General features: G+C 39.7%; 2 protein-coding genes and 1 long non-coding RNA gene across 4 annotated transcripts; 2 read left to right on the top strand and 1 right to left on the bottom strand.

Moving 5' to 3' along the window:
- Positions 1–74021: 74021 nt before the first annotated feature.
- Positions 74022–225659, top strand: LOC106926673 (uncharacterized). The gene is made up of 3 exons (XR_015765055.1): positions 74022–74510; positions 223218–223310; positions 225433–225659. It is a non-coding gene; the product is annotated as an uncharacterized LOC106926673 (long non-coding RNA).
- pxylp1 (2-phosphoxylose phosphatase 1) lies at positions 210962–229485 on the bottom strand. Of its 2 annotated transcripts, XM_015001745.2 has the most exons (7): positions 229160–229485; positions 228074–228182; positions 227254–227388; positions 222221–222409; positions 218279–218405; positions 213379–213518; positions 210962–212739 (listed from the first exon to the last, which is right to left on the bottom strand). In XM_015001745.2, the coding sequence occupies exons 3-7, from the start codon at positions 227333–227335 to the stop codon at positions 211706–211708; spliced, it is 1572 nt and encodes a 523-aa protein (XP_014857231.1). In that variant the 5' UTR covers positions 227336–227388; positions 228074–228182; positions 229160–229485; the 3' UTR covers positions 210962–211705. The 2 variants fall into 2 exon arrangements, with proteins under 2 accessions (XP_014857231.1, XP_014857230.1); XM_015001744.2 differs by lacking the exon at positions 228074–228182.
- Positions 229486–238146: 8661 nt separating this feature from the next.
- On the top strand, positions 238147–251528 carry LOC106926669 (solute carrier family 25 member 36-A-like). Its single transcript, XM_015001743.2, has 7 exons — positions 238147–238578; positions 240473–240637; positions 242274–242351; positions 243938–244038; positions 245831–245897; positions 246642–246931; positions 247020–251528. The coding sequence occupies exons 1-7, from the start codon at positions 238538–238540 to the stop codon at positions 247211–247213; spliced, it is 936 nt and encodes a 311-aa protein (XP_014857229.1). The 5' UTR covers positions 238147–238537; the 3' UTR covers positions 247214–251528.
- Positions 251529–257681: the final 6153 nt, after the last annotated feature.

Below are 257681 nucleotides of genomic sequence, written 5' to 3'. Positions count from 1 at the left end.
GCTTTGCCCTGTGACAACACAAACAACATTAAGTAACTTAGTGGGGTCAGGCATGGGTGTAAGAAGATGGATGGGTTTTGAGGTATTATCTCTAATCGTTTCATAGACGGGTGTATCTGGAATTTACACATTGCAATACCAACTATTCAAAGTACTTTAGAGCTACTTTTCCCAGTGAACGTGGTATAAAATACACCTTTCATACTCATACATACACCAGCACATATATGTTGGTTGGCAGCCGGGGATTACAATAAGTCAAGTTTGAATTGTAGTTTGCTAAAAAGCAAGTCAGATGTATGCGATCGATATTCACATCAGTAGGACAATACGCTTTCTTAGTTTATTAACGGTCTACAAGTTTTGTCTTAAACGTAATGACGTTGTTACGCTTCCAGCCATACGACATCTGGAAATGTTTTAATTTTTGGGACTCTGGCATTAGGTTGGCTGATCATTTGTTTAGATCAGGTGGGACTCACCAGACGACCCGAATGTGAGTCGTCTTTTCTCTGTAAAATTGTCCACATTGAAGACTGTCCAAATGATCAGTTCTGCTCAAGTAGGCTAAACATTCTGCCAGTCATCAGTCTGTCCCCATTTTCCACTGGATCACATTGATCCATTTAGTAAGAGGGAAAAGGGTTAAAATAGCATATCAAGCAATCTACTTTGTTGTATACTTCTCCCACTTACCTGACTTAACTGAAAGGAGAAACGCAGATTCTCAGAATGATAGAAATGGCCGCTCTTTTGGTAAGTTGAGGCTCCGTTCAGCACATGCTCAGCAGATAACATAACTCTGGAAGTCTCAAAGATTGGCCCTCGACTCCTGTCAGGCCTTTAGCCTGTTGCTTGTGCCATTTTCCGCTTGACAAAGAACTTGTGCGTTTGTGTGTAATCAGGACAGCATCTTCTTGCTCTCACTTCCAGCAGCGATAAAACTCTCATCGATTGACTCTTTGATTAAGTTTGGAGGAACGATAGTTTGAGGTGAGAAGGAAAGGACGGTTTTAGAAACAGAGCTCATGTAAACCTTGAGCCAAATTGTTTTTTTTTTTCACCTTCTACAACATCAACAGTGAAAATGCTTTAACAAGCATTAAACCCTTGAAGGTTGCAGAGGAAGACGGCTGCTATCTGCCTCAGAGGAAAAGTATGCCTCCGCTGCAGACTGCTGGCAAGCTTATCGTGGAAGTAAAACAGAAGATTGGCCAGGCTGAGATTGATTAATTTCCTCTGTCTGAGAACACCCTTTTTGTTATTTTGATAAATTGCGAATTATTAAATTTATAGCTGAAACGTTACTTAATGTTATTCTAAAGAGTGCTCCATGTGTCCATATCAAGTTTCCCCACAATTACAAAAACCTTTCTTTTTTATTCAAAAGTATGTATGTATAATATTTTCACATAGAATGACAGAAATAATGGGGGGTTTTTTTATTCAAAATGTTGCAAATTGTGATTTATTTCTCTTAATTTTCCACAGAAATTGAATGTTCCACACAGGAAAATGCATTAAATCTAAAAAATAAAATAAAATAGCTCACTGCTATTTAAAAGACTTAAAATATTTCTTATAGTGTGCATTACAGCTATAAATTATTTTGTTTTAAAGACTCAGGTTGGTTTTGTGGCTGCAGGCAGATTTTTATCTGAACCAAATGTTAAAATGACTCCAAGGATTGTAAAGGTTTCTGTGTTAGACCAACACAAAATGTACACAACTCTTAAGTGGAAGGGAAATGTCAGATGGTTGTCAAAGGTGACTTAAAATGAAAATCTGGAAAAGGCTTTCAGCCCCCTCTACTCTAAAAACCCCAAAGAAAATCCCAGATTGTCCAATTGCCTTCTGAAGAAACTGATTCTATGTGTAATTTAATCACTGTATGAATCCAGCCTCTGAGGTTTGTTGGAAAGCATTAGTGAACTAACATCATCATGAAATCTTAATAATACTACGTAGGTCAGGAGGAAAGAGAGCGTTTATCCGAGAAGCAACCAAGGTATCCATGGTAATGATGGGGGAGTTGCAGTGAGCCACAGCTCAGGTGGGATTATCTGGTAACAGAACCAGCATCACACACTCCACTCCACACATCTGGATGCAGTGGAAGAGAAAAAAGACGAGAATTGTTGTTAAAACAGAGCCTTAAGAAGTCTTTTTAAGAAGCAAAGTTTCCCACAGGTCGTGAATGGGACACATCAACCGTATGGTAGAATGTGTTCCTGTCAGCTGAAAACAAAACTGTAGGGAATGTCAAACCAAGACTCCACAAGGCCCTGAACGCAACATCCCAGAAGTGCAACATGTTGATGGCAGCTATGGGGAGGCTTTTCTTCAGCAGGGATGTGTAATCTGTGATATTATGGAAATATGCATGGAGCTAAATGAGGATAATCCTGGAAGAAAACCCATTAGAGACTTAAAAAAAAGACTTATGACTGAGATAGGGTTTTGCCTTCCAACAGGACAACAACCCAAATAATACAGCCAAAGTGGCAAAAAAATGGTTTAAATCCAATCATCTTCATATTTTGGAATAGCCCAAAGTCCAGACCTGATGAGATTTACACAATTTCTAATTGAGCTACTTTGAAAAGAAGAATGTCTTTAAAAGAAAAATCAGTCTCTGAATGAAAAGCCTATAGAAACATACATTGAAAGACCTATATGTATAAAGCTAAAGGGATAAACAAACACAGTTCAGAACTAGAAAATGTGCTAAATGTGCTAAGAGAACCAAATAAGGACACAAAAACAATTGATAAGACCACTTTTAAATCCCAGAACAGAGAGAGCAAGATAAAACAATCCAGACACCACAATTTTAGACTTACTTTACTAGAACGTAAAGTAAGTCAAAGAAAAGTTCAGGTGGCTGAGAGTCAGCTGGCATGTTGCTCTTTTCCTCACACAAACAGTTTCATCCAAAACCTCATTCAGACAATGTGGCTTGGTTAAGAATAAAACACAGATGGTGAGGAAAACAAACCCACCGTTGTGTTTTACAGGAGACTTATTTAAGACGCTTTGAATTTATGATAAAAACTCTGACATACCATCTCATTTTTAACTAGATCTCTCTTTTTGTTAGGTTTGTTTGTCACTACTAAAACTCTCCCAAACACAGCGAGGCTCTGAATGAAATTCTGACTGATTAGAAATGCAGTCCAGAGGCAAGCAGGACAAGAAGTTTTTTGCCAGCAGTTCCACTGATTACAGCATCCGATCATCTTAAACCCAGAGCGTCTGTCATTTCTAAGCCTTGCCAGAATTCTGTTACAAATTCTGTTCGAAGGAGGCCTGCAGGCTGAGGCTACATTTTCATTTCCTCATCCTCATAAGGACACTCCAGAGACATAATTCACTGACCGGTGTCTTACCTTTACACTTACGTTGAACCACAATTTAATTTTTTTGCCTTAACTCTGAGGATAGTTGTTACATGTTACATGTTTTATCATTTATGCAGCTTTCTTGGTCAATCTAGTTCTTCAAATTCTTATTTTTCTGAATAATTGTGGTAAATAATAAAGCAACTATAGAAAATAACTCACAAAGGACTTTGCAATTGTAATTTACGCCTACCTGTAGCCATCCACTGTGGATCACCAGGACTCTCACAGTGTGCCCCTGTGCAGCCCAGAGCTCATTGTCCACACTAATGCTGATAATAACACTCTCATTCACTGAGGTGCTGCAGAACACACAGCAGGTTATGAAAATTGCAGACCAGATCATGAGCAGTAGTAGAAAACAACAAGACCTGATCTAAGAAAACCAGTATTAATAAATTATGTTTTCTCCATTTGATAATGTTTCTCAAGGAAGCATAATAATGCAAATCTGAACTTTATTCTTTCTTTCTTTCCTATCTCCTCAGTATATAGTGCACATAACTACATCAAAATGTTGTAGTTTGGGTGTACACACCTCTGTAAAGTAAAATTTGTTACGTATAAGAAAAGAAAATAAGATTTTTTTCTAAACTTTTCGATTTGCAATGCAGCCCGCAAGCTGTAAAGCCTTACTGGGAACAATACTGACATATTTTTGGAGCAAAAATAAAAACTAAAACTAAAATACTGTGGCTGCATAGGTGTGAAATCTGGCTACATACCTGTGTTTACTACCAGGCAGTACACACCTTTCATCACTCCAAGTACCTCTGAATAGTTAGGGAAAGTTTTGCTTCACCGTTTGCTTTTCCTCACATTCTCTTACTTGTATCTCAAATTACCGACCACAGAGTTTCCAAATCGTCAGAGAGCTCTCACTGTTAAAAGGTTAGTGGAAGGGAACAAAAAAATATCAGTGACTCCCCATGACATTATCAAGAACTTAACCTACCTCCAAAATTGAGGAAAAGGCAAAATAAAACTCATTTGAGAGACTTCCAAAAATCTGCACGCTCTGATTAAACCAAAGTGAAACCTTTTAGCTAGTACTCTTAAAAATGTGCTTAGCATAAAAAATGACACTTCAGTTCATAGAATGACCACACCACACTGAGGTGGAAGGAACTATAAAATCATGTTTAGCCCTAAAGACACCTTTGTCTTGAGTACAAATGCAAAGACTTATGGCAGGTCCCCCGAAATTAGTTTCTTTTTAGGGGTCGGACTCCAACGTCAAGTGAAAGCAAACAGTCAAACCCGATTACGCCCACACAGCTCAGAAGCTCAATGGTTTTGTCAGACAATTTAATTAAGAAACCGTAAGGTGAAGTGCTTGCCCTGAAAACAGGCTTAACTCCTGCCGCTCAGCACTGTCACTTCAATCTTTTTGACTAGGTCACTTTGTTTCGTAATTAAATTTCCTGATTTCAGATAAAACCCTCTCTGTTGGACCTCTGAGCCACTCACAATGGGGCGCAACCCTTCACACTTATTTTGTCTTTTGTGTTGTCATTATTGAGTGCATCCTTAAATCCATCCAATATTAAAATCTTTAATCCAGCCCACCAGTGTTAGTCACAAAAAGTGTCTTTTCTTAAAGAAAGAGATAATATGGGTGGGTTTGAGGAGGAAAAAAAATGTTGATGTTGGGATGCTCATTTGAAAAATAAAAGGGTGGAAGAAAATTGCAAACAACCAGAAAAAACCTGACTTGTAAAATGCCTCAGAATATTGATTTGGGGGCTTCCATTAGAGCTGGTCCAGCATGTGACCTCAGAGGACCTTTGATTGACAAGGTGGAGCACCTGAGAGGATAGGCCCAAAGCAAAGTAAAAGGGAAGTGAAGCATGCTTGAAGTAAAAAAAAACAAGAGTAAAAACCTGACAGGACAACAGCAGGTCTAACTTGAAACCTCTCACCATGTCCCCACCAAACACTCTAACATATATTTAAAATTAAATTAATGGAAAGTAAGCAAAGTGAAATAGAGAACTAAGAGAAAGAGGTAAACAAATAGTATTGGTTAAGTGAATACAAATTCAGAACATTGTGTTTGGATCTCCACATATGTTATCCACTGTAAAGTATCTTTGTCTTAATGGTTGCTTGTTTAGCTCTATTACTACCTGAACAGCCTGGATTCAGCGTATATCAGATTTGATTTCTTGAACTACTGTACAGTAAAAACGTCACATAAGAGTGATGCAAAGGTGGTTAAATTTAGCAATTTAGCATTTAATGGAACGGTTAAATCTATTTAGTCTGCTGGGACAAATGATTTAAGTACTTATTCCAATTTCTGAAATCTCATTCACATAAACACATTGTTTTGCGTCATCTCGTAAGCTGGATGTAATGATCCATATCTTTAAATGTTTTGATTATTTTTTCTGATTAAAAAAATATGTAAACAAAAAAAAGTTCATTTTCAGTTTTTTATGTAAATACTTGAAATTTGCATGCAAGGTTTTCATAGAATGATAATCTCATACCCACCAGCACATAAATCACAGTAAAAACAGTGAAGCTAAACCATTTTTAGATTGATAATATGCATCAGTGTCATCAGTGTTTACAGAAAATATTTTATTATTTTCAAATTAACAGCTGCAGCAAACCTGGACAACCAAAGAGTTAGAGTTGATTTAAGTCCACAGACACCAGATCAACAGTAAGAAGAGCCTTGGGGTGAAGCAGATTTCTTAACTTTCACCACTTGCTTTGTGCAGGAGACCTTCTGTCTCTCCAGAAGCAGGACCCCGTCTGATTGTGGGTCTCCTGGGAGAACGTGGAGCTTTATCAACCTAACCACACTAATCTCTCCTCTAGGCCAACGGGAGTCACTGGGTGGTCTGTTCCCAAATGAACCCAACCGAAGGACGCCTACTTGACCACTCGATCTTCTTATCCTGAACAACTGGCCACACTGCTGGCCCCACCTGATAGACTAACCTTTAACTTTTCTCAAAGTGCGTACGCACGCTGAACAGAACCAAATCAGCACAAGCAAACATGCTAATCTCAAAGGCAAAACACGTTTTCCTTCCACCAAATCTCAGAGTGCTAGGGGTTACGAGGATTTTTGCCTCTATTCTTGCAAGAAAGGAGAAGGTTAATCAAGCCAGCCCTTACTCCCCTCTTTCTCCTGACCCCCCCACAGGGCCTGGATGGGAGCCTGATGAAGGTTCAGCAGGCTATCAGCTCCAGCAGAAACCTTGTTATCACAGCGAGAACTATCTGAAAGACTGAAATGGACAGACAGCTATGTATATATAGAAAGACAAAGGCAGAAAATTGAAAAATAGAAGTTGAAAAAAAAAAACTATTGGAGAACTTTTGAGATATTCAGGTTATTCAGTTCAAATCTTTTGCCTCCAAAGACGTTTTTTTTTTCTTTATTTAATTTAGAAAGTTGACACTGAAAAGTAATATGAGAAAATGATTGGGTGAACGACACTGAGGGTGGGGGGAAAAAAAAGACACATTGTGACATAACAGCTATCCATCTTCTACTGGTTTGATCTCTGGTGAGAAAAAGGAGTGTAAATAAAAGGAGACAAAAAGCTGGGTAATACCATCGAGAGTCAGGCTCAGGGACTTTCTCTGTCCGCCACGGCTTTGGCCTTTGGACTGATGACAGCAGTCAGATTTGCATCAGAGCTCACAGGTGTGAGACATATGCACAAACATATGTCTCTCTATCTTCACAAGGACTTCCATTAATTTTTGCCTAATCCATACGCAGCACGTCTTCTTATAGGGTCCGGGGTTTGGCCCTACAAGATGCAGCGGGTCCTCATAATGTAGTATTTGTTAGGAAAATGGTCCTTACAGTGTATCAAATACATGGCCACACACACACACACGCACACACACACACACACGCATTCACTGCTAAGGGCTCATTCCTTACAGTTTTAATCCCCATTTTTCAGCAGGTTGGAGAAAGGAATTAAAATAGCGGCCATACGGGGAGGGATTGTAGTACAACATTGTGAGATAAGATCAAAACTGTAAAAGTGCAGTATGTCAAAGCTTAGCGCCTTTCAACAAAAGTATTCCTCCATGTCTCAGAGTTGTTTGCTAAAATGAGATATGAGGGTTTATAAAGAAAGATAATGTGGTTTTACATTTCACATTGCGAATGGATTACAACTTCAACTCATTGGCCAAAACAAATACCATCCAGACTCAAGATTTGCTTTGGTTTTATTGGGTCATAAAACACTGAACATATTACAGACTTTTTATGGCCACAGTATATTGCAGGATCACAGCGATTCCACGAAGCGATCCAAAAGCATAGTGCAAAATTCTTCCGTTAAAACTTGCAAGTCATAACAATTTGACGGACTAAAGAAATATTGTCTGAGTACAGGTCATTTTGGACCTTCAACAAATGTAGCTTAAATTGTTTTATGAGGTTCTTGAGTAGGAAATGGAAACGGTTACACGGAAAGATTTTAATCACATACTAATCTTGGGGAATTTCATACCTGCTCTGGTAACTAACAACTTAAAGTCATTTCTTTATAATCTACTTCAAGTAAACTGTTACAGTAAATATGTGCCAGCAGCAAGTTGCTTAGACTTATTTTGTTTTGATTAGTGGTCATATTTGAGGTAATGTCAGTTATATTTCTCAAGAGTTGGCTGAGAAATATAGGATCAGAATCAAAATAATGGAATATGGTTTAATAAATCAATTGTAATACAAATCCTCAAAATGCCATAAAATTTGAATTATTCATAAGTAGTTAAGAACATTGGTTCTGGATGGTTTGTTTACAGGAGGGATGAACAAAATGCCAATGCTTTGATACAAAATAGGGGTACAAATTATAGCAGAGGTAAACAGCTACGCAAAAGTTTGGGAGACTGGAATACTGGTGTTCAAGCTACGACATAAAAGATTGAGCCGTTTAAGATACAAAATTAAACAAAGCAAATTAACAAAGACCAGTGAAAATGATAAAAGGTTTCCAGGTCAATTTGCCCGTTCCACGTTGCATATTTCCATTTTCTACCTACCCATTACTTAAACCATTGAATATCAGTTGACCTTTCTTTATAATAAATAAATCAAAAGTACCTAACTTTCACAGAATCGTTTCTGAAAACTTTGTATGACACCTTTGCTGTTACAAAAATATGACCAAATATGATCAAACCAAAAGAACTTTAACCATCCCACAGCTGGTAGACATTATTCTATAGAGTCATATAACCACAGGTTCTTATGTCATTTTTTTAGTTCATGCATACATCAAGGTTTTAGCCAGAAAAAAAAAGAAAACACTTTGGGAATTATCTTCCTAAAGAAAAAGTGGCATAATGGCCTCTTTAAAGCAGAGAGAAATAAAAGGTGATTCAGTATTTTTATACAGTTTGGGGTTCTCAACACTCAAACTGCTTTCCGAGCCCAGAACAAGTTGTAATGCATTAATTCCCATATCGCCTGCAAGTACAGTATGGAGCGCAAAGAGTTACTTGCAGGCTGGGAACAGCTGAAGTCCCTCAGTGATCCCAAAAAAGGTCAAAAGCAGGTAGAACATTAAAGCCTTGCTAAATTAAGACGGATCAGCCGAACCAGAGATCGCATATGGGGATGTGAGGAAGACGTATGCTTTTCAGACACGATAAATAAGAGCTTGTGTTCTTCACACAGTTAAAATGAGTTGTGAATAATGAGTATGCAGTGAGAACTTCGAGTAAGCGAGGCTGTCATTTGCTTGCATATTTCTGAAACATTTTCTCTCCTCTGGTCTCAGTGAACTAGCGTCATATTTAAGACATCATCCGCTCTCTGAACTCGGGGGCCCCTGCAGTCCTGGCTCCCGAAGCCCCCCTTGGTGTGAGGAATGGTGGAGCTGGGCTGAGTTCCTCACCCACAGACGACCCCATCGACTGAGCAGCTCTCCACCAGCTAAATGATTGATGCTAGCTTTAGCTAACTAGACTCCTGAGTCCTAAAACAACTACGGCTGGCTGGCCAGTGGGCTGCAGCCCGTCTGTGTTGGTATGCGTGCGTGTGTTTGGGTGTGTGTGTTATCAGCCCAGGAGACTTCGTACAAATAAATGTGCTGGAAAAGACGCGCAGTGTTTGTGTACGTTTGTGAGAAAATGTGCTTGTGGCTATAAAAGTTTAAAATAGCAAGACCTTTTAAGTAGTTTGGAAAATCGTCTAGAGAAGGTGAGAGCCGTTGCATTTCTGTGAGCGCAGCGAAAATCAGAAGTTTGCATACACTTTTTTTTATTGATTTAGGTGTTATTGTTGCTGGGTGGAATGTTGATACAGGAAATGTATTCGGTGAGTCTTAAAAACAATTACAACATTGCAGTTCGTATTGTGGGCTTTCTATAAACCCCACAGGATAAAAATAATATGTACATACAGGCAGAAATACAGATGCACACAAACTATTATTTGGTTAATTGGACCTTAGTGTTCCAAGTTAATTATTACCCTGCTTTATGCTTTCCTACTTCTGGAAAGCATAAAGCAGGGTAATAATTAGCTATTTAAATTAACATCACAAGCTTTGTCAGAAAGAGTTGACAAAAACCCAGCAAGAGTCTGAAAACCGATGAAGAGTTTGGTTGAGCTTCAATCAAAATCAGTTCTAGGGCCTTGTTTACGTTTTATGTCTGGATTAATTAAAACCTCTTGTATCAAATAAAAAAATTATTGAAATTATTTGTTGTACAGTCCACCTTGGAATTTGCTTTAATTAATAAAGCCCAAAATCAAAATGAGATTCATGCTCATGTCCAGTGATTGTAAACGTCTGGCCTGCAATATATAAGCTCAGTTTTTTTGAGATTCTTCTTCAGTTAAGAATAATCTCATATCCCATATACCCTGCAGTATGGAGATTGTACTTTCAGTCTCCATACTGCAAGTATGGAGACTACATGTACGGTACATGTTGGAGAAATTGTTACATTTAGGACTTTTTTATTTCAATGTAAGACAACCGAGCAGGTCCTGATGGAGACAGGCTTGTATCATAATAAGATTACAGGAAGGCTAACTGGATGAAGCAGATCATGCTTTGGTTCACCGGTTAGACTGCTAGCTCTTTTTGAACCCCTGACTCTAATCGAACTGTCCATTTAGTAGCTATAAAAGCCAAAATGTAAACAAGGATTAGCTAAGACAAGAAGAGTCAAAAGGAAACAAGCTTTAATGTACCTGCACATTTAAAGTCACTTATCATTCCAAGTGACAGTAATGCAGCATGAAATCCACTGAAATGCACCATTCTCCAGAGATTTAAATTTTGGATCAGGTCGCTAACCTTTATTTTCCACTCAGCTCTGTACCCTGTACCCATTTATAACTATAATTGGTATATTTTTACTATCATTAGTGCAGGTCAATGGATCCATCTAGGGAACTTAAGGTTAGACATTCGCCATGGAAACCAGTCTTTCCTCTCATTAAACGGCAATTAAATTGGGTCAAGAAACCTTTCCTAACAAACCACATAGGTCCACTAACTTAAATTTCCTTGTCGTCCAACAGCCACGCTCTGTCTCGTGAGGATTTGTGATATTACCATAATGAAGGAAGCAGCTCAGCAGTGAAATATGAAGGCTGAGTTTGCTCTTAAAGCCCTTGCAGAAACTAGATATTGGGTTAAAGAAGTGTGTACTGTGTGCAGGAGAGACAAAGCGATGGAAAAACCTAATGTCCTCAGACTTGAAAACAATGTCTCACTTGCTGTTTTACTTCTGCCAGATGTGGACAAAGACCTGTCCAAACCCAACTGGATAAAGACTCTTAGTCAACTTTTCGTTCCTTGCACAGTGTCTTCCTGCAGCACACGTCAGTGACAACACAAAGACAAGACACGCTTAGAAAGAATGGAGCCTCTCAGTATTGTGAAATATTTTTAATTTTCCCACTCTGCTCAGTTTGAAGTCAGGACTCCCGAGGAGCTGAGAGACAGATCCAACCCGGCGACAGATGTTCTGTTGGTTTTCAGGTTTGCACTTCATTCGAAAGATGACGTGCTTCTTCACAAAGCGCTTTGACTTTCCAGCCTCAAAGATTTGTTTGAAAACGTTTGACTGGAATTAAGCAAGAATTTTCTCAAGGAAGATACATGCTGTAAACCCATACGGACGTGAGAGATCGGATGTCTTTTTTTTTTTTTTAAACAGCATCAGTTTTTCTCACAGACATCCCTGGATTCTCTCACCGCCGCCCCTGCTTCTCCTTACTCTATCTCTAGCCTAAATGAAGTGTCTGCGGGGGTAGTTTGAGAGGAGATTAACGTATCCACGGGGGAAAAAGAGAGACTAAGGGGAGGAAGACTGAAGGAAACTTGAAGAATCCAGTTCATTTTAAAATAGACGTATTACTTTTTTTTCCAGGTCTTGCTGAGGGGCACAAAAGCCTTTTGGTTCAACAGACAATATGAGATGTTACCCCTGAAAAAGGCCTGTGTGGATTTGAAAATAGTACTGATTGATAATCATAGGTTATCAAACTGTTAAAATGAAACTAATTATGACAAACTTATACACAATTAGCTTGTGCATTTTGTGTGTTTCAGTGTATGTTATTTGCATTTACATGACAGATCAGTAGTGCTTCATTGTAACGTGTCAGGAAAACGATACACACCAAATTTGGTGTAAATAAAATGTGTAGTCAACTCTCTTTACTCTGGTACCCTTAAAGAAAAAAACTGCTTTAATGATTATCTTAAAAAAATCATAGTAAGTAAATAAAATCACAATAAAAAATACATTACACCTCTGTTTAATTCGATCTAAGTATAAAAAAACTTTTTGTAAAAAAATAGAAAAGAGAAAATCCTGGATAGGTCCAACACTAAGGTAGATGGAGAGCAGAGCAAGCCTAAAAGAAAAACCTTGTTGTAGAAGCTTTCAGACACACAACCAGAGCTACAATGAAACATAAAAAATAACGTGGACAGCTGAAGAATAGGTTTAAAACAGTGCATAGTTTTTAGAGATATACTCCAAAATCCTTATAAGTGCAACAGAAGCAGTGGACCTACGAGGTATCGACTCAAAATGAATGAATTTAAACTTACAGTAACTTTTATCCCACTCCACAATTAAAACTTTGTGTTGGTGTCTTTCATAACATTACAGTGAAATAGGTTGAAGTTTTGTTTTTTTTATGTAATGTGACAAAAGAGGTACTAAAACTTTTGCAAAGGACTGAGTACAGTCAGTGCAGAACTTACAAAGTTGAGAAGAAAAAAAACATTTCAAGTAAAAGTAGGAGTTCCTTCAGCATGCACACTTACTGAAGCCATCAGAGTAAATCAAGCAGGAGGTGTGACAGACAATCCTTCAATTCACTCAGGTCGCAGTGTGCTACCAGCACCGGGCAAAGCTAAAATGGAAAGTCAGCAACTGACCTTTAATGTGATACGGCACCAGCAACTCACCAAAGAAAGGTTGGAGAAGAACGGCCGCTGTGTGACTACGTGTGTGTGTGTGTGGGGGGGTGTGGGTGTGTGTGTGTGTGTGTGTGTGTGTGTGTGTGTGTGTGTGTGTGTGTGTGCGTGTGTGTGTGTGTGATGAATTATGGCCAGCTCTTGTGGCGACATTTGGGAAGTTGAGAGGCAAGGCCTGGTGGATTAAAGCAACTTGCCTCTGTGAGCACTCTCGAGGAAGGCTTTAAAAAGTTTCAATGTCTGCAAAAGAGCAAAAAATACCCGACAGCTTTAAAAGCAACGATGTTAAAATCATCCACGGAAAGACAAATAAAGAACACGAACCACAAGAACAATAAAATGTGGAAAATAAAACATGACTTTGGAAGTCTAACCCTGAGAAAGCAAACTGTGGCTTTGTGGGCTGACGGCTGGTTTGAAGCTCTGAACCTTCAGATACACTCTTCCTCTGGCGTTTTCCAGCAGGTCGCGACCTCTCTGACCTCTAACCAAGGTGCCTGCTACATTTGAATACCTGCATCTGACAACCAGGGAAACTGGCCCAGTCATGGTGAATGGAGAGGAAGTTTCTATTTGCCTAGGTGGTACGAAAAGAAATCTGACGGCATTCCAGCTGGGAGTCGAGAAATCCCAGGGATGACTTCCAGAGTAAAAACACATTTGTGTTTGTTTAAATGTACTTTATGAAGCCCATACAACTTAAATGAAGTCAAATGAAGATACGGTGGAAGAAAGTGTGAAGTACGAACATTTATACGTTTATGATAAACTTGTGTTACTATGAGGAACAAAACTTGAGTAATATTCTTGAAATCTACGTCCTAAAGCAAGTGGTTCTCAAGGCCTAATATAATTATGCCCAACCAAACTCCAGCAAGAAAATAATGAAGAATCCTGTATTCGTCTAACAGTACAGATTTACAGTCTGCTCAGATAATACAGACCTAACAAGCAAAATAAATCGAGTTTTTCTACATACACATGACCAAACTTATTGTTTGAGTCAATTCTTACACAGACATCCAGTATTTTCAAACGGCATGGGGAAGCGAAACTTGATGTTTTCAACTTTACAAAAAAAAAAAACAAAGCATCTCGGTATGGCTTGAAATGTACACAATACACTACACCACTGCACTGCAAAATCTTAGAAATTTACACAAAAAAACAACCTTTTTTGGTAACATTTTATTATTAAAAGGATGTAGCAGATAAAAGGACAAGATTTACATTTTTCCCTTTTCACAGTTTCAACAAGAAAACATTGTCTTGTTAATGCTTGGTTCTCTCTTTTTATGTCGGGTAATGCGAATATTGACTTTTTTCATTTGTTTATCCCTTTCATGAACAGATTAATCAAAACTAACCAAATCCCCTGTTTTGCTTATGCATTTTTCCGAGTGCGAGAAAAGTTGTGTGAGTAAACAGGATCATTGTGGGTCTAGGCGTAAAACACAGAGCTGCGTTCGGAGACAGTGAGTGGAGGAGCTGCTTATCGGAGATATCATTTGTGTCGGTTGAAGTGAACGTCCATCGATTTACATCCAGCACCGTTGTGGGCCGCAGTGAGACCTCATGCATAATTCATAAAGAACCTCTGAAAGAGCCATAAATACAGTCGCTGGGCTCGTCAGCAGAGCACAATCTCAGCACTTCTGGTTGCTCAGCGCCGCTAGTTAGCCGAGGAAGTGCTTAGGCGAAGGGATGAGGAAAAAGAGGAGATGGAATTAAGATGATAAAACGGTGTTCTCATTTTTCCACTGACTGGTAATTTATTTTTTCCCCCCGCATTTAATTTGGATTTGTAAGCTGCCTTTGAGGAGTAATGCTCCTGTGGGCCTCCTTGATAACTTTTTCAAGAGGGCTGAAATCTAATCTTATTTGAAGTTGGACGAAATAGTTGTTGAGGCCATCGGTTCAGCCAGTGCTGCTTTGATGACCTGGTGGATTTACGCGAGCCGTAAAGCGGCCACTCGCCTTTTATTCTTTTCACCTCGCCTTTACGATGTTGACGGGCTCAAGAGACTGAGTTATGGGCTTTGTTTGGGACATAAGGAAAATAAAAACGCAATACACCTGAACAGTTTCAGAGTCGTCGAGACGGATTGTATGCTTTCCATGTCTTGTGAATTTATGGGGGGGGGCCCGGTGACGAACAGAGGCGGCCCAGGGTTGTATGAGGCCTTAAGCAGAATTTGATTGGAAGCCCCATTTCTAGTTAGACTCATCACCCTCCAGCTGCAGCAGCAGCAATAATTACATCTCTGGAGATGCGCTGATCAGAATTCTGTGGAGGATTTCCATTTCTGGGCAAAGCGTGGGCCTGCTTCTCGTTTCTCTTTAAGGCTTTACCAGACAAAGGTAACGGTAGTTAAAAAGTTTTCCATAGCCTTCCAGCTTTGAACAAAAAAGTGAAACATGTCACAGAATTTAGCTTCCTCTTTTAACAATTAGAATGGGAAGCGTCACTAAAACAGAAGTTTTAAGGTGAATTCTCAGGGAGAATGTTGATCTTTATTTTAACTCTGCATTCAAAATGATAAATAGATGAGAAATTTCAGTGTGAAACCAGCTGATTATGAGTTACTCCCAATCAAGATGAAAATCGGTGAATTCTGGTCATTAACAACATTTGAAGTGTGAGTTTTCTGCGTGAAAATAGGTAAAATAGGTAAAAAATAATGTACACTATTTCTTTCCTATGCATTACTTCCATTCTAAGAAATAAGCCATGTTATGCTTATGTATGTTATGTGCATCAGTTGTAGTAATGTATTTTCCAGCATTCTGTTGATAATTGGTCAAAAAATGCTCAATTCTCACACATAATTGGATATTATTACCTGAATTATTTTGCACATAATTCTGTTTGGTTGTTATTCACATTTGGAACAGCTTGCTCATGAAATATAACTTAACGTAAGCCAAGATCAATCTTCTGATGATAGACATTTATGAGACTCAAAAACCAACATTTCTTTGCAGAAGACTGCACAGCTTAGAGACAGTTACTCTAAATTATCAGTCATATGAAATATCACCCTGCAACAATTATGTTCCTGGACAAATTTGTGTTTCTGTGTATTAAAACTTTGTACAGTAGTGAATAAAATAGCTCTCCCATAACACAGAAAAAAATTACAATTGCATTTTATATATTCCATGTGTATTGCACATGGCCCTCATCAAGAAAGTGATGCATTTATCAGAGTTATCACGCGGCTGTAAAACCGGTCTGAATCTGTCCATAGTGTGACCTCTGCTTTCTGTGTCTGTGACCCAAAGGTAGCACCTTAAAACAGCCGCTGTCCTGGGGGAAATCTTCATGCCTTCGTAGAACAGAAAGTTCTGCAGAGGAAAGGGGGAAATCAGGTTTCTTCTGACTGCAAGCAATATTAACTGTTTGAAATGACCCAGCCAAAGTCCCAAATTGAATTTGATGGAGAAACAGCTGAGGGAACTGAAGACGGACCTCATTACTATAGATATAGACTAAAAGCACAAGTGGAACCATGCAAAAAGCTGGTCAGCAGTTTTAAGAAAAGGTTTGTTTGTTTTTTTTGTCTGGAATGGAATACAGATTAAATCCATCACACTGAAGAAATTCTTGGATGTTTGGTGGCTGGATGGATGATGGCTACATGACTGATTCTGAGAAACTGGAAAAGTCCAACAAGCCTCAGACAGTAGAATGGAATGAGCTCATGGCAGAGTATGCTTCGTTTGAACCACTGCTAAGATAAACAACATCTAGGTTAAAAAATAAATCAAATATGATGGACATTTTTTTCCATCACAAGACAGAGAGCTCACCATACATCTGTATGTTTAGGATCTGCTTTTGTGTGTCTGATATGATAAAAAAATAAAATAAAATTCAATAACATTTCAAACGAATCCCCCAAAGCAATAGAATTCACTCTCAATATGTAGAAGGCCCCTTATAATTACTTATTAGCTGACTAATTGATGATTAAACAGTGCTGTGTAATCTCAAGGCCCTCTCATTCGCTCCATTTCTCTGCGCGCCTCATAAACATCCTGCTGCTGTATAATGATTATTATATATAAAAGTCTTCTAACAGCTTTCTCTGTGTTTATTTGCGAACAGCAGAATTTGTGAGATCTGGATCCATGTTTCCACTCAGGATACTCGAAATCCAAACACTCAATACTGGTGTTAACGCCAGGGCTGAACAGAACCGCAGTAGAACCGGACCTTGTTGTATTTAATTTTTTTGTGTTGTATTGGTGGCTCGTCATTGTTTTGGATTAAATCAGTAAAACCCTTCTGAAGGCCCAGGTACCAAACGCTTGACCCACCACTGGTATTCTGTGTGAGAAATCAAACTCTCATGAAACTTAAATCGAAGTGAGGAAAAAGGTTTAGGCTGAAGCATTTATTACTTTACCTGTTTTAGGTCTAGTTATCTTTTTAAACAGAACATTTTGACAGAAAAACAGTTAACAATACTTTTGTAGGTTTAATTTCCACATCCTCAATGACATATTTGTTTTTTTTAACAAATTACCTTTATAAAGCAAAATGAATCAAGTGAAATGCTTCTGAACATTACAAGGCAGAAACAGAGGAATGAATTTGCTGGTTGCCGAGAAAGATTTGTCAAACTAGAACAGGTATGGACAGAGGACTCTCCTCTTCTGCACAATACACACTCTGTTTGCCTCTGTAGTGGAACAAGCGCTGCCTAATCACCTGAAATACACACCGCTCCATTTCTCCAAGCAGCGTGTTTCCTTTAGACACTAAATCTCTCCACCACTCAGGTTATCACCTCACAATGACTCCTTCTCATCATCTTTCTCTGCAAGCTCACCGCCCCACCTCCACAGCCCAAGAGCGCATATATTCCTGCACACACACAAAAAAGAAAGAACAAACCTTCATTTCAGCCCCACTCCTCTCCACCATTAAGCAGTAAACGGCTGTTCTGTCCTTGAACATGAAAGTATGAGCGAACCGGAGAGGTGGAGGAGGAGAGAGACAGCCGGAGAAGGAAAGCAAGGTATAAGAAGGAGCTTTTTCATAATGACAGTCAGCTTAATGAAAAAGCAGTTTGGGCTCGTATATCTGCCGTTCCCCGAGGTGCAGCCTCCCTATTGTCTCCGAGCCAAGGAGAGTCCGTGCCTGGTCAGGCCACACCGAGGAACGTCAGGTTAGGATGGGAAAGGCCAAAGCAGGTTGGGGGAGAGGTGGGAGGAAAAGTAGGGGAAAGGTGGGGGGGCACAGTTTGAGCTATAGCGAGGGAGGGTCAGGAAAGGATTGGCCTTGAGTGCGGTACACTCTGGGATATCAATCCTCCAAGGCGGCGCAGGAAGGACATCAGTCAGTGGAGCTGCAAACCGCAGAATGCAACGCATCGAATGCACAGTTACACACAAACTGGGCTCCGTGCGCCAACACAAATCTTCCGTTTTCTTTTTTTTTTTCCTCTTTCCCCGTAGCGGCGTCAGATCCCTGCCCAACTCTCGGCTTTTTCCATCAAGAACAAACACATAATGCCTAATTAACGGCAAACAAATACATCAAAGACGTCGGTACCAGCAGAGCGCGTGCACAAGTCCTAAGCTTATTTCCTTCGACATCACCGCAGTGTGACTGCATGACTCCGATGCACGAGGCTTTTTGTCCTGCTGCAGAGTGAATGATGCGGTCAATAAAGTTCAACAGCTTGTGAAACAGCCTGCGTGCCTGCCACTCTGACGTGCTCATGTGATGAGCTGCTCGGATGAACTGGGCCAAGGGTATCTGCTTCAGTCGCATTTACACAAGGGAGCCTCTATCCACAGTAGAGCAAAAGTAGTTCTAGGCCAAGAAAGTTGGCTGTGTGCGCAAGAAACAAGAGACAAAGAAAGTATTAGTGCACGCAGATGAAATCTGGGAAGTTGCAGAAGCATTTCCATCAATAAAATGTGCATTTGTGAGAGAGTGGGAATGTCAATGTGGGGATGTCTCACATTTCGTGTAAATAAAGCAGAAAACAATGACGAACATGAGGTGGTGGAATCAGAGCCGTAACCAGGAATCCAGTGGCCGTGTTTAAACCATCTTGGGGACCAGCATCTCCAGTGCGTGTTTTTCCTCTTATTAGTGGGAGTTAATAAGTCATGTTCACCTGTATATTGAGAAAATGGGCAGACTTCTTTGAACTTCATTTCTGATTGTGGAAGAACATCATTAGCTATTGTTGGAAATAGGTTACAGCAGGAAAACTCTGTTTTTGTCTTCATTGTTTATGGCCTTCCTTCACTTTCATATTCAATATTTAATATGTAATATTGAATCAATGGTGGATCACTTGCTTTTTACGTGACTGTTTTTGAGGTCTGTTTTCCAAACAGTACGACGATTCACAGGCCGGAGATTATATGGAACCGATTGATACTAAATGATGGTCAGTGGAAAAGTTGGAAAAGTGTTCAGAGATCAACTCTAAATCAAAATGTTTTCTCCTCCTGGTTTGGGATATGTTGTAATCGAATGAATGGCAGTAAAAATGTTGAAGCCGATGAGTGTACTGCTTAATTATTCAGAAGAAAGTTCTAATATTCTGAGACAACAGTTCCTATTATTAGCTGAAACTGTGTGTGTTGGTTCAGTTCTCAGCTCTGGGAAAAGGTTCCTCACCTTCTTTTATTTCCTTGTTTATCTTCCTGATGTCCCTTTTTTGTAGAAAAGGTGTTACTTTCTCCTGCCCACTGGCCCTTTGGTTGCTGGATCACTCTGTATGTAACTTAGTCAAACTGAACTGTAATTGCGTACCCTTCATCTTCCAAGGTGTGATGCCACAGGACAGTACACTTCCCTTCAACTTTCAAGCTCCAAGGACTTTCATCGAGTCATTCCAGGGCAAAAAATACAGTTGTGCTAAAGCAAGATTTCAGGCAGTTCGACCATTTAATTATTTAACGTTAACGTCTAAACAAGGAGAAGAGGATTGATTGTTTATCTGCTACTGCATAGCCTTGAATATGTTATCTGCAGCACAGTGTTTGTGGGCCAGCAGTGCAGAGAGGTAAAGTGAGACGCAGCAGACAGGTACGTCTGGAATGCTGGAATGGAAATCGAATCTGCCCTCCTTTGTTCTCAATATCTCACTCCTCCACGCTTTTTTGCTTCTCAAAAGTGTGATTGTGCACGAATTACCAAACCACCTTACACCCACTTAAAAGGCAATCCACTCATGAATACATTTTGATGGATATTTTATTTTTTTGTCGTTTTATGTTTTTTGCCCATCACTGAAAAGGCTGCTTGTCATGTAAAGAGGCGTGCTGAGTAAACAATTATCAAATCGTCTAATACCTTCTTGTATAAATCTTATTTGGTTCTTATCATTTTAAAGCAGTGGAGAAACCAAAACATGATAGGGCATAAGTACGAAGTAAAAAGATGCATTTATCTTCAAACTCAAGGGTGTGACATGCATTATTATACTATGACAAACAACACAAAAGATTCATAAATTAGAATTTGTAAAACATTGCAACACAAAGCAAAAGTAAAAGAAGTTTGATTTGCTCTGCTTTTCCCCTTTTATCCTGTGTACAATCTGCCGCTGACACCGCAAGGAAACCAGACCCACTGTTGCCGATGTCCTAAGCTGCCAGAGCAGGACACACACAAATATAATCCCGCCTTCCTACTCTGAGGTCCAAAGTATTTTTGCATGATTTGGAGTGGAAGTTAGATGAATAGATATTGGCTGCCTGGAAAATTGGACTCCAACTCAGGAGTTTTGAGCTGTATGACATAAATCTAGATCTAGGCGCTCCAAAAAGGTGCTTTTTAAAACATTTTTCACAAAAGCAGTGATTTTACAAAGTCAATATGCTCTAAGGCACAGAGGAGTTTTTTTTTTTTTTTTTTTTTTGACGTAATATTTCCGCTTTAGTGTGGAACTGAAAAAAAGTTCCACTGCTCTGCACGTAATGTAGAGCAGGTGTAGTCTACTTCTTTTAACCATAACAATAATTTTTCCATAGTAAAAAGAAAGCCGCTATTGTAACCTTAAACCCCAGCAGGTTATGGAGACCTGCTTAGTTTGAATTCAGGTGCAGAATTCCAAATCCCTGTTCCACCTCAGAGAATTCCCTGTAAACACAGGTGGAATGGAACGGGAACAGACCTCTCGGAAACATCTGACGTGAATGTGGCCAAACTGTGGCCCCTACTGAAACACGTTTGTCAATGCTGTATCAATATTCAATAATTAATATGACCTACAGCTTAATTCTGAGTTCTAATATTTACTTTACGCTGAAAACGTTGACGATACAATTCAGAACCAGCCTTGTCCTATCAGATTCCAGCAGTAGAACCACGATAGAATCAAAGAAGGCTCAGACGGTTTCCCATTTCCATCTCTCTCAGCTGGAAGAGAAGCTGGTTTCTGCTCTAGCAGCCATTAAGCCTGCCAAAAATTGCAATAATAAGCTGAAAGATTTGGTAAAGGTTTTGGATGTTTCTAATTTCTCTACTTTGGATTATTTAAGGAACTGGGTTAGACACAAAGTGAGATTTATGGAAAATCTCAAAAAAAGGTTGATCAGTCCTCTCTGACTTACAAAACCTGCTTGATTGATCCAAAGCTTCTTTTTGTTTCTCCACCACTGGCTGCTCATATTTTATGATTTTCTCACTGAGATAAAGCTCCTTTTCCAACTTTGCTCTAACTACATTTAAACATGCTAGACAGACATATTTTAAAAACCATTCTAAAACTGGGTGAGGAGTGAGGAGTCATCATAAGGGTCTGGTCAGCCAATGAGAAGTGGACTTGGAGTAATGTAAGAGTTACGCAATCGGGATATTTTCTTTAAACATCAAACAGACTTTTTAGTTTCATAAAGGTCAACAATCTTTCACTGCTACGAAAAGATGAACTCACTGGTTCTACGGTGATTTTTAGTCAAAGTTTCAAACATGTAATTACTTTATTGAACAAAACAGAGTCCCATTTATAAACGAGCAAGGCAACATTTTTAATGAGAGAAGGACTTCCAGCCACCTGTGAGAATAAGCAGCTGGTTGTTTTAACCAAACCTCTGGATCCGTGAGGACGCTTTGAACAAACTTGAAGGATCGCTGCTCTTGAAGGTTCCCATCTGAAGAAGGGAGGCCTCGCAACACAAGATTCTCCTTTCATTTCACCTCTCTCTCGCTCTCTTTTATCTCTTCCTGAATGTCAGCAGTAACTTTTTCATGCACTTAGGATCCCATTTAATAATAGCACTGAATTTCTGCCTGGGCCTTTGCCCCTGAAGTGAGTTCTGAAAACGTAGGAGTGCAGTAATATGCAAGTGCGCAATAAGAAACAGGGAATGTGTCTGCGGGTTGACGTGGCACTGCTGACCCCGAAACCTAAATGTGTGATAAGATGTAATGAATTTCTGTGGCCTGACATAAAACATACAACATTGACTTAGTGTTTACACTGCAGTGGAATGCCAGATACCCGGAGCCACACCCCTTCCACCAGCCGCACATCCACCCCCGTCCGCCTGCATTTCATGTGGGATGACCGCCGTCTCACACTGACACCCTCGCCCCGATAGAAGTTTTAAATTCACCGCATTTTATTTAGAATTTTTACAGGGCTGTTAAACCGAGGGCAAGGTGTCTGGGTTTGCGCGTGCATATTGGAGACTGCTTTGTGCTGCACATACAGCAAATAGCTGTGATTCTTTCCGTCCTTTCATCTGGTCGTTATCTTTATTGTCTCTGAATTTATTCATTTGCGAGTCGACCTTCAGGACTAACTTTATGTAATTGTTCCCTTGTGCCAGGATTGATAACTGGATTATGGGCTCAGCGCTGAGTACACAAAGGCTTCTTTGATAAACGCAACACAGACAGAAAAAAGGAGGCCCGGACTGGAAACTGGGCCTGGCTGAAACCGCTGTGGATTACTAAATAAAAGAGCTATAAAACTCAGCCCTTTGGCTCTCACAGGGGAAAGCTTACACTAACACACAGCGGTAATGATTTTAATACCTATGTTCAGAGCAAAGGACCACACGCTGTAAATTACCAACCCTCCTCATGCTGAGATACTCCCCCAACTAGCATTTTGTCAATTTTTCTACTCTCTCAAGAAAAATATCCACAATTATCTCCTCTTTTTATGAAAAATAAAAAAACAACAATCCCTTTTGCATTTTTCTTTCTTTCAAATTGTTGGAACGGCATAAGAATTCCTTACTTTAACCATCTAACATCTTCAATGGAGTCATCTGTGGAATGAGCTACACTTGGACTTTGTTTTACTTGCTGAATTATTGTCGACAGAAATCCTTTTGTCTCTGCTGATCAGTCGCAGGCCTGCGAAAATTAAATGTCCGAGCAACGCTGGCATGCAGCGAGTCACGTCAAGCACATTTCAGACGCATCCAAGTTGCGTTCTGCTGGTTGGCAATTTAGATAAAATATGATAAGAAACAAAAAGCATAAGACCAGAAAGTATGTCTCGGCATCTGTTCACTGTTAGCAGGAGAATAACATCAGGTCCCTTCCTCTGCGTTGGACATGATTTCTGAGACAGGTTTGCTCCATTGGAAATGTTAAGGAGGGATTTTTCAGTGTTTTCATTGGCTAACTTTCCTAAGAGCCTTGCAGTGCCTGCCACGTTTCCTGGCACCACTGGTAAAGAAGTGTTAAAAGCCTTAAAATAAGTTCAAATCAATTGCTAATTTACAAAAATCTAATTTTTTTTTTGGTACGTCTGCTACCAACTCCTTGACCAACCTCATTTTCTTGACATGAGAGCAAAATTTCTCAAGGCTGAAGACTACAGAGGGATCTTTGACGGATGCCACCAGATCCTCCTGTCTCTCTAATGAACTCTTCTCCTCAGGATTCCAGTCTTGGAATGAAATGCAGGCAGAGAAAGTTTGGCTCCATGTTTGGTGAACTATTTCTTGTTTGACTTAATGTCAAGTTAGGAATCATTACCCTATCTTCGGTTTAACATATTTAATGAAGAGTTTTCATTACAAATATACAAACATATCAAAATTACCAAAGAGAAAAAAAATAAAACAAAACAGTATATATTGCCATACCGGCTGTAACGGTATGGTGCTGTGGAATCTAAATGAAACTTTGGGAAATCCCTTCACTGGATCTGACAACAAGTCAAACCGGATATTCTAAAGCAGGAAGAAAATAAGGACAAATAGACATTAACAGACACAAACCAGATGGTTTCTGCATTTCCAATTTTTCTGCTGTGGATTGTGGGTGCCATATGTGTCTGTTGTGTGCGAAGCAGACTCTGCTTTTATTGGAGGACATTGTAATCTTTCCTACATCTGTCAGGGTTCTTTGCTGCAGATATGAAGTGCTGACAGCCTCAGTTATTTTTTAACGCTCTCTAACTTGTGACTCTAAGACTGAGAAAACCAAAAATGAACAGAAATCAAAAATGGCAACTGCTTAAAGATTCAACTGTGAAGAAACAGCTGTGGATCACTTTGATGAAAGATAATGGTAAAAAAACCTCCAAAACTAACATGAAGCACTTCTTGTCATTCAGCCTCAAAACACAAGGTGGAAAGAAACCCGTCTGTTGTTTAGATCAGTTAATAAACATTTTACTATTGAAGAGTTCAGGATATTTTTTAAAACACATTGTTCATACACATTTTATTTTCTGTGTACAGTTTTGAGGACAAAGTTTTTACCACGTTGGTTCATTTAATTGAGGTTTGCAGAGATCCATTCAGCATAGCATCACATTTTGATCTGTTGTAGATCTCCTGTTATGCTTGAATCTAAACCCATCTGCCTTCTACAATATGTTCTGAAATGCTTTGTTTTAGAGAAGTTCATATTCAATTCATTGACTAAAAAGGGACCTGAGGAATCCACTACTCCCCCCATCTCCATGCTTTAGAGAAGAAATGATGTGTTTGTGAAGTTGGTGAGCTTAGTTTTCAACAGTTTGCATTATTACTCTCATCTGCCCATTAGTCTTTATGCAGAGATAGATCCAACTTTGTAAACCTAGACTTTGCTGCCATTTTCCTTTAATAGGAAAGATGCTGTCTCTTGGTAATTGCGCCAAGCAAGCCGTCTTTTAATTGTATTCAAAGGTGAAACAAGTCCAGTCAGAATTATTCTCCAGCTCATTCTGAAGGGTACCAAAGTGTGATTATACTTAAGGACTATATTATACTACCCACTGAATTCTGGGTTTGCCCCAGGATCACCTCGCAATAACTCTTAGACACATTCCTATGTGTTCCAGACAAGTTGCTAATAATTACTGATAAATTAATTATGACCCTGCTGGCTACTCTCTTACTTTAGGTCCTGTGGAAGGAGAAAGTGTAGTCTTAAATTTCCCCATGGCTATTAATAGGAGCATAATCAAAAAAGGAAAAATAAACCTTTTGCAAACGTGAAAATGATGTAAAGGTTCTTAAAATCATTTTAAGATGCCATGGATTCTTTGGGTTTGGTTTCTGTTCTCATCTGCAGTTAAGATACCAACTGTTCATCTCCATCAGGCCTTACTTTCACAAATTCCAGTTATCCCTTTAACAATGCACAACTTAGCCGTTGCCCTTAATGGAGAGCCTGATTTGTCTAACACACAAATTCACCCAGCAACTCATGCAATCCAACAACGCTCACTGTGCAGCTGTCCTCTGGCTATATCTGTCCACAGTGGTTTATAGCAGGAGCATGCCACCTCATTAGTGGACAGCGGTTGCTGCACCTCCTTCCATACTTCACATCCTCCATCGCTCCCCACTTTGCCTTGCCCTCACCCTGAACCTGTCCTGAGGGGGGAGATTGGGGGGGGGGGATGAGCGAGGAGGAGGAAAATGGTCAGATAATATTTTCTGCCTCAAAAAATGAGCAATGTGTAGCTTTTCAGTCTGGGTGGGTGATGTTCTTTTGGGGTGAGATGATGAAGTGTTTGCTGAGAGCGCCTCGCAGCAGAAGATCCCACAGTGAGTCCTGTCAGAAACTTGTTAATCCCCTGTGATGGTCGCTGTGACGGCTGCGTTTGTGCTGGTCTCGGTCGGGGGTTTGCTTTAGACATGCACAAGTATGCACGTCTCTGAAATGATTCACAGGCTGCTGAAGAATATATATGTCCCACAGAGAACGGAGAGGAAAAAATGGTGAACTCTAGGCCGTGAAATACTAGATCAGCCGAGTTTTCTGTTTTCAGCCACATCCATCTGATAAAACACTTATCTGTCCCAACTCGCGTACCTTTTTTTGCCAGCGGAATGAATCCGAGCTGTTCTGCTCGGGAAGCCGTTCTACAGAAATCCTCCCCTGAAGGGATCAGCTTCTTTTAATGTCTGATGTCCTTTAACACGGTCGGCTCTAATAGGCTGGATTCTCCAAGCGTCAATTTCTGATAGGCTGGAGGGCAGAGTATGTGCAAGTGGCACAGGTGCAAAACATTACTCCTCCTAATCAGAGTCAATTAGAAACAGGTGTGAGCACAGTCCAAGCAGCAAAGGTGACTTTTGGGACAGGAGATGAGCAGATCCTGAGGTCTGGGACCCGGTTAATGCACGAGAGACTAGGTGCTTTTATGTAGGGAAGCAGCACATTTTAATAAGAGGTGGAGCCGACTTCAGGTACAAACTGTAGGTCTTTAGTCTGCATTCAGTCAAGGACAGATTTCTGGCTGCTGAGGTTTGTTGCTCTGCCTTATATATGAGCAGCTAGAGGCTAGTAATTATGGCGATTAGCTGCTAAATCATAAAAAGAAATTATATGTCTTTTTCATCATCTATCTTCTCACCTTTTTACTCTAGGGTACTGTATGCTTTCTTTTTCTCTTGTGGCTTTCTTAGCTTCTACTTGTGTTTTGTGGTTGGAGCATTTTAGATTTTGTTTCAGCTGCCGAAACGTCAGAACTCAGGCTGCCTTCCGGAGAGCCCGCTCTGCAGCTGCTGGCCTTCATATTAAATTATTTCAAACAACAACAACAAAAATATATATGTTTTTGCTATTATGCTAGCTGCACTAATCCAGCATATTTCTCTTCCATGTGTAAAACAATCTACATCTTCCTCATGTGTAGGATTTGGTTATAAGTAAGACTCTTACAGCTCATCACTTCTGAAAACCCTAATGTAAGACATTAAAGTATCTCTATAAAGTGCTTGAAGAAATGATTACAAAAGACTGAACAAGGCTGACAGGCATTGTTTATGCACAGTGGCGTTTACCAATGTAATAGCGCAGCTAAAAATAGGGGTTTTCTTCATTTGTATACATATAAACCCACACTTTTATATGTGAATTATGTTTTGAGCTGTTTCGACAGATTTTGTGCACTTCACCTAATTTTTAATCGCTTTCAAATTGATGTACTATGAAGTGACACAGAAGCCAATTGCTTTTAGCCACTTGCCAGTCTGGATAATGACCATTATTTATCTGGCCACCTTGGCAAGCAAACTTATCATTTGCTAAAGTTTGCTAAACTGTTCTGGAACTTTAACTGGATTCATGTGCTTTGGTCAGATTTGACAAAGATTTATCCTTTTTTCCTGTAAACCGGATGACTAGCTATATAAAAGGAAGCTCAGGACACTGGATACAAAATCAGGTCTCTTCTTTGACAATATGGAAACATCTCCATAAGGGAGGATATAAAAACAACTTGGATGTTATAGTTTCAACCAATGAACATTTGTGGCAAATCACAAACTTTTTTTTACGGAGGTCAGATTAGAACTATGTTGAAAGGCTCTCATAAAAAAAATATGACCCTTCACAGTGATATAAAGCTGCAATAACTGAATCTGGAGCTGGAATAACATCACAGCATTTATTTTCGCAACTAAATAAGCTTTGAAGACTGCGTCCTGCTCGATTCTTACTCTGGCTGCATGCGATTCGGATTTGTGCCAAACTTAGAAGGAAGTCAGGCTAACACCGTGACTTCATGTCCCGGATGAGATTACTTCAACCAGCCTTTGTCACTGCAGATATTTTGACTGGTTACAGCGGAAAGAATCAGGTTGAACTAATGACGTTAACAATGGCTCCGGTAAAGCAGCGAATGTACGGCAACTGCAGGAGGTAATGCTGTTAGTTCCGCCTGTGTTTGACATATCAGGACGACCGCAGAACCAAATTCTGCCTCTGTTATGATTTTTTATGTTGAAGATGTAGATAAACTGCAGTATGTTTCCTCTTAGCAGTGACAGAGTAAAAGCACTGAGGACTCATGTTCAGAGAACACACATGATAACTGAGTTATGATGCACAGGAATGTGTTACTGTGTTTATATGGGTTGGGGGTCGGGTCATTTATAGACGATGTTTTACATTCTGTCATGAAAGCTCCATTAACCTGAATATTCATTCAGTTCTTTGTGCGTGTTTAACTTGTAGGTGGTCTCCTAATGTTGGGGAAGACTTAGGAAGTACAATTTAGGCCAAAGAGTTGACATGGACTGTTAAAAACGGGCCTACAGTCGAAAGATTTTATGCTACTCGCTCGTAATAGATATATTGTCATGGTTGTGCTTAGCTGAGTGCATTTGTGTGATCGTTACACTTAGGCAATATTTATACCCTAATCAGTCCTGTGCCAGAATGTCCATTTGCCTTGCTGCTGAGTTACAGCATGGCTAATGGTTTTCCTCAATTAAAAAATATATTAAAAAAAAAACTTAAATACGTATCTTTGCACCAGAAAAAAAAAATCAGATTATAGATAAAGCCAATTGTTGGGCCTCATGCTTCCTTCTCACAATCTGCTGTTAGAACCCTGGTACAACCTTCACTAATCCTTTCCTTACATTATTGCATATCTGCAATACATCACAGTGGTGTACAAAGACAGATAGCTTAACAGAAACTATGTTTCAGATAGTTTGATGTCCAGGTAAGCCTGGATGTTTTGGAAATGTAACATAAGTTAGTATAAATCAGACTTTGCTCAGTCTCATGCTAGGCTATTCAGATACTAAGTCTGCAGTGATGAAGATTCACTCACCTCTGCATGCTGAGTGCTTGGAGCAGAAGCAGGACAGCATTCTGACCCACTTTATTATTAACTCAGCTAACATTTTTCCAACCTATTGGAGGCTCTCACATGCTGTGTGTTGAGAACTGAACTTACATCCTGAGATAGTCACCCAGTCATTAAGGATGACAAAAAAACCACAGTGATGGAAAACAAATCAACATACGTTCCAGCACAAGACTTTGACTTCTTAGTTCTTTTTCAGGCACAGTTCTGGCCTGTTTATCTCCAAGAGTGCCCTTGAAAATATGAGGCCTATTGAGCCATAACCCTTCAACATCTTCTTGCACCATAAAAACCACTGAAATCCCCTTCAGTGAAAATCCATCTGAAACCGCTGGTTTTATAGAGTCCATATATTCCCGCTTAGTTTTGTAATTCAAATAAATGTGAGGCTCTACTGATGGCAATGCATAGCTCTTCTTGCGATTTGTCCTGGAATATATTTGTGAGGCTGTATTTTCATTTTATTTGTTTTGTATTTATTCGAGCTTGGCAGATTGTCCTATATGAAATGTCTGCTCCTGTTGGTTCACAGAACCTGTGGAGGCTCATTATTCATAATCCATTTTTCTGTAGACGTCATGGTGGATCACAAATATATTGTTTTTGTGTTTTGGATAAATTAATCATTGGCTGCAGAAACAGTTCGACCAGTTTACCTAAAATGCCCTGAATAGATGAGATGGAGATTTTTTTTTTCTATAACCAGTAAAAGGAGTAAAAGTTTGTCCATTTCTCTTCCGTGTACATGATTCTTGCATTTGTTTTTCAATATCTGCAAACAATAAACGCTACTTCCTTCACTGTAACCTTGGTAATTATGTCTTACTCTTTACATCAAGTCTAATATAAACTGAAGCTATATGCGTCAACCATTTAAACTGAAGATAGTCAAAGTTGGTACTGATGAAGCAGGGGGTCAAGTGCAGCAGAGACACAAAGAGGTATGAAGTTGCAGCTTAATGTGTTCTGTCACATCTAACTTTGCTTGCTGAGTGATGTAGAGTTATGTTTAGCCCCAAAACACAACACAGAGGTAATTAATAAATTATTTGAGTAAAATTTGTATCAGCTGATAGGGTTAAGCATATAAATGAGTTTTGTATGAATCAGGTTCCAAACTAGGACCTCATTGCTGCAAAGCAACAGTGCTATCAGCTGTTACCACCGTGCAGACCCGGTTCCTCTTTAAATCTTAGAAAACTTAACTTCCGTTTTAGTACCCTCTTACATTTATTCCCCAAGACTTTATTTCTAATCATCTCACAGTAAAATTTGACTTGTCATCACTCATCCACGGTATCCTGTCCAAAGAGTTAGCTTCTGAAACCTAGCAGGGTAGATATGGTGCGATCAGGCGTGAACGTTGGCCACCTCCAGTCACCGCCTCATTTCTTGGTGTATATTTGAAAGAAAACAAAAGTGTGACTCTGTGCAAAGCATGCACAGTAGTTGTGTGCATGCTTTGCACAACGACTGAATCAGAGGCTTGAATAAACAGAGCAGCTGCCACAACTACTCCCACTGCCAAACACTGGGTTTCACATCAGCCTCAGTCCACCACATGTAAGCATCGGTGGGCAAACGTATAAACAAGGACAGGGAGTCAAAGAGAGAGAAAAATGCAGGAACATAAATGTATGAAACATAGGTTTGAAATCTTTAAGAAAAAATCCAGAGCCAGAAATGTGCTGGATGGGAAGAGGGCAGAGCACAGACAGAGTGGGTAACAACGTGACCTTGTGGCTCACATCTCATTTTATTACAGCAATGTGAGATATAGCAGAAGCTGAACAAATCACTGTCAGACTAGATCCAAACTAAACATGAAACCACATATCCGTCTGACCTTCTGGTGGAACCACTGGAGGAAAACACACACGCACACACACAAATATGTTCTGATCCAAAAGTGAAATGATGTAGCACCAATTTAAAACACTCTGATTTGCTTCACAGAAACAGCACATCGAACTGGAGACAAATACAGATGAGCTTGGAGTGAAAGATGGAGGGTTTTCCCACATTAGAAAAGAAACATGCAGATGGGAGATAACGGGAGGGTAAGGAGGCAGGAGTTGCCTTTGTGATGACATCCGTTTAGACAGATCCTGAGAAAGCAGTGAGGAACAGGGACTTGGCCTGGCTCCACCTCTGTCTAGCTGCATTCTGGTACAAAGATCAGACAGAAAAGTAACGCTGAAGGCCCAAAAGCAAGGACACTCTCCCAGTTTCCTGAGGGAGTTTGGTCTGCTGTGGACAGCTATGATCAGTGGGAGTGAGGTGACGATAGTTTATGGATGGTTAATGTCCCGTCTTGTCAGCTTTCTGCTACACTGGAGAGGGAGTAGTGGTGCATGCTGACAGGTTCTAATGGGGGCTAAAACTACCCAGTTTAGACCATAATTCTTCTGTTGTAATAACATTATTACTAGCAAAAGAAACAGCTGTCATGACTATTCTGGGGAACGAGCTCAAACATCTGAGTTTAAAACCATTCTCCCAAAGCTGGCTTTCTTTTCCCTTTTTTAATATGACATAATTAAACAAGAATGATAATTATGAATGGAGCCTGTTCAGTCTCCAGTCTCTTTCTTGCAATCCAGCAAATGATGCATGCATATCCTGAACAGAAACTTTGCTCTGCAGAAGACTATGCAGGATGTGCAAGGCAGGAGTACAGGCTTTTTACAGCAATTTTTATTCCTTTTCCAGGAGGTTCAACACTTCAATACAATATAAATATAGTACATTTAACTTCAGGCCCACAGACGGTGGCATATGTGCTGCCAGTGATTCTAAAGACAGCGACATGAAGGGCACCGGTGGTGCTGAAACTTAATGGCGATGTTTTGGGTACTTAATCCCAAAGACCCCAAGAATTGTTAGCATCCTGTCCTGACTTCTCCAAAGTCATCATGGAAGGTTTTTCCTTTTAAAAAATAACCTTCTAAACTTCCTCCACCTCTCAGTCATGTCCACAGTGTAAGCCAAAGCTCATCAAACAGGTGTCACACAGTTTTGCTGTGGGGCAGCAGTGGCTCAGGTCAGGCAGGGGGTCCGTCCTGTAACTTGGTTGCCGGCTGCCCGCTCCGTCTGTCTCAGTCAATTTGTCGTTGTGTCCTTGGGTAAGATGCTTTTTCTGCCGGCTGGCGGTCAGACGCCCTGCATACTGAATGGCAGCTTTATTTATGTCAGTCTGTCAGCAGTGGCAACAATGTCACTGACCACCATGAACGTATGAATGGATGAAGGATTGTAATGCCATCCTATGCTAGATTCAAATCTCACTTCAGAGCACAGTCTGGACTTTCTCCCATTTACTTGGTAGAAATTCTACCAGTTTAATGAGCAAACAGGAGGAAAAGTTGTGAGCAATGACGTTGTTTTTCTGCATTGTAGCAGTGACAATGGGGGAAGTGAACAAAGCCATTCGTTCCTCATTGGTCACTCTTCCAAATATTGAATTAATATTAACAGCATTCTTGTTTGACTAAGCATTGAACTGGCACATTACATGCATCACGGGCAAACATTAGCATCTGGGCAAAGTTGCAAACTTGAGCAGGGTCCACGCCTCCAGGAAGCAATCGTTTCCCAAAAACTAAGAGTCCAGAACCGTTCTATGAAGCAAACTGGTTTTTACCATTTTATTCTATCATTAATGTTCCACCATAAATTGTTTATAATCATAACGCATCTATGATACTTAAAGCATCTGTGAATTTAAGTTTGTGCACATTTCAGAGGGTGTAGTTCCTCTGTTTTTATGGGGAATCAATTTCCCCATCCAACCGTGTTTAGAGCTGATGAAATATTCTCTTTTTTTCTTGTACATTTCTACCTGTTAGGATGATTACTTTAGCACAAGCAATGGAACCAATCCCCTTTGGTGGCCATTGTCAACCCAGATTATTTGCTTCAGCTGATTTATTGGAAAAGTGGTGAATTTGCATTTAGTTTATTCCATCGTAAAGAAACTGAGATATGCTGTAATAAACGTAGACATTAATGTTTCTAACATAGCAGGACTTGAGGCATGTGAGTTTGAGCAAAGGCTACATAGCTAAGTATAGCTACAGTACAATACCATTCAAAAAGTCATTTGAATCTTTTCTTGGAACCCTCTGACCAAAAATTAGCATGTCTGCTTGGCTAACAAGTTTGCATTCCTGCCAAATGGAGTTGGAGCTGAGAAAACCCCCAGACGACAGACTTTAAATGCTTACAGAATTAATGCTCCATTTTTCACTGCAGACAAAAACCAGGCGTTACAAGGTGTCAGAGTTTTTATGTGAGGTTTTTTTTTTGTTTTGTCTTGTTTATTTTTAGTAGGAAAAGAGGCTCCAGTGAATAATTACTCTGTGGCGTTAAAGGACAGCGCTCTTCATACATTGCTGTGTGTTTTTTTGTTTTTTTATTACTTTGTTGTCTCACACACTTAAAGGCTTTAAATGATCACATCTTTGATAATCACATGTGATTTTTTTTTTACAGATGTGTTTCGCTTTCCACACTAAGACCACCAGATGAGACAATTGCTTTAATATAACCTCTCTACCAACATAAAGTCAACGACGAGTTGTCAAAAGCGACGCATCACCTAAAGAAATTCAAGAACATAGGAAGAACAAAGTCACTGACATCTGTCCATCTGGAAATGGTTGCAAACCATCCCCAAGGCTTTGAGACTCCAGCAAACCACAACGAGAGCCACTGTGCTCAGAGAAAAGACGAAACAGGTTCAAGAGATAATCAAACAAAACTCCAGGAACGCATCAAGGTCTCCTAAAAAAACAAAACAAAAAAAAACTCAGAGCAACATTTAAAGTACTGCAGGTCTTATTTTACTTAATTTATGTCAGCTGTCATGATTTAAGGATAAGAATATGATTGTGGAAACCTGGCATCCATAGACGTTACAAGGCCAAAACCATTGCTGACCAACAGCTACCCAAACAGCATCTCCGATTTGATTAAAAAAGAAATGTACACCACATTTTAAAAAAAAACATCTCCCCAACAGTCAAACACGTTGGTAGCAGTGTAATGGTCTGGCCTAGACACTTCAGGACCTGGATGGTTTTTGTAATAATGGAGCCATGTTTTCTGCTCTCCACCAGAAAATCTTGAAGGAGAATGTTCAATTTTGAAGCAGTCTGGGATTATGCAGAAGCACCGTGATCGATCACACCTGCCTGCCCAACTCTGATTGTTTAAATAGACTTTGTAGACTTTGGAGGAGCCTAGTTAAGGGCTGAACTTAAATTCAACTGAGAAGCTGTGGCTTAACTTCAAACTGTTTCATTTTTAAAAACCTTCCAGCTTGACTGTATTAAAACAAAGAAGACTGGGCCAAAATTTCTCCATAACGATGCAAAAGACTCAGTGCCAGTCATCATAAATGCTTGCTGGCATTTGTTGTCATTAAGAGTTGCACAACCAGTAAATTTGGATTCCATGTTAATTTAGACAATGTTTTCTCATTAGTGACTGAAATTGTCATTTGAAAGATAATAAAATGGATTTGATGATCTCTTGGTGCGATGTGTCCCATTATAAAGAGACCAGAATTTAGCTAAGCTGCAAACCAGTCACAATGAAAACACGGCTCACCACGTAAGATTACTTAACAAAGCATTTCACTGCAAGTTTGGTTTTCTTAGCGCAAGTTGCAAACAGCGCCAGAAAAAACAAGCTGATAGCAGCTGGTTAACAAGTGGAGGTTTCTGAACGGACGGCTGGCCTGCAGCGTCGGTCATAAGCACGCCGAATTTCTTATCTTAATAAAAGTGTCAAGAAGTGTTTCTGGCAGTTTTTTTTTTTTTGATATTCAGGGACTTTCAGTGTTGTGAGTAAATGTTTTATTTCTGTTGAGGGAAACCAGGGTAGCCAAACAAAGACCTACACAGACTCCATGGGGATGCATAAACCCCCATATTGTCTGCTATCGGTTCCGATCCGTTTCCATTGGTGACTGTTGTGTTTGGCAGCCATGTGTGAATATCAGTGTAATTCGGTGGAAATGCTCTTTTGCGTGAGGCCACCTCCTGCATGTCAATGTGCATCAAAACCCTTCTGAGTTCTGTTGCAAAACGGCAGCCATTACGTGACCGAGCCTTCATCATTTGTCTCCCTTCTATTGCGAGACACTCCCCCTCCTCTTTTTGTCTGTCTTCTGTCCGTCTCCCCGTCTCTCTGTCTTGGTGTGAGCATTCACAGGCAGCTCTCAGAGGAAGTGATGCGGTCCATCTGGGGTGGTCGTTAGCATGCTCAGTGGAGAGGAAGCATTTGGCAGGGGACACGTGAAAACATCAAACATACTGAGTCAACGGCACAACCCAGGGGTGCATTATAACTTAGGTGGGGTGGGGGGGAACCATTTTGGGGGGGGTAAATGTCTGGAAAGACAACAAAGCAGTGGCAACTGTTACCGAGACAACCACGAGACGGCTTTATTTTTTTTGGTTAGTTTTAGCAGTTGTCTTAGAGGGAAAATCAAATCATTCATGAAGTTGAATTTCTCAAATATCTTCTCATTGTCTGTGAAAATCAGGGGCTGAGATGCCGACGTGTCTCTTTCTGTCCGTCACTCCCTTTGATCAACTCCGAGACAGATGCACTCAGCACGGCTCTTTGGCACCAGGCCACAATAAAATGCCCCACAAACTTTTAACACCGTACCACTGGAGTGTGGAAGATCAGATGGCATACCATAGCGAACTTTTCTAGACTGACATTATAGAAGCACACATAATGGTGTTCATCTGCTTTTCCATTCTTGGAAAAGTGATCTACGCTGAGGTCAAACGGGTTTAAACTATCTTTGATTCACATGTACGTTTATCCATATCAGACAGCAGAGCATCTCCGCAGTGAGCTCCACACTGGTGAGGCTGTCTTTAATCGCAAATCTAGAATAGATCGAGAATAGATTAGAGGTTTCAGAGGTAATCTAATGGAAATGGTGCAGCTTTTTAGGTCACCTTTTGGAGGATTGTAGACCTACTCATGTCTGAACAGTAAAAGAGCATTTCAGTCTGGAGGTCATTTTGCCAAAAACAATCACTAAGTTGTCGTATTAAGGCTCTGCTTCGTAATCGACAGAGCAGTAATTTTAATGACAAATCAGTCAGAATGTCGATGGGCTCTGCAGAGATTAGTCTTTGAGGAACTTGTAGGAAGGTTGGTTATTTCGATGATATGCCAGAACTTGAACCAAAGCTCCTTAACGCCTTTGCTACTGCAGCTGTGTTATGTGTTGTATCTGATCTCTACTCTGGCTTCAATTACAAGGGTCATGCTGTGCTGCTTAAAAGGAACAATCCACGATTTCTGTAAGTCTGAACCCAGCCTTTTATATATATATATATATATATATATATATATATATATATATATATATATATATATATATATATATATATATATATATATATATATATATATAGAACCCTTTTATCTTGCATCCTGGTGGAATAGGACTTTAAGCTGGCGAGGACCGCGCTGACATCTCCAAACTGAGCATACACTAGTTGACCAAAGGAAATTTAAAGGCAAAATGTACATCTCTTGCTGTCAAAGAAAAATCCAGGAATGGCATTTAACTACGGGAAAAGAGGAAGAGAGAGGAAAAAAGAGACTGAGCAGTAGTTAAAAGCCTCATAATGCAGTTATACAGCTTAACCCTTTAGAGTCACTGTGTAATCAGCTCCCAATGATCAGTGAAAAACAGGTTTTATATACCGTGTGCAATAAGTACACTTGCCAGTTTAAATTAATAAGCTGTTGTCCCACTACAAGTCAGTAAAGCTGGAACTGGCAGGAAAGAAAAAAACTAATCATGGTCGGCTTTCTTTTTCTGCACAACTGGGAAAGCTAACATGCAACGCGTCTCTAGGGTTACTTAATATCACAATGTTGAGATTATGGATTTATTTTTGCTCATTCCCATGGTCCCAATTTGGATTATTTCATGATAGTGAGCTGCAAATGCAAATAACAAAGTAGCATTTGCAGTTAACTGGTAACCCTGGAGAGGCGAAAACAAACAGGGCAAATGAATGAGAAGGTGAGGAGGACAAATGAGGTAAGGATGAAGGAGGAAGGGATGAGTGATAAGGATGAAGAGATGAACGGCTTAGGGTGAGAGAGGATGGGATTGAAAGAATGTGATGAAGAGTTATGAACAGATCAGTAATTAGAGGTAAGGTCAGGTAAGACAGCACATTAACTCCTTTCTAAATGTCTCCCAACGTAGAAGAAGAAAAATATTCTAAAAGAACATGAGGGGATTCGGACACAGCCCCTGTAAAAACCAGGACGTCTTACCTTCACAAGAAAAGGTTCTAAATATAACCCTGGTCAAGCTGGATCATTGATTTAAATTTAAATACTGCAGAGAAATGAAGGTCCTTATTTCCCTTCTCATCAGAGCTAGATTAAAACGGTAAATGACATCAATCCAGGGGTAAAGCAGACCAAAGGAGCAGCTAATAAGGTACCAAACAGCTCTGAAAATTATGTGACTCATTAATAGATTTGTACTGGGAAAACTTTTCCGGGAAAACAGAAGCAACTGTGTGCTTATGGAAACATACACACTGGAGACACATTTGGAGGTGTGTAAAATTAACCTCAAACTGTCATTAATCACAAACAGCGCATTAGTATGGACCTACAGAGAGCACTCGCTGATTAATTAGGTCCTTCTGCACAGTAAAATATACAGGTAAACACTAAAGAGCGAGGCTGTGGGCGTCAAGCTGGTGGAATAAGAAGAATTATCCTACACACACTGTTCTCCCCAAGGAACCTGGTCAAGGCTAATGTTAATGGGACAAATTATCAGCGTCTACTCAAGGCAAACTGCGGCAAAGCCGAGGCTGTTAAGACCTGCACAATATAAATAACTGCATAAATCGATATTTAGTTTGCAGATACCAAACCCTGGCAAGACAAAGTGGGAGGTTAGCTGCATGTTTCGTGAGCATGCTGAAAAAGCACGGCTGCTTGGAATCCCTGGATCAGGTGCAGCCATCAAGAGAGGCCTAAGGGCAAGAATGAGGAATGGGCTACTTTGGTATTCACTTGCTAACCTCTTTGCCCCTCACTGACCCCAATAAAGCTCAAAGAATACTTTTGATTGTAGTGATTAAGCTGTACTGAAAGGAGAGGAATTTACTCATCCTTTTCATATTGTTTGCTGGGAAAGCTAAGATAAGATGTGAGACAACAAAACCAGGAACAAGTCTGCACCCGGGACATTTGGAGTTATTTACAGATTCCAAGAGATTGTGGATTCTAAGCTTGTTAATAACATCATGCACATACATAAAAAACGAAGAAGATGTGATCGTTTGAATGTTGACACTTTGTAAACAAGATGAGGGAGAAAACAGAGTTTCAAAAGCATTGTCGTCAAAGCTGACCAGTTTTCTGCAGGAGTCAACAAAGGCGGTTCATTTACCTTATTTTGCAATAACCCCAAACGCAGCACTGACTGTCAACAGGTATGACTGAGAAAATGTGCAGACAACAGGGAGATTTTGTCTGGCTTATCAAGATTTCGGCTTTTGTTCCATTTTTCCAGTACGGTTGGGAGCTTCTGTCTTGTGAGCCTTTGCCATGGAATCGTCTGTAAACCCTGAACTTAAGTGGAATTAAACCAGCCTATATACACAATGGAGGGACTACGTTTCTAGGGTGACCTGAGAACGCCTTGAGATTCCCCACGAGGAGTGGTCCAAGTGTCTGGGGAGAGGGACGTCTGAGTCTCTCTGCTTAGGCTGCTGCCCCACAATCTTCCCCCGGATAAGTGGAAGATAATAACAAATACAACATGTTCGACAACATTTCCTTTAAACCCAAAGAAAGCCTGCAGCTGTGCAGCGCCGGGCCGAGCTAGCTCAGATCTGCTATAATAGCGTTCCAAAAACAATAGTTCTGAAGCTAAGAAACCGATAAATATTCCTGGAGACATGAATGACTCCACGTAGTTCTGGCGTTGTTTTATTTTCAGTGGCATCTTTCTGCTGGATGTTGTCATCTCCAGAGTAAGGATGTACTTGGCTTCCAGATGTATTCCAATGTCCTGCTCCTTTCTTTCTGTCTTTCTGTACGTTGTACTTTGGAGAAAGTCTGTGGCTGTGCGACGGTGTGGAAAATTCTCTTTTCTTCTCTTGTAGCATTAATCCTTACATCACAAGTTATCTGCATGGGTTAGGGCAGTGGAAAAATGGCAAAGGTGTGATATGGCAAACAGGTGACATGACCAGCAGCCTTTCTGGATAGCATACTCAGGAAAAAGAAACCATGATGGAGACTAATAAGGATTTATTTGCGAGAAATACTGCAACTGGCTTACAATTAGCCTTTAACTGATTCCGACTTAAAAGGGTTCTGCTAAAACACTGCGTGAGATTTATGAAGTATTCTACTTTTCATTTTCAATGTTTTTTGGTCTTACAACATGACAAACCTGTCAAACCTAAACAAAGTTACTCTACAATCCTTACAGATTCTTTGTGAAACTTTTATTCGATGTACAAAAGAGAGAATTCTTAATTAGTTTTCCTCAAAATATTGCAAACATTTTGTCTCGTTCTCATGAACCCAATACTGGCTATTGTTGATTCTCTTGAGATACACTCTCATTAAAGTCATTGTCAAATTTTCTTGTCCACACTTTTTTTATGATGCTTTTTAACTGCTGATACAAAAAAAACATCAAACAAAAAGTTTTGTAGAGCACTTTTAATACCCATGGATGAACAAACTGAAGGAGAAAATTTCCCTTCGCCCTCGTTCTTTGGTCTGTCCTGTCCAGTTTTCTTTCTTATTTTTCTTCATCAGCATCAGGCTCGGCATTTCTGTGCTGCACCGGATTTAAAGGTAGAAACTGAGACGAAAAAACTTCAACCTTAATTTTCCACTTAGCCCATGTCACAACATATCCTCGGCCAAATCCTTGAGCCTCAACTCTTTCCTCCCTCCCCCGCCAGCATCCACTTCCTCCGTCCTCCCAAAATGGCTGGTATCATTTCATAAATCCACACTGAAGCTAGAATTAGCTGGTCTCAGTTTCAAGCAGGGACATGACAATTTCAATTAAATCAATGCTACACCTCCTCCCCTTCTCTCAGTCTCTTCCAAGTTCCTGTGAGGCTTTCTTTTCCTCTCTGTGCTTATGAGTTTCTGTGCACGCACCCCCAGCCCCCACCAGCTTTTCTGCGAGTTCCATAATCTGCTTAAAAACCTCTGGGCTGTGCCGTCTATGGGGTGCGACCAGGCATGGCCAAATGCACCGAGACAAGGGAGAAGAGGGCGAGGAGAGCCTGACGGGGTTGTCTGAAATGAATCTGGATTTGTGCAGAAGTGGTGGTTGTGGGGCGGGAGGGGGTTAGATAGATTTCCATTTAAATACGTCTCACTCTCTGGATTTGGCAGGTTGTTCCCATGGCAACAGCGGCCCATCTTCACATTGTGAATGTCTTATTCCATGCGGGTGAGAGTCGCGACCTCTTAGCTTGACAACTTTAGCCAGTTAGTTTCGCTGCAGAGGCCGGGGCCAAGCCAGTCACTCGCAATTCAGGGGAGATTTTGCTGTTGCCGTCTTCTTCCACATCAAACGCTGCTTTCATTCTGCTGAGCTGTGAGGTTCACACTGCAATACTTTGCAGTCATAGCAAGCACTTATTGCTGCCATGACTGCGCTGCTCCGGTTTCTGTTTAGGCCAAACCAGTAACATATCACTACAATTGTTTTTTGATAGTTTTCAGGCATGAACAATGTAGGAAGCACCAGTTATAATAGGCTGTAATAAACTTGTTTGTCTAATTAGAACCCTGGTAAAATTGTCTCTATTTATTATACCTTTTGCTTTACACTTAGACGTTTTTCAGGCTATCATAAGGTTGTCTGTTTATTTTCTAACCTAAATGAACTTTAAAACAAAGACAGTTCTTTATGCTTAAAATGCTAAGATGCATAAAAATGTCTTAAGTTTCAACTAATTTTTTGAAAATACTTGTTTAACTCATTTCATTAAATTCCAGCCATTTTTAAGGTCATTCTTCTTATGTTATAGAAAAGCAGCAATAAAAATTGGCTTTCTTAAACAGTTGCTATTCTTTCTTCTATTGTTTTTTCTTAACCTTTTTCCTGGCAACCACAGCTGAATTCATCAAAAGTGACCGAGTCTGTGTTGTGACTTTTTTACACTTATGTTGTTCAGTATATTTGCATGATAAGTGACTGATTACAATTATATGTTAAGCATAATTTACATGATGATTATTATTATTATATTGAATATGATTGTATACAATTACAAAGGCGAAGTGAAATATATTTCAGTGTAAGACATGATTTATTTGAATAGAGGAAGTCTTTTATTTTGAAGAATGCTTAAGGATCTGTTACTGTTTAGTCACTATCTTGCTTTGTTGATTTTTGCTTGGTTACGAGCAGTTGTTGTTGCTGTTGTTCTGTTTTTATCGGCTGAAGCCCTTTTTTTTCTCTTCAATAAATACTGAACAAAAGGGTTCAGTAAAGGAAATACGAGCCTCCGTCTTGTTTGAGAAGAAGCTTTACTCCGCTACAGTCTGATCCAAAAAGTTCAGCCTCTCTCAATATTAACTTTAGCATTAGCATTAGCATTAGTTTTAGATCAACTGTGCATAGTATTCATATGGCATGGTTCTGTTTTTATTTACATATTCATTTTCTTCTTAATAGATTTTTTTTTGTTTAGGACTGCATGCCCTGAAATGTAGGAAGAAATCGTGATTACTTCCACAGCCCTACAGCTTCTCCCTTATGTTCTTTGACAACACAATTTTCTTTGGTAAATTTAAATTAAGTTGGACCTACATGTATCCCCAACCGCAGCTTCGGGTTTAATGTTTAAGTCATGTGCCTTTTGTCTGTAAAGTTCTGTTTAAATGAGGGGGAAAGGCGCATATTGGCTCAACAATAACAGGTCCTCAGGACAGAGAGCCTGGGACAACAATGAGTCATGCAGATCAGAACAAAACAGAAGGAATCAGATCCTCCACTACACTCTTCTACAATAAGTTTTTTTGAAATGCACTCCTCTGTGCAGGAGTTAAATTCTGTAACTTTTATAGAAACACATACCCTAAACACATTAGGGTCCCTAAGTCTTAATCAGTTCAGAAAAAAACTGGATGCATTCAACCATAAATTTGAACATTTTCAAAAAGTTCATTTATTTCAGAGACTCAATTTACTAAGCTAAACACATTATAAAGATTAATGACAAAATATTGACATGTTCAACACTTTATTTCTTTTAATTGGACTACTTTCAGCTTACAGCGAATGAAAACATAACATTTATGATTGCAATATTACATTAGTCTAATAAAAAAAATCTGACTTTACACAGAAATGTGGGAATTTTTGAGTAGAAGTTTTTTTTTTCTTTTGTTTTTTATTTACTGCTTTGGAGAAGTGAAAATAGTGCAAACTATTCATAGTTTATGATGCTACTGGGAGAAAGATTATTTACAAGTGGAAAACACTAGAGGCTTGCTAATCTTTCCAGGAGTGGACCTCCCACTAAGTTCCCTCCAAGACTCAGTGTGCACAGAGAAACAAAAAATAATCACTAAACATCGGAACTCCTTTTCACAACAAGCCCAAGTTACAGGTTTAATGTAAATCTGACCAAACTAGAAAAATCCTGGAACACTTACCGTTCACGTAGATTACCAAAGTTAAGACCGTAATGCGCCACAGAATCGCTACTGACACCAAGTCCGTCATTTGGGTTTGTTTTACAGGCGGAGAACCAAACGTAAACCCGTCTGTCAGAAAACGGTCTGAGGAGAGCAGGCACTCCAAGCACAGCAAGAGGTTGCGTTTTCCCAGTCTAGTCAAGATTTTAAATTAAGCTAGCTAAAAAAAAAAATCCTGCAAACATCATTGAATCGAGGCAATGTTGTGAAGAGAGAATTTTCTAAAATTACTCCTGAACAATGTGAGTGACTTATAACCTCACTTTGGGAGTTTGTGAAGGGATAGTGCAAAGAAAGTGTGCTTTAATTTGATCACTCCTGTCAATCATCTTTGTGATTGTCGTCAGTCAAACATAACAGCAGATTCTTAGGAAGCAATCCAACATGACCTGAATTGTTTGAAATATTCAGTCTTTTCTTTTCTGTGACGATGCTACAACTCTTTCTGGATAACAAAAATCAGGGAGGAACACGCCTAGAAGCAGATGGTGTAGTAGGTGACAAAAACTAACCAGCTGCATTCTGGAGTCGGACAAAAAAAAAAAAAAAAAAAACAGCAAACTAGTTGCACACCAATCATTTCAGCCCCAACAGCTTTTAAACCCTCAGCTGCAACATCATGAGCGGGGGGCTGGGCAGGTGAGGCGGTTTGGGGTGATAAAGGCATCAAGACTGGATGCCTTGTGCATACGCTAACTGGATTACTTCCAGTTAGATTGAGAGATCATTGCGTGTCAGGAAACTGAGACCCCCCGCTGGTTTTTCTTACCAGGGGGTGCATTGCGGAGTGGAGGTGTCAGTGAGTGGTTCGATTCAGTCATTTGCAGACAGAGCAGTTAGACAGTCTGAGCCTGATCTGACAGGCTGCAGGAAGGTAGAGCTGGGAGCGAGCTCTGAAAAAAGTGTCATACAGAGGAGGCGGAGGATGGCGCTGATTGAAAAATTCACAACCTACGCCACCCCTCTCCCCCACACCCTCCTGCTGCGAGGGTGCAGCTGTGTCTGTGAATGCTAAAGGCCTGCCGATGAATTGGGGTGAGTTTAGGTGGCACAGGGAATGTGAGACGAAAGCGAGTCTAAATGAATATGTTTCTGCCTGCCTGAGCTCAAAGCTCCAAATCTGGATGGTATTTCTCTCCGCAGTATCATCACCAGGCAAGAGACACAATGTTTGCATTTATTTCAGCATTTGGTTTAATTTAGATCTAAGGAATGAGTTTGCACTTGTGAAAACTACTTTATTCCTTCACCAACTGCAGTGCCATTCCCAGTGCCTTGCAAACATATTAATAGCATAGGCTTTTCCCCATTTTGTCAAGTCCAAACCTGAAATGTTTATGTATTTCTTTAAGATTTTCTGGGATTAACTAACGCAAAATACAGCTCGATTGTGAAATAGCTGTTTTAATTTATATAGGATAGCCCTACCTTCAGCACCGTCCATCAACCCAGCATCCCTGCTCCACCTGAAGAAAAGTATCCCCAAAGCATGATGATGCCACCACCACGTCCCAAAGTGGGGAAGACATCAAGGTTATTGGAGTGGCAGCATCATGCTAGGGGAAACTTATATATGACTGAGGTCAAAGGTTGTAGCATCCAAATCTATAGCTATCAAAGGGTTTAATACCCATGCAAAGCACTGGGAACGGCGCAACCTTCACTTGCTACTTACACAATCTTCCTTTTCTGCAGAAACTTGAAATATTGGAATCTGAATCTTTGGTTTCCATTTAGCACTTTAGTAAGTTATTGTTTCAGTGGTTACTCTAAGTTTACAATTAGACTCCATGAAAATCTTAAGAAATATTGGGGGGAAAAAAAGAAGAAAAAACTCTGAAAACAATTTAAAAGTAAATGAATTGATTACTCTATGTGCAAAGAGAGAGAGTGAAAAGAGACTCTCTATTAAGACACATTTAAGATTAAGCTTTCATAAATGGTTTTGTATGTACAGAGTGAAAAACATGCAAGATGAAAAGCACATTTTCGACCACTTCCTTAATCCCTATCTAACAAATCCTGACCTGACAGCAGATCTCTGTTCCTCAACCCACTTCTTCTCCTCCTCCTCTCCTCCTCTCTTCCTCATGTGATTACCTGGGGGCGGGTTCGCTGGGACACAATGATGGCCCAGATAAACTGTGCGTGTCCTCGGAGGTCTCGGGGTCACACAGAGAGCCACCTGTGCAGTCCTGTTAAGGCTTAGCACCGACACACCAACGCACACGCTGCGGTGCTGAAATGACATGGTTCTCTTCCTCCCTGGAATGGCAGCAGACAGCGGTAAATTAAAAAGCTCTTTTCCTAATAATTAGCCTCTCGGCGGAGGCAACCTTTGTGCCTCCCACAGCAGGAGCAGCACACAGGTAATTAATGCCCCACAGCCGCACCCTCTCCTCTTTATCACGACAAGCAGACTCAAACACACACATATCCTGCCTAGTGGGCTGACACGGGCCAGTGGGCCACCTCTGAAAATGATACCTTGTCTTCGGTGCCCCTTAAGGGCATCCTGCCTGGGCATCCATGGGCAGTGGCAAGGAAACACGCTCTGTGTCTGTGCTGCCTTTTAAATACAAAAATCACTTGCATGAGGGGGTTACAGAGTGAATGAGTGTGGTTTTGAATAGAAAACAGTGTGTCTGCTGTTATGTTGTGTGTCTGCCTCAGACTGCATGTGCACCTCCTTTCAACCTTTTCTCATTTTGTCAGAATCAGAATTTTCTTATTGTCATTTTACAATAAGAAGCACAATGAAATGAAACATAAAAATCGCATTGGGATTTTGTCGTATATAGACCAGCACAAAGTAGCACATTGATATGAAGTGGAAGGAAAACAACACATGGTCTTATAGTTTTTACTTGTACAAATCTGAAAAGTGTGGTTTGATGCAAGCAAATGTATGCCAACCTTAGGCTAAGCTACAAAGCTCACTTTTATGTCAGATTTATGAGGTGCATGACCAATGGGTTTCCTCCACCCAGATTTCCTTACTTGAGCCACAGCTCTGTAATCTGGGGGTGCAACTTTTTCAGTGTAAAACCTTATGCGCGGCAGAAAACTAACACCCACACTGCACCATCTTGATGGTGAAACATGGCAGAGGCAGCATCATTCTATGGGGATGCTTTTCTTCACATGGGACAGGAATACTGGTCAGAGTTAGAGGCTCCATAGGACTCAAAATTGGGGCAGGACAGACAAAGCGACTGTGGAATGTTTTAGATGAAATCCTATTCCTGTATTAGAGTGGTCCAGTCAAAGTCCAGATTCCAAATGAAACATGGAAACTGATGTTTGAATACACTCTCCAGCCAATTTTGGAAAGAAAAACGGCCAAAAGAGTCAGTCTCTGGATGTGTCAAACTGATAGAGTTGTAACCTAAAAGTTGCTCCACAAAGTACACCGACTCAGAAAGATACTTGTAAGAAATTTAAAATCTGTGTGCTATTTCTTTTCTCGTGCGTGAATTACTTTGTGTTCATCTTTTACATAAAAAAAAAAAAAACTATAAAATATATTGTGAAGCCTGTGGTTACTACATTGTCCTTTATTTGCTAAATTGCATGCGGATACGTTGGTCTGCTATGGATTATGTATGAGCATAAATTTTGAGAGTTTTTACAGTAAAAGAAATCCTTTGAAGTATCTGTCCATATGGTTTTTAAGTGAGTCTGCATGTCTTTGTGTGTGTGATGGCTGGTGTGGGGGCCGGTCAGAATAGCTGTGTAATGGTGCGTGGTCCCTTTTGATAAGTCTTACAGTTGAGACCTCGGCCCCCGTCCTCTTATCTACAGAGGACAATGTTGCACTCAGAGCAGCTGCCGCCACAAGCACAACACACACCAGTTTGCACGCTCCTGCAGCTCCACGGCTTCCCATCCATCTCCACACGCTCAACTTCACACACACATATACACAAACCGATGCAGATTCCTAAAGCAAAGGCCACTGAGAGCGTATTCAACACAGGAAATTGCTCTGCACATGTGCCCTGCTCCACACTCCATCGTCAACAGTCTAAACAACTTACTGCTTATCGCTAAAACTCTTTCTGACTTCAAATTACGGCGTCATTATCCGCCACTCACCTCCTCAAAATGTAATAATTGATAAAATGAGATTGATTAAGCATGTTATTAGTGAGGGATAATTGGCTTGATAATGAGCAGATTGCCTGCTAATTGCTGAACAGATAAAGCTCACGTTTGCCTCAGGCAAGAGCAGAGCAAGGCTCCAGCAGTTCTGCTGGCTGCAAAATGTCACGCTGCAGAGACAACATGATCATGTATTTAATACAGATCTCCCTTATGTCTGCTGATCACCAAATGCAGCATGGCTGCTGGTTTGACTCCTATTAAACCTTGACCAGAGTTATAATTTCGTAAACCCAAGCTCTTCTTTGATATAGTTATGAGGAGGGTGCCCAACAACACAAATCTTTATGTCAGAACAACCGAGTAAGAGAACACGTCCTTTTGGTTCCCTGATCTCAGCAGCATTCTCTGAAATCACCACCCCTCGATTTTTTATTATTATTATTATTTTGAAGAAAAAGTGGAGTTCATAGTGAAACTGTGATCTGAAGTCACCATTTGTCACAAGTGGAAGGCAGATCACATCTTTGATCCTTTTGGTTTGTCCTTTGTTGAATAGCTGAAGGAAGGACTGGCTAAAGACAGAGATTTTATTCCACTGGTAAACACAAACACTTCCTGTTGTCCAGCAGAAAGCCTACTGCTTACATTCCTGATTGTAAGCAGTAACTCGGTACCTTTATTTGTACTACCTTCCGATTGACTTTACCAAAGGTAAGATGATTTACCAAAGGAGAGTACTATTCACTAACCAACAATACCATCATTTATTAGATTATCCCTGAAAACTTTTCACATGAAATGTTCACAATGGAACCTAAATATTTCAGTCTCTTGAAGGAGTAACCTTTCAGCGTGTCCACCTTCAAAGAACTCACCCAGACTTTCCTGGTAGTTTAATTTTATGGGGCAGAAGTGACTCCTTAGTCAGTGCTGCAGCATCTCCTCAGACTGGTACATAGATCAATCCACACCCACCCAGCAAGTTAGTCCTCTGAGTTTTTAGTTTACACGTACACTCTTTAATTTACAGCAGCAGTTATTCCCAAGAATGGTGCATCTAAAGATGTGGGAAGTCATTAGTTCATCCAGTCTACCAGCAATCCTTAGCAGATTGGTTTGGTACCATTTGCTGTTCTCAGTCTTTTTCTCTTGAATGACGCACTAATATCTTTAGGAAGATGACGACTTTGGAGGTTTAGTCTGGCTTTGCGAGGCTAAATTTAACCCTAAAGTTCCTTCTAAACTGATTATTTCTTTGCTCCCAGAAACTTAATCTCTATGTAAATATGTTGGGAGGTTTTGGTGGGATGGAATTAATCACTGAAGCCCCTTTGCCTCAATTTGGGGTTTAGTGGTTTAGCACCTTTGCATCTCATCTTCTTCCCCACCATTTTCCTTTTTGCTCCATTCTTTTTTCATTTCCGTCCATTGGAGGTGTCTTTCAGCATCCCCGTCAATACGATGGCCATCAATGGCCCTCTGTCCTCCTGCCTGGGCCCCTGTTTGGCTTAGGGCTTCCCTCTTGCTCCGGCCAGCCACCCTTTGTGTGGGAGAATCACAGGAAAGAAAAGCAAAGATGATGGAAAGGAGAGAACAGAGGGAGAGCTTTAGTAAACAGTAGCCTGTCACAGCTCAGCGGGAGGTGTTACAGCCACTGCCTCCACCATCACCGCTGGGGAGATTTTTTTTTTTTTTTTAATCACAGAGGCATTTAAAAGAGCCATTTGACAAAGGAGGGTTTGTGTTCTCCCAGAGAGTGAGCCTGGACATTGACAAACAACTTTGGAAGAACTAAGACATGTTTGTGGTGATGTTATGGTCTTGTTATGGTCAGGAGCTGGCTGATTCATTTCTTTATGCATACAGTGCTGATAAAAGGCGAGATTGGTTTTGATATCATGCAGAAATCTGGATAGAAGTCACTTTTAGAAAATGCATTGTTGTATACTTGGGAGTCTAACAATTTCTGTTTTCACGTTTTCATACTCTAACAAACATGAAAAATTTAGCAAGGAATGTTATTCATCCCTTTATTCCTGTGTATCTCAGTTCGGATCCCCGGGGATCATTGTCCTGCGTATTTTCTAAGTGTCTTAGTTGCAGACCACGAGTCAAACGATTGCATGACCTCCACAGCATGCCACCAAGTGCTGCAAAGGCAATGTGTGGTAGAAATGTTAGCACTTCACATCACCTTGAAGTGATGTGAAAATGATCTGGTGGAAACACCATCAGGCTGTAGGAGGCGCTGTTCTTCAGGAGGATCAGGAAAGCTGGTGAAGGTTGATGGGAAGATAGACTGGCCTTCCTGTGCAACTCTGCTAGAAAAGAGTCTCGCTTTACAGCACAGTCTGAGCTTTCTGCCATTGACCTAAATTTCTCCAGTAGATTTTCTACCAGGCTGATGACGTTAATTTTCTGCACCGTTTTAGAATCATAATCTATCTGTAGTTTAACAATGGCAGCACAGGAAGTGAACAAAGCTATTTGGTCCATGTTGGTCAAGCTTCCAAATATTTAATGAACATTAACAGCCGCATCGCTTGGGTCGGTATTTCTCTCTTCGCAGTGGAAGAAGTTTATTTGCAGCGCAAGCAATTTTTGGTAAGCTGCATTGCACCATATCGGCGCATTACATATGTCACGGGCCACACAAAACAATTGTTTCTCAATTAACCAATTAGCATACAGCTATAAATGCATCTAAATAAGGTTAAAAACTCACTATATATAATTTTGGAAAAAAAACAATAACATTATGGTTGAAAATGTGTAAGAGATGTGAATAACTTTCTAAAGGCACTGCACATCCAGTTTAAATCCAGATTATACAGGCCATTTGAAGCTCATCTGAAGATAGCACGGGAGAAATAGGATGTCAGATGTCCCAGTCTGGTATGTTCTTAGCCACCGAGCAACAGCGGCTCGTACAAGTCTCTGCTGTCATTAACCTACATCACTCTAAATTACCTCCTATTCCCAGTGAGGGGAGCTGGAGAAATCTGCGGTGAAAAAAAAAGAAGGAAAAGGAAGACGAAAGCTGAGGACAAAGAAAGAGAAAAAGTAGTAGAAATTGTAACGCTGGTGAGAAAATTCAGGAGGTGTAGGCAGGAGAATAGAACAGATGAGGACAGTGATAGGAGCTGACAAGAAAGAAAAAACTAGAATAAATGGGAGAAGCAAGGCCTGAACCATTAGGAAATGAAAAGCAAGCATAAAACTTTGTCATATTTTGTCGCCAGACCCCGCATAAGATGCGAAAAGTATGATTTATTGGTGGTAGGGTCTCAGCCTGAAAACATAATTCAGAGGCCTATAAATGTTAGCGCTGCCCGCATGTGTCCGTCTAACAACGTTTCAGGAGCTCCGGCTCTTAATTAAAATGCTACAACCAGAGACAGACTGCATCCCGGTGTGTTTCACCCCACCGTGTCTGCATGTGTATCCATTTATTAGTGCGGGGACTCTTGTGGATTTTAGCTTTTTAAGTGTAAATAATGTGGTACCCTATTGGCTCCCAGTGCTCAAGCTGTGCGCAGTTTCACCACCACGGCCACACAATGCCCTTACAAATTTGAACAATGCAAAAGACCAGCGAAAGACTGCGTGATAGAGCTGACCAGACTGAAAAGAAACACACATTCACACACTCCATTGCCTCAATTACCAAGCAGAAAGGAACAAAAATGATTATTGAATTCTACAATGATTTCAGCTCAGGCTGTAATAAGTAATGGGCATGTTGTGCGAATTGATTATGGGGGAGAACTGGCCATGAAATTGAAAAACAACAGTAATCATGTAACGGAAAGCTAAAACAAAAGGGAGGCTTGTTTAAAAGTGAAGAAAAGAGAAGAAGTGCAGGCAGCTGAGATGGAGCAGAGTGACTGACAGCTGTAGGCAGGTTGCAGTGATAGGCAGGTGATGAATGGCTCCATACACCTGATGCCTCGGGGGCGAGGAGGCCCGGCAGGAAAATCTCAAATGACGCCACGAAGTGGTGGAGGATTCCAACCATGACGCAGGTCGCTCAGATTCTGACCACACATGACGGGTCACAACTGCTCTCTGTTTTCTCATGCATGCAACCTTACCAACCAGCTCACCCCCTCCAACCCCAACCCCCAGCTCCAATATACAATCTGCACACAGTTTTCAGATTGCCGCAATTAAGCCTTTTACAGACTGAATTTAGCATTTAATTACATCTGTTTTGACTCGGAGCTCTAGCTTTTCATTTAGTCCCAAACAATATTGGCAATCCCTTAAAGGGGCAGTTTGGGATTTTTCCAGTCAGGTTCTGGTTAAAGGTTATAAGCACTTAATATCTTAACCCTCTTGACGTTTAGTGTAAATCCAGATTAGTTGGTCCCACAGGCTGAAGCTAAAGGTTAGTGGAAGATGGGCCAAAACCAAAGTAGACTTTTACCATCGTTAAAAACCTCCTAAGTGGAAAAAACCCCACAGTGCAGCGGTTCATGCAAATTCTTTTCTAACATGTTGTCACTCTGTATTGGGAAGTTATATCAAGAGAAGCTGATCCCCCCCCCCTCCCCACACACACACCAATAATCTTCCTGTGTAAAACATGTGCTGAAAATGGAACATGTAAAGCACTTCCAGTCAGAGTTGCTATCAATTTGAGAAGTAAAGGACTTTAAAGAGCAATAAAATATTATTTACTGGTGTGATATTTTTCCTTTTCACACAGTTGAATTTTATATTCAACTGTTACTGTGATAAAAAAAAAAAACATGCTCCGCTCTCAGTATGTGCTTTCTATTTAAATAATACATATGCACATAATCTTTAGCTTGTCTCACATAGTATTTTTATAAACTGTGAGCATTAGATCTATTTTAAGGTGGTAGAAGGCTACTTTGGTCTTCACACTCCTCTGACTAGATATTGCGAAAATGCCAAGAGATATAAACTTCAAAAATTCTGAACCATCTCTTCAGTTACCATGGTGACGTTATACTGTTTGATTCTGGTCCAGCTTATCTGTTATTGAAGGTGTAAATACTACTGTAAAGTACAGGATGTAACTTCACTTCAGGTCCTGATTGAGGAATTGGTGCAGTATTTGCTACCGAAAGTAAATAGAATATCTCAATGCAGCGCTGGCTCAAGGCATAAAACCACACTAAGCTGCCTCTTAGGATCTCCAAACCAGAACGGTGTAAACATTTTTTAAAACATTTTATACTACTTTAGATTGTTCAAACCGGTAAATTTCAAAACAGAGGAAGCATTTATTGTGGCATAATGCTTTTAGACATACAAGTAGTCCACTTTTGGAACCTGATATTTACAAAAAAAAATTCAGCAATCTATAAATGCTCATTTCAGTACAGACACTGCTAAATGTACTATAAAGGAATAAATCATGTGCCAGTAGGCAATTCAAGAGCCAACAATGCTCTAAAGCAAGAGAACATTCTCTGGAGAATATTCTCGCATCCCTTTCACTCCATACAACATTTCTCCAAACAGCTCTTTATCGTCGGCGTTTCCATCCTTCCTCTTCCGCCTCTTCTCTCACCTCGGACTTCAATCAAGGATGCAAATGAAATCCAGTCCCAACATCAGCGCTGAGTGGTTCTAACGTTACACTCAGGTCCTTTCAAGCCCCGCTGGTGGCGCCTCCTTCCAAGCAAGCGAGAAAAACTCAGCAGGAAAACTTTTCTCAGTAGTGCTCAGTAGTTAGCTCATGCTGGGAGGTTTAAGTAAATGCTGTTTGGCTTTCGCTTCAAGTTGAGCACAAAATAAACAAACCTGCATAGTTCAAGTAGACAAATAAGTTCAGCAAGACTAAACGCAGTACCATGCAAACGCATTCACACACTTCAACTCTTTTTTGGAGGGGATTTTGAAGTCATTGAAGTTTGCAATTGAAAACTTCAATGTATTTTTGGGGGGGGGGTTATGTGACAGACCAACGAATAGTAGTGTGTATTTATGAGGTGGAAGAAAAAGAAAAGAAAAATACTTCTCAACATGTTTTACATAATACATAAAACTAATATTTTTCTCATAATCAACTGTTGAAATCTATTTTTAAGTCTTGCTACAAGTCCCATCTGCTTTAGGGTCTGGAGTTTTACTGGGTTTTTATAACAAATTATATCCTTAGATCTAAAACACTGAAGCTAATGTTTTGGTATTTCAGGGCCATTTCCCTGCTGGAAGGAGAAGCTCTTCCCTCAGTCGACAGTAGATGATGGAGTTTGTTTGCTAATATTCTTTACCAATCCTATGAAATGTTCACAAACTGTCAATGTGCAATCCATCGCAGTGGATTTAAGGCTGTCAGAGTAATAATAATAACTCATTATAAGTTTTCAGACTTTTTTTATTTTAAAGGGCTCAATTGATCATTTCTGTTCACTTTGCAGTCATGGACTTCTTTATGTTGATTGAATTCCATTTAAATGCATTGTAGTTTGTATGACATGAAAATGTGTTGATGCTTTGGCAGGGGAATGTTATTCTAACACACGAGACGCGCAAAGCATCAAAGTGTCCCGATTCAGTCGTGTGATAATCTACAAGACTTTGGTGGCACACATGTGAATCTTCATCTGTACACGCCTTACGACTTAAAAGCAGGTCATTGGATGTGACAGATGGGGTCTGTAAAAAGCCCATAAGGAAATGATGAATTTAGAAGAGGGATTTCTGCTTGATAGGTTAATGCTAGGCAAACAGACCTGCTGTAAAAGTGCTCATAAATCATTGCAGTTTGTCAGATAATGTACGGCGTGTGCAGACACGGGGACTCTGGTGCTTAACAGGACGATGAGCACAAGTGTCATGAAAGAGAAAAGCAGGGAAATTTGCTAGGAAAAGTTTAGATCTAAAGATAGAAGGGATCTGAAAACATGCAGGAGCGTGATGAGACACCGGTGTTAAAGGGCAAAGTAGAAGTGGTTAGAGTACGAAGAAAATAAACGAGACAAAAGACAGCAAAAAGAAGAAAGGAGAAAGATTTATTGATCTAAACCGTCAGCTGAAGGCCATTTGAGGAGGGCAGACATCTCACTTCATCACAGCCATAAATGTGCCCGCTTGTCCTTGTCAAAGCCAAACTTCTGAAAGCTTCCTTGGGACTGATAGACCCCACACAAAAAAACCCCACAAAAACAACACACTGGATGGCCAGGTACATTGATATATGAACAACGCTGTTCACTGACTGACCTGGGAAAGTTGTCTGTCTTCTCCATTTGCTGCTCCTTTTCTCTGGCTATTCCATTATTTTCTGTTTTATTTACTTAAGTTTACTTAATAAAGGACAGAAATAAAACAATGCTGCATGTTAAAAAAATGCAACTGTTGTTTTTCATAGGGTTTTCTAGGTAAAGATTAATTTGTAAATCTAGTCCTGGGTTGGATTTTAAAAAATAAAACAGAAAAGGAGCTAAACAATTCACACACACAGATACACAAAGTTCATTGAATTTAACCATCAAAATACATGGTTAAAATAGTGTATTGTGAATGTAGACTGGCTTTTATCAGTGTTCGTAAACTAGTTTTTGTTTCAGTCATAGCCTTTTTAGAGCTAAAATCTCTAAAATTCATTGATGTTTTTATTGCTGATGCTAAGCAGCTGTTCCAAATCTGAGAAACTCCACTTCTATATTTTACAGTGGTGTCACTGCATTGGTTTTTGCTCTAAAACTTCCAATTACTGGAACTGAAATAACTAATATAATGACACAGCAATATAGGCGAGGTGCTAGTATTGAAAATAAACCTTACAATAGTGACCTGTGTACTGGTTACCCTGCTAGACATGGACATTGCCATTGCGTATAGATCCGCGACCACATCGGATCCACATCAAACGCCATCCACAGACACGTAATGCGTGTGCCCTAAAAAGGAGAGAGTGAGCTTGTAGGAGAGAAACGTAAGCACTGTGCTTTGATGTCGTTTGATGTCAGATGCATATTGGTCCATTCTCTTTATTAGAGAAGAGCCAGATGAAGGCAGCGAGATGAAGCGGCAGGCGACATGAAAGCATCATTAGTGAACAGTGGATTTAACCTCTCACAAAAGGCATCCCCACAAAACACAAATCCATGGCGGCACATGTGAATGATATGCGTTGTTATACATTTGGATACCGCCTCTGTGTGCTCAGGCTGTCTCTGCATGTCACCCTGAAACATGGCGGTCAGTGAAGTTTTTCTGCTTTTGAAGCACAGTCACATTCTGTGCTTAAAAAATATGCCCCATAACAAACAAATGAAAACTGTCTGGAGCAACTAAACAATCCCTCTGAGTGTAAAGAGCCGTTTTACTTTCAGGTGGAAACCCCGATGTTTCTCCTGATATTTAACTATCAAAGAGGCTCTTGTTAAGTGCAGGGATTTCCTGTGGAGGATCATGAGTGGGATACCAACTCAAGTGACTTTATTAAAAAATTTATTTACTTTCCATTTTTTTTATGTGGCATTACCATGAGAGTTTTGTCTATTACTTTGACTAAAAATGTTTTAGGATACAAGCGTCTGAATCTCTTTGGAGATCGTTTGGTTTCATGTGGAGGCAAATCATCTGAGGAACACCTCTACACACACACACACCTCTTGACAGCCCCCCGAGGACTTCAACTTTTCCCCTCCTCCTTATCAGATTATCACCACCTACTGTATTGTTGTGAATGGGCAACCCGTTCCAGGCCTAATAGGCTGCCTAAGTGATTTTGTCTTTGTCCTTTTGTGTCCTTGCTTTTCAATCAGCCTTTGCTGATTGCAATCAAGCCAACCAGGTGGGTGGATTCGTCAGGAGAGAGACAATTGGCTGCCAAGATGGGCCAGATCCTTTATCTCAGTGGGACTTCCTGGATTAATTGAGACAGGTTAAGTGGAACAGTGGAGCGAAACATAACATGGAGCTGAAGATTGCAGGGTTAGAGGATGGTGCTGACATGTCAGTGTTTATTCTGTGTGAGGGAATCAGATGTCCTGCTTCAGCACTTCTCAATGACAGGGCTTGGAAAGCGATTTTACTGTAGAAGATAGGCTCATCATTCCTGGCTCAAATAAAACTGACTGGAAAGATGTTTGGACCGCCATGAAGTATTTCTTTTTAAATTGCTTGTGAAATAAATCTGAGGTTTATATTATTGATTGTGACACTGGTATGAGGGAATCACAGGAATAGAAGACGGTTTACTCTTCCTTATGGCTAGATGGGGTAATTTTGAGTCAATATTAGCAAAAGGAGGAGTACAAATTGGGGTTTTTAGGGAATACTTTCAGGCACATTGTTTTAGCAATGTAGTTAGATGACTCAGTATGTTGGATCTGACTCACAAAGGATTACAGTGAACTGAATCTCAGTCAACCATAATCTAATGTAATTAGACTGAGCCCAGGACATCAACACTGGCAGCATAATGATGCTCCGGTGCCCTAGTTCCTTATGATCAATGATGTGATGAAAGAGTGATGTCCTCAAAACAAATTTCTCTTCACTAAGTTCCAAAGTAATCGCTTTCTTAACCACCAATTATGACACAATATCTGCTCCAGGCTCTTGCACTGCTAAGTTTTTCATAACCGTTAAACTTTTTGAAATCTTAGAACATTACAACCACAAACGTCAGTGTATTTTATTGACAGACCAACACAAACGGCACAAAATCCAGACATGGAAGGAAAATGATACATGGCTCTCAAAATGGAAAAAAAAACTGTATTCAGTCCCCTTTACTCTGATAATCTTAAATAATCTTAACTGTATTCAGTCCCTTTTACTCTGATAATCTTAAATAATCTTAACTGTATTCAGTCCCTTTTTCTCTGATAATCTTAAATAAAATCTTGTACAACTCCATTCAGAAGTCATCAAGTTAGCGAACATTATTTTAATTATGTATATTAAGTCTAATAATTTTTTTTTTTCTGTGAATGGAGGTTTAATAAAGAGCATTAGATAATGTTCGGGTCATTCTGGTCAGGTACGAAGAAAATTCTAGTGTTTTGTTTGTTTTTTTACATTCACAGGTTGACAAACGGTATGCGTGGCAGACAACCTGTTGTGCACATCACCCTGAATTCACCCGTGTTGAACCGAAGTAGTGGTTGACGCTTTTGGGGATGGCTTTCATCGGTAGAGACCAGGAAAATACCAGGGCAGCGACTTAAAGCAATTTTACAAAGAGCGACGGGAAAATAGTCTCTAGACGTGGAAAGCTGCTGGGCCGTTTCTGATTTTTATTTGTAATGTTTTTTGTAGGTTTCTGATTGCAATGTGACAAATTGCAAAAACCTACGAGGGGCATGAACGAGCCACCAGAAAGTTTGGCATTTTGACTGAAGTGGTGAATAAAATAATACCTCCTCTGAATAGATTTGTGAAGACTAGTACTTTTTCACTCTGATTTCTTGCTTGCACAATATTAAACTAACGTTAGACGTGCTGCTTGTGGCTGTGCTCTGAAGAATGCTTGCTCAAAGACAATTTCAGGTTCAGCCCTATCTAAAAGTGCTGCTTTCTTTTATTAAATGACAGTAAATCTTGTTTAATATACTAACACAAATTGGCTTTGATGAACAATAAAATGGCTCAACCTTTATTTTAAATTTTAAGCCTCTGAATAGGTTAGTATTGATACAAACAGTTCTACTTGTTCTTTGCCAAAGGTATAAAAGACGCAAATATACACACTTTTAAGCATAAGCACACTTGCTACAATGTGCTGTACTTACTGAGGAAAATACTGACCTGCCACATCATGCCTGGTTAAGCAGACCATGACAGGCTCATCTGGGGAGAATAAGCTCATGAGTAAACGACAGAAAGGAGTTTGCAGACTCCCCTCACTAAAACAACTTGCATTCTTTATGTTCCTCTCTCATCCTAAAAGCACCAGAGATGGATGAGAGTTTTTTCCTGTCTCTCTCTCTTCATCTCTCTCTCTCTTCCAGAGGTCCTGGCCTGGCCTAAGCCCTGTAAAACCTGACATACATCAGCAGCTAGTCCCTCAATCCCAGCCAGCCCTAAATCAACGTCCCTCTGACACTGATCCAATGTTTCCCCGGTATTTCTGCAGCACTTGTTAAAACCAGTGGCTGTCTTTATGAGACCATTCGGCTTGGCCCCTCGCGACATCCTGCACCCTTCTGTGATCAAGCCTCACTTGTTTAAAGTCAAGACATTAGACTCTGTGGAATAAAGCCGTACATGTAAAAGTTGCTGCTCTGGAAGATCGTTCAAACCAGAGGACAGGAGCGTGTGCATGTCCTGCATGTGTTTGAGCTGTCCCCCACTGCACGCTGCATGCTTTTAAAAGTCACCTCTGACTCCCAGTCAATGGTGTGTGACAGTCAAGATCTCATGTGTTTCACTTTTGAAACTTCAGCCCCACTGTTGGCCTCTCGCTGCGCTCACAGTCCCATCCGGGCTCAACAGGAGACTGAATTGTGATGTTACAGCAGTAAAAGTCATCACCGAAACAGAATCTGAGTCTCTGTTAAAAGGGTTTCCAACAGAAGGTCAAAGGAAAAAAAAAATACTGAAGTGAAGAGTGAAGATTCACACATAAAATCTAGACTACTGTCTCAAAACACTCTTAAAATGTTCCATGTGGCAAATTAGCAGATGATGATCTGTAATGCCTTATGAAAGCGGCGTCCATTCCCCTTGAACTTTTTTTATATTTTGGAACTTTTCCAGTCACACACTTTAAGGTATTTTACAGGGATTTTATGTGGTAAACCAACACATGTGATGGATATTTGTAAAGGCGTGTCTCACTCTCTTCCAGCTTTGCATGTGAAGACAGATTTATTTTTGCTCATTATTCTTTGCAAATGAACTTATTCTCAGTCAGACTAATGGAGAGCATTTGTGGACGTCAGTTTTCATGTTGCCACAGATTCTCAATTGGGTTTGGGTTTGTACTTTGACTGGGCCATTCTAAGACCCAAGTATGCTTTAATATAAACTACTCCGTTTTATGTTGTTGCCGATTCTTAAGTCCTTCGCTTCCTACAGATTTGCTTCCAGGATTTATTCATACTGAGACTAAATTAGAAACAGGTTCATTTAGGGGTATTGGCGTGAAGGGCGCTGAAAACAAATCACATCACCCCTTTTTCATTTTTAGCTACAAATTCTATAAAAGACAAGAGTTATTTTCTTTCATACTTTACAGCTAAATTTGTGTTGGTCAAATAAAATCCAGATAAGACATTTTATGGCCTTACTGTGGCAAAACATCAAAAAGGTAGCATTAATGTTTTTAAAAACCACTACATATGAAAATGTAATCCAATCCAATCTTAAAGCAGAGAAACCTGATGTCTCTACAAACATCAGCAGACATCTTTTTTATTTTTTTGTCATTTTCAAGCTGGCTTTCATCAATGTTCCCAAAAAGACCTTTCTGATTAACATTAGAAATGCTAAATTAAAATGAAAAAATGAATGTCAGACTAATCAATTAAAATTATAACATTAAGAGTTGGTACTACTATACCAACATTCTTATCGAGATGTATACTGATCATTGCCTACTGCTGGTCAACAGCAGTAGCTAACAACGAGGAGAATCCACCTTTTCTTTCTTCCTCGTTCTACTTCGACTACGGTTTGCTGTCTTTGACACACAAAGCACCGCTAATTGCCAAGAAAGCCTGCTCCAAATTATTTCAGAAACTGCGACAGCCGGGCAAAGCAGCTTAGCATAACACCTAATTCATGGCAAGAACAATAGAACAAAATGTGCTCACGTCCTGCCAGAATAACAGAAGGAGAGATGAAGGTATAGCGGGCGGACCAGTCGGCGCCAGCTCCAGCACACCTGGTCCTCCCGACCTCTCACCTCGGCTCTGCGTCTCGCTGCCAGTGCTTGGGAGTGAGGAAGCACTGAGGTAACCAGTGGCATGAGGGGGAGGATTAGCAGGAGCCGGTGGGGAGAGAACGGGACTCATCGGCCGCAAACACGCAGCCAGAGATGTTAACAGAGAAGTGTACACTTTGTCAAGCGTATCGAGCTGCACATGTGGTATATTTTACTGTTAGTTTGTCATCAGGATGGCTATTTATCTGCACATATCAGGAGAGGTAATGTGGTAGAAAATAAGCAGCAGCGGAAAAACGAGAACGCAATGACAGGCAAAATGCAGTTTATTTAAGCTGCTGGCATACCGTTTCATAAATTTATATTACAAACACTAAACATGTACAGGGCTGGTTCTGCAGGAGGGAGCAGGAAGAAATGTGAAGGACACATCATACTTATTATTAAAGTAGTGTTTAAAAACCATTTGCTGGACTAGAAATCAGTACTATTTTTGGTTAATTGGTTCTTAATGTTGCATAAACTAGCCATTCATAGGATTCATTCATCTAAAAATGTTTTAAAGAATCTCTGTCAAACATGAAACTTCTTCCTTTGCTAGAAAATAAGTTTTGGTTTACATAAAGCAAATGACTATAATATATCATGGTCATTTGAACTTTGTCTTTATTTTAAATGGAAAGTTTAATATTATCTGTACTGACCTCTTTTTTATTATTATTATTATTTTTTTCTTTTCATAAAGATTACTGCAGCTCGGGTTTGACCAGTTAAAGCTCTTTATGTTTTGAACTAGATGTGAGGCGGAGCAGTCCGGAGCGCTTGAACAACTTTGTAATGACCATCAGCAGCTGAACCAACTTTGTCATGTGACATTTTCTCCCACTCCTTGAAAAGTGTAAATCACATACTAACATGCAAAAGACAGGAAAAAAAATTACCCCCAACAAAATTACCCCCCCCCCATCTTGTCTATATCAAAATAAAATAGTGTGATGCGTTGTATTGAAATGCATCAGCAATCCTCCATTTGCCCTGTGTTAGCGACATCATGACAAAAGCAAGCATGTACTTCACACTCAGTGACAAACACACAAGGCTTAGTCTGTGAATTATCACTGGTTAAAGTCAATATACAAGAGAAATGGATGAGTGGAGCTGAGGGAAAGAATGGAAGGATAACAGGTGGAGAAACTGTTTCTGCAGCTACTTTAAACACACAGAAAGGTCCTGGGTAAATACTGGCACCAGGCCAAAGCGTGAACATAAGAGAACATGCACACACACTTCTGCTGAGGCTTTAGCCAGGACACACACTGGCATACACACTCATTCCAACACCATTGTATTTGTGCAAGTACACACACTCAGTGAAGCTGTCATATGCCTGGCTCTGCTGCAGCACTGAACCCTGCAGCCCGGTCTTCTTTAGGCCCATCTGTCACTCTGCCTTACCTCTCCTTCCACCTCTCCTCACATTGCACTTTCTCTTTGTAATATAATTTAACCTTCCGCTTATATATACTATCACTTATTTCCTCCCTCCCATCTTCGCTGACTCAAACCTCAGTTTAAAGCAATGTGAAAGGAAAGACAGGGGACAGAGGGAACAACAGAGCCCCAGACGTCATGTCAAACACTTGAAATGATAACTACTGTCTCTGAGGCCCGGAGCTGACACCTTCTGACATCAGGAGCTCAAAAAATCTCTTGTTTTCTCCCTGAGAATCTTGTTTTTTTGTAGGACAATATCACTGTATGGCTTCCCTTTGATTTTCACCGCAGTGCTTGGAGCAACGTGTCATACGTCGATATTAAAGTATGTCCAGCACAGCAGGACTTTTTTCTCAGATCTTTTGGAATGATGAAACTGTCTTTGTACAGTAGTGGTGTCTCTCAGCCTTTTTTAAAATCATCGTTCTACATTAAAGTGCATTAGACAAAGTGCAAATTTAAAACACACAACTAGGCTTTGATATTCAAACTGTGCTTTGTTGCAGAAAGTCCTCCGACAGATTATATTTCCATGGAATTTAGTTTTATTTTTATTTTCTGCTCAGATCATTTTGTTTTTTAAACCAAATAGTTACATCTTTTCTACAACGGTTAATTCATAATGGTAACTTTAACATAGGCTAATTTAATAAGTAGTAACATTTGTAGTTTTATGTAAAATCTTCAACACAGTACGTTTCCGATACATTCTTTAAACTTTCTACATCTTTTCGTATTACATCCCAAAACATTGGAATTTTATGTGACAGGACAAAATGAAGAATGCCTGTTTGTGAATTTGAAAGAAATATAATGCATTGTTTTCTATGTCTTTTGGAAAGAAAAATCTGAAATATGCTATCTAAATTTGTTTGCAACACTATGATACTCATAAATCACTCAATAAAATCCAGTGCAACCAATCTCCTCTAGAAGTCGATCATAGTTAGCTCTTCTTTAGTGACAATGGGAAGAAGGAGGTTTTAAAGTTAAAGCAGGTCCTTCTTGGCACAAAAACCTCATTTTAAAATCGTATTTAAAATGAAAGACAAAAATCAAACTCTACGTAAGGAGCAAAAATAATCCTACATTGCCTAGTTACCTGATAGGACAGTTTGCCCTTTAAAAAGAGTGAAATATGAGAAAACTCACTCAGGTAACAGACACAACACTTTGTTCCCTCTCTACCAGGTATAGTATCCCAGATAAGTCTTGACGTACATGAGAGGTTGTTGATTGTCCATCCAGATAAGCTCCTCCTCTTGATGACATAGGGAAGTCCAAGTGACAGGTTGACGACAGGTGGGTCAATAAGAGAAGGAAGTGCAGGAGGGAGGGGAAGTGGAAGATGGAGGAAAATGTCAATCAAAGCTACTGAAAAGGTCAAACACTCTCACATAGACACATACTTACAATAAATGACATGGAAACACAGAATTAGAGCTTTACGTAGCTTGACAATTTAATATCTACTGATTATTAGTAGAAATGTTTGCTTAAACACAAAGTTACATCACAACGTGACCATACATATTATATTAGCAATGTAATTTATTGCATTAAAGTTAAGGATAATACGGCAAAATAGATTTTATTGCACAACTTGCTGTTTTTGAGTTTGTACATATTCTGTATGTACAAAGAGTAAATGATGTTTTCAACTTTGGGGGGGTTTATATCTAGATTTGAAAATATAATAGTTTATATTGTAAGTTTAAATAGTCTTTAAACTTATTAAAGTACAGTTTGAAGACTACTGTAATAATTCTAGCAAAAATTGCATTCAATTCTCCTCGTTCTAGTTATTAAAAGATTTGCATTGAGACCTACGCTGTGCAGGCCTTAAAAAATAAGCCAGCAGAAGGATGATAAACACTACCTTGTGTTAGTGGGACCCTTAGGGTGATGAGTGGGAGGACTGTTTTCATGCTTTCAGAGTTTAGCTTGACCCAAGAAGGAGGAACACAATGAGAGCCACTGAGTATACATCAAGATAACAGTTAATGTATTGTAGATTATGTTTAGATGTATAGCCTGTGATCTGAATGAAGCAGTAGCATGGCTTGGAGGGGAGTGGATGAATGGTGAGTATTTGATTCTTGAATTACTTAAGAGTGTAGAGGTTACCAGTACTTGGGCAGGAGTGAAGATATGGAGATGGTTGAGGCTCAGAAAGAACAGGCAGGCAATCTGGGACTCCAGAGGTTACGTTTGAAAGGTGAATAGTGTGATGACAAACCAGGAAGAAGGACCAGCAGAGTATTCTTTCAAAAGGACATAGTTTATCCCGGTAGTTACCTTGTAATGCCATGCTCTAATCTGAACTGTAATTCCCAAAATCTAATTGCATTTATGTCTCAAACTTTTCACAAATATTTATGGTCCAAAAGTAGAAACAGGAAAGTTCATTTTTGCCACTTTGGATAGAGCACCTTGATAAATGGAATATGTTTGTTATTTTAAGTTGAATGTGAAAGATGAAAATGTGCATGGGAATTCAGAGTCAGTCTTTGAGGGGAAAAGTATGCTGTGTGGACATTGGAGAAGGACGATGGAGGGAAAAAAATGGGCACGTAGCTTCGGCAGTCAGGTGAAAAATGACAGGATGGAGGAAAGAGCAGCATAAAAGGCAGAAAGATGTTGGAAGAAAGGAATGTAATTGTTTGCAATGGAGTGACAGGAAGAAAAGGGGGGAAAGAAAAAGAAATCTGGAAGTAACGTCCAAGAGCCGAGCATTAATTGTGACAGGTAAGAGAGGAAGTGTATGCCTGTGACTCACCTTCTGTGTGGGTGTGTTTGGAGGTAAAAATGTTCCTGAAAGAAAACAGTGTGTGTGTGTGTGTGTGCGTGTGTGTGTGTGTGTATAGTAGATTGGTGCTGACACGGTTAGCAGGTTGTGACATTAATTAGCAGGCCTCAGTGATGGCTGAAACCTAATATCCCAGAGAAAAGAGACACAGGGGTGAACACATCAAAACATACACACACAGTCTGCTGACCTCACCTCCTGTGACTGGGAACAAGGGGTTACTGTCTTAATGTGTACAAGATGTGCATGTTTGTATAACCGCACGTCTCTGTGGCTTTTAAAAGCCGATTAATTTAAAAAATTAGGCACAAGTAAATTGAAAAAATAATCAGTGCAAAACGAATTCCTGGTGTTCATGGGTTCCTGCATTTACCATTATCATTACTAGTAAATATTTTAGGCTAAAGGTAGAAAATTATCAAATACCAGCAGCACCAAGTGATACTGACAACAGCAGTCCATGGTTGATGCAGTTACTGAGGGAATTCAAGTTGTAAAATGCAAGTTACAGGCTGAGCAAGGTGATTAAAAATGCAGTGAGGGAGCACGGTACGCTAAGACATGTCTGAAGCTTTTCAGGGTGTGAGAGAGAGTGAGACTTCCATAAGATAACATGAAGGCTGAGCAAGGTAAAAAAAAATAAAAAATGGGGGACTCAGCTGAACCTATCCACATAAATACCTGTTATAAGATGATAAAGGCAGTAAAAATATCAACTCTGTACTCATTTTGTCTCTGTTTTAAAATAGTTACAACCTGTTTTCCAGCTGCAACTCTTTCACACAGCAATATTCAATAGTCCTTTTCCAATGTCCATGCAGCATACTTTTCCCCTCAGTGTTGTATCTGCTGCTAATGTGACAAAGCACAAGAAGAAGGCTTGATACTTTAAAGCTATTCTTATATTTTCTTATTTTACGGTTATTGAAGAGGAAATCAGCGACTGGGCACAAAATGTTTCTCTGTTGGTTATCAGCTTTGAAGCACTTGTGAGAAAATTAAATGCTACAGCCTTTCACCACTATGCAAAAACATCAGCAGTGATCCTAAAACGACTGTCCACTTTGCAGTTATTGGGTGACAAACAGAATATTTTGATGTGAAAGAAAAATTCAGGTTGTGTGCTTGGATGGGTGGTCTGTGGGACTTTCAGTGAAAGATGCCACAACCTCTTACTTAGCGTTCATCTGACCAAAGATGACGTATTATAGAAATATAGATATCAATCAGTGTCAGAAATGTTGTGGGAAATTCATGATGCATGACTACCACAGCGTCCCACATCTGATTTTGCCCAGCCAAGAGTGCTTCTAACGCTGTCTACATTCCCTCATCCTCCTCTACCTTTTTTTACCCATAACTTGTTTATTTAATAATGGACAGAAATATCTGTCGGATCTCTCTGATATGTCTCTGCTGCGGCAACAAGTTGTGCATTCTTGCATCTTCTATCTCAAAGTCTGACAGGAGTTACTATCATATCAAACTAGCGCACCATGATTATCAAGTTCTATGCAATTTTTGAATTCTCCATGTATATGTACCCGGTTCTGGAGCTGGTCTATCGTTTTACAGCTGTTTTATTTTATTGAAGATTTGATGTCCCTATAAGTTAGCTCCAGGATGCAAGAACATGATACTGTTCCTTTACAAAATGAATGGGTCTTCAGTTACTACTCTTTATGTTAAAGGAATTGACAAGACAAGTCTGCAATTACTGATCAACAATGGCTTGTTTGGAAGTTTAAAAAGAAAATGACAACACCGTATATATTTGCACCTGCCAAATACAATGTCATTTGCAATGAGAAACCCAAAGTAGAAATTATTACTCATTAGTCATTAGTCATTTTCTTTTTAAACTTCCAAACAATCCATTGTTGATCAGTAATTGCAGACTTGTCTTGTCAATTCCTTGGTTGGTGAAAATCAAACACAACGTATCAGCACAAATCATTCCTGCAAGCTGTCAAGAAGGGTGCTGGCTACCGATCTGGACTTGTTCTGTACAGACTGACTGTTTGGACTCATTGATTATTTTCGCTGTCAGTCGACTACAGAGCCTTCTTTTCCTCATCAAACTGGAACAATGAACAATAATCCAAACTGTACAATAAAATGGCTGAGAATGTTGACAGCCAGTTTGTTAGACTGGCCCAGTCAAACTCCAAATAAGTAAAAGTAAAGTTAAAAAAAAAAAAAAGCTACTCATTTGTGTTTAGTAAATACAAAAACAGTTTGAAACCTTTATAATATTTTAAAATGTTTTAATTCTTTCAGGCATTTATAAAATTCTCAAAGCACCTCTTTTTGAGCACCAGCAACCAAAACCAGTAATAAAAATATCAAGGTTTAGTTTATTATTATTTTATTTGTTCTCTGAGAAGTTTGCAACTGATTCTATATTTTCCAGAGTCTTACACAATGAAATAAGACAAATTACCGTTGGACTCTGCTTTAGCAGTAAAGGGAGCTTTTACTATAAGTAGTCCATGTCCAAGCAGGATTCCTGCGGGACGAGCCAAACCTTAATGGGGACACAGAAACGCACTCATTCTTTACCCTTAACAAACTTCTCTAATGTCTAAAGTAGTGAACAGTGAATGTAAATAACCTTGGCCTACGGGGATCACATGTCTCACTCTTGCCTAAACATCCATGACAAGAGCACACGCTAGTGACAGGCCACACGGTAAAGCAGGTCAAAGGGCAACAGGGAGAGACAGAGCCATACAAACGGAGAGAGGGAGAACGAGGCTGAAAGAGACAGAGGAGATAGAGGCGGCCTTTCATTCAGAAGTCTGAGAACTTATAGGACCCAGACAAACACAACCAGTTTAGCTCTGTTAACAAAAGCCAGCAGCAGAACCAATGCAAACCATACGCAGGGCTGAGACACCAGGGCGACTGACTCGTAGCATGTGTGTGTGTGTGTGCCGTGCTGAAGTAGCAGTTTCTATTTCTTTTAAATGAGCGTAGCTCTGGAATTGGACGACCGAGTTCCTTCCTCGCTTCTCATGTGCGTATCTTGTTTAGGCTGTCATCTGTTCACCCTTCATGTGGGTTAAAAAAACACCTCAGAGGCTCGGTCCCTGCCGGGTCAATCAGAGATCCTTTCCTCTGAGTTTTACACGTGCAAAAAGCCCGGACGGAACTAAACCCAAGAATGTGATGGTAAGGAGGCTTGATGACTTGGAGTTTGTAACCAAAGACTAACAGTCAAAATCCTAATAGAAACATGCAAAAAGCTGGTCAGCAACTATATCAGTGGTTTACTACTGTGTTGCCAATAAAGTTTTTTTTTTTAATTATTGTACATGTATTATTTTTCATAAAGTAAAACAAAGAAACATTATTGTTTTATCTTTTAAAAGAGGCCAGCCAATCAGAAACAGTTGTTTGAATGATAATAAAGAAATATAAATCTGCCAGGGATGAGAATAAATTTGGTTTATTTGCATGTATTTTCCTGCTTTCTTTTTTTGTTTTTAATCAGATTTGCTGTCACAAACGTTTTGTGAGATATCATCCTTTTCTATTAGATTTGTATTTTATCTTAAACCAGGTTTTTAAAATGAATATTAAAAATACTACTAAAAGAATCCGTATTTTTGAGTAATACTGGCTCTGACATCCCCAGTGATCTGGGAAAGAGCTGCACAGAGAGAAGCTGAAACGTCGGTCGTTAAATGAAACCACGTTAAAGCAAAGCACTAATAATTTGAAGCTGAAAAACATTTTTTTTTCTGCAGTCTTTGTCCACATACATTTAACTAGAACAGGAGTGAAATCTATTACAAGCTGAATTATCGACAAATTATGGCAAAACGGATTTTAAACATGTTACGGTTAGCCAAGCACTTTGGCAAAGTGCTCTGGAGCAATCCGTAATGAACAGAACCAAAATGTGGATTGACTGAAAGCTGAATCTGTGTGCATCAACTCTATATAAAAACATATAATAAAGCTATGCTTGTTTCAGTGTTAGTACATTGTTGCAGCTTTTATAATGAAGTAAATCATAGTCAAAGAAAAATGGACACTTAAGCACACATAGGGTGAAAGGGTTAATTTCTGTCTGATTGCATTACTTTAAATGCATGGCATTGATATTACAAAGAGGGACTAGGATTCGGTTTTCTGAAATGCCTTTGTGTGGTCAAGCAGCACAAGAGCAAAAAAGATCATTGCCAGTTTATATTAATTTTCATTTCAACAGTCATACACTCCTCATATTTATTTGTATTTGCCCTTTGCCTGCACGAAAATAGTTCAGATATCATAGAGTCTGAACAGGAAAAAGAAATCTGTTATATGCAAGATCTGATTTCATAATGCGTGTAAAAAAAAAAAAAACAATTTTGTAATATCAGGCTCAAAATTTCAAACTAAAACTTATTACTGTTGCTTTCCTAACAATAAATGTTAATAAGTTTGACACACGCCTTGTACATGAGCCAAAAGATGAAGTCATGCCAGAACAGTCATATTTTACAATGGCAGGAAATCAGCTTTATTCAGGCCAAAACTTTAAAATAGAGAAATTTCACTGCTTGGTTTTTTTCTTGAAAGGAGAGAGCAGGAACTGATCCATAAATTCATAGGAATGAACTACCTTGGGTGTAGCTCCTGATTCAAAGCAGAGCTGAATTTGTCTCAATTTCAACTCTGTGTGTACCCAAAACTTCATTTCTGAGGAACTTGGCATTTTTTGCAGCTGTGATGACTTTTTTTCTTCTTCAATTCCTCTTGGTCTGCCCCTATGCCTCTCAAATATTTACCCTCTTGGCTCTCAGCCCCTGCGTCTCAAATTCCTCCACCCTTTCATAAATTAAACTGTCTTGCAGTTCCTCTCCTTACATTTCCCCCCCTCCTCCTGCAGATTTTCAGCACATCTCAGCCCACATCGCTCTTTTAGACACTATCACTTTCAGCCCTCACTTTCTTCCTGTCTTACCTCCCATTCCCTGCCACATCACGGTCCCAGTGGACCGGGCCAGAGGATAGCAAGAGCGTGGCGTGGAGATGGATGTAAGGAGGCCTGAGAGAGAGGGTGAGGGGGAAAGAAAGAAGGTAGGATGGAGCAGCAAAGAGAAAGAGAAACCCTCAAGGCTGGGAGGTGTGTGTGTGTGTGTGTGTGTGTGTGTGTGTGTGTGTGTGTGTGGGGGTGTGTGTGTGTGTGTGTGTGTTGTCTCAGCAAAGTAAACCCCTACATCTGTTCCACACTGAATGAGCCAACACATGATGATAGATATAAGGAGGCTGCCAAACACTGTCATGCATCTGAATGTTTTCCATAAGCGTATAATGAAAACAAGTCATAGACAGTGTCCTTTGTCCACTTTACTGTGCTGGCATCTGTACATGGAAGAGAAAGTGACAGTGCGTGTTTTTCTCTGATCCTGTATTGCATAGAGGCTGACCCTGACTGCTTTTTGCAAGAGCGCCACAGCGTTTCAGCTAACAGCCACATATGGAGGGAGAGTAAGACATTATAGTCCCCTGTCTGTCATTTGAGCCTGCAGCAACGACAGAGGGGTGCTGGAGCACACACACACACACACGCATACACCCGCACGCACACACACACCTACACACTAACTGGGCCCAAGAGACGGGAAGGAGTGAGATGAAGTTACAGTGGGGCAAACTGGACTGGCTGTGAGTGAAAGGAGAAAATGGTGGCAAACATTTCAAATTTAAGCAAAGACAGATTTATGTTATGTTCTCGTGCTGACAATCGTTTCCATCAGGAAATCTGTTCTGAATAAAAGCGGCTGGAACTCCCATCAGGCACTTGCGTTTCAGCACAGAGACCATTCAGGCTAATAGAGTACCTCCAATTATTTGTAACCTGCAAACCTTTTCAGATTGTGTCACTCTAAAACATCAAACTTGTTAGAATTTTATGTGGTCAATGAACACAGAGTAGCGATATTCATCTAAACCCTTTTACTCTGGTACCCTGAAATAAAATTCGATTTAGTTTGATAAGCTGCAGAATGCATATTTTTCCCAACTAGCGTGGTTAAATGCACATGTGAAATAGTCATTCACACAAAGTCAGTGAAGTCATTCATTTAAAACTGTTTTTCCTTACTCTCAGATGTGTCTCTCTCGTTCGAATCCCAGCTTTGCTGTGTGGAGTTTGTATGTTCTCCACTTTCTCCAGGTGCTCCAATTACGTCTCTGAGTCCAAACCCATGACTGATTGAGTGTGAGCGCGCATTATAGTTTGTCTTGTGTGTCCCCAGGTTGACCCTGTTGTGGACTGTTGACTTGTCCAGGTTGTTTCCTGCCGTGTTTCCCTTTTCTCTTCTTTGAAAGAAAGGAAACACGCCCTTTGATGAATCAAGTGATGATGGCAGATCATCAGTCAGAGTCATGGAGAGACAGCTTTCCTCGAGGTCGGTGGAGGAATTGAATGAAAAGACAATCTTTAAAACAAGCATTTAAGGATCTTGTTGGGTCCAAAATTGTCGTAATGTTTTAACAAATAGTCTGGACCACATTTTGAGGATGAAATCTTAAAACAAAGCTTTGCAATAATTCACCTTCTATTGAACCAAAAAGTTTAGAAAAACACAGTCTTTACTTCAAACTTTCACGCAGAGGAGAAAAATCCCAACGCTGAGAAAGAAATGTTCTTAACAGAATCACAGATGGGACAAGTACTCCTGCCCCTGCTGTCATTCCGTTCTACAGCTCCATTGATGACCTGAAACACTGCAGCATGACAAACACACGAAAGACAGAAGAAATCTGTAAGGGGAAACCATTTTTCACAACACCGCATATTCTATTGCGCATCAGCTGTTTCTCAGCTGCTAACCAAAGCTTGCTGTGTAATCTGTCATCAACTTACCCCATACCTATTGTTGAGCAATCTGTACTTTTCCTCTTCCCTCTATTTTTGCTTTCACCTTCAGTTATGTCTTCTGCTTGTCCCCATGTCCTGCTGCTCATCCAATCTGTCCAATCCTCTGGCCCTGTCCCACTCTGCCAGCTGGACATGGCCAGTGCCTTCCTACAGGGAGAACAGGTGTAGCGACATACAGTCCACTGAGCACAAAGCTACCTGTGGCATTAAGAGGGCCTGAAACCAAGTATGAGCAAACATGTATGCCCTGTGAAATATACTTTCGTTGGCACATTTTAGCAGGCTGAGAAGCTCAAATAAATAGATCTCTTTACTTCACATACTGATTAGTGCATGCAACATCAACTACCGGTAGAAATAACCAATAATTCTTCCTTCACTTGTACTCAGCCTACTGGGTAATTACATGTCACTGATAAAGCTTCATTTGCTGCTTCTCAGGGCATACAGAAGCATGCACTGCTTAATCCTCTCAGCGGTTTAAATGATTGCAACAAAAACACCGATAACATGGGGATATTTGTGTCAGCTGCCGTTACTTATTAACAAGCAGCTCAGTTGCAAGCCATCAACCGATGCCATTTACTCCTCCAGCTAGGAGCCTCTGCAATATATTTGTGCCTCTGGAAATTTTCAACAATTTGTCATGTTGCACCACTAACGGCAATGGATTTCATTGGGGTTTTATGTGAATAGCCATCACAAAGTAGTGCCTTAATGGCTGATGTAAGTGCATTTGCATTCAGAGTCACTGAGTCCATCTGTAGAACTTTTTTTTTGCAGCAGTTAAAGCTGCAGGTCCTATGATTTCCGCAATGCAGAAAATGCAGACAAAATTATGGAAATTGACAGACAAAATTGACTCCACAATAAAATGCAGAGTGACACATGACTATATTTCTTTCTAAATCATTTCACTGAAGCTCTGGCTGTATGTTTATGATCACTGTCCTGTTGGAAGGTGAAGCTCTGCCCCAGTTTCAATACTTTTTCAGCAGCAATGCTTGTCTTCCAGCATTGCCCTTTATTTGGTAGCTTCGTCAGGCTCTCCATCAAATAAGGCCATCCCTGCTGAAGAGAAGCACGCCCACAGCATTATGGAACCTCTACCATGTTTAGGTGACCTGCTGTATCTTAATGTTTTTGCATCTGTATCATGTTAAGATGACTGACTATATAGTTTTCTATGGAATATTCAATATTTGGGATATTGTTTAAGGTTCTCTAAATATGTTTCTTGATAATGATACTACTTTTTGTACTTTCATATAGGGGTGGAATTGACTTTTAATGGTAAAAAAAAATATATATATATATATTCACCTTACTTCCACTTTGATGTTAATGTTAAGACACTGTACTGGTGTGTTCTGCAGCCAGCCAGTTCAAATAGTAAAATAAAAAAATAAAAAAAAGTTATTCTTGTGTTTGTAGTGATAAAGGTTTGGAACTCAGTTATTTCCAACATCAATATTTTCCATTGCAGACATAAACAAACAAGAAAAGGCCGTAAACACAGGCAAGGACATGCATAATACATCTCAAATCTATAGGGGAAAAAAAGTACTTTTGTCAGTTCGGAAACTATTGAACATTTTGTTTATCATTTCACGTCAGACACTGGGAGCATACAAGCATCCAGATAATGGATCTCAACCTTTTGCTCTAAGGAAACAGATTGATTTGCAGCGTTGTGAAGATGAGGTTTGATTTGCTTTGCTTGTCTTTTTGTTTCAGATGCAGAGAAAAAAAGGGCTTGTTTCGTCTCATTTTTCTCTTCAACTCAAAGAAGTAGTGATCCCTGCCAAGACTTCTTAGCAACCTTTGACCCGAACGACCTGAGCCCCAATTGATCATTGTAGCACACAGATTAGCAATGAACCATGGGATTTGAAGTTCCTCCTGGTTTCCATCAAAGGTTCCTTGTCTTTTCAAGCTTAATATTTGGCAGCATGGATCAAGTGAGAGCAGACAGTTAATTTACAACAAATTAGTATTGCAAAGTGGCACTCACTGGTTTTGAAACTAACACTAATTACATTTACAGTTGGAAAATTAACAATTGGATTAAGCGAAACTGATATTTGGATATGAACTTTATCTTAATTGGGGGTTAGGATATCCCTTGGGTTTCATTTTGATATGGATCACTGAAATCCGTCAGTTCTGTGAATGTTTAATGAGCTCTAGATGGAGCGGGGTTGTAATGTGATCAGAGCGTTACGGGTCCAAAGTTAGCTGCTGTCGTGAGGACGCAGGGAGGTGGCTGAGGGTAAGCAGAGGGCCATCGAAATGGATGTGATGTGAATCCACTTGAAGTCTCTGGTGGACTGAAGGGGGGAAGAATTAGATTAGTGGGAGAATGCAATCAGTGTGACTACATTACTGAGTCCGCTGAGTGGGGCAGAGAAAGAAGATGTGACTGACAAGATGTTGGACCGCAAAACTTTTCAAGACTGTGCTGAAAATGCCAGAAGAGACGATGTAGGGGCAAAATGATGAGGATATAGACTTGTGTTACATAGAGCTTAGATACACGTTTACTCAGAAAAGATCCTTTTTTTGTTTTGTAGAAAATTATTCAACCAAAATTAGCTGAAAAGCATACAGCTTGGTGTCAGCTATGAATTCCAATAACAAAAAGAAAAAGAAAAAAGAGTGAATAGGCTTTGGGTGCGTGAGTGGGGGTTTGCTGAGCATGCAGGCAGTTTCCTTTTACACTATTTACCCTGACTACAAACCTAATTAGCTCAAATCAGATTTGGTGTTTACACTAGCATCAGGAGATGATTAAGTGAAACCTAACATCCCTGTCTCACGTTCCCCGCTTGTAGTCTTCGGATTTGTTGGTCTTAGAAACTCAAAAACACATGCTAGTACACCCAGATATGTAATGACAACCAGTCACCTTTAAGACGTCAGTCCATGCAGTTCCTCCTGCCCTTCTTTGCACATTAACTTGATGGGCCTTGCAAAGCACAATTACATATTTTTATTGGTTTCAAAAAATTTTTGGGATTCCATTATAGTAGGCTACATTAATTTTTGTTATAATAAGGTCTTTATTTTAAGTCTGTAATGATATCAAATATTATTCTGTCTACTACACAATACTATGTATGGCCTGTCTTGAGAAGCTTCAAAATACATATCATTTTTAGAAGTAAAAATGTAGTCACCTGATTATTCAGTAAATCAATTATTTTTGTTTAAATAATTTTTTTAAATCCAAAAGCAGATGTAAAGTATTAGTTTTTTTTCCCAAAACATATAGGTCATAAAAAGTACAATGATTTTATTCTTCCCTGGGTTAATATTAGATTATGTTTTTTTTATATTGGTTATGCTGTTTTGAGTTTGCTACTGGGAGACCGGAAGCGTAGAAGAAGAAAGAGACTGTGGCGAGGCGCTAGGGCTAGGCGAACGAGATTTTTTTTTTCATGGAGGAAACATACTTCTGGGAAACCTAGGTCACGTCGCGTTTGTTTATAGCGACGGCGGAGTAGTTTGTAAACGAGGCGCATCACGAAGGGAGCGAGTTAAACTGTTTCTAAGACTCAGCTGTTAAGCTAAGCTAGCACCAAAGCTAACGCTACTACGTTTGAGCTAATTGCTAAAGGAGTCAAGAGACTTGTGTTGCCGATGTGGATCAGGACTCACCTGCGTTCTGGAAGGGATGATGAGGAAGAGGGATTCCGCACACAGCTGCTCTTTTGATCCTGAGTCAGAGGATTAGCTTCAGACTGGTAAGATTGCTTCTTTACATTGTGTTTAAATGAGCTTCTACACGCGCCAACGACCCTAACTGCTAGTTTGCATGAAAATAACTTTGATGGCACCATGAAACTGAGCATTGATTTAATGGGGAACAGTATAAGTCTATATTTCTCAAGTAATTTTTGTGTTTCCTTGTCCTTTTAATCATTTAATATAAGGAAATGTTTTGAAGATTTATTGTATACATTATTTCTTCTGTACGCTGTAAAAATATATCCCTGAGTTGATATGTAAACCACTGTGCTTTTTATTTGACCTATTTAAATATTATTTTTTTCTTTTTGGTAATCCTTTTAATATTAGTGCAATAGAGAATTATACTTAACCCTAAGCTTAGTTTCTATAAATTGGAATGTCACTTTCACCCAGTGTTTAATTAAGTGTTGTAGGGCTATTGTAAAAGAATATTTTAGTAATCGAGTACTCTATAGATTATTTTTACTATTAATCGAGTATTCGGTTCTCTCTCTCTCTCTCTCACTCTTTGTTCTTCCTACCAAAAACCTGGTAAAACACAAGAAAGTTCAACATCATGCTGCTGGCACACAGCAACAACTCAAAGGCGGAAGTGACAGCGCTGCCCACCACAAATAATGACCTGGGTGCAACACTGTGCGCTAAATAATAAAACATAATTTAGCGAAGCTTCGAGGCACATAAATTCCCCTCAGGGAACTTTAATAATCAAGGCACTCAAATCATTTGAGGAATCGTTACAGCCCAAAGTGAAGGAAAAGAAGGGTGTATATCAGGTTATTATAATGAGCTGGGCATTGAAGGGGTTACACAAGCAGTACATTTGGTGTGGTCTTCCAAATGTTTTAATGAAATGCATGAATCTACTGAGCAAGAAAAGAAGCTCTTAGTTATTGAATTATCCAATGCATTTAAACAAATGAAAAAAATCACAGTCTTATTGTATCTAAAACAAGCTTTCCAATACAATCAACATGCATATAAAAACACAAATAACACTAGGGTAACAATATGACCTCTACAGATTTTAAAATGTGTATTCCTGTTGCTTGAAATATTTTTGGATTAGCTGTATACTTATAAAAACTTCAGCCCACCTACAGGACTTGGGATTGGTGAACTAATAAAAGAACAACATGTTCTTCCACACCAGAGAACTTGTACTCTTTAAGGACAAGATGATCTTTCTCACAGAAAAAAGTTCCTTTTGAAACACGTGGCAGAGGTGCCTTTGGATCATTTTATAATTTGTCTTGTAAATGAGTTGTAATTTTGTTTCCTCCCTCAAATTTGCATGCCAATTTAAGTTATGTTTTTGATGAAATACAGGTGAAAAGAGCCTTTGTAATTTGTCTAAGGTGTAGTTCATTTCACCTCTCACAAATTCACTCCAATTTGGCAATGTGACAACTTCAGTTCCTGGCCCAAAGAGTGGGCTGAGCGATTTGGACCACGGCACACCGTCTTTGTTCGTTCACACATTACACCAAAGGTGTTTCTGGCAAACTTTAGAGAGATTGTTTGTAATATTGCCTTAAGGAATTATCTTTGGAAATTCCGAAGAAGAGACGCCAAAACCACACATTATCTCTGGATACAGAAGTTAAATGTTCTCAGTTAATGTAAATGAACTTTCGTTTAAACAGTTCCAAAAATTCCTGTTTATGTTGCCTCAAATGACTCATGGCTCATCCAAGACAGACATAACTTTGGATTTCACTTTTAAAATGGCTCCTTGGTCAAATATGTGCAGATCTAACCTGGCCATTGCATTTCTATACAATTCCACACAATTCTCATCTTCACCAGTATCTGGAATTTCTTCCATTGAACTTGATTCCCCCTGTTAAAAATTTAACCTGGCCAATCAGTGAACAATCTGAATTATGACGTGGATTTTCTGTGTTGTTTTAGTATTGGCGGTGTACATCTTGGACAGAACACCGCTCCATCACAGGGTGACAGATATGGAGAGGTTTTAAAATGGTGGTCTGGGAAGAATGATGGAGTCCTGCTATTCCCCAACCCCAAAAAATGGCTCACAATCTTTGACTCACATTTTTTTTTTTTTAGCAACACTTAACCTCTGTCTTAGCAGTGTGAAACCAGCTTTTGAATTAAAGAAATTACTTATGGGGTGTGGATACAGTACAAGGGAAGGACGACAGCTGTGTTGGTAAAAATAGAGCCCTCCTCGCTCACCAACTAACTGACCAACTCAACTCTTTTAATTCAATATTGATATTAAAATCAATAATTTGATGTGACTGAAAATAAAAGCTATGTTTTAAAAGATAATTATTTGAGTTATATTTAATATTAAATACCGAAATCCAGAAGGATCTTATGTTTTATTACTTGTAGAACCATGGGTATAACCAACCCCCCTTGTAGCCGTCCATCCCTCTTCAGTCTTTATGTACAGCTTAAAAGCCCCAAATCCAACCCAACCGGTTAATCCCAACATCTGCCTCTTCGACCCCCAACCTCCTAGTCTTTTATGCCCACATACATCTCAGAGCCAAGTACAACCCCCACACTTATGCTACCCAGGCCTACAGAGAAAGCAAACAAAGTGGAAGTAAATGGGCAAACATGAATCTAAACACATATTGTTTGGTGTCTGGACCCCTTTCTTCCCTGCGTTGATTTTCGTCTGCATATCGGGTTTAGCTGCTTGCCTCCCACAGAAACGAGAAATCATAACAAATCTCCTGCACATGCCTGAAACTATACATACATCGGCAAAATATGTTAACAAATGAGTGAGTGTGGCTTTGGCTGGAGTGCCCACATTGTGGGTTAAACACGAGCTATTCAAATGAAATTTTGCATGAAGAAGGCAGTAAAGGATATATTTCAGTTGCTGTTATACATCCTTTGAAGTTCAGCTGGAATTTAAAACACTCCCATAATGCAGCTTTCCTGATTATAACAACATAATAAATTCCTAGCTAATTTGTTCTATCTTTTTAAATTACATCCTATGAGTTCCTCGGGGTGTAAAATGACATCTTCCTCTTGACGGTTTACACAGGCTGCGTAGATCAGAGGATCAGTGTGTGAACTGATCTGTGTGTTTGTATATGGAACATGTGTGTTTGTGTGTGTGTGGGTGGATGTTGTGTGTAAGTCTGCAGAAGCTGTGAGAACTAACATTCCCTGTGATGACCACAAGGCCATGCAGAGGGGAGACTGGTTGTATTAGCAACAAACCTGTCATTGTTTCACCCACATCAGCATCTTCTTCATGCTACACACACACACACACGCACACACACACACGGACGCACACACTCTCACACACATACACACAATGCCAAGGCTTTTGCCAGGATCAAAGGCAGGAACTGGGATTGACTCAGAGTCTAAGTGTGACAATAGCTACACACATTATTCGTCTTCGTCTGAGTCCGTTTTTGTGGCGCTGACGGAGCTGCAGCGGTTCTTCCCATGACCAAATCCTTCACAAACTGGGTTACTCACTTTATGTTTTAGAACTGAGAGGAATCTTGGACAGCCCACCGGAACAAATACGGTTGCCAGCGCAGCTCAGTTTCTGTTCCAGTCTCAAGGGTCTTTTGAGAAAGGTACAAAATCTCCCAACAGTAAAAATATTTGCTTTGACTCTTCACTCAGTAAGACTCGGTAGCTTTATGCAGTGCATATAAAACTACATGTGAGAGACCATAAAGAACACAAACTAGGAGTCTGAATGTAAATTATTTTATAATTAATCAGTCCCGTTTCCTCTGATACCCTTAGATAACATTCAACACAACTAATTGTCTTCAGAAATCCCTTATTTATTAAGTTACTATGTGGGCAAAATAATCTTCTTTCTTTTTTGTATAATGCCCTGAGATTTTATTTATTGTGAAATTGATGTATATAAAATAACTTGAATTGAATTGAACTTCAGGTGATTTGAGATTTATTAGAGGACTTTTTAAAAAAAATCTTTTTCAGAATGTCTTTCTCTTTCTCACTGTTTAATCAATGTCACATGCTGTTTTTATTTTAATTATGTAAAGCACTTTGAAATGCCTTGCTGCTGAAATGTGCGATCCAAATAAAATTTGATTGATTGATTAGGACAAGTGTCAAAACAAGGCACCATTCCTACAATGATAAATGGTGGTAAAAGCATAATTATGGTTAAGATTTAAATTTAATTTAATTTAATTACATGTTTATATGTTTATTTCAATAAGGACATCTAATCATCAAGGTAATCAGGATATAAAAGACTCCAAATATTACAGGTTTTTAAAAGCTTAGATAAATAGTTGAGCTTTTTAAGCTCAGCTATTTAAGCTCAGCTATTTGTTAAAAAGTAACATTTTTAACAGGAAAAGGTTACTTATTCTGTTAAAAGGAAGAGTAACCTTTTAACAGGTTAGTTTTGTAAGTAAATTTACCTCTGCACAAAAAGCCTTTGGTTCCTTTTCGTCTACATTTGGTTTCTTGAATCAGTACATTTTTTATTTCATGTTTTTCTCATAAAAGATATTTTGAGAGTTTATATCCAAGAAGCTTCATTGGATAAGCTCAGAGCAACATTCACATGGACTGAAGTGCTTCTTCTTCAGTTCCTCTTAATAGTAATGCTTACTGGCACAATTTACAAATGGGCTTCACAAATGTTCTTGAACTTGGACTAAATTTTTTTCTCATAACTGTCCTTGTGTTCTAATAATCCCATAATTTCTTTGTTTTTCCTGTCAGATTCCTCCTGTTGCATGAATGCCAAGAATTAAAAAGCTTTGATAAATCCACCCCTGACTAAATGCCTGCTATTAAACAGACAGAAGCATTTAGGTAATTCATTATTTACCGGAGCTGATATTTGCCATGACACTCAAAAAAAGGGGGTTTAGGTTTTGTTTTTGGCTCGGCATACTCTTTGAACTACAATTGATGTATTCCTGGTGCCTGAGTTGGAACAAATGTAAGATGAAAGAAGTAAAATAGGGAAAATATACAAAAAATTTTAAATTCCAAAAACAAATCGTAAAAGTTAATCTACAGCTCTGATGCACTCTGCCTTAAGCTATCCCCCCCACAAACTGTATCCAATTTAGGGAATTTTGTCAAATGTGTCCACAAGGGATCCAAGTGCTGTTTCTTGTCACAACCTCACTGTAAGCAGCTCAGGTTAGTACTTGTAACACTACTGCTCCTCTTTAATACTCGAGCTCCCTGAAGCCACTGTCCTCATAAATTTAATAATCTGGATACCGATCGCAGTCTGCATGTAGACCAGATTCTGTGCCACTTAAACTAGAAATGATTACATTTCCAGCGAAAATGCAGTGTGAATGCTGTGAGCTGAATATTTTTAGTGAAAATAGCAAAGCATTTGAAGTTAACTGCAAAAGACTTGCAAAAATGTAAGATATAGGCAGAAACAGCAGAATAAAGTAAAAGCCTGCAAAATGCAAATAAAACTACATTAACATAGTCCATTCAGTGTGAAAAAAGCCCTTGTAAAATTAAATTAGCTGGAATTAGGGTTGGAAGGAGGGTTGGCATTTGGGTTAGAATTAGATTTGGAATTAGGGTTTGAATTAGGACCGGAAGGATTAGGTCAGGAACCCTCAGTTACTGGGCCAGTGTTTTTTATGACACCTGTAAAAGATGTTAAAAAGCTAAATAAACCAAAGCAGTTGAAGAATGTGACTACATTTTAAAGTTTGAATGGCATTTTCTAGCTGAAAGTACATGGAAGTACTTAGCTGAAAACTACTGAAAATTCTGCTAAAGGTTTTTAGCAGAATTTTTCAGAAATTGTGGGGGATGTTCCATTTATATCAGTGGAACTTAAGGTCATCACAAAAACTTAATGTCATAAACCATAAAAGATGTCAATACCAAAAGACATATCTGCAAAGTTCTGAATGAGCAGAATATGGTAAAAGTTGATTGGTTGAAATAGTACAACGTATGCAGATGTAGTTAAGTGATGGAAAGTGTAAGTGGGGAAAAAAGTGGAGAAACTCAAGAGTTCCCTATTCTCTCCTTCTGCTTGGACATTTGTACTCTGCCCCCAGTCGGCAGGGCATGCAATCACTCTTAGCTTTTGTACTTGTTTTTGTTATCCGTCCTTTTGACTTGATGTCATTATTTTCTTGTTAGATTTTTTCCTGATGTTTTAAATGTCTTCTTCTTCATCATCTCTCTCCTCTCCCAATACACCATACACAGGCCTCAGCCTTTCCATAATCTCTCTAAGTCTCACTCTTGACCTCACACCCAGCAAAGGTCATCTGACCCTTGCTCTTCAAACTTCACCTCATGTATTCTTCTGCCCTGACACGAAAGCAGAACTGAAGACCTCATTTATCTTTTTTCCCCACTTCCTCTCTCTTGGCCTTTCTGTGATCTCTTCCTGTTCTCCTGGGTTCAGATGCATCTGAAAGCAGAAATGGAGAGTAAAGGTCTAATAACCCTTTTCCACTAGCACCTAGCTCAGTGGCTCGTTCTGGCTCAGTTCTACACAGTTTTCATTTAAATTGAGCAACAGCTCCACTGGGGTGGGGGGCTGACACTCAGGGTTCATTCACACCAGCCCTTTTTAGTCCACTTTAATCAAACTTTTGTTTGTATGCCTAGAAAGTCAGACTAGTTTGGGCAGGTCATGGGCAAATAAACTTTGATGCGGACCAGAAATGCGAACACTGGTCCGCCTAAAAACCTAGGTCTAGGTTCAATTAAAGTGAACTCTGGTGTGATTCGAGCACATATCTGAATGCCAACCGGACTGGCGACTGCACATGGCATTCTTGGTCAGTAGGATCAAAACAAATGTGTGGTACTGCGAGAAATGGCTTGTGGTCTTTTCCCAAAAACAAAAGAAAAACCCTACAATCACTGCTCTATTTTTGTTTACATTGTGTGAAGAAGGAAGTTGCGGTCATATCTTGTGCTCAGCACCAGTGGTGCCAGAGGAGTAGCTTGCACCGTCAGTGGTCCTATGGACTTGATACAACGCAACTGCCTTGTTTCTGAAATGTGCTATACAAGTAAACTTGAAAGTATTCAAGTACCCCAGGTCTGTGCTGGGAAGCAAGCCAATTTAAATTGGCTCTATCAGTTATGATGTAAATGGTTGTTGGTTGCTATAAAAGTGTGTAGTTTCTATTTAACTTAAAACAAAAAATGTAAACATTATTTAGGGAGCATGTGTGTATTTGAGTCTGTATATTTTCTATTTATTGCAGACCCCCAATTAACGCTACCCAGTTCTTGATTCTTAAATTTATTGAAGCTGTTTGTTGAAGAACCAGAACAAACAGTAAAAAGAACAATTCAAATACATCATTACAAAAACAATCAAATTCACATTGTGTGTAAATGCATGTTAACTTTTCATCAGCCCTGTACTAGTTTATTATTGCATTTGTCACTTACTTTTTTATTTTTCATTGTCTTGATTTTTTTTTTCAGCAGCAGCAATATATGTTTTTATACTGGTCGTAGTGGAAAAACCTTCGGGTAGAGTACCAGTTGATTTCTTTGACTTGGAACTCAAATAATCCGACTTCTAACTACAAACAAAACATACTACAACTTTACATTCTATGCTTCAAAATTAAACAAGAACCCATCTGCTCCAGATTGAAAGTCATCATGAATATTAAGTCAAAGTTGAATACCAACACGACATGCGATATTATGAAGCATAATCTGAGTTGATGGCAGAAACGATCCTCCACAGATGAGAGCAAATTGTGAACATGTCAGCAAATATCTTTCACTTAATTATCATTCTCCTTGCTAGCTGGGACATGGGTCAGAGTAGCTGCTGAGTGATCTTGCAGTTGAACAAACATTCACATACATGCACACTCTCTCATACACATCAGAGGGAAGTGCAACACTCAGTGTATCAAGGGGGACTTTGATGTTCCTGCTTTTGCTGGACAGCTGCGTCTGATGAGAGGGGAACGCAGACGCAACGAGCTTTGGCAGCTTTGGCTAATTGAACTGTTCACTCGCTCATCATATGGGGGGAAAAAAGCTTAGACATCCAAGCTCTCTCTGTGTGTGTGTGTGTGTGTGTGTGTGTGTGTGTGTGAGAGAGAGAGAGAGAGACGGGGAAACTAAGGGAGACATACAGGGATAGAAATGAAGATCTCTCTCCCGCTCAGGTGTTCCCATCTTCTTCACACTCCATTCCCACTTCTGCTCCACCTCCTTATCACGCTCCTCTCCCTCTTTTCTTCTGACCTCCACCTTTTGTTGATCCGCCTCCCTGAGTTTTTCCCACTCCGCCTCCTTCCGTCCCCCTCCATCCATCTTCCTCTCATCTCTTCTTTGATGTAGTGATGCAGGGTTATCTGGGGTTCTTGTCTAAGGGGAAAAGGTAGGGGGTGAGAGTGGATCTAGAGGGAGGAATGAAGAAGGGCAAAATGAGAAGAGGAGAGGGAAAAAACTAGATGGGGTTTGGGGGTGGGGCTGTGGAGATGATGACAATTTTTTTTTTTTACTTCTCCCTGTAACATCTCTTTCAGCATGCCCTTCACCTTCACCTTTAAAAAAAAGAGCAAAAGCAACCCTGTCTTTTTCTCTTTTTTTTTTTTTCTCTTTTGTTAAAATATCCCACAGTCCCCTCTAGGATGAAAGCTGGATTGTAATTCCGGCCCGAAAATCCTATTGCCACGGTTTCAGTGAGTGCCAAAGCATGGCAGAAAACCAGCATGACCTCAGAGAGCATGCTGCACTCAAGATGTCTCTTTATTTGTATTTATGCTATTTTAAAATTCAAAATGAATGACATGGTAACATCTCTTTTGCTTGTGAAAGAAAATCCCCACTTGTTATGAAGTCTGGCAGTGCTTTTCTGATATTTTCTTTCTTCTCCAAACTTAAAACAAATAGTACTGAAGACATGAGCTGCTTATTAAATAGCACTCATCTTAAGTGACAGTGGGAATTCTTTTTTTTTGTTTGTTTATTGAGGTATATATACAAGAACATCTGCGAAGAAGGAGTCAGTTTTCCCTGCCAACTTCCACTCCTTTGAGACCACCGGGTCAAGAACCTGCCAGCCAGCCCACCTTGTATGCTGCCAACTTGATTTGAAAGTAAACCGGAAAGCATTCACCTACAAGCGTGCAATGCTACTGCTGATGCATATAAATGCATGGGCATACAATTATCCTCTCATGCAAACACACAAACACATGCACACACACAGACATTAGGAGGTACTGTATTTCCTGGAGAGGATTTGTTAATTAGGAATCACTTAGCGCTGTGCAGAGTGGGAGGTCTATGCTGAGACCTGAATGGTTAATTAATTGATTAGCATCTTGTGGTTAAACAGATCAATAACAACCCATCTCTTCACATGCAATGTCCATAATGTAATTAATACGTACTTAGGTAAGTAAACTGACCCATGTGTTCATGTAGATTTGGGCTCAGAGTAGTGCAAATTATCAGGGAACAAAGAAAAAAAATCATTAGTTTACTTTTAAACATGAATGCAGTGAGGCTTCATGGATTTACAGTCTATTAGACTGTCAGCTGGTCCAGTGGTCTGGCTTGGAATATTAATATCTGAACGAAATCCAAACTTTTACATCAATCCATCCATCGATTTTCTGTACACCTTTGTCCCTAGTGGGGTTGGGAGGGTTGCTGGTGCCTATCTCCAGCTAACGTGGGGTACACCCTGGACAGGTCGCCAGTCTGTCGCAGGGCCTAAACTTTTACAATTAAGAGATAAAATGGGAAGAGAATAGTCCTAAGTCCCATGTTGCTCCCTGTTGCAGAAATTAGTTTCAACATGTAATATAAATTCCTCTGATTTCCTATTTATTTGTTAAAAACAAAGCTGTCCCCAGTCAAATGGCTTTCTTGACCAAACTACCCTCTAATGTTAACTTCAGCCACATTCCTCCTATCAACATAAAAAATTTTAGTAATTGAAAATTGATGCAATGATCTATGACTCTTTCACTTACTTTGTAAACAGGAGCAAAGGCACATTTTGTGTGAGTGCACTTGTGCATATCCACCTGAACTTGACAAATTTGATCGATTGTAAAGTTTGCTGAGGAGAGAGAAATGTTTGCATGTTTGTCTTAAGATATTTCTTAATATTTTTTCTCAAATGATACACACAAAACTCCTCCTGTCACTTTAATGTAGCAAGGCCATTACCATGGTTACTACTTACTACTTGGATGGCAAAACTGTGTGATAAATTAAGTAAACACAAAGACTTTGCTTTAATTTGATAGCTGACAAAATGTTCTCTTTTATCACACTAAGACTTACCAACTCCAGATTTTTTTGTTTTTTCTTTTGTTTTTTTTTACCATGTGTGAATATAAATCTGAGTGCACTTTACGTGGGTATGATGTGGTTTGTTGTGTTCACTTGGATGAGCTAAGATGTGTAGCGTCTTCTCGTGGTCTGACAGCAGGTGGGTCCCATGTCCCCTGCAGGATGCGTTGATTAGATTGGCCCAAGCTGAGCCAGGAATCCAGCCGAGCGCTCTGAGGACTGTACCAACATGTCGTGGGGATACGACAGAGACCGGCGGGGAAACAATCACAAAATACAGAGAATTCAATACACTCGTGAAAATAGTGTTTCTACTTACCATACTCTCTTATATCTACCAGTGAATAGACAAATGAATTATCACAACTTATTTCTTTATAGAGGGCAACTAAATGAAATTACTCACGCTTATTGCTTTTCTATCTACAAATTCTTTTGTAGATAGAAAAAATTTTTGGATGTTATCTGAAAAAGAAATGTGTTGACTTTTCTTTTTTATAGTTGAAAGTTTCAAATTCCAGATTTTCCTTTTTCTAAATTCACCATCTTGCGCAATTGGAAAAACTTTAAGGTGATATTAAATGACAGTCCTGTGAAGACAATGTTGCAGTAATCAATGTGACTAAAGATAAATGCAGGGATGAGTTTCTCATCTGTCAGTGTTTCTCATCAGTTCAAACTATCACATCCCTGGTTTGATTTTGTCTATTATTTCCATTATATAGTTCCAAAATGGTCCTAAATTCAATAAGCACCATACATTGAAATAGTTCTAGTTAAAAACTGAAGCCATGTTTAGTGGTCTTAATGGATAAGATGGCTAGTGTGATATTTTCAAGTGTTTACAACACATTAGTATCTTCTATTTAACCACTTGTTTTTAATGCCAAGCACCAAAAACATTAGAACACAAATGATTTAAAAATCAGGCAATCAATGTAGAATGACATTGTCTGTTGGTTGAGTTTGTCAACATAATGGTGCGTCTCAAGAATTGTGAACAATTTAACATAAATTTATCAATTTCACATAAATGTCAAGGTGACGATGCTCACCAGAAAGTTTGATTTTGACAGTAGCTGGACAGACTTTGCTTAGATGAGAAGCATTGTGACATTTTTATGTGGCACAACTTTGTGATATTTCCTGTTACATTTGTTTTTTGAACAGTGACACTGGTGTTTTCACTGTAGGCTTGATCTCTGGTGATCTTGGAGTATTTCTGAACATCCTTACCACTTTCCTTTCACCTGGTGGTGACATTCTGGGCTAGATGAGTAAAGCTTTGGCTCAACTGGGTTTTCCAATAAGCCACAATCCCAAGCACTTATCAAAAGCAGTTTTGGTACAGATAAAGCTGGCCAGGCATAAAGTCCCTCCAATGGTCACCCCAGCCTCAACAACTAATATACAAAAGTTGTGTTCTTTGCCAAAATCAACTATATCAACCACCAACAGTTGTTACATATTTGGCTTTTCTAAAAACATCAGACACTTTTTGGAGATGACAAAAGACAACTTATAACGCCGTCTTGTTGCTCAGTCAATAGTACATTTAGAAGAAAAAAAACAACTCCCAATGGGACTAAAATTCCCTGGAGGGCCAGAAATCTCTGAGTAAAGGTACATACCATACATAGAAACGTCACAGGCTGAAAAACAGTGACATGAAGACGTCTTATTGTGGACGGATTCAGACAAATGGATGGAGAGCGAGCTTGAAAGAATAAATGTAGGATTCAGAGTGAAGAACAGAGAAAGATGGGATTAGAAGAATGGAAGGATGAGGAAAGAGAGGCTGCAACAGAGGGATCTTGCAGTACCTGTGATGGATGAGCTTTAGCCCAGGTGTGACGGCGCGACCAAATTAAATCACTGAGCAGACAGCAATGAACGAGAGACAAGGTTATCACGTTCACCTCCTCCCTCTTTCTCACACTCCCCTCCTTCCCCTGTCTACCACCCTCAGTTGGAGACTCACTGGGCTGTTCTCACTTTACTATCAGCTCAGTGCTTCTCAGCGTGTAGTCCACAGGGAGAACTGGCCTTTGGTTCTAAGTTGTGTTAGACACATTTCAATCATTGGCCCTGCGAGCCTTTTTTCAGCTAACTCTTACTTCTACTTGGTGACGTGATAGATGTGGCTGTCCATTCCAAATCATATTGTTACGTAATCTAATAAAACAGTATATCTCTAGCTGTAGCATTATATGGACACTTTTTTCTACATTGGCTCTTTAGACTAGACTGATCTCCTCTATTCCAGTCCCAAATGTAGCACATTTCCTTTTTCCACCACACCATAGATGCTCTATTTATTACATTGAGATCTGAGTGATGTGGGGTCCTAGAACAACAGTGAGATGGGGCATTATCTTGCTGGAATAACCCATTAGATGGATGACAGGCTGTGGCTAATTATTAGTTAGGAAGCAAAATATTAAGCTAGAACGCTAAATATCTAGCCTCAAAATATATGGTGACTTAGCAAGCTACATCTTTAAGATGAATATTCATCTTACAAAATAATGTGCCAGCTCACCAACAGAAGTTAAATTTAGGTTCACAAGATCCAGCTTGTAAATAGTCCACTTATCAGGTATCAGCAAGTCAATAAATATCAGCAACTCGATAAATATTTAACTTTGAGCTAAACACGTAGCTGAGCTCTAACTGAAATTTAAAAAGCATAGAATGTTCTTATGTTGCAAATATTTCACTGTGCTTTTATATAGATGCAACACTGAAATATGTCTAGATGTGTACAGACAATAATGTATTTTTGCTAAAAAAAAAAGACCATGTCATGTTCGGAGCATTTTCAATTATTTTGTTTGTATAAAATACTTTTCCAACAACTAAGTTGGGAAAGACTCCACAAAGCTGGAGTCTATTAATGTATTAGGCAACGAGTCAAACCACTGAAAATGGTGCTTACAGTATAACTGTTTCATTTCTATCAACATCATTCCATTTCCATTAATTTCCCTCCAGATCATTATAATGTGTGCCATCAATCACAAGACCGGACCAAGTGATGTGTGTAGTGATGGGAACCGCTCTGCCCCTTCCTGCTATATACAAACGTGTTGATAGAAGAGACTCCTTTAATGGTGAATGTTCCCTAACCTCTGACCTTCGACCATTGCCAGACATAATGATTGCTGCCATACTGTTAGCGCTGACATGAAGGTCTGTATGCTGCTGTGTTATTTGGACAATGACTGACTTGTTTGGGAGAACAATGAATATTTCAAGGCGTTTTGTTTTCTAAAATGATGAAGATGGATGGAAAAATGTTTTTTTGAGGTAGAGAGACTACAAAGGGAAGAAATACTTAGAATTCAAGGAGGTTTTGAATCACTAAAGTTGTTTATTTACTTCAGTTTTGCCAAAGCGAATTCATCAAATTCCCATTTGTCACTGAGACACTTTAAAGGTTTCCTCGGTTTGCTTTTGCATGAAAAATCATAGTTCATGTCACTCTTTCTACAAAAAATATGACAAACTGTTATACAAGAATCCAGCAGTTAAATCCAGGCGTAGACTGCGGGGATCATGGTTTCCATCAAAAGCATGATTTCAATCCTCCAGATTTCTTAAGCAACCATTCCACATGGCTTCTATTTCAGCTGATAAACAAGTTCTGAATAAATTAAAGGCTTCGCTTCACTTTATTATATTTATTGTGCGGTTCCTCATGCAATCCCGCATCCTAGCTAGTGCTGTTGAGTCACGGGCTAATTCAAACTCTAATCTGAGCGAGTAAACTTCAAGCAGAGCATCCAGGGCTGATGTACACAGGCTCACATCCCCATATACACACAGGCTCATCATCTGCAGTCTCATTATGTTGTTGATTCTTCATCTCCCGACAGACAGAGCTATTTACCCAGTGTCTCTGAGTCGAGGGAGAAGGATAATGAGACTGATGTGTGCAGGGGTGCGTTCTGGGTAATTTGTTTGATACAGGAGCTGATGGGAGGTGAGAAAGATCACAAGATTAAAACAGCTCTTTTCCCCACCTTAAGCCTCCCTTGATCTTTTCCCAGCCCTTCTGTGGTAAAAATGTTGATAAGACATGGATGCTCCTATCTGATTGTGGTTTTTATTTAATTCTTACTCTTTAATCTTCTGTAATTTAAATATTACCACCTTACAGGCACCAGCACAGACAAGCAGAAAGGTGGCTTCCTGAAGGGGTTTTGCTGTTTCCTGACCCTCGACCTTCTACTGTTTCATTAGTTCATTCTGACCTTTGAACCCATAACTAGAAGCCTGAAGGGGTGCATGCTGCAGGATTCAGGTGACAAAAAGGAGTGCCAACAGAACTTTATCCCATTCTTTTGTTCTTTATATACAGTGCCAGAGGAAAGAATGGATAACCCTTGAATGTTTTGATGCTTGATAGATACAAACCAAATAAATACATCTAAATTAAGAGAAATATAGTTTAAATTAGGACTGTGAGACAAATTAATTTCAATTAATTACATAGATCTTAATGCGCTAATAATTTTAATTGCATCTTTTTTACAGCATTTCTTGTACACTTATAAATCTGATGCACAGGCCTCTTGACCTACAGGGGGTTAATTTTTATTTCAAAAAACTATGTGATGGGACACTGAAAGAGATGATCAATGTAGATATTCAAATCTAAAATATTATCTCGATGCAAAACATGTTGCAGTCAGTAAAGATGGCCCTAACTAACGTCTGAATTCATCGTCTATATGCTTAAAGAAGTAAATAAGTTTCATGAAGAAGTAGACGTTTTATTTATACAGCACTTTTCCAGGAACAAGTCAGTTTACAGTGCCAGGAACACCTGTTCATGTATGAAGATATGTTTCTGACAAAGCTGAATGAGTATAGTAACAGTTGACACCAATATGATGACTGAATAACCTAAATAACAGATTAAAATGAATAAATATGTTAAAAATTGTTTCATAATTGATGAAAGAGCTTCAGTTGTCTAACATAGTAACAATAGCTGGAGAAATAACTTGATTCTTGTTTGCAGTAAGTCAAGATGAAGGTCAAAAAATACCACTAATAACAAATTGCTTGTATAATATCTTATCTTGTAAAGCTCCAGAACATACAGAGGTATAGAAAAGCATTAAGATCCATATTTCTTCCTGCTCCTATTGGAGACCATTAAGCAATACATTAAATTGTCTTTGTGTTTAACCTCTGAAACTTTCCACAGGAAATTCTTTCCACTAAAGGAAGTCATACCATGCACCCATGCACACCAACCACAGTCTAGTCTAAGGTCTCTAGGTTCAAACTTTGTGATGGATTAAGTATGAAAGAATTTGAAACAATCACTAAAATTGTATCAAATACCTTTAAGATTATTTACTGCATATTGTAACCACAATAATAAAATGCCTTATGATGTATGAAGTTTAAGCCAATGAATATTCAATTAACTGCCAGGGTAATGTTGAACATATTCAGTCTTCAAAAATGCTTTTAAGTGGTCTAGCAGGGGAATTTCCAAAACTTTAAAAATCTTAACAGTTTGTCAAGAGTGGTTACTGAGAAATAATTGATCAAATGCTGATTTTTGTATTCAGAGAATTTATATGTAGTTTATTGTTTAAGCATCTGCTCAACAGCCTGGTCTGTTTGGCAGAAGTATCTTTTATAAAATCGTTACTGCACTCGGTTGCAAAGTTGAGGTAGTCTTTAGGTTGCCTCTGGTCATTCATAATTCACCATTGGAGTCGGCCATGTTCCATACAGATGGAAGCTCTTAAAAATGAAGCTGTTTTGTGGAACCACAGGAGGTAGGGGTGAAGCTCAGCAGGGTTGAAATTGAGAGCTATTCATCAAATGTGTGTCGGACTTCTTCTATTTTTAAGAAGGGTAAAACAAAGATTTTATAAAGCTCAGTTATTAAAAAAAAGGTGCCTGTCTGCTGACTGTAAGTCCCCCTTTTGGTTTTGTTCTTTTTTTCAGGCATCACTAGAAGAAACTTCACTTGGCTAAATTTTTTCCCATTTAATTCCCTAGTGTTAAGGAAATATGTTTTAGTAAGCCAACAACTTGAGGGTGTTAAACTACCTTCTTTGGCAATCCAGAAGCAAGAATCGAGTTCAGTCAGACCTCTCCTTTGTCCATCCTCACACATGTCACACCAAAACAGCTAGACCATGATAGAGAGAAAATATAGCACAACTAAGTTGCTGAAATATTCTATACTGATATAGTTTTAAAGATGTTCCTAATATCTCTCCTCACCATTCACCAAAAGAGAAAAGAAAACATTTACTGAGATGGACAGAAGATCTAAGTAGTTGAGTATTAAGTCCAAAATCATTAAAGGATTTGAATTTGCTGACATCGCAGTTTAGAAGGACTTCACATTTAATTTGCATCTTTATAGTTCTACTCTGTTGTTTACATCAGACTCCGGCATCTAAGGCTTATAACATATCTGACCCTATATGAGCTTAGCACAACAGCCAAGCAATTTAGGCTGAACAAACCCAAATTTAATGCACGGTTGCTAAGATGTATTCACAGCAACGGCATAAAAGGTGACATTTGAAAGGTAGCACATTAGTGAAATGCACCAGATACATTAATTCAGTGTGGCTAAAAGCCTTGTTAGCATTCACAATTGGATTCAGAATGTACAATAATGAGGGAGAGGCGAAGGCTGGGGGGAGAGGGAGCACATGGAGAGAGACGGATGCAACAAAAGGACGCAACAGTGAGAGGAGGAGAAGAGAGGAAGAGAGAGTCTTTCATGTCTCTCCTGAGTTTAAAAAGGCCTCCCTTTCATGTGAGCATTGTCATATTTTATCTGTTCTCAGTCCATTTGCCCCACCTCCCTCCCCATGATAAAAACACCACTCTTTTACTGCGGACAATCGAACGAAAAGTGCTGTGTGTCAGAGAAGAATGACGCATCCAGATGAAAGGGCAATATGTGTTCAGGCAGCCATATGTAAGAAAACAAAAGATGCATTTAAAATAATCCTATGAATTTAACTCTGCAGATACTGCAGAGTTATATGCATAAGATATAGCATAGTGCATTTGAAAAGCATTACATGTGAAATTAATGGAAGAATATTTAGTTGCTTAAATCTTTTCTATCTGCATCAACAGGATATTATGGGTTAATTATTGGTCCAGAAGGACACTGGCCCCTGCACAGGTTGGATTGCCTTAATGTGCCTCTTCCCAGTCTAAGACTGGACTATGCACAACTTTACTATGACAAACTGATGTATCCACCAGTGGATGAGAGGGTTCCATCTAGGGCTGAAACGATTCCTCGAATGATTCGAGTACCTCGATTACTAAAATTCCTCGAGGAAAATTTACCTGCCTCGAAGCTTCGTTAATTTATGTTTTATTAGTTAGCGCACCGTGTTCCGGCCGGGACTTCATTTGCGTTGCGCGGAGCTCTCACTTCCGCCTCTGAGTTGTTGACAAAAGCTAAGTCTCAGCGGCATAAAGTCCAATCTTCAAGATTGGCCCGTGGGGATTTTATTGATTGATGATAATGCCCGACTTTTTATCGTTTTTGGGGAACCAGTAAGCATCCTTAAAATGACTTGGGAATGCCTGGAGTACGGCAGCATTTCTCCTCCGGGGCTGCTGGTTGAAAGCGAACGGCGGGAAGAGCGCTGAGGTGAGCGGATAGCCTGAACAGGGCGGGCGGCTGAGTAGCTGATGCTTACCGTGTAAATGTAGCTTTACCGACGAACCGCACAATAAATTTCATATCCCGGTCTGAAGAAACGGGTGGCGGAGCGCATCGTACATGGCTGGTAGATGAGTTTCTGAGTGTGACCAGTGAAGGTGTCGTAAATATCCCGTATTGCTTCCCCCCGTGTTCGTCCCCCGGTCTAACGGTTCGTCAGTCCGCTGGTCTATTTCCTCCCCTCCACCCCGTCTTACGTTCCTTCATTCGCCCTCTCCTCCCACTCCAGGCGGCATTTCCCGTATTTTCAAACCCAAAGCGTGACAGGTTAGGTGGCAAGGTGAGTTTAATTAATCTATTAAACTCACTGAAGATGAATACATAAACTAAAAGATGGATTGTAGACATTTTTTATAAGCAAATTTGTGAGCCTGCCTCTTTGTTATTAAATTCAATATAATTTCAGATTTTTCTATAACTTTTCTTCTGGTTAACTTAGAAAGTGAGCTATTATTGTTACAGGTTAGTTTTCTAAACTACAAAAAAGCAACTGTTAGGGATGCTCAAATATGAAAAATTGGACTGATATTGATATCTGATAGTAAAACCGGTATTATGCCAGATTTACCAATATTTCATTTTATAAATTTTTTTTATCCGATTACTCGATTAATCGTAAGAATAATCGATAGATTACTCGATTACTAAAATATTCGTTTACAACAGCCCTAGTTCCATCACTTCTATCCCAACCTGGAGTGCATCTTACTGGCCACTCTAGGTTAGAGTTCTCCCCTCCGTTTGGAAGTTTGGACTTTGACATTTTTGGAGCATCATCCGTTTTCTAAGGCATAGACCGGATGGGAAAGTTTACTACAACAGAACTTACTCAGCAAATGTTTCCATTTCCCCTTTTGATCATTAACTCTTTTTTTTTTTTTTTGGAAAATCCAAAAACCACCCCAAGCAAGCCTTGTTGTTTCTGTGTAAATAAAAGCTTAGTGTTCTATGTGATCAACTAAACAAACATGACAGCAGTTTACAACTCTACAAAATACAATGCAGCTGACATGCAAGTTTGCATGACTCACTTTTTTCAGGTTGAGGTTGTCTTGGCATTGCTTCACCTATATGTTAGCGTAAAAAGTTTGTCTTCCTGGACAGACAGCTCACCTACATTTATGTCTCTTATATTCAAAATCCTTATTTACTTTGCTTCCTGAAGATTGACGACAGATTATTTTCTTCATTTCATTTATTGTTTGCTTTTCCTTGGCACCCCAGACATCTTCAGAGACCCTCTTTTTGTTATCCATGGTACTTTGGGGTGTGATTTGGTTCCAGGTTACAATAGGTTCCACCTACTGATTTTAATTAGACCTGATGTGTTGTTTTGCTCCCAGGGTGAATGTTGAGTCCGGTTCTGTTCAGTTTCCTTGTGAAGAAGGCCAAGAACTGTTGGCAGTCACTGAGCTATAAAACACTGAGGGCGTAAGAGCTTTGGTAGAAGAAGCTGGCAAGCAAAGAAGGCCCTGAAAATAACTTTGTATTTTTTTTCTTTTAGATTTAGTTCATTCATACATTGGTTTGTCATAGTCAAGTTGCGCATATTGAATATTATCCCACAGTATTCACTAGTTATGATTTTGTCTGTTGTGATGTCTATTAAAAATATTTTGTTTCTTTTTATATTTATGAAAGCTTTCAAAGGATTATGTGCTCGGAGTCTGTGGAAATTAGCTTGTCTGAAGTTTGTTTTGATATTTCTTATTTATTTACACACAGACACACATTCTTATGCTGGAAAGGCAAGACGCCCCTCCCCTGCTGCGACAGTTTTTATTGGAATTTCCCACTCCGCTGTGGAATAGCTTTTTGAAGGATCTGGGAGTAGTGATGCAGTGCCTATAATTCAGAGGGAGGGACAGCCAGTTTTTCTTTGAAGATGTAGATGTTGAAGCTTGAGGATCCCTTTTTTTTCTTGCTGGCTATTTGTGCTTTTTGTTCTCAGACAAATTAGCCGCTAACTCGGCCGGAAAAAGCAGTAAATCACAAAAATGAAGCAGGCTTTACAAGCCTAAAGAAAAACAGCTTTGGTCTCTTACTTAAGTATTTATGCCATTGTTGGAACAAAAGAAACAGCATAGGAAATACAATGTACTCTTTTTCTACTTGGTTAGGATAACATTCAGTTGCAAGACAGAAAAAAATATAGTTACGTCAAAGGCAAGGCAGAGATACTTCTGCACGGGATGCAGCTCTCCATTAATTATTAAATCTAGACATTCTAGACAGCTTTTATGTAAAATGTGTGAAAGAATGCCATTAGTGCCTGGATTTATCTAAAAAAAAAAAAACCCTGATGTTTAGAAAAATGTAATAAGCTTTCAAATAGATTTATTCTCATTTCAAAACCACTTGTTCTAAACAGTGTATTTAATAACCTTTAGACTATGGTATTCTCAAAGGAACATTGTGTTACTGTATTTACCAGGCACTCTGTCTGTCTCTGCTAAAAGAGACAGTAAATACATGATGCCTCCTCGTTCATTTTTGCTCCAGTTTTTTCCTGTGGGACCTGTGAGGAGCAACAGAGGAGCAGAAGAGGGGGAAAAAAGGGGGGAAGTTGAGGTTGGGGGAGTCTGTCTCCCATTAACTTTATCTCTATGGGAGCCCAAAAATGGGTTCTGTCAGCAGAACATGGACCTGCTGTCAAGAAAAGAACGTGAGAATGAGAGGGAGGTATGAGAAGAAAGAAAGTGAAGGAAGAGGTATTACCACAGCATGCTGCTTGTCTGGGTTTTATGAGGAACACTCTATTTTTCACTTATTACAAGAAATCTAGTCAAAATATCTGAGTGAAATAAAAGCTTCAACACTTAAGATCTCTCTCTGTACTGACTGGAAGCGTTAACACTGTAATCACTACGATGTCTTCCAGGCAGCTCTGAACACCAGCCTACTTCCTAACAACAGAGAGCAATACTTTAAATTCACTCTGCTGTGCCGTGGCCAACAGTGAACAACTGATTCACAAATGCCTCGTTTTATGGACCTCTGTTAGGATGACGCCTTGGTTGGCAGCAACACTCTGTAAAAAGAAATCCACTAAGGCAGCCTCTTAGTGCCAGACACCTTCCTTTAGAGGAGATAGACTTGAGTTCGGCCACATAAGTTATGTGTTATTTACAGTTCTGTGGTTTTTATGATTAAGAACGCCGCAAGTATAATGCATTGCAAAACTATGCACATCCTCAAAACATTTTGGATTTTGTCGCATTAAAAACCACTAAGATCAATGTACTTTTGGCGAATCAGAAACAGAAAATTTCACTGAAATTTTAATGGGGGCTATTAGGTCAAATTGAGCTTTATATCATGTTATAATGTAATTCCCAGGAGTGTTGATTTGGTTCTTTCATACATGTTTAAGAAAAACTTGCTCCCACAAAATGCCTCCTATTTCCAAAAAGTTCCTCCTGAGAGCTGCAGCGTCCAGCTGAGCTCCGGCCTTGCAGAGCACCTCTCCTCCGACTCTGCTCCTTCAGACTAGTGACAACAGCAATTAGCATACATCTGGTGGAACTGCAAGTCTGCTGATCTAACCATACAAACTACATCACAGTTCAATGCTCTTAAAAAAGGTTGTAAATAGGGAGTGTCGGGAATGTCAGAAAGAGCAGGAGCTTCTTAAAGACACAGGCCCAATTTCAAAGTATCAAATTGGGAAGTCAAATTACCGTATTTTCCGCACTATAAGGCGCACCTAAAAACCTTCAATTTCCTCAAAAGCTGACAGTGCACCTTATAATCCGGTGCACCTTGTATATGGACCAATATTGAGCCACAACAAGTCTAACAACTACGGTAAGCAGTCGCCGACTTCATTTTCGCCCGTAAAAGAAGAAGCGTGCAGTGCATGCTGGGATAGTTGTCAGAACGCTGGTTTGTTAATAAAGTTTGACTGACCTATCTACCTACCGACCGTCTAGAATCAGGTCATCTGCAGGTCATTTAGCACCACGTTCTCCATGAACATGCTGTGCGCGAACGGAGAAGGGTGACCATTGTCCGGCCACGGCCCGGCCCAGTCGCAGAAGGCTCTCCTCGCCAACCGGAGTCGGACTGTTTTGTTGACATTCCGTTTAGTGCAGTGGATGCATAACGTAACTCCAGCCTCTCCTGTATATCTATTCTATGCGCCTTATAATGCAGTGCGCCTTATATATGAAAAAAGTTTTAAAATAGGCCCTTCATTGACGGTGTGCCTTATAATCCGGTGCGCCTTATAGTGCAGAAAATACGGTACTTTAAGTCATGTTTGATGTATACAGAATTTTTATAGCAACTGAAGGTAACATTGATACTTGACTGTGCTTTAAAATGCCACCGTGTACCTAAAAATACATAATGCTGCACCTTTAACATTATGGCTTCCGTCCATAAACATACGTTTTCATTCAGAGGGCATAAGAATTCCCAGTAAAATATAAATATAACACCTGAAACATTACACCTAAGACAACATACAGGTAAAACTGCCTTTAAACGGTTTAGGCTATGGTCTAAAATTATAAAGGAGACCAGCTCTTATCCTTAAATTCACCTTTAGCCCATTTGCAGACAGATAATTAGTTAAGCAAATATTTCCCTTGTTAAAAATATGAAGAGATCTCTCAGTGACTTTATGATGTCTTAGTGATACCTTTCCCAAACACAGCTGACAAGCAGAACGAGTACAGCTGAATATAATTATGAAGCTTCATCAGTTCTCTTAAAGAAGTAAACGACATGACATGAAAAACGTTGCATTTTATGGTGAAGCCTTATGACAGGCCATGCTTTTAATCAATTTTGTTAAGTAAAAGCAAAAGCTCTTGTTTTTCATTCCTGTCAGACCAACTCCTTCAGCAGGTTTGTGAAGAGATCTTAGGACACACAATTTTATGATACTAAAAAGACACAATGTTTTATGTTAAACTCAAATAGTTTTCACAAAGCGTTACCCAACTACAGTTATCATGTGACTTTGTCTGGTTAAGTAATCCTCTGTTATGATGGTAGATGTTTTAAGTTTGACATCCTGTTTCAAAGTTTGAAATGCAGTGGAGATGTTGAAGCTACAGTGGAGATAGCATCTGCCCTTTGAATTCACAGTGTTTCTCACAAACCATTTGGATGACAAAACAGCTGCAAAACCTGTACAGAGGTCTCAGCCCAGTTTAAATTGTCTGCCCAAATTTTTAATTCTTGCAGAGAAAGAAAAAAATATTAATAAAGAGACAGAAAGGTGATGTATAATTTGTAAAGGAGTAACGTGACAGGCTAATGGTAAACTTTGACATCTGCTTAAGCGTTTAGCACTAGCATTGATTAGCCTGAACTGCGTCATCTTATATTCATTAAAACAGTTTGTGAATTGCGAAACCATTATGTACACAAATAACACAAAAAACTGGATGCTTTCCAAAAAAATATTTCTAAAATCCTCATCTCATCTCAAACCTAATATCATGAGCTGATTGTATCCTGCGACATGTAGTTTATCAGTGACAAAACCTTCTTAATGCATGAGGGATTGTGCTCTTCTTTTTCCCTAAAAGAAAAGTATTTATTTCGGTTAGTAGTTGTGGTTGGTCATGACTGATTTTCATGAGTGCTTATCTCCAGCGATCAGTGGGCGAGAAGCAGTGTACACTCTGGACGGGTCGACAGTCCAGAGGGCAACATGGAAACACACAGGACAGGCAACCACGCATGTGCACACTCACATCTATGAGCAATTTAGAGAGACTAAACAACCTAACAGCAATGTTTATGGATTGTGGGAGGACGGGAGTAACTGGAGAAAACCCTTGCATGTGGATCGAGAACAGACCAGGATTCAGTCACAGAATCGTTTTGGCTCTTCTTTTCTTTTTTTCTGTTTCAGCGGTGTATGTTTTTGTGTCTTATGTTTTATTCTATGGATCTGTACAGCACTTGGGTCACTTTGGGTTTGTAAAGTGCTCTATAAATAGAGGTTGATTTGATTAATTTGAAGCAACAACGATAACCACTGCACCCCATGCAGCCCTTTTGGTAAACCACAGCAACGTAGCCTGAACTAGCACTTTGCTGTAACAGTATATCTGGGCCTGTATAGCTGTTTTAAGCCAGTGATTGTGGAAGCAACTACACATCAGATTTTGTTTCTAAAGATAAACAAATGTAACAAGTGAAATAGGTTAAATAAAAATAACTATTCTTAGATATTTTAGTACACATTTTTAGTAGTTCTCTTTGTGACAAGCACACACAGAGAAAATCAAGACTAAAAAACATGCAAAGTTATATAAAACACAAGCTTCTATTTCAAAAATAGTGTGTGTATTTTTACTTTCATAATAGATCAAAAATTGAATGTCCATTAAGGCATTCTTGCTCAGTTAAAACATGAGTCATATTTACTAAATGTCACCTTTATTAAAAAAGAAGAAGAAAGACAGCTTCCTTAAAAGACGGAGCGAAGTGCTCTGACAGAAGCAGAGAGGTGAAAGGGGATGGATGGTGTTGAAATGAAGTGCAGATAAAAGGACCAGACAGCGAAGTGGACACTTGGGCCATGTGCAGAGCTTCAAGACTCTAATATGTTTGACATCACTGCTGAGCCAGACAGATTTTTTTCCTCCCATGTGCCAAACCAAACATGAAGCACATGTCCGCCTTATCATATCTGTGGAATAAGCAAGTGGAGAGACGGGTGAGATCAATGAGACCAAAAATAAAATAGTGAGATGTGGGTATGTGTTGCTTGTTATGTCTGAAACATCCGAAACTGGAGAAAAACAGTTTGGTTATACATATTTTTTTTTTTGCTGTAAACATGGGAACCATGTCGACAGTTCAAACACGAGAGGAGGAAATCCCCAGTAACAATTATGGCTGCCAATTCTTACACATCTCTCTCATTCACTGGTATCTCAGTGAATGAGTTTTCTTATCCGGGTGGTGTTCAGTCTCTCTCAAACGTTTCTGAAGCTTTTTCTAAAGAGACATAAAATAAGCAGCCGCTGTCCTCTCACCATGTTACCGTTCCAGTGGGAGTGCATGTGGAGCATTTCAGGCTGGTGCACATCCATTAGTGCCCTGTGCTTTTGTAGTAAGGTCATCAGCTGGGAAGAAGCGCTGCTCCACGTTTCACATGATGCCTCACTGCATTTGCAGCCAATTTTTGTTGAAAATCTGAAAGTTGGTTCTGAAAACTGACCTCCACCAATGAGAAGGGAAGTAAAAAGAAGTGAAGTAGAACATATGTATACAATGCCTCGCAAAAATATTAACACCCTTTCAGTATATTCACATGGTTTTCAAGTTAATCTCCGAATCTAACCTACCCAATTGTATTGTCTGGCAATCTCAACTTGGAACAGGAGTTTATTTTATTTTTTCCAGAATTTCTCAGTTGGATTTATGATCTTCTGAGTTTCTTTTTGCTGTAATCCATATTCATTAGAATTAACATAAGTAAAACATCCGTGTGGAATGAGTCTATACAATTATTGACTACTTTATGCTTTACTTTACTCTGTTGAAATGAATGTTGGACTACTTTCTGCTCTTTTTGAGAATTTATTGCCTTAAATAAATCCAATATCCAGGACGTATACATCTCGAGTTTTGACTTCGGAGCTTCTGTGAGAAATGGAGTCCGTCAGCCTTCCTGTTTAAATCTATGAACTGTGACCCCTTACCCAGACAGTCGTGATGATTAACACGTGAGCTTGACCGCATAATATTGACAAACCTAATGAAGGCTGGGGCGTTTCGTTCTGCGACAGGTTTAAATTGGCTGACCACAATATTCTTCAATAAGCTCCCAAAAGCTGCCACAGAGACATTAAAATATACACAAGCATAGAGCGCTGAGGCAAGAATCTTAACTATATGTGTTCTCTCAAAACATGAAAGCTCCCCTTTCTTTATTTGGATAGCTTCACAGTGGGATCTTTGATTATTTTTGCCTATAAGTGCCTAGCTGTAATCAAATCCTAGCTGAAATATTTTCTTTGCCGCCTGTACCTTTCTGCAGTCCATTTTTACTTGCAATGAAGCGTCCTATCCAGCCCTAACTTTCTTCCTATATAAGGATTTCTGGAAGATTAGGGAAAACTATGCAAATGTCGCTGCTCCTGCAGAGTCAAGCGAAACGTTAGACCCCAATACAGAGGGACCGGGAGTCCAGAATAAAGACAAGAAAGTGTGGAGGAGTTAAAAAAAAAAAAAAAAAAAAAGGAAAGCACATCTTTGGGAATTTCCATCGGAAATCTGTGGATTATCCCAGTAGTTTTAATGAAAGTTGTCAGGATTAGGGAATGCCAAAGTCCACCAAAGCCGGTGCTGGGGTAGAGACAGGGACAGGACCCTGGGGGAAAGAGTGAGAGAGTTGAATGAAAATGTGGAAACTATTATACTCCTACATTGTCTAATCAGAGGTAAAGTTTTCGTACAGGGACTTGGAGACAAGAGCTCTGATGAGGTTTGGGGATGAACAGACTACAAGAAAGATGACAGACTACAAGCCAGTGGAAAAGAACAGATATAGTTAAAACTTCCTCCTATAAGTTTACCACTTTAAACGTGACAAGTTTCCTGCAGTTCAGCTGAAAATCAGACATATCCTATTTAACATATTTTTAAAAAGTTGCAAACCAAACTGTCACTGTGGAACTGGAACTAAAAAGACACTTGACACAAGAACAACACAGCACATCACCTAAAGAACACCACACCCGCAGTGAAATATGGCCGTGACATTATTATGATCCGTATTTGCTTAAATGAAACTGTTTTTTTTTTGTTGTTTTTTTTTTTTATGTATATTGGATCATGAACAGTTCTACTTATCAATCAAATTTATTTTAAAATGCTCAGGTGTCTGCAGAAAAGCTGCAGATCGGCTTTGAACAAGAGGTGTTGATTTGAATGCTGAAATTTAATCAAAAGGTGTTTCAGTGTCCACATTTCTGGTGTTAAATTTGCATTTCCCCCATTTAGATTTGTTTCAGATTGTTTATCATGCCAGATTTTTTTTATATCACAAAAACCTAGCACTTTACTATAGAAGTGTGTATTTTTTTTATTTCTTGTATAATGGCTCTAGGACAAAGGACTGGAGTTGTATCAGACATACTGATTAGCCACAACATCACCTATTCCTCCCAACGCTCCCGCTGCTGCTCTCATTCCGCCTCTTCTTCTCCGTCCGTTATAAGATGGTCACCTCAGAGTCGGCCATGATGGCTAAGTGGGAGCTTGAGCACTTCCTTAATCAATCTGGGTAATAGAGTGGGGCTTGCCAGCCGCACACACTACTCAACAACCTGTCAGCTCTCATTCCCAGTCATTCTCTCAGTTCATCGAGGCCTTGAGCTGTCTCTCATATGCAGCGGCAATGGAGGTAAACAAATTTAACACATCTCTGCTGATACACATGCACCGGCAGAAAAAAACAAAAACACATCAAGAATAGATTAGAACAGTGGTGCGTGAATTTGCAAACACACAAAAAAATGATGAATTGCTCCAGGCACGCTCATGTGTTGCTCTCTCAGGGGGATATAAGCAAGCAGCTGGGAATGTCACACATGCAATCTCTACAAGCCAAACTAATAAAAAGAGGATGCGGTGAGGGTGAATACCTCGATAAGCTCTGCGTAAACACTCCCCTCCTCTGAAACTCTGAAACATGCCGGTCAAGGAAAAGTGACAATTAATGCAGTGGCGATGAAGCGGGAGGGGCTGGGGTCGACTCCAGATGCTCATCAACGTAATGGCATGTAGCACAGCTGTGCATGAAAACCTGCATAGTGTATGTCCTGGTGAGTTAAATGAAGATGTTCCCCAGTCGAGGGCCATCACCACCGACCCCGCAGTCAATATCCGGCCACATGGGCCTGCTTTTTCCAATGTATGTCCCATATCCTGCTCTTCCTCATCCTTCGTCTATCAGCCTGCTTACACGAGCCAATCATCTGTTTTTTTCCTTCTCTCCACAAGCATCTTTCCTTTTCTTTTTTACTTTTTTTCATCCATCTTATCCACTGACCCTCTCCAAATGGCCTCAAGATGTTGCTGCCATTCATTTGCATTTAGTTATGTCTCAAGTAAACACATATACCAAGAAAACCTTAGTCTTAGTAATGCTGACCATATTTCTGTATAAGAGTCCAAAGGAGTTGGCTGACCGAAAGCTGACTTCTGTAATGTCCAACTAGGAACAGATTTTGGCATCAAAGAGTAAAAAGTGGGTTTAGAAATGTTTTAATAAGTTATAGAGGTCCACACTTCTTTTTTTATTTTTTTAAGTGTTCCATAAAACATTCTCAAAAAGAGATGGCTGGTTTAGATATTTTATTATCAACAAAACTAATTTACAGGCATGTTCAGTTCTCTTTATAAAATACTTCAAGCGAGATCCTGTCGCTATAAAAATCACCATCTAAATTTCCCAGGCAAAGTCTTGCCCACCCACTTTGTTGTATTGTTTTTTAAATATATTTTGTAGTCAACATTTTTTTTACTTACATGGATTAAATCATTCCAGAGAGGCCACCTCGTGAAGCACAATAAATTACAATTTGCAGTCAGTTATAAACGTCGCAGCTCTTAAACTTGAACATGCTTGTCACTCGAAATTGGAGGTAAATTCCTGCAGTTATTCAAATCCCTTTTTAAACTCCCCCGAAAATGGAGATTTTAAAGCAGATTATGATGTTATGATTACGTCGTATTTACTTTAGACTTCTGACGTTTTGCATGATTTGTGTTTGTGACTCAAGTTGCTCAAAATGTCTGAGCGTTCAGCTAGAAATTATTTCACAACCAAGTTTAATACTTTCTGATTGCAAATCAGAAAACTGATTGTCTTGGTGCCAATTAGCAATAGAAGCCAATAATATATCTCCCTCCATCTCTTAAACCTTAAGGGAGATGTTTACAACTAGATGTTCATGATGGATAGCTGAATGAGATAAAAATCATCAGTAGTGCTAATAAATAATTTTGTACACTTTCATTATGTTCTACATGCTGCAGCCATGTTGGATGGAAAAATTCAGGGTGATCAGCAATATTTCCAATCAAGATTCTGACTTCAGGGCAAGGTCACATTGGAAAATCTGACTTCAAAGAAAATGCACCATTAAATGTAAAAAAAAAAAAATCAAATTCAGAATTTTTCCTTTTTTACATTTAAGCATTTAAGTAGTATAAAGTTAACCTAGCTAGACCTTCACCCCCAACATCATGTGCTAAATCTGCAGATAGCACATTGTATACTTGACTTTTTTCAAATAAAAATTTTAAATTGAGGGAAAGACTGGTGTCTGATCTTCTCCCAGAAGGGATGTCAATCTTTTTCAAAAGCCTGTTGGCCAGTTGTAGTCAAAGCAGAAGATGGGATATAGATTTTCCATTGTGGGTGTTTTATTGACACAACAAAAGCTGCAAATATGCAGGTTTGTCAGATAAATCTCCAATTTAGATGCTGCATTTCTCTTGAACACGTTAGCATGAACCTGAGGTTTTCACTTTGTGTGGATGAAACTCCTGAAGAGACACGCTTTATGTGCAGCAGTGAACAGCACTAAAAGTCACCATGTTTGGACACTTTTTATATTCACAAGGACATGTGGAAGTGTGTGATTATTGTAAAAAAAAAAAAAATCAACTTACCACCTATGATTAGCCACTGAAACAAACTGCATTGCTGTAATGCTCATTGTCTTACGAGAAGTTGCAAAGAAACTGTGAATGGAGAGAAATGAGCACCAAGTGATTGTCCTACATGCCTCAGGTTACTTGTCTAAATAGATTTGATGCAGGGAATACTCAGAATAAAAAGAAGCATCCATTTGGGCTCTAGATGTTTTGGTTTTGTTTTTAATATCAGAATTCAAAGATAAGCATGAAAGAGTAAAGTGAAGTAAAGTTCTGGTGCTGATTGGCTACGTCTGCCGCCCCTTCCTCTAATCATCCTCCCAGTCGGCACCCCCAGTGTATGCCAGCCTCTCCGCTCTCTTTCAAGGGAGGAATTCTCCCTGTAATCCTTCCCAGCTGTGGCAGATTGCACGGTCAATTAAAGAAAAACCGTTTGGCTCTCGCCCCAAACGAGCCGACCACATGTTGCAGCCCGATCTCCCCTCCACTTTACCTCCATCCCCTCTGGGACCTCACCTCTACAGGGTTAGGGGTCACAGCGCTTGTCAGTTGAGCTGATAGAAAAACATGGGGACTACAGACGAAATGAACAATTAGCCCTACCCTGGACTGAGCTTCTCCGCCAAGGCAGCCTCCCACAAGGTCAAGGAGGCTACATCCCACATCCTCACCTACAGTACAGTAGAGAGCAGCTGTCAGTGAGGTGATTTACCTCTCTTTACTTCCACCCAGTGACATGCTGATCATTTTATGTAATGTTTTACTGCTAGAAAGGGGGCGGAGGGTAAAGCCACAGTGTTATATGGTGTTATTATCTCGGAAAGTTGTGGAAGCAAGGATGTCTTGGAATGTGCATAGCTTGGAGTTGGAGTTGAGTTAAGAAATAGAGGTCAAGCATTTAATGAGGTCATAAATTTATAATCATGTTGCTCAGAAAGAGGACGGTGAAGAAAAATTAGATTGGAAAAACAAACAGGGGTCAACACATTAGGTTGTTTCCGAGCAGTGGCCTTCCAGTGACTCCAGGATTCGTGCAGCCATGTTGCGACTTGCATCCGTATCGTCCGCAGTGTTTGTTTGTCTCGCTAATCCCCGATGGTGCAGCATCCCCTGACATTGGGAGCACGAAATTGAAGCGGGGAGCTTTCTTCCCATAACACAAGGCTATAAACAGGAAATCTAATCACAGCACCACAAAAATGCAGATCTTGATACTGTAATAACACATAACCTACAGTATGTGTTCTGTGGGGGCACAAGTGGGGATAGAGAGAACGCGGCCACTACAGACTTGCCTCCTGCATTTGTGCATTCCTGCTCACAGCCGTCTGGACAGCATCACTTGGGCTAGTAGAAACAGATGCTCTTAATGTATTCATGTCCTAAAGAATTATTTAAGGTTTTTTTTCTCTTGAAAACATTGACCAGCTTTGACCGTGCAGTTAGCTATGTATGGTGCACGACATAAAAGCATGTGATTTTGTCAATTAATTACAGAATGTATAATATACACAGACTGAGAAGAAAGTGCACTGAGGTAAGACTTAGCACCATTCCAAAAAGACTTAACACTGGATACCTTACGGTGAGGCACATCAAACAAAAGCAATCAGATGATGCAAACGCTGAGAAGCTGAATGCATTCCATATTCCTGCAGCTAATGCTTAGTATAGGTCGTATGACAGCACTGCTGTCTTCTCATCCCTTTTTCTGCAAGAAAATAAAAACATTGGTAGGTTAGAAGCGAAAAGAACAAGAGAGACCAGTAGCAGAGTAACAGATGGGCAGAACCACCTAAAAGAAAACAGCGAGCGTTGCTTTCCCCATTACCGTTTCAGACTTGATAGGAAGCAGAGCAGGAGTGTGGCGGCTCGTATATGAATCCCAGATCTCCCGTTCCTGTCTTCGTTTTTCCAGTCATCTGTGTAATAGCGAGATCAATGTGAATGAAGCCAACCGGCTGTCTCTATTATGATTGTCTTTCTGTTAAATCTCGAACATAAATGACGGAGGTTTTGTCAGAAACTCCAGATGGGCGGGCTGTATAAGTTGTAGGCCAGCTGCTTGATGGGTCTGATTCATTTCGCATGCTCTCCAATCAAGAAAGGTCCTCCTTTAATATCCCCAAGAAATGTCAGCGCCCTCGTCTTTCTTCCTTTTCCTGATTTTTCCCTCCTAAATTCTCCATTCCCCCCCCCCCACTGTGAACCTGCTTTCAATTCTCTCTGTCTGTTGACAGACATTCTCATCTAGGCGGCCTTGTTTTCTTCCTGTGCTTCCACATTTTGTGGAGGTTGAAGAGGGGTTAAAGGTGAAAGGTTGGGTTCGTGCCCGGCGCTGTCTCGGCCTCTGTCAACACAACCTCTGCTCGGTGATAGCATTTTCTGTGGAAAAAGAGGAGGGGCAGTGTGCTGGGGAGTAGTCAAGGTAGTCAATTAGCGCCACTGTTGTTGCCTGACATGCCACAGAATGAGCACTCCCTGTCATATCATACGTACCGGATGTATGCTGGAACATGAGGCACAGGGGAGGAATATTTCTACTCATGGCTTTCGCCTCACAAATATGCGTGTTTGGAATTTTCTGAAAATCGCCTCTCAAAATTCAGCAAATCGTGCATTCTGAACAGAAGTTTGACGGTGTGTCAGGTGTGCTCTTATGATTTAAGTAGCTGCTACTTTTCCAGGTCTCCTTTGTTAATGGGCTCTCTGATCTGTTCCTGGTCAAATAAAGGTATAAAAAAAGATCTAATTAAGAAGGGTCAGAATCAATAAAAAACAATAGAAATGAGATTAGGTTCTAAATATACTTTGTATATTTAGAACAAATATACCAAGTGTCTGGCATTGATTTGTTTGCTCTTAAAGTCATGGATGTTAAACTATGTTTTGAAGAAAATAATCAGTGTAGAATAAAGCAGTCTAGATATGAGGAGTGCTTGTCTCAGTCTTCCGATGGTCTGAATACCAAAAAATGTAATTGGAAATGCTTTTTATTTCATTTCATTCCATAGTGTTTTACTAAGTGATTTAAAAGTTTCATAATATTCATTAAACTTTTAACAAATCTCAACTCTATTGTCAGACCAATAGACTAGTAGATGGCTATAAATTTAATCTTTTTGACATTATTTCAGCCAAAGCGGGTCACATGTACTAATTGTCGTGTCATATGAGTTTTTAATATCAATATTATAGTATGTGAAAACAAACATGTTATGTTTGGGTCCTCCTAACATTGCCACCTGACAACAAGGGGCGAAGGGAAGCCCTACAGCAAAAAAAAAAAAAAAAAAAAAAAGTAAAGAAAGAAAAGGGGGAAAAAAATCCCAGACTCCTCAGTGTTTGTGTAATTCACTGGTGTTGAGTCACATCTGGCACAGGTCTGTGATGTTTTCCTTAAGAGGCTGTTTGGGTTTTCTTCCACACAACCACATACCACATTGAATGAATCTCAGAAACGGTAGGCTGCAATTTCATTTAAGGAAGAGCTGCATTACATATGTATGCAGTTGGCACTTAAGAGGTTACCCACTGCAAAAATCAGTCCTATATTATTGTCTATACAATTATATCCAAATCAGTTTTCATTTTCTTCAGAAAATCTGGCTGTTAGTATAGAAACATTAGCAGGGTGACCTGTCCAGGGTGTACTGTGCCTCTAGAAAAAGGGTGGATGGAAATTTCAAAATTGTTTTTATTTCTAAAATCCCAGAATAACAATAGAGATTTATGGTTTTTTATTCCAAAGTCAGAAGTTTTTATACTTTTCCTTAATAATCTATTATCAGTGTCGATTATACTTTGTGGCTTTTGTCACACTGTGGATTTCCTTCCACAAGCTTTTTACAACAGTTTATTATTTTCCATGCAATCGTATTTAAGCCATGATCTTTGGCACATTTTCCACTAAAATAAATTCTTTTCTGGGTTGCAGAAAGGAATTCAACTCTCCAATGAACGGAATGATGGATGTTCTCATGGCGGTTGTATTTGCATATAATTGTTTGAACCAATAAACTTAAAACCTTCAGGCATTGGAAAATTTACCCGAGCATGAACCACAGACCTGTGGATGTGCAGTTTTTTTTTTTGTTTTCCTGATAACATTTTTATCTGTGCTTTCCAAAATTGTCTATAGGGATAGTAATAATAGTGTTCATAAACATATGACTTAAAAAAATTAATAAAAGTTCTCTAAATAAATATTTTGTTCCTTAGTCATGCATTTCATAAAATAATGTTTTTATACCTAGCTGACCTAATTTGAAACATTTACTTTGACGGTGAGCAAAAAAAATGTTGTTGGTTTTTTTTTTATACAGTGGAAGAAAATATGTGGTTTCAGCTGTACATAGATGATGAAATGTATTGACATATAAAATATATTTAAAACACATGTATACGTTCGCACACACATGCAAACTTCTTGTGGGATTTTTTTTAACAAATTATTTTAATCAATCCCAATAGGTGTCCTTGGGGACAAGCATGTAAACTTTTACAACTAACCACTCTAAACCCAAGCAACTGTATAAAAGTTATTTTTCCCTAAGAAATGCTACAATATTATTTAAATATACTACACTCTTAATGCTGACCTTTCACCAGTAACATTGGGTCAGTTATAGAAAGAAACCAGAACTTTGATCCTCTGCGTTTTTTCAATGAGGGAAGTAGATCAAACCTAAGGTCACACCCTGACATGTCCCTACAGTGCACTTTAACCTTAGCAATCATTTTCAACCCTTTTTATTAACTATGCACTATGTGAGATCAGTGTCATTTAACTATCCTGAAGTGAAGTGGCCTTCTAATAGGTCAAGGAGTGACTTGCCCCTTTAGGATACTTCATATTTGTTCTTGACTCTGTCCGTGAATAAAATCTTTACGATGCCAGGAGAGCGCTGTCATTCTGATTGATAGTCAGTAAATGCAGGAAGCCCTGACTGACAGTTCCCAGCAACTCACAGCAAGCTCCAAGAATGTTTGGATCTGTGTGTTTTTATGAAAATCCATTATTCGCATACATTAATGTCTGTATTTTTGCCACATGAATCATGAAGCCTGTCTGTGCAAGTGATTGAGTTGACTTACAGTGAGTTGTTTGGTTGTCTCAAAGTATGAAAGCAAAAAACAAGGTCTCAGCAATAAATGAAATATGGAAGAATGTTTTTCTTAATTTTGCCAGGATATTTGGAAGAATCCGGGGTTAATGACTCTGTCCATGAAATAAGAGTTAAACAATAATAATTATACAGGTCAACCACACACAAAGAAAAAGAACATGCACATTGGATTGGAATAATATGGAATCGCATTGCATCTTAATTCACAATTGCGAGATCTGCGTCTCATAAACAAGATGTCATAATTATGAGATAAATTGACAAAACTACAAGGTCCTGATCTCACGAGATAATTTCAAAGGTGCCATTAACTGGCCACTGCCGAAAAATCAAGAGACAACAACCTCAATTTGTAACTGCCGCTGGTTTGGAAAGGCAGGTGCCACATGGTGCAAGAGGTGACACAGCTGTTGCTGTTGTTGGGGAAGCCATTGCCAATTTTTGGCAAATGGATTTTCATAGTTTTTAGGTATTGTCTCTAAGTCAATAATTACTTTAAAAAGATGATGTTATGATTTAAAAAATAATGTAAGATCTGTAAAATAAGGTGACTGCATTTATTTGAGATGGAAACAACATCCTCATTTATGCATCATACTGAAAGAAAGGAACCATTACACAAACAGTTTATTTTAAAGCATTGATGGTTAATGCCAATTCTATTGACATTTAAAATGTACAAAAAGAAAACTATGGAGGGGATTGTTTTTGACCTTTTGTTTTCATGCAAACATTTACAACTAATTTGGTTTAATTACATAAATATTGTCAAAAATCTGACTGCATAAGCATTTCCATGAACATGCAACAGATAACAAATATAGCCTGTCATCTTCTGTTAGATGTGCTCCTACGGGGGATACGGACATAACTCTCATACTTCTATTAAAGTGATGGTGTGCTGAAATTATTTGGTAGTCCTGCAGTTCCAAATTGGCATTGCTGAAGGATATTTACCTCTTTTTTTGGTGTGTTTTATGTTTTTTTGATATTCTAAAAATGTGACAAGCAATGTCTACTGTCATTGTATCCATGTCTCCTTCTCTTGTGTTTTCTGTTTTCGTGTAAGCCAGTGGTCCCTACAGGGGATCCACATGGGTTTGATAGCAAGAGATGTCTATCTGTCCGTTTGTCTGCCTGTCCTTTCCTTCTGTCCTCTTTCATCACAGCTGTCCACTTTGCAGCCTCTCATTCTCCCTCCTGCTTGTCTCTGTCATTTTAACCTTCACTCTCTGTCTGTCTGTGCCTGTCATTCTTGCCCTCTGCTCCACTTTTTTTTTCTTTCATCATGAGTCGTTTTTTTTTTTTTCTTGCTGAGGTGAGCGTTGATAGCTCCCATATTTTCACCCAGCGTTTTTGCCCTTTCATTGGCTGCTCTTCTCATCCTCCCAGGTACACATCTTTCCATGCCGCATTTTCGTAGCTGCGCCTAATCAAACAACACATCATAACCAAAAAGTCTGGACAATGTCAACACACATTTTTTTTTCTTACAGGCCACCATCTTTCAGTCATTAGGTGGACATTTTCAGGTCAGTGAGGGTGATACCTATAACTCTAAGTGCATGGACGAAAGGTTCACTAATATGGTGAACACAGTGTAATAGGTCTAACTATTACACTGTGCGGATGTGATTGCAATGATGTGCAAAATTACACAGGGAACTTCATTGCAAGGGTGCTTTGAATAAAAGATTAGCAGGAATCTTGTTCCCACCCAGCTCATACAGTGCAGAGAAATACTGGCCTGATAGAATCTGTGGTCTGCAATTATGAGCTGTTGAGCTGCAACCTTAATAAAACTGAGAACATTGTACAAGACTTGTACATGTAGAAATTGACTTCTATTACTGACTGATTCTGGTTTTAATGCCGCCAAGATGGCACATTTTTTGCTTATATGGAAGACTGTGCAGCCGTCTAGTGGGTGGACTCGCGTCCTGTTGTGCCTAATTTTTAGAATGATCCAAAATGCCAACTTTTAGCTTACCCATCACAGAACGCACTACACAGAAAAAAAAATAAAACAATGTCCTAAGTGGGTTTTTCACAAGCTAACATATTTTCTCGATTTTGTAAGATTTAACTGATAACTTTTTATTTGCTTTCTGGCACTGTCCGGCTTTTGGCTAAATGCATGCAAAGTCCTATAAACATGTCTAGAGTATGGTATTGCGTCATTTATTGAATTATTCTTTCAAATGAATGAATCACCTGAGAGAATGAACTGAAGCAAATAACTTCATTAAGTGATTTGATCAATTCTCAGTTGAGATGAGGTCAGTGTTGTGAGCATGCCGGTCAGAGGAAATTTAAAATATGAACATTTTAAATTTAAGGAAAAATGGCAGCAAAATCGCAGGAACACAGGTGTAATTTAAATCTAAATGTGAGCTTTATGGAGTTTGACTGTGTCTAATCTTTGGTTGCAAAGCTTGCGCTTTCTTCCCATCTCACTATTTGAACATGACCAAAAAGGGAGTGACAGTGACAACCAATTTTCTCTTAAATGCTTTAAGTGCCTGAGAACCAGCAGAGTGCATGTAGCAGCAAGTCACTTTGCAGTGAAATCATGAGCTATTTTAACTTTCCATTAGGGCTGTTGTAAACGAATATTTTAGTAATCGAGTAATCTATCGATTATTCTTACGATTAATCGAGTAATCGGATAAAAAAAATTCTAAAATGAAATATTGGTAAATCTGGCATAATACCAGTGTTACTATCAGATATCAATGTCAGTCCAATTTTTCATATTTGAGCATCCCTAACAGTTGCTTTTTTGTAGTTTAGAAAACTATCCTGTAACAATAATAGCTCACTTTCTAAGTTAACCAGAAGAAAAGTTATAGAAAAATCTGAAATTATATTGAATTTAATAACAAAGAGGCAGGCTCACAAATATGCTTATAAAAAATGTCTACAATCCAGCTTTTAGTTTATGTATTCATCTTCAGTGAGTTTAATAGATTAATTAAACTCACCTTGCCACCTAACCTGTCACGGTTTGGGTTTGAAAATACGGGAAATGCCGCATGGAGTGGGAGGAGAGGGCGAATGAACGAACGTAAGATGGGGTGGAGGGGAGGAAATAGACCAGCGGACTGACGAACCGTTAGACCGGGGGACGAACACGGGGGGAAGCAATACGGGATATTTACGACACCTTCACTGGTCACACTCAGAAACTCATCTACCAGCCATGTACGATGCGCTCCGCCACCCGTTTCTTCAGACCGGGATATGAAATTTATTGTGCGGTTCGTCGGTAAAGCTACATTTACACGGTAAGCATCAGCTACTCAGCCGCCCGCCCTGTTCAGTCTATCCGCTCACCTCAACGCTCTTCCCGCCGTTCGCTTTCAACCAGCAGCCCCGGAGGAGAAATGCTGCCGTACTCCAGGCATTCCCCCAGTCATTTTAAGGATGCTTATTGGTTCCCCAAAAACGATAAAAAGTCGGGCATTATCATCAATCAATAAAATCCTCACGGGCCAATCTTGAAGATTGGACTTTATGCCGCTGAGACTTAGCTTTTGTCAACAACTCAGAGGCGGAAGTGAGAGCTCCGCGCAACGCAAATGAAGTCCCGGCCGGAACACGGTGTGCTAACTAATAAAACATAAATTAACGAAGCTTCGAGGCAGGTAAATTTTCCTCGAGGAATTTTAGTAATCGAGGTACTCGAATCATTCGAGGAATCGTTTCAGCCCTACTTTCCATAAAAATGTACAAGCCTTCAGTGTGATTTATAGAGCATCTTTTGGCATTCAAATGTGAAAATCATTCGATATAAACTTTGTGGACACTTGTTGCCAAAACAACTAAAACAAAATATAAAAACCAAACTGGTAATGCAGCTTTGTCCTTTTCAACTGTCTGTGTTAAACACTGAGCAGAGTGTGATCAATGGAAAACCTCGATGTTTCGTTCAGCACAATGCTTAGAGCCATCATCACGCATATTCCTGCTTGGACGGTCTTGTTCCCAGGGGTACCGACAACTAGAAGTCCGAGCCAGAGAGAACATTTATTCCTCATGTCTGCTTGCTACAGTCACAGCTTCAGTTTTTCTCCTTTCCTCAAAATGCAGCCAGGAAAAACAAATGACATCCTTCTTAAAGTTTGGAATCCTGAGTGCAGAAACATTTTTTCGCTCCTATTCTCTCGCTCGGACCATAATAGATCCATCAGTGTCAGCCTGATAGTTTGGGCCAACTGTTCTGCCTGGCAATGATTAGACGGCTTCCATGCGAGTAGGTATCATCTTGTGTTATAATGGGAACTGCAATCAGGATCAGTTTGTGAATGGTGGGTGACATCCTGCCATAAAGCAGTCTGAAGCAGGCACAAAAGAACAGAATGCATGACTCCTTGAATATTTGGGGAAAACATTCATACAGATAAGGGCATTCCTTTTACTCTCTCCATCAGTCTTTAGATTATATCATTGGGGCATCACAACATTTAGGCTAGGGATACCGCTGAGGACAGAATTTATGTTGAGGTAAAATGACTCTGTCATTGCCAATCCCAACTCAAATTTATCCGGCTCCATTGCTCCCATTTCCAAAAGAAACTCAGCCGTTCTCTTGGCAGGCACCACAAATAACTTGGAAAAAGTCACAGGGACCAAAAACCATCCACGAATAGACTCCTTCACAGTGCAACACTGCAGAGGGAAACGCATAAGTAGAGTGCTGGTGGAGGCATGATGAAAAATAATACACTGTGGGAATGGAAAGGTTGAATCCAAGAGGATTATTAACAGTTGCCAAGCAGACTACTTGGAAAGGTCAACTGCAAATTGTAATTTGAAGTGGGCCAGTGTTAGATTCTCAAAGCGAGATACAAATGGAAAAATAAACACAATTTTGAAACCAAATGTTGTAATATGGTCTAATTGCTTCGTAGTAAACAGTGCTATTTAAAAACCAGTGACGGGTGAGATTTCTTTAGTTTCTACATCTGCACAGTCTGTATTTCCAAACAACTGAATTGGTCTTTTGAGCATGAGAAAAAAGTAGTACCCTTTCTTCAGTCATATGACTGGAAGGAGAAGCAGTTCAGCATTAACGTACGTTCCATTCAGCCGGACAGAATGCTGGTCAAGTTAGAACCTCCTTTGGCATTTCATTAAAATAACCATTGGGGTGGAGATAGGGAGGTAGGTTTGAATCATACTGATTAAAGATTTTCCCCGTAATAAATTTGATTGTTGACAGACTGACCAGACTTGTCTCAGACAACAAAGTGGGTTGTTAACAACAAATATGTAGAAACAAAGATTACCAAAGGCAAAAAAAACAAAAACAAAAAAAAACCAGGGATCAGTCACAAAAACTAAGTTGAAAAGAAGAAAACTGGGTCAACTAAATTTGTCTAAAGCATCCATGAAAGTAGACATTCTAAATGTCTTTGCTGTATGCTAACAGCATCTATTAGACTCTATCAAGTGTTGCAAAGATTGGAAAATATGACCCTTTTTGCTTTCCATTTATCACGCACACGCACTCATGACTGACTAAAACAAGTTAGTGGAGCTCATTGTCATTCATTGTCTATCATTGATGCATTGCTTAAGAGTTGAGTACTTTGATGGAAAAATACCTTCTTTCACTCTATCATCCATCTGGTAAACGGCATTGGTAAAGCACCTCAACTTAATTCTTTCAAACCAAAACAGTAGGATATTAATTTAAAATAGATTAATCATAGCAAAAATACAAGAACATGTAAAACCAGCATTTCTACCTGTGAATAGTAAAGATTTCAAGAAGAGATAGAATTCCAAAACCGTCATCAGATTTGCAGCAGGACATGTTTTCATGTGTTTTCGGTGCCTCCAGGGATACAAAACGTAAAATGAACAACAGACTCTTTGCAGAGCGAGAGCATTGTATAACAAACTGACAGGAGACTTCAACTTTGTGCCTTTAAAACTCATGTCTTCTTTTTTTTTCCTTTGGTTGCTTCAAAACATTGTCACTAATCACCAAGCACTTCTTCTGCTTTTACTTGGAGAAAATGAAAGGTCAAAAGAAGGGGATGGGATCTGTTGAAAGCTGTAGGAATGATGTAAACAAAGATCGATTCAGGGACAAAGAGGAAGTAAGTAGGGTGGCAAAAAGGAGACACAGATGTTTCTAATAGAGATCGGATCAAATGCGTACACACACCGACCAAAATTGTTGTACCCCTGTTGAAGAACAAAAAGCACACAACGGTCACAAAATAACTTCATAACTGACAAAAGTAATAAGAAAACTACTGAAAATTAACTAATGAAAATCAGATTAATTTTAAGAAACACATACCAGTAATTTAATATTTTGTGGCACAACCTTTTAATTGCAATCAAGCAATTTCTGTAACTGTCAATGCCACTTTTCCCCATGTCCATGGGCATTTTGGTCCACTTCTTGTGGGCAAAATGCTTGAGTTGTCTCAGGTTTGAAGGATGCCTCTTTCACCTACTTCCACAGATATTCAATTAGCATCAGGGCTCATAGAAGTCTAGTTCACAATAGCTCAATGTTGTGCTCTTATCCATTCTTGGATGTTTTAACTTGTGTGTTTTGGGTCAGCATCCCGTTGAAAACCCCATCACAAGCAACTGAGGCCAAGCGTTCATCATGAATGCATCCTGTAATGAAACACATCCCATTACAGAATGCTTTGATAGCTTTAGATGATTTGATAGATTAGAGGTCGCAGCTTAGTAAACATTTTTGTGCCATAACATATAGATAATTGTGTAGATTATTTTTGTACCCTGTTCCTGAGAGATGCCTTTGCACAGTTTGATCATTTGTAACCTTTGCATATTGTTGCTTTAGCTAAAAGATAGAAACTAGCAAATGTTAGGAAATTTATTGAAGGACAACTTAAAATTTTGAAAGAGGCGACTAAAATTCAATATACATTTCTGGTCTTGGACTTATGAAGAGGATTGTAACCCATGATAAATGTGCAGACAAATTTGGCCAAGTGGTTGAGGCATTTTACTGCAGCAAGCACAACTGTCAATTTGGCTTCATTACAACTGGAATTAGTAAGCAAATTTAATTAAAAACACATAGAGCTGCCAAGTGGATGATCTAAAGTAACGTCATTCCTTAAAAAGTGTATATACACAGTCTCATCCATTACAGCTGAGTAATTGAGGGTTCACCAAAAAGCAGAAGAGGAATGAGCGTTGTCTGAGAATGAGCAAAAAAGAAAGTAGAAGAAAATGAAACTAAAGGAGACCGGGGTCTTCCTCCTCCTCCTCCCATCCGTCTCAAACACATTAATCGAGTTTGGATGGATTGAAGATCAATAGTGGGGAGGTCCCGGCATCACTCAACGGTAAGAGGGATTAAAATTTGAAATCAATTACTTTTGTTTCTCCAAGCCCTTACCTCTGTGGGAATAAAAATCAATTAAGGAAATTAAAAGTTGAAGTAGCGACAAGAAAGTCATTTTCAACAAGCAGTGCTGCTTTCATCTCCCCCGGAGCCCAGGCGCCGAGTGGCACAGAAAATCAGATGGTCCCTTTATCTGAGCACCTTAAAAGATGTTTGGCCCCATGGAGGCATTCAAGGAAAGTATCTGACCTCTGAACGTTTGGCCTCTGAAGTGTGGAACCCATAGGGCCCACCTGGCTCTGCAGGCTGCCATAGAATACACACATAAACCAATATGTAATAAAGCCACAGTCACAGTTCAAAGTTTTTGCACAAAGAAGGCAAAGATCCATAAGATAAGAGGTGTTTACTTAGTGTTCTGCAACCAAAGCTTCCCTCCTCTCAGCCTCTGCATTGCAAAATGTTGCCTTATTTCATCCTGAAAAAAAGTATTTTAAAGTCTTACGTTAAACTCACTCTTCAAGCTGAAGGCTTTAGAGCCTCAAACCTTCACATGTGGTAAAGAAATGTTGATGCTTTCCACTTTACAAAGAACTCATCCGAAGGTTTATTTACTGACAAAAAAAAAAATAAAAAATCATGGCTTCAGCTCTTCCGAAGCTCCAGCCATGAAAGGTTTCATTAGTTAAGGTGAACGTACAGTGATTAAAGTACAAATAAATGGTGGCAAGGACATAGAGGTTAGAGGTATGGAGACAGTCGGTCTCTTTGAAGATGACAGTCCACTTTGCCTGGAAACAGACCACACAGCTCAGTCAGTCGAAAGCCATCTTTTTCCTCTCAGTAGGGCATCAGCATGCGGGGTAAAAGGTCAATCTACAACAAACAGGAAGATTGTGTGGCTGAGTTGAAAAACAGTCTTGAGTTTTTTCTCAGTTTCATATATGTTTTACACAGATGCTGTTATTTTAACTAGAGATGAACCACAAATGTTGTGGCCAATTAAAGATATACAATGTTTTGCTTTGACCTGCACAACGTCTGTCTAAATGACTGAGACGTTCCAAAATAATGCAGGAAATGGCTGTTTTAATTAGGGGAAAGGTGTAGCACGATCAGCTATGACGACGCATATTTCTTCTATACCCACAGTAGAAACAGCTCAACAAATCAGATAAAGAAAAACGTAGATGGCCCAAGTTAGGAATATTCCCATGTTGTACACTAACACAAGTCAGGAAATAGCATCTACTGCTGAATACAGTGAACCCACAGGTTTTGTGAGGGTAAGGCAATAGTTAATAGTTGAGATCCCCTTTAAAATTGCTTATCTCTGCCTATTTCAACAATTCAAAGGCCAAATATACCTTAGTACGTGCAGTGGAATCCATCTCAGCACCACTACAGAAGCTCCAATCTTCCTCATCTCTGCTCTTAGGGGTCCAGCCAAGCAAAGCCTAAAGAAATAAATGCAACTATTAGTTTAGTTCCTTTGCAAACGCCAGCCAAGAAGCATCGTGCCTTGGCCTTTCATCTACAAAACCTGCATTTTCCTTTGAATTTTTTTATTTTCGCTATGACAAAAGCTGTGAATGGGAAAGTTTTCTACTGATAATTTGGAGTTATGTTCCACATAAAAATTGAAGTCCTGAATTTTCCACAAATGGCCAATGAAACGGCAGGGGTCCACTGTAATTCAATCCCAGTTTACATGCAGCTGTTCAGCAAAGAACTGAGGGGGTTTGATATAGAACATTACAGAACAAACATCATCATGAAGACCAAGGAACAAAGCAAGCAGGTCAGGTACACAGTTGTGGAGAATCATAAAGCACACAAATCTCAAAGCTTTTCAGGAATTGCTTTGCAAAGCCAAAGAGCTGGCAGTGTGTCAGAGTTCAACCTAACTTTTTTAATAGTTCAGTGAATTGCATCCAATAGAAATTCATAGGTTTTAGAAAATGGTGCTGCTCTATTCACTTTCAGTCTGAAGCGATCTTTAGACATAAATATCTGTGTGACTTGACATTGAGTCATGGCTAAATAAAGGTTAATGATGCCGAGACGTTTTTGCTAGCCTCTTCACTTTCATGAGGTTTATCTCAGTAGTTAGATGTCTGTCTTCTATTTATTTTTAGTTGCATTTTTACTGTTGCACTGATGGAACATGATCTGTTAACAAGGTCTGAAATGTTGAACTGAATGTAAATGTGCTTTCTGTTTCCTGCTTAAACTCATACTTTATTTGTTTTCCACCTTGTATTAGTCTGGATTCACTTTAAAAGCAACTGAACACAAAGGTTTCTTGCACTAAGATTTTTCTAAAATTTTATAGATTTATGTCCATCATCTGTGCTGTTTCTCTTTTTAATTATGTCTGTATTTTTATACTGTTGTTGTGGAGCACTTCGTAATTTTTATCTGTGAAAGATGCCAATAAATGTGTTATATGGATGAAAGGTTTGGTAAGCTGGGCCTTCACATGAATACTATATCTTTAAATGCAGTTAAGTATTACTTAAAGTTCAGAAAGAGGAAAGAAAGAAGGCAAAAATATCCCATCAGTCTTCTGTAAACCAGTAAGTAATCACTCTGTGTCTAACATTTAAATGACTGATCAAAATTTAACAGCTCAAACAGATCAAAGCATATTTTTAATGTCACTGATCTTAATAACCATGCATTCACAATATGAGCGTTCATTGTGCGAACCACTTAAAGAACCACTCAAACTTATAGAAGAACACACATTTACATGCTGAGTAGATAATGGAGCTCTTATGTCGGCAAGACAGAAAGTGGGAGGAGAAAGCATCTCCTGACAAAAGAAGCAAAAAGGCTTTGATAACGGTAAAGAGATTTTCCCTCCAAACCCGGTTGGAGGTAATCTACGCCAAACATATAGACACAGACCCTTTTCTCTCTTCATGCAGTGGAAGAAAGTGGGAGGTGGGTACAGAGCGTGTTGGAATGAAAAGAAGGGCACAGGGTGAGGACCTACAAGAACATGTGGAGAGGAGAAGAACTGAAAAAAAAGAGATATGAGGAGGTTGGGAAGGCAGTAATGGGGGTGAGGATCAGAATTAGGGAGGAGAGGTTGGGAAAAATGAAGATGGAAGAGAGAAAAAAATCTAATCCCAAAGTATCTGCACCTGAGAGCAATTTGTCCCCTATTTTGGGTGCTTAATCATACTGTTGATGTGTGCACACACAAATACTGACACAGACAGACTGAGCTGCAGTGTTTGCAGGATCTGGAGGAAGTTAGACACGCGGATGATGTCTTCTGGGAAAACTTCAGGGGTCTTTGAAGAGATACCCAGCTTTCCACCACTATGCATGCTAGATAGGGGCCCTCTCATATCAAGCACACTAAGTTTGTCCGTGTGTGTGCGTGTGCGTGTGTGTGTGTGTGTGTGTGTGTGTGTGTGTGCGCGCGCTAGTGGATTTCCCCTTAATACTTCACAGGCTTCCTTTTATGTTGTGGGCGTGAATCATCGCCGCTTTTTCCTACTTTCCTTCATTTTGTGAAAGGGCCGGATTGAGCACTTTATATGGACGAAGGCGGCGGCATGGAAATACAACACACTAAAAGGGGAAGAAATAATTAGACTGTTTCTCTTTTCAAAAACTTACATCGGCCTTAGAATGTGGCCAACACCGGTTATAAAACAAAGACTGCCGCTTATTTAGAGGAGATGATGGAATAAAGAAATGAGATGAAGGAGAAGGTGTAGAGGTTCTGGGCTGAAGAGCAGGGTAAGGAGGGAGCTTTGTGGTTGGGAGAGTTTGCTTTAAGTGCCCTGGTGTTATTGCAAAGGGTGGCTCAGGAATGCAACCGCCAGCTGCTCAAACCAATGACAAAGACAGAGAATGGTAAAAACAGAGAAAGAGACTGGTAAGCCAGAGAACAACCAGGAAAACCACAAGAACTCTACAATATGCTAAGTAGCCAAGTCATATGGAAAAAAAACCCCACTCTGGTTCCGCTCACAGCTAACACTAAATCAAAAGATGTCTTCACATGTCTCAACTAATATATTTGATTTTTATTGATGCATTTGTTTGGCTTTTATATCTTATATAATGGCTATGTATAACCGATGACTAACATTAAGCAAAAATAATGCTTCAAAGCCTCACCAGCCCAGGCAAGATGTCATTAAAAGACCTTTGTCTCCATCTGGACCCTTGTATGTTGCTGAAAGGGCTGTTAGAGCAAAACTGGAAGATTGTCCAATGGAATCCAAGATTTATGGGTCAAATAAAACATTTTTCCTGTGTATTCCTGGGGAAAATAATGACAAACAATAATAGGCTTACGGTCGTTTGTCTGCTGTTTGACATTATTGTTACATGTTACATATTATAGAAGCGCTTCTTGATGGGATGAGCTCCTTGCTCATTTTTATGTTTGGTATTTTTTGATCAAGCACCTAGTCACATGGGAATTTAGACATCCACATATTTTCCATTTGTTAGTTAATTTGCAATCTAGCTTATACTGGTGCCTTATATGCTGGTGCCTGTGAACAAAATAAAATCTGGTTTACCCAGAGATTTTTCAAACATTTCTCTGAATATGACAAACGCGTAGATTTCACTCACAACCACACTAGACAGGCTTACTAGTCAGGAAAAGTAGGGGTGGGTCTTAGCAAAACTTTGATTCAGATCCAGATCTATGTGCTGCTTTTGTCGTCATTTCCCCCACTGGGAACAGCACCTAGCATAGTCCGCAGGCATAATAGCTCCAGCAACCTGGTGAATGTTTTCACACTTTGCTCACATGGAGGTTGTTGTATAGAACTAGTGGGAAAAAAGTTTAGTCATGGCCCGAGTCCTACCCCAGTCATAAAGCAGCTATCTAAGACCTCAAGTTTCCCATGAACAGCAGCCGACATCCCACCCTCAGTGACTCAGTGTGTTAGAGATTTGAATTTGCATCTGCTCCTTCATTGCTGAGCTAGATCTTCCATTTACTATCACTCATTAGTTTATACAAGAGTTAGCAGAGGCTAAAATCGCCCTTTCACACCTATCTGTTTCACAATAGCATTCTTTCTATGTAAACACGCACATTATTTCAGAGTTGAGAAAAACTTACCAAAAACTGGAATGGCATGTTTTCACTCAACCTCAATTGTCCCACAATTGGTGGGTTGCTGGTTCAATTCCCGCTGTCATTGTGTCTTTGGGCAATGGCAGCCTCACATCTGTCAGACTGCACAGGGCTGTGGCTACAATCCCGCAGCTTGACATTATCAGTGTGTGAATGGAAAGCGTTGTGAGCATTGCAAAGCATCTTTGAGAACCCTATCAGTCTGTTGGCATTTCATGGAGTAGATCTTAGAAATGTACTATTTATAACTTTTTAACAGAACCTCCCTCACATCCTTTAACGAATGTTATTTTTATAAAGCTAACAGGAAGAATTGGAAAAGACACTGTGGGGCTTCTTCTGCCTATACACGTCGGTGCTGATCATTTGATTAGGTCCTTTTAATTAGTGGCAACCAGTAAGCATTCTGAGGCAAATCACTCAGTGCGGTTCAAAACCAAAGCGGAAGGGAGAGAACTGGGCGGTGCTAATCTATCCATCACCCTGTCTCTGAAGGTCTGTAATTAGCTGGGGCCAATCAACAGAGGCAATCCGTCAGCCCTCACAGTGGCTTGGACCAATCACAGAGTTTCATTAGTCACAGTCTATGGCTGCCTAAGCCAATGGCATAACTGTTTGATGGAGAGATGTAAGGGCTGGGTGCCAGGCATGCAGGGATTTTAGAGGACGAGGGGTGGAATGGGCCATGACAGCTTTATTCATCTGACGCTTAAACGGCCTCTGCGGAGAGGCAGAGAAATGTCAACGTAGGGAGGATGATTACGAGAGGTATCGATCCCTTTCCCTTCCCCTAAAAGAAAACACTCCTCCGCTGCCTCCTCCCTACCTCCTACAGACCTCGAGGCCTGCTCCTCTTTAAGCTGTGAGACAAGGAGAGACAAGAGCAAGTGAGGCAGGGAGGGTATAGAGAGAGCATGCTCTTCCCATCCATCTCATTCATTCTCTTCCTTCATGCATGCTGGCTCTTGACTTTTTGCTGGCAGCGCATCTGCTTAACAGCAGAACAGATAATGCTTAGCCAAGCCTCTTCTCCCCCTTTGGACCATCAAAACAACCTTGGCTATGAGGCACGGGAGGAAAAAAAACAGCTTTGAATTTTGGCATTATGAAGAAAAAAATGACTTTGAAGGAATAAGAACAATAAAACATTTTATGTCAGAGTTGTCTGCAAACTTTAATGATGCGAAAAGCCATTAAGATTTTCTTTTGCTAATGGTAATTGCTCACTCATATTGCTTTTTAAGTATTTCTTTCCGTTCATTAAAAATACAGGCAGGCCTAGAGAAACAAAGAGGTAAGGAAGAAACGACAGATCCAGACATGTCGAGTCATTCATGGTACAGATTCGTTGTACACCGGTGTCAGAGTAAATTGCCTGCAATAACGTTGTGCTTAGTTCATGTGTTGTGACTTTAGTATAACCTTAAAAGTATTAGAAGTTTTTCACATTTTGTAGCCCTAAAGCTAAAGCATGAATCACTTTCCTTGGGGTTTTATGTGTTGTCCTGTGATGGACTGGCAACCAATGCAAGGTGTTAACTGTCTCTTGTCCAATGCCCTTGCAGTGACAGTGGCTATATGGTTCAATTTCACAAGGCACTCCAAGGCCTCAATATTGTCTAGCCTGAAGAAGGAATAACTCAAATATAACCTTTCTGACAACACGAAGTAGGCTAGACATGGCATCAATGACATCGATCAGAACTGGAAAGGGTTACAAAACCATGTCTACTGCATTTTAGGGCTGTAGTGATACAATAATCTTGCGATACAATATGATACACAATATTCTGCTCACGATACGATATATATTGCGATATTCAACAAACGATACAATTCAATACACTTTTGCGATTTTCTGAAAGATTTTAGAGGGACAGAGTGATTTTGGTGACATTTTGTGACTGTTATAGAGTTGGATTGAATTAATTTAACTGAAAACTGATTAAAAGCACCAACTACACAATATCTGGCTCTGGTTGGACATGGACACAGACTTAAAGTTGACAGCTGGACAAAAATGAATCAAAGAAGTAGTGAGAAAACATGTTTCTTTTAATTGAAACTGTACAAACTGTAGCTTACATGCATTTGTAAAGTAAATAAAGTGCACCAAGTACCCTGCTCTGAATAGTTTGATACCTTTTTAACTTTGACACTTAACATCTGAAGGAATCACTCTAAGCCTGATGACCTAATCACTCTCCCGGCGAAGCAAGCAGTGAGTGAGCAAGGTGACAGTTGGATGTTACGATACTTATGGATGAATATCGATTTTTTTCTAGGAAAGAAAATATTGATATATATTGCAACATCAATATTATTACACAGCCCTACTGAATTGGGACTCAGGCGAACCACAATAACAACCATTATCCACAAAGGGAGGAAACATGGAGATCACAAAAGTTTTTAAAGTAACATCACTGTAGAAGAAATTGACCCCCAAATCATGAAACTGCCACCACCATGTTTCACTCAGAGCATGGTGCATTAAAGATGAGGTGCAGTGTCTCTCGTCCTGTTAGTCAAAGGCGTATAAATACTTTTGGAAGGCCTTGTATGAATGTATCCTCTGCATTGCTTTCATGTTTTGTTTAATGCAAAGCAAAGATGATTTATAGTTACAGCAGAATAAACATCATCTGAAAGCATTGCCAACATATTTATACTGTAAAAATGTCAAATTTTCTCTTGGTACCCAATTACACGAAAAATAAGCATGCATAGAAAGTATGTGTTGACTTTAGCATGAGCATCACTGGTAGTCATAACACATGCAAACACAGTTTCCTCTCTGTTTTCCACTCTTACTCTCTCGCTGTGGCGGCCCCTCACACATGTACATTAAAGATTGTGCTGTTGGTGAACCTGGGTGGTGTTTCCTGGCGTCATTAAGTGTGGCCTCTCAAGGGCCACATTGCCACATCTCATTTGACTACAGCTGCTTCTCTGGCCAAGTCTAGTAATCACTAGTTGCCAGAAACTCTGGGCTACATGCAAGCCAACAGAGGAAGGCTCCAGTACAGAGGGCCAGATATCTCAGTCTTAGTCATTCACTCGGCTCAGACATGAACCTGATACAGGAAGTTTCCTCGGAGCTCAAATCTTCTTACAATCAAGAAGAATCTTTGGGTCTTTACATGGATTGGTGGCTGAAAATATTGAAGATGACTGATGTCCACTCTGCACTTGTTTTTGTAATTTTGCTAGATAGATTTGCAAGCTGCTTTTTTTTTTTTTGAAAAGGTCATTCTGCTAAATTGGTGGACACCTGAAATGACAAAGCTGAGCAAAAGCCTGTGGGGTTTCCGTATAAGCTTAGCGTTTCATTTATTTGTTCCTATTTGAGTTGTTATTGGAACTGACGCTTGACCTCACTCATCCAGCTGGCTCAAAGCAGTTTATTACTACCTAATTAAATATCTGAGGCAACATGATGTGGCCAGGAAGACGGATGTTAACATCACCATATGTCCTGTAGGATTTTAAAATGGAAAATGTACAGATACAGATTTATTTTATTACCCATGCTTTTTTTTATCTTTGTCTTTTTGTTGTTGTTGTTTTTACTTTCTCTTTTTTGGCCTGTGAGTATTTTTAGCATGGGTCTAAACACCACTGTCCTATAGACTTTAAAACTGGCTCAGAGCTCATCTGTTTAGCTGTGTTTCTCTCCTAGGTGAAGCCAGTAAAAGAGCTACTAACATTTAATACATTTTCATTTATTTCATAAAGGAGATGACGCTTATAAATCAACATGAATACATCATGTAAATATGCCAGGTTTAGACAAATAGATTTATTTCCATCTGTAGTGCCCTAGTAGTTGAAAGGGATTAAAAATAATAGAAACTGACATGCATAGCAACATATATAGCCTATAATTTGACAGATTTCAATGTATACCGATGTATACAGATTTCAACTCACCTATAGTGACCCCTGGAGATGGACCCCAGTCCTCACATCCCATATTTCACATTTTGGTTTAAACATTTGTATTAATACTGTAAAATATTTAATTAAGTTTGTCAAACTGACAGATTCTCACCCCATTATCATGCCTAGTAGATATGAATATACCTTGTGTAAATTAAACATGTTCTTATTACATACAGTGTTTGGGATCGTTTTTGTTTATTTCATGTTCTATGTGAGATAAATTGGTGATCTTAAACTTGCCTGTTTGGTTCCTCATCATATTCATTAGCTCTTGCATTCAGTACTGATCTCGCCAGTGAAGTGCACCAGCCCTGTTCCAGAAGCAAACATCCATTAAATGATGCTGTCATTCCCACACATCACAGTAGGATTTGTGTTGAAAGGCTGGCATGTTTGTCTCGTTCTCCTTTAGCAGTTATGGTCATTTAGGAACTTCAGTTTCATAAGACAACAGAACATGTCGTAACTTTAAACTATTCATGCTTAAGTCTATTTCAAATCTGTGTTTATTCATCTGTAGCAAAATCCCCAGGAAAATAAGCTGATTTTTGTTCCAGCTAGGTTATTTTCAGTGACATCTAAAGTAAAACACAGTAAACTTTCATGTAGTTTTCTCCAGGGGGAAGCACTCATTCAAACCCGATTTTACTGATCAGTGAGAATATCTAGATCAAAAGAAGAGTGGAACCAATTTAACATTTAGAAGTCGTGCTTCGCAAACTCAGCTACACACATTCAATGGTAAGTTTTAAGGATCCTTTTATTCTATACCTGGGAAACAAAATCTGTTGTAGGCAACATCAAACAACAATAAAACTTTTAGGGCAGGCTCAGAGGTACCAGTAGCTGAGACTGCATTGAGGCAGGATAAAAAAAATGTAAAAAGGGAAAACAAATCATCTCCAGTTTACTGCTTTGGAGTGAGACTGAAATAGAGAAAACAGGCAGAGTGAGTCTGATCATGTTCAAAGTTTAAATGCCATCTATATGAGCAGTCTTATAGACATAAGAGACAGAGTGGAGACAAAGTAAATAGTCAGGGGAGTAATTTGAATTCGTCAGCAATAAATGACAAATTGTTGGCAGAAGTCAGTGGTTCTCTTCTTCACTGCCTCCCAACTTCCTCGCCTCTCTGGAGCACATGCATGTTTTCCTCATGAGTAATGTGAAAGATGGAGATTGTGTCCCCCTCTCCTTATTTTCATTTGTATCTTAATCCTTCAGAATCCTTCCCTACATCAGGCTTTACTCCAAGTGCACATACAGATTTCAGGAGGGAGTACCGTGGGGCTTCATTTATTTAAAATCACGGCTGAGACTCTAGCGTAGGTGTTTGATGTAGTTTACTGGGCCATTGTCAAGGTTCCAGGAAGTGTAAAGGGATCAGTGAAGTGAAATGGCCGGCAGGGTCAACTATCAGATTCCCTTAAGACAAGCCCAGGCAATTAGAGTGAAACAAGACACATACATTCTAACGCACTACCATGCACACACATGAATTATCAGCTGGTTGTCTGTTACATTTAACCTGATTTAAAAAAAAAAAAAAAAAAAAAAAAAGAAGGAAAAAACGATTTATGCTCACTATCTCTGCAACCTTTGGCAACACGCATGCATTCACCACCACACATGCACTGTATTCCAACTCAGCCACACACACACTTCTCACTTCATCACCCTCCGGGCTTGTTAAAAGGCAGTTTGCAACGTGCAGAATACGAGCTGCCGTGGCGAGTCAGGTAACAAATTGGCAGCACTGTTTTACTTTGCCGCTGATTGTGGGAGCGAGAGTTTTCACCACCGCCGCCGAGTCGCCTAGCGAGAGGCCCGGGTCTGTGCTGGAGCAAGACCGAGAGGGAAATGATGGAAACTCTATTCACGTCTGCTTTTCCTCGCTTCCCTTCCCTTCTCTTCTCTGCCGTTCCCTTTTGTCATTAGCTCACTCACTGATTCCCCATTCGTCTGCTTCTCTTTACTCTCTCTCTCAGCCGGAGGGTTACGAAGCACATTATTAATCTATTACACTCCCCTTCGCCTTTCTGCTCATTTGCACTTTCATTCTGCCTCAACTGCAAGGGGATATTTTTTTGTGTTTAATTTTACTCTGACGAACATTGTTGCTTTTTTAATTTTGAACTTCAGAGAGGTTTTTTTTTTGTGGGGTACAAAAGTCAGGGAACATAAACAAAGTATGAATTGTGACTCGAGCACTTTAAACTGACATGGGAATGCGATAGCATATACAAAAATACGTACTTCTTGCTTTCATATTAAGAAATACTAATTTTGTTTTTATTTCGAGGGACTGCATCATCTTAGACATGTTACACTCTCCTTTCTATTTTAGAATGTTTTTTTTCATCTCTTATCTTCTGTATGGACAACGAGCTAGATTTTGCATTTGTATGCTAAATATTAAGGATGAATTATATTACTTTATAATTATTATTTCTATTTTGCATGACTGGACAGAATAGTTTTTCCTTTACACATGATTATAGATGCTAAATTAAAAAAAACTACTTTTCAGACATATGGTAGCATTTAAGAAAAAAAGAAGCTAAAACAATTTTATATTCGAAGCATAAATGCTCTTAAAACCTACATCCAAATGTTTCCGAGTTGTGCCCAGGTTTCAGTCGAAGTTAAAAGAACAGCTTTCAAAAGAACTTGAAAGAGTTATGACAGAAATATTAAACATTTACTGTATTGTTTGATCAATGGAATAACTTGAGGACAGCTATAAAGATTAAACAAATTCTATTCTGCCTGTTTGTTACGACTGTAGAAACGGGGTTCCACAACAAAAGCTTCACAATAACACCGGCTAATTTCGCCATAAAACCTTAAACGGGGTGGTGGAAACCAGAGAAGAAAGAGCTCAGTCTGAAATGTTAGGACTCCACCACAGGACTATTTCCTGATGAGCAATCAGAGCCTTTACTCACTGCCTCACTTTTATGTGTGGGTGTAGCAGCATGTGTTTGCTGCTCCACACACACACACACACACACACACTTAGAAATACGCAGTGCATATGGCTACTGCCTGCCTTTTTAGATGTTTTTTTTTAACACCTAGGGTAATGACTGGACATCCAGACGGGGTTGATAAGGAGCCATTTGGATGGGAACAAGACACGGCTGATTGGATTTGGTGCTGACAGATGGACGAACAGACAGACGTGCAGACAGGAGTCGTTCCCGAGTCCAATATTGCAAGCCTTGCTTTTAATTTCTGTTTGTTCCTTCCTCTTTCTGTTTGGATTGAGCCGGTCTTTCCCTCACTCCATCTCAACAATCCACCGCTGTGTGAAGTTTTATCACACGGGCTAATGATATCGCAGTCCAAATGTGCAGTATACAGTGCTTTGAAAGTGTCTTTCTGCTGTTAATTGTTTTTGCTCATTACAAAAAGTAAAATGAAACATAGATAATTTTTTTTTTTTGATATTTTATGTAATATACCAATACAAAGTAGTCCATAATTAAGAAGTGAAAGAGACCCTTCTGACCCTCCACCCCCTACATATTGGGAGAGGGTCAGAGACCACAGCCGGCCATGAATAGTTGAAATTCTTGAATACTTGAGATTCCCTCTACAAACTCCTATTTTAACCGTTCAAACACTAGTTTGCTTGGTCATTTTTATCTCCACTCCTGGGAGTCCAGCCAATTGAAGAAATCCTTAATTAGACAAATTTTAATAAGCGGCTAAGGCTCATAGTAGCTCTCGAGTAGCAACAACAATCTGTCACTCAGATGACAGAATCTGTTGAAGGGAAACTATTAGTGGTGTTCCCCACAAAATTTTGCTTTTTGCTAGCTTTTTGAAAGGAAGACTGTCTGTTTGCAGTTCGGCACAAACCATTAGGACTCAAAAATGTTATTCTGATAAGACCAAAATCTAACTTCCTGACCTATGTGTGACATAGTACTAACATTGCACCGAAAATACCCTGCCTATGGTGACAGTGTGGCGGCAGAAGAATCATGCTTTGGGGAATTGTTTCTTCAGCAGGGATAGGGAAGCTAGTCAAAGCTGAAGGGAACATGGAGATGAGTGTTGCTGCTAAAGACTTGAGAATCGAGTGGAACTTCACTTTCCAGCAAGACAGCATTCCCAAAGGCCATCGAATTTAACTGAGTTTGAAGTGCAGGTTAAATATTGGTAGAAAGCTGCCAGTAATATACAACAAAAAGCTTTGAGTATTTTCTCAGGAGCAATAATTACTGTGCATTCTACACTTTTTAGAATATTAATTGTAAAAAAAAAAAAGTGGAAATCAACTTAAATTTGAAAGCAAGATATATACTAGCTTACATATATATAAGCTAGTTTAGCTAGCTATGTGTTATCTTGACTAACGCGTAGGTTAGTCTAAAACATATCCCATTGATGTTTTTTGTTGTAACTTTGACAAAATGTTAAAAAATTCTAGACGACAGAGTTTATTCGTGAGGCAATGTACATGAACACATTAAAATTCTTTCAGTTGTGCTATTGTTGTTGAAGGAATTATTGTTCAAAAAGTCCTTAGAGAAACTCAGACACGCACACAGTTGCTTTTTAGTATCCGCATGTTGATTTACTTACTACATGTGGGCAAAAATCCCTGCTTAGTGAAGCAGATGGTGATGGAATGAGAAACAGAAGAGGGAAAGAAGAATTTGGGAGTCTTGTATGGAGGAGTTTATACTTTATGTCCCTCCAAATTGGACCCTCGTAGGTTTCCGGGCGCACTCACATGTACATGGCAGCAGATGAATGCCGGCTTCTTTCACCCACTCTCCGTCGCTGTCATTAGGTATTGAAATGTGCAACTCAAGGATCTCCTGTTTGCATGTGTCACTGCACATGAACTTGTCACGAGTGCACGTTCATGTCAACTTCAGAGCGAGGAGGAAGAGAGCGTAAAAGGAAAGCGATGGCGTCTCTCAAAACTGGCACACTTGACTCCAAAGCGTTGGCTTATTCCTTATGCCACCCGACTGCCAATTCATGTTACTATGCCACTGGAGTTGGAAAGTGAGTACTTGTGGTTTTTCTCTGCCTGTCTGCTCTTACCGGGATATGACTGAGTGCTTCAGGATGCCTGCTGCTGGTTGTGGTGACTTGCAGGGTGTCTGAGCCTGATTGTCCTTCCTCCTTTCAATCAAGCACACATGATTTGAAGAGAAGATATATTACCTGCACCAGCCCTTAAAAACTGAACTCTTGTGACTAACTGTATTATTTTGGGTTTTCCATCATCCTTTGCTCCAGCCTAATTGTGCTGAGTTTTTGTTCTTTTCATTCCAGCTCATTATTTTGTTTATGTACATTATTAAAGACCCACTAAGCTTCCTGCAGCCCAATTGTCTGGCCTGTTCTTGACATTTCCTACTTAGCTTTTCCAAGTCATTCTTGTCTTGCATTAATGCGGCCTGGTGTCCTGTAGGAAGGCACAAAGCAGCATGCAGTGTGGGGGCTGAGGCCTGTCCAAACAACTGGCGCAAAGATTAACTACCACTGAGATTTGTACTTAGGGACTGTAGGCGGAAATCTTGACATGAAGAATAAAGCAGACAGGAAGGCTGTGTGTGCTAAGAACATCGGGAGTTTTTATAGTTTTACTTTGTGGCAGCTCTCAGTGGTATTTTAACATCACAGGAAAGTATATATTTTTGTTCAGCTATTGCAACCACTTTGTCTGGAACAAGTGAACACCAGCATTAAACATCTACATCTTGGGGCAATGGTACAGCTGTAGGGTGGAAACTTTCTGAGGTTCAGTTGCCGAGCCAGAGACCCTTGCTGCATGTGTTCCTCCCTTCTCTCTTTCATTTTCTCCCTGTCAGATTACTGTCAATAGAGGCCACAAAAACTTATTCAAAACAATTGCAATAAAATTTGTACAAAAAATGTTTCTCAACAGTTATGACCCTGACGGTTGAAATGGGTTGGGAAAGAGTTGATATTTAGACATTAATAAACCGCCCTTGCCTATAAATTTTGTTATTAAAGATTTGATAACATTTTCTGAGTCTGGGATTTCAACAAATTTTCAACACCGGTGCAACAAAGACCAGTGACTGGTTGATTGCTATCAATTTGAGAAACCTCTTGAGTCCCAGGTATTGGATGTGGAAGTGATTGACTTTATTTTTGCAGTGTTACTTTTGGAAAAAAAAAATTATATATATATATATATATATATATATATATATATATATAATTTTGTTGATTATCTCATCATGTGTGGCGATGAATGTTATATAAAGATGTTAAAATCCATGCACTTAGCAATAGCGTTACAGTCAACCGTCACTGATGTGCGGTTAATTCCAGAATCAAAATACAAGACCCTTTCTATGTACTGGTCATACAGAGCTGTAAAGAGACATGGCTGTTCAGCTACAGATATTTTATTGTTATTCCATGAAGTTCAAACAAGTTCCCGTTAGTATTTTATCGGTATAGGCTGTAACCATAACTTCTGGCTTAAAGGCGTATCTGCACATACATCTGCTAAAAGCAGGAGGCAGGTTGTACAAACAGATCTCTGAAGATGCATTAGCTCCTATTTAACAGCTAGTCCAAAATGAGCAAAGGAGACTCATTAATCATAACCTTAATCCAGCTAAACACCCTTCTTACTGGTGTCCAGACAGAACATTTTACCATTCACAATAATCCATTAATTCATGTAATTACCTCTCTTCCAAAGTCTTCATTCCAGGTTTATTTGAGATGGGATTAGGTCACTGAAACTCATTTTTGTGCATGACTACATAAACTGAACTGAACACGTACACAGTAGCTACAAAAGAAATGGATGTGATGAATGTTTGCTTTGGCGTCCGTGATTGTGAGCTATAGTCACCATGGTGCGCTGCACATCACAGTAAAACACTTTATTGTTCAGGTCCCTGAGATGAGTCAGACAGCCCATCTTGTAAATCTAGGGCCTTATTGAAATATGATAATAAGTACTTTTAAAAGAGGGAAAAAAATAATATTTAGCCCCAACCTATGTATTAATGTTTTAAATTTGACTCTAGTAGTATTTTTTCCCCAAAAATACATTTACAATGTTTACAAGAAAGAGTTTCAGAAACTGAATTGCCAGATTATTGATTCCTGTTTTGAGTTGACAGTGGGGGGCTCCAATGGAAAACATAAAGTGGGATTAAAAGAGAACTAGCTTCCAAACGTTTGATCATGGTTTAAATAAGTTTAGCCTTAAGTCGATGTAAATTTACAGTATTCTTCCTGTACAAGATCAAGATTGTTGTAGGTGGGTACACTACTCACACTTTCTACAGTAATGTATTTAAATGTTTCCATATATGCATGTGTCAAAGTTGTTGCTTCACAGCAGCAGAAAATAACCAAATATACCAGATGGTCAGTTACAAAGAGCCATCTGGCAATCTGGAAGATACTGGACCCTGTTTAAGGAAGGACAGGATCAGATGAACCATCTGTCCATCTCTGTCTATCACAACCAAATGTAAACCTTTCTGTATTGTCAACAAATGTCTCACAGCAGAACTCTATGCTAAGTCTGTGCTGATTTACTTGTTAAAAATATCTTTGGCAAAAAAAAGGCCTGCAGAGTTGGACCTTGGCTTTTTTTTTTTTTTTTTGCGTCTTTCAGATATCTTATGACTGATGCTATGATCTACTTTAAGTAATTAATGAGATGCCATGCAGACTATTTTGAAGCTTTTGTTGAACTTTAACTTTGCTATTTTTTCCGAGATGGAACTGAGATTTTGTACAGTGAATACCAATGTTTTCTGGATCAGAACTTTTAGTTGTCTGCTAAAATGAACATGAAGATGGTCTTCGTCTTTCAAAATTACAGTGGGTTTAAGAGTTCATGCCCACTCGCCCTGTTTAGTCTGCGTTGATTAGAGACTGGTGCATTTGTTTAGAAAGTCCAGCTTGTTTTGTGGAGGTGCGTAATCAAACTTTGGTGCGGATCTAAAAACCCAGGTCTCAGCTGAAGTGAAATCCGGTGCGATTCTAATGAATGCTAATGTGAATGTCAAGTGAACCAGAGACTGCTCCAAAATTAGAAAGTGGACTATAGCACAGAGCACTCTGTAACTACAACCAAAACAGACAAATGAGTCTAACCCTAGTGGGAGAAATGGCTGGTGATTTTTTTTTTTATCAAAGACTAAAGAGATATCTTACAACCACTATAATTTGACACCACTCCATTTTTGCTTACATTTTGTGAGAAGGAAATTGTTCTCAGCGTCTTGTTCAGAGGTTTTCGCATTGTATCCTTCAGTGGCTCTTAGTGCAGCACCACCACAGGTGAGAGTTAACAGGTTGTTCAAAGAGTTTTTTTTTCCAAGGCAGATTTGTTACTGAAAATGTAACAGATGTTACTATTTTGGTCCCCATTCAATCTGAATCTACCAGATGTGAAACCATCCTAAGCTTACATCCACAAAAACAAAAGAATTACTCCACGAGAGGAAAATAAGGTTTTAGAACGGCCGAGCAAAACTCCAAAAATAATTTCAAGAGACAATCTATAGAGTCACCTGAATAGGACAGAGTGGGCAAATATTTGCTCAAGTCAAGATGTGAGATCCTGATAGAGACTTTCACCAAAGAGGACTAGCTGTTAATTTTAAGACAAAATGTTAAAGGTCAGCAAACTATGAAGCTGAGTTATTGCACTCTTATTTGTGGATAGAATATTTTCAATGATTGATACTAGTGGCCCCTTTTTGTCACTATAAGGCAATTTTAATAGCAGTGTGTAGAGTTTTGAAAACACCGTTCAGTCATTCCTCCTAGTTGCTGGTGTAACTTTCTTACCAGGCCATGGCTGAAATCTGGCATTCAGCTGTTCATTTTTACTCTGCTTATAAAGACATTTTTAAACTTTATGAATCGGGGGGACATGATGTATATCCAGAGTGAGAAGATGCAGGATTTGTTTGCTTCCTCTGCTTTACAACTGAGATTGTGAGTACATTAATAATCTTAATCTGGTTTTAACATAATCTGTGATTACTATAGAATTACCCAGTTTAGATTGATTAGTCAAAGCATTTTAAGTTTTAATCCAAAGAGAATAAATGCCTATCATTCAATAATAAAATAGTGAACCAGCCCTTTAATGTAGCACTTATAATAAGAGTATTGTCAGCCAGCCAGACAAGCGGTTTCTAAGAGACTTGAGGCAAATGGGGCAAAACAGAAACTTTAAAAATACTGAAGTTTCTGACTTCAAATTAAGTCTCAAACAGATACAACGGGTTGTCAGAGTTTAGCACTTACCTTCATGTTCAGGGTTTATAATAATGGCTTAGACTACTTCACTAGACAAAGTCACAGCCTGACAGTACCTAATTACCGTCTCAATTTGACACTTCGAGCTCCCTTGCCACCCCTAATTCTAAAATCACAGAACCAATGTAAATTGAGTAAGATAAGTCTACTGAAACAAGAACTGATCACTGCTTTACTTTGTACAATAATGCCAGCTGTCTGATTAGCTAAAATTAAATAAGACAGCCAGCCACACAAGAACAAAGAGGAATCAAAAACAAAGCTAGAAGGATATTCCCAAAAGCCTTTGACATATGATGTAGAAATTATTCTTGTTTCCTTCGTCTGCTTTGCAGGAATACCTGAATGACTTCTAAAGTTGGAAAGTGTCCGTTGTTCATTCCCAATGAAGCCGTGGTTCTGCTGGTGGAAGCTCTAACAAAAACACCATTTACATAAAAGATTAGAAACATTGTGCACCATTTTGTCTAAGTTAATTTATTTTTCATTAAACCAGTTTATTCTGTGATACAGAAACAACTAAAGGACCTAGTATATAATGCAGCTCCAATATTGAAGGTTCATAATAAACCCTAAAGTTACTTTCATCATATATAGTAATGTTACAGTAGCACAAGCCTCTCTAGGTAAACCGTGACACCATACACCCTCGTGTTATTTTAGGAAGGCTTTACCGTATTAACAGAGATGGAGACTGACCAACCCCTGTGTGAAGTTGACTATTCAGCTCATGTTTTATGTTGGACCACCTACAGTGACGCATATGTGGACTGGAAAGTATAAATAGTGACTCTCAGACTCACAGGAAGCCTCCAGATAGAGCAAATCTAAGAAAAATTCTGATTTTGAGAATTTATCATTGCAGTTGTAAAGCACTCATTATGATTGAGGGTTGACCTTAGAGGGGAAGTCGAAGTTGAAGTGACTGTATTACACATGTCGGCACTAGAAGACGTGTTGCATAGCAAGTGAGGGGAATAAGTTTGCTTTTCTTGCACATGAGGAACTTGCTCCTTTGCTCTCGCTGTGCTGTTGCTCTCTCTCTGGAGGTAACACAAGAGTAAGAAAGAGCCTTTCATTGTAAAATAATTCAACAAACTCAGTTTGTTTAACTGGGACCTTTGCTCTGTCTAAATGAACAACAACAACAAAAAAAGGTTTCTCTTGCCTCACTACAGTTCATATTATTACTCTAACCCTGTCTGATGATCTCCTGACCACACAATGACAGGAAAAGGCTGTGAACATAATTTAAAAACGCACAAGCCTGCATTTGCTCGAACACTGACTGATGGAGATGACAGCAGGGTCTGGGTTCTGTCAGCAACAAAATAGAGGGAGGTCAAAGTTCAGTCAGGAAGTTATGGAGTGATGCTGTCGCAGAGCTGGAAGGACAAACAGACTGAGAGGGAAGCAGATGAAAGGAGACAAGAGAGATTGATGGGGGGCCTTTGACGCAGACAGAAACTATACTGTCTAAACATAAAAGGAAAGAAAGCCATTCAAGGAAGTTTAACTGCAGATACACAAAGAAAAGTACTGTTTAAAGTGAGTGGTTGCTATCGAAGGGAGCATCCATGTGTACAATGGTTGAGAGAGTACAAATTATAGTACCTCAGGTAATTAGTATGAATCACACATTTATTACACATAGTCAAACAGTTCACTACACTGGAAGTGGTTTTAATTTATTTACTCATTTACTCAAACACCTTTATTTGGATTCACCATACAAACTTCAAGTCAGGAAAAATTGAACCATGACTAAGAAATAATATTTTAACATAAAAAATACTAAAACTTTAAAACCGTTACACAAAGTAGTGGACTAAATACGAGAACAAAACATAAAATAAATATTCTTGAAGTTGATGTCATTACGATTTTAACAAATTGAATAAGAACACTTGGTTTTTAACAACAGGATAGAGAAACTTTGAAGAAGTCCCTGCTTTAAATTGTTCATGTGGCAGAATTTTGGTTATTGACTTTAAACTATTCAAAGTTTTTAAAATGACTAATCCGATCATCTCTGGTGCAAATTATAAACTACTTAGGTGAAGCAACAACCTAAGTAGTTTTAAAACACTTTAGATGTGTTACAACTGTTTGTGATAAAAAGAAAAAAAAAAGACTTCAGTGCCTTATTTCAGCAGGAACATGTTGGAATTGGCAAAGCTTAAAGCACCCAATAACCTGTTTTTTTTAAATGAAAAGAAAAAAAGAATCTTTATTTTTCAAGAAATATTGTTAAAATCTCACTTGAAAAGATTATGTGCATCATCACACCCATTCATATTTCACTTGTGTGCAGTGAAAGCACATCTAGTCGATATGAAGCCCAGGCAGGAAAATAAGATATCAGCTGCTCTCAGCGCCAGTGAGGTGTGGTATTTCCTGCCCTGCTGACACATGTCCATGACACACACGCATCCCCCTCCCACCCAACATTTTGCTTAACAAATTGCCAGTGCTATGTATACAGTAGTGCCAGAAACGAGGGCTTGTTTATCTCGCCTCTTTAGGAAAAAGGGTGACAGCTGGGTGTTCGCCTTCTGTAACATACAGAAGTAGCTAAAGAGATTGAAAGTGGAAGAAGCTGATTTTATTCTTGCAAGTTGTGTCGCTTCTGTAGGTTTTGGTATAATTTACTTTCTGCACACCTGTTTTCATTTCTGTTCATCCGACTCTTTTCCCATTGAGGCCATTACTTATACTATCTCCCTGGATTCACATCGCCCTGGTTTCTTCCTCACTTGCCAAATTGTCGTTAAGCTTATTCTTGGCCGTGTTCTTGACATGTTGATTCATTTTGTTAAAACTTGATTTTGACCTGTTGGACTTCACAAAATGCTATGGTTACTTTTCAACTAATTCAAGATGATATCTACTTCCTGAGTCCACCCGTTAAAAAATTGGTTTTGTTTTGTTTCTGTTGTCTTTTTTTTTTTTTTTTTTTTTTTCCATTAAAAGACTTATCCAAAAAGGTCAGTTGAAAATAATTTCATATCATCTTTGTGAAAAAAGCATTCCACAGAAAAGTTTTTTTTTTTTTTTTTTAAAGTGTAAGTACACTGTACTGGAGCAAACAACCCCAAAGTACTGAAAGCAGTATGAGCTGCTCTTTAATTGCGTAGTCTTCTGACCATGAAAATGAGCAGATTATTAATATTTTCTTGGTAATACATTCTGTTTTATTAGATAGTGTGACATTAAAGATGAGACTTTTATTTCATTTAAAATGCTCTAGTCCTTAAAGAAGAACTGGAATGTTTTTAAGCTAACCTTCCACATGAACTTAAAATGTAGTGAAATATTCTACTAAACCAAACATACAGCAAGCAGAATGAGACCTTGGCCAAACTATAGCAAAATGTAATGCACAACTATAAGTTTTGTAAAAAAGAAACATTAAAGTCAGACTGGCCTAGTTGAAGACCCCGTAATGCAGAATTTATCATATATAACTAATGCATTAGTACTGATTATTTGCTTGAAGGAAATAAAGGAAATTTGAATAATATATTGTTTCGAACACCTAATGCAGTTAATGCATGTTTAATGAGTAAAATTCAGCTTTTCAGTTAGTTTACTGGGAAATCGGAGGTGTTTTCAGCCATAAGAAAACACTCAAACTTGCAGTGGGGCGCACTTGTCAGGAGGCTTTCCTTTTATTGTATGCAGCTGCTTTTTAGGCAGCTCTCGCAACTTTTCCTGAGGATTTCCCACCACAGCATTGGGCTTTCTGCCATCCGAGGGGTCATTTGCAGTTTGCACTTGCATTTTTCAATAGCCCATGAAAACAATAAGCATAGAAGTTATTGTGCAATTTCTGCTTAATGATGCCAAACAAATTACCGCCAAACCCAAACTGACATTCCCTTTGATGTTAGCAGCGAAAAACATATTAAACGTTTAATTCAAATTGACTAAACAAACTTGCATGATAGATTTGAACAAAACACAAAGTCTTTATATGGCTTATTTGAAAATGATACCAAGATAAGCAAACAAAAGCGAACTGCTTCCATCAAAGCCCGATCATTTCTTTGATTTAGTGCTTCTCAGAGATATGAAGTTTTAATCAAGCGTTTCAGACGACCTCTGAGAGGCTGCTTATCAAATGTCACGTCATGTCAGACATAAGTAAATATAGTGTGAATCAGCAGGCATCATTAACAGTAACCTTATCTACTGAGGCTGGACATTCAGACTGTAAATCTCCTTCATGTGACACATGGAGACATGAAGCAAAACACAAGCTCATCTCTTAGCAGCTGCCGGCTGATAACGACGGGGGATGCATCCGTGTAAAGATTGTTCACTGCCAGCTTCTTATTACTTCTATTAAATAGAACATGAAACCAGGTGATTACCTGCCATGCTGCTGCAATAAACTGAGCTCAAGTGGATCACAAAATTATGCGCCTTTAATGGAGGGCAACAGAAATGCAAATGGAGGGCATTTGCACTAATTGTGCCCGTCAGGGAAGAAGCTAGTGCCTCTAAAATGTCCACCTTTTGACCTGAAAGACGTTGTTTTAATGGAATTTAAAGCTTTCGTGAGGTCATTAGGCTGAGGTTGAAAGTGTCAACCTCTTGCTAATTCCTTTAACAGAAATCATTTGTTCAGAGTAAAATGACATGTTCACTCTACAAGGCCCAACTGGACAAACAGCGGTGTGGAAAAGTATTTGGTTTTGTGTCCCATTTAAATATTTCAGATCAAACATATTTAACTACGAGACGGAAAATAACCTGTGTAGACACATGGAAGTTTGCAGACTATGATTTCATTTACTAATGGATATTGCAGGCACACTGCTGCCTCGTTTTCTTGTAGAGCACAGAAGTAATGGTTCCAATTATTACAGCAAGTTGTCCAGGTCCTGAATCAACAAAGCAGTTCCAAACCGTCACACCGCCAACCTTAACTGTCGCGATGAAGAACATCACGACATGAGGTAGTTGTGCGTGTTCACGATTCATGTTATTCATATAATCTACCTATTTTTATTTACAGATCACATTGTGAGCAATTTCTGTCCCCGTGTGATTGCTTATGAAGCGCCAAACTTGACAAAAGCTGGTCAGAAGCACGTGCTTCATACTCCGTGTCACTGACGGTGACGCACACTGTGTTACATGCGCTTGCAGAAAAACACATGCTCCTGCCAGCAGACAGAGAAACTCCATAATGTATACTATGTGCTTTTCAGACGTGGGGTCCGGTTCTCTTTTTAGATGCGGAAAAATGTTACCCAGTACTTGGGGCTCTGGAGCTGCGGGTTGCATACCTCTGAGCTGGACTTACAATATTTCTTTATCAGGCAAATAAAACAACAGGGCAGCTTAAGAACTACTTCCTTTTTTAATTAAAAATAAGAGTCTCAAACACAAATGCAGGGAGACGAGCTTAAAGAGCTCACTGCCATGTCCATGTTAGCAGTTTAAGCTTATAAGCAGAGACAGATTTCTCTTCATTAGAAATATGTGAAACTTGGCTATTGAGATCTCATGATGCCAGATTTCACCCCTTTTGGAAGCTGTCCTCATTTAATCAGTTGAGGCTTCAGCTTTACAAATAAGATTGTAAATATTGTTCCTGCATGTGTATTCATAATATATAGTAAAAGTGATATAAATACCTTGAATATACAGTTCTGGAAAAAATTAAGATACCACTGCACTGAGGCCTATTGAAAACCTCACGGTTATTCCACCAAATATTGATTTCTGAACTGAGTTAAAACATTAGTACTGTCGTTTCTAAGTGAATATGAACTTGTTTTCTTGACATCCGAAAGCACTGCAGCTTTTTTGTTATTTTGACCATTTCTCATTACAACATAAACCTATTATGAGAGAAGCTGATCATTTTAAGTGGTCTCTATGTGTAATACAAACAGCAGACAGCACTACAAACATCTGCACTTGGACACTGGAAGCCCGGTTACTAAATCGTTACCAAATTTATAGGTTCAATAAAAATGACTAAACAAGTTTGCAAGGTGCAGGAAGGTATTTTTTTTCCATATCTACTACTTTACTGGGTGCAGGAATACATTAGTCTTAATTTGTGATTTGTGATGCAGAGACGGTATCATCACTGCAGCTTGGCACCGTCAGCAGATACAAACACACTCGGCTCCAGTGATTTCCCCTCAGACTCGTTGTCCTCCACGGTCGAACATGTGTCATTTGTATGCCGCCGTCTCGCTGGCAGAACGGCATTTGGAAACACTCATCTACTGATCACATCCCTGCTCCGTTATTCCCAAACAGGTGTTCCTGCACATACACAAGCATGCACAAGCACAGCCACAATTCAACTCTGTGTTTTCATGCGAAAACACTGATGCATATGCAAACTGTCTCAAATATATTTATATACTTCCACCACATGCTCACAGCCACATCGTCTCTGTTTCTGTTGTAGCTGCCGACGCTATCGTTGACCCTCAGAGGAGGAACTCTGGACAATGACTTGGCATACGTTCGCAGACTTGAGTCTATCCTTAGCACTGGATAGACTCAGAGCACTGGTGAGCTCTGAAATCGAGCTGTGTTGCAAAATAACTCATTTCTCCAACTTGTGAGTCCTCCTCTGTGTCTGTGCCTGTGGGAGCTAACATCTGCCGAGAGGAGAACTGGGGTAATGTGCGTGACTGCTCCTAACCCAGGTCACATGAGAGGGTTGCCGAGGTGATACGGTAATATGTGAGGGGTCATGCACAATCTCTGGTCACGTATGGATGTTAACCCGCACAAATCTGCAGGCAGCAGAAAAGACCAGGGTAATTAATAGCCACTCTGTTCGTCGCTGATACACCCAGGAGACCTTAGCATTTATTAGGGATGTCAGACACTTTATCATAGCAGGTGTGCTAGTGGTAAAAACACAATTGTTCTCTATTTGCTTATTTTATAAGAAGACTTTTGTTTGTGTTGTGCAACACCTAGCTTTGGCTATAAATAATTATAAATAATTGCACACACATTAAAAATGTGCATGTCGCGGCGCCAATTGATCATCAGGAAAATAATTTAGTCTCAGTTATGGTTGTAAATACCTGCCTGATAAGGCTTACAAATAATAGCTGAAGGCTATTATTTGTATTTGTATTTGCTATGCATGTTTGATTAAAAAGAGACAGTTTCTTTCCAATATACAACAATTTCATGTTGAAATGACCTCTTTTAAGTCCAATGCAAAGTAAATAAGAGTGTTAATTGTTTGTCATCGTGGTCAGTTTGGTACGGCTGACTGCTGAGTCAAGAGAAGGGAAAAGCTGTTTGGGAGTGTTTTAGTCCTGAGCCACATTTAGATTAATTACTTTTAGCTTTAAGAAAACAAGACATTTTAGATTTTTTTTCATAATGCTAATATAGATTTTCTACTACTGATAAAACCTGGTGGTCAGTTATGATTGCCTTTTTTTAAGGTTTTTGCTTTGTTTTTTGGGAGAAAATGAATCCAGATTGGGACATAAGTCATTTTTAGGTTTTGTATGTTTTTTGCAAATTTATACAATTGTAGCTGAAAAAAAATATGAACAACCACAAAATATTTTTGTTAATAACAAACAGGATATTTTTGCAAAGCCTTAAATTAATGAACAAGTCAGGTCAGAATATTGACAAATGAATCTTTGCAAAAGTCTGAAATGAGGAGCTTTGGATTTATTAAAAGCAGAAAAAGAGAAAATTAGTTGTTTTTCTTTCTATAAACCATTAAATTCTCCTGGTTCTGTATTCCAGCTGTCCCTCCTCTCTCTCTGCAGTTTGGTTTGGCAGCTGCTGAGCAGTTAGGTCAGGAAATGTGTGCGGGCGGAGAGGCGGGTGGGCGAGAGACAAAACTGAAAATGAGATTGGCCAGATTAGATCGGCTGATTGAGCAATTAGCTGTTGTCTCCGTCATTTGGCGGTGGCTGGGCAGCATCTGCCACTGAGGGACACACACCGACACGACACACACACTCAAACAAGGACGTGTGTGTAGTCCAACACTGGGAGGGTGTGTGTGAATGTGTGTCTGCTTTCCAAATCCAGTGTGAGCGGGCATGCGCGTGTTTGTGTGTGTGTCAGATATCAGAAGGGGTAAAATATAACCTGTCAGCTGCACTCTTGCTTTCACTTCCTCCATGCCGTTAGATCTTGTCCTTCTCATACCATTGGTGAGATGTCCTCTCTTTCATTGAAATCTTCTCTCATCAGCACCAACTTGGACTTTGTTTCTCTAGAATCTCATTTTCCAATTTGGTTCTTTTAACTGAGCATAGTTAATAAAATAAATAATTAGGCTTTTTTTTTTTTTTTTACAAGCGCTTGCAGTTCACTTTATTTAACTCGCTCAGGAGCCTGATAAAATTTCAAACAATGCCACGCAGAGAGCCATCACTCAGGTTTAGTACTTTGGCTTTGGTCTTTATTTCCAATGTAAAAGAAGGGTTTCCCTTCTCTTAGCGCACGGAGAGGCACTAAAACGTGTTTGATGAATTGGTCTCCATGGGCTCTCACTTATTCTCACATAAAGGGTGTTCGTGGTCCAGGAAAGAGGAGGAGGAACAGAAGTGGCTGGGGTATTTCTGCACATGGTGAAACAAAACTCCATCAGGTGGTTGACTCAAAACACAAGAGAAGGACCGAGCCTCAGGGGGGGGTGACAGATGAGTGCAACTGTCCACTGATGTGTCTGGAAATGTGGGGTCGAGTGTGTTTGCGAGCAGTTTTACGTTCTTACATGCAGCGGCTTTGCGTGCGCCTGGTGTTTGCTGAACATTTCTCTTGTTGTGTGCGTGCGCGAGTGTGTGTGGTCAGAGATAATTGTCAGGCAAGCAGTGAAGATGAATAATGGCGACCATCTCTGGCAGACAGTGGAGAGTTCACCTGTCAATGTGGGCTACCTTAAGACAGATGGACATCTGGAAGCCATTGATGTGCAGCTGTGGGAGCCGGACACGCACGCTACACGCACACACGCAAACACACCCTTATACATATGGCTGCAGATATACATTTTAAGTGCACTCATAAATGTTGAGAGAGTTGACAAGAGCCCACATAGATCTGAGACCAGGAGACACTGAGCACGGGCGTAAATCACAGAGCTCTTGTTCTCCCTCCCTCTCTCTCTCTCTTTTCTCATCGAGACACATGATCACACCGCTAGCTACGAAGAGAAGCATGAGTCATTCTCTGCTTGGATTCCCCGCTCCTTAAGTGGCTCATTGAATAGCTGGCAGGTGCTTCCATTGCAGCAACATAAACTAAGCTGAAGGAAAAAGTTAAAGAGCACTGATGATGATGATGATGACGATAATGATGGAACGGTAAAGGAATTTAGATTATGTCCAAATAGGCACCGGACTGTCTAAACATTAGATTGACTATGACAAATGTTGCTAATGAGTCTAAACAAAGGCTGCATTGAGCAGCAGGAACATTAAAAAACCAGTTAATGTGCTCATTATTCATCGACGTGGAGCGGTATTTTCTCATAAAATTAGACATGCAGTCTGTCCAAAACATACAGAAAGGACAGCAATGGTTTGCGTGCCTGTTTGCATGTGTATTTATCCACTTCTGACCGATGCACTCATCAGCTACATGAGGGAACCCTGCTGAATTTTCACACTGTCACTGTCATTCCTCCCCTGCTAACACTGAAATCAAACGCCTTTTAGCTCTGACCAATCCCCCCCATCCAACCACGGACTGGGAAACATGGCAGGGGCAGAGGGCCGGAGGATTTTATACTATATTCTGACATGTTAAATTTTTTAAGTTTTTACTATCACTAAAATATTTTTGAAATAAATCAAATTTGTGTTTTTTAGGAAAATACCTTGAAAAGAAAAGATGTGTACAATAGTTGCTAGTTACTCTGGGTCAGTTCAAATTGTTCCCATTATTTTGTATCCATGATTTTCCATTACACCTAATTTTTAGGTTGGACAAGGTGTAGTCATTCATGTCTATAAGCAAAGGTGTGGAATTGTAGAACAAAGTTGTTTTTGCTGCAGGAGGGTCTGGAGCACTTCGTAAGACAGATGTAGTCATGAAGAAAGAATATTAAAGCAAAATCTAAAGACATCAGCCAGAAAGTAAAAGCTGAGGCACAGATTGGTCTTCCAAATGCACAATAACATCAAGCAGCCTAAGTGGTTGCAAAGTAGCACAAGGACAATAAAGTCAATATTTTCACATGGCCATCGCAAAGCCCAGATCTCTGTCCTATGATGAGGTTGATCTGAAAGGGCGTCGGAGCGAGGCGACTTACAAACCTGACTGAGTTACACCAGTTCTGTCAGGAGGAATGGGCCAGAATTCCAGAAAACCAAAACATTCGACCCAAGTCAAAATACAAATATCCATGATTATGACCTAATGTATATAAACTTCTACATTTAGGAAAGTAAATACAAATTTAGTTTTCTGGCATTTATCAAATACAAATAATTTCACAACATGAGGAGTTTGGTAGGATTAACTCTGGACCTTGACAAAAAAAAAAAGTAATCTGTGTCCTTTTACTTTTGTATGTAAATGTCTGGTTTCAACTGTATGTAAACTTCTGATTAAAAATATTTTCAGATATATCTGATATATTATTCTCTCGTTATTGTTGCATTCAGCAAACAGAAGTAATTTTGGATATTTTAAGAAAGCTACAACAAGGGAAATGTTACTTGATTTAACTTCTCAGTGCGGAAAAAAGTTTACTTATTCGGTCCTTATCGAATTTCGAATTTGAAACAAATTGGACACTGGATCATTTCAAATTGATGCCTTACCTTTAAGACATCTTGAATCCGTAAACTCAGTCATTTTAACCCCTTAAACAGAGCCGTAATAACGACTGCTGAACTTATCTTCATTGTAATATTATGAAAGGAGAGGAATTGAACAGGAACATTTCTATGACTGGAGTAAATTTGATTATTCTCTGTGCAGTTTAAGCTGGATTGCTTTGTCTTTGAAGGTGCCTTGAGATAATATTTGCTGAGTTTGAGCCATTTTAGAAACTGAATTGAACTGACAGCAGTGTTAAAATAGAACCCTAACCACAGATTCAACTTATAGCTTATTAAATATGAGAAACTAGACCTTAAAACACAACCTCTTAGTTCTAAGATCACTTATTCATGACTCCTGAAGAGCCGTTTCATAGCGCGCCTCATAAAGCTGTTTTATGTTTTGAATGAGACGAGCCTAGATAAAATGGAGTCCCCTCCTCTGAGTTGTCTTTAACATGGTGCAAACCTTTATGACTTTGCTGGAAAGGAAGCCAGACTTTGACTGCATTAAAATACATGCCAGGGCAGAGAATATGCCATTTGGGAAACTGGGCAGAAAAAAAAAAACAAAAACAGATGCACACACAAATGTAGACTATAATTTATTTTCTTGGTTTTGTAATTATGCTGATAATAGAAAGAGCCCCCTGTTAGAATTTATCTGTCTCCTCTTCTGCCTCCAGTTCATCCCTCTCCCCCCGTTCACTGCCACTCCATAACCTTCCAGGGAGTCGGCCGACAATGGGCCCAGACTCCCCTCTCACTTTGCTGCAAAGGCAGGATAAGAGAAACTTTAGCCGCAAAGAGAACATATGGCCTCCAATGCACAACCAAACAAACCTTATACATCATGGTGGCTTGGCAGAGTGTGTGCTAGCTCAAAGAAAAGGGGAGTAGGGTGGGAGTGGGGGTGTATTAAAGGGTAATGAGGTAGAGAAAAGGAGGGAAACCAGAAGCAGCAGAAGAGGCGGAAGTGCTATTTGTATGAAAAACATCCGTAGCCTGTCAGAAGCCAGTCATTTTCTTTGTAATAGACTGTAAAAAAGGAAGCCTCGTTGCAAAGTAGCGTTGTAAACAGAGAAAATAAGAGTGTCTAATCCTGATAGGTCATTCTGTATTAGCAGGACAGAAAGCCCAACAAGGATTAATAGCGCAAAAATCCACTCCCCCTGCCTGTCAGGTAGAATAGACATCTAAATTAGTCCATATGAGCACTATTCAATTCTTCACTGACCCCAATTAATATAAAGTGATTTGATGGGACAGAAGTCAAAGCTTATGCAGATAGACGGAGAGGTAATGAATATGACAGAAAGTCAAACAGGAGGAACCTGATAGCTGGCTCAAATTGTCGCCCCAGCAGGCTGTTGCTCTCTCCACCCCCCGAAGAGAAAACCATAACCCTTATTACAGCGAATGGATGATACTGTCCATTTCAAAGGCTCACAATGTTCTGGGAGCATTTAAAACTAATGCACTATGGCCTTTTTCATTTCCTCCTTCCATCCATTTTTCTCTCCCTCATCCTCTAGACAAATGTGGTATCACAGTTTGCTCTGCATGCGTGATACTCTCAACCGTGGTCCTTAGAGCCTGACAAACTGCAGAAGATATGGGTTGTGAATGTGTGTCCTCTTGAGGTTTCACTCAGTTTTTAAAATGGTGACAGAGCCATTCCTTTCATTTATCTGTAAAATAAAGTCACAAATAAAACGTCAGCAGTACAGGAGTTAAAGTTCAGCGTTTTCTTAGACAGGAGGCAGCAAATTTTGTCCAGAATGCCTCGACAGTCTGGAAATTTCATCGTACCCTGAAGAGATTCAGGACACCCCGTGCCAGATGCAACGAAGCAGCCCCATAACATAACCGAGTCGCCTCCATTATTCACAGTAGGGGCAGTGTTCTTTTCTTGGCATACTTCATTTTACGTTTGAACATAGAGCTGACGTGCCTTTGCCAAAAACCTCCAGTTCTGTCTCATCTATCTGAAGGACATTCTTCCAGAATATTTGTGGCTTGTCACTATGTACTGTGGCAAATAGTTTTTCCTCAAAGCTTTCTAGAAGTACTATCATTTTTGTCCAGACCTGTTTTAGTATTCTATATCTAATGATTCTGTTGAATCACATTCCAGTAAATTTTTATCTGGTATTAGTTTTTTTTTCAGTTTCAAGTTACATCAGTGACCATTGTGAGTTTTTTGCTTTGGAGTTTGGAAAGAGTCCTTCCCAACATCCTAATCTTCAGCTGCTTTACAGATTCAAGCCAGGACCTGGCTGGGTCACTCCAAAACCTTAATAAAAGTTTGTTCATTCATAAAAAATAAAAAATAAAAATAAAAAATCAAGTTAAGACTATTTTTAAACCTAAATGTACATATGGCATTAACCAGGGATTTGCCAGCATATTGCCAATCTGAGAGTGTTACACTGATCTATCTGCGAGTCTGTATTGCTATAGAGATGCATACTAATTTGCTGCAAGCATTTTGAACCAGCCACAAAAACTAAAATACTTCCTGTAGAGATTACTGAACTGATTTCTACTCTTACCATCCATGCTGTTTTAATAGAGAAATTGTACCGCAAGAGACATCAAAAAGATCTTATTCCTTTTTCTGTTAAATGGTTATAAATTCTGCACTTTGCATAGATTAAATGTCTTATGATAATCTGTATTTTCCAAAGCCCCTCTTTGCTCAGTTGTATTTTAGAACTTTATTCCTTCTTTAAACTAGATAACTCTTTCATAGAGATCATTTTCTATTTCGAGAATCAAAAACTGGAAGCATAATAAGAAAGCCCCCAGCGCCCTTCACCCCTCATTCTCTCCGTTCCCCAGCTCTCTATGCTTTCCACTCATCTCCACCCTCGTTCTTCCCATATTTTTAATCAATCTGGCAACACTTGTAATTTTTTAAATATATCCAAACCCTCCTATAACGCTCCACTTGCACACACTTTCAAGGATCTGTTCCACTCATCATACTCGCTTCGTCTTCTTCAGCGTCCACTCTTCTCTTTCACCTTTCCTTCCTTCTCATCCCTCTCATCTCTGGCTGGTAAGAGTGGCGCCATTCATTAGCACCGTTGACAAGCCACTTCAGACCAATGCCGCCACTCTCTCTGCTGAAGAGAGAGGCAAAAAGGGAGAGAAGGAGCATGGGAACTGTTTTCCACTAAACTTTTACAGGAGTGTAGGAGTCGGTCAACGTGCTATCCACAACACGCAGGTAAATCACGTTATAAAAGCCAACGTAAAAGCTGTGCTGCACGCTGAAATATTTCCATTCTAGAGTTTTTAAAGCGGTTGCTGTCAACTTTTCATTTTTTTATTTCCCCGTTTCCTAAACCTTCCTCCATATATCTTTGTTTCTTTCCAGCACAACCTCCCTTTTTACCTCCACCACAGTCGAACACACAGTCCCTTTATCCCTTTGGTCATATCTCATTGTCTCCCATGGGTGCAGTGTAACACTATCTGCTTCAGCCACTCTCCAGTCTTAAGCAGACAGCCTGGTCCTCAGAGATTTATTCATGTCTCCCTCCCCTGCTGCCATTTTCCTCTCCACGGAGACCAGAAACTAAATATGACACCTACACCAGAGAGATGGAGAGAAATGTCAAACTCCTCCAGACAAAATGTTGAAACCTTGTTCCATATTTCGAGTTACACTGCCTGGTTTGGTTTTCAGAAGCTGTGAAGCCATTCTGGCAACATAAACCCTAATATTTTCAAAGACTACACCAGGTTAAGTGAGTTTTTATTATTATTATTATTCTCTTTCTTAAAAAAGACGATATTCTCTGCATAAATGGTGTGAAGCTGTGTGTTTTCTGGATTCTGCCTCAAGAGCAATGAAGATTTACAATAGTGATGTTAGTCTTTATAGCCTATCCGGCATCCTAAATGTGTTTGGCCAGGGTAAATGTCATCAGAATGGAGTAAACAATGGAGAAAAAGCCTCAAAACGGTATGTGCATTGACACAGTATAGGTGGTAACCAGCCCAACCCTCAGATGATGTACTTACCCTTTAACAAGCTTACAATTATATGACTTCTTTCTACTGCAGGTTAGTGAGCTGGTCCCTATAATAAGTTCACAGAATCTCACTTTGTGAAGTCCAAACAAACCCTGTAAACCATGCACAAGTGTATAAATACCATAAAATAGTGTGAAGTTGGAAGCAAACACAGGCCTGCAGCAAATATCCAAGTTGAAGGGTTTGCGATGAGTTTAATCTCAATCACGCAACTGGAATAAATAAAACTAGAGCCCTGAGTGATGATACGGATATGCAACAAATAAATGTGACTATTGAAAACTGTGGTCTTACATTCACTGAGAGCAAATAAACACCTGAAGCTGCAGGAGACTTGACTAAAACTGAAACAGGAAGTAAACTCATTTGAAACATCACTGTGAAAATAAAGTGAAGAAGGTTTTCCTGAAAATCCAAGGAGCATGAACAAATCCAAAACTTACAAATGAATGAACAAAACAACGAGAAAATAACAGATGATGAAAAATGAGGGAGCCTGTTGTTTGCTTTGCCCTTTTTCTCCCATAGTTTTTATTTATTTATTTATTTTAACAAAAAGGGTCTAACCAATGCACATAATTAAAATTTTAATGTCAAGAATAATTTTAAAAAGTAATTTTATTAACATGAGTATGACCTGGTTATTTAAGCTGTTTCTGCAGCTCTATTATATGTTCACAACTGTATTACACTTGGAAATGCCATCGTAAATGTGAGTAGGATATAAGGGATAGTACAATTTCATTCCTTTTAATGCCTTAAAATGTCAGACTAAGCCTCTAATAATTCACTGTTACCCAACGGAGCCAGTTTTAGTTTAAAGCAAGATGACGAGCTTCAGCCTATACTATCCATCCCCAGAACCTCTACATTTCCATTTGGGAAATCCCTTTTATCCTTTCTCTTCCTTCTCTTTGTCTAACTCTTTCATTCTTCCTGTCTTTTGTTTACTGTCTGCCTTCCTCTCTTTCTCTCCGCTGATAATTTATCTTTTAGTTTTCCTCTGTTGATGTACACATCAGAGCACCAATTTAATTTAATGTAACACAGCAAAAGGCATATTACATTTAATTCGGAATAAAACTAAGTACAAGACACAAACACACCAAGTAATAAAAAAAAAACACAGAAATTATGCGAATATCCTCCTTCGGCCTGTGACCTACCAGCTTAGTTTTACATTTTACATCTGGAAGAAATTATATAAAAGTTACATTGCCTCCCCTCATCGACAACACTGATTATGTGCTTGGTAAATAAATCATCTGCACAGTCACTTGACATGTGGTGCAGATTAATGTGGACCTAATGACATTGGTGCAACGATCCGCTGTTTTCCCATTTTAGCTAAAATGCTAGTTAATACACACACACGCGCGCGCGCGCAGGATTACACAACAGTTTTTAACACATTTCCTCCAGATACATTTTGTATTTTCTACGCTTAATGCAACTCGACAGAGGTGCGCTGGTTAACGAATTCAACATAAAGACAGGCGAATATTACACAAGCCTAGTTTATGAACTTTACCTAGTGCTAACATTAGCTAGCACAATATGCTACCGGGGATCGCGGCAGACAAAATATGTGACTGTCGTCATAAGATGTGTAAGATTTATTCTTTGAAACAGGGTGGACACTTTAGTAGCTGCTAAACGGTGTAATTTTGTGAAGATTACTTACCATTCACATTCTGTGTCCCGTCACCGAAACCCTGCAGTTCGGGACAGAGTTCTGAGATCTCAGGGAGTCATCCACTTTAGTCAGCGCTAACCAATCGGAACACGTCTTACATTGCTCGTCCTTAAGCCCCGCCCAGAATGTTCATGTAAGCTTCCCCGAAGCAAATAAAGTTGTATAAGCAAGAAAACGAGTTCAACATAAAAACAGGAGCTTCAAAAAACTTAGACTCAACCAAAAAACAGGAGCTTCAAAAAAACTTAGACTCAACCAAAAAACAGGAGCTTCAAAAAAACTTAGACTCAACCAAAAAACAAGAGCTTCAAAAAAAACTTAGACTCAACCAAAAAACAGGAGCTTCAAAAAAACTTAGACTCAACCAAAAAACAGGAGCTTCAAAAAAACTTAGACTCAACCAAAAAACAGGAGCTTCAAAAAAACTTAGACTCAACCAAAAAACAGGAGCTTCAAAAAAAAGAAAAAAGAAATAGACTCAACCAAAGAAATAAGTTTCAAACAAAAATTAGTGATTTCAATTAAAAAAAAAAAAAAAAAAAAAACCTCTTTAAACATTTCTTTGTTCGTAAAAAATTTATTTTATGATTAAAATGTTAAGATTTTTTTTTGTTTGAATTTTTTTGGATTGAATACCACTTTTTTGTTTGACAAGTTTTTTTTTTTTTTTTTTTTTTTTTATTCAATAATTGTGAAACAAATCTAACTCCATATGTTTCAGGATTGAACATCAAAACGCACCCGAATATTTCCCACTCACAGAAGAGAACATTCAGTCCATTACAAAATTATGCTTTAAGCCTTTGTTTGTTTTTGCGATTATTAATAAGTGATCGGTGTCTTAGATTAGCTACCGCTGCCATTAGCTAACCTAACACAGCGGTGTTTGATTAGCTAATTTAAATACCTGCGCTACTCATTTCGTGGGTCGCCATTTTTATTTTATAGCTGAACCAAAACACACCAAACTCCACATCACATCTACATGTTCAGGTTGTCAAAGTCAAGCAGGAATACCTGCTTCCCTTGCTATTTTTATGTCAATTTAAAAATTAACAATTAACATAAAATATTTAGAAGCATATTTAAGTAAAGGAAATTCAGAACTCCACACCCTGGTAATACATGCAGGCACTACACCCAAGTTTTCGGATCCTGAATTTTTTTTGTCATGGAGGATACAGAAAGTCTGCCGTACATGACTGAGAAAGTGTGTGACATCATTTAAACGTGTGCAATTTGTGTTCGAGAGGTGGATTAAATGTCATGCTCTGCAGCGTGATGAACTGATATTACCCAGCACTTTTAAACTGTTGTGACTGATAATGTGAAACTCGTCTTACCGTGTTTTTGTGTCGAAATGAACAACAGTTTTTGATCACACACTGCTGACGTAAGGATGTCCTTCAGGTAACTAGTCCTGTCACGCAGAAGAAGGCAGCCATCAGGTGGCGACGACTAGAATCAGCGTGGAGGTAACTGGGATACAGGATGAGGAGCCGGGGCAGCAGATGGAGGAAAGGCAGCAACACGCTCCCGGCAAAAGACCAGTAACACGAAGGCACCACAGGGGTCACTCTACAGCATACTATTAACATATTGCACGCTAGCCCAGCCAGATTAAGCAGGTCTACTGAAACTATTAGAGCAGTATCTGGTATCAATGTGATGCATTTCCTATGAGCATCAAAGTTAAAAAAGAGGGAGCAGAATGAAGCGCAGTGCAGCTGGGAGATGAGTGCGTGATGTATGTGACCGAGCTGAAAGAGACTCTGATGAATACTTGCTGAATGAGAGAGGAATGAAGAATGAGGAGCAGTGTGTCATTTCTGCCTCTATCAAATGTTCAGCTGATCTTCACTGGGTCACTAGGAGGAAAGAACGGCTCCTTTTAATCCTCTGATTGAGCACTCGAGTCTTTCTCCCTCACAAGATCCTGATTACAAGAAACCTTTTGCTTCATGGAGGATTTCTCCTCATCCTTCACTGACATTAATCCGTTCCAAGGGATGGATATTAAGAGCTAAATCAGGTTTTTTTGGGGGGGTGGATGAAAACATAAAATCCAATCGGGATTCAGCCTTGAACTCAACACTTTCCAATCGATAATGATACATGACAAGTTGAAAACTCCCTGTGGAAAATTGGGCCTGATTTTGCTGGGACTTTGTGCCAAAGATGAAAGCTGCACCGCATTACCATAATGCAACAGGAATCTAACAAATGAAGCTGCGATGAATTCCAGGCAGCAAAAGCAAAGGATTGCGCGCTCTTCCCGGCTGCACAAGTCCTGTCCACACTTACAGACTCCCACTCTCATCATCGTTTTTCCTTTTTCGAGAGCCAAGGGTGAGCAGAAAGCAGGCAGCTGATGGAAGGGAGAAAAATGACAGCGCTAGACAAAGGTTGATTAAATTGGTTTTCAATTCTGGGTGTCTCTGTCTGAAACCACTGCATTAATTTGCTCCATTACATATTTGAGAGCCAGTGAGTGTATTAAGAGCTGCTGTATATCATATCTGTGACTGTTCTGAGAGCTCACTGCCAAAAAGAAGAAGCCAGTGTCCATATATCCCGGCATGAACCGAGGTGACTCAGCACAGATAGCCTGAAATTCTCTCTTGGTTCATGTAAAAGCTTCTTTGGTCAGCGCCACTTATTTTTTATTTTTTTTGTTTGTTTTTTTTAAGCAGGTCCTGTCTGGCAGCGTCTCACTCAGAATTGTTGTCTGAGTGAAAGGAGAAGCTCAACAGTTTTACTTTCAAAAGTGGAGCATGATGGCTTTTGCTATGTGATGCTCCACTCGATAGAGAAACAGATATATAACTCTACGTGAAATAGCTTTTGGTTTATTTTGTAATGAGCATGGAGACAGAAAAACAGAGTTTGGAGTTGGTAAGAGGAAAGGAGAGAAAGAATGATAGAATACAAGATGGCACTCTAGACGTCGTCTTCTATGTCTGCAGAAAGAGCAACAGACTCATTCAGTAAGTTGGAATATTAATGAAAAGTCTATTTATTTCAGGAACTTTAACACTGAGTGAAACACAGGTTAATTACACCCAGACGGATGTTTGGAAACCTTTGTTTCTGTTGACGATTTCCTTTTCCAGTTGCTGAAAGGATAACATCAGATCAGATGATAAAAATACATTTTCAATGCAAAAATGTAGTCGTAATGAACAGCATGTTAAACATCTGTTCAGAGGTTGTCAATTTTCAAAAAGGTACTTCTAATCTGACAAATGAACTTTATTTAAACTTGTCTAATTTACTGAATATTAATTTACAATATTACAGAACAGTACACAATACAAATATAAAGCACTTTGTATTGCCTTGTTGCTGAAAATGAGCTATATAAATAAAATTACCTCTACCATTACAAGTTGATACATAATGCATTTTGTGGCAACCACAGTCCAACATAGTGTATTCAAACCACATAAGTAATCACACCATTCACAATAACTATCTGTAAGTTTTTAAGTCTTGGAATATGGTTGATATGACAACATAAATCTGATTTTAAAATGTTAGACCAATTTTATTAGAAGGCAGCAATGGACAGGCTACGGTAGACATGCAATTTTAAATAACTATTAAATATTAAAATGATTTGTTACACTGTTTGTTTTTTCTCAGTATTGAAGCATTTTATCAAAAATATAATTTTAAGATAAGGGATTATAAGAACAATAGAAAGCCTATGTACATTAAGCCAGACCCTCCTGCACCAGGCAGACCTGAATCCTGGCATTCTTGTTTTTGAGTGACTCCAAAACCCCTTTAGTGAAATATGTCCATGATGAGAGATTATTGCGCTTCATGCATCAAGAGTGATCAAGGTATTACCTGTCCTGTCCCAACAGGTGTGACTAAAGAAACAGCAGAGCCATAGAGATGTCAGTCAAATCCCGTCGGCACATGTCTGCTGAATTAGGAAGAGCTTTCAACCTGCTGAGAGAGAACACCTGTGTAGCTCTAATCATTTGATGTTTTAAGGTTTTCCACGTGAAGTTGAAATGAAAATGGACTTTAACACATTAACACGCTCATCAGTATTGCTCCAGGCATGTCATAGTCATCTGATAATTTCTTGCTTGCATTGCCTGCAGAACACTGTTGTTATTCAGGGAGACTCCATTCACTCTCTTTCTCGACAAGCTCAAAACTTACAAAGCCAATTAAAGGTTTTTTAAGTCTTCAGGCTGAGTTCAGCAGTAACAGGCTGATCCTGCAGAGTCTGAGACCCGGGAAGAAGTTTTGTAGATTCAAAGGTTTCTTTTTTTTTTTTTTTTTTCCTAAAAACCACAAGAGAATCAGCAACCGAATCCTGTCACTTTACCAATAGCAAGTTGTTTCCCGTAAAACTGGCTCATCTATATGGAACAGCATAGAAATAAGAGACACTAGCCAGTCCCGACACCCGAATTAAAAAATCTGCACTGCTAGACCATATAGGTGTGGATACCAGCTGGTTTTACGATTCCAACCTAGCAAAGAAACCATATATAAAAAAACAAAACAAAACAGAAGCTGTCCAGTTGAAACAACTGTTGAATTCTTTCTTTAGCATGAAATGCTTCAGTTTTATTTTATTTGGCCTTCATTGTAAAAACACCCCTAGCAATCGTGGGAAACGAGGGGTAATTTATTAAACCATAATTTTGTGATTACCACATGTGATCACAGAGAGGCCTGTTTAACAAATGTCTGTTTTTTCCTTTTCTTGCCTCACTTTTAAGTCAAACTGCTGCCATTCAAGGTCCACCCCACTTTCTGCCTTCTCGCGTGACTCCAGCTCCGTGCAAAGGTGAGATACGTGTGGGGGGGAAAAAAAGGTAACGGTAACATATTTTACAGATATGTGCAGGAGGTTTGAGTTTTCCCATGTTGGTTTTCTTCTAAGACCGAATGTTCGTGCTGCCTGCAGGAGGGAAATCACATTTAAATCTCACTGTTTGCCTTGGAACCCAAAAACACAAATGAGTTGTACTTAATGAGCTGAAACGCATAAAACAAAGACACAGCCCTGTTGGGTTGTAGAAATGATGTTTATTAAAAGGCAATAATGAATCACCAACATTTTGCCTGATGATGTAGCACAAGTTATCCCTTATTAAACCTTTTAAAAGTCACAGGCTAAATGGGAAAACCATGACATTAACAATGCACTTTTATTTTTGAACATGATTGATGACAAAAACTTGAAATGTTACCATGAATATCTTAATGGCTGGTAATGATGGAGGCTGCTCTCCATCCCTGCTTCCTGCGCACACAAACACACAGATACACGTATGCTAACAGATGCCTGACCCCCTGCACCTTCTCAGCATTTGTGCGTGTGAAATGGATCGCTTTGGAGCTGTCAGCATTCTTTCAGCGGAACTATTCATCCTGCTTTTTCCATTCGAAGCGAGTGCAGGTGTTTACTGTAAGGAGGGGAAGAAAGGACGAGAACGTCAGCGGCCTCCTCACAGCCTGGATGGCAGATGGAGAGGAGCGGGAATTCAGAAACTCAAAGCAGAAAGGGAAAGTAAAATAAAACAGATAGCGAGAATGGGTTAGGTGACGGCCAGAGTGCCAGCGAAATATCGTCTTTCCATCAACAGACAAGTGAATGGGAAAGAATCCGATCCATGTGGGAAGGAAGACCACCCGTAATGACGGCAGAAGCTCAAAGTAGGCTGACCTGGACTTTCAGAAACATTTTTGCTTTCTCCTCACAATTATGTTATAATTTTTGTTGAGTTTTTCATAAGATTATATTTTTTAAAAAGTCCTGCAACAGGTTTACATGTATATAGGAAGAACCCCATTTTATAAGTCTGTCCAAAAGCGTCAAAATGCAATATTTAGAGTAGTTTAAAGCTGTTTCGTTATATAAAATGCCCCTACAGTACAACACAGTATTTATAGTAGCTCAACCACTGAGTCAAGGTTCATACCAATAGTCTCGTAGGCAGTGCTGCTATAAATCCTCCTCCTGTTTCTCTGGTGAAATGTGCAAACATCCTGATCGATATGTCAGGTGGGTTATTTATGTAGTCCCCGCTGTGGGTGGACAGTTCGGATGTTCTGTCTTATCAGTGAGGTTAACTCTAAAATGGACTACAAATTCCCACTCAAACCTATACGAGGTCTTCAGTAAAGTGTACGTGTGTGTGTGCGAGTGTGTGTGAGTACACGCCTCTTCCCTGTTGTAAATATTCCTCCATCCATCACATTAGCCTAATGAAAAGTAATAAGAGCGCTCCAAATGATCTCCTCCCTGAGGTTGTCTCTGAGCTGTGTGAAATAAGATAACATTAACCTGAGTTATATGGCCTGCCAACGAGAAGTCCCATAACAAAACACACACACACACGCTCGCATGGGACCACACATATATCTTACCCAGCATTTACCCTCCAACTGGGAGTCATGGTGTCACCATAAACTAGCATTGATATGAAACAATAGCAAACACGATCCATAAATGTGGTTTCTTCCAGTTGCAGGGATCTGCACGCGTGTGGCCGAGACTCCTGCTTCACATGATTGGGTTTGTCGTTCTTTTATATTCCGATGTGGATTTAAAGCTTGAAAACGTGTCAGTGCTTTAGCTGGTTTACAAAGTGACAAGAACCTGAAGGAACTGATATTAAGGGTGTAGAAGAGGACGGAGAAAACAGACTAACTAAATAATTATTTTCCTCACGATTCTTCACATTGAGTTCAACAGGCAGGTGCTGGACCGTGAATCAAACATTGTGGAAATACTGGACTGAAAAACAATATAAAAAATATTCCACACGTCAGTCTTTCACCGTAAGTACAACATGATTTTGGAAGGGACTAAATCTGTACTGAGTTTACACAGTGTCTTTCTCGAGGTTTAGTACTGCAGACATAAAAGCTGTCTGCTGGAAAGACCTTTAGAGTTGTCAGGTTACTTCAGAGATGGAAAAGAATTTCCAGAAGTGATATTGGCCAAAAAAAGAGAGGAAATCCCCCCCCCCCCCAAAATCAATTGGATATTTTTGGTTAATCATCCAATAAGAGAAATTCCTGAGAAGGAGCTGCTCGGCACAGAGGTAGTAAATGAAGGAATAAGCAATCTTCCCATCATAAATATTGCGGCTGTGACAATTTAATTTCTTTTATAATGTTTATTTCATGATCCGTTCAACACCGTGGTAGATCTATTGCAGTGTAAAATCCACGTTTCTCAATCTCTCAGTTGAAGAGACTAAAGTTAAATTCGACGTATGTTACCTTGTAACAATGCAAAAACACGTCGTCTGAACTTTTAGATGCTGCAGTAGACGAACACAGAGAGAATCCACAGAGTACTGTGCTGGAAGATGAGGAAGAGATGAAGAAGAAGTGAACATCACCTAGTTAAGACCTCAGTGAGCTGATTGTTCTCTTCCTGTCTCATGCAGTCCTGCTTTTTCACTCTGACAGATTTATTAAAAGGCACGGATCAAAGCAATTCCCCAGCTCGTGCCTCTAATCAATCCTTAGTTTTCCTCTCCTTCAGCTGACAGCATCTTCTCCTTCATCCTTGCTGCCTGTCTTCCTCTCCGTCCCGTGGCCTGGGCCTGAGTTCCTGAGGTTAGAGCCAAGGTGGGAGAAGTAGGTGATGGGGAAGGACACGAGGAGGAGCAGAGAAGTCGGACAATGTCTTTGCTTTCCCATGCCTGGGGTTTTATTTTCTCATCATTTTTGCAGCGGTGTGTGTACTTTCAGCAAACGTCTGGAGGGCAATCTAAACCATATGTCACTGTTAGGGGCGAGAACGAGCTTACGCAGGCAACTATTATCTTTCCATTTGCGTCAGTGATGCTCTGTGCTGGATGTAAAGCCTATGACTTGTCAGTGGAAGCATCAAACACTGACAGGTGGGGGTGTTTCACAGGAGTTGGTCTTCTGAAATGCTTTCGGCTGAACAAGGAGAAACAGAATCAAAACAAGAGAAAGATTCCAAGTGGAGGAATGAGCAACAAGCACAGCAAGGAAGGTTTCTAAGTGTTATGGTTACATTTCTTTATTTTCCTTTGCTACAATTTTTAGGGTTTGCAACAGTGCACAAAATTATCAAATAATGTGACGTTTTTCATATATTTTGAAAGGGGGGGGATCATAGTGTAGTTGTGAAGAAAGGAGTATTTGGTTTTCTTAGTAGGAAACCAGTTTGATCACTTGGTCAGCAGTATCTCACCACTAGCCTATGCCCACGGTCTCCATGGCAACCAACTGCAATACCAGCTAATGGTTGGTGGTAAACTGGAAAACTCCACATAATGTAGATGTTGCCTCTGCAAAAGCCTAGAACGGTCGCAGTCAGTATCGCGAGTTTGTTCATTGGGGTGTGAATGCTGAAAGAACTTGTTGCTGCAAATTCATCTCTTTTTTTCCATCAAAACATAGAAGCAAAGTTGTCTGTCCGTCAAACGTCTCCTCAAAAATGTTGTGGATTAGCTGAGTTAACTCGGACAGCATCAGTTTAGAGTGACCTGGCAATGCTGAGGATGAGGACACAGAGGCGAAAAGGAAAATGGAGAAAGAGAGATGAAGATGGTTAAAACCTAGCATTGAGGGTTCCTCCACTTCCCCCCTGGTCTCCCTGCCTGCCAGGATGCTAGCAGCAGCAGAGGACAGACTCAGCCAGCCACCTATCAAAGGCTTTCTAATGAATAGTCCTCTAATCCCCTCATTGAGATACAGAGAACGGACTCCCTGCTAATGCTCCTAGACAGAGATGTGCTCATTCTTTTCCCTCTTCTCTCTCCCTCTCATATTCAGTATCACACACAGATAAAGAAAAATATGCAAAAAATAAAACACACACACACACACACCAGTACCTGTGCTTCATTCAGATGCAAACAGCATGTTTTTTTTTTTTTTTGGAATCTAACACAGGTGGCTCTCTTCCCTCCTCATTCACACAGACAACAGCACAATGCAGCAATATTCTGCCTTTGTACTCGACCATAAGCTGCATTAATTACTCCCAAAGCAGAGTGGGTTTCAAAGAGGAAAGACAAGTGGTCCTCGTCGTCTTGGAGCCAGTTTGTTTACGAGCTGGCTGCGTGAGCGAGCAACATGGAGTCATTATGTTCAGATTGATAGAGGAACTCGCGTCTTGCCTTGTCTTTCACCTAGCTAATCAAACACTTGTGTTTTGACATCTACCTTTCTTCTTTAACACATATTGCATAATTAATCACATATACACCCAAAAACCTGTTCTTTTTATGGTTTTTGTTTTTTGGGGGGGTTTTTCAACCCAAATGCAGAGTTTATACCGGTAGTCTTCATGCTTTAAATTCTTTCCCTGATTCAACACACCTGAATCAAATGATGGCTCGTTAGCAGGCTCCTTTAGATCATTGACATGCTGAGGAGGACCAGGATGTTGAACCAGGGGGAGAACGAAAACATGCAGGATACTGAAGTGATATTGCAATATACACAATATTTTGTAGAAAATAGCAAAATTAGAGCGACTTCCTCAGGGTATAAGGCTTAGAAATCAGAATCTGTAAGCGGAGAACTTCTTGTTTAGTTCTGTAGTCCTGGTGGCATAAAGCAAGGGATGGATAGAAAAATGAAGCTTGCATTTACTTCAGTGTGGGCAGCCTGTTGTGGTGCAGAAAGAGACCTGAACCAAATTCAAAGCTGATCGAAGGCTGTGAGACGTGAATCCTGACCAAACGAACAAGAACCCGGACACAAGCAGCTAATATGAGATTCCTCTGGTTGGCCTAAGCCATGGGGCTCTCTTCCACTACTATCTACTCAGCTACAGTAGACCTGGCTGTACTCTGTAATTCAGGTTTTCCACTCATAGCATTTACGTGGTACCAGCCCCTTTTTTACAAACCTATACCTCACTGGGGCTTCAAGCATACCGAGTTGGACTGAAAAGGTGACTTCACAAGACTGTGGTCACTGTCGTGTCTCTGAACTCTTCCTGAGTTAAAACATTAGTTCTGTTGTTTCTCAATTAATATAAACTTGTTTTCCTTGCATGTGAGGAATGCAAGGAAAATTTGAGGAACGAAAGCACTGCATCTTTTTTTTTTATTTTTTACCATTTCTCATTAAAAATAAATAAAAAAAATTTTTTGCTTGGAATTTTGGAGACATGTCAGTAGTTCAAAAAAAATAAAGAACATTGTTCATTTTACTCAAACATATACCTATAAAAAGTAAAATGAGATAAATAGATAGTGTATAGTTAAACACAGCAGAGCACCAAACTGTTGTTTGGCATCCACCACTGAAAAAAGGAAGAAGAAAAGGAGAAAGAAGTACAAGCTGAAAAGGAGGCTGGAAGGGCAGCAATCACCCCACTTTGCAAAATCTTATAATGAAACAGATAAACCAGTAGGAAGGTTAATTTTTCAGTTAATCTGTTCAAACGTCGCAATCTTGGTGGCAGATTTAAACTATACGGTCAACTCTTTTCTCTAATCCTTGGTTTTGCTGTTTTATCCTTTCGTTTTGCTGTTGGACTGGAGCACAGCTTCAGCTAGAGCAGGCAGAATGCTTGTTGATGGCGAGATTGAAGCTTTTTATTTTTTCAGTTCTGAATGTCTGATCTGTTCTAGTCAGCTGTTTTCACTTTGGATATGAAATGAAATAATCTTGCAGGTTGGTTGAGCAGCGTACTTGTCCACCTGGAAACAGTTAGCTTGACTATGATGGAAAGTCGTGGTGCTGGGGAGGAAAACAAAAGGAGCACGATGATGATGACGACGACGATCGATGATAAAGATGAAGACAAGAGCCGGAGAGGAAATGTTTGTTGTAGAGTTTAGAAAGAAAAGAAAAATGAATGACAAATTTGAAAAGAGGGAAAACAGAACAACGTGCAGCGGTGGCCCTGAGGGGATCCAAGGACCTGGATTTGTTCCGCTCCGAGGGTCCTGTTTGCTTTGGCTTTGCGTCGACTGGACCATCTGGTTTTCCCCCCGCTCGGCTCCGAAAAAAAACAGACAGAGTCCAGAAGCAAGGTATCGCTCAAAAGAAAATCAACAACAACAAAAAAATAAAACAGGCCCAGGAATACGCCGTGATCCGTAATCCATACAGCTCACAGATGCCAGGCGGCGGAGAGAGCTGCAAAGCCGAACCGGGTTTAGCTACAGCTGGAGGCGGGTGATGTCAAGACAGGGCAAGGTTTCTGCTGCTGGAAACGTTTCCCTAAAAGAAGAACAGAGTTCCACCTTTTGCAGCGCTGGGCCTGTGACTCACCGAGCTAATTCCAGATCTCTAAGAAAGATTTCTTCCTCTTGGATGGCCCTCATGAGCTGGAAGGGTCTACTGCTCCCAGCAAAGCAAGGAGAACCGGCACAAAAATCATTCACATATGAGCATCTCGCTGCTCTTTTTTTTCAGAGTTTCTGGGACAGTATCTTTCAGCAGCTTAAAATGTATTATTTTAACTGATCTGTAAAAAGTTTTAACTGGAAACTGGAGGTTTTATAATCGTTAAACTGTGGCCGCGTGTTAAGATCTGTGTCTTCTAGGCTCACCTCCTTCAAAGCGCCGTGGGTTTAATTTAGCCTATTTAATGCCTTACATCTTCCTCCCAGTGTTTCATGATTAGGCTGATGATACGAGCCGGTTCCGTCGGCTCCTTTATGTTGCTGCTTTTCTGTCACATTTTCTCCTTTATTTGCGATGGAGGGTCAGGCCTGTTAACAAGGTGATTCATGTTAATTACAGACAGAGCAATCAATAGAGATGACTGAAAGTGGCATTAATCAAAGCCTTTAGCTAAGTGGCAACATTTGAAATGGCCTTGCGAGATCGGGTTTTTTTTTTTTAAAACACTAAATGGATGCTGCCTGAGGTGATGTGTAGAAATCAGTCAAATGAAAAAAAAGGAAATGTTGATTAAAGCTTAAAACCTTTATATACCCTTATATCAGGGTGTATTTTTCCATTTTAAGGATTATCAAATTACGGGGATCCCTATAAAATTATTAAATCATAATATAAAAACATATTAAAAAAAAAACTAAATCTCCTCAAAATACACATATTTGTACATTTTGGTGCTTCGAAACGAAGAACCCTTTTCATTTTCAGTCCATAAACACAGCAGCCTGGTACAGTAATGTACGCTTTATGAACTGAATTAAATTCCAGTAAAGGTGAGTGATGATATGCTTCGACACATAAGTGGGGATAATTGAAGGTAATTCCTTCATTTAGAAAATTAAAATCTGCAGCTTAGACATCAAAGAAACTTGGAAATAGTGCTGACCCTGAAAGGCCTGTTCATCACTCCACTACTGTATTATTATTTTGACATTTAATCTGATATACCAAGTATTCCAGAACACTATCCACAGTGATTATTTTCTCGGTTGAATAGGTAAAAAAAATAAAATAAAATAAAACTGTATGGGCATGGGTAAAAACAACACGCATACAGTCATCCTCATTGTTTGGAGAACCGCTCCGTGACCGACAGTTTTCCTCTGCTCTGGATGTGGCAGACCTTCTCTGAAATTTGCCACATTTTAAATCCGTATGACGTCGCCTCTGACCTAATTCATGCTTCAACCCTGCGAGGATCCTGGTGCTGCTGCATCTGCATATTTAACAGGAGGACGGAGATTGAGAGGGAAACACAGCGCTCTTTGTCGAAGCTTTATCTTAAACACATGAGCTTCTTCTGCTGCCATGATTCAGGGAAGTGGATGAGCCCGCTCTCCTCTGTGTAACTAAACCAGCGTGTGCCTTTATGGTGGGGGGGAGGAATCCATGCAGCGATACCCTGTCAGGGAGATGTCACCAACATGCTGAAGAATTAAAACAACGTTGGAATAATCAAACAGTGGCTGGGCTAGACTTGGTGTCACTGCGTGCATAAAGCAGAGTTTTATTGTTCTGCCTGTCTTCGTGTTTACCCACTTGTATGAATGTTTGCACTGTGTCTACGTTGTATTTGATTTGGAGCTTTGTGCAAATGTTCATCGGCGCGTTCCGCTGTGTTTGCTTGTCTTTTTGATAAAACAGCCAAGTGACAGCAACCGGCAGGGGCGAAAGAAGAACGCGATTCTGCTTGACGTGCCGAAATCCAGTCTCATCCCCCGCTGTCTGCCTGAGAGCAGCCGAGATACGGATGGAGAGGGGAGATGAGTGGAGCGTAAATGTTTCCTTACCACCTCTTATGTTCTTGGACAGTCGCACTTCATCCCTCTCTATCTCCAGACCATCTCTGCGCGCCATCCTCCAGGCCTGGGAGGCGCTCCAAATGAAGCTCTCAGACATACTGAGCAAATTAAGCATCGTTAAAGATGAAATGTTGCTGCTGAAGATGCTATCGCGACGATAAACCGAAGCCAGTAACCACTTAGGAAACCGTGAGAAGCCTGTTCCTGGTTAGGCAAAGATAACGAGCGACAAGATAAATCCATAAACCTTTTCCTGTTTTATAGGCTGACTTTGTGTTTATTTTTCTAAAGCCATTTTTAGGGCTGCCATATTTATGTTAAAATGTCATGGAAGTAAACGGTACAGTTCACAATGTAGTACCTCGAATTTTAAAGAGGCAGTGTTATGTAAAATCAGATTTCTTGAGCTTTAAATTACATTGTAATGGCATCACTTCTTCCAAAAAGCAAAACCTACAGTGTTGCTGTGATTCTTTTATGGAAATCCTTGACTCTCCACTGGTACCTGTTCTGGGAGCAGAACAAGAGTTGCCTTTTTGACGGACGGAGCTCCTCCCTGGAGCTGCAGCCTCCAAGCAGCAATCCGAGCTTGCCCAAGGCATAAGCAAACTCAGCTGCTGCTTAGGGCCTCCACACTATCAGGGGGGTCCCATGACTCATAACACAGATTATAAATCTAATTTGTTTTTTATATGCATTGAGAATAAAAAGTACTCTTAATTTTCATTCAACAATTTCACTTCAAATGAGCGCAAAGATTTAAATTTGCTGAAAATTAATATTTATGTATGTAGAAATGGGGTCCACCAGACCCCACACACGTAAAACTTGCATCATTTGCCACAGTCCTCTACGTTTGCCTCAGTCCTCGCATGCACAAGGGTTAGGTTTCAATTGGAATTGGTACATTTATGTGAGTGAAAATGTCCCCAGTGCATTATTTTAGTCAAAGAAGGTTCACCAGTGTTGATAAGTTGTTTTTGTTCTTTGGAAATATGTGAGGTCTAATGATATTTCTTTTGTAGATAAAACCCAGTTGGTCTTACTCATCTTAAAAGAATGAAAAGTCTGTAAAAATCCTGAAGTGCCTTTATGTTGTTGCACAAAACCTCGGTGAAGAAACTTCTTCAGATCTTGCCAGGAACGAGTCACTAAATGAGCCCACCAAATTGTTTTTCTCTAAAACAAGAATTTTAAATATCAAACAAAAGCTTTGTTTTCTGTGTTCCAGCAAACCAAACTTTCAAAGCAACATATAACACTGGGATGTCCCCGCATGTTTCCAATACAGACAAGTGTGGTGGTCTGTCTTAATGAAAGCCACAGCAATAGCTAATTGGCTTTGTTCACATTTTGTTTTTCATGTTCAAAAAGTAGGGGAAAAAAAACAACAACTTATTGTCAACTGGAGATGCATAAACTGTGAACTCAAGACAGATGGGGATTTAAATCCAAGTTTGTACATAAAACATAGGAAGCCTGTTTATAAGCATGCAGCATAATAAAAACCGTTGCCTCACGAAGCATAAATGATATCAGTCATCGTTTTGCCACGACCTCCAGCTGTGCCTTATTTTAATTTGAAGCAGAGACGCCATTGCTCTTTCTGGGCGAACCTGTGTCTTATTACGAGCAGCACGTGAAGTCGTGCCGCATGAGGCAGTTGGCCTGCCACGCTGCGGCTCAGAACCAGCTCTGCCATCCAAATGTGGGCCGAGGTGGGCGTGAAAGACGGCGTTAATAAGTGAAGCGACTTTTCTTCTCTGCATGGAGTCGTCTGGGCGTACGTCTGCAGATGTGTGTGGGAACTTGCGAACGTCGGCGCTCTCGATGAGTGGAGCCGTTGGAGAAGACCAACGGCGCATCAGGCTCTGACCGTCACCCTGAATGATTCAGTCTGAAGGCCTACAGTGCGGTGAACCAGGACGTCCGCTTTAGTCATTGCTGTGGAGGAGACTGCGCGAGTTTACCGTGGGCAGAGAGTCATGGAGGTGAATTCAAGAAGCAAAAATCCCAGGAAAAGCTCCAGCTTCCCAAAGCTCCAGCGTCATTGTAGGCTTTCTGGACCAAGTGCTTGTGTTTCTCATTTGCGGGTGGTTTTCAGCAGAGGGTTGAGTCAGATGGGAACCATTGGATCCTCCCTCCCTTTGCTTTGGCACTGCGCTCATAAATCTACCGTTCCTGTGTCTTCCTCTTGTTTTTTAGCTTTTCTCTTTGACAATATAATCTGTTTTGTGATACACATCCAACACGCATAAAAATGTTTCCCTTCGCTTTGATTCACTCCTCCCCTCTCAGAAGGAGCTTCTCTCACCATTAACACGCTCGTCTAATTCCCAGCCGCCTGAAAGAGTTGCTACTCTTCTTCCTTCGTGCCGGAGTTTCCCCTCCATCAAGCTGTGAAGAAACCAAGAAAATAGAAAATACTGCAACACTTGAGCTATTTCAGGAAATAATTTACACCACACAAAGCTGGGTGGTACTTGTTTGAGTTTTTTTTTTTTTTTTTGGGAGGGGGGGGCGAGGGGGGGGTTTACAGCAACCAAATTTTGTGCCGAATGAGACATTTATCAGCTTTATACATAAATATAGACAAAGTAAAAAGAAAATTCAGGAATTTATATTTTCTGACGATATTGTCCATTTGATTTAAGGATTGAAAAACATTCAAATGAGTATCAAGAATGGGTCGCCGTTTTTACAGAGTTATTTTACATAGTAAATATTTTGGCAAATTATAGTTTTCCCATTTTTTTTGACTGGAATCCCACAGACCATGTAGGTACAGATTTTTATTTCCATAAACATGGTCAGAATCAGATATTTTTATCTTCTTTAAAATTATATCTTGATGTTTTTCATCACCAGTGTTGGAGAAGGAACACATTGTTTTGGAGGGGGCTTTAAGGTATGTAGGTAGATAGAGATACTTTCCTGAAACATAAGTTGAAACAAGATCAAACAAATTATTGGTAATTATTTTCAGCTCATTTTTATTAAGGGACCAATACAAATGTGTTGAATATTTCCGCAGATATGCTGCGGAAATTCATCCGCAGGCCTGGAATAGTATTAACGACAATGTTTGGGATGAAGACGTTTCCAGAAATAATACTGCATTTATGGAGAACCTTTTAGAAACAACAACGCATGGAAAGGACATAAAGTCATTTTTTATGTGGAGGATGTCAGCAAGTTACTTTGTTGGAGCTCTACTTTCCACTCACACACACACACACACACTCTTACACAAACACAAACCATATGCAAACACATATATACAGATACTATCTGGAAACAAGGTATGGACACAATTTTGCTCTTATTCCTCAACACATGCACACCCTGAAACTCGTTCCTGTTGCATACACTTCGACTCAGATGTAAACACAGATGAAACAGGAGACACTGGTGATTCAATCAACAGAAAGAAACACACATTTCCAGAGACCCCGAGTCGCAGGCCTGTCCTTGTTTTGTCTGCAGTGCAGCTAAGTAGAATTTGCGCTAAAATAACTTCAAAGGATCCGAGGGAGGGGCCACAGCGAGGAGTATGGGTAATTAGGAAAAACGAGAGAGATGGAAGAGAGCGGGAGAGGGTGAATGAGAGGGAGAAGGATCCTCTCTGCCACAATGGATGAAGAGGAGGACGGGCTGTAGAGGAACAACGAAGGGGGGAAAAACTGGGAGCACTTCATGCCAGCGCTTGAACACACACATCCAGATTAGGGGTGTGATGGCGCGCGCTATGGGATGGGAAGTTTTTGGCAGTGGAATCTAGTTCCAGTTGTAAACATGAAGCCAGATCACAAGATGTAGTCACACACACACTTGGATACAAAGAGAAAGTTGTAGAAGAAAATGTAGACAAACACTGCAGCAGACCAAAAAATACCAAATCCTCTCCTTCGCCTTAAACGCCCCTACCCTCACACACACACACACACACACACACACACACACGAGGCATAAAGTGGTCCTAATGGCAGCAGTGCAACAGCGGTGCGTTTTTAGCCAACCCACCGAGCCATCACAGGAGCCCTCGCCACCAGCTAATGCACTGCTATTTATAGCCAGTAAACAACACCAGACATGTGGAGATTGTCCCTTATCGCCACCTGTACAAACAGTGCCAGATTATGACAAACACATTAGACTAAGCGGCCTTGTAAAATATAAATTACATCCCCATAGAATCCCACCATGGAGAGCAAAAAATAAACTGTTTAGCTGGAAAAAAAAAAAAAAACTTCAGCCAGTGTCTCGATAAACAATGACCTGAAACTGAAGAAAATGGAGAAGTGAAGCTGAAAAGGGAAAGCTCGGGGAGATCAGAATGTGTGACTCTGTGTGTGTGAGGAGGTAGAAAGTCTTTAAGGAAAGGGGTAAGAGTGCCCTCTGTTGACAAACTCCAGCATCGCACTTCGACAGTACTCAAAGGAGCTAAGAAGCAAAGTGTTTATTTTCTGTTTAGTCTGCAAGCTGCTGCGCAAAACGCAGCTACGCTGGGACCTAAACGCGGACTTAGTAGGACTTTGTGTATGTGCGGGATCACACTCCTGCTCGGACTTGCATTTGTTGTGTTTCCGAGTGTTTCGTAAGCCTCTAAGGACTGCAGCACCATCAGTCATTCTGCTGATCTTTGAATCCCTGCTGAGCTGCAGCTGCCCTGCGTGACATGTGCTGGTTGAGCCCCAAAGCCTCTTCTCTTACACACACACACACACACACACACACACACACACGCACACGAGATCTACGTTTGCAACCATGAATCCACTTTCCATCAGCAACTGTGTCGGTGTGTGTTGACTGTCTCTGCTGCATCCAGCAGTTTGCTCTTGGGATCTGAAGAGATCGTCGTGGCTGCTTGATTGATGACATCAGCTGCCGATGGGTCCAACGCGCTTTGAAGCCCGTAATCACCCAGACAAACGCGTGTTCTTTTGTTTCATCCTTTGACGTTTTATAGGAATTTTCTGGATAACTGTAATAATATGCCTGGGAAGGAAGCAACACGGCACCGCATGTTCCAAAACACACATTTCAAAGGTGAAACACAAACATTTCACTCGTCAGTGCTTTGCGTAGGTACTGATATTCCGTGATCAGGGAGAATTCATGAAAATAGTTAATAGCTGCATTGTTTCAAGAAAGTCTTGATGAAATTTGTGACTCGCGCTGGAGGAGTTTTCTTGATTTCTGGGATTTCTGGAAATTATGGAAATGTAAGCTTGTTTTTGCCACAGCTCCTTCATGTTTAACCATCACACCAATGTTTGGTCATGCATGCAGCACTCAGGAGTGTTTGTAGAACAAACTTTTAGTGCAAAAACAGCTGCAGGTCCTTAGATTAATGTCTTTCGTACGGCAAGAGACTAAACTTTATGGCCGTTCCTTCTTGCAAAATACTTGAAGCTCAGTGAGACTGGATGAAAAGCGTTTATGAAAAGCAATTTTCCAGTCTACCAACACGATCTGAGTTGGTTGTAGGTGCTTACTTTGACTGGGCCATTCTAACAAATGAAAATCCTTCAATCTGAACCATTCCAACGCAGCTCTGGCTGTTATGTTTCTGAAAGAACCTCCAGCCCAGCCTCAAGTCTTTTGCAGCTCCCAACAAGTTTTCTTCCAGGATTTTTCTAAATTAAGCTCCATTCATCCTTCCCTCTACTCTGACCAGCTGCCCCGTTTCTGCTGAGGAAGAGCATCCTCACACCATCACGCTGCAACCAGCACATGATGGTGTTTTCAGGGTGACGCATGGTGTTGGTGAGCCTCCCCACGTAGCTTTTGGCCGGAAAAGTGCGATAATTTAACAATTCAATGTGTGAGTAACAAGTTTTTCCTTGTATTTAAAGGGAGAGTTCAAGATTTTTAAGTGAGGTTCTGGTGAAAGGTTATAAACCCTCAGTATCTTACCTGGTGGAGTTTGTTCTTCTGGAGTCTTCATGTAGGAAGAATCCAGATTATCTGGTTCTCGATGCTGAGACTTACGGCTAGACTGAAAGGAGTTCAGACTTCTACCAAATACTTTATACTGTTTTAATCAAACCACTTGCTATTGATCCTTAAATCTTTTTTGGGTTTATATTGTGTTGCACAGGAAATGGAAGAAGGGGGCGATGTGCCAGCGATGTCAAACATACACTGAGAATGTAACGTGTTAAAACGTTTCTGATCAGAGTAAAATATTCTAAAATATCACGTAAACAACTGCCACATTATTGAGTTTTCTATTACAGGTGAGATAGTTGTTACAATGAAAATATCCGGTCTTGATGTTGACGTCAGAGTGCATGCTTATGTTTACTCTATACAAGTTTTTTTGTACTCTGACAAAATAAAGTTTATGAACAAGTAAACCGAAGCGGAGCTGAGACCACAGTTATGATTTACGTTAATTATGGATGATGGGAACAAGACGTAGCGGATCTAGTCAGGCTTTTCACTGCGTCTGTTTTCTCTTTGCTAATTGATTCTTTTGCCGTGAAGGAGGAAACTGCTCTTTTGCAGGCATCACCTGCACAAACAAACAGACAGGTGGCGTCATCTGGGTGACAAGCTGACAGAGAGACGCCGTGTCTGGCTCCGACGGGTTCGGGGGGCGTCTGCTGTCATATTTAGAGGCGCGCAAACACACACACACACACACACACACACACACACACACACACACACCTGTTACGCAAGCACTGCAGTCTCCCACCCTCCAATGAGACATTTTTTACTCTAACTGAGGCGTCTTTGATGACTGACTCTGATGTCTGACAGGACGAAAGTAACTGCAGTGATTCGCACCTCGTGTTGGGATTCTCCTCTTGCTCCGAGCCACCTGGCTCTTCCTTCATTTCTGTAGACTTTGACGGAGAAAGGAGAAACGGCGGCGCTGATAATCACTCAGTTTGTTGTGCATGTACACTGGACCGCAGCTCGTCTTCTCCAAGCCGTCCAAATGTCACTTTTCCACCTTCCACTCCGCCTGAGTCCCTGTCCCTCAGCTTCTCTCATCCCAACTATCAAAGCTCGCACTGTTTACTTTCCCCAGCCTTCTCCCTTCCATCTCTTTGTCAATTTCTCCTTTTCTCTCTCCCTCTCTCTTCCTTTCCCCCCCCCCCTATTCTCTCCCTCTTGCTTCGTCTCTTTGATGTTAGCGCAGCACTGACAGACGCACAGCAGACTCAACTCCCCTTGAATGTAAATAAGCTTCCCGGATCCTGCTCGCGCTTACCAGAATCTCAGAAACGAGGTGCAGACGTGGGAATGCTTCCGCGTCGAGCGGACGCACACGTTTGTGTTTACAGCGAACGCACTCGACGTCGAGCGACGCACCGGTGTTTCTGCTTAATTGAGAAATGTCTGAATATTATGAAGTGGTAGTGAGCAGAAATGTCTTATCTTTAAGTGAGAAAACCGAAGAGACGGGAAATAAAAAAACGCTGTTTGCATTACAGACAGTAGGAAAGATCATTTATTTTTTTGTATAGGTTAAGTGCTGTGAAAATGATTCATTCTAGACCTGCAAAAAATTACAAAAATGCTGCAACATTGTCATTAAAACTATTGTGCATTATTCTATCCCGTTTTCCCTCCAAATTATCACAAGGTGTGCAACCCTCTGGGGTTGTTTTTATTCTGGTAGCATTTTCTTTGCCTTCAGAGATTGGGCTACTTGTTGTTTTAGTAAAAGCACGGGTAGCATTTCCTTGCAAAACATGACCAAAAGAGAAATATTTCAATTCAGAATGTGCACCCTCTGTCATTTTGACATTCATTGATAAGGATTTGTGCTCGGTTAACAATTTATTGAGTGTAGTTACTCTTCTTTTGGAATAAATCCTGATTGTTTCCTGTTGAATGGACCCAAACATGGGTTTCTGATTTGGGTAGCAGAGCTGAGGACGCAAGCTGACTCCATGATGAGCTTCCCAGCTCCTCTCCGCCAACACCAGACAGCTTTTGGTGGAGGCAGGGTGATGGTTTGAGGATGTCGCTGCTTGAGGTGATCTCAGTGCAGCGAGTTTTCAAGAAGAGATTCTGCACCTCTGGTGTCCCATAGAGTCATATTCATTAAGTTAGAACATGTATTCTGATAAAACTCATCTGTCGGATCACAAACACCTGTAGAAAAGAACAACGTAGTAAACATACTTTTCCTTAAGGCTATGCTTCAGTGCATTAAATTTTAATCTTAATTGTGTTTTCATTAGCCACGAGCAGAAAATCATCAATAAAAACCCTTGAAAGCATCAGCCTGCATGTAATTAATCTATATTATGTGTTTCACTTAGTGAATTTAGTTTGTGGAATACAGGAACTTTTCAGTAAAGACCTCATTTATCGAACATGATTCCAGTTCTGACAGAGAAATCATAATGTGAGCAGTTTTTTGGTCTGGAGCTGCAGAAATCTGTTTCTGCTGTGGAATCATGCAGCTTTAACGTGTTCTTCCAGCTTCTCCCTGTTGTTTTCCTGGCATCACTGACAAAAACCTGAATATGTCAGACTGCCTGAATGTCTTGTAAAAACAAAAACAAAACAACAAAAAAAACATTAAAAAATACTTTTTTTGTTAAAGCAAAGCATTAATCCTTATTCCTTAAAATTTATGCCAACATAAATTTTATTGCCCATCTTCATACCAGCGAACACATTTCCACTCATGAAATATGTATTTTTTAAAGCTTGCACTTTAGTATCAAGCGTGTATTTATTATAGTATAAATCTGATTACATCTCCTTTCCTCCCTTAGTGTCAGCCCAGCTATCAGGATCTTTTCTTTACCTGCAGAAAGAATACAGATGCTGCCATCTGTCGTATGCATATCTATTTCAGTAAACACAGCCAGCTAATTTACACATCACCACTTCTTCTGCGCATTTCAGAGTAGGGAATGGTTTGCTCTGGAGTCTGACGGCGATGGCACTGAATTCAAAAAGTGAAAAATCACCCTCAAAGATTAGAGCTCAGCAGGGAAATCAAAACTGAGCATCAAAACTCGGTAGTGTAAGGTACAGTCCTCACTGCTGGTACTCTGGTACAACATTTATTTGCGAGTTGAAATGCTTTGATGCCTTCTTCAATTCTTCTGTAGGTATTCTCAGGCAGCCCTTGTTAGTGGTTATTAAACACCACAGGGCAACTCAAAAATGACTTCCTTTATTTCCTCAAAGTGGAAAATGTAAAATCTAGATAGAAGTCGTTAACCTCGAAGCACCTGCCTTCAAATCCATTAACAGCCACGCTCCCTTATCTTTCAGCAACAGTCCATGCAAGCCTACATGTTCTCCCTCAGCTATTTTCTTGTAGGTTTGCTGTCGGTGAGTCCCGCCGCCACCTCCTGCATTTATGTTGCAACAATGTTGCTGTGTCCGAATAACGTCAGGCACACTGGACTCATTATATTTAATATGATTACGTTTGAAAATACACAAACAGTCAACCCTTGACAATCGGGCAGGCCCACTCGAAACAATCTGAGCGTTTATTTTTTTTCCAAAGCAGTGTTGGAGGATTTGACGTTTTCCACATGTGCCTGCCTGGAACGCTGTTCCCAGCTCCGTGAAAGGTGGAAAAAAAACTTTGGATCACACCATGCATAGTAGCTGCTTCCAACTTTTCCTCCCCAGGCCTCTTCTCAGGAGACTGGAGCAAATCTCCACTCCCCCAAACACACACACACGCACACACACACACATAGTTAGACATGATGAAGGAGAAATCGCTGCACATTTGTCTTGTTTGACGTCCAGCAGTGACTTAGTGAGCCATTCACAGTGTTTAGGTGTGACTGCATCACCATGACACCAATTCAAATCTTTACTTTTTTTTTTTTAATTTCTTCTCCTTTCCTTACCTCCTGCTCTCCTCTCACTTCATCCCTCACTTCAGCATGTCATAACTCCTACACTCTTATGTGGCAAGCTCTGAAAAAAAAGAAAAAAAAAACTCTTCGCTATTATCAGAGTGCCTGTTTCCTCTCATTTCCACACAAATGGCTTGTCGGCCAGTGGCGCGGTGCCGCGGCTAATGCCAGTCTTTGTAATTTTTTCCAGGTGGGTGATTTATGCGTGGCAATAAGCCCCCAAAGCGCCACCAAGCCGCTGTCGCCTCCTTTCTGCCAGGCTTGGCCTCCGCTGGGAAATAAATCCTCCTCAGACTCCGAGTCCGACGCCAGAAAACAAACTTTTACTCCACTTTTGTTCTCTTCACCACAGATAGAAATGGTGGTTTTCCACTTTCACTTGAGCAATGGGTTTATTTCAGCTCGGTTATTTCATTTTTAGTAAAGATAATTGAATAAGAAAAAAAAAATCAGTTCATAAAACAGTTGACTGTCTATTAAATTTGGTAGCTGGGACAAAGATTTATTCCAGAATTAAAACGGTGTTGGATGATGGCACTAACCGTGTTAAATGTTTGAGTTGATATTTAAGACCTTTTTTCTCTATTTGACATTTTATTAATCTATAATCTGAAAATAAAAATAATGAATTAAAAATCTTGATATACTAACGGCAAACTTCATGCTCTTCATGCACAAAAAATGTTTGGTAACACTTTATTTGAAGGGGTGAATAAGACTGTCATAACACTGTCATAAACATGACATAACTGTCATGAACATCAATAAGCCTTCATGAATATTTATGACTGTTGTCATAAAGCGTCATTCGGTAAATTATGACACTTTTAATACAAAGTTGACATTATTCAAAATGTCTTTATGACAACTTGACATTAACCAAGAAATCATTACTGATATAAATTTGTTATAAAAGTATTAATGATTGCACTTTAAAAATTAGGTAACTTTATGTTATTAAAGGTAAAGTTTAAACAGTAATGATTTCTTGGTTAATGTCAAGTTGTCATAACAAAGACATTTTGAATAATGTCAACTTTGTATTAAAAGTGTCATAATTTACCGAATGACGCTTTATGACAACAGTCATAAATATTCATGAAGGCTTATTCATGTTTATGACAGGTGTTATGTCATGTTTATGACAGTGTCATGACAGTCTTATTCAACCCCCTTCAAATAAAGTGTTACCAAATGTTTTTTGTGTATTATAATTGATAGATGAAGGGTAAGTTAATTATTTGTCTCAGAAAGTCATTTATGACTCTTCTGCAATGAGAAAGTGACAAAAGAAAACACAGCTCAATACTTTTAATGTGTATTTTATGAGTAACACATAATATAAGGGTATATTTATTAATATGAAAAAGACTTCAAGATTGTTGGCCACCCCTGGAAAATGTCAGAAGTCAAAGCTCAACCCCCCAGTCCGTATGCTACGAGTGACAAAATGATTTTTGCACCCAGCCCTGCATTAAACATTAAATAAACATTAAAAATCACACAGATTTTTTTTTTTGTCATAAAACAATGTTAGAACAATCATAATTTTTCCTTCCATTCCATCACGACTATACATGACTTTGTGTTGATCTGTTTGTACGCCCCTCGGGGATAAATAAAGTTGTCTGATTTGAATCGAATCTGTCATGTAAAATCCCCCCAAAAATATATATATTGAAGTTGTAAAAGCTGTGAAAAAGTTCTCATGGTAGGAATAGTTTTGTGAGGCACTAAAACTGAGCATGATAATATCGCCCTGGCAACCTGTGTGCACCTGTTCTCCAATGGCGTCTGTCTTCAGACCCCGGCCCCTTTTGTGACCCTGTAAGGATTAAGCGGGTATAGAAACTGGATTGAGAGACACACCGGTGCTTCTCTGGATCCCTCTGCTTTTAAAGAGTCGGCTCAGAACCCAGTGGTTCCAGCTCCAGTCAACTTCCTGTTTTAATAAACACGAGTGTAACCACACTCTTGAAATAAAGCCCAGGGGTTGAGTGTGATTTGGCTTTTGTTTGCGTAGCCTAAGTGTACTCTGCAGAGTTGCACTGTAGGTTTATGAACAAGCACTTAAACATGTGTCTCCAGCTGGCACACACGTGTGCAAATACTAGCTTGTACAGCGATATACGTCTCTGTGCATGCTTGCTCACACAAGCCAATCATAAAAGGCTGCAACACAATCAATGCATTATGCATTTAGGCATAATAAATTGAATTGGCAAGGTGCATTGCTGCAGAGAGGCTTTTTAAAAATAACAGTGAGCTAAGATAAAGCTCAGAAACATGTTGCAAAATAGTGGGGGGTTTTTTCATAATGTAAAAATTAGAACAGAATGAAGATGGCAAAAACAAAAAAAAGAGAGAATTAAATAGATTATTCAGATTATAATACAACAAAAATAATAGATGAGAGTGTTTGCGTGTGTTTGCGTTTCTCTCTGTGGGACCAGATGAAGTATTCCTCAGAGTCCGTGGCAATCGACCAAAGCAGCACAGCTCCAATGATGGATACCACTGCACTAATCGCTCTTCCAATGCCTTCTGTTTCTCTCACACATACTTTGCTTCACTCTCACTCATTCATTTATCTGCCTTCTTCTTTATTTCATCCCTCACTTTGCCCTCCCTCCTCCCAGATGCTGCGGCGCCCAAACAGAAACAAATCACAGGTTTAATGAAATTGAACTGGTAGAGAAGCAAATCAGAGGGCAGCTTGCTTCCCGTCTCCTGACGGCTGTGGCGTCAGTGGCTCACCTCAGCCACCTTACCGACCTGCCGGCCCCCTGATGATCTACATGAACAACATTGCATTTTTGGCATCTGAAAAAAAAAAAAAAACTGCATCCAGGAGCACAGATTGCAGACGTTGTCCTTAAGGGAGAATAAATCACTGAGTCATGGAGATTCAGATTGGAGTTGGGGGGGACCAGTGGGGTCCTTGAGTAGAGCTCAACAAACTTTACAGTGAGTGAATGAAAATTACTGGAATTAAAGAGTTTTCAAGAAGTTACTTTTACTCTGATTTTTAGCAAACAGTTAATCTTGGAGCCGAGGGAAGAAAAGAAGACAGAAATTTCAGGTTGTGCATTAAAATATGCACACTCTTTTTTTTTTTTTTTTTAAAGAAAAAGTGCAATTTTTCTCTAAAATTGCCTCTGATAGAAATTGGCTATACTGACCATTTGTTTGTGTTAAAAATGTAAACTTTATAAAACATGTATTTCTTTTTATTTTAAAGTTGGTTGAATATAAATGGAATACAGTGGATCCTCATACTGGCATATCGGTCATCACAAATTCACTTATTTGCAGATTTCTTTATTTCTTCTCTTCTTTGGTGGATTGCTGGCTGAGAAAGACGTGTGAAGGGGATGAGATTCCACCAAAACTCAAATGTCAAGAAACATTCTTAATTTATGTCACTATCTTAAAACAGCTAAGATGCAACTATATATTTTTTATATTAAAGTGTTCTACTTTTTGTTTTAATTTCACCAGAAGGCTTGCATAGTTCAGTGTTTATTTCAACGTAGGCCAACAAATGCACTCTGCACTTGTGTCCATTGTATTCTGTTTTAGATTGGAGTAAAATAAATAAAGATTTAAACTTTTAAAAGTTTACAAGATATGGCTCTTGGAATTGGAAAGGTTGCAGTCCCCTGGGCAAAACGATGGCTTATGACGAAATGAAGTTTACATGTCGCCTCAATATTAAAATCAGGTTTATTGCTTTAGATAATCTTAACTAAAGATGATGTAATAAACAGCAATATTTTCTCTTTATTTCTCACAAATCATTTGTGTCTTTTCTGCTCCCCGTCATCGTTTCCTTTTTCTATTGAATTTAAACAAAATTCTGGCACACAATTTAAAAGCGGTCACTGCTTCTTCAACGCTTTAGCGACCAAACGTTCCGTAACAGACTCAACATTTTCAGTATTCCAGACAAGGAGTGTTGTGGCAAATCTTTGCCTCCTATCAAATGTAAAATTGGCACATACTCTGTCTGCGTCTGAAGAAAGTTGAATTTAACTTTTAGTTCCAAAAGAGCTTGAAACATTTTGTAGAATCTTTTCCGCTGGTGTGCAGAAGGCAACAGACTGTACTTACGCCAGGATGTTTTTGCAATCAGTCGGCTTCGTAAGTGTTTCCTTGCTGCACAAAGGCCCATAGTTCCTGCTGGACCCCTGGGTGTGGATTGGACATGCATGCTGACAGCAGAAATATGAGGGGGGTGGGAAGAGCAGGGACTGACAGCGGGTGGGGTGGCAGTGGACTCCCTTCTGATACCCCGCTTTGTTTTGGACCCACTTGAAAGCTCTCGCTAGAACAAATATACACTTCTCAGAGTGTCTTGCTTTTTAAGACACCTTCCCCCTTCCTCTTTCTTGTTTTCCTCCCTCTCCCTCATCCCTCAGTCCTGAAACCCCCACAGTGAGCCTGTCACAAGTGCTGTTTTGATTCCACTTTTTTCGGGCTCCTCTGTTTGTTTTTCAAAATAAAAGGCTTATTGAGTGCCGCGGTGAGTGTATATGTGAGGATGATTGTTTCGGCGCTCGTTGATACTTTAATGACCCGAGTTCCACTCTGACCAGCTGTCTCCACTCTGCATCAGCATTTAATCTGCACAAAGGGAACAAGACCACCCCCAGCGGGCTGCACCACACTCGCGCATGCACACACACTCACCAGGTAATTACAAACCAAGGGACAGGAGAGAACAGTCATCTCTCTCCTCTCTCCCACCCACCTCCTCCCCGTCTTTACCTCTCCAAGTCAATTCCCAAGGTTGAACGGAGAAGCAATATATGTATGTGCGCTAGCGAGGCAGAGGCCGGTGGTTTAAAGCTAACTTTCTAAATTATGCGGTGCAGTAGAAGCTGAGCTGCAACTTAAAGAGCTGAGTTAGCAGTTGGGAGACAATGCACCTGAGGGAGACGGTAGAGAGAGAGAGAGATAAAATCAAGACCTCAAGAATTTCTTTCAGAGAGCAGAGAAACTTCACTGCATAAGCTGGAGCATAACTGGTAAACAATACATGGAGCTCCAGGGTGATTTTTCTTGTCTTCCAGAATTTGCTCAGAGTTAGGTTTTTATTTTTTTCATAAATGAAGAGGTTCTGTTGGCATTATCCTACTTTTAGGTTGAAACAAATCTCCAAAAATAGCACTTAAGCATATAATATCATTAAATATAGAGCGCGCTTGTGTGCAATAGTCTCAGCTGTTTTGTGAAGCCCTCAGAGGATTGTTATTGTGTTGGTGACTCCAAGCCACCATGATTAAGACATCAGTATACCAATGTCTGCCATATTGTGCTCCCACCAGCCACTTTGTGAGGCACACCTGTTCAACTGCTTAACACAGTAGTATTTCAAATAATTGCTCATTAGAAACAAAGATGACTAGAATCTCTGAACTCAAACCATGAATTAGATTGAGTTGCACAAGCAGAAGGCCGTACCTGGTGGCATCCTGGCAGCTGAGAACAAGAAACGCACATTTGCAAACACAGAGCTGACGTATAATAGACAATGACAGATCAGAAAAATGCTCCCTGATTCGATGAGCCACTATTGCAGCTGCACCATAAAGATGTTCGGATCCATCCTGCTGGTTGTTTTATGTGTTTTTTTTAATCACACTTTGGACCATTTCAACTATGTCACCTTCCTTAGTAATGTTGCCAGGCAAAATAAAAACTAAAATGTCAATTCCAACAATAAAGCAAAAACAATATTTGAGTCAAATTTCTCTATGAATCTAATGAAGGCAGCCATGGTTCATGTAAGGTTAGATAGTACGTCATCTGTTTTACCAGGTCTAGCATATCTGGGCCTGTTTAAATATATTTGATAACAGCTCAGTTACATTTCTGTCCTTCTCAGCTTAAGAAAAGCAAGAAGTTTCCCCAATTTCTTTGGTTCAATGAAGATTATGTTTTTCATTATTGTACAGCAGGGCATCTTATTTCTATTGATGAAGCAATTTCGTGTCGAGTTTCAACTTCATCCGGCATCTCATTCTCACAACGTTTCACAGCAACATGTCCTGGATGACACCATCAGTTGTGGGCAAGAGCTGCTAATCCACGTCATTTGCTTTTGCTGCTCGTCTTTAAACCTCTGTCTGGTCAAGTAGCAAAAAAGCCAGGCAGAACGCCTCGTTTTCGACTTGTCTGGGATTTGAGGTCATAGTTCAGCTACGTGGTGTGGCCAGAGAATAAAAGAAAGGGAGTGTCAAAAATAAACAAAAAAAAAAAAATCCCCTACGCTGCTATAATATTTATTCATTCGTTAAGTTCACAGAACAGTTCTGTTGGAGTAGTGAAAGAAACATCCATGTAAAGGATATTGTTGACCTTTGCTTGATCAAGCAGAGACAGCTTAGCACCCCGGTCATGTGTGGTTTCAGATACCGAGCAGGTGCTGCGTCTTTAAACCACCATGGCAACTTCATGGGTCGCCAGCTGAAGATGGGGAAAAACAGAGACACAGAACCAAAAAGCATGCAAACACCTAACTGCACCTGTGGGCAATTTAGAGGATCAAATTATGTAATTGTGTTTTTGGAGCCGGGTTACCGAGAGAAAACACACCCAAGCATCAGTGAGAACATCCAAGCTCCACGTAGAAGGGCGGCTCTGTGGGATCCAAACCCAGGATCATTTAGATGCAACGTCCCACACCGTGCAATCAACTGCAGCACTGAGCAGATTCAGAAAATGTGGAAATATTAAGACGACTGGATCCTTGTGATTTTCACAATATCAAGTGAAATAATTTCAATTACACCCAAAATAATGTTTTGCAAATTCTGCGGACATTTTACTATCTAATTAGACGTTTGACTCAAACTAGCGCTTTATTTTCACTCTGCTCCCTGAAGCAACACGTTAGTTTAAACTGTTTCCGTCTACCTGCTATGTTCTAATATGTAATGAGTGCATAAATTCTGCACCAGGACCTATTATTTAAGTGAAACCACTGTGGCTTATTGACAGACACCATGTGGCTCATAGCTCAGTGGGGTTATGGTTATATGATCAGGCAGGAAATGCTGTGTTCCACACACACACGGACACACACGCATGCAGTCCGTGGGTAGGGTATACCAGCCCCTGCACTGTGATCAGTTGGTGGTTAACAGCAGAGAATTGATAGCTTCCATGTTGAATGGGGCGAGTGTGTGTGTGTTTGTGTGTGTTAGATTGAGTCATTATTGATATCATGTGGCCTCCTGCCGCCCAGATCAATAGCTGTTTCTCTTCATAAAGTTGTTTTGACTGCATGGGCTTTATGAAACCCATTTATACACCAAGCGGCCCTCAATCACGCTCACACAAACACAAAGCAGCCAGCGACAGAAGAAATGCCATTCTCGAACGTGTGGCATTTCTCCTCACCATGCAACAAGAGCCTGACACAACCTCCTGAAACACAGAAAAGAAACAGTTTTCATGTCATTAGAATCTGAATCTGTGTTTGGCTGAACAAGTTCAAATGTGTAGATGAACTCCAAAGTTTTCTCCTGAGCTTACACCCCCCTCATCATTCATTCTTCCTCGGCCAAATAAAGAGCGCACTGTTATCAGATTCTCTCTCCGTGCTTTCTGTCACAACATCTCTGCTCCTCGGCCCATAGTGAGCAATGGGGGGTTCCCAACACCAAGGAGGGTAAATTCAGTCCCCTCACCTGCAGCACTATTCAACCAACATCGACCTCTCCATGTCCAGGGTTAATAGAAACCCCTCTGACCTAGTGAGGTACTGGGTAAGTTCCCACACCTTTTCAGTTGGTGCGGGAATGGAGAAGAGGGAGGGACTGCCTGGCTGCAGATATTTTTGTTGTTGTTTTTACCCTTATTTTTATTCACTCCACTCTACAAAAGCTAAATAATCGAACCTGCTACTGATAATAAAAGACTTCCAAGACTTTCTGTCTGTAAATGTGTATTACTGACAGTGGCACGTCTCCAGACAAATAATTTGAAACCATTTCAAATCAAATTTCCTAAGTTACTGAAATGTTCGATTCTGTACAATACATTACTGACTGTGAAAGCTGGAAAGTAACATGCCTGATGAGATACAGCTGACTCCCATCAATTTTGCTCTGTGTTGTTGTGGATACAATCAGGCTGTTGTTGTCTTCCAACAAGGACGTCGCATGAATGCGAGTACGAGAGTCGCAACTTTGAGATATTCCGTTTCCACTTCGGCCTCCTGCCTCTGCCATGTTGTTCTTTCTGATGCCTGACTCAGTGGCAGTGATGAGTTCTCTTATCAGGATTTGCTCAGGGATTATTGTGAAATTTAGATCTTTGACCAAAGCCTTCGTCTCTGGTTGGATGAGCTCTCTGCTGCAGAGATTCTTCTCCCACTTCACTCACACAGATCAATATCTACATTTTGAGTCACTCCACCCACTGGAGCACAAACCGTCATGTTATCAGAGCTCTGAATTATCATGTGGACAACATTCCCACCGTCGAAGACGGGGAACACAAAGAACAAAATCACGTCAGGAAATCGCTTCAAGCATGTGGTTACCCAAACTGAGCCCTTGTGAAATCGGCTAACAAAAGTGGAAGGAAAAACAGCACAGCGGCAAACACAACGGAAAAGACAGAGAGGCACAAAAACACTGTCATCCTGTATGTGGCTGGGCTTTCTGAGAAACTCAGGAGAATTTTCTCCTAAAGCAACATACCAGTCAAGTTCAAACCCAGCAACACCCTCAGACAAAGGCTGCTGGTTCATCGCAAGGACAAAATGTGGTTGTGTGTGCTGTCCCGTGCAACGAGCACTGACTTCTACATCTGTGAACCCAAACAACTGCACTAACACATGGTACAACACAGAAGAGCAAGCACCTCGGGGTTTAGCTCAGGAGCTAAGGACACATCTTTGATGACAGTAATGTCCAGGTTCTGGACAGAGAGAACGGATGGTTTGAAAGAGGGGTGAAGGTAGCCGTCTTTGGGGGAAAAAAAGGGTAAAACTGACATTGAACTAAGGGGCAGGGTTGCGGTTTCAGCTTTCAGGCATCTACAAACTTACTTTAAAACTCATTCCAAAGAAATTACATAACTTTTCCCATCACAATTCTGGTGGCCAAGCACACAACGCACTCCAAACAAAAGACCCAAACCAGCCAGGTAAAGAACTCCATTTGCTTAAAAAACAAAAATCAGGTTTCAGCTTCAAGCTGCTTAACTACGAGCCTCCTGACAAACTCCCCTGGATACGTGTCAAAACACAATTGTGCAATTATTCCCATAATAAGACCCATATGTCCACGTAAAATAATAAGCCCCTCGTCAAAGTGGGACCTGAAAGCCTGAAACAGAGAGAATTTCACTGGTGTTATTTCTCTGGTCGGGTCGATAAATAATCAATTTCAGTAAAGACCTGTTTCACTAATATCACATGAGAATAATGACTGATTGCTGCAACATCTGAAAACTGTAGCTTTATAGCTAAAATAACACTAAATTGGATACCAAGTCTACTCGTAGCATCGTTTGAAAACAGAGGCTATGAAGGCAATTCACTCTCTGTCTCTCTGTGTGTTTTGGTCCACTGGGCATTTCCCAGTACGCCAAAAGACTCGTCCATGCCTGGACTCTTATGTTGCCTACATAATGATGTGATGCTTAGTTAAAAAGCAGGTTTGCTTGCAAGAGGACAAATTGCACATCTAAGATCGAAACATGCATGTACTTCATTTTTAAAGAAAGTGAAAAAGTTGCTCATGGTATCTCTCACACAAGTGCCCGATTCATAGCTGCCATGTGATTTTGAATTGTGAGAGCAATGGTGAAATGTTGTCTGAGTGACTACATGTAATTATTAACAAATGATGACGTGTCAATTTTGTGCAAAAATCATGTTAAAGTGTAAAAGAATGATCCTATGTCTGTTGTCTTGGTGCTCTGGTGTAAATATTCGGTGACATGACAGCAATAAAGGACTAAAATTGGGGTAAAGGTATCTGTTTGGTCATGAAAGGAGGAAGCTGCTACCACATCTGTCTGAGACATTAGACCATGCTGACCAGTCATTCAGCCAAAAGCGAGGAGATGGATTACCTTTGGCTCGGCCAGAGCCAGTGTTGTTCGTTCTGATTGCACCACATCCACCCAAACGTGGTGCATCCCGGGATGATAAATGGATCTCAAGCGTAGAAGTAAAACATTCTCTGGTTAAAAAGTACCAGCATTGATATAATCAAAAGGTGTTGGCATATGGTCTTAATTTTGCTTCTTATTGATTTCATGCATCTTTCATCCGTGGTGGATGATCACCAGCAGCTCCAGCTATGCCTTGTACAAACACGGTTCTGGAAAAACCATCCATCACCTCTGCAAGCCCCTCTTTCCTGTAGTTATGATTGGAACAAAACAGAAAACGCCTGGGGAGCAAGCAGCACGAGAGGAGACCGAAGAGTTTAATTTGAGAGGGTCTGCTTTCCTGTGTTTCCCCCCGTCTGAGTGGGAAACTTGTGAAGGTGTGAGGGTGAAATCTCTCCTGGTCAACAGAGGTTAAACTCGTGCATAATAGCAACTTTTATTCTCAAAATGTTTTTTTTTTTTCTCCTTCATTTCGCCATCGTTGCTTGTAGTTTTTTTCTGTTTTTTTCATTCAGTGTGTGTTTGCCAGCTTTCAGGCTCATTAACATGGAAATGGTCATAATGATTTACCATTTTCACTTAATGTGTTTTTTAGCCATTTGTCCGTCGGGGCTTTGACTGATAGAGATAGAGGGAGAACTGCTCGTCCCTGCAGCCAGAGGGGACAAACTCTGGTCGAGGTTGATTGATCAGTCTAACTGTGGGCAAGATGGGGGCGGCTGGGTTTGTTGTTTTCACGCTGGGCTTGTCAAACTGACTGCCTTCAGCTACAGCAACCCAGGCTCCTGTCAGACAGTAAGGAGGCCACAATCAGATATCTGACAACTGAGGATGACACTGTTTACAGGCGAGAGTTCTTATCAAACTCAGTTATAGTCGCACAGTTGCATCTCTTCCTTTCATTTCTATGACATAAAACAAACACTGCTTTCACTGAATGTTATTACAACATCCTATTAAAAGTAGCATTTCCCTAGTTGCATTTCTGTTCTAAGAATCATTAGTGTGTCACCAGAGAAATAGATGTTTTTCGTGTATTAATGGCAGCGTGTGGAAGACAGCTGCTCCAACATAAGCTAAATTATGTGAAAACATCCTTGCTTCTTATATATTTTGACACACACAGCGACTTTCTTCAATAAACTTCCCTAGTGTTCCTGCTGATGATGTTTTAACACGGAGCAGTTTGCTGAAGTGCTAGGCTAATGTTACAAAAAAAAAATTATCTTGCATTATAAGTTTGCTTTGAACATTATGAAACTTAATAAGTTTCATCTCCTTTCTGCACATAATAGAGATCTGTGAAGTCACCATTGTTAGATTTGGTCTGCCCCTCTACCCTTTAGGATTCGATGATACTGTGTACAAAAACAGCCAGCATGCTTTAGGTAAACTTGCAATAATGCTGCAACACCAGAAAGCACCTTCACTTAAAATTTATGTTACAATTTCAGGAACAATATTTTTCTATGTTATTTCTGACAACACTTAAAACTGTGCCTGCAGCCTATAGATTGATGATTTTCTTTGAGAACTGTAATTAAAATGTTCTTTTATTCTAGTTCAGCTGCCATTGATGGTCATTGATTATTAATGTTAGCAGCAGAGTTGACCTTATAAAAGAGGCTAACAGGCTAAGACACAAGTGATTACAGATTGACATTTAAACTATTTTTACCGTCTCATGTTATTAGTTTAATTAGTAGCAGTTCCTGTGTGAAGTTCTGGAACTCTCAGAGCCGTGTCTTTGGTCGGAGATTTCCAAAAGGCAGTCAGAAGTTAAAAGCAAAAAAAAATTAATAAATAAAATAAAACTGAGAAATTTTCATGAGCTCTGCTCACCTGGCTTTCGTGATTTTCAGGGTCGACCAAGCTGAAAATCATCCAATTATGGCCACCTGCTGGTTTCAAGTTTGTGCAAACAAACAAAAAATTTGACTTTGATTTTGCTTTGCTGTCAGTGAAGAGCATGTAAAATATATTAAAAAGGCAAAAATACATGATAAACATCTTTTCTGCCTTGTAAATATGCAAATGCAGTGTTTTTTGCAAAAGAGGGTCACTTTTATATATGAATGTATGAAGTTTTTATCATGTGAAAGTCCATACTGGTACCCAATCCTAGGTCGCTGTCTTTTCTATATTTGTATTATATCTTATGCTAGACAGATTTGAGTTCCCACACATCCATTATTTCTATCCATTTGGTACAGTTAATTAAAAAAAATCCTATTCAGTAGCAAGATAAAGGACAAATGTAGCAACTTGTGTGCGTAGAATAATTTAGAAATGGCTGTGAGAGCAAACAGGTGGCAAATTGAATGACTGAACACTTGAACTGTGAAGTAATTTATGTCACATGTATGCATGGAAATGCTTAAAAAAGCTCAAATATTAAACAATAGCATGGACTCACCTGTGGTCAGCTCGTTTTATGGCTTATCTTAGTAAAACAGGGAACATTTCACTGCAGCTGGTAAAAAAAGAAAAAAAAAAGGTTTTTCAATCAAAATTCTTGAAGTCAATGTGAAATCCACCTGTAAAAAGCTGAACATAAAGAAAGGTTGCATTTTACAACAGCACAGAGATTCTCAGCACTATAACTGCCTCATGAAGTGAAATCTGAAGGTTTTACTGTAGCTCTCAAAGCCCTCCAAGAAAAACATCACAATGAAAACGTGGACCGACCTCAGAAGACCAGTACCAACCAGACAGCTTAACAGTGTCTCAGATGTAGAAGCACTTAGCAGGAAGAAAGAAAATTAATACTAATTTATTACCATTTAGACTCTGTCAAATGGGTTTCTACAAAACAACTTCCCTCTTCTTTACCTTACCATAGTGTAGTACATTGTATATTGCACATTTATTCCTCCCTGAAGAAAAAATGGCTTAAACACATAAAATGAAAGTAATATCTGCTCAGATAATTCGAGTATTTAGATCTCTGACCAGCACTGTGACGCCTTATTTCTCAGCATTAGATGTAAGTGATTATGACTTTTGATTTGATTGCACTTTCTATTAACAGCTGGAGACTCCCGGGTAGCTTACACAGCAATGCGTGTATAACCTCAAAAGGAACTCGACCTGCAAAATGTTACACTCCTGCCGAACCTGGGGAATACTTTTGGGTATTTAGCTACGGCTCAATCAGTGTAGCAGACCTATTGGAGGGAAGCCATATGGTCAACCTTGAGGCGAGACCGTGCTTGCGTATCTTTAAAAAACACAAGTGAAATCTATTCTTCTCTACGTCTGCAGAGCCACGCCAATGACCACCCTCTAAATACGAGCCATGAAAATCGGTAAAGCTCATAAAACCTCCTGCGGGATATGTTTTTAACAGCGTTCCAGTCTGAACGGCAGCCACCGTGGACAGGTTATCCATCCTGTGTTTGCAGAGGCTGCATTAGTGTAACAGGAGATGGTCGCTATCGCATTCCCCGCAGTCAAATCCTCGTCTACGGCCAAGGAGGGACAGCTGCCAAAGCTCCTCATCCGACGGTTGCTCATGTGTCCCGGGCCACGCATGACCGAATCACAGAGTTATAAAAACTCGTAGGTAGACTGAGTCACCAGGCTGAAAAGCATTCCCTGTTAAATCACAGCAGGTTTTTGAAGGTTTTGTGTGTGTGTGTGTGTGTGTGTGTGTGTGTGTGTGTGTGTGTGTGTGTGTGTGTGTGTGTGTGTGTGTGTGTGTGTGTGTGTGTCTCTCCAGAGATTGCGAGGGGGAAGGAATGATGAAGTGTGTCTGGTGCATCCACCCATACATCAATGTGTATGTGCAAAGCAGAGTGAGCTTTAAAGAATGCACAAACACAATTTTTCAGACATACACACTTTCATCTCTGAATCCCATCTGGGTTCTCGTGTTGAGCCGGCTGACAGATAAGGTCGGACACTTTGGACTTTGTATTTCTCAAAAGAAAGAAAAAAAAGACAACTTAGCAAACTGCAGCACTTGAACATGACCTAGAAGAATGTGTAAAATAAAAAAAAAATCACCTTTTAAAGCGTCACAATGTCTCACTTTGTCCAGGTTGCAGTCTCTTGTTCCATATTTCTGTCGTTTCTCCTCTTCTGGAGCTTAATGAGGTGAGGAAAAGACTGGACGTGTAAGCTATGTTTAAGAGTGTGCACATGTAGGGTGAAATACAGCGACGGAGTGCTTGTTATGACAGGGTAACGAGTGAGACAAGCCAGAAGCAACTGCTCGCAGAGACGAAGAATCATATCTGAGGCACTGCACTGGCACAAACTCGCACCTCCGGACAGAAGAGGACTGAGTCACATTCATGCTAAAACCACACAAGCATTTTCACACAAAAAGTAGACTGAAAGAGGAAATTAGAGCGTTTAATAATGAGAAAGCCAATCATCTGGCTCCGAGCCCAACGGGTGTTACTGAGCTTTCCGGAGGGAATAAAAGAATCAGTCAGTTCCCCCCCAAAAGAGAAGGGGAAACCTAATAGTGCAGCAGAACGTCTAAGAAAAGAACATGAACCATGCATTTTTGCTAACCGCTCCATGAGGACATATTTGAGTCTACATATCGGCACCCTGATACTCCGTGTGAAGGCAGCTAATTGTGAGCGACAAGGAGTTCAACTCATGCTAAACGAAAGGCAAGTCAGCACTCAATATCAATTAGGGCAAACCCTAAACAGCAGCCGATGAAGACGTCCGTGGGAGCGGTATCGACAATAGCTCTGATGACTCGTTACAGGCCCCCATACGCAGAACGATCCAAAATGGCTACTGCGCGCAGTAAAAAGCAGCGGCCTAATTAAAGGGGAAGGATAAATAAACTCCCTCTGAGGTGAGACAGGACAGACTAACCAGTGCAGAACCCAACCCCCCACTTCTAAGGGCATCTTACAAGTTCAGTCTGACATCTAACATAATAGCTTCCTGTAGATTGCTCCTTGCATACCAACAAGGTTGTTAAAACTAACTAAGATCCCATGATGGAAACAAGACTCAAGACATTTAGTAGCACAGACAGTATTCCTACACCCCCAAGTGCTACAAACACAGCAGCTTCACAGAGGCGCACACAGATAGATGCATTGGTACTGACAGGCCGATCGTGAGTCAGGCTGAAACTCGGCAGGTCAGTCTTACGGAGAGCACCGGAGGAATGTCAGGCTAAATAAACAGGGTGTCTGCTGGAGAACTGAGCCAGCCCTCCCAACTCCTCAACATTCCCCACTGAAACGGACTAACGAGGCTAGCAGTCGATTGCACTTTACGCTAAACAGCACGCGCTATTTAGACGTACATGTCAATAACCGGTGCAGGAATACATGATGTTTTCATTTTTGTAATCTAGGAATAAAATGCGCAGTGCTCAGTTCCAGAAAGGCAGGAATGCGCTGCTTTGCTTGTCTCTGTATATAGTACAGTTTTGAAGGTTATTATATATTTAAAAGAAGAAAAAAAACATTGACGATGTCAGAATATATTAAGCCCAAGGGTGCAAGTTCCCTTTCATAAAGAAGTTCAACTGATGTTTTTTTTTTTAAAGCTTTCCAAAAGACATCCAGGTGTTGGTTACAGTTAACACAAAGCATCAAACACCTCAGGTGGCATTTACTCCCACGATCTTTTTTCACACTTTGAGTGCTTCTTTATCTCTTGTACTTAATGCATAGACCAAATACACCTCACTTGGTTAAAACCAACTACCATATCTGCACAAACACCTCACAGCACCTAGGTAATGGTGAGAGTCATGATATGGGATGATTTCAAAGGTACAGGACGTAGGCACATTATAGTCAGTAGGTCAACCCTTTCACACAAAGCAGCTGCATTTTGGTTTAGTTATTGAATAAGGGTCCCATTGTCACGTCTTGTTGGATGCAGGTCAAATGTACCCCATTTCAGGGTATTCTGAAGAAGGATATATTAATGTCATGACATGTAAAACTTAGATCTTAAACCCTTTGGGTTTTTATTTTTTTCTTGAATTGTAAGTACAGCTTACTTATTTCTCTAGGTTTCTTGTTGTTGGACCAGCAGAGGAGGAACTGTTTGCATTCCTTCAAAGAACTACAAAACGAACCTTAAAAACCAAAGATATGTATACTACACTTCATAAATGTAAGGAAAATGTGCCTGAGTATTTTCTCTATTTCTTCACCCTATTCTCTATTTCTTCTAAACGTTACATCAGAACCTTAAATCATCCTGTGGTTTCATGAAGGAATACAGCAGCTGCCATGTGAAAACACACAGTGGTCCATATCAGACACATCTCTGATATGTGGTCTGCAGAATATCTTAAGCCAGCCCCTGATAGTGTGGCCAAGGGAATATGCAAACTCATTGTTGTCTTTCTACAACCCCTGTCTGCACATGAATCCTCATGTAGTCATATTTCACACACTTGTGTAATAGTGCTGGAGGTATGCGCATTATGGAAGCAGGGGTTATTTGTGTGTGTGTGTGTGTGTGTGTGTGGGTGGGTGTGTGTGTGTGTACCCCCCTGGTCATGGGGATCTCCGACTTTTTCTAAAACTGACTCCTTCATGACTGACTGCCCCCTTTTATGCTTCTGCTTTATGTCTCCTTGCCTTCCACTGACATATTTATATAAAGTCAAGATAGATTACTTTCTGGAAACTTTTAGCCAAAAGCATGTCGAAGCTCAGAGCCAATACACGAGGAAAAATGAGGGAATTTGCCCAAGCAGCTGCAACAGAGATTCAGATTTGGATCTAGCTTCCAAACATGGTGAGTGTTGGTGTCCTTCCAGCTGTTAAGTGCTCTGTAGGTGTCTAAATATGAAGAAAAAGTTTTACAACTGTAGCCATTTGTAAAACTTGAGTTTTAACAGACAATCCCTGTAAAGACTGATAATCTGCTGCTAAATTTGGTTTATGTAGCTTTACACTTATATGAAACGGACACCTCAATTTAACTGCCCCCATCACAAGCGAATTACAAACATCACATAATTTAAAAACAGTTAAAGTGAACATTTAGGATGTTTCCACACCTGATAGGTGATAGATGATGGATTATAGATCAAAATTGCAACATTTGTTACATTTTCAGCTGATGTGGTTCCCTTTCACACTGCCTTAAACCTTGTGTTCCTCTAATGCAGTGGTCCCCAACCCCCGAGCGGCCCGACCAATTGGTACCGGGCCGCGCAAGAACTAATTAAATATTTCCATTTTATGTATTGTTTGAGTCTGGAGGATCTTTTACTTTGAAAATCCTTTAACCGGATTCTCTCGGTAACTTGCGCGCCAACACTGAGCCCACAAGCAGCAAAATGAGTAAGAAGCAGATGTCTTTGGAAAGTTTCTTTGTGAAGGGGAAAAGGCCCAGAGAAGAGACAGGAGGATGGATTTATCCCGGACCGGTAGGTGAGTCAAACGTTACAAGCCGCTCTGCATAACATGCGTCGACTGGCTGCTAATGAGGCAATGAAGCTTCAGACTGCTTCACCACATAGAGACCCAGCAGGCTGTGCATATAAGCAACACTTCGGGTGTCAGTGTCTCCCATCACTCCCAGATGGGACCGTCTCCTTGCAGAGAAACAAGCTCAGGGCTCCCGTTAGTCGTTATAGTGAGTTAAAATTTTCACGAAAGTAAAATGTTCGTTTTTGTGGCGCATCTGTGTCTTATTTTGAAGGGATATGTAAACTGCGGTCGGTGGTCGAGATGAGATGAGTAGAGCTTGTGAGTCTGGTTTAGGCGGCAAGATTTAAGAATTGTCGGCCAATTCTCCAAACCTCTGTGATCACAGAGCTGATAAAAGTACAAAAGTACAACTCCCAACATGGCATACGGGAATTTAGAATGACCAAACACGGATGACGATGTAGAAGCAATAGTGATAGTTTGTGGAGTCATTTTAAGAGATAAAAGACGTAACAAAAAGAAAAGGCGGTGGATAAAAGACAGTAGGAGCAGCCGCTGTATTAGCTGCACTATGGTTTGGAGGCGACTATGTTTTTTTCATAGTTAACATTTTTAACTGAATAAACATAATAAACATATAATAATGACCTTTACATATAATAATAAACATTTCCACATATCTCCGATGTCCACCAGAATCTCAGTTGCGCGATATGTCAGCTGTTTGGGATTCCCCTCTGTTCTTACGTCACCGTGCTTTGTGATTGGCTACCTGTCACATTCAACAGGTTGTATTCTCGTTCCCAGTCAGGGTAAACCCCACAGGCTGCGATAAAAGGGCCAAGACAACCAAATTGGGCATATTCAGGATTTACCGGGAACACCAACATGCAGACGGTTCATCACCCCCCCACTGCTCTAATGAACCAAACTCTTTTAAAATCCTGTTTACCCCCTCACCTGTGGTGGAGTTACACCAAGAACCACTGAAGGAAACAACATAAAAATCTCTGAGAAACACACTGAGCACAACTTCCTTCTTCTTATCTAAACAAAAATGGAGAGGAGTCCAATTTTAGCTGTCATAACCACTTGTAGCTTGTTTGTTTTGGTTGTACTTACCCAGAATGCCCTGCGCTGTGGTCCGCTCCCTGCTTTAGGAGAGGTCTCCAGTCTGTTTGGCATTTGCATAACGCATTTGAACCACTCCAGAGTTCAATTCAACCGAACCGAGACCTGGGTTTGTAGGCAGACCGGAGTTAGCATTTTTGAGCGTTTGATTGCACATTCACACCTCCCCAAACAAATCAAACGTTCTAGGCCAGCAAACTAGAGCTTGATTAAAACGGACCAAACAAGGCTGGAGTGAATGCCCCCTAAGAAGGAGCTACTGAAAACTAAAAGTGGACTAAAAACTGATGACTGAGATACTTTATTCTGTATCTTTGTCATAAACAGATTCAGAAAAAATATGATTTACATTATGACAACCTGTTCAAGTAATTTGCATATTAAGACTTGTACAACGAAATTATGCTTAAATGTTGTTTGGGTCGAGACAATTCAACAGAGATCCATAAAACACACTTTGATCAACATGACCAAAGCAGAGAATTGAACATAATCACTTGTATTATGGACCAAACTATTTGCAACTTGCTCAAAGGAATCAGAAACTCCTTTTATTATGAGCATCAACAACACCAATGATTTGAAAATTGAGTAAGCAGTTTTAAGAATTTCAATTCTGCTCTGAGAAATGCACCGAAACAATGGAGAAAAACTGTAGGGAATCTACATGTTCTTATAATGGCATTAGAACAATCTCATGGTTGTGTGTTGTGGTGAAACGTTAACAGTTGTCATGTAATTTAGTCATTCTAATGTGATATTTATGTAACATGAAGACAGATGGTCACACACGTGTGAAGGAGGAGTCAAAGCACCTGGCTTGTCTTCCAAACAGTTGGGTGGTATTCTGATCTGTTTTTTCCACACTGTTCCCTGTAATATTTTGGGTAGTTCATTGCTAAAACCTCAAGGTTTTTTATTTTTTTTTACTGCTGAGCTTTACATCTAATACCGAGGTCATAAGGTGAGCATCTCCAGAGGAAAGGAGAAGTAAGGGGAAAAGTATCTGAACTAGAACTTTGTTGAAGCTGGCTGAATGCAAATCACCCCAGATACCGACTTCCATATTGAGTCATCACCTCCTGTTTGGTGGCGACACATATTCATGACACTAAACCCCAATACAGGAGAAGGCGGGGAGGGTGGAAACACCCTGGAAGCGCAGATTCAGCAGCCTGGAATGAGCAGATAAGGCAAGTATGTCTAAAAGTGAACTATGGGAAGAGCTGACATGTAACCCATGTGTGCCTCTCTCAAGAGCCTCCGCGGGATAACTGCCCCGGGCTGCATCCCTCAAGGTGAGAGGGAGAATCCTAATGAAGCTGTGAGGACTCAATCAGTACCTGCTCAGGATGGGGCTGAGGAACGGGTGGAGGTGTTGGTGGGGGGTGAATGGAGGCTGACATGAAGGAGTTGGCAAGAAGAGAAGAACACAAACCGAAGGCAATGATGGAGAGAGAGGAATACAAAGAAAGCAAGGAGTTGAAAAATATAGCCAAATAGTTAGAGAGCGAGACAGCTTGAGTCTGAAGCATTGATCGTGGCCACTACTGGCTGTGCTCTCCTATTTTGTTAGTCATTTATTTTTTATGTATGCTGAGATCAAGCCTTCCTTTGCTTCCTCCTCCTCCTCCTCTTTTTTCTCCATCGGTCATGACTGAACCAACTAGATCTGCAACTTTCCCACAGTTGCAAGGCCAAACTTATAATTACTGCCTCCAACTTCCATTGAGCCATTCGTCTAAGATCAACAGGTCTTCTCAGAGTTAAAGCATCAAGTCAATCAAATACACTCTCACTTCGTTTACACTGATAATTTCCTTATTGGGAAAAATTATTGGGATAAAAGTAGTCCTGGTCAGTTGTGCCTACATCATGAATTGATCAAAATTACCAATATGAGAGGAAATGATCTGAAGGGTTGGGATGTTGGAATGACGCGGGACAATATGACCTCACTGTAAATACAGCAGCTGAACCGGCAGAACCTGTCAGCCTCAGCGGTGGGACAAAGGGAGAGAGAAACTGAATGAGAACGCCAATCAATAGAGAGAGGAGCTGTGAGATTAGAGCACAGACTGGATGAGAGCCGAAGACTGGCAGCAAGGTTAACAAAGATCCAGATGCCGCCTAAAATCTGAAACTGTATGAAGCCAGAATAAAAAACAGGAATCATATCAGTTTCTAGTGCATGGGAAAATTGAAGCGGCAGCTATCGTCCTCCATGAATAACAGATTCCATCAAGACTCGATTGGGCTGAGGTACCTTGGGTGCACAAACATAAGAGCACACTCACACCACCTCTCACCTCACTGCTGCCCCCTTCACTCGAATAAGCCTTTTGATCCCTGCTGAACAGATACAAGTCCATAAACCCATGATCCTGTGTCACATTGTTACCAAGGTACTTAACCATCTGAGCCAAAGATAAATTGGGTGCAGAAGGTCTCTGTCTTATGTGTGTGTGTGTGTGTGTGTGTGTCAGGTGGTGGTGGACAGAAGCTTATGAAATAGTTTACAATGCCTTTTAAAGTATTCACACTGCCTGAACTTTTTGGCATTACAAGCACAAATTCAATCTGTTTTACTGAGATTTTGTAATGTGAGTCTCTTGAAGCCTAATAATAGATTTTCCTTCAGTATTTATTTATCTTCATCTATCTGTCCATCAGCTCTAGCCAGTTTCTGCTGCTCAAGAGAATCCCCACAGCATGATGCTGACCGCACCATGTCTCGCGATTGTCTCATCCGAGCAGAGGATAGTCTTCCTCATGTTTGCTATGTCCCCTAGATGGATTAGGACAGTCTCCAAATAAAACTTCTTAAGACTTTTTTCCTTATACTTTTCCACCAAGGCCAGATTTGTGGAGTACAGAACATGGATTATACCACTGACCTCATGACTGTTTGCTCCGTTCGTTTGGTTTGTCAATTTTAGCTGAAGTCGTGGTCTTGGTTGGCTTCCTGTTGGGACATACTATTCATTTACAGATAATCCACTGAACACAGTTTATAATCAAACCTTGCTTAATATTTCTCCACAGTCTCTCCTTGACCTATCAACTGTATTCCTTTGAATTATTGAGGGGAAATTACACATCACCGTTTTCATATTTTTGTTTGTAAAGCGAATTCAAAAATCACTCATTATTTTCCTTCCACTTATCAAATGCACTACTTTGTGTGAGCCAGTCACATGACATCTCTATAAAATACATCGAAGCTTGCAGTTATAAGGTGTGAATACTTTTGCAGGCATGGTGGCAAATTCTCCATAAATAAAGCTTATGATTCGGTTCATTTCCTTGAGATGAGGCACACATTGCCTTCGTTTTTATGCATTCTGCATGCGTCTGCGTGATTGTAACCACATGTGCACTAAAAGGTGCCACTTCAGACTGTACTGGTCACAGTGCTTTGGCATGGATTGCAGCCTGTTAACACCCGACGCTGCGGCGTTAAGCTCTGATGAGAGATGACACAGCTAATACGTGTTTATGTTCTGTCAGACAGCTTGCTCCGCGAAGGAGAGCATGTGTGCAAAGGAAAGAGGGGGGCGTCTGAGACAGTAAAAGAGTGTAAACGTTCTCTGTCCAAAAAATGTCAACTATTTAATTTGGCTCCCCTGAGAGCCAGGACATCTGTCAAACATAGACTTCAGCTGTCTTCTGCTTCTAAAGCTTTCCAGAGTCCCTATCTGTGTCTCTGTAGAGTCTGCCCAGAACAGGGAAGTATTGGCTTACTCAGTAATGTGTTAGAGTAATAAATTTCTTCGACGTCAGCATCATCCTATTGATCAACAAGAAGCATACCGTATTGCCATCAGCCAAGTAATTAAATGTTTTTTTTTTCTTCTGTACTTTCATTTAGACTCAAATCAGAATGCATTTTCACAAAACTCAACGTAAACCCCAACTTTGCAACAACCTAGTTCTGTGATTATCTTTTCATACTGTTTCTTATGTTGCCATATATATTCTGGAATATTAAAATACATGTATCATGTGGGTCTGAAAGTGAAGAAATTAAGAACGTTTTTTGAGACATCAAGGCCTCTGACACCTTTGAAGTGTTTTTGATATTTTTTGAGTGTTCTGAATAGTGCATGTGAATTGGGATCAAGATTGTGGAATTTACTTTTCTGCTGTGCAGTTTTCCATACTTAAGAGTTATTTATCTGTCCTGAACATTTCAGTACACAAGACATCATAAATGTCCTGTGAGTGTCCCCATAGATTTTTAATATTAACCGGATTAATCAGAGGATTGGTCAAGCTGTATTAAAGTGAAGTAGCTGCTGCTGTACTCAATACATTCTGTGTAGCGTTTTGGATGTTTAGAAAACAAATTTAAAATACATTACTGACACCTACTGGGCTGGAGTGGGCATTTGTATGATTTTTTGTGTTATTTGACACAAAATGTATGCTTCGTAAGGAAGTCCCGGCCCTAAATAGAATCGAATAGAATATGTAAGATGTCAAATTTAAAATGTATAAGAATGTGACGGTTAAAGCAAATGAAGTTCTCCACTAAACAGTGGACCTGCTTAATATGATTAATAATTAGTTGACATATGTACCATGTCCTATTACTTCAGGTACTGTGAAATCAGTCAGTCTGCTTTGTCATTAAGTAACATGTAATTGATTTGATATTCCCCCTCCCCTTCAGTGTGCTCATATACATTTTTAACCTCCATCAAGCAGAGTACATGATTCTTTTCACTCAGCTATGTTTACATAGAGTCCAAATAATGCCATGTTTTCATTATGAAGGCACCATGTGTGCAGCGTTAGCTCCTTCTCGTGTTTGGACTTTTGCATTCAGCGCCACCTTCCTGTGCTCTTAATTCATCCGCAATATTACTGTGGTGTGTATGTTTTGTTAATGGTGTTATGTCAAATACCAGTGAGTTGTTATGATGGAGATGTAAACAGTTCGGGGGCATCGGGGCTGAAGAGAGGTCGAGCCAGAGTTTGAGTGTGTGCAGAGAAAAGCCTACCTACATGTCTGAGTGCGAGGCTTATCCAGATGAGTCACCGAGAGGAGACGACGGGGTCGGAACATTTCTACTGAGAGATGGTGACTTCATTACCTCCTAAAAGATGGATGGAAACATCCATCTGTGTCCTCTACCACTCCGAGAGCGAAAGTCTCTGTGGAGCAAACAGAGGAAGAGCTATTGAATCATACTTATCATAATACAACATTCCTCCCCCCCCACCCCTGTTTTGGCCTGACCTATAGTTGGGGCTCTGCAGGGTGTGCTTTGTTTGCTGAAGATATTGATTTTTTTTTCTCAATGTCTCAACAACATTCCCAACTCTTTTAGTAGGAGCAGAGAAAACAAGAAGAATGGATTTGTAATAATTCAAAAATAGTGCTATAGATTTCTGCTGAAAGGCCCGGCTCATGGGTAGAATTGAGTCATTGATCTCATGCCCACAGTCCTCATTGGCTTCAAAAGGAGAAAAGAGCATCAGGATTTATTCCAAGACGTTCAGAAATGAGCCAGTAGTAACTCTCAGTTCTACACAATCTGTTTTTGGAATTTTATCATCATATTCATCTACGGCAATACCGAAACCAATTTTATACATTTTAATTAACACAGACTAGACCTTCCAGCCACCAACTGTCTATACTCAATTATCCTTGCAGAGCCACATGAGGGACTGGTGTGGCTATTGCAGAGATCTGTTCCTAAGAGCATTTAGCCCAGCAGTCATGTTTTTGGACAGGGGAAAAGGAGCCAGAGCACCCAGAGAGAACCCCCACATGCACAGGGAAAATATTCAAGTTCAGTGCTGAAAGATCCCAGGCTGAGATTCAAACCCCGAACCATTTTGTTGCTTGGCAACAGTGCTAACCTAACAACCGTGCCAGTAAATAGTAAACTGCTCAGCGGGTAACAGTGTACTCATCCAACTGTTTTGTATGCGATACCAAGCTGATGAGGTTGAGAGTCGCCGCAAACAGTTGCAAAGATGCTCAGCAGCTAGACTGCCGTGCTCTGTGGCGCACAGACAGGCATGCAGTCGCTGCCCTGATGGAGAAGCACGGTGGCTAGGTGCCAAACTTGATCATCTGACTTGCTATTACCTATTTTGATTTTAGGAAATGAAGGAATTTGTCACGAGAAATGCAATCTATTGGTATGCTTGACTGTGAAATCTCAAGCATTCGCCGACAATCTGCGCAGAGTCTGCAAAGTAATACATCTGAATATTCTGGTATGTAATAGGTATGTAATATGATTCAAATTTTTAAAGATAAAGGAACAAATATGACTATATTATTTAGTTTCATGTGTAAAAGTTGATTTATCAGAATGTTTTTCACCCATATTTGCTCTGCAAGATATTTTTATTTTTATTTTTTGTTGACAAGGACTCGCGCTTGTAGCCCATGCAAGTCATCTCTGTTTGTAGAAATAGTGTTGATAGGGCTATAGACTCTCACTCTCAATCCTCAAACTCAGCTGCCTCTTTAGCAGCAGCTGAGTTATTTGCCAGAAGACATTCGTGTTTACAATTAGCGTCAGTCTTAATTCACACATTCTAGTCTGGTCAACTGTAAAGCTTGTGTAACGTAAATTTCATCTTCTTTACCTGCCTGCTAGAGCAAGCCTAGTCCTTTAGGGTTTGGGGTTAGATAAAGGGGGTTAATGGTAGGGTTAGGGTTAAGTGTTGGGCAGTGACAACACATTAGAGCACAACTGAACCATGTTACACTGAGAGGTGTGGTGTGGAAGGAAAACTCAGCAAAGTTGGCTGTACCATAAACAAAGGTGATTTATTAGGCCTCCTTCAGCACAGCATAGTTCACTCACGAGACAAAATGGCAGCTTTCCCATCAGTCTCTTAGCTTTCAGTCTCCTAAGCTTCAGCCGGCAGTCTCCACTGTTGTCCCCGCCTTCTCAATTAACTACCCAGCCAATCAAACTCCAGCAAACATTGGCTCCTTCTATAAAAGAGCTGGGTTTGAGGCGGGCCTCCTCCTTAGTAGGTACCAAGATGGCCGCTACAAGGACACACCCAAACAGGTAACAAACATTTCACAAACTAAAGGATCACATACACACATTCTAGAACTTAAACGTTACAGAAAATCTTATTGCTTCTTAACAAACCACAACCTGAGAGTAGCCAAGTCTTAGAAGGGTGTTTGCATTGGATACTATTCAGCTTTTCTACATGCAACAAGGTTTACCATGTATCTGATCCCATTAAACTCAACTTGTGCAAAAACATTCAATTATTCAGAACAAATCCTAAATGATGTCAACAATCAAACTACACTTGTTTTGCGATAATTACTGGCTATGCTGGGAACGTTTCACTTTTCTTCGTTGTGGCTTTGGACATGCAACATGCATCCAAAACACAATGAACAAAGATTCTGACATGAGAGACCTTTTGTTGTGTTTTCACACCAAACTGGTCACAGAAAAACTCATCAGAAGAAACACACACCTTGGTATGGAACAGCCTTCCCACAGATGACTTTCTCACCAAAGATGCACTGAAACAAAACTTCACTTCTGTCACTGTGGGTGGAGTGAGAAGGACAAATGCATCAGCTTCACAGCAGAAGTCCTGGAAACAAAGTTTAAGAAGGTTAGGGGAAGGTAAACATAAATCTGCAATGAAAAATGGTACATTTCCAAATTCTGATTAAACCATAATTAATTTATAACGTCCGGGCCTCATTTTTGAAGAAAATCTAAAGGACACTATACATCCATACATAATTTATGAACTCCAAACTTTATGGGGAATTGAAAAAGTGAAAGTCTAATAGAAAGCAAAGTTAGACTGAAAAACGATAATGTACCATAATGTAGGATGCAGCGAGTCCTGCAACCTGCCCCTGTTGTGGGGTAAATTGTGTCACTGGTAACAATACATTGGGGTAAAATGTAGCATTGATTATTTAAGTTAAAAAGCATATTAAGTATTTTCATTTTGTTACAACGTGTATGTAGGCGTTATATTTTCTTATGTAATGCAACAAAATTGATCACGCTATGCCTTTAGGCTTAAAAGCAGAGCAATAATGTTATTCCTGTTTTTATTAAACATAAATAATAAGGGTATTTATTCAAAGTTTTTTGCTTCTGCAATGGAAGAACAGCACTAAGTATAGCCTGGCACACTTTACAGATGGAGAATGGTATGTTGGCTCTTCTCAGCAACAGTCTCTGCATTAGGCAGCTAATGAGCCAGCTATCATATTTTGGCAGCTAAAACAAAGTGATCTCTCAATAGTTGTCTAGTATTTTATAACACAAATGCAAGTCCTTCAAAGATAACTTAAACTGCAATCATCTAAAATGTATCACGAAACCACTGATGAAAAACAAGAATATCTCGAGTTCAGACCTGGAGGAAAAGGTTGTTGTTTTCTACTGGACAAGACTGAAAGTCTGGTCAGTGAAAAGGGAGTTTCTGAAGCTTCACCCAAGGGATTGTCTGACTGTACCATACTGGGAGAGAACAGGCACCACTGCAATACTTGAAGCCTGTAAACAATAAGCATTGTTTGCACTTTCTTACTTCTCACAAACACCTAACAACCGATAAGATCTTTCTTATATACAGTGAGAAGATGCAGAATATTAGAAGTTTGTGACACTGCTATGAGCTTTAACTTGTCGATTTTTGTCTAGCGCACAATTTTTGTTAAGTGGACAAGTAAAAAAAACTGCATAACGGAATAAAGTAGTTCATCTTCTGTTACCAAAGGGATCGTTTAAAAAAATTAAAACAACCATCTTCTTGGAAGGTGTAGATCTTCTGTAGGTGAACTAGATTTGGGGTTGCAAGCTTGTATCGTGCCTGTGAAATGCTTAGATAAATTCATTATAGCATGAGTGGAAGTAAATTTGGGCCTTTAAGGATGCATACGAAACATTCTTTATGTTTTGGCAGAGAAATTGGTTAGTTCCAGATATTTTCAACAGGGTTGAGGTTGAGGCTTTGGGAATCTTAAGTAATATTAACTTGCTTTATTTATTTCAAAACTTATTTTGATTGTGTTGGAACACCCTTTTTTATGGATTTCAATAATTTGAGAATTTTCAGAAGAACCCAGGAGCCACCAAGGCTAAGGCCAGAACTGCAAACTACAGGAAGACCAGTGCATTTGTCCACAGAGACGAAATATGAACATTGTCATGGACTAAGGGGGTGCTGATCAAGAAATTAAGTTTTAGTCTGCATCTGAAATTCGCAGCTGCACACACAAATAATCAAAATGATATTCAGAGAAAAGCACGGTGATGGTTCAGTCATACAGAAAATCAAAACTGATTTTGAATTGGAAGGTAAATATTAACCTTCTGGTGGCCTTTCTGAGTTGTACCTCATCTTTCAGTAAAACAATAGACTCCCAGGCAGTGACTGCAATTTAACAACGCAATAAATCTTAAAAATAATTTTTAGGCTTTCCGTTAAGCAGGTAATAGATTTTCAATAAGGTTAGGTGACCACTTAACCCCAAATTTCCAACTCATCTGTGTACGAATGCGTTTGTGAGGCTAATGTGGCTCTGGTGTAAAGCGCTGTGAGTGGAGTGAAATAGCTCTCTATAAATCCAGTCCATTTACCATTTAAGGCCAAAGCTTCCTTTATTAATCATGGCAGAGAATGTCTTTCAGCTCAGTTTGGACAAGACTGACGTTTTATTTCTTGGCAGAGACACATAAAACACATTTTATCCTCTGAAGAGCATTGCTGAGTTATAACTGTTTTCTCCTCCAGTCCAGTGCAGAGATGTAGCCGTTTCATAACTTGTAGGATAGGGTATCATAATGCTTTAATTTCTGGTCTTCCTACAGCTGTTCTTAGTTATTCCTATCTGGTTGTGTGGAAATGAAATCAGGTTGACTGCCTCTGCTTTTCTAAGTTCTTAGATCTGATGCAGAGGTTATCAAGACATATTTTGTTGTAAACATCCACATCTCAACACTGAAAATTTAGTTAAAATATATTTGTGTCAGAGATACTGCGATCTATTCCTTCTAAAAGACGGCACTGAGACGTCCAAATTCAAGGTGCGTTTACATGAAACCGCTGTCTGAAAACTGACAGTATTTTCGGATGCTTACTGGGGAAACGTTCCAAGTTTAGACACCCTGAATCTGCTGCAGTTGTTATGCCAGGCCACTATGTGGCACTGTGATTTCAGCATGTTGTCAAAACTCGTTTCCGTTACTGTTGGAAAACAGTAACTCATCTCCAATGAACCAAGTGCTCATGTTGTAACACATTTATGTTCCTTTTTCAGAAGTTGTGTTAAACTGAACAGGTTACATAGCACAACACTGCAAGATGCTTTATGCTATCGTTTTTGTTATCTATTGGCTACCTATTTGTAGAGCAAATCGTCCAGGCCCATGTTCTGAGCATGTGCGCTTTTACACCTGCGGAAGAGCGACTCAGTCATGCCAGATGCAGTTTAAAGTAGTTTAGAAGGGTGTAGTTATATTCTCAAATATTGTCTTTCTTAGTTACATGATGCATTGCAGTACACATGTAACACATAGTGCCCATAGCGGCGCCAACCAGGGGTGTGGTGGAACAGGTATTGTCGCCTAAGGGTTGTGTGCTGAATCCTCTGGGGGCCAATAGGGGGATTTTCTCCCTCGGTCAGGAACCTGCCCACAAAGAAAGGAAGTGGCTTTCTTCCACTAGATACAGCAACTCTGCAAGGACCCAGGGGAGAAATCGTTCAGCTCAACACCAGTGATGGATTAACTGCTATTCCCAAATTGTGTTTACCTAGGCACATACGGAGGTGCATGAAATAGAAACAAAGTAGGATGTGGCAAAGGCAGAACAACAAACAAGCCATACTTCAATAAAAAAAAATAAAAAAAAAGTGTCAGAAAGTGTGAGGACGTGGAAGGCAGTGAGAGTCTTTGGAGTCATTACTCACTGTTGACTGTTGTCAAATGAAATTAACCCTTTCATCTGTTCAAGCCAAGCAGCCACGGCGCAGTTCTCACTCAAGTGACAGCCGGGCTCGTTACGCCTTTCTTCTCTCTCTTTTCTTTGATGCAGTTCCAGTTCAACGAACAAACTCTCTGTGTCCTTTCATCAGCCAGTAGCGCTCCATAAAAGATGACTGGTGTGGCTCGAACAACAGCCGGCTCAGGCACACTAAGTGGTACGGGTCAGAGTCTGACACAAGACCATACGCACCAAATATATTAAAAAAAAAAAAAAAAAAACAGCTTTTCCTTTGCTTTCTAGAGCTCCTACTCTGAGAAGTTATTGGAAAGCTAAGGATCAGTAAGTTAATGAATCAATCGCTCTGCTGTTACAGAACCATTTTATACACAAGAGGGTTAAAGCAAATTTTAAGTGTAGGACAAAGGTGAAGGAACAAAAGGCAAGGCGATGAAGTACACGGCCCTTTAAAAAGATCATTTTTAATTGAGACATGTTAGCTGTTCATTCTGACTGCTACTTTTCAACAGGTGTGAGGCTTAAAACAGGAATAAGTAACAGAAAGCCGGATTTATTACAGATTGGCAGGTCAGAGCATTTTACCTAAGAAAGGCTCTACTTTGAGCTTTTCCAGGAGGTATTTAACATCTCACAGCGAATAAATCCAAAGCTTTCATAGCCTGTAGATGTGCCCGAGGAGATGGGTGAGAACATTTGTCTGTGTAACTCAGCATGACCTGGCCTTATCACCTGTATGTACTGACATCTACAATCATAAAGCTTTCTATCATCTTTTTGTTATTCTTTTTCACACATCTCTCCTCTATCATAGTTCATTTTTCGGTTTCTTTACTGTGGAATCTTGTAGATTTTCTCACTGAGTGGTGGCGCACGCTGACATAGCAGGGATCACAGACAGGCCTGACCTATTTACCAAGAGCTTTTACTCCTCCCTTCCTGCTCCTTCTCTCACTCCTCTGGTGTTGAGTTGCTGTGCATTTGATTGCGTCTCTAATACTCCACGGTGTGGTATCCATGGGTTGGTCTGACTTGTACGCTCTCTTTTTTTTTTGTTGCCTCTGGAATGAGTGGAGCTCCTTTACAGTTTGCGTTCAGTGGGGATTTAAAAGCAATCTAAGTTTACCACTTTCTGCAATGTGAGAAAATGTGCAAATGTGCAGCAGGATCCAGGCTAAAAAAATTAGCCTGGAAAAAATTACCCTGGGTCCTGCTGCCGCAAAGCATCTTCAAATCTGGCCACTTCCTGGTCCGTGTTTCACAGTTGCTATGTGATTGGTCTCGTATATTTGTTTCATGTCATGTATGTCCTCTTTCCAAAATAATTCAGTGTTAGACTCAGTTCTGGATATTGGAACAGAACAGGAAAACTGAAGGTTTTGGGACTTCTTTTAGCATCTTGTGGTCTGCCTTAATTGTTTTGAATCTTCTCCATTTGCTCCATGGCTAATTTTTTTGGGATTATTGCAATTTATTCCTCACCAAATTGCTTACTATTCAGATGTTTTTCTGTACACTAATTCATACTAAGTCCATACAGCAGATTCTTGCATCCAAATATGTTGGAAAAACAAACAGGCCTCATTTTTTCACATGACTTCGTACACACAAACTCGCGTTTCCTCCTGGACACACGAGAACTAAATGTGTGCAAATACTGAAGACGGAGGAGGCAGACAGGCTAAGTGAGCGGCCGAGATGAGTGAGGGTAATAACGTCAAAAACATTAACGGAGACAGGTAGGATACATCATGCTGTACATCAGTGTTTCACAGAATGATACATGCCCCTTTTAGAGAAAATGTGCCCGAGCGGAAGGCAGACACACCTTAAGAGAAAGGGTTTACTGTGTGCAGAAAAAGGAAAAGTAAAGCGGAAAGCCCAACTCAAAGGGTGTGCGTGTGATTGACGGTCAACCAGAGGAGCTCTTGGTGGAGAAATGAGGCAGCAATCACTAAACTCAATTAGTCCAGCCGTGTGCGCCTGTATGGGGCTGAGCCTCTAGCCAGTCGCTTAACAGCGCAAAGAGACTCATAAATCCTGATTATTTCAGCTAACAAGAACTTTCTCCCATCTCAGTAAATCATAGACAGGTAAGTGCACACGCAGGATCATCAAACAACAGGCGTATTTAAAATATTCAAAGTACACACCGCTTCCTCTGGATGTGTGTGTGTGTGTGTGTGTGGGGGTGTGTGTGTGTGTGTGTGTGCGTGTGTGTGTGTGTGACAGCTGTGCTGTTTGCTTACCTAAAGGGCTTAATACTGCCCCACATCTGAGAAAACACAGCGGCGGAGCAGTCTAGACAGGACACACACATGCACCAAAACCCAATTAGGTGACCCTAAGCTTAACAAGGGCCGTCTTCTTGGTTTTTGCTCACATATGGCTTTTCTGAGACTCACCTTCACTCCTCATAGGCAAAGTATATCACTTTTCCTGCTTGTGTTTCATAAAAGACATCTTTACCTGCAGTAGAATACACTGACAGTGTTGGAACTTTTACTGCAGTCATTCACTCATCTTATGCTCGTCATCTCTACACACTTTTTAAAAATACACTTTTGGTCATTAATAACAGTCTCCGAACACATAATATGTACTATGATTTCGACAATACTACCAGAGGTGCAGTGATTTGTCCCTTCCCCTTCTCATCTGGGCCTTCCTGGACTCGCATAGAAAAGTTGACTTAATTTTATTGTCAGTTTTTAATCGCTGCTCAAGTTCCTACTCGTCAGTATTTAGACTTTCTTCATGCAGCAACGGGCTACTTTCAGTCTTTTGAAAACCTCCTTATTTAACTAAATTGGAACCTGGAATCAGTTCTACGGCTGATTCCAGGTTGTCTCCCTCTAACCACAAGTTCTTCCCTCTTACCATCTTCTGGCTTCTTGGCATTGACCACAACATCCCTCTCCTGCTGTGTGAGTTGTCAGTCATCATTCCTCACATATTTTGTCCAAGCATCAGCCAAATCCACACATGGCTCTCTGTGTCTGCTCTTCAAGTTTAGATGCCAAACATCTGAGATGTGTTGGGAAGTCTTTTCCTAAGATTTTAACGGCAGACGGTGTCAAGTGGACATCGCTTCAACAATAATTTGAAGCGGTGCCCCTTAAAGCCACCTTGAACTGCCCATTCGCCTGTTCTCACACATATGTATTCACGTTAAAATCTGGTAAATAAGCCGAAGAAGCTAGAGGAGGTGTAAGAAAATCAAAGTTTAGGCAAGTTGAAGCAGGAGCAAATTGCAGCTCCATCTCACATCGGAGCTGTTGGTGTTAGAGGTGTGTCTGCAGGGACTGCAGGGAAAGACGTTAGACGGGACAAGAGGGGGAGGAATCAGGCTGCTTGCTCCAAGCCTTAACTGCCTTGATATCATGGCGTAGAATTGGAAATGGATTGGAAGTACATTCAGATGTAACAAGGCAAAATTGGGAAATACATTTACATAGACTTACGTGGATTGCCTTAGCTTTGGGTTTTTGGAAGTCTTAGTGTGTGACATGCAGGTAAAGAAAAAACAAACCATGTTCATTTCACAAACTGTGGACGTGTTCATTTTAAAGACGTAACACGATAAAATTTGGTGGTTGTAATAGTGGTTTCACTTAGTAGGGACAATTTCTGGAAATGCCGTATGGCTGTCTCCAACTGAGGAAATACAGAATGAAAAGTCTTTGCCCTTCAAATCTCATTTGAGATGTCTGCAGCATCAACTGAGGATCCTTTTATTCACCAGCGAGTTGCACCATACTCCCATATTGCCAGGACAAATACAACATCCATACACTGCAAATGTAATTTATCGAGCTGGTCTTGTTATTGCATTATTTCAGTCAATACACTCCTGATATGGAGGATTCTAAAACAGAAAAACGGAGGCTGAGCAAGCTGGAGCACTTTTGAAAATGAGCTTTACAATGGATATCTTGTCAGCATTGTATTACGCCCCTAATGACGATGACACATGACTTCTGTAGTGGTGGGAAAAAGGCACTTGGGGTTTTTACATTTATATAAATTTACAGTATGTTGTGCCCCTGCAGCAATGTTGACAAAGTGGATAACTGATTAAATTAGGTAGGCCAGACTATTCAAGGACTGTGGAACTAGTATGCCATCTAGTGGCTTTAAAATGCAATGAGCACTTTTCAATGGAACACATTGGCACAATGAGCACATTTGCGGCATGTTGGTAAGCTAGAATACTATCAGAAGGTTAATTTATGTACACAATATAGCTCAAAAACCGACGGCGATCTACAATAAAGATTCATTTCACAGCCTGGTTTATATTCCAATTATTCATTTCTGTTAATTTTTCGGATAGTTTTGTGGCTCACAGCTAGTGAAAATGTAAAATTCTTCTCAGAAAAGTGTAATATAACATGAGATCGATAGAAACGTATTTTATTTACCCTAAATGTTGAACGTACGACACAGTGTGACCATGTACAGTGTGACCAATACATGGCTCGGGGCTCCCTTTGCATAACGTACAGCATCAGTGCAAATTGTATGGAATAGATCGACCTGTGGCTCTGCTGCGGTGTTAAGGAAGCGCTGGTTGCTTCAGCTCTTCTGCAGCACTGCCTGAGGTCTCTCAGCTTTCTTTTTAAAATCCCTTTCAGGTTCTCGGTGGAGATTAGATGGGTTTGTAGGCTGATCAAGCACAGTAACACCATCGTAACTGAGCCAGCCTTTGGTACCTTTGGCAGAGCCAAGTGCTGCTGGAAAATGAAATCTGCAACTTTCTTAAGTTCGTTACCTTGGCCCAGGTAAGCTTCTTTTGCCGTGTCTGGTGAAGGAGTGGCTTAAACCCAGAGAATGTAACTGTTTTAGTTTTGGACATGTCCATATGTGGCGACTCTAAAAGCTTCGGCTGTAGATGGACATGTTTTGTGGATCTTGTCTAAATCCTCGAATGGGCTTTGCCCAGCAACTGTTACAATGAAACTGAATTGAAATTATTTGACTTATATGGGACAATGCATATTAATCAATATTCAATATTGCTGTAAATACCCCAGATTTAGCAAGATGTCAATTTTCACTCAGTCCCATAAAACACAGCATACAGAAATAACATTTATACAATATATACATCGATTGTCTCTGTTGCTTGCCTACATTTCCCTCCACCTTTTCCTTCCACTCAATTTTGGATTACATTAGGTAGTTAACAGCACTATGGGAACAGCCTCTTTATAAATGATCCCCAGTGGTTTAGCTTGTCAGACTGCCAAGCATGTCAGGAGTCCTACCTGTTGTGCAAGTCAAAACACATTTCTGTTTTTCGAAAGCTTTTTCTTTTGAGGCATTATAATTTTCTCATAAACTAAGTTTTCAATAGTTCATAATCATCAAATTGAACAGATATGCAACACTTATTGTCCCTTTACACAAAGGAAATGTCATGTTTTGTTGTTTTTTTCCCCCTTTTTAAATGATACTGCATTTGTAAGAAAAATGTTTTAGTGAGTCAACCAGCAGTGTATAATGTGGGTTGCAACTGTAAAAAAAACGTGTCCAATCCTTTCAGCCTGTCCCAAATGGATTTAGGTAGAGGCAGTGTGATGGTGTGGTGCAGCCTCTTCCTCAATATTAAAACCAGATTTCAGACACAGTGAGATGGGATCAGAGACTAGAATCACTCCTATGGTGTTTCTAGTCTCCTGATCAATCAATGAATTTACATTTTGATCTCAAGAAGATTCAAAGTAGAGCTTCAAAATGCAAAAGGAAGTAATGGAAGAGAGAGAGAAAAAGAAAAATCAGAGTAAGCATTTCATCAGCTGCTCAAAAGTTTAAGGACACAAGCATTTAAAAGCCCAAATCTTTTCAAAAATGTGGATTCAGTATCGTTTTCTGTCAGGAATCCACACTGTCATGATCTTCTGGTGGTAAAAGGCACAAAAGCTTTTTGAACACCCAAGCTGTTGTGGCTAGACAGTGTTAAGAAAATAAATTTAGAATATGCTAGTTTTAAAACTTAACATGTCTTGATTGAAATAGCCTAATTATAGTTTTCAGATTAATAACTTATTCTGCCCTATTGACCTTTATGTTAACTGTAGTTACAGCAGATCGTTTGCTAAGATCTTTTGATCTGCCCTTTGCCTGTGTGGGAAAACAATCAGGAGAAGTTCCAGCTTTCACATTGATCTGTGAAAAGCCATAAAACAGCAGGAGTTCAAGAGAGTCTCTGCTTCCATTTTGCTTAGACAAAGGGGACAAATGGCCTTTGATTTTGGAAGCAAATTGCAGGGAGTTTCTAACTTTAAAGAGGGTCAGAGATAGCTCCTGGTTGGATGAGCAAAGGTACGCCTTATTTGAATATATTAAAGACAAGAATACGCCTTTACTATAAAACTTTGTACACAGGAGTAACAAATCAGATTTAATCTTGCAATTCTCCAAAGACGTCTTTGCTTTTCTTTCTTTCTTCTTCTGTTCCATTTGTCTCGGGTAAATGAATGTATGTCTGTTGTTCTGCAGTTTCTGTTGTAATTTCATGTTTTCTATTGGATTAAACTCTGAAATTCTGTGACGTCTACACTCGTTTTCTGTGTGGCTACACGCGGTCCGCCGGGAGAACCTGGGATCCGTGAGAAGAAGATCGAGCCAGAGATTTTCTTAAGATATAACCTAAAATCTTCTTCAACAGTCATCTTAATCAAGAACAAGACCGCACAGAAAATGCAACATTAATTTTAATGTGTACAAATGTCTGATCATAGTACAACAATGTTAGATTCACAAACAATGAAATTTTAAATAATTTGGAATTTCATTAAATGATTGAAAAAAAAAACACTGAAAATGTACCGCAGTAATTGTTTAGAACAAAAACAAGACCCACATTGATGTTCAGTTAAAACCAGAAATAAAAAAACACAAACCTACCATGTGTATAAGTGACGGAAGCAAAAAGTGAGAACAAAAAGTGACTCCAGCTTTATCCTTACTTAGATGAATGTTCTTTAAAAAGATTAGTCGTACAAAATGTTCCCAAGTAATTATTATTCCAGCCCAGTATGTGTATTTTCAACATTCCCTTCTCACTAGCCTTTATTTGACCAAAAAACATACAAAACCCTTTAGTTACAGAATAAAGTGCCGATTAGTTGTCCTTGAGGTATTTATCTTCCAGAGAAGGTCTCCGTAAACAAAAACGACACAAGAGCTGGTTGAGCAAAGGTTACAGGATCTTCAGAAATGCATCTCTTCTCAAAAATGTCTCAAGTGATTGTGCTTTTTTTTTTTTTTTTTTTGTCTCTTGTGAGTGGAAATGTTGGGAATGTGAAGGACCATATTCTGAAACATGCCAGATTTGATGAGTGGCATGAAAGAGCACCTTCTCTTAAACTTAAGAATCTGGGGAGTCACAACCACCTGACAGCTGGGTGTCCTTACCCTGCGACCTTACTCTCAATCTGTCACCCTGAGAGCTTGTAGCATGCATCCTTGTAGGAAGTGGCGTTGACGATGCTGAATATATCCTTCCTGACAAAGGTTAGGAAGTTTTTTAGAGGGCAGAGTGGCTGGTTGATGTGGCGGTCGCTGGGATGACAGAAAGCGGTATGAAATGTCACATCCTCACCATTGTACAGCACTCTGATGAACACTTCCCCAACTTTCCGATTTGACTTTGACCTCTCGCTTTTTCCTGCTCTGTTTTTTGCCTGGCCTTGTGTTGTAGGCGGGCTTTTCCACATTTCAAAGACTATTCTTGCTGCAAAGCGAGGAAACTTGGCCTCCTCAAGTCCCAGGGCGCTAAGCAACGGGGCAATGGTGACATCATGACCCGAGGAGAGGGTGAAGACCTCCTCCCCACCCAGACGTGGCTGCCGGCCTTCCTCGTTGGCTCTAGCGACCCGCTCCATCTTGTTAGCAGTTCTGTTGAGGTACGGGTACATGGCCAGGATGGCGTATTTACGATAGGCCCCAAATCTTCTCCGATCTACCTCATCGTCCAGCTGCTGTTGCCGAATTACTGCAAACTGTGCCACAGTCAGGCATCCGCCACTACCACCATCTCCACCAGAAACGCATGGGAAAGGAAGGCCGTGACACAGGTGGCAAAGCAGAGAGTCTATAGGGTTTGCAGCTCGGAGCTGGCGAGTGAGAACACCTAAAGTGCGTGCCATGTCAATGAAAGTCCTCTCCAGGTTGGAATCGGCCACTCTGAGGCGATACTGCCTCCTCTGCTCTTCCTCCAGGTACTTGCTTCTGGCAGGGCACTCGCATGCCGAGCCGCAGAACAATGTGCTCCACTGATGATGCACGGTCACCTTAGTCCAGTCAAAATCTGGGAGGAAGCCGTAGAGAAAGGCCATTCCGCTTTGGAGGGTTCGGCTTTTCCCTGTGGTCTCAATCCAAACCTGGCGAGGCGACCAATCAGAGGGGAGCAGACTGTGGTGCTTGTAGGCACGTTGGAGGAGCTGCCCATTGCGAAGGTGCTGAACGACACCTGTTGAGAACGACAAAGATTTGGATTTTAAGGAGAAAAGATTTCTACAGCACAAGCAAAGATATTCATCCAGTTATTAGGGCTGTCAACATTAATGCGTTAACGTGATAAATCTAAAAGGTTTAAAAAATTAATATTGCATAATGCAGATCAATCGCATTACCTATTTTGAGTTAAAATTCTCTCTTCTGGAGAGGGCTATCTAGTTCACAGCAGCGTGTTACATGGTCTTGTATTGCGGTCAACAATGGAGAGTTGCAGACGTGAGTGAATAGATGCCAAACTGTTGTTCTCACTTTAAAAAAAACACCACGAGACAGATACTACGTACATACTAGAACTGTGAATTATCCTTCCACTGACGCACAAGTAGCTTATCGTTACAATTTCTAACTTAACATTTTGAAACCAATTTACTATTAACCCTTCATGATTATGACAAGCTGGAAAACTGAGAACTCTCTCATTCTGTAACATTTTTCAAGCTTACAAAGTCAAGCATAGTGATTAATCACAGCGCTAGAGTGTGATTAATCTGATTACATTTTCTAATTGATTGACACCACCACTAATTACGAACAGCAGCACAGCAGGAGCCGACACATTGGGCTGAGATTTATAGCTGTCTGGTTTGAACACCTGTCTGCGTGAGTTCTCCCATCTCACAGACGCTGTGGTTGGGGAGACGTGAAATGGAGCCCAGCTGTGCCTCCCAGTGGCCACGGGTCCCCTGGCCCATGTGATTAATGAAGGAGTCTAGCAGAGGGTGGGAAGGCTGCCTGGGAAGACAAAGAAAAAAAAATGGCATCAAACATGATTATTGTGATTAACTGTCAGTCGCATGTATGGTGAGTTTTATTTCGCATGCAGGAGGAGTTCTGCTGCGCGTTTTACTGCAGCTGGGTTGTATTAGAGTCAGTGTTCTGTTACTGACCCATTACTCTTTTCACTGTGGTTGTCAAATGATTAGACTGAAAGACGCTTTTTTGCAGTAAATAACTAAATCCGAGTTAGTCTGCTAATAAGAATTATTGGCGATTTTAGATGATCAGTAGACCAGGATTTACAGTTGAATGATGATTTAAAAACAACCTGGCTCTGTGTGAAAGTAGAATTTGCCTTCATGAATTAATAAATTTGATCAACTACATTGTTTGGAGGATGAAAATTTATTTACAGAGATGCTGTTAAAAGTAACAACTATTTATTTGCTTTAGGAGGCTGTTCCATTCTCCAAAAAAGGACTAGTTGGTTTGGATATATTTTTTTTTATCATTTAATAAATGTTATTTGAAAAAGGTGCAGTATTTTACTCAAGTTATCTTTTATATTAAGATCGAATTATCTGTATTACCTTTGTCTCATTCAAACTCAAATTAAAAGTGTATCGTCTTTCTTGGATAGACTTCGGATTGGTGTCTTGGTGTTAAAACGTAAGCAAATTAATAAAACTAAAATAACAAATATTTTAATAATTACTTACAATAATAAATGCAGTAAAAAAAAAATGTTAAGTGCACTAAAATGATTAGTAGGTGGGAGAATGTGACCAGTTCCTATGACCTACCAGCAGGTGTCTCTTTAACACAAGGATGTGAACTTTGACAGGACAGCTCAATGTGTGTGGGAGGGAAAAAAAACTAAACATGTAGATATAAAACGATACATGAATTTGTTGTTTCAAGGCACATGACAATAAACAAACAAACACACACACACACACACAAATCCCAGGATACACACATCATCTTCCAGGAATGAGGAAAGCAAGACGAGCAGTCGACGATCCAGAAGATTAAAGAGGATTGAAGATTATAGATTAATATGAAAGAATCCGTGAGAGCAGCAGCTCAACTCAACCAGATTAAGGGTGTGTGCACGCGCATGCACAGTTTCCATAGTGATCACAGAGAGAGTCAGGAACAAGCCATAAAAATAGATCAAATAAAACCTGTCATCATGTCTGACCTTACACAGCAAAGCCTAATCTGTCATCTGCAGCCACCTGCTACATCAAAAAAGGACAATGAAAGCCTTTTTCTGCCGCCAGGTCATGTCAGTCATCACGTCGCCACTCTGCACTGTTTGCATCATCATACTCTTATTCATTAGCACTATAACAAACACACTGCGGGCTGAGTGTGGATGTGCTGAGAGGAGCGACTTTCTGCCCCGTCAGCAGCAGATCCGACTGGTTTGAGGAGAACCGAACAATTCAGATTTAATTGGCTGCACCGGAAGACTGGATGTCCGAGGACGGAGACGCCACAGTGGACAAAAAGCCTCTATTAGGTTCATTGTTGCCAGCTGAAGATTAGAGAGCCCAATTACATTAAGCAGGGATTATTATCACTGGATAGGATGGGAATAGATTAGTGAAGAGGAAGGAAGGGACGGGTGGAGAGATAAAAAAAAAAAAAAAACAATAAAGTGAATGGTGGGATTAACAGAGTGAGGCTGTGCTGGAAACGCAGAAGACAAATAGAATGTAGAACATATGTAGTGAATTTATAAAAAGACAAAAACATTAAGAAACCGATGGGAAAGAAGGGAAGAAGAGGGAGGAGATGCTCCCTGCAGATGGAAAGAGCTCAGTTAACCGCAGATGGAGACAGTGGGTCGGCAGGCTGGTGCCAGAGCATTCAAACACACAAAATGTACAGCAACACACACACACACACACACACACACACACACACACACACACACACACACACACACACACACACACACACACACACACACACACACACACACACACACACCTCCTGCTCCCTGTGACGATCTCTTTGAGAGCATAAGCCAGTTTGTGTGCTTGTAATCACAGTTTGGTCAAAGAAAACAGAAGGAACTACCTACAACATCAGTTCTAGTCATACAATCCTATGCACACACACGCACGCGCACACATACACACACACACACTACTCTTTGTATTGGAATTGGTTGGCTTCATTGTGATGAAGCAGAAATTTCACCCTTTCACAGCTCCACCTCTCAACATCTGTTTGTGGTGAAGCTTACGGCTAATAGCTATGAGGGATTTGGAGAATGTTTGGAAGGGGCAAGACCTCCACCCTCTCCAGACTTCAGACTTCTGATTAATTTAAGTGCAACCCATGGAAACAACATATCATAAGTCGCAGAGTCATTAGCAAAGGGGAAATACACAACTAGAAAGCCTAAAAATACCAAAAGCGTGTGCGGTAATAGACGGTGACCATTTCATTGTTTTCTCAAAGCAGAAAAATGCAGAAACAGTGAGATTCAACGACAGGAGCCCTTCTAACCCACTGAAAACAGCATGACTACTAGAAGCACTTTTTGTCAAATGATTCTGTAAAAAATGGAAACATGGCTTTCAGAGAAGCCACAACCTAAACTGAGGGACGGAAATGCCACACAGGTTACTCCACAGCTACAGCAGATATCTCCAGCAACGTCTGGAGCCAGAACATGACAAGATCAGAAATGTTGTTTGTGAGCATAAAGTTCTTCAGATAAGAAGACCTAGTGTCTTACCATGGTTTTTGAATTTTATATCTCCTTTGTCTGAAAAACACCTCTGCTGAAATCCACATATTGTTTGGTATAGTCCTATAGATGAGAATTAGTTTCAGTTGTGACTCAGTGTTCGAGCCAAAGGCATGGTAACTCGTATTTGACTTCCCTTCTGTCCACACCTTGGAAAACATTTCTTTGAATGAACAATTCATGGTCAAAGATGTTGTAAAAACTGTCGATTGAGTTGAGTGACATATGGTGTACTCTGAATAACACGTTGTCTTTCTAAGAACACCATATGTCATTAACTATAACCTTCACAAGTTCGAAACTGATTAAATGTGTGTAGAAAAACTGATGAAATGTGTCCATCTCTCATCCAGAGATGGAGTACAGCTCTGGATGTGTCTTGATGGGATTTAAGAGCTAGTGTGGTATTTTAGATTCCAGGATGCATTTCTTGCAGGACTCCGATGTGAGGTCACAGTGCTTTTGATTTTCTCTGGCTGGAACTGGTTCTGTCAGACATCCGGTCTCCTGCGCTATTAAACAGCAGATAAAAAAAAAAAAAAAAAAGAGTTCACTCCCTGTCCGATTTCAACAATGCTCTCGGCTGCAGAGATGTGAAGCTGAATCAACTGACTGGCATACGAAACACAGCTTTTTAATTCTTTTACGACCCTCTCCATGTCAAGATGGAACAGTAGAAAGTTAGATCAAGTGAATTCAGGTTGTAGCGTTCTAGCCTGTGGATTTACAGATAAGTCTCCTTGTGATTTGTCCAGATGTGCTGCTTTGTGCAAAATTAAGTCGCTAGCTAAATCTGAGCTCAGGTGCACGGCGTCAAAAGAGGATTTGTCTCAGACAATCTGGTGGCCATATGGTCCAATTTTCTGGATTAGTTTCCCTTGCTTATTTATTTATTTTTAAATTATAATGTGCCTACTCTCATGCAGAGTTTGCTTTATTTGAAGGAAGTGAATTACGAAAAACTAGCCGATTTCAGATATGCTAGGCTCAAACAGAAAGCAGAGCCGGCTTTTAATAACTGCTCACCATAAAATCTTATCTGACCCTCTTGAACAAGTGGAGTGAGTGAGAGCAGACACAAAGCACTGCAGACACAAAATGAGAGTAGAGTTCAGTGAGTGGAAAAGGATAAGGGATTTTTTTTTAGCACTTTTGCTGCTTCCACCCACTCTCCCTCTCTGGGAGGCAGAAAGTGTGCGTCAACGGCAACACAATGATGCGTGACGTGTTTGTTAGCATTTGTTTGCGTTTTTCCAGCTGTACAAAAGCGCAGATGTGCCATACCAAGCCGTACCCACCCGTTGGTGATGACACGTGCATTACGGCTGAGAAGCCAAGCAACTGTTAACAGTGTTGTGAGCAGAAATCCAGTTAATGCGCCTCATTCAGGTTGTGATTTCCACTAAATTCAGCTGGAGCTTTTCGAGGCAAAACGTTCTTATCGCTCCTCAGCAGGAGGTTTTATGGGAGAATATTAAAAGCTCTGACATCTATTTGTGTCTCACGTTCTGCCACTTTCACATAAAAAATAAAATTAGAAAGAAAAAAAAACTGTGCCTGAGAGTTAATTTTACTCACCTGAAGCAAAAAAGAAAACATTTGTTTGGGTCCAACTTGGCTTCTCCCTCTGTGACGGTAGTGTCTACCCATAAGGGTCTTTTTGTGCGTTACTAGCACAACAAAGACATTCTATGACTGAAAAAATGTATTCATACATGCTCTGTTAAGTATGCAAACTACTTAGGAAGTGACAAGTCATGAAATAATTTTCCATTCAAACTGGACTTAGCTTGTGCTACTTTGCAAAGAAGTAGCTTCAGTTTATAGATGTGCAAGACGGGTGCAGGCGTTGTCTTTCACACAAACGTGGATCAAATACATTGTTGTAATGTCACAATATGTGAAATAGTTCAAGGGATGCGAAGACTCGTGCAAAACCATACTGTATATTCACTATGGTGTATGAGACATACAAATTGTGGTTGTATTCACTATTGTTGTCTACCTGCTGGCAGACAGGGTGCAGTCGATGCTGGGGCGTCTGGTCTTTGGGATGGAGTAGAGCGGGTAGCGGTCTCCATGGCGAATCATCACATGAACAGATAGCAGCTTGTAGTCCGCGGGGCTGTGACCTGTGACAACACAAATAAGCTTCTTTTTCTGCTCTCATTTATTTTCCAAGACATGTTTTTTTAAGAAATTAAAAAGAAGAATGGTACTCAGTCTGTTGATCCATTTATTCTCAGTGAATTACAGGCAAACTGTGTAATTTCCCTAATCTTTAATCTCGAAAGAAATTTTCTTTCATTTTAGGTTTTATTTTGCTGTTAGGACCAAAAGACTGAATATACTAAATAAAAGATGTCAAAGAAGACATAGAACGCCAAGATATCAGCGGAAATCTGTCCGTATTTGGAAAGCATTTCTGCTGCTATGTGGAAAATCAGCATCAGCTGATTAGATATTAACTGGTGGCTTATAAAAAGATTTATCATAACGGAAGTATTGAAGAGTGGTATGATTGTTTATACTCAAACAAGGCCTACTTTGTTAACAGAAAGATGGATGAATGGAGAAATATACCAGGAATCTGAAGATATGACGAATGGAAATTTCTAAGCAAGACAACAGACCCTAAAAACACGGTGAAGGAAACTCTAAATTCAGAGAAAGAAAGTTAAAATAGCTAAAATGGCCAAATCAATCATGTAATTTTTATCCAATTGAAAATCTATGGAAAGAACTTAAGAATGATAATGTGGAAGAAGAAGAAAAGTATCTAATCAATCTCTTTGAGTGTGTTCAATAATTATTCCCCGTTTAATTTCATTATTTCATCGAATGTGTGAATTACCGTATTTTCCGCACTATAAGGCACACCGGATTATAAGGCGCACCTTCAATGAATGGCCTATTTTAGGACTTTTTTCATACATTAGGCGCACCGCATTATAAGGCGCATAGAATAGACGCTTCATACTCTATTATTACACATCCACATTAATAAAGAAATGGTCCCCGAGTACTTTATATAGTAGGCTGGCCCAGTCGTTGTTTCACTCACGGTGTTGCGATATTATGCCCAACTGCTTTCTGGGTAACACAGACCAACCGACACGCTGCCGCTGCAGTCTCTGTCTCTCTTCCCCTGCCCCTCCCCCCCTTTAAATGTATTATCAAACTTTATTAACAAACCAGTGTTCTGACAACTATCCCAGCATGCACCGCGCACTACTTCTTCTACGGGGGAAAAAGAAGTTGGCGGCTGCTTACCGTAGTGGACCAACTACGTAAGCAGCCTACTGCATGTCTGTGTAAACATGACGTCTTTCATTTCGATCTGAGTTAATTAGCGTAGCATTTCTGCCGGATTTTCACAACATATCAGCCACGACAATGGACAGGGGAACCAACAAGTTCATGTCATCTTTTTTGGACGACATCAAGGTGTTTGAGCCACTGGATGCCTCCAACATTGTGCGCGTCACAGCTAAAAGCTACCGATAGATGAGGAAAACAGCAGATCCTCACACTCTCAGCATAAATATAGCTGTGGACAAGATCACTGATGCCTATTGTTCTTGCAAGGCTGGGTAAGTCGGCATTCATGGTTTTGATGGTCCACAATGTACATTAGCATATGTTTACTACTGTAGCTTGTGTTTGTGAGACGGTCACGCACATGGTAGCTGCACTGTGACCTAAAATGGGCATTAGCCAATGAAACGCGGCCCCTGTGGTAAGGTCCGTTGCTGGACCTGTTGTGGCTCAATATTGGTCCATATACAGGTGCTGGTCATAAAATTAGAATATTGTGATAAAGTTCATTATTTTCCATAATGTCATGATAAAAATTAAATTGTCATATATTTTAGATTCATTGCACACCAACTGAAATATTTCAGGTCTTTTATTGTTTTAATTTTGATGATTTTGGCAAACAGCTCATGAAAACCCAAAATCCCTGTCTCAAAAAATTAGAATATTATGAAAAGGTTCTCTGAACGAGCAATAAAAATAATCATCTGAATCAACAAAGTAACTCTAAACACCTGAAAAAGATTCCTGAGGCCTTTAAAAACTCCCAGCCTGGTTCATTACTCAAAACCACAGTCATGGGTCAGACTGCTGACCTGACTGCTGTCCAGAAGGCCATCACTGACATCCTCAAGCAAGAGGGTGAGAAACAGAAAGAAATTTCTGAACGAATCGGCTGTTTGCAGAGTGTTATATCAAGGCACCTCAGTGGGAAGTCAGTAGGAAGGAAAAAGTGTGGCAGAAAACGCTGCACAACGAGAAGAGGTGAGCGGACCCTGAGGAAGATTGTGGAGAAAGGCCGATTCCAGACCTTGGGGGAAGCAGTAGACTGAGTCTGGAGTAGAAACATCCAGAGCCACTGTGCACAGGCGTGTGCAGGAAATGGGCTACAGGTGCCGCATTCCCCAGGTCAAAGGTCAAGCCACTTTTGAACCAGAAACAGCGGCAGAAGCGCCTGACCTGGGCTACAGAGAAGCAGCACTTTGGACCACTGTTGTTCAGTGGTCCAAAGTACTTTTTTCGGATGAAAGCAAACTTTGCATGTCATTCGGAAATCAAAGTGCCAGACTCTGGAGGAAGACTGGGGAGAAGGAAATGCCAAAATGCCAGAAGTCCAGTGTCAAGTACCCACAGTCAGTGATGGTCTGGGTGCCATGTCAGCTGCTGGTGTTGGTCCACTGGGTTTTATCAAGGGCAGGATCAATGCAGCAGCTATCAGAAGATTTTGGAGCACTTCATGCTTCCATCTGCTGAAAAGTTTTATGGAGATGAAAATTTAATTTGGTCTGGAATCGGCCCTTCTCCACAATCTTCCTCAGGGTCCGGTCACCTCTTCTCGTTGTGCAGCGTTTTCTGCCACACTTTTTCCTTCCTACTGACTTCCCACTGAGGTGCCTTGATATAACACTCTGCAAACAGCCGATTCGTTCAGAAATTTCTTTCTGTTTCTCACCCTCTTGCTTGAGGATGTCAGTGATGGCCTTCTGGACAGCAGTCAGGTCAGCAGTCTGACCCATGACTGTGGTTTTGAGTAATGAACCAGGCTGGGAGTTTTTAAAGGCCTCAGGAATCTTTTTCAGGTGTTTAGAGTTACTTTGTTGATTCAGATGATTATTTTTATTGCTCGTTCAGAGAACCTTTTCATAATATTCTAATTTTTTGAGACAGGGATTTTGGGTTTTCATGAGCTGTTTGCCAAAATCATCAAAATTAAAACAATAAAAGACCTGAAATATTTCAGTTGGTGTGCAATGAATCTAAAATATATGACAATTTAATTTTTATCATGACATTATGGAAAATAATGAACTTTATCACAATATTCTAATTTTATGACCAGCACCTGTATAAGGCGCACCGGATTATAAGGCGCACTGTCGGCTTTTGAGGAAATTGAAGGTTTTTAGGTGCGTCTTATAGTGCGGAAAATACGGTACTCTGGTTGCTGCCCACATCTGGTATGAATTTTACAACAATGGCCTCATTAGGAAAAAAAAAAAAAAAATATATATATATATATATATATATTTTTTTTTTTTTTTTTTAAGTTAAAAAGGAGAGATTGTAGTGGAAAGCAACATGTAGTGGAAAACAATGTGAAGAGTTATTTGTAGTGCTTATGCAACTTGTTTCTGCAGGATCTCTTTCACTGACCCCAACCTGGATAAAAACGGTTCCACAATGTAAAAATACAGATGATGCAATTACAAGGAATTGACTTTACGAAATTTAACACATCCCTGGAGTTCTGACACACTAAAAGTGTGGCTGGATTATATAAAGTTTCCATATGATCTAGTTCTAATCCCGGCTTTAAAAACTAAACCACACATAAAAAAAGAGTTTGAATTTCCCAGCATTCGGTGGGCTTTCATAAATCTTATAGTTACTTTTTTATTTATGCATTTACCTTCCCAGGCTTGTTCGGTGCGGTTTGGGGTGTTGCAGTAGCTGTAGGCCTCAAAGACAGGATCAGGCTCTTGGGTGTGATGAACAGGAAAGACTCGCTTTCTGCTTTTTGCCCGGAGACCTCTGAAACCTCCATCTGCAGCCTGGCCTGCTTGCTCATCCAGCATGGGAGAGGTGGGAATCAGGTTCACTGCGAGGAAGAGGAAAGACGGAGAAGTAACAACGTTAGAGAGGAAGAAGCAAAACAATTTCAGTTCATGCAATAGCATACCAGCACCAATCTGTGGTAAAAAGCCTGGGGCTAAACTTGGTGGTCAGTACAGAGATTTTTACGTAATCGGACAAAGAAAAAGAGCGGAAAATAGAGCAGAGTAGCAAGAATTTTTTTAAAAATGGATAGAGTAGCAGACAAACACGACTTTGTCACAGTTCCACCACATTTCACGTCCATGACAACAGTTGTGTCCCTCTTAAGACCTCACTGTTACCATGGTGTAACAAAGACAGAGCTGCTGTGGGAACTTAAACCGGCTTTTGCAAAGATCCAAGAAAAAGAAGCACAGCCCCAAAGTCCCCTTTTGGAGAGCCGGAGGTCTAAATCCCAATTACATCACACACACACATTTTAGACATTCAAGTTTCAAAGTAAATTATATGAAACTTGAATGTCTAAGTTTCATTCAAGTTTGCTTCTGGCTACAAAAGAACAGACACATTCCTGCTTTGATGGTGACCTAAATAGATTATGTAGTTCTGATTATGACAACTTTCAGGCACACATCAGACTCCGAAAGAATAAGAACACTGTGTGTGCCGTCAGAAAATTCCTCTGTCTTCCCACAAGCTTATAAATCTCAGGGATTTTGTGCCAACATTAATTTCTCTATTGCCCTCATTTCTAACCAGGTGTGGTCAGTGGTGTGAATCAAGAAAATGAAAATTGTTGAGTTTCTTGTAATTTACTGTGCGATTAATTGATTTATTGTTTATTGTGACAGGCGTAGTTAACCCACTGCAGATATTGCACCTGGAATGAAGAAGCATTTATGTCAGAGTTCTGGATGTAAAGAGTATCCTTCTCCTTTCTAAAGGTAGGTCTGATTGGTGCACCTCTGTTACAGACCGACTGCTGACCTAAAACTTGTTCTCTCCTTATTTTATGTATCCAAATTGAAATTAGAAAATGTGTTTACAGCGATACATCTAAGAGCAGCAGTAGTAAAGAATGAAGCACATAATGCTTTATTTTTGTCAAGCAAAAGAAAAATAGTGATTCTGATGTTTATGCTAAAGATAAACACACAGAGTTTCATGCTGCCTTCCTTAGCTAGCTATAAAATAAAACTAACAGCTGACACAGCCTACAGCATAAAGTATCGTTAACACGTCAATCTTACAAGTAGCTCATACACTGGTACATATTCGTACGAGTATCAGTTCCTCACTGGCTACCTAAATCAAGTTATTGTGTTATACCAGAGTGAATAAACTACACCCGACGGAAAAATGATCATCTAGGCACGTAAGTTTACCAAAACCCTGGATCTGGAGCTACGCCTTAAGAATTGCAAAAATACAGGTGTGAAAGTCAGCAAACAATTTAAATAAAAAAAAAAAAAAAAAAAGAAGAACTCTGCTCATTAAGCACGTTTGTATAAACTCACCAGAAACGATGCAAAAGAAGAAGAGAAAGTGCCCGGTAACCCTGGAGACCATGCTGATAGCTGACTGCTGCAGACACACACACACTGGAGCTCATTCACTACCATAACCTGTTCCCTATACGCAGCCACCTCCCAAGCCACTGTCCAAACACAGGCCTCCGCAGACTGACCAAACTTCTCCAGACCAGCTCTGCCACGGTCCCATGCACAATGGGGCTTTTGTGACCTCATCCTCAGTTCGAATGGGAGCACAGGAAAGCTGGAATACACACACACTTTCACGGATCTACACAAAGTTTGGCTGCTCTATTTAGGACGTCTCCTTCTATCACATTAGAAATAAAAAGGGGCTTAATTAGAAGGTTTTATCCAAAGGAAAAACAGAGTTTGGGTGATGAGGTAGAGCTGGTCATTAACATGTGAAAACTTTAACACTAAACATGGTGAAAAGCTTAGATCTTACTTTTGAATCAGATCAGGCATGAAAAAAAAAAAAAAAAACACCAAAAGAAAACCACTTGCTTTCTAACTACACCACAGCTGTAATTAGAGGGTAGGAAAGCACTTTGATAAATGATCCCAGTGCACACCCAAAAGCTAAAACACCAAAACTAAAGGAATTGCAGGTGGAAATAAACATGACTATTTTTCTTAAATAAACAGCTCTACATAACCACACGTTCTTAGAAGTAATGATGATTCAGGGCAGCTTTTAGTTTCACTTCGGCAACAAAACAAGGATTTGGCAGAAAGCACAAACGGCGGTATTCCTGCACATTCTGGAAAACGATGGAATTTCAAGATGTTCCAGGTCTGGATGTGTGTTTCCAGACCATTCCCTGTCACACTGTCCAACTGAGAATCTATCAGTAGGTCTTTCCATCAATCCATGAAGTTGGTTTATCCAACCGACTGTACGGTTTGTGCATCCATCCAGATTCTGGCATGTGCTGGACTGCCCTGAACCGCTCCCTGAAGCTAATGTTGATTCAATAAATGACACCGACATTAGTGACTGTAAAGTCATTTGATGTAAAAGGCTGACAAAAAAGCTTGTTTCCTAACAGGTAACCATGGCAAAAGGAGGATGGACCCAAGCCTTATTGATCTTTAAAATAACTATTCTGCTCTTTTCTTTAAGCTAGAAAAGAGCATAAATCAGCTTTTTCTTTATGAATTAAATCAGTATAATTAATACTTTTTTTTGTAATATATATTTTTTATATATTATCCCTAAAATCATTGCAAATTACCATAGTAAAATAAATGAAGCAGGACAGTTTGCAAAAGACAAAACAAATCTGTCATTCTGGGGTGTACAGACTTTTCTCACAGCGTTTATAGGAAAAATAATAATAATCAAAGACATTTGAAGTACATCTGAATTGCTCCATGTGAAGATACATTTGTGCTTGATCTGATCCTCTTGAAATGTCTTGCTTATCTTTTATTCCTGCCCATCAAGCTACCAACTCTCCTGCAGAACACGGCTCTGATTCACTTCTCTTTTACAGATTCACTTCTTTGTGTTTCTCATGTTCTGTTTTAGTCACTTTAACCACCATGTGCTGCACCACTCCTCCCCAAGATGTCCCTGTCCTTTCGTCATCCTTGTCCCCTGGAGGCAGATGGACAATCTTTTTTGATAGTAAAGTTCATCAATAAGCAATAAACTGGCGATCAGACTTTTCCAATAAATGGAGAGAGTCAAAGAGGAAAGAGCAGTATGAGACAGACGGACGACACGACAGTCATTTATTAAAGATGAAGAGAAAATCCCCTGTTTCTCTCCTGGATTCCTATTCCTGGATAATGGTTCAATTCTTCCTCATGTATAAATAAATTATGGCAACTATTTTCTCCCCTACAAAACCACTGAAATGAAATGCGCAACAGGCATGATTAGCATAAACCCAAAGCACTGCAGGAGGCTGCAGTGAAAAGTTAAATGTGTAAATGCCATTTGGGACCATTTCATAGGCATTATGATATATTTTTATGAGCAGCTGGTGTTTATAAACACCAATCACAAGTTGTAAATGTGGGCAGGGATCTGTCAAGAACAGCATTTATAAATGACACTTATTCTATGTTAGAGTCTGTCTGCAGGGATAATGTGACATTTGTGTGCTTAAACTGTCACACTGCACTGTGAACCTTCATAGGAATACAATAGATTGGTACAAACATTTCATAAAACATACATTTCCAGTTACATAATGATTTGAATCATTATTTGCATCTTGCTCCCCACCTTGGTTTTGTTTGTTTTGTTTGTAATGGCGCTGGATTTGACTTGGTGGAACAAAATCTTAGTTGAACATGTTGAAAAGCATAAACTTAACTTACACAGCAGCACAGCAAAAGAAGATGAAAATCAATTCCATTAAAAAGAGGTTTTCCATTAAAATGCTCATTGTTTTTCAAGTTGATCTGTATAGCACATATCAGCGGCAAGGTCGTTCAAAGTGCTTTACATCATAAAAACACAAAAATACAAAATTATAAAAGACATCACACAATAAATAATAGAGAAAACCATTAAACATTTCACATTTTGTCAAGTGTCATTGTTACACATCAATTATGTTGGTCAATATTTAATTTATTACGGTTCAAAAGCAACTCTAAAAAGGCAGGTTTTAGTCCAGACTTAAAGAAATTCAGTTTTTCAGCTGTTTTGCAAAAAACCAGGAAAAAAACTGAAGTTACAACAGCTGAAGAACTCAAACTCAGATTCTGAAGTCTAAAACAGCAGCTCTGAGTCACTAAATTCCATTTTAGTACTTCAAATAAACATAAGTAGCATGTGCCTAATAGCATGTCTGCCCTGGGAAAACTGCACGTTTACTTGAAAATTTTGCTGAACTCTGAAGTGCATAGGAAGTACGAAAAAGGTGAATTTCAACAACTTCAACACATAATGAGTCCAAGTAACAATCATGATCTCTAAACTTTTTCTGCATCAACCACCAGTTTTTTTTTTAGACTTTCACATTCCCACCAGTGCAAAGCAGTTCATCTACTGGGAGGTTTCCCAGCAGTCAATCAGCTCCACATTCATGCACCTTCTGTACAAAACGACACAATTCTGTGCACCTCAATGTGCAAATAACGGAGATGGTGGGAGGGAAACAAAGCATCCAGAGAGGCCCACTGCTGCTGCTGGGTATTTATAGGAATTCTACAGGGAATTCTGCTTTGTTTTTGCATGAATGGAATGTTGAAAATAAAACAGGAATGAGGGGATATACATGAATGGTTATTCTAAACTGCAATAAAAAAAACAAAAAAAAAAACGGGTATCTGACCATGGCTCCTGAGTAACAGAAAATTTATATTTTACATATATGCATACGGGTGGACTTACAGAACTGGAGGCTGAAACTGAGGACGGCCAGCACCGCCCCGCCCACCACCACCAGGAAGAGGAAGCGGTTACGAGCAAACATCTTGGAACCGGTCGGCGTTCCTGTCCATCAGCCATCCAGACTACATCTCATCCCTATAAACACACAAACATAAAATAAAAGAAGAGATAAAACTGCATTTGATTTACAGCTGTTGTTTTGTTGCACATGTGATAAATATGTGCAACAAAAATGACTGGGATCTAAGAGTAAACCCCAACTCTTTCACTTCATAATCCTTACAGACTCTCTTGACACTGAAACCAGCGATCATGTTAATACTCACACTCCCAAATTACAATCCTAAAACAGGAAAACTTGCTCTGAGAACACAGAGTAAAACGTAGAGATAAATAAAAAGGGTGCACGTTTTTAAATGATTAAAAATGTCTTCATAAACTGGGAAACTATTACTCGTGCTAAATATCTATCATTTACATAAACAATCCAGATAATTGTTCAACATTGTGTATCAGATTTATTCCAAAACATTTACATGAACTGTGCAAATGTGTTTGCACAGTTCATGCAATAGGTTGCATTTCCAGACTGCTAAAATTAAGGCTACATAAAATACATATAAAATAAATGTGCTATTTTATTAAAGTAATTATATATATATGCTAATTAATGTGACTTAAACCATTTCTTCTCACTTAAACCTTTTAGAAACTTCTGCAAAAAAAAACTTCTGCAAAAAAAGGGCCAAAATTAGAAACAAGTATGGATTGAACTAACAAAACGAAAAAGCCAATGAGAGGCCTCGACCTTAAAACCTACCATTAGGTGGTGTAGAAATGTGCCCAGCCCTCAGTAGTGAAGCTACACCAGCACCGAAAACCATAAATATGACCTTCCTGATTGGTTCCCCGAACACACTCGTCCACAGCTTCAGGACATCAATGACGAAGAACAGAAATAAAAGTTAATTTGTTTTACGTTTCTCCTGTATGACTTAATAAACTCGTTGATTAACGAGAGACTTTAACAGTTAAATTACCTTTATGAATCATACACGATAACAATCACCAGAGCACAGTTAAATGATTATTACGAATTTATGGTGAAGCGTAATGAACGGTCTGCGCATGAGCAAGAGAAAATAAAACTGCCATCTTTAGAGGGAAAAAGTCAGGGAATTTTTTTTATATATATATAGACACTGGAAAATACATCGGCGGCTTTCACACAGAAAGCGCTGGATTTTATGCGGATAATGTAGGAATGTTCTCCCTCTCTAGGGAACTCAAACAGTCCTTCAGACTCCGTGGAGTCTTTCCTTCACTTAAAGAAACACTGAAACTCGATACGGTTAACTGAGTCGATAAGCTCCCCTGACAACAGTCAGCTGGTTAACTAGTTAGCTAGCAGTTAGCTAGCTGACGTTCAGTATACTTTGCTACATTAAGCGTAATGAACGTCAGCCTCCGCTAAGGACAATATCATACTGAGCCGCAACAACAGAAGTCACAGACTTCCTTTCATGGTGAGTCTACATTGAAAGAATGAATTCAAATTCCATTCCGATGAAGCTTTTATGTTTATTGTCATTCTCATCTGTACCGTCAGATTTTACCCCGCATACCACACTGACGTAGTCGAGCATCGGACTTTAATTGCCTGAATTATTTTATCGCACATTAACATTTCCGCCAACTTTGCTCATCGCTACCTGTTGCTTCCACCTAATAAAAGTAGAAACTCTGCACCGACAAAAAAGCCTTTGTGTTGTGGAGGAACAGAGCCAATAAAAAAAAAAAAAATGCCACATCAACAACCGTGCACACTGCAGCAGAGCATGGTCAAACCCCCAGAAGATAATAAAGCTCGAAAACACAAACTGACATCAGTAACGGGTCTCTTTACCTGCAGATTGCAGTGACGGATCCTCACATAGTTACTTGGATAAGCACGACTGCTACTCAAATCCAGCGCTCCGATTCCTCTGTTACACCTGACTGCCTGCAGAGAGCGGACAGCAATATCAAAGTACAATGGATGGATCTAATGCAAAATGAAACTTCCGGGGGCGTCCTTTCAAAATAAAAGAAGAGGCTTCATTCTTTGACGGTCAAGAAAGAGCAGCTAAGAGACCACTCTTGGTCGGAAGTGATCATTAAAATAACTAACTAACTAACTAACTAAATAAATAAATGTTTTAAAAATAAACAAAAAAATCAGATTGTTTCTGGGGCTTTCAAATTAAATCAAATCTGCTTGAAATTTCTTGAGTTGCATTTGAAGGTTATTTTCTAATGCTCTAAACAATGATACTTTAATGGTCGATGTTTAGCTTGAAGGTATCTCTCAAAAGTAAACCATAGCAGGGTGTTTGTAGAAAAAAATAAGACCATGTGGATGTGAATTTTATGTTTTAACTCCTGATCCCTTTATTTATGTAAGAATAAAAATGACATTGACTCTTGACATTCAACTAAACTTTGTAATTATAGTTTTAATATAAAAAAATATAAACGGTGTCCAAGTAAAATTATGTGCGGTGATCGTTTTAGCAGTACAAGATGCAGCACAGTTGTAAATTAATGTAACTGAAAACTAAGACTTTGAAGCTCGCTAAGCATTTATTTTGAAACAAATTTTTTTGGTTCTCCAGAAAGGCTCTAGCTTTCTGTTTCTAACTTGACATCAGAGAAAACGAGCTCTTTTTATATAGCTTGTGGACGCTCGGCCAAGGCAAAAGCCCAACCTAACTGCCCCATCTGCTGGACTATCTACAGCGATACATGTGTTGTCTTTTTACTATTAATGCTTCAGATACTTTAATTTACTAAATTTGACAATGGAAATATTTAAACATTTTATATTATTTTAAGCTTTTTTGTTAATAATATATAAGACGAATAGTTGATTTCCCTTAATATAGGATGTTTTTTTAAAGTGAATGAAACATTTCGACATACTGTGCACAAAAAGCACAAGAGATGATTTTGTTTTTGTAGATATTGAAAATTGTTGACCCCATTAGCATCACAGTTCATACTGAGAGTCTTACCATGGCCTGGAAGCATCAGAAAATGATCTTGTTGGTTGCTACGACCAGAGTTTTGCCTCTGACATAAAATTGTTGTAAGGGTTATCTTCTTTTAACTTTGCATTTGTATTGTTTTCAGACGTCTCACTTGGTCACTATGTTTTCCACCCAGAGAAATCAGTTTGTCTTGTTTCCTTATGTTCGTAGTACAATTCTTGCTCCGAGCAATAGGTCAAAGTGTATTCTTTATAAAGCTTGTAAAGCTTCAAGTTTCCATCATTACAACAATGGCATTAACCAAAACACAAATCAGACAGAAATTTGTAAAGTATCTTTAGGGACAAGGCAAGATCTTCTCCAGGATAGAGTCTATCCCAAGCACAAATGCTAGGAAAGCCTGTATCCACTTATTTTATACTGACCTAAACCTTGATCAGTGTCACAGGGAGAATTGGGATGGCTGGTGCCTTTGTCCAGAAACAGAATGCTGTACCATCAGACTCAACACAGACAAATAACCTAACATGCATGTTTTTCAACTGGTGATGACTATTCTGCCCCTGTGCAGCAAATAATTTCCCCCAGCTGTTTTGTACCTCTGAATATTGTTTTTCTGTGTGGAGGGCTACAACCTTGGTGAGCCAGCGCCAATATCCATCCAACAAATATGGAAGAATTTGCTCAGCCATCCAAATCATTGAATTCAGACGGTCCAATCTCCGACACCAAGGGATGCAAACTGCTTCTGTAAACGTGTGTTAAAGGATGGAGTGATCTAAGGAGCTCAGTAAATTCTGGCATGACACTGTAATAGAATGTAACCAGTGCAAAAAGAAAATGTTGGGGATAAAAGCAACTTAAACTTGAAGTGGTGGGTCACATTAACATCACAGACCGAGGTCAGTGTGGTGGTATAAAGCGCATTTCCACCATATGAGTGGAGCAGTGTTTATTGGATTGAATAATAATCCCTCACTGTCTGGCAGTCCAACAAAGAAGCCAGTTTGGCAGCTGCCGGGGAAATAACACTCGCCATACTGTATTTTGTCAAGATTAAAGTTCGTTGCAGAGAGGATTACAGTGTGGAGCTCTTTTTCAGGCCCCTAAATACATGTTAAAGTAACTATTAATGCTTCAGCTCATTTAAACATTTATGAAATGGTCAAACACACTCTAAAACTTAAAGCTTTTAAGTTTTAGAGTTGCAGAGGATGGGTCAGTATCACACTAAGGCATATGGATTATGTATGAGATGTCACTTCCAAAGTGAATACTTTGGGAATATAATGTTAATCAGATTTCCATTGATCTTTAGCCATTGAAGTCAATGTTAATTTAGAAACAAAATTCACACTGGATAAAATAAAAAAAAAAAAAAGTTAAGCTCAGTGGTGTTAGCTGGAAAAAAAACTGATAATTGACTATAATCTTCAACCTAAGGCCATGCTTGTAAATTTCATGTCATTTGGATGTTTCTTGGGCACAGCATGAGAGTGTACATGTCTGCTCATGTTTGAATAAACACACACAACTTCTATATGTGACTTTCTACCACAACAAACCAATGGAGCACAAAGTTTCAATGCTGTCTTGTTGACATCCTACATGTGTTTTCCTCTGTACCATTTTTATAATTGGAAACATGGCCTGTAACTTTCTTTAGAATATGTTTTAATGGGATGGGCATAAGTTTTCTGTTTGCATAAGGGGGCCTTCCCTCAGTTCCAAGATGATTTTTTATACTCTTTAAAATGTCATTCACACTTTTAATGTGGAGGTGACGAGACAGTAAGAATGTAACTTTGACTCTGCGCTACCATGTTGTCTATCTTAGCTAACACACAACCCAAACTCCTTATACAACTGGGGCATTGATAAAGACTTGTCTCACGTGGAAAGTGTTTGTATTCTTGGGTCATTGTTCAGGACATATGGCTCCTGCTTAAAATGGGTAATCTACCAGACAAGAATTCCAGATGATTATTCAAAGAGCTGAGCAGTGTTTGCTTAATATCGAAATGGGGGATGAGAGAAAAAAAGATGAACTCCTTGAACTTAGCGGTAAGATAAGCACATGCACATGCTCCTCCAGAATTGATTGTACAATGACCTTTAGTTGCTTAATGGTTTCAGTTAAGAAGCCATTCCCAAGTAAATCTACCAGAAACTGCATGTAAACACCAGGTTCTTAAGGGCAGATGAAAGAAATGGCTGTAAACTGAAAGTGTCATTGGAATAAACTTAGTAGCTTCTGCTGTATTTCTATTGTCTATAGAAAAGTCATTTAACAGCGTGGACTTGGTGTGACCATCACAGTGTGAATCAGACTGAGGAATCTCCTGGGCTTTCAGTGGCTCATTGTCAACAGGCATCTTCCTTCTCTTCCACAGTAATATCTAGGGGTACGTCAGTCATATGAGTGGAACTGCTTGAACGTGCAACCACTTATCTTGCCGTGCTCCCTTCAAATTCTACTCAGCACCAATGCAAGTCATGGGATAGAGATGAGGATGATGGCAACCTTTATTGGGAATGGCATGCATGTGCTTGGGAATGAGTTTCTATTTTGCCACGTGAAAGTCTATTAGGTTAAGTACAGGAGACATGTCTGACTGTGTCTTTGATACAGTAAGACAGTAAGTGTGACCTGATGCTAGTGTTTCGTTGATATATAATAGTCAAATCATATTTGATCATAGTCGAGCCTTTGAACAGTGACATACTTAAATATCAAGGATGGTTGAAGTTGGTGCATTTAACTGTGACCTATTCAGAATTGCTGAGAATAAAATACAATGATTCTTTGGTGAAACTTATTTTATTGGAATTGGTAGGTAGGACTGCAAGGTAGCACAGTTTGCAACATTAAAACCTGCCAGGAAGAAGATCATGGGTTCACATCCAGGCCTTGGGCTCTTTGTGCATGGAATTTGCATGTTCTCTCTATTCAGGCGTGACTTTTCTCCAGCTCCACTATCCAAAAACATACCTGCTAGGTCAGCTGATCTCTGTAAGGTATGAGTGAGTGCATTCATGGGTGTTTGTCTTGTGTTGCTCTGTGATGGATGGGTAACCTGAGACAAACAGATAAAGACAAGAAAGGGAATTGTTAGGGACACCAACGATTGTAGCACTGATCACTTTTAAAAATACAACTATTTCTTAGCTTGGGACTTTTTAAAACAGAATAAATCCAATTAAATTAGAGTTGGATTTTTACTAGGTTCATAAGTGTGATGTTCTTCCATTTACGTAAAAGATACATTAATTGTTGTATTTTCACACATCTTCTAGGAGTGCAAACATTTATGAAGGCCGTTGTTTAAGAGTGCAGGTATGAAGCACAAGCCAGGCAAGCCGCAGAGCACATGCAATCACTTTCAGTTTACAAAATAAGAAATTCTGCATTCAACATAGTTTTTTTTCACTATTATTTTACATGAAGGTTACATATGATACAACTATAACGAATGATTTTTTTCTCCGAATGAAAAATAGACATGGAAATATCTATTAATGTGAATCTAAATCTGTTGTAAAATAGTACTGTATGTTTTTGTTTATTGCTTTGTTTTACAAGATTTTCCTAAAATGAGTGAAAGAACAACCAATGTAGTCAACAAAAGGTAGAATTTCAGAAAAGCTGTAGAAATCTGACTCTAAACCAGAACCTCAAGAAAACTGATTCTCCTTAAAAGAAAAATACACAATTTAAAAAGAAATGAGGAAGGATTTTTTTTTTGCACAGTATTGCACATCCCAGACTCTGCAGCTATACAATGACTGTCCTGAAGATGCCAGAGAACATGTGAGCACCTCTGAAATGACTGACCACTCTGTGGTCACATGTGTTAAACTTAGAGCTCTGAAAATACCAAAAAGAGATTTTCCGAAGGGCTGATGGTGTCACATTGGTTAGCAATGTTGTCTCAAGGGTTCAGGGTCTTTTTCTGGGTATTCGGACTTCCTACCACAGTCCATGTTCATGTCAGGTAAATTGCGATTCTAAATTGTCCTCAAATGTGTGTTTGTGTTTGCACAGTTGTATGGGTTGTTCCCTCTCTCCTGTCCACTGACTGCTGGCTCCACGCTCCAGCCTGCAGTTTTGAAAATGATTATCCAGCGACTGAAAATGAATGGGTGGGTATTTTCTGAACCGATTGCACCTTATTGTTTTAATGTACTTAACAACAAAGTTAAAAGTTCAGTAGCCCAGATGGTCAAACAGTGGTTAATGATTGACATTGTGTTGACTGGACATACATGTTTCCAGAAACACTTCAGAGTCATGGAGAAGAGTTTTTGCATTTGTAACCAACAGGATCAACCAGGACAAGATAATCAACAAAAGAAACAAATTATAAATTGGTTGTGGAGTACCCACTAATTATTTTAGCTGTTAGGTCAATTGGCTGCAGTTAAAAATCCTAAGTCTGAGTCAATATCTGGAGCTCCTGTTTGCAATTCACCGAAATATACCTTACATCCTTTTATGGTGACACAGAGTTTGCATGGGATTACTACAAACTAAGGGATTCCCCAAATCAATTTGCTTTAAAAGGCAGCGCCCTAATATGGATGTCACTCTGTTACCGGGTTTCTGAAAGTCTGTTACAAATGTAAAATATTCCACCTTTCTTTAAACAAAATCATGATGACTGGTCTTTTACTGTAAAATATAATAATAATAATAATAATAATAATAATAACCCTTGTGATTTTACATATGCAGAGCCTTGAAAAACTGTCCACAAATATAAATCTAAAATGTGTGGTGTGAATTTTTGTTCACTTCCCTTTTATTCACTAATATACAGAATGTCCAAAAATACAATTCTAAGTACGTAATCAACTCTCTTTTCTATCCTTAAATGTAATTTAATCTCAGTATAACTACAGATGTTTCTTAGGGAACACTCTCATGAAGATCAAGGGATCAGAGCTGTGAATCCTAAAGCAGGATTAAGTTATACATTTATATTTCAGGCTTTAAATATTACACAGTTCTGTTCAGTCCATCCTCTGGAAATAGAAAGAGGGTGACAGAACAACAGACCTACCAAGCCATGACTTTCCACAGCTCATGCTGGTAATTCTGTTGACAAGACAACTTCAGTATTGTATTTGCAATAGTTCTGTGGTGAACAATGCCAAAAAAAAAAATTGAGATTGAGGGAAGTGGCTCATCTTCCAACAAGACAACAGCTCTAAACATGCAACAAGAGCTACAGAAGAAGAATTTAGATATAAATGTTCAGAAAGGCCCAATCAATGTCCAATTCTTTCACTTTGGCAAGAATGATTGTTTAAAGACACTTTTTGCTGAAATCGCCAGCAGCTTATTTGCATAATACTGACATAATCCTAAAACAGCATATTCTAGAAGGAGCTCATTTAGGCAGAACTGATCAGGTGATTTCTCATCTGAAAATGATTGTTTGCAAAAAAATGTAGTAAATAGTGAACATGTTCAGTGTAGCCCATGGACTTATTCTGACTTATTCTGAAGCGTAACAGGTCCTTTAAATCAGCATTTGTTCTTTTAGATTCTGTCATTCTTTCTTGTTCATAAACGTATATTCTTTTTTTGTACACAAATGTTTTGGCTGCAAATCTTTTTAGCTGTGATTGCATTTGTCCTCGGAGGCCAACTAAAAGCCACAGAAGAATGTTTGCAGTCAAAGTTCAGACTAACATTTTATCTGTCCAGACCGTGGTAACCAAGATGTTGGCCTCTGCATCAACAACCAAAACAAACAGAACAAAAATAAATTTTCTTCACATACGGCCCTAGATCATGTTTGGGGTATTTATTTTGCTGAAAAAAGAAAAATGAAGGTAAGAAAAGACAGAAAAACTACTTTCATAGTTTTAAAGGATTGTTTCCTGCAGCTCAGCACAGGCAGTGTGAGAGGATACATTAACCTTGGCATGAAAACAAACAGCAATGGTTCAATGGACATTTGATTCATAATGGACAAGGTAAACTGCAAATACTTCAAATGAATAGTACTTTAAGTGAAACATACTACAAACATTAATGGTGGTCACAAGTATTACAGTGGTCTGGACCATTGTTTTTAACAACAATACTCGTGTTGAAGGGACTTTTACCTCAGTATTAACTCTTCAATGCAATTTCTAACCATGTACCTAAGAAGACCCAGCCTGAAAACAAAGTAGATTATGTAATGATATTAATGGGGACCCACATGTACAGGATAACAGTTTAATTAGCTAACTGTGAATTAGCATTACTAGAGCAGGTCATAGACTATACAGTTTAGGAGATATGCAGAGGATATTGTTCATCAATGGGTTACATTGGATGTCCAGAAAACACAAAAGTCAGTAGGAAAATTAGAATGCTGTTTTGTAGTTATACTGACCACTCAAAGTACTTCTACAATGGGTATACAGTACCCCATATTCAAGCAGCACACTCAGCAAAGTGACTTGGGGTGATAAGGTTGTAAGGCTACCTCCAAACACATGGCAAGCACTCTCCTACAGCACGACCCCGTCTCCAACTCTGCAAGGGTACAGATTGGAGACTGTGCTTTGAAGAGGAATATAAAATCTATTTAAAGACAAGTAGTGTAGCTATTCTTGCTTTTTTTATTCACTGTATTAAACTGTTTAAAAGAAATGCTTCATTTGGCCTATAAACTATATAAAGACAGACAAATGCTCTAAAAATAGAAAATGGATTGGTGTCTGTACTAAGACTTACAGTGCTTCCCTAAAAAAATAAAGACAACCTATAGATTATAAACTTTCTCCAGCAGCACCTTGTGCTGCTTCTGACTTCCGTATTATCTGGAAGTAATGTGATAACATGGGAAGTAGCAGCACATGATCTTAAGTAGTTAAAAGGCATATGTAATTATAAAATTAAAGGCAGTATGAGTTTTATTTTCCTGTCCCACTTTGGAAACCTCATGTCCAATGCGGAGTATACTTCAGTTGTCTTCTCTTTTTTCTCTCACAGTTGCCACCAATCAGTCTGTACTGTCTAAAAAGAGCTACTGTATCAAAAAATTTAGATCATGAACTCTATCTGGCAGACTTTTTTTCATTCTGAAAAAGTTATGTTTTTTTCTTTCAGAAGAAAAAACATAACTTGCAACCCATTTGAGTAATGTAACACAGACGAGACCCTGCGATGGACTGGCGACCTGTCCAGGGTGTAGCCCGCCTCTCGCTCTGTGACCACTGGAGATGGGCACCAGCAACCCGGCAATCCTACTAGGGATAAGACTGTAAAGATAATGGATGGATGAATGGAACATATTTAATGAATAATGAACTGCCAACTCCAACTGCATAAGGATTCTGTATCAGTTCTCTTCAGGAACTCAGGTGAGAGTTCTGCGTTTTATCTTGAAAGTCCAAGGTCCAAATGTCTCATCATGCAAGTTGGCTGTAAAACGGTTACTATGCAAATATGTAAGATGTGTTTTACCGTGATTGCTAAAGAAACAGAGCAAACTGAATTCAATGAACGGATATTTCTGCTTCAAGTCTGAGTGAAAAACAGTAGAGCAAAACAATTTTTACAACTATTACAAATTACAGCGTAAGAGATCATTTTGGCATAATATTAAAACTCATCTTTAAAATATGATTAATCCAAAACCAGTGAAAACGGTCAGATTTCCTGACTCGGACTCTTCACCCAGTCTCAGGTCTCACCGCCTCTGCAGCTCCGATGATCTCTGCCCTTCAAAATAAAGGCGGCTATCACGTGAATGAGTAGTGACGGGGCGGGCCTTAGGCACCCCTCAGCCAATTACGTTCACTGTTTTGCGGCTTGCCATTCGATGATAAACATTGCGACCTGACCCGCTGAGCACACAGTCAGGCAAAACACGTCAACGTGGGGAGGTCAGTCAGAGCGAATCCTCCCATTTCTGCAAGTCGCAGTGTTAGACTGGAATTAATAGGCTACTTTACAGATACGAACACTTTAATGAAGTAGTGTCCTGTTTCGGAAGGTGGAGACGCTAAGCTTGTACTCCGACATTCACCTTTATCACCGGAAACCTGTTAGCTTCGTTAGCTAACGTGAGCTAGCTCAGTTAGCTGTTACCTACTCTCGTTTTCTTGTATGCAGCTGACCTCGAACATAAGACAGACGGACAGAGTGTAGCTGTTTGTCATTTCGGGGTCGCTTACCCCGTGGCTTGACATCCTTGGCTCCCTTCGCTGCTGTGTGGCTCTCCGTGGACGGTTCTCGAATATGATACACAATGAGTCAAAGAGATACCTTAGTTCATCTGTTTGCTGGAGGGTGAGTATGTTCTACAGTCGTGTACGCCAGAAGCTAAGCTAGTTAGCTCTGTGCTAGCAGCGACCAGCTAGTTGAAGCTTTTCAATAATTACAGTGGTATGTAAATGTAAGTGGGATGTTATTAAAGGTACTCTTGTAACTGTGTAGCTTAAACATCAGCTTGACAGATATGAGCTACAAAAGCTTGTCCCTGATTGTGTACCCGTACGTGCTGACACTTCAATGACAGTTATATATATGAATGAAATGGCTAGCTTGTGGTCACGCCTTCCGTTTTCATTAACAATCAGTAAAAGCAATACTATTTCCTATGTTTTATTTATTTTTGAAATAATCACTATTTTTTCCGCTTCAATGTGCAGTGTGATACAGATGTGTCAGAACCTCTGCGTATTAGCCCGAATTGCATAAAAATACAAGAAAAATGACATATAGAAGTTACATACCAACAGGAGTTTTTGGATAGAAAGCAATATCTGAATGTCTCATTCTTTGCTAGATCCAGTTTAAGCATGGTAATGAAGATTTGTTTACACTGCATTATTTAACCCCACTTTACATATTTTAGAAAATGTATAATAATTACATTTTGTTTGCGAATAGGCCGATAATTCAGCTCAGTTTCCTTTTACATATCTCAATTTCTCAAGAAATATCCCAAAGTACCTTGCAAAACAATAGGATTTAAACCATGTACAACTACAAAGAAATATGTTATTAAATGTCATCTAATGCAATTCACTCATAGGCTAATTTGAATTCAGTTCGATGCTGTCAAATTTGATTCTACTTTTACTGCAATCCAACTATATGCAGTTGATAATACTACTGGTAATTATCTCTCTAAGGGAAGCCCAACGGATTGCATTTAACCACTGATATTGCAAAAGTCCCTCCTCCTAAGCAAGAACAGATCTTTTCAGGTAGAGACCTTTAGCAGTACCTGGCCCAGTATGAACGAACAAATGCCATGACCTACTGGGAGTTAAGACCAAACAAAAAAAGATTAGAGTAGAATGTAACTTTGAGCACTTTGCCCAGCTTTCACTGGAGTTTTTTTCTGCAACTTTGTGGTTTTGTTGTTATTTTATGAGCCTAGACCTGTCAGGTTTCTCCTTTTTGATGTTAAACAGTTTTTCCCTTAAATAAAATCTGTTTTGAATAAATCAAACCAGGATCATTTGAGTGCTGACATTGCACTCATCCCTGTTGTGTATATGCTAAATAACTCGATCCTGAGCTCATCCCCACATGCTTTCACTAGTGAGAAGTCGTATATCTTCAGTTTTCTACAGTAGTTGTATGTCCATTGCCTGCTAAAGCGCTCTCTAACCGGACCCCCTCCGACTGGCTTGTTACGGATTGAAAATTAACCAGTAATGAGAGATAAACCCACCTGAGATTCCTTACTCTGGTCGTGCCCAGCCCAGTGTGGTCCTGCTTTGATCGGCTCAATCATGTAGCACATGTACATATTGTTTTTGTCTTTTGTTATCAGTGTGTCTGAGATTAGGTTTTTTATAAACAGCTGAGCTACTTTTTAGGAATGCTTTGGTCCTGGTAGGACATTCACTGAAAAAGAAAGTTAAGGGAGGGAATGTGAAGTAAGATTGGTTTCATGCACGTGTAGATTCTATTTTTTTGGTGAGCATAGGCTTTATAAAACTTTGCTTTTAAAAAAAATGTAAATAACTAATTTATCATTTTATGTCTTTGTGTCTTGCTGACCTATCTTGATTTATTTTTCTATTTTAAACACAAATTTACAGTATTGAAAGATTATGTGTTTTTAGCAGAAAAACACTTGAAAAGGTGAATTTCAGAGTTTAAAAACCTGTGCATTTGATGTCATCATTTTTTTATGTCTTGCTTGTCTTCTTTATTTTTATACCAGATGTGGGGGCACTGTAGGAGCCATATTGACGTGCCCACTGGAAGTGGTGAAGACTCGTCTGCAGTCTTCCTCCATCACCCTCTATGTGTCTGAGGTCCAGCTAAGTACCGTCAATGGGCCCAGCGTGACCCGTGTGTCTCCACCAGGCCCCTTGCACTGTCTAAAGTGAGTAGTCGACTAGTTTCTTTCCTTTTAGACTCATAAATACAGAATATACTTTGTCTTCAAATGGAGATACCAAGTCTTTCAAATGCATTCTTCTCCTCTGAACAGTTTTATCAGGATACAACCACACATAATAATTATTTTAAAAGGATTTTATGTTATAGAGCAGCACAATCTGTAAGGAGGAATACAAATTAAAATCTCAAAGGTGTATTGCGCTCAGTCCTCTCTGAGTTAATATTTTGTAGACCCACCTTTTGGTTAAAACTAAATCTGCAGATCTTTTGGTTTATGTCTCTCAGCTTTGCACATTTACAGACTGAGACTTTTACCCATTGTTGGTTGCTGAATAGCTCAAGCTCAGTCAGATTGGACGGAGAGCGAGCCATGAATTCTTAAATCTTGTGTACGTTCTCAAGCAGACGCGGGTTATGCCACTATAATGTTTTTTTTCTGAACTACACATAACTCTGATTGCATAATTAGGGTTATTGTCCTAATGGAAAGTCAGTCTTGCTCCATTCTCAAGACTTGCAGCATCTAACAGATTTTCTTTAAGACAAGCCCTTAGCAACACGCCAGAACAGCATTGCCACTTAATGCTACAGCCACCACCATGCTTCACTGTTGAGATGAGATGATCAGGGTGATGATAGAACTTCACATTTCTTTAGTAAAAATATTTGTGTGTAATTTTCTGTTGTTTAAAACTACGCTCTGCTTTGTGTTGGTCTGTCAGCTAAAATCCCAGCAAACTATATTGTTTGTTGTCATAGTGTAGAATGTGAAATGATGAAAGACCTATGAATGTGCACCTGCCTCTGCTATGTTTGTAGGCCCTTTTTAGTTGGTAACCAGGTTTAAAGTGAGATTAGTACAACTTTTGTTATGTGAATCATTTGGCTCCGGCTCTTTCTTTACTCGCTCCTTGCACCGCATTGTGGCTTTTGTTTTTGTTTACTGTGTCCAGTGTCCCCCAGGAAGTGGTTACTGTGGCCACTTCCTGAAACCAAATGTTATGATCTCAGTGATTGGACAAACTGTTTTAAAAAAAAAAAAAAAAAAAAAAGAAACTGCTTTAGCTAGACAACAACAGAAACAATCATAAATTGAAAGTTGTTTACGGGAATCCTGAGATTACTGACAGAGCATGACTCAGCATGGTTATTAAAGGGAAATAAGATCCAAAATGTGTGAACAGAAATAACTTGGGGGCGGAGCATAATGTTGGAGCTCATATCTGATACATTTTTGCCTGCTTATTATTGTATGCCCAAATGACCTTGACTGAGAATCCAAAAATGTCAGACTATTTTTATAATTGTGTTCCACTGACACATCTTAGGCTTTGCATGTAGGTCAAAGTTCCTCTGCCACTTGAATAGAGTTTGGTTTGGTTTCATGGCGATGTGAGAGGGGTAGCAAAAAATAGCTTCAACAAATGCCATCACCGACATCGAATGACAAAATGTTCAACATCATGAGTCAAAATGAAATATTTTAGACCAAAAACCGACTGTAACAGAATAGACTGGTTTTAATTTAGATTGTACATAGTTGTTGGGAAATATGTTAATTCTTTAACAGTTATGTGATTGTAGAGATAAATATGTGTGTTTGTGTGTTTCGTACTCAGACTGATTTTGGAGAAAGAGGGACCTCGATCTCTCTTCAGAGGCTTGGGGCCAAACTTAGTGGGCGTGGCACCTTCCAGGTGAGCTCTCTTCTGCTCTAATGGTCAACACAGCATCTATCAGAATAAATACCCTCAATAGCATTAAATCAAGACATGGAAACCTTTTCTTTCAATATATTTTTTGACAAACCTTATTAGTTAGTATTATAATTCTGCCACTACTTTCTTTCTTTTATTTCTTTGTTGTTATGGTAGTTAAAGGAGATCCACAGGGTTCTGTGTTGGGAACTGTGATGTTTTGGAGTACAACGCTTCAGTCAAATATGACATGACTGAAGTTTTGTACTCCAAAACTCTCAATCTTTCCTGTAGAAGCTCACTGTTGATCAGTTATGTCCATTGACACTGTTGGACTTGCTCATGTTAAGCTAACGCCTGTGTGATTGAAGCACGTATGTTTCAGTCACCATCTGTCCACTGTAACCATTTGATTGGTTTATGCTATATAGAAGAAATATATGTTAAACATTGTAAAACATTCTAATGAAAATGTTTTCAAACACTGAAATATTAGCTTAGCTGGAGTAGTTACTCCCACTCCCCTGATGGCTGAAAATAAAAGTCCATCATTTGAATAAAACCAGAAAAAAATGCTTAATGACAAAGGTCAAGGTCAAAGGTCTGAAGATAAATCAGACAGATACAAATATCTTTTTTTTTTTTAATTAGAAACAGCTTTATTATTTCTAGTTTGTAGCATGTAGTAGGCATGCACAGTTTTCTCTAAATGTGAAGTGTGTGCAATAATACTAATAACAAAAACAGGTTTTAACAGAATTTCTATGTCAAAATCACAGTTTTTACCTCAGTGGCAACTCTGTTTTTCTGGGTTTGTTTTTGGGGTTTGCTTTGCTAAAATCCCACGTGAACATGGACTGGTTCTGTAGGCTAGCTGTCATTATGAGCCACTTACAAGGTTTTTTGAGGTTACTTGGAAACAGAGACACATTAAGGCAGCACTGTCATTAAGATGCCGTTCATGCTCCTGGCTTTCTCAGCAGTTTGCGCATTGGAGACATGGCAACAACAGCAAGCGCGTAATTAGGAAACTCGCAGACGGCGATTTCTAGTGCGTTTCTCCACATTAATGAGAGGAGGAAAGCGAGGACTAATGGCACAGAGCTGATGCTGAGGGGAACAGGTGGCACTGTTCAGAGTACATAGTGTTTGATTACATCAATGAATTCTGCTTTCACAGCAAAATAAAAAAGTGAAGACACCTCCAAAGCTGAACTTTAGATTATAACATGATGAATATGTTCATCATGTTATAACGCCACGGTTTGTGGCGTTGCAACGCACACAAACCGTTGTACTGAAAATGAAAAAAAAACAACATAAAAACAAGTGTGTGCCTTATTTTCTCAATGGCGTTTGTCTGAAGAGACGGTGAAAATTAATTCTGCTGTTGGTATTTCATCTCATGAATTGTTAAAACTCACTAAGCAGATCCTGCCTGTGTGTAATTAGGAACCTGACTTGCAGTTGGAGGCTTAAAGAAATTTGTTTTGTAGAGAAATTAATAAAAAGTGGCCTACTTGGCTTGTTTGACCTCATTCGGGTAAAACACCCACTGATCCAATTGTTGCTTTTCCTTCAAACAGAGCAATCTACTTTGCTGCTTACTCCACCGCCAAAGAGAAGCTGAACGCAGTGTTGGAACCGGACTCCACGCAAGTGCACATGCTGTCGGCTGGAATGGCAGGTAACCATGAGATCAGATTGACAGGGCAGTGCCGTGTCAAATTCAGCAACCAAGTGAGCAGCTTTTTTTTTTTTTTTTTTTTTTTTTTTTTACAGCAAATGCTTTCTGTGTGGTTTAGTGTCAGGTTGCTGTTAGTTACTGTGGTGCTAACAGCAACCCGATCAGACTTGAGTGCAGTGTTTTCTTTTTTTTTTTTTTTTACTGCTATGTAGAGCTATAGAAGTAGTTTTCTGCTTTGGTTTTATAGTGCCTGAAGTAAAACTAAGTTAAACAACCAGATAATGACTTATGGAGAAAATTCTGAATCCTTTTCATGTTACAAATTCAAACTTTTATTTTGATGAATTTTATGAGATATTTTATGATGTGAAAGGAAAATTTGAGATGGTTTTCAAAAACAAATCAGGGTTGGGAGATCCAGCTACTTGGTAAACAACTTTGTGTTGGTCTTCTACATAAAATACCTGAAAACCACAATAAAAGTTGTTGGGTGTACCATAAGAAGAAGGACTGTATTTACTAAAAAACTGTTCTGTTTCAACAGATAAACTAAAAAACCAATACAGTAATGGAGTGGTGTTTTGTTGGTTTCTGCTCTGAAGGACTCTAATCCTTCTGTAGAAAACAGATCTATCAGTCACACAGTCAGACAGCTACAGCTTTGTGTGTGTGTGTGTGTGGTACTGGGTGAAACAGAAAGTGGACTCCACCGATGCTTTTAGTGGACCGTAACTTTGGCCGTTTAAAAGCCTAGTCAAGGTCGGCATGTGTCAGTGGGTCTCCCTTCGGTTTCACTCCACACATTCTTTAGTGTTTGCACTGTGAGAGCAGAACCGGATGAAGTGTCAGCAGACTGAGCACAGTGCTTTCCTATGACATGGTCCATGAAAAGCTGCTTTAGATTAATAAGATTTAATTTGTTTTGTGTTTTTTTTTTGTTTTTTTTTTTTGTCTCTGCTTCATATTTCTCTTAATATGTGCAGAACAACATTATTTTGATGGTAATAAAAATGTATGAAGAAAGATTTTCAGAATAAACAAACAGCATCTAAATGCTGGAGAATTATATTAGAGGGCTGAAAATAAGGTTACTTGCACTGTTCAGCTGTCCCTGTTCCTCTCGTGTCGTCTGTTTGAGGATGATAATTTTTTCAAAGTTCTTTTTTTTTTCCTTCGGTTTGTGGTGGATTAATTCCTGTGTTTTTGTGGGGAATGGGGAGTCAAATGGTTGCATGCCGGTCATGTTGCTACACACAAGCCTGTGTCTGTTTTAGGCTTTTACTCTACCGTAGCTCTCCTCTCGCAAGGGCATGAGACCCCCGCACCACCAGGGGTCTCTAGCTGCATCTGTGAGGAGTTACTTGGGTCTGCGTGAGTACTCACCACAGATCTGTGCCTCTCTTTTTGTACCTGGTTCTTCTTTCTCTTTCAGTATTTCTGTCCCCTCCTCCCTTACTATGTTTTATATATATATATTTTTTTTGCTTCATTTGTAAAAGCTATTACAGCTAAATACAGCCTCCCTGACATGCTGTTACTCACACCTGATGGTCTATAAAAAGGCTATCTTTCCTTCTATAAGATGCCTTTATAGAGCTTAGATTTATGTAGTTTTAAAACAAGCTTTCACCATTTTATTCTACTGCTGACATGGACACAGCTACAAGAACATTTACACATTGCTGTGCTTTTACAGTATCGATAAATATCACAAATGGCAACTTAAAACACAGCTTATTGTATTTTAGAAGTTTCTGGTTGTGTAATCCTCCTGTTTTCTCTCCTTCCTTAGGTTTTACAGCAATCACAGCAACAAATCCAATATGGCTCATAAAAACGCGCTTACAGTTGGATGCAAGGTAAACATTACACTGAGATGGCAGATGTAGAAACTGCAGGATGACTTTTTTGGGAACACCGGCTGCTTTGATTTTGACTTGTGGGAGTTCTCTGAATTTTTTTATTGATTTTTTTTTATTTTTTTTTTTTAAGGCTTTGTTGATTCTTTTTGGTGACAGCATTTGACTTTATGATTGTTTAAAATATTCAGGATTTTTGTTCAAAATGACAATGCAAAGCCTTAAACCACAAGTTTATTTACCATTTATAATAATCACTTCTGTGATTTGTTACTTGTATACTGGGAACTAATTGTACCATGTTAAAAGAAGGTCATTAACAAGCATTAAACTTGCCTCTGTAATGGTACTTAATTAAACAAAATCTAATAGTATGAGGAAAAGATCCTGGGGCTGAAATGATTAAGGCGATTTATTGTAGTGAATTGATAATTGAAATAATCATCAACTAATTTGGCAGTCATTAGCTAAAGTATACAGATTCAAAAATGGCCATTTTCTGGAAGAACACACTCACAGCAGTTTTTAATCAAAAACTGAACACAAAATAAATGCATGCTTTTAAAATGGAGAAAAACCCAACTTTGCCTGTAAAAATGTTAAGTCTGCTTGAAGTAAGGCTCTCAGTATTTGCTTGAGCGTATTTTTAAGTCGCCTCTGTGGCCATATGCAAATCAAATACCAGAGGATGCTTTGTGCTTTTCACATCATTCCACATCCCTCTTTTTTTTATTATTATTTCAGGAATCGAGGGGAGCGGAGGATGAGTGCATTGGAGTGCGTTCGTCGGGTGTATAAAGCAGACGGCTTTCGTGGATTCTACAGGGGAATGTCTGCTTCCTACGCCGGCATCTCAGAGACTGTGATCCACTTTGTCATCTATGAAAACATTAAGCGGCGCCTCTTGGAGGCCAAAACGCCGCAGAACATGGACGAAGAAGAAGAGGCATCAAAAGATGCTTCGGACTTTGTTGGGATGATGCTTGCTGCTGCCACATCCAAGACTTGTGCCACAACTATTGCTTATCCTCATGGTGAGAGTTGGAGATCAACTATAGGTAGCTAAAGCTAAATTACAATCCTCTTTTAATTTGTACTTACCCAAATCGTTTTAATTTGCAGAGGTAATCCGCACCAGGCTACGAGAAGAGGGCACCAAGTATCGTTCCTTCTTCCAGACTCTAACCACAGTACCCAGAGAGGAGGGCTACCGCGCCCTGTATCGCGGCCTCACCACCCACCTGGTACGCCAGATCCCTAACACCGCCATCATGATGTGCACCTATGAGCTGGCTGTCTACCTCCTGAACGGTTAAAACCTCCCTACCCCTCAGAGAGTTGGTGTAACCCTAGCCCTGATCAGAGAAGGAGATGAGAAAACAGCAGCACCTGCACACTAGTTGGCACTGCTAACAATCTGCTTGATGGAAATGGGTAGAGAAAGCCCCATCGGTCTTTGTCTCAAAAGCAAGGCCTTGGAGTTTTGTTTTACAACCAAAGGAAAAGGCACAAGTATACTCACATTCACTCTGGAAGTCATTGTTTTGATTTCTGTTCTGCCCCTTGTTCAGGTTCAGAGTTCTGAAGTAGGAACCCGACAAGTTGTTGGCAACTCCTGCATAGATGTGGGGGGGGGAAAAAAGCCTTAAAATGCATATTTTATTGCAGCAGCATAATCTCGCTGGAAATCTGAACAATTTCAACCCATCATTTGACTGCTTTTATTGATCTTTATTCATAATTATTTTGAATAAAATCACTGGTGGCCCAATGATTGCCGTTGCTGTTGGCAGCAACTTATCCTAATGTCTGTTTTGCCAGTAGGTGAGCATTTGGAGGCTAAATGTTAGGGTAATTATTTTTCTCAACATGGTCAGCTTCTGATACAATAGACTCAATATTCCCAGTTTCTTTGGAGGAGAAGTGCATCAGATTCTCTTGTGTTTAACATTGGACATAAAGTGCTCTCCTTCCTGTTCAGCAGTTCTTTTACGATACACAAATCTAACAAACTCCCCATGTTTACATTTGTGATGGTATCGACACAAATGGCTTTTTGCTTGCATCGGCCCAAACAAATGGAGGTAGGATTGCTCACTGTGTGGTGTAGGACCAGCCTATCCACCAGGAGAGGTGTACCATGTCAGTAAAACATGTGATTGCATTATTGTTACTTGCGTTAGTGGCGGAGTACCACAGGGTTCAGTTATTTTTACTACCAGTTATTTTTACTATGGCACGGAATAATTTTCTTCTGTATTGAGGATGATATTCGGCTATATTTATCCCAAGACAGTCTTGTAAAGGAGATTTTGTTTTATCCTGGGTAAATTAAGGTTAAATAAAAATAAAATTAAATAAATCCCTCAGCTTTTAGTAACTGAAATATACACCAGATGTTGGCATCTGGGGCAGTAAAAGGCTTTTCAACTCGCCAGATGTTTCACTGGCATCCAGAGTGAGAATAATATCCTACCAAATATAAAGTAGAAGAATCCTTTCCAATTTTGATATTGGAAATAGTAAAATTTTATTGTGCAGCTCAGTTGTTGTGCCATCTATGACTTTATTCAGTTATTCCTTTATGCGATTTTATTTTTTCTCTACTGAATAAATTACAAGTTTATTTTTCATAGCAAGATTATGTTGCTGCACTAAAGTGATTTTACTCGCATATTTCTCACACCTCTTTACCAGGCAAGCCATCCAATTGACCTACAGCCTTTAAATCGGTTCAAACTGCTTAAAATGGAGTAAAAAAAACCGTTCAAAACCTGTTGTAGTCCTCGCGATGACTAAAGTAGCACATAGTGCTCCCTGCATCCTTCAGAATCAAATTGCGGTGGAACGACGAGAAAGAAAGATTGCCTGAGGGGCAGAGGAGGGAAAAGATGATGTGCCTTGTGTGAAAACGACCCGCAGATGGAGATGCACAGCAGACAAGTCGCACAAGTTTTCATTTGAGAGGTTTTCTGCATTGTCAGTATTGGAGTTTCTATCAGAACAGACACGTTTACAGAGTTCATACACGGTTTAAAGTCAGCCGGTGCTTGGCAGTGAAGTCTGTAGGCGCGGCTGACTTCTGAACCAGTGGGTGTTTGTGTTTTAAGTGAAAAGTCATCCGGCTCCAGCAGAACCGAATCCAGTTTTCAAACTAACTGAATGTACATAAAGAAGAGCCAAGAAAGGATATGATACTCACCCATGTTGTGAATTAAAAAGTTAATATAATTAACAAATTCTAACAAAATTTGTGATTTTTTGATATATATATATATATAGATATATATATGCCCACTTAGATAAATATATATTACCTCTAAAATGTGATTGTGTTGCAGTTTTGAGCCCGTCTTGGGAAACATTTAGTACATTTTATCTAGGGGAGAGCAGACTTATCCCATTACTAGTTACAGTTATATACAGAGAAGGTATTTCCAGATCTTTCTCCAGAAGTCATGATTTTTTATTTTTATTTTTTTTTCCCCTCAACTTTGTGGTGGAGACAGGCTTGTTTTACAGGTGAGGACAATCCTCTTGTGTTTACATCAGGACACCCGTAGTGTTTAGCCAGCAAAGTGGAAGAAGTGGACGATAAACTGCTCGTCATAAACGCACATTCATTAAACCTTCACGTTTGTGTATGTTTTACTATTTATATGTGAAGCATTTCACTCTTATTTTTGGTGTTTTCTGTGCATAAATGTTGTTTGCAGAGATCAGATTTATCTTCGTAGGCAAAACCGGATTTCTGATCTGACTTCATTTGTAATAATTCACCCCAAAGCGAACGCCTGAGCGCAGTCCTCAACTTGAAATGTTATGTGTTTCTGGGACTGTGAGGAATCATTTTAATACTATTTCCTAAAAAAAAAACAACCTTTGTACAAGGTAACTAATAAAAACAAAAAAGAAATGTTGAAAGGAAATCCCTGCTATGGCCTGGCTACAGTAGTGTGCGCATCATTACTAAAGCCTCCTTTAGATCAGTTTCTGCATTTAGTTTTCTTTGGAGTTTGTCGGAAACCCACTCTTGTCTTCAGGTGACCGTCATGCTAGGTTCCCCTCTGGACACTGCCTGATGTGTCCAGAGGTTTGGTCTGTTTCCAAGCTTTGTCTAAAGATTTTGCATCCGAACCTGCTTTTTGAAATTTTCACAACTTTTCCCATCTTAACACAAACTTTTGTTGCATCTGAAGATGAGCTGCCCCTCACTATGATGCTCCCGCCACCATGTTAGGGTGTAAATACGATGTTCTCTTGCTGACGTGCCGCATTTCTTCAGGACTTAGGCTCCACTGGATAATAACACATTGACCCACAAGGTTTTAGGAGACTTTAGATAGGTCTGGGTGCGTTTTTTTTTTTTTGTTTTTTTAGAACAAAATAGTTATGATGGTTACTTTTACTATCACTTCAGCCTCTCTCCAGCTTTCCTGGCCCATTTCTTTTCATCAGTCTCCTTAAAGCATAATTTTTTTTCAACCTCCCTGTTATACTTTATTTTTCTTAGTAATCGGGACTATCCCCCCCCTTTTTTTTTTAAATATGATGCTATAGAACTAATTGTATGCGCTTCTCCTGACTGATACATTTATACACAGATTATTTGCAATGTCTATGCAAGAGAAGCAGATGTCAGTAAAAATCTGCTGATAGAGCTGAACCTTATTTCAGGTCCTTCAGATAGAATGGAACTGAAGAAGACTAAATGGTGGAACTGAAATGTTGCCAACAGTTGTGCAAAAGGGTTACCGCTGATTTGTACTCTCATTACTGCCCCTGATTGTTTCCAGGTGAATAGTGTAAAGTCAAGATATGTGGAAAACAGTTTTGAAATGATTTCTCAGTCTCAATTTTTTACATCGAAATGCCCGGCGTTTCACACGGTAGTTCTGAGAGTTTCTCTATGTTCCAGTCTCCGGTTTCCAGCTTCAGAACTGACCCTTGATATGACCCCACCCTGTTTTGTTCACTTTTATGATGAAAACAGCAGGGGGGAACCCTCTGTGTTCCCACGGTGTCGGACCATCAGTTAATGATTCCAGTTCCCAGGCCCCAGTTGCTTCTGGTTGTCAACATGTATCTATGGGACCACTGGCCCTAACCAGAAATTATTCTTCCACGCAAATATGAACTAAAATCTCAAGATCTTGACACTTAGTAATTCAATTTTTTTTTTCTTTTCCATTCATTTCAAGCTGTCCTGTCAGGTACCTGTTGCCAACTTGTCATGTAGACATTAGTGAAGAGTTGTAGTGGGAGGAAGAGACCCCTAGAGTGTTCATAAGTAGACATTTCCTCCCTTGTGTCATTGTCTGTCTGAAGGATTTATTCTGCCCTCCTACTTGCCTTTGTGTGTCAGTGAGTTTGCATCTGTCTGTATTTCTACATGAGTCACATAACAGTTCTCATTGGCTTGTATTTTGTATGGAAGAGACCATATAGAAGAAGTGTGTTGAAAACCTGAAGACAGTGTTTTGTTGTTTCTTTTTTCTTTTTTTTTAATAATTTGCTCTCACCCTTTAGTGTTTTTTCCATGTCAAAGATGAGCCTGCTGAGGCTCAGTCTATGCATTCTGGTTTTACCTGTTTTTGTAAGAGAAAATGTCAATAAAATGAAAGAAGTGTATGTAGCTTTTGGGTTTTTTTCTTCTTTCTCTTCCTGATTGTTTTGCTTATGTTTTTAGTATTTTGACCTAAAATATCTGTAGGGTTTTGAAATAACTTTTTGGCATTTTTGTCAAATTATAAACTTAAAGTTAAGGATATGATTTGATTGACCAAGACAAAATTGCCTGAATAGAACAGCTTTTTTTTAAAAAAAAAAAAAAGATCTTACTTGCGGTACTTGGGTAAACATTCATCAAAGTAATGCTACTGCTGGTTGAGTATATTTTTTTGTCTGCTCTGATTCTGATTAAGAGTCAGAAAAGCAAAAATACACAACAACCCTATTGAATGAGTACCTGAAGAACAAACAAGATGGTTTCGAGTAATTTGCTTCATCTGTCTCCAGGGCTGTTTTAATACCCACAGATCAAAAATTTGTCATGGAGTTGATTTTCATCTCTACTTTAACATCCACTAAAATGTTTTGTGAGAATAAAGAGGTAATGATGTAAATATTGCAAAACCCAAGGGTAAACTGGATTTTATTGGACTCTGCCAAGGTACACTGAATGCAGCATGATTTGATGTTGGATTTAGGTTTGTTTGGCTTTACTCATCTGGTGGGGATTTTAGACAAATATAACTTTGAGAAGTTTCTTAAGAAATCAAAAGGAGCAAAACCAACAAATATTCACTTCAGAGCACACTGGACCATTTTAGGAATCCTCCTCCACTGTCCAGTCCAATGTAAACTGTGGCTTAGCCTGTCATTTCATTGGATATGACCAATAATAAAGGATTAATACATTTGCTTGTAAAAAAAAAAAAAAAGAAAGCCATTCAAAAAAAAATTATAAGTCTTCTGCAGTATTGAGTAACCGTTTTGTCAAAACATTTGTTCTAAATATTTAAACAAATACACGCTCAGACTGATCTAAAGTTATGGGCAAACTTTGGTAATTCCAAAATGAGAAATAAACCAGGCAGGAGAAACACTTTTTCAAATAAAATGTCTTTTCAACATAAGACTCTTTGTTTTACATCATTGTTCTGCATGCAGTAAATAAAAGCTCTAAGTACTTCAAACATAATAGTAAAACTATGGTGTAGTAAAAATACTTCCTCAAGTATCTTTTTACCAAAAATAATTACTAAATTAAATGTAACTTGTTACTACACATGTCTGCTTATTAGACTAGAAAAAAAAGCCCAGATAGTTTTAGGTTTGCTTTTGTTTTCATGTTTTGTGTGACAGTTGTAAACATATTTCCTACCAGCAGGTGGCAGTGTGGTCGGGCCCAGATGGCCTCTGTGACCTCCTCCAGCGAGATATTAGAGCAGGAACTGCAAAAAGACACCCTGCTGTTGTAGAAGTCCAAAACACATAAAATATTCAAATAAAATACAACCACATCAAGCATTTTTCACCATTACATACTAACATCTGAATCTTTCCACTAAAAAGGAGTAGCATGCACTAACTGGGAATAAATACGGGTAAAAAGAAGGTGGGATGGCTGAGAAACACACTTCCCTAAGTCACAGCTCATTTCCTGGACCTGAACAGCAGCACCTCAGTGTCACATTTGCAGTTACAGAAGCAGAGTGACTCACGCACCACATGGGTTTATTTTGTGTGTGACTGAAAGGGAGGAGTGTGTTTTCCTGAAAGTTTCTGCCATGAATGGCAGTATTCTTGGAATAATCGGAAGAGCTCGAGGGTGCTGGTGGTGTCTCACTTGTTAACCAAAAACTGGGGACAACACTGTGGGATGAAGCAAGAAGTGGGGAAACCAGTGGATTATTGTCATCCAAATGAAAAGTAAAAGGTTAAACATGGTTTTCCGTGTTTAGTCACTGATTTAGTCCTGAAAGCAGCATCTTTAACATGATCTCTGTTTTAAGTTTCATACTTTTTTATGCGTAAGGACACAAAGTAGTGCAGAATTGATAAATAAAAGCAAAATAATACCATCCATCCATTGTCTATACCTGCTTGTCATTCCAGGGTGACGAAGAAGCTATTACAAATAACCTATTTCTAGGGGTCATAAGATAAGAGGTGGGGTATAAACCCAGGACCTTCTTGCTACCAATTCCATCACTGTGCAGCTGCACAGTTATACCAGATTCTCAAAATTCTTCTATAAATAGGAGATAGGAAACAAAGGCATGCATTTCTATTCAGCCTGCTAAGTCAATACAACAGCTGCAATTACAGCTGCAAGTCTTTGGGGTATGATTCTACCAGTGTTGTTTTTGCCCATTCGCTGTAAAACACCTCAGACTCAGTCAGACCGGGCAGAGAGCATCTGGAAACACGAGTTTTCATGCCAACTCATGAAAATGCTTTGATCTAAACCAGTGCTCCAAAGCTGTCCTCGAGGGTCAATATCCAGCATGTTTGAGAGCCGTAGAGTTAAGCGCACCTAAATTCAATAGAGTTATTTCTTGCACCACCAGGAGAGAGAACAAATTTCTCTCTTCTTGTATGTGCAGGCAGGCATTTAAACGGAAATCGAAATAAGTTCAAGTACAAACACAAGTACCCACTGATCAAGACGCTTTTCCACAACGGCTTACATCCTTCCTCTCTTTCATAAAAAAACTGATTTTTAGATTGCATGTGTCCTGGTACAGATTCTTCCACCTGCACCGTGGATCCAATAGAGTACGTTGAAGTTTTTGGGTTTGACACGACAAAACGTGAAACGAGCTAAGCCATGCAGATTAGGTACTGGTGGAAAAGGGTCATTAAGTACTTTTGCTAGGTACTTGATGAATATGTGGGTATTCATCCGAATCAGGTAATTTTGAAAGTCTTCTAGTCCTTTTAAACTTTTATTGTATCACAAAGTCGTTTTGCTTCATTTCCGGAACCTGTTATGGAAATAAATTTTTAAGATCCAGGCTTAGGAAGAAACCTCACTAGTCCTTAAAGGGACACTCCAAAGATTTATGATTCCATTTTGAACGGCCTTTCACATAGAAGCACTTTGCAAAGTTTAAGACAAGAAATCCCTTCTAATAAAAGCTTTAAAGTGAAGAAAATGCTACTCTTTCCTTCCTGCAAGTCAGCAACAATCTCTGCTTATGCTGAGCTCCAGTTTCCTCAGAGGTCAGCGAACACATTCAAATAGCCTACAACTGTTTTTGGATAAGCAAGCACTTTAGCAATATTATATACTGGACAATACAGTGTGTATCATTTTTTAATGAGACAAACTTACAGAAGTGCAAATAAAACATGTTTTACTCTGGAATATTCACAGTCCTGGATCCTCTCTATATATGTACATGGTTTGGGATAAATTTAATCCTGTATTTGTTTCAAATTAAAAGGTATACATTACATATATTTCATAAATGAATAACCATTTGTAAAAAAATATAGTGATTACATTGTTGTATTTAAGGCTTGCCATAAATATGAAGCCAGGACAAACTTTGTTCTGTGATATGGTTAGCTCAGCTGTCGGCTTGCCAAATCCTCTCTTAGCCAAAGCAAAGACAGAATTTCCTAGCACACTGGTGAACCATGACATCAGAGGTGTAAATTGGCCAACTAAACAATATTAGTGGTGTTGACTGATGGAACTGGAAGTTGGCCCACTCAAACCGAACTCTGCTTTGTGTGTCCTGCGCAATCTTGGGCTGCCTCCAATAGCATCTTATATGGATGAGGATTTTGCTGAAAATCATCCTACTGTCTACAAGTATTGTTTCTTTTAGAAAGTTATTTCTATAACTTTTCTTCTGCAGCGCTACAGGAAGAAGAACCCTGGTGCTACACTGACTGACGGCACTCCAGAATGCCGCCGGGAGGTACGGGCTGCAAAAAAGGCAGCCCGTACCTCCTCCGTCTCCTCTGAAATAGCTCTTTCTTTTTTTGGAGAGCAAATTATTTCGTTCTTTTTGGCTGTTTCTAACTGTACTGCTATGAACTTTAATATAAGGCATTCAGTCTGTTGAGGTTCTACCTCTGCAGATTATTTTCCTGTTCATATCTGACATCTAATGACTTCGGCAGTTTTTGTGCTATTTCACCCGTTCAAATCTAAATCAGAATTGGCTGCTCTTTCAGGACATGATGCCTATGAATTCTTCTGTTTATATCTTTTAAAGAAAGAAAACTTTTTAAAGTAATTTATTCCTATAGTGTAGAAATAGAAAAGCTTTCAAATCATCAAACAGCTTGTGCTCTTTGAAGGCTCATTTCTTCCCCTTACAGTCACCTAGAAATGCCATTCAATCTTTAAATAGGTCACAAGATAATGATCTATCATCAAGTATTTGAGCTTTCAAATATATTTCACTGCTTTTACAAGATCACAGTTTAAATATCATGAGGCTTTTGAACAAATTCTGCCTAATGCTCATGACATCACAGACACACCATTCAACTGAGGCTGTACAACTTGAAATTACTGCAAACTAATTATGCCTGCTTCCAATTCTTTAACATTAGGTCAAATTTTCATAGATCAGAATGGTGGAAATGTTCTTTTGTCCAATACACTGAGACTTTCAGCTAGCACAGTCTCAATGAATTTAAACTTCATAGCTCAAAAACAAGAAAATCTCAGCCACTTCTTCAAGGACAAAAATCCGAGCAGGTACAGCAAGGACAAATGCATCACTGCATCTGTGTCCACATTTCTGGCCCTTTAATACAATAAAATCTGAGTTTTATTTATAATTAACCCGAAAAAGTAAGGTAATTTGGGTTTAGCTGGTTTATCTATTTATTTTTTGCTTTGTACTTTGTAATTTTTCTAAGCAAAACATATTTTATCATTCCAAAGTCTGATTATTTTACCTCAGGTGGTGCCAGAATTGTGAAGATTAGAAGCAGAAAGCTACAATTTTTCTAGCATATGCACACTCTAGGTTTATGCCGCTCTGGGTTGTGAGCCATATTGCCTATCCAGAACAAGGTGTTGCAAAAACCCCTAATCTATTCCGCATTGTTATCAGTTCCCTTTCGTAAGAGACTCTCTGTGGAACATAAACAGGACTTTTCCTGTTAGCTGGCCTCTAATCAATTTATAGGAGAACCACGGACTGGAAGGTGATGCCCTTGACGTAGTCAGTATCACTTGACCATCAGTCCAGAACACAAAGCTGCGTTTTCAAGCCATTCTTCAGTGAGTCATTAAAGGTCTGGTTCGACATTTTTGATAAACTCACTTGCCAAGAGTTGTTGGAAAAGATCAATAGCACTCTCATTCCTGTCCATTAGGAGCGAAGCTGCAGCCAGGAGATGCCTGGCTCGACACTGGAAGCACAAGGCGGGGGGGTGGCGGGGGGGATGTATCTATCTATAAGCTGTCACCACAAGCAGTAAAATGTTTGTTGCTCACTTTGAAACCATGTCTCAGTAAGATGGAGGCAGCTGCAGGTGCATATGACTAAGAGCTACAATGGAGTGCAGAATTTCTCAAGTTGTGTAAGGGCAAGTCTCGTACATATCGGCAGTGGGCTGAACGAAGCTCTGAGGCGGTGAGGCAGCATGTATCTGCCTGCCTGTCAGCTTTTTGGGGGGCCGACTTCAAGGAAACCTGCCTCTGCTGTTCCTCGCAGATTCCTCCCCAAGTCCTCTGGCAGGCCTCTTTACATCAGATGTTTTCGTTCCCTATCTTTCATTATGTCTTCTCTCTCACCGGCTGCTCCCATATCCCTCCTCTTCCTTGTCTTTCTCACAAAGTAACCCTGTTTGCCTGCTCCTTCACAGTTCTCACGTGTCTCTTCTGTATTCGTCTTTGGACTTTGTATAGAGTCTTTAAGTGGTGAAGCAGAGGACCATCAGTATAACAGAATCACTCAGGCAATGAGTGCATGCAAAGGAGTGATTGGTGGGATATTCTCTTGTGGATTTGTACGTGAAGAGATGTGAGTGAACAGAAATCTGAAAAAAGATAGCATTTTCTGCCAAGTAATGCTTTAGAAGCTACAAAAATGCATTAAAAAGGCTATGAGCTGAAAGGCTAAAAATCTAATCTAGTGTTTAAATCAAATGCAATATTCTTAAAGAAAGAAACGTTGTTGGGTTTAGTTGACAATTTAGTGGTGCCAAATTTGTAATAAGAAAAAAAAAAACGAATGTGTGGGTTTCGCTGCTAAGCTTAGTAGGTGGGTAGCAACCATGATGAACTTGCCAAATCCTCTCTTT

The sequence above is a fragment of the Poecilia mexicana genome, unplaced genomic scaffold (assembly GCF_051168715.1).
Source record: "Poecilia mexicana isolate PSO_F unplaced genomic scaffold, ASM5116871v1 scaffold_13, whole genome shotgun sequence".
NCBI lineage: Eukaryota > Metazoa > Chordata > Actinopteri > Cyprinodontiformes > Poeciliidae > Poecilia > Poecilia mexicana.
This window is presented reverse-complemented; position numbering and strand designations above follow the sequence as displayed.

Excerpts from the sequence above, each read along its gene's own strand:
- pxylp1 (XM_015001745.2), bottom strand. The coding sequence starts at position 227,335 with ATGTTTGCTCGTAACCGCTTCCTCTTCCTGGTGGTGGTGGGCGGGGCG. Across the intron at positions 218,406-222,220 it reads CACCGAACAAGCCTGGGAAG|GTCACAGCCCCGCGGACTAC; the intron begins GTAAATGCATAA and ends GTGTTGTCACAG. Across the intron at positions 213,519-218,278 it reads TGCACCCTGTCTGCCAGCAG|GCAGCCTTCCCACCCTCTGC; the intron begins GTAGACAACAAT and ends TTGTCTTCCCAG.
- LOC106926669 (XM_015001743.2), top strand. The coding sequence starts at position 238,538 with ATGAGTCAAAGAGATACCTTAGTTCATCTGTTTGCTGGAGG. Across the intron at positions 245,898-246,641 it reads CGCTTACAGTTGGATGCAAG|GAATCGAGGGGAGCGGAGGA; the intron begins GTAAACATTACA and ends TTATTATTTCAG. Across the intron at positions 246,932-247,019 it reads AACTATTGCTTATCCTCATG|AGGTAATCCGCACCAGGCTA; the intron begins GTGAGAGTTGGA and ends TTTAATTTGCAG.